Genomic DNA, 288358 nt, shown 5'->3' on the forward strand with positions numbered 1-288358 from the left:
TAGAAGATCCAATCCAGTCCCATGTTGCTCAGAAAATCCTAATACTGTTTAAGTTAGATCATTGGGAAAAAAAAAATAAATTCAACTGGAGCACACATCTAGTTGAAATTCACCCTGCAGCAAATGTTCTTGAGTGAGCTTTTTCATAGCCTCTGTGGTCAACAGTAAACCATGTTTATGGACTCTGACCACAGATGAATTTCATGATAGGTGATTTTTTTTTAAAAAAGGAAACATGAACTTCTGTTTGTTCAGCATGCCTACAGTCCCACTTCTGGGAACCAGCATAGTCACACCAATATATCACTGTCACTGTTTGAAAAACAGCCTTAAATTTATGGCAGGCCCAGAGCCCTAAAATAAACATATAACAAACAGTCCTGGGAGCAGTAGAAGCAGCAAATCTTGATTTATTACAGATGAATTATGGCTGAATTTGCTAACAAACTAAGCTGTGACCAATGCTTTTCCCTCAGCTGAAACAGTCAAAACACCTATTTCACATGTAGTGAAATTGCACCTAGTGCAATTGGGGATGAGCTCATGTCAGTCTGTCCCTTACTGGTCCCCCTGTTTTACCCAGTCACTTATCAACTTCAAACCTGTAGAAAGTGGTGTGTCTAAGTCCTCTAGTTCCATGTCAAATTCAGCAAACCAGCTTGAAATTTATCGGAGGAATTATATATATATGTGTATTCTCTTCACACATAAACCAGTGAGAAAAATAAATCTTAGAGCTATGTAGGAAAGTAGAGATTTTTTCATCATTTTCCAAGCATTGACACAATTTTCCTTTCTGAATCGTCTCTATAGTATTCACTGATTCTGTAGATCATACCTGAGCTATTTTTAGGTCACAGAAATATAAAATTCAAATTATAACATGAGGGATCTTCAAATACCCTAATGAAAAATAACCATTTATAGAAGAATGTGTCAAAACCAGCCTTTGACACCACTGACTGCTAATATATGTTTATGCAGCAGAGGCATACACACTGCAGTGGGGCACTCACATTGGAAGCTTCTGGGTCAAGCAACTACAGGTCTTTCAACTTGGTTTGCACTTTGTTTCTTAAATGTCTTAGTGAGAATATCCAATATTAAAAATCCTGGTATATTTGATATGATTTTTCCAGATTGAAGGAGGTATGTGCAAAATGATGGCACATTCCCATTCGTACAGTTTACACTATGGGGAACAAATGATTCCAAAAGTCATTGACAGTGAAGGCAAAAGACCTACAAATGTGAAGTACCAGAGGTGAAAATTACTGGGGAAATAAGCATGGGAAAAATAAAGAATTGATAAGACATATGGTATAACCCCGGACTGCTGAATAACCTACAGTAATTTTCACACCCCTCAGAAATGCAAACGGTTCTTTGAATGACTGTGGTCATGTAGTATGCCTATTGCTGTTCTACCAGCCTGTGTGAATATAGATTTCAGCCCTATGAAGACTCTTTTTTCAGGGCACTCACCAACAGGTTTGAACACCTGTTGTCTTCATCCTATCCTATCCTATCCTATCCTATCCTATCCTATCCTATCCTATCCTATCCTATCCTATCCTATCCTCCTTACATCACAATTATCATTCATGTTGTCAAAATCTTTCAGCTGATGTTACATAATAAGACTCAAAACTATTACATACGGTATTCACAAATCTTCAACAATTATATTATTCTCCAGAGAATGTTCTCCAGAAAATATAAACTCACAAATTCATATTACACTAATTTATATTTTTTAAAAAATCAGAATAATTTCACAAAACATTCCTGAAACTACAAGGGGACTCAATTAGACAGAAGGTAGCTCTTGGAGTTGGGACTGATTTCCAGAGTTAACATCCCCCCAGCCATTCCTATGGCCAGAAAATCCCAGCTAGTAGTTTTTCATTAATTTTTGTAGACCAGACACCACCAACAAATTTTGAACCTGACTGCCTCTATGAAAATAACCACTGGGCCTTATATGGGTGTCCATTATCTTCTTGATTCCAAGGGGAGGTTATGGGTGTAAACTGGACATCTAGAAGTGTCTATGGATCTGACCTCTAGTGACTGTAGGTTATAAATTAGAATTCTGTTCTTGGTGAAAGGTATCTGAAAGCTCCTCCCTCCAGAATCAAAATGGAATTGTGTGCTTTTACTCTGAAGTGACTGCTACGGAGGAATGCCATCCACTTAAACTTCAATATTTGCTGTTGCTTTAGAGTTTCACAGCTGTGTTATTCCTGACCCAAGTGGATTCCACCTGCAAGTCCTAATGACGCATAGCACAAAGTGGTATGACCTTTTAGAGTCGACCTCAGGGTCCGAGTGTTACAACAATGACACAAAAAGATAGCTATGAAACAAAATTAACAGCTCAAAGTTAAAATTTCTCTTGTAAGATCAATGAAAAGATTTCATTTGAAGAAGATATTGCCCATTTCTGTGAATAATGAGGCTGCTGTCAGACAACCTAAGAGATATTTCCCCCCAGGCAGTGGTAGACAACTAAAACCAAGTGAAAGAGACTACAACGTATTAATTAATCAGTGGACTTCCAGCTTCTCATTAACAGTCTCCACTGAAGTTTCAGTAATTCCTAAGCATTCATTAATAAAATAGAACCCACTTCAGCGATCCAAGCAACAATGGATAAATTCAGCAAACTTCTTCACCTAGTGTGGGAATTGAGTTTTAATCCTAAATTAAATGTTAGTCAACATTTAAAAAATAAGCAAAACTTCAGGGATGATCATAGGGTCTTGAAAAAACTACGGGAGTTGGATTGCCTGATGCCATTGAGAGTTTTCTTAAAGGAATATGAATGCTAGTATCTACCAGTTACTGCCTTTTCAGCTAAACATCCCTGAAACCTTTGCTTATTTTTTCAAACATTGACTTAATACATATAACATAAAAGGTTTAGTTAGTGGAGTATCAAAAACATTAAATTTGCTGAGACATTCTGAAGACCCCATGTCGCCAGTCAGACACCAGGAAGCCTGAGTTTCAATTACTTTTCTGAAATTGAGCTGAAGTGTGAGCTTATTAGACATATTACCACTTGTTAGACACAAGAAGATCTAGAAATGGAGGAGGGGACAGGCAGAGGAGGAGGTAAGAAGGAAGAGACATGCGTTAAAGTGCCTGACCACGTTCTTCCCAAATTCTCTACCTTTAGTGGACATCTGAAGTTCTCTCCCTCAAAAAAGGTCTCTCCCACGTGGACCTTCATGAATTTTGTCAGAATTAATCTCTCTGAGTACTCTGCTGCTCTGTCAAATGTCACTGAGTGACCAGAGGCTGCAAAGTTACTAAGGATGGGCAGGACACGTGCGCATATGAACCACTACAACATAAACCTTTTACTTCAGGAAACTAGGCTAAGACCAAATTCTTTGACAGGTACTTTCTATGGCATACAGTGACTTAGTCATAAGGAAGTGATGCAGAACAAGAAGGAGTCCTCTTTGGGAGCCACATAAATACACTTTTCCAGGAAATTTTATAGCATGTTCAACTACTGTACATTTTCCTAAAAAAATCCTGTGTTCTTCAAAAGAAAAAAAAAAAACAAAACAGAAAAATACTTTCCTTTTCCCAGGAGCTCTACTTTCATCTTCAGCATGGTGTTGCAAGTTCATGAGGATAAAAAAAAGATAGCAAAAGGCAAGGCAAAGCAGTAAGTCTGTGCTGCTTAGTCTAATAAGCAATGTTACTGTTTCAGTCAGCCATCTGGTTAAATGGTCCTCCACTCTGAGTTTTAGCATTACAAGTTCCCAAGAAAGAAAAGTAATTCTAAAAATTTTAACAATTTTAACATTTAAAAAAAGATCTACACACTACAAGAGCCAGTAAGAATGCATTATTCTGGTAACTTTGGAATTAGGTTTGCCTTAAATTAGAGGGCTATAGAAAAAATGTATTTCAGGGAATGCTGATTTTCCCCTTAACAAAAGATACACCCATTTTTTGCTAAATTAAGTCAGGATAACCCTAGAAGGGCTCTTCATCAGTAGTTCTGCTGATAAAATACTATTTATGTAAGGCAGTGAAGACCTAAGGAAATCATAAAAGTCTCAAAGAAACGTAAAGAAAGAAACCTGATGACTGTACTAGAATGGTCCGCTTAGCTGCACAATGTAAGTTTGCACATTATTTTTCTGTATCTCAGTCTCAGTGCCATTTATTCAATGCATGGAAGTATGAAGACGAACAATGGCTTTTCTCATCTTTACAGAAAGCAGCTCCACAACTGTAGTTAGCAGATATTCTGCATGATGCGATGACAGTGAGGGAGGCTTGAGTTTTAAGCTCAGTTCTTCTGTGCCAAAGGAGCTGCAAAACTTTCTACAGAAGGTGAGGAATTTTTCAGTATTGGAGAATCAGTGTCTTATGTCAGTTTAGACTCAGTATCTATTCTTTTTTTGGCCCATATTTTAGAAGATGATGTTAATGATTTTCCTTCAAGTCTGAAAAGAAAAGCAAAATAGGAACAGTGTAGAGATATCTAATAGATCATCTATTAGATAGACTACCTACCTAAAATGGAGCATAATTGCATTATTCACGGGACTATTCAAAGAAACAGTGTCTTAAGCAAAAAAAAACAACATTTAGACCTGTGGAACAAAAGGTAGAAAATATGATTGATTAGTAAATGTTCTTGACTGAATAATTCAACATAACAAGACATAGAAAGGGAAAAGATCCTAGTATTGTGTTAAAAAGCTCACAAAAAAGGGTGGTAAGGAGAACATCTGTAAGCCATATATAGTAGGGGACAGAGGAATAGCAATAGAGATTGCTGCTGTCAGAGACGGAAAGACTCACCTGAAAGATAAGTTACTCCATCTGACCATCTCAGGATCAGGGACCTACAGATCTCCCATGGGCTCTGACTTTTTTTAGCTGGTTTGTAATCTTCCATTTGTTCTGTGAGTTGCAGCACCGTGAACATACTATAATTCATTTGTATTGAGGGTAATTTGATTTTTTGTTAAATCTGTTTTGTGTCAACTGAAAACCCCAGGGATGTTGTCTATATTAATGTATACAATGAATAGCATTTTTTAACCAGTTGAATGTCATTTTGTCATTTTGGAAAAGATCAGTAGGACAGCAAGGTGAAACTTTGCCCAGACTGGGAATAAAAAGAAAACATGATTTTCAGACACAGCTGTTAACTCTTGGAGCTCTCCCGTCTTCCTCAATACAGGTGATAAACTACAAGCACATGTGGCTCATGGTTTGCTTCCTGGTAATCCCATTGCACAAATTTATCTGACACCACCTTCAAAGTGAGAGACAATAAAATGCACGAGCAAATACTTCCACAAATTTGGCATTGCTTTGATGAAAAATGTTTAGAAGTTCAAGCTAATTCAAAATTGGAAGTACATAGAATAATGTGTAGTTAAGGTTGGACCACTGATAGACTAGTTTTACTTGTATTCAGAACACTGATTTATAGGTATTTTATATTAAAAGCAGGTAATCCACATTTTTATTTATCCCTTTCTCAGTGAAATCTCTGTGAAAATCCAGAAGATTCCACCCATGGTGACTTTGAACTGTAAGTATGCTGACCTTTAAAAATCAACAACACTTTGTGGTTTTGTTCTTATCTTGCACTTCAGTGACAACTATGATAAAATGGTTGGCAGACTGCCAATAGCTTGGACCACGGACATTCAGTGAGTCACCAATTGTTCAGCTACCTTGTTATTCACAGCCCAGTTTCTCTCTCAAGCCAGGGACCATCGGTGTGGGAAGTGCAAGATGTTAGTAGTGGCTCTGGCACCTTGATAATAAAGCTATCCTGCCTTGAGGCTTGAGGCTTAAGGCAAAGGCAACTGTAAATTATATCAGCTGACTACGGTACCAAAGTGGCACTGAGTTTCACAGGTTGCCATAGTGGACATTTCACTATATGTGAAATGCTTGTGCTGCTTTGGGGTCCCATACTCAAGAAGGCTTTGCAGGCTCATTAGCACCCACTGTTTTGCCCAAAGAGCACAGGTTATTGGGAACAGAGGGAAGAAGTGCAACCCACTGACTTGACAACTTTTTTTTTTTGAGGCAAATGATGCTCCAGCTCCACCTCAGTAGTTCTCACTGTAACATATTTGTTATATTCTCTTAATACCAGGGATATTGGTAAACTCTGCTGTAGTAAAGATGCCACCCCAACTCCATGAGTTTAGTGCTATTTGAACTTATCTGTTGAAATCAGAAAAAAACCCCATTGAATTTCATTGTTTTTTACCTGAGATAGGAGGTGCAGGAAGGGTCATGAGAAAAGAGAGGAACAGACAAACATTTGGTGTTGTGGTCCCCATGATGAAGCCACATCCTCTCTCCAAGCAGTGGTGATGCTGCTGCAGGTGTCCCATGTGGACCTTGAGCAACAGGGAAGGTAAAGATTGCAGCAAAACAGTGCAGAGCTGCAGGATGCCATGAGGTGCTGGAGCGTGTAAGCTGGGGATGAGGGGGTGAGACAGGCTCAGAAGGCTGCGTGTGTGGGATGAGCAAGGTGAATAAGATGACAATATGGTGATTTGTCTGGTGAGATGTTAGGCCAGTGGTCAGGGTTGAGGCTCTGGTTTGGTTAGAGAAAAGGGGTGTCAGAATTAGATATTCTTACATTATCAGCAAAGGGCTAGGTCTTGAGGCAGTATAAATCAGCATGTAGCTGCTGACCATGGCGACCTAATATTGATTCACACATGCTCAAGACCTCTTTCACTAATATTATGTCCTGCTTCTGCTCAGGACACAGCATTTTGTTTCAATGAATTTAGTAGCTTCTTTGGCTTCCTATGGAGATCTAGTATGTAGGGTTTTTTCTCTCATCAAATCAAGACCAGCAGCACGTACCTTTGTACAGCTGACTAAAAAGACCCCCCATGTGTTTGCTTTTGACACATGTAAATTAATGTAACTAGGTATCATCATTGAGAGGGACTATGGAGAACATTCACTAGGGAAAAACATCATTGCAAAACAAAAAATAAAACAACCCACAAACAATGCTCTTGTTGTAAATTTACCTTTGTGATTTTGACATTACAGTATTTGAACTAGATTTCATATTGTGCTATTTTATATAGGCATGCCTAGTTTGATCACACATGAATAGCTTAGTAAGAAAAGAAACACTGACTTACTAAAGAAATACAATAGGTATTTTGGTAGATCTTTGTTCTAAAGCACAATAACTTGGAAGTTTTTGGCACAAGTCCAACCATGGCAGCTCAGTGCTATGTAAAATTATCTGCTAAGGTCAGAAAGAGCAAAGCCCTGCTTGTGTGACACTGGCTGTATTAGTACACCTTGCTTCTCATCGCTGTGCTGCTTCCAGGTCTGCTTGAGTTCCTGGTGCTTTCAGTCCTGGATTTAGCACACACAGAGCTACTTTGGTGGCTTCTCTGCCTGCAATTCTTATGTATGCCTTCAGACTGAGAGAGATAAATACATGGATGGGGTCATTCTTCAAAGCAGCATATTTAAGAGTGATCTTCAGCAACAACAGAAAAAAGCGTAACAAAGACTTGTCCAACAAGTGTCTTTCTAATGGCTTCAAGTGGACTTTGGATTAGGCCTTGGTACTAGTGCTTGTTATCTGAGCATAATAAAGTTTCATGGTATTGGAACCTAGCTGTATAAAAGTTGTGACCCATTTATATATTCCACTATTCTTCAGATGCACTATAAAGTAGGATTCCTCTACATAATTGATATGTAGAATGAAAGCACTATGAATCTGTACACATACACAAGAAAGAACAAACCTAGCAGCTAAATGACCCATTCTAGGAGCTGGCTACTATATTGATTTCAAAGAGTAGAAGGTCTGTTCCTTTTTGGTTTTCAGAGGCATCTAGACTGAGTGATGTATTTAGCATTGTCCATTAAATGTAGCATGATAGAAAACTACTACCTGGTTCTACTTAAAACTCTAATGAATTGGGACCTTTAGTTAAGCACAGCAAAGCCCTAAAATGCTGAAGCACACACTGTCTCAGGGGCACTCCACAATGGTGAGGTTGGAAGACCCTAATGATAGGGACCACCACTTTGAATCTGAAGTGGCTGAAGACAGGGAGAGACGAGCAAAAGACAGTAATTAAACTGCAGTGCAAGAAAAACTCATCAGGTGTCTTTAGAGAATCATGCTCCAGATTAACCAGCAGCTCCTGGGCTGCTTCTGAGGAAGCTGCTGGTACACTGTGGCTTGACATATAACCACCCTAAGCTGTGTGACTCCTGTGGTTGCCTGCACCATACCTACTCCTCCTCAGAACTCTGTGCTGCTGCTTCTGATTCCTGTGAGCTGTAGGGGTTGTTTAAACTCAGAGTTCAAGGTGTTTCTTCAGTGGTGTGGACCTCTCCCTTTGCGAACTGAAGTTTCAGTATATCATCGGTACTGGCAAAGTCTGTGAATAGCTGTTGTATCAATGGCAGCTAGCGACTGTCTGACAACAACCTTAGAGCAGTATGGGAGAAAGAATGGATAGAAAAGATTTAACTTGGAGCTAGCTGTTTTGCATTGATATAACAGCAGTTACCATTCATTCAACATTACCCGGTAGTTTTTTCCTTTAAGTGTCTCATGTGAGGCTCTTCCCCTTGTTTCTCTAGCAAATTTGAGAATATTTATGTTCCTATTCATCTTCTATTAAGACATTTTTCATCTTTCATTTTATGATCTCACATTGGCTTTCCTTTGATACAACACCTCTTTTGTTAAGGCACTTCTCTGTGATATTTGGATAGAACAGTCTTTGAAAGAAATTAGTCCTTGATTAGTCCCTGTCTGTTTCTCCTCTCTCTATATGCCTTTCTTTAAACTTATCCCAAAATTTCAGTGAAATCACAGATTCAGTGAAATCACTTGAAATTCCTGAGATTAAAATATGTGCATTACTTTTTATCTGAAGAGGAGTAGAGAGCAGGTAGCATTTAGTGCATTCCCTTTTTCTCTCAATTACTATCTGTATTTTTTTCTGCTGTTGTTCTGTACCTTTGCCATATCTGTATTGGAGAGCACATTAGAAAAGAGGAAAAAGGAGGATGAAATGGATTTTCTGCTTCTCTGGCGTAATTTCTTTCCCCCATTGGTTTCTGTGAAAGGATCAAAGCCATCTACTGAGATAGCAGGAAAAGGTTTAAAATGTGTTTGTCTTCTGCCCAAGTCTCTTTTTCCCTTTGCCATTTACAGCGCTGGTAGCTTCATTAACAAGAGGTTACGACAATCATACCTGCCCTGTTTCTCCAGGGAATGTCCTCTCTCCCTGTCTTCAATTAACTATTTCGTTACTGCTGCACATTCAAATATTTCCAGCTAGTTTGACCTGGTCAACCAAACTACAGCAGCCCTAGCCTGAAAGTATATCCCAGTCGAAGGAATCCCTCCTGGGTGAATGCATCCTCACCTGGCACAGAGCCTCCCCAGCTGCATCTTTGCTCACCCCGTAGAGCCGTGGGAACACGATACAGGCCAGGAATGGAGGGGCAGCTGCGGCTCCTGTTGCCTTGGCCGTCTGTGGCTGGTCCTTAATCATCTGTTGGACCTATGGGTCACATGCTTTAGCCAAAAGTGGTCTCCATGCTAGTCAAATTTAAGCAGAAGAAACAGATATTCCAGATTTTGGAGTGTGCGCACGCTGCTCTCCCCTGCCTTCTCCTCACCACCCAGGGACTAAAAGTATTGTCACTGCTAACAGGCTGGACTCATATTAGCACAACACACTTACCTCAAGGAGTGGTAAAATTTCTGGCTTTTATGCATAAGAAAACATGGATTTGGATGCACTCCCAAAGCACTAAAGGGAAACATGCAGAGATAAGACAGCTCAGCGTTGAAACCATGAGAACAATCATTCTCAGCCAGTGAAGGAAGCTGACAAATGATTTATCAGTAACCTCTAGAAGCTCAGAAAATCAGTTGCAAAGTATACTCTGCCACCACAACATGTAGCTCACGGTGGATTTTTATTAAACCAAGATGATGCTGAAAATAGAAGCACCTCCCAACAGCTTGTTTTGCACCAAGGAGGTGCCAGTTCTTTTGGGATCTGAGTAAGAAAGGCATAATTATCTTATTTTATAAAGAATAGAAATACTATAAAAGGTGATAGCAATAATAGAAAGGGTGACAGCACTTCTGATGCTAACAGCTGTTCAAGAAAAGGTAATAGCAATCTTACCTCCCTGCTGGTGCTGGGAACCCCAGCTATCGCACCACTGGCTGAGCCCCTTCGCGTGGATCATGGCACAGTGCAAATATCTCATCTGTGGCCAGGTTCATCATCATTGTGGTCTGTAAAGCTTTTCTAGGATTTTCTTAGAAGTAAACAATCCTATTTATGATTTCTGCTGCCAGGTAAAGGAATACTCACGTAGATATGCTGCTTCATCCCAAAATAAGACAAAGCATGAAGATGGTGGTGTCCACATGTACTTGTGGAACCCCCACACAGGCATCTCTGTTACACTTTATCAGTTAAGTTGGTCCAGCAGTCACCAAGTTGCCTGGGAGAGGTAGAATCCTACACATCTCTCCAGGAAGGAGCCAAGGACAGTCATGGAATGGGCTCAGGTTATTTATCAGTTACTCATGCTAGCATATGGATGTCTACAACCAAGGCCTGTGGTCATCCTCTGCTTAGATTTGGCTCAAAATCACTACCTCCTAGTTACCATGTCTTCCACAGGGGCCCACTACACAGATCAAGTGAATCACAAGAAATCTGCTCTATCCGAAAGACCCATTTCCCCTGTGTACAGCAAAGAAAATGTCGTATTGTGTCAAAATCAGTTAGTAACTGGAAAATTTTTTTAGCTGAGTCAAAAAAAGAGCTGGAAAGCAAGCTACAATTGACAATCTCGGTACATTTAAGTGTTTCCTTGATTTTGTAAACAAGGTTGAATTGACAGGTAAAATAGCAATGTCCGTTCTGTGTGCCTTTGAAAACAGCTGTCAAGGAACATCAAAACCAACATTATTTCCAGCCTAAAAGTAAGCTCTGAAGAGCGCTGTACTGCATGTATCTCTCAGTCATGCTTTGTTCCTTTTGCGCTGCTCTGGCGCAAATGGGCTCTCAAACCAGCTGATAATGCTGATCACCATGGAGGGACAGATAAAAGGAGTCTTTTCTTGAGAAGACTGAAAATATTTCTCATTTCTAGGTCTTGACTGTCTTGTAACTGGGGAAAGAACTACCACCTCGGGACACTGATTTCTGTACCAGGGAATGTGTGGGTGGCCCTGCTGCAATCACAACATGCTCCACCATGGGCAGAAAGTGCAAGTGAGCTCAGCCCATCTTTGAAGAGAAATTGCAGCAATTTACCAAATTCTGTTTTCTTTCTATTAGCTGTTGGAACTGACCGGTTAGACCAGTTCTGCTTAACAACCTGTCTCTTCACTAAAATATCACTTAGGGAAATCTAGAATGACACTCTGGTTTACCTGATGCTCTGATTTGCAGAAGGCAGATGAAATTGTGAGTTGGATCCACTCTATTTTGGTGCAGAGTGCCTAACAGACATGTAGAAATCTTAGGCTACCATGAAAACTTTCTTCATAGCAGGGTAGCTGGCAGCTAAATCTCTCATTTGGCTATTCAGAGTCCAAAGTAATGGAAGAATTTAGGCAGATTCTGGACAGCCTTATCTTTGCCTTTTGCACTGCCTAAAGCCTCACTTGAAGTGGGAATTATACCCACCGGAAACCTTTACCTCTTTTTGTAACTTTTTGCATAGGAAAAAAAGTGCTATGAATTATACATTGTTTTGCTCCAGAGACCACTACTAATTCAGCCTCAGAACATCAGTGCTCTCCTCATGTGAATCTTCTGAAAGACTTTCCGAGCACAGTGCTGGTTATTTGCAGTATTTTATGGCCACTTACAAGACCATTGGCTACCAGATTCTTGTTAGACACTGTGAGCTGAAACAGAAGAAAAATGTCAAACTCACCAAAGCCCAGCACTGTTGTGTTGGTTTAAGTGTTTTTCCCTGTGAAATGTAAGATAGTCAGACCTCTAATGAGCTGCCTTAGTAGGGCTCACCCTGAACTGGTAACAGCGAGGGTCCCCTACAACTTAGTGATTACACTAGAGGACAGCTGGAGAATGGAGGAGACTCTTCATGTCAGTCGGTTGGATGAGTACTACGGCTTCCTTCCTGCAGGGGCTTGGCAACAGCAATACCATTCCTTTTCATGCTCCCAGAAGGTAAATGTCAGTCTATTCAGACCTTCACAAACCCATTTTAATTTTATTTGTGACATTTCTACTGAGGCCACATTTGGACAACAACAGTGGAGAGCAGCGGGTTGATTATTCTGCTGTGGTGGCTACCCCCCAGTGCAGGTTAAAAGTGCTCCTTTTAACTCACGTTGCTCAGAACATGTGGAAAGTATGTGCAGTCTTCCAGGAAGATTTTCCTGTGCTATTCTCTTCCAGCAGAAAAAAAGACTTTCTCAGCTTTCCATTTTCAACATTGAATCAAACTGAGTCTGAAGATTATTGTTTCCTTATGCAAAATGAATGAAAAATTAATTGTCCAGGGAGTTCTCTGTGTAGTTCACATCCCTGAGGAATTTTAGCTACTGATGGAGTCTTTGAGACTGAAAATGATTCATGAACACAGGAAGTGCAGTCTCTACATTAATATTTATGATTATTCCACATCATATTCTGCCAATAATCCCACTGTTACTAAAGCATGCATCCAATGCTCATAATTTATGGCACATGTGATGATGATACATTTCAAATAATACACATGATGTGATCACCTGTAATTTCAGTGGAATATCTGGCAATGATACGCTCCCAGCATGTATTACAGTAGCTGTAAAAGTCATTAGGGTGGGATGCAAATATTTGAAATGAACAATGTCCAAAATTTGTCAAGTGCTAATAGAACCATTAAAATACAGCTGTCTAAAAAAGTTGTGTACTGTTCCACACAGTGCAAGTGCTTAAAACTATTCAGACCCTGAAAATTAAGCTCTACATGTTGTTCAGGAAACACAGCAGTGTTGCTGCCCCTAGCATTGCAACCCAGCCTCTCTCAACCACACTCCTGCCGGGCTCTCTCGCACTGGTACTCCCCATCCAGCTGTCCCAGCAGCATGCTTGTTCACCCGCCCTATCAGCTTATAACAGGAACCTCGAGATAGACCCAGCCTAAAGCAAAAACAAAAAATAAAAAGAAAGGATAGAATTAGTTTACGGTTATCTAAGATCTCTCCATCTCCCCTCTTCTTCGCTGCAGACTCCCCCCTATTTTCCAGCACAGACTCCTTTAAAAAAACTCTGTCTGGAAACAACTTGTCTAAATATAGATAACCTTTTGTGGCTTGTGGGTATCCTTGCTCTAATATTAAAGGACTTCCCCTTCTTATCTGGAAAGTGCATGGCTGTATCGGGTTTATTCCAGTTCTGACAGAACATATGTAGCAATAACACTTATGTAGAAGTATAAAATTGTTTCAGTGGCTTTTGCAGGCTCAGTGAACTCAAATCCCCAGCACATCTTGGGTGTTTCTTCCTAGCTGTAAATGCTATAAAGCAAATCCTAGCTATTAATGAGTAAACTTCAAAAAGGCTTGAAATTGCTTTCATTGAAGACTCAAACGCTTGGAAACTTTTTCACAGCAGTTTGCTGATGGCAGGAAACTGATCTGGAAATCTCACAAGCGCTGTCATTGCAAGGTCAGCAATTCAAGCCTGTGATGGCACAAAGCCAGTTCATGACATTTTGAGGGCTTCTCCTGACAGTAGAAAATGAAGATGGATATAAAAGAAAAAAAGGCATTTTTAGAGTTGAGTAGAAATAAAATTTCTCCATCTTTTATGAAAACAGTGGCCAGACAAAGCAGAGAGATTCAAGAAGTGTCCCACCTGAAGGGAAAAGCCTTCAGTCTGCATTCATCTTTTTGTAGATACCAGAGAGAAACGAGGGAAGAAACTTTGTCCCAGAGGCAGGAAAAACTTCTGTCAATTTTTTTCACATTCTCAGACATAATCAGTGAGGAGAGAAAATAATTCACAAATTCTAATATTCCTGGTGAATATGCTAAACCTGCTGGAATTTACTCTGCTTTGACTTTCATAACTGCTGCATTTTGAATTTGAGATGAAAGCTTGGATAGGTCATCAAGTAATCCAGACTGGTTCATCTGTTTTCCTCTACCCTCTTTCTTAACACATTTCTCATGAAAGACATTAAAGGTACGCACTGTATGTAAGGAGTCAAATACCAGGTACTACTGTGTACCTCTGCAGAAACACAGAATTAACACCCCAGTAGATCTTTTGGAAAAAGGAAATGGATCCTGACTGAATTTCTTAGGAAGCAGAATTGCAAAATGTATTTGTGTCCTCTAGGAATTGCTTTGTGCTGAAGCGTCTGGGTGCTCCAGCTGCTGTCTTTGGGGTGCCTAGGTGAAAGGGCAGCTGAGTCTGGGGACTAAGTCACCACCTTAGGTGGTTTCCTCTCTAACGTAAGTGTCCTAAATGCAGGTATTATTCTCTTGAGAAGATTAACCTTTTTGTGAACAGGATCTTGTTTTATACAGTTCACTTACGCCTGGGAGGCGAAGCCTCACTGTTTTTGTTATGACTTCCAGAAGCAATGTCCCTGAAGATGGCACATTTGGAAATGACATTATTTCATACTGCTGCATAGCAGAAGTTGGCACACTGATCTATCAATGATGTTACTTCAGCAATACAAAATATTAGCCAATACCCAGAAGGAGAAAAAGATTTCTCTCCTATCCCAAAATATACCTCTGCAGAGTACCTGTTGTATTCCATTTAATCTAATTTACTGCAGGGGAGATGAACACCATCCCCACAATCATGCTATTTTTTAAAAGACATTGGTGATTCAGCTGAATGGTGACTAAGCCACTGACAAATTTTTCCTGTTAGCTTGTGTGTATAAAAAGATGCTTTGCTGGAGTGTATCATCTGCAGATGCCGCTATCTTGTTGAAGTGAATGGGGGTTTTCCAGTCAAACTACATTACTTTTTTATCATTTAAAATTATACACACGTGAAGCTTTTAGCACATTTCAAGGAAGTATCAGGTCATACAGTTGAGCCACAACAGAGAGAATGCAAAATATGTATGGAACATGACCGTTGGCAGAAACTGCTTGTTTTATTTACTTTATATGAACTGAATGTATCTTCTGGAAGGATAAACAGAGATACATTCCAATGAACAGAAAATCAGAATCATCCCACATTCTGGATGTTAGTCTGCAACTCAAAAGATACAGGTTGAGTTGCTTGCTCTCTTCAAACTGCTGCCTTTAGCAAGTACAGTAACTACATCTGTGAACTAGAGATGACACTGCCACCTTCTACAGCTGCTCCTGCCTGCAAGCTGCCAGCTAATATAGCAGAATAAGGAGGGGAGAAGGTAAGTTCTTAATTTACATCAGCAGAGGGAAAGAAATTAAATAGGTGAAGTAAGCTAAACTGGAAATGAAGTTAAGGAACAACTATTACAGTCTTTTGAGTGGGGCACTTAATTCTTCTATAGCTCCTTTGGATATTTCCTTGTAGGAGCTGTAGCAGAAGCTCCTGCTTGTAACTTTCATCAGGATGTAAGTTTGGAAAAGTAATATTCCTGGCAGTTGACTAGCGAGTGTGTCCAATCCTGAAAAACTGATTTCCTGGGGAACTATTTTTTTAAATCTACCTGTAGTTCTGATGATTTATAAGACTAGATATCCTATTTTCTTGCCACGGTGAGAACAAGTCTTCTAGAGCACAGGCTGGCGCTTGTCCTTCTCTTCACCTTGATTTTAAAATCTCCCAGCTTTTGTCAGTGAAAGTTGTTACACATTTGATTAGCTATTTTGGTTGATGCAGAGTTAAAGACAGTTCAGTAAATAATCTGCCCATTATTTCCATTCTCGTAAGTCAATAATGACAACAATGCCATTCACCAGACAGCATATGCAAATAAATGTGTATATGATAGACTGCAGCTGAATTTGATGGCATCTAATAACTGTTGATTGCTTTAGAGTGCTACTAAAAAAAAAGTAATATTATTAGGAATTTTTCTTGCAAATTGGTTTTAAAAAGCATATGGTCAGTGTTGTATAATTAGTTAGAAATTATAAGGTAGAAGCAAATAAAAGCTCAACAGCATGTATACATAAGGCTAGACACAGATTAGTGTGCAGTGAGGGGTGCTTGTGTGTAGGTCTAAACGTTGTGCTCAAGTACCTTGCCTGCTAGGAATTACTGATATGGCTTAGGAGGAACTGTGGTTATCTAAGGAGGCCTCAGGGAAATGAATTCTTAGCTGGGGCTGGCATGAGTATAAATTAACCAATTAAGGCACCTGTATCAATATAAACATCCTGACTCATTGTTTAACGGGATAATTGGAATTCTGTAGAGGAAATAAAGTTGATTACAAGGATCAAACAGAGGGAAAGCTCTCTAAGCATTTGTCTCTTGCTTGTGACAAGCTGTAGTTTAGGGGCCAGTGAATCTGTTATGAGGCTGCTGACGTGGAACAAATAGCAATATGGGAAGTGAAAGATCAGATCATTACTTTAAATGTTCGCAACAAAATCGTGTGCATATTTATCTATGAAGAAATAGACAAAGGTCTGTATGTTTAAGAATAAACATGAAGCGTATATTCCAACTTTCTGTATGTATCTGAATTCCCAGAATGTCCTAGTTTTGCCTGATGAATTGTTCTTGATGTAATGCAATTCAGAAGATGATTTTTCCTATCACTTTAATTGCATCTTTAAAAGTTTGCAATACAATTACAAGTCTAAATGTGCACAGGTGTCTAATCTTTGGCTTTGATGGGTAGATTTGCCTATCAAAGCATATGATGAACAGCTGGTGGAGGAGAAAAAGTTGAAGAGATGAAGGCTAGTTGGGATCTTGAATCCAAGGAGGTATGATGTGGATAATTTATTCTCTATAAACAGAAGACAGACTGATCTCCAGAGAGAGGGAAGAACGGAAAGGAAAGTCACTGTATTCTCAGGAAGCCATCTTTCACAAAAAGTCAGTAGACCTTTCACCAGAGTATCTTTGAAGAAAATGAAATGGCATATGTGCCTTCTTGTGTCCAAATGTATGCCTGCCTTTGAAGGATTCAGAATAGTTTTGGCCAACGGAAACAGGCCTACTCAGCTCCCCTTTCGTGTTTCTGAAAAGTAAGAAGGTTATTTGGGAGAAAAAAAAAAATTAAGTAAAATAAAAGACCTAGCATTATATTTTCTTCATGTGTCAGGTGAAAGTTTTGGGTGTACCAGACACACAATATCTGCGATATCCATAGAGAAACAATAAAGAACACCTAACTGTCTCTTCATTTATTCCCATTCTCCTGCGTTTGGTTTTTTTTTTTTTCATTAAACCTGGCAGCCACCATTGGATATGGACTTAAACTGAAACCAGTTCCTAAAAAAGTGGAAGGTGTTGTACCTAGTACCAAATATAGTTATACAGTGTCCAGAGCCCAAATATGGTTGGACTCGATGACTTTAAAGGTCTTTTCCAACAGAAATGACTCTATGATTCTATTAATTCTGTACATCCTCTCTTGGGAACTACTGACTGTGCTCAGGGATGGCATTAGGCCCAGAAGGTTTAAAAAAAGGCTAAGGCTCAAGCCTGGGCCCCTTCCTATCTCTCACCCTGCACTGGTTAAGCTGCAGCACTACTTGATCTAGCCTGTGGAAAACCTAGATAACCACCCTGCTGTACAACTACTAAGGGGAAAAAACATGATCCCTTGAAGTTTTTATTTATAATTGAGTCACTGTTATATATATAATATAATATTCCACTTACTTGGAGATAGGGTAATGAGTAGAGCCTGGTAAAGACACTCAAGTATACTGGAAAACATGGAAAATCCAAATGCTTGTATTTCACACTGCATTTCCCTACATTTCCCCGTATTTACATCACATTATTTACTTTTTAATTCCAGCCCCTACTCATCCTGGGGCAAGGATCTCTAAAGGACTCCAGCTGTAATGCACTGTATCTCTCAGGATGTATCTCTTCCATGTGGTTTAGTATAAGAATCCTGTGGTTTAACATAGGAACTCTAGTAGCAGCTGGGAACCATGAAATAGTATAAGGACCAGTACTGTAACTCTCTTTAGGCTATAGGAATTCTCTTCCATTTCAGGAATGTAAAAATATTTTGATTGAAAATGTCAAACATTTCTGATCCAATTTCATGGAACTCTGACATTCCAACATTTTGCCTAATTTTACGTCAAAACCAAATACGAAAAGGGATAGAAATTCTCAATTTCATAATAACTGACATTGCGTAGGACACATAGCACACCGTACCATTACTGAAACTAACAATAAACTATTCTGTAAGCTCCAGAACACATGATGAAATATTTACTATTATTCTTCATAACAAGAGTCTATCCACCTTATTAAACTTCTGTGATAAACTTTTCTGCTTCTGGACCTGATGACTTTTGCAAATTGTAGAAATGAAACTAATGATTCTTCCTCAGAATTACACACACAGAAATAAAGCGCATACTGACAGAAACTGAGGACATGCAGAAATTATTTAAATGAAACCACATTGAATGTGTATTATCATAGAATCATAGAATGACCTGAGTTGGAAGGGATCCACAAGGATCATCTAGTCCAAATCCTGTTGCTGCACAGGACAACCCCAAAATTCACACCATGTGTCTCAGGGTGTTGTCCAAATGCTTCTTGAATATTGTCAGGCTTGGCACTGTGACTGCCTCCCTGGGGAGCCTGTTCCAGTGCTCCACCACCCTCTGGGTGAAGAACCTTTTCCTAATATCCAACCTAGACCTCCCCTGGCACATCTTCCTGCCATTCCCTTGGGTCCTTTCATTGGTCACCAGAGAGAAGAGATCAGTGCCTGCCCCTCCTCCTCCCCTTGTAAGGAAGCTGTAGACCAGGGTGGGGTCTCCCCTCAGTCTCCTCTTCTCCAGCCTGAACAAACCAAGTGACTTGAGACGCTCCTCATACGGTTTCCCCTCCAAACCCTTCACCAACTTTGTTGCCCTCCTCTGGACACTCTCCAGTAGATTTGTATCCTTAATGTACTGTGGCGCCCAAAACTGCACACAGCACTCGAGGTGAGGCCACACCAGCACAGAGCAGAGCAGGACAATCACCTCCCTCAACCAGCTGCAATGCAGTGCTTGATGCACCCCAGGACATGTTGGTCCTTGGCTGCCAGAGCACAGTGTTGGCTCATGTTCAACTTGCCATTGACCAAAACTCCCAGGTCCCTCTCTGCAGAGCTGCTCTCCAGCCTCTTGTTCCCCAGTCTGTATGTACCTCCAGGGTTGCCGTGCCCCAGGTGCAAAATCCGGCACTTGCCCTTGTTAAACTTCATACAGTTGGTGATTGCCCAGCTCTCTAATTTGTCTAGATCTCTCTGCAGGGCCTCTCTGCACCCAAGAGCGTCAACAGCTCCTCCCAGTTTTGTGTCATCTGCAAACTTAATTAGTATTCCTTCCAGTCCTGCATCCAAGTAATTTATGAAAAGATTAAAGAGTACTGGCCTTAAGATGGATCCCTGTGGAACCCCGCCAGTGACTGGCCGCCAGCCCGATGTAACCCCATTGACTGTGACCCTTTGAGCCTGACCTGCCAGCCAGTTGCTCAACCGCTGCATTATGTGTTTATCCAGCTGTATACTGGACAGTTTTCCCAGGAGGATACTGTGAGAGATGGTATTGAAAGCTTTACTGAAATAAAAAAAAATTACAATTGGCTTCCCTTGGTCACCTAGGTGGGTAACCTTGTCATAGAAGGAAATTAAGTTTGTTAAGCAGGACTTTCCCCTCATGAACCCGTGCTGGCTGGGACCAGTGACTGCATTATCTTTCAGGTATTTTTCAGAAACTCCTAGAATAATCTTCTCCGTAATTTGCCAGGCACAGAAATGATATTGACAGGCCTGTAGTTACTGGGATCATCCCTGTTGCCTTTCTTGAAGACTGGGACTGCCAGCTTCCAGTCAACTGGGACCTCTCCAGATTCCCAAGAGCATTGAAAAATCATTGAGAGAGGTCTCGCTATGACATCAGCCAGCTCTTTAAGTACCCTCGGATGAATCCCATCAGGCCCCATTGACATACAGGGATCCAGCTGGAGCAGCAGGTCCCACACAAGTTTGGGGTTCATTGGGAATTTATCATTCCCACAGACATGATTTTCTAGCCCAGAGCTCTGCGGGTCCCAGAGCCCATCATTGGTGTTGAAGACCAAGGTGAAGAAAGCATTAAACATCTCTGCTTTGTCTATGTCCCTGTTTGTGAGGCGACCGTTCTCATCAAGTAACAGACCAAAGTTATTTGCGGTCAGCCTTTTGCTATTAATGTATTTACACTGACACAGAATCGTATAGGTTGGAAGACACCTTTATGATCAAGTCCAGCTGTAAACCTAACACTGCCAGTTCACCACTAAACCATGTCCCTAAGCACCACATCCATACATCTTTTAAATACCTGCAGGGATGGTGACTCAACCACTTCCCTGGGCAATAAAGTAAAAAAGTCCCTTTTATTGTCCCTCACAGTACTGGCCATCTTCAAATCTAATTGAGCTTTGGCCACACGAATTTCCTCCCAATAGGATCCCTCTGTAGAATAGAATCAGAAGAACAATCACTTTAGGAGAAAAGGATGATGAAAAAATATGCACTTTTTACAGGCACACGATGAAGTTAGTGTCTCAGCACATACCAGATTCTGCTTTGAAATTTGTTTTATTGACCTGAAGCTTAAGCAAGTGGGATGACTCAAGGGTAATTGATAGGAGAGAGAGAAAGAAATGAGATATTGGTGTATGTGCCCTGAGCTGTTTTCTCACCACAAAACCCTCCAATATATTATGTAAATGTATGCAGAACTCCTGTAATTAAATACTGTAGATAAATCCTGGCTGAATACATCTATCATGGCTTTCAGATATGTCTGTTCTGGAAAAACTCACCCAAAAAAATCACAATAAAAAGAATGTATTCTGCTCTTGGCATTCAATATAGTATAAGGTAAAGTATCCTCTACATCGTTACTTGCAGCAGCAAAGCCATCAACTGCAGCATGTGGTTAGGACTCTGAAGTGATCCCAGATCACTTTCTGAAATTAAATTCAAGCAGAAAGAAAAGGAGAATCAAACAGGTTTACCCCAGCTCTGCAATAGTAAGTAATCAAGAGAACTACTTAAGGAACATTAAGTGAAGCACCAGATCCTTCAAATAATATGATAATTGAAACATGGATGTTGAATAGTCAGTTATCTGCAGATCTGTCTTCTCTCAGAGAACGGAAAGAGCACAGAAGGGTTATCCTGCAGTGAACGACACTGCAGGGCTAAAAAGAGCTAGTCTGTCAACTAGAGGACAAATCTATCTCAACCTAAAATTTGTCACCAGCTATGTTGAACAGGCAGCCTTTTCAAACACATGACAAATGACACTGCTATTCATAGAGCAGGCATAACACAGGTTGCCACACTGTAAATTGTTACCAATATTGCCCCAGGGACCAAGAGATGTTATGCATTCAGCTGTAGAGCACCATGGACCGAAGGTGTGCTCAAGTGGAAATTACAGCTAATACAGTAAGAATTATCTAACGGTTAAGTGTAAATAACCTTTATGGTTTGCTGCAAAAAAATGAACATCATGGCTTTTGGCATCTCTCTTTGCACTTGCACTGCATTTCAGGAAATGAGAAGCCTTTCATCTCTGGCTATCAGGCAGTATCGTTTTGTTTTGATGTGAGGTCAGGGGAACAAATTCATCCAAACGCTTCACATCAGTCCTTGATTTGCACAGCTACAGAGAAAGGGTGCACCTTCAGCCCATTTGTAACCCCCTACTGTCTTCTAAAATATATTTTAAGAAGGGCACAGGTTCACAAGCCAATCAGTTCAATTAAAGCTGTATGCATAAAAATATGTGGTTAACTCTCTTCTGGCTTCTTCATGCAGCTTCATGGGGAATCATGGCTTCAGGCCAAACAACTGCAAAAGCAAAGCTTTTTCCCCTCAGCATTTTAGCAAAGTGCACATAATACATCTTTAAGTAAATTAGTGTTGTAACAGGTTTTGGCTGATCCGTCTTGGGAAGTCAAATGAGGACCAAAAATAGATCCTATTTTCAATTTCCACTGAGCAGCAAAGTGATTTGAAATCCTCCCTTGCCACAGTAAACAAAGAAATAAAAAACAAATTTGGCAACTATTCAGTAAAGATATGTGCTAATTCAGTATTTAAATTCAGTACCCAAAGAACGGTATACCAGAGAGGGCCAATCAACATATCCAGCAATGGCAGAAGCAAGTCTGACCCTCCAGGAAAACCCCTTCCTCTGCAGTCAGGCACTCTGTGGCATTTACAGTGGAAAACTCAACTCAGAGTAGGTATTGGTTATCACAGACACCTCTGCGGAGAAATGCAGAACACCTAAATAGCCATGTACCATAAGCGTACCTATGTTCTATGGGACAGGTGAACATATAAGCAGATATTACTTATGGCAGTACAGTCTAAACAATACAGACTGTAACTTCAACTGAAATTATGAAAAGGGGAAAAAAAACACCTTAGAAAATTCCTGCAGAATGGTATAGCCATCAAATCAGTAGTAAACATAGCAAGCATTTTAAAGCAGAAGAGCCCTTGCCTTTATTGCCTAAAGGTGTGACAGGATTATTTGCAGTTTCTCAAGTAACTGCTACTGGAGTCATTTGACATAAGTAACTGTATTTTCAAAAATAGAAACAAGATGGTCTCACTTGAAAGATTAGTACTTCCCTAAAATATTTATGTAATAAAAGTGGTCCCTGGCAAGGAAATCTAAATGTGTTCAATGAGAGCACAAAAAGAAAAAACGGTAGCTAAGCATTAAACTGAATTTTCAGTACACACTTTTTCCAAAAGTATAAAAGTGTATGATTTCATAGAGATAGTTGAGATCAAATCCCTGGAAGAAGGATTCTGTTTCACTGAATGTACTAGGCTAGTATAAACCAGACTGTCTCTAATTTTGCTAAACACACATGCATGTTAAACTATTTTTCTTAATGCCTGTTAGTAGAATTGGCACCAAATAACTAAAATTAATCACATTTCGCATCATTGTTTCTGATGCGAGTGTGATGTTCTTTTTTCTTTTCCAAAGGTCATGTCTATAATACTCATCATTAGTGGCAGTTTCTCTGTGTTTAAGGAGGCAGCATGGTTATCAAGACATCAAACTAATTACGATTAGCTTGAAGAAAGCAAAGGATCCCTTCATCTCCAACTCTGAAGGACAAAAGGAAGAGGGAAAGCAAGGGAAATATTAGTACCATTCTATATAAAAATGTCTTGATTTTGTTCTGCTCATGTGGAATCACATTTGAAGAAAGTGAAAGGAGAGATAGGGGAAGTATTTTCCCGGTCCTTAGAAGAATAACAAATGGGTCGTTAATTGGCAAGTGCTTAAATGGCTGGTTCTAATCAGGGTAAATGGGCTTGTTTTTCCAACACTGGGTCTCACATCAAAACAACAAGAAACAATTGAAAAACCTCTGCTGAAGAAAGCAAGAGGAAGTGGGTTGTCACCAGCTGTTCAAAGACAAGATCCTGCAACAAATGTGTAGCAGCAGATGCCATGTGAATCGTGGGGAATGTAAATGCATATGAGTCATCCCGTAAGCCGGGGGGGGGGGGGGGGGGGGGGGGGAAGCTACAGGCCAGATTCTGCGGGAAGAGGTTTTTGTGGCTTTAACTATTTCTCTACTTGCTTTGTACATTTTTAAAGTACACAGTATATTTTTTTTCAGAAGAAGGTGTTCTTAAGCCATGTTAAAGAGCCATCAGTACCAGGAGAGTATCTTACAGACGTATTATGCTTTGGGCCTATCACATCAAAAGGGAGATGATCCAGAATCATTGTCTGTCCACCAGGGAAAGTAGTTTAAAACATTTTCGCCTTTCCTCTCCTTTTAGAGTAGACTAGACTATTCTAGAATATTTCAATTTGAAGGGACCTACAACAATCATCTTATCCAACTGCCATTTAGATTTATGGTAATATTAAAAATCGTTAAAAGGATATAAATTTTTATAATTTGCAAAATTTCATTGATTTGTTTGCCAGTGCATCTTCATAAATAGCTCCATTGGCACACTGGCAAAAAAGTAGCAATTTGGTGTAGTGGGAGAAATAGAAGAACTACACCCTGCATCGTACGGTGATAAGCCCAAGGATGCCATCTCAGGAAGGCCGCCCCTGGGCTGGGGGAGTGGGTAAGTCACAGTAGCAGTTAAAGTGTGATGGAACTTAAACTGCAGGTGACAGTAGGATGCACTCCAGATTTCAGTAAAATCCTGTTTCTCTGAAAGAAATAGCAAGAAAGAGACAGAGGGAGGAGTCCCAGTCTCATCTCCTGCCTTGGCTGTTCCAGCTCTACATATCTAAGCACTTTTATGCTCTAGTCATGAAATACACACCGGTTTACACAATCCCGTAATCTTATAACAAAATAGTTCATCAGGGATTATTAAATTAATTGCAGAATTATCTTCTTGGTTTTTCCCCAGTAACACCAAGCTTTCCTGTAGAAGGGGAAAAAGGCATTAGCAGTAGACTGCATAGAGGTGGATCTACGTTTGGAATTCATTTTTATCTCTTGTGTTACCATGTTCCAGTGTGACAGATACCGAGAATTCCCTCCTGCCAGTCACCCTCAAGGCAGCCACCCCTGATTTCTCCGCTGAATCCATACTGCTTAACACATCACAAACAAGGAGAGGCTTTCATATGGTTGAGCTCTGGGGCTTTTTTTTTTTTTTTCACTTTAAAGGTGAACTCCAGGGCTGATGGGAAAATATTGATATCATTTTGTGAAAATGTGTTTGTCTTTTGATATTAGAGGCTTTCCTTGTTTAAACCAAATGAAACCAAAACAAAACAAAAAATCAACAACAAAAAAGAGAGAAGGGGTGAGGAGGAAGGGCCCTCAATAGCCAGTGGTGTAGACATTTGGAGATTCACCTGTGACACAAGGGACGCTGTGTGAGTATCAGCCCAGTGGGAAAACCATTATGCTCAGAGTTCTACAGGTTTATGATTTTCAGGCTCTGGCAGGGTGATCTCATGAACCCAGCAGCAGCAGGGATTTGTATTGAACTTCTGCCCCACAAACCTAAGGACTCCATCAGTGGTCATGGGAGACACATGAGATTGTAGTTTCCATTGAGATAATTTATCTGCAAAGCATGTTTGTACGTGGTCACCAGAAGAAGTCTTGAGGACTGAGCTTTGCCATATCTCATTGCAGAGCACAGGCAGAGGCTAAGCATAAATGAGCCTTTCTTCTGTACCTGGACAAATTAAGTAGAAAGGAACAAAATGAGCTCCTACTCCTCTTCATCCCTGGTTCGTCAGCTGTGAGGTTGAAAGGAACTGCTAGTGGCGTTACACAGGATTTAATCCAGATTTTTCTCCAGGCCCATGATGTGATCACTGCTCCGATCATATTTCCCATGGCCAGTAGTTGAAGCCCACCGTGGGAAGGGATGGGACAGCAGGGGGGAGCCTGACAGCACCCACACTTGTACTTCAGACCTGGGAGGTAAACTGCAAGATGACCAAATCTATAGCTCACTGTGTTTTGTTCTTCAGTGATGAAACTGGACTGCAGAGCTGTTATTGTATTTCCAAGGGAGGGGAAATCTAGCCTGATTTGATTTTGTCATAAGTGATTAGATTTTATATTATGCTTATATATTTCTCCTAATCAAATTGGCATGTTGGTTCAAAATCAACCTAGCAGAAAAACTCTAATTTTCTTATCCATTCTGCTTTATTTATCACTGGATTTATCAAAGTTGTGAGGTTTCTTTTTTTAATTCTCTGACTAGGCCCAGTTCTGCTTAGCTTATAAAATTTGAAACATTCATAGCCCAAGGTTGCAAAAGCAATGAATATTTATAATCCCATTTTCCCAGCACACTCAGAGGTGTCTCACAGCGTGACTTCACATTAGAAATGTCCCACCTGTGGGGATCGTTCAAAAAACCAGAGATTACAAGTCTGTACAACACAGAACAAGGTCAATACCCAAATTATGTGAATTATCAGCTTAAAAAAGTTGCATACCTGATGATGCATTGCACCAACACTGATTTATAGGTGCTGTACTAGCATCACTCTCCCCTGTGAAGGGAGTATTTCAGCTATTAAGTTATGACATTATTTCCCGGTTCTTGTCCTGAGCCTTCTCATGAATGAGCTGCAAACTGTGTAATGCACTCCTCTCCCCATTTACAAAGGTATCCCCTCTCCAACAGCAAGGAACAGAAAAGGGTTTCTCACCTAGTGTCAGAGGACAGGGAAACATTACACTATAAAGGACATAGTGACTAGTGACAAATCACAGGCAGGACTCGGTATTGCAGAAAATACTGCAAGTGAAACTGTGTGACCCTGCAAGTATCTTCTGTTACTTCACTGCAGATATATTTCCTTTCCTAGACTGGGGTCACACTTAAGAAAACCAAGCCCCACCCCATCTGTCTCCAAAAATGCAAGTAAAACTTAACAGTAATTCAGATACAGATCCCCACAGTCTCCTCCTGGAGAAATTAATGTGTTACGGCCTAGACAAGTGCCCTGTGCAGTAGGCGGGGAACTGGCTGACAGGCCGCACCCAAAGTGTGGTGGTAAGTGGCTCCTTTTCCAAGTGGCAACCTGTCACTAGTGGAGTCCCCCAGGGATCGATATTGGGCCCAATGTCATTCAACATCTTTATAAATGATCTGGATACCGGCATCAAGTGTAGCCTGATGAAGTTTGCGGATGACACCAAGTTGAGTGGGGAAGTAGACACTCCAGAAGGGAGAGCTGCTCTGCAGGGAGGTCTGGATGGGCTGGAGGAGTGGGTGTCGTGGTTCAGCCTCAGTCAGCAACTAAACACCACGCAGCTGCTCGCTCACTCCCCCCACCCCTGTGGGACGGGGGAGAGAATTGGAAGAGCAAAAGCACCAAAAAAACCCCAAAATACTTGTGGGTTGAGATAAGAAGTTTAATAAATGCAATAAAATAATAATTATAGTAATAATGATTACGATAATAATAACAATAATTATAATATAATAAAAAGGAAAAGGGAAAAAGGGAATAAAACAGAAACACAAACTATACAATCGCTCACCACCTGCCGACCAATACTGCTCATCCCCAAGCCGCAATTGCTGCCTCCCTCCCCCAGCCAGCTCCTCCCAGTTAACATACTGGGCATGACGTTACATGATATGGAATATCCCTTTGGTCAGTTTGGATCCACTTTCTTAGCTGTACCCCTTCCCCTCCCGGCTTCTTGTGCACCCAGCAGAACATGGGAAGCTGGAAAAGTCCTTGACTAGTACAAGCAACTAGTACCCAGCAACAACTAAAACATCAGTGTGTTATCAATGTTATTTTCATACTAAGTCCAAAGCACAGCACTATGGCAGCTGCAGTGAAGAAAATTAACTCTATCCCAGCTAAAACCATGACAGTGGGCCAACAAGAACCTTATGAAGTTCAACAAAGACAGGTGTAAGTTCTTGCACCTGGGAAAACATAATCTGGGAGTGCAGCACAGACTGAGATCCACCTGGCTGGAGAGCAGCTCTGTGAGAAGGGGCCTGGGGGTCCTAGTGGACAGAAAGCTCAACATGAGTGAACAGTGTGCTGCTGCGGCCAAGGAGGCCAACAGGATGCTGGGCTGCATCAAAAAGGGCATCGCCAGCAGAGAGAAAGAAGTCATTATCCCGCTCTACTCAGCGCTTGTCAGGCCACACCTGGAGTAGTGTGTCCAGTTCTGGTCCCCGCTATACAAAAGAGATGTGGACAGGCTGGAAGGGGTCCAGAGAAGGGCCACCAAGATGATCAGAGGACTGGGAAGCTGCCATATGAGGATAGGCTGGGAGAACTGGATTTGTTCAGCCTTGAGAAAAGGAGGCTCAGAGGGGATCTCATCACCATGTACCAGTACTTCAGGGGTAGCTACACAGAAGACGGAGACTCCCTTTTCACAAGGAGTCACATGGAGAGGACAAGGGGGAATGGACACAAGTTGCTCTTGGGGAGATTCCGATTGGACACGAGAGGGAAATTTTTCACACTGAGGACAGTCACCATTGGAATAATCTCCCCGGGGAAGTGGTTGACTCGGCCACATTGGACAATTTCAAGATTTGGCTGGACAGGGTGCTGGGCCATCTTGTCTAGACTGTGCCCTTCCTAGAAAGGTTGGACTAGATGATTCCTGAGGACCCTTCCAACCTGTAAAAAAGAAAAGAAAAAGAAATAAAAAAGATGCTTTTCCTGTTCAAGATGGAGCTATGAGGGGAAGAGTCAGTTTTAATACTTGTCATGCAAATACGTTTCCTTCCATTTTACAGACAGGAAATTAAGGTTCAGCAGCAGCACTGGAATTAGAACCTATCTAGAGGTCATTTTAGGCCAATAAAGTTTTGCCATTGATTTTAATGCACCAAGATATCCCGCCCTTTCCTATTTTCCCCAAACTTAGGGTGAACTATTAAATTGATGGTTGCCCTGTAAATCCCATAAGCTATTAATGTAGTTCCCCTAGCTGGAAGATAGATTAATGACTTGAAACTACTGTAAAATATTTGCTACTTCAGTGCAAATTAATACCATATTTTATCCTCATTTATACTCACATCCAACATTTTCTTCTGCAAAGGATACCAGAAGGAGCTGGACTTTTAAATGCCAGAGTTCTAAATCTTATTTTAAAATTTTTAATCAAATCATTCAACACATGAGTTTTAAATTTCTGCATTTCCATTTTCTATAGTTCTTTCATCTCATTTTTTTTCTGCTAAGAACAAAGAAAAATTTTAAAACTCAGATGTGTTTAGGACTTCTTTTAAATACTAATGAAGTTTTTAAAATGCTTTAAGTTTTTCAGGATTCCATTCTCCTCCATAGTCTACAGCTTGAGCTAGGACTAAATATGAATATCTTCCATTTCACTCAGGTTTAAGTTTTCAGTTTTAAGGTAGGTAGTTTTAAAGTTTCTAGGTATTATGTGCTATCCTGCAAATCACTTTTGTCCACAGTCTCCTATTTATTTCTTATTAAAATGTCAATTCTTATTCCACTGCCTAAAACAGCATAGTTCACTAAACACATTGCTATTGGTTGCAATTTCTGGAGAAAGCAAAATCATGAGACCATTAAAATGGCTGGATGCCTAAGACACATATTTAGTCATAGAAAACTCCAGTCAAGTCTCTTCTGTGTAGGAATTAAATCTTGTGGCAAGGTCTCCATACCTGAGCTAAGTACAGCAGGCTATTAGCTTTTCTGTTGGTGGTGTTTAGAGGCAATAAAGGAAGTGACAGTGGGGGAAAAGGTAAAGTTGTTTTATCTCACTGTTCCTTCTTGCCAATACTTATCAAAAGTTTGGTCTTTATTTGTAAACCATAAAAAGGGGTTGATACTTCAAACTTTTAGGAAAATTTTTCTTTCCTTCTACACTTCAGATGCTCAAAATTAAACAAAAAAAGGTTAAAGTGTTATGAAAATCACAGAAAACAAGCAGAAGTTTGGAATGAAACCATGTCTTTCATTTTCTGCTTTATATTTGATATTATTATAATTTATGAAGAAAACATAGCCACTTTACAAACACTTTATTGTTGAATTCTGATGCTCTGTTTTGGCACCAACATCAGGTACCAAATCACAGCCAAATCACAAGTTGAACACAGACTTGCAACTACATTCACTTTACAGTTGGATCAAGCTGTCTTGTAAACTTCATTAGCTGTTATTGGGGATTGTTTTGGCCAAAACACTTCTGGGACCACACTTCAGACACTCACCACTCTCTTGATTAGAAACATCCTTTACACCCAGTCTAAACATTTGTGCCATATTTATCCCTATTTGTTCTTGTGTCAACATATTCTGCTAATTACTTTGTGGTTAGATTATGGGCAGCAAGCACGTGTCCTTCAGCACCTCTTTGGCCAGACTGAGGAAGTCAAGCTTTTTTAGACCTAAAAGAAAAGGGAAACAACAATCTGCCTGACTACAGATCCTTTGGTTTAAGCCTGTTTTTCTTAAAGGCAGGTGACCAGAACAACACATGGTAATCCAAAACCACTGCCAACAATATCAGTGAGACCTCCTTCTCTCTCCTGCAGTACACCATTCAGCACATCCATAGAATTTCATTAATCACTTTAATGGCTGCATGACATTTGTAGTTTGTAATCAACCTGTTACTGACTACTGCGCACCTGCCTTTCCCCACTTATAATCTCCAGACAATAAATTCCTAACCTCAAGGCAAACATTTTCGATATTAGTCTCCAAAGGCATCCCTAGAACTTTATAATCAGGTTTCAACAACCCTGTTCCTTAAGGTCTTCTGGCCCCCCGACACACAGTCATCCCCTCCATAAATGAGTTTCATCAGCAAACTAATGTCATTCTTTTTGGAGATGTTAGTGAGATACCAAGGAAGCTCGTCTTTCTATTCTCTGACTTATCCTGGTGACACATCTGTCAAGAGGTCCTGGTCATGCAAATTCTAGTTCTACTTGGTTTTGATATACATATCTAATCCCACCTGCCCTGTCCTTCCTTCTGTCTCCAGATCATCACATCTTCTCTTTTGGTCTCTATATGGTCCCTTTTACTCCTCAAATAGTCACTCCTGACCATAGGAGTTGTATCGGCTCCCTTTGCCAGGCTAGGGGTTCTTCTGTCCTGTCCTGCTACCCCATTTCCCAATTTTGCTCTTTCTCATTCTGTTTCAAAGCAACTGATGTGTTCCACAGTCCTTTCTCCTTTAGCAGCCAGTCTCTTCCCTTTCCTTGTTTGCATGTTTCTGCAGATTGTCCTTTCTGTCTGTGGATCAACCTGTCACATCTTCCTGATCAACAAGGGTCTCTGAGTCATCCTGTTTTATCCTCTCTCCCACATAATTTCTTCAGTGGCTATCTGAACGCCACCACTTCTGTGAATGTGTTGTTAGTCTTTCTCCCTTACAGTTTGTGAAGGTACACTGGCAGATGATTGGGCCATGCCCTGAGGTTTAGCACAGTGAACTGACCATGAGAAATTACTGGACATGACAGAAACCAGAGCAAGAAGGTAACAAGCATTATGGATAATGCCGCGAAGAACGACCAAATTTCACAGATGGTTAAGGGGAAGTGATGTGAAGATGACCAAATCTCACAGATAATGGAGGGGAGAACTGGGGACACTTTGAAGAGTGAAACCTTGCTAGGTCACCAGGGACTGGTAAATAATTGTCTACGTATCCCTATCAGAAACACCAAGTTTGGATTCAAAGGTAGCAAAAGTGAGAGTGAGGGGAAAAGTAACCAGGGTGGGTTTTGATTTGAGAGGAGACAATTGTGGAGAAAGAGAGGTGATCAAAGTGAATGGGAGAACAGGCATGGGAATTGGAGAGGAGGGGGACGAAACGGGCCAGCTGAGTTGCTGGTCAGTATGCTTGAGCCTTGCATCTGATCACCACAATCCATCCTAGCTTCTCATCTAACTCAGTCCCTAACTATTTTCTTTGTAAGGATTTGGCTTTGCCTAACGCAGGAATTATTGCATGGACCCTTTGTGTGAGAAATAGCTACAGTCAGGCATCTGCTGTTGGATGATGTATTGCCCACAGCTTCTGCATCCTGTCATCCTTGTTTGCTTCATTTTTTCCTTTGAAGTTAGGAAAGAGAGATAAAAGACTACGGAAGCAAGAGAGGTAGCAGTGTAGGGAACATGAAAAATTTCAGAACAACAAACTCCCCCATAAAATCCTATTCAGACACTGCTGTTTATTGTTATTGGTTCATTGGTGCCCAAGCTGCTAAGCTTTTTGGCAGGGAAAATCAGAACATACTGGACTCCACTCTGCTGTAGCCAGCATGCTTCCAGTACCCAATGTAATTAGTTTAATGCCAGCTCGAGTATCTCTGCACTGCAGCATTGCCATACTCTGTCTCAACAAGGAAGATAGAGAGCTAAACAACTACACCTCCACTCAAAGCTTCCTCTTGTTCTTTTGTCCTAGTGGTAACACTAGAAGCAGCACTAACAAAAAAAAACCCAAACCAAAACAAAAAATTTGGCAGTAGTATTGCCTCTGGTATCTCAGTAACTCTAACTCAATCTCAGTAAATTAGATCATTTGAAGATCCAGCAGAAGCCTTCACAAAAGCCACTGAGACCTAAGCTATCCTATACACAAAACTCACAAGGGAAGAAAAGCGAAATTAATTAAACCAGGAAAATGCAATCTTTAAGTTCAAGCTTGGTGTAATCATTGAATATCATGTTCCCTAACATTACATGCGCCATTCTGTGGCATGGCTTCTCTGATGTGCCAAACTCCCAGACAACGCCCTGGTTTAGATGCTATTAGTCTGCTTACTGACACCCTGCGTGTCTTAATTCTGCTGTTTCCAGGAAAAAATGAAGTCATGCCTATAAAACATGGTGTGGATACCCATGCACTGCACTTGGCTTTCCAATGGAGCCTTCCCAAACGATCAGTTTACAAAGGCCCACCCTATTTGGCTGGTACCATTCTCCTGAAATCCAAACTATTTGAGAAGATAAATTATTGTTGCTACATGCATAACACCTGGCATATTTTGACCACTGAAATGTGCTATAAAACACATTTCCAGTGACTGGCAGGGAAAGAAGGATTGGCGATGGCTGCCACGAGTGACAGGTCCCTTCCTCCAGCCTTTTGCCTGAGTTGTGCAAAGACCCTGTGAAGATTTATCCACACCCATGAAGTCAGACTTGAGGAAAACCTCGACCTGGAAACTTGGGTACTTCTACAAATTCTTTCAGCTTTGACCTGTGAAATAGGTACTGTCTTTTGACTGTTAGCAATTAGCTCAGTGTGAGAGGATGACAAGGAGGAGACTCTGGGCTCTTGTTCAGTAGTGATACCGCTGCTCTCAGTTTGTCAACCAGCCAGGAACAAACAGTTTGTTGTGCAAGTGTTATCATTTTACTGAGCAGATCCCCAGTGTCACACTACAGCTGGCAAACAGCAGAAACAGAAGTAGCTCCATTAAAAGCATGCATCATGCACCAGCCTTCGAATGGGACACACTTCCCACATTTGTAGTCTTCACTCTGACTTCCCCACATCCCCCTTGCCACCACAATTTTGAGAGTACCACGTTTGCAGGTTTTCAGCCTCCTGAAAAGACATTTATAGGTCACAGAGTGAGAAAGCTGTCTTTTCCAAAACATTATATTTAAGATTGATTCAGAATTGTAATGGAGTGGGACCACAGCAGAGAAAAGGGAGAAAATGAAGCTCATTAAAGAGCTGTCCAGCTGGAACCTGAAATTTCTTTAGTCAGGGGACTATATCGTACCCTGCCTCTTCCCATCTACATTGAAAAACAGAAAATGCTGTGGATTTAATTAAAACTTTGACTTAGTTTTCAGTTAATACTCTTTATTTGATCTATTAACATTCATTCAAGATGCAAAGTTATGACCCTCATTATGAAAAAGCATGTTTTCCTCCATTATGATAATCTGCATGATTTTTTGTTGGCTTTGATTTTAGGCAGAGTTTTTTATAATACCTGGAGAAAGCTGAAGAACATAAATATTACTAGCTCAGCTGGTTTAAAATTTCTTTGTTCACATGATTCAAAGGTTGAGATTTTTGCTTGTTGTATTTTGCTCAATAAATTTTGGTTCTTTCCCAACAACAGATTTCAAGCTAAAAATTCATATTTAGGGAAAGATGCCCAGAGACTGCACAAGACTCTGTTTGTGTCAGAGCCTGTAAATCAAGGTCCATCACTAGTGAGGGACTATGCTGCAGCTAATCCACCTATGGGCCCTCCTCGAAGCACCAATGTAAAGTACTTTGTTATAACCTCTCTGTCATTTCCTCATCACCTACAGAATCCAAATCCCAGCTCACCAAATGCACCTGTAAAGCATTAAAAAAAAATTCAGACACATTCCTTCTCCCAACTAACTATTGGCACAACAACTCAGAGGCCCTTTGGCATCAAGAGCAGTAGCTTTCATACTAGCATCCCTCAGGTTCAGTGCCATCTTATGAATAAAGGATGAATTCAAAAGCACTGCAGGGGTAGATAGCTCAACCCACAGCTGCTCTGACAGCAGTGGGGAGTGACCTGAGCTGCTCCCACACTCCAGTGGCTTAGGTCCGAGTCTGGTGGTCTTTGCTTATTCATATACAGTATTGCACCAGCAGGACCACACTGTTTTCAGAGGCGATTTGGAGATCGGGGACTGAGTTGGGATGGCATGTGGCCCAGGCTAATGAGATGCTCCAGACATTAGCTGATCTCAAGCTAGTGCCTGCACTGTCTTCCTAGGCATGGGCATGCTGAGGAGTCTAAAATGGACTATGACAATCAGTTTTCATCATCTGAACGTGCTCCCTATCACCCTCCGTCCTGATGAATTGGATTCACTTTTGCAAATTGGAAGGAAATCCTTCTGACCTAATTGCTAAGTCAAACATATGAACTGAAGCCACTGTCTCCTTGCCTGCCTTCGGTGGCAGGAAAAATGGTTAAGCAATCCCATTATGGACTCACAGTGTGCTTTCAGTTACCAGCGTTCAACAGCAGAGGAATCTTTTTACCCTTCCAACTAACCACTTCCCCAGACCCATAAAGAGATGTGCTTCTTACTAGAGTCTCCATTAGCACAGTACAAATCAGGAGCACAGTCACTGAGTCTCCTAAACCAGTAGATAAAGGCCCATGGTCTTTAAAAGGTTCATACTAAGAGGATTGCGGTAAAGGTGAAAGTGTTAGCAATGCAGGGTCCACTTTCATGTAGAGAGGAGAATGACATGCCAAAAGACATCTAAGTCTTGTAAGAATGGGATCAATGAAATAAAAACTTGTATCCCATAGTTATCTGGGAGCCCACAAGGTCATTGTGTAAATACCATCTTTTTGCAGTGTAATCTGTAATGCAGGCAACCCAGATCCTTTTAAAGGTGACAGGATTGGAAAAGGAGGTCTCCACTACCTACAGCCTGAGATAACCATCACAAAATAGCAAAGGCATAGGCAGGGACACATATCTGGTAGGAAGGAGATGGGGAGAGGCTGAGGCGGCTGCAGAAAAGTGAGAGTCACGCAGCTGTGGAAAGGAAAGTGCTCTCTGATGCCTACACACCTGCAACCTCCACCACTGCTCTCTTACAGGGTCCATTCCATTTCTTTCTTTGTTTTAAGCAGAGCTATGGGTTTTATACATTAAAATGTAGCCAGAAAAAATATAAATAAGAATAAATGAATTCTAAAACAGGTTTCCCTCCATCAGTATTACAGCAGAAATCAGGAAAGATAACAGACAGCTGCTGCTCTCTGTGGCTTTCTGTCCCTCTCCCCACCTCAGCAGTTATGATTTTATGTCCCATCAAAGATTCACAGAATATGGATTGAGATGCAAGAAAATGCCACCTAGATTTTAGAAAGACTATATTCTTCGTATTAATAGTTTTTAATCTTTGTGGATTTTCATTGTTTCATATCCTTTGCAAAAGGAAAGGAAAAACACTCACAATAATTCCTTAAAATAATAGAACATTTATTTTGATGTTTTCTGTCCTGTGGACAAACTCATACAATGAAAGAATATGCAACACAAATTAATCTCTCAGTTTAACCTAAAACTTGTTGGATAAATCCATAGAAAGCATAAAACAGTACTGTTATACCTCTATTCAAGTTTCAGAAATGTATTTCCATGTGTCTAGGGTAAACCAGAAAAATAGATAAAAAGATTCAGTACACCTTTTAATGTTAAAAAAAAAAAAAAAAAGGCATGAAATTCATTAGGTATGGGAACTGAAATTAACAAATCAGCATTCCTGAAATTAATTTTTCACGTTCATAGTAGTACAGAAAAACTAAATTTAAAGCAATGTGGGAAAGAGAAATATCATTTACATACCCCTTTCTAGAGCAGGAAGTAGTGCTGACAAAGACGCATGGAATAAGCAAAAAGGAAATGTTACAACACTCATTCAGCAACCCTAGGGAGCTTCACTTAGGAAAAAATGTTTCTTTCTAGAAATTGACTACTGCAGCATTTGAATTTTCAGTATGCTTATTTCACATTAGCCTGTTTTGATCAACAGAAATCGACTGAATGTCTTTTTTAGAAATATCAGATACACACTCTTACCTGTGATGGTGGGACCCCGCAAGGCCTGAGGAGGTACCACCTCACAGAGCACGCTGCAGAAAGCAGAGGCCCAGCAGCGGCCCAGCCTCTCTGCCAAGGCCACGCACGCAACAGAGCTAGCGCCTCTATGACAGTTCAGAAAGGTGTCAATTTAAATGAACCACCACCATATAAATGGTAGCCTGAAAGATTTGTTCTGTGACACACATACTCACTGCTCATACTCAGCTGAGTCTGAATATACACCACAAACATTTGCCAAGTGTCTAGACAAGCACTGGGAGTAGTGTTAGCTGAGTAAATTGACAGTGGCTTAGCTCAAACTGCAACAGACCCATGAACATCAATCTAGAGAAGGCCAAAAAAGATAACAGGTTTATCACACAGAGTCACTTCCTGTCTTTCAGGCAACACAGGGGGTCAGGCACATCTACACAAGAAAATGCTTTAAAAAAGAACAAGAAACAAAAAGCTGAGACGTAGCCTGTACACAATACCATGCCAGCCAATGAGTTAGTATAACAGCAAGCTCACGTTCTACTTGCTTCTGTTTCCTATTCCTTGGTGAACTAAGTAGTTAGAAAGGATGGATCATACCTTGTGGCAGAAATAGGTGAAATAAAAGGAAAGCATGAGGAAAGTAAGAAGGGGAAGGGAGGCAATCAAGAGAAAGTTGAACAACTGTTGCCGATTCACTGACCTTGGTATATTCTGTTAGATTTTTAAAACGCACTTTTTTCCCTTTAAAAATACTCATCATTGGCCACATGCCTGGATGAGTCAAAAAAGAGACACATGGGCACTCATCAGACAGAGAGATTTAACATATTGTCATTGTTCTCTGGAAATTATTTCAGATAATGAATGTTCCAGAACAGAAAATTCTTACTTTGGTCCAAATATTACAGAAAATATTTAGCTTAAACCAGTCTGCTAGTGTATTTTCACTATAACCCTATATCTTTGACTGCAATGACAGCAGCCAAAAATCCATTAAATAAACAATGGAGGGACAGCTAGGGCATCAGTCATACTATGGAATGAAAAATGCAGAGCTACTTTTAATAAACGCTCACCCAGCATTTCTGAGGTTCTGTGTTTCTTACACAGAAACTCTGATGTTGCTAAATATTCTGTGCTGATTTTTTTTCTTCCAAAAGAAGTCATAAATTAAGCAGCCTGTCATGCTCAGAGTAAGGTTATGATTACTGTACTATATGTCAAGTCATTCTTTCAGACTGCACTAAAAATACAATTTTGCAAAAATCCCCACTACTGCTAACAGCCCTGTGAGGTTCTTTGAAGTGCAGTGTGACTGTCAAATATGTCAGTTGCTGAGGGAGCCTCTCACGGTGCTCAGGAATGAAATACTCAATTTGTGAGTCAGGAAATGTGGAATAGCAACGTGCTGACACAGAATTGCACAGGTTCAATAGTCCATTCACCGGTGCTTGAGTTGGATACACAAACATTAGATGCCAGAGGTATCAAAGTGCCCAAGGTTGCCTGCGATCTCTGCATGGCACACAGGGATGCTCAGAGCCATCTGAGACTCCAGCCATGTGCTGCAACACAGCTGCATTAAAATCTTTGCAGAACAGAGGCCAAAACACAGAGGTAGGCATTAATGGAGTAGCACAGGGAGGCAAGAATTTGGAAGGATGATCTGGGCAAATCAAACTGAAGAGAGTAACCCTGTGGTTTGAGGCACCCTGCAAGCCCTTGGGTTGAATGCAGCATCTCTGGTGCACTCAGTTGCAGGTAGTAGTTCTGTTGTTTGCGGGGGGGCGTCTCACATCCTCTCCCCCAGAGCTCTGTTTTTTACAGGGTAAAAGAATACGGCCTCAAATGCTGGTTGTCAGGGCAGTTCCTCGTGTTACGCATTATATGGGACAACATCTGAACCACTTTGATTATGACCCTGCTATGTTAGCCATGACCCAACATACTTCAAAAAGCCCACTCCAAAATCAGAAATACTAACATCCCTCACACTCACGCAGCTTTGACTGTGCTAAGCATTTTTTTCAATGTAACAGAAAAAAACCTGAGCACACGAAGAGCATGTAGTCCTTCTCATTTTCAAATTCTAACTATGCCTCCTAACCAGTGGCTGCAAAATTAAATTGTCAGAGGACTTTGAGTTTGCTTCTTCTTTTGTAACATAATGCAATATGGTTTTAGTTTCTTCGTCTCTAAAGTCATAAAAGAAGCTGCTGTCGCTCTGCTGACAAAAACAGGTTTCTTATTCCCATTCTCAAGATACTTCCAGTTTTTGTCAAGCTGAATCTAGGCTAGTTTAGAAATTGTGATTTTTTTAATGTAATGGCTTAACTCTTAAAAAACTGACATATTTGTTTGAAGGAAATAAAACAGAACAGTTTTACTTCTCTTTCTAATATCTGAACATTAAAAGTATTACTGTATGCTTGTATTCTCCAAGGTTCAAATCTCACTCAACCAGGTTCTTACATTTTTTATTTATTTTTTATATTTATATATAAACTTCAACCTGTCTTCCCAAATTCCTCCCAACTTGTGACAGAAAGTAGCCAGAAGTAAATACTGGCACGTGCTATACTCCTCAAAGTCACTCTGACATGTTATTCCACCTGGTATACATGTGTTTGCTACAAATTTTTTGTATTCTCACAAGAGACCACTATTCTGGTGAGGAGCTCTGTGGTGGAAGAGATCATCAGGTTTGCGAAAGGTGAAAGATGATGCACTGAAGTCCATGAAATTGTAAATCCTACTACAGTTAATCTGAAAATGCCTGCAAAGCGTGTGCCAAGACACAAAGTCATGTGATTAAAGGACACGTGCCAACCTTGTTTTAACACTGCTTGGATTTTATATCACAGCCTTAATGTTGTTTAAACCAAATATTAATATCTGCCCGTCAAAAGGGTGAATTTGCTTCATTTAAAAGTAGACACACAGCTAAGGAAAGTTGAGGGACATTATCACCCTGTAGGGTTAGGCAGGAAGAGCATTAGTCACACCCTCAGTAATGCATGGATGTCTGTGAAAGACGTAAGAAATAATCAGAGTTTTTAGAAAGAAGAATCTCTGTACCAGTGTGCAGATTAACCTTATAATCTTGTAATGAGTTCCACAGATCTTTCAATTCATATGAACAATAACTTTCAAAGAATCTGTTAGAAATAATGAAGTTATGATTAAATGCAAATAAGGAAATCATGCCAAACCTCAGGCTGAGGTGGCTGGCTAGCTACTGGAATAATATCTTCTCATAGAAACATTTTTACGTGCTTAAACTAACAGGAGATTGGAATAATTGGTTGGAAAATTTCAGAGGAAATAAACTTTCATTGGAAAATATCATTTTGTGCCCAGGGGTTTTCACTCAGAAAGTTCATTTAGCTTTCAAGCACTCCGCTCCAGACAATTCATGTCCAGGAGCAGGAGCACCACATCTGCATGACGTCCAAGCTACAAGCCTTGTCAGCTCATTAACTCGAGCTGTGTACCATATGAACACAGCTACCGGGCCCTCTGATCTGAGTAAGCCTGCCCAGACCCACGTGGCACAGCCTGCTCCTTGCCATCTGGGCGTGCTGCCGCCACCCCGAGCTGCCCCTCTCTCAGTTGGACCTTCCTCAAGAAAACAGATGAGCCCTCACTGATGAATCTTTTAAAGGAGTCTCACGTTGCCATGTATTACAGATAGTAAGACACACCTTATTAGAGCTCATTTGGAGCATTTCCTAAAATAGGAATCTTACTGCTGCTTCAGTACTTGTTGCAATTCATCAATGGTGATTTTTTAAACTGCCATCCATTGTATTTATTTGTTGATTTTTTTCATTATTTACACAGGATGTAATGATCCACTAATAGTTCATTAAGTGCTTGGAGTTCATTTATCTTGTTACAAACAAAACTAGGAAATCTCCAAACTGTTTCACAAGAGCTCATAGCCAGGGATTTATCAGCTGTGGCTCAGAATGCAGGACCAGTGTTTTTGAAACTCCTCAGTTCCATATTAAAGATCCAAGAGAAAGCCATATTTTTTAAAATCACAAGCACAATCTAACCACCCACCTGGAGCCTGCAGGGCAGGAACGCAGGTACTGAACCACCCCTGTGCTAGGTTGTCCCTGTGGTTCCCATTTGCCTGTTTACTCTTCTTGCCACCCTCATTTCATGGCCAGGACAACCAGTCTCAGTCCTCCTGAGGGATGCTGAGCGATACTGCAGTACGAATAAATATACTATTAACAGCAAGATTCTTGAAACCATGTGAAAGGGAAGCAAAGGAAGACTCTGTCATAGCATTACTATCACACGGTCATCCCGAGTCCTTGTTCCTTGTTTTGTCACCAACTGGCAGGTTTTCTGGTATGGGTCTATGGCTGCATTGTGCTAGCAGCCACTCTGGGATATATTCTCAGTACCCCAACTGGAATCAGCTGAGTTATTCCAGCTTTACCTGGACTTTACAGAAAGGGACCTGACTCTATGCAGCATGTTGGTGCAAAGCAATGCAGGCATTATAAGATCATAGTAATAGATATCTCCTGTACATCACAGAGTTATCATGTTCACGTACTGCTGCAGGTAATAAATACATTTTATTGTGACTAAAGAGATTTTTCAGGGCAAAGCTGGAGAGTATTAAAATGCTTTGAGATCAAATATTTGGTTTATTTTATGACCTTTTTCCTACTGGTTTGAAAAGTTGAATGTACTAAAATTAGCTTCAGAGTACTGTATTGAAATGGAAGGAGAAAATCTATTACCTTTTCAAGGTCGTCTTTCTTTTTTGTCCAATAATTGTTTGTTGAATGGGACAGAACTTAACAAGAAGTTTCAGTCTGGGGCTTTATTTTGCAGAAAAAATGTTTTGTTTTAGGAAAAATTTCACTCTGATTCTGAACTGACTTAGAAAGAAAATTTCCTATCCCTGTTTCTTAATAATGAAAGCATATATAACAATAGTAGCTACTCCTCTGTCAGTTGTTAAAGAAAAAAATAATAAAAACCAACCCAGGTATTACTATTTGATCTTCTTTTATAACTCCTAGTACAGGTATTTAAAACTGTATGTCTGTGACAGCTAAGTGCCACAGACTTTTAAATTTTACCCTATGTAAAGCAGAAATTCTCACCTAGACCTAATGAAGAATTACATCTGAGCACACAAGGTAACATTCGCTCAACACCATATCCAACCCCACGGTGTGTGTGAACAGCCCAGGGACACTGGGAGGTCAGCAGCAGACTGCAGTGAGCCAGGAGATAGATGCCTTTGTTATTCCTTGCTCCCACATGCTTAGAGATCAGTGGCGCTTTTGAGAATTGGCATTAACAATACTTGGCATCAGAACATTATTCTTCCTCATCTTCTTCGCCAACATGATTCTGCACTCTGGTCTTATACACACAAACATATGTTTTCACTCTGTGGAGTCAGTTTGTGGAGTCCAGGGAACATTCACCTCAGCTTAAAGAGCGAGAAAGGAGGAAAAAGCTCAGTTTTGTCATCCTCTGCCACACTGATTTGTGGTTTGTTCTGCAAGTAGTTCCACTGGGGCCAACAAACCTGCATGCACAGAGTAGGGCACTAATCAGGGTAAATAAGGTTGGCAGATTCAGGTCATGCCACAGGTAAAAATACCCATTTATTATTCAGAAATCAAAAGAATAAATACCAGAAAATAGGGAAAAACAGGACATGTGTGACAAAACCTTGGATGAAGAGATTGATTGGCCTTGTAAACCTATAAAGGCTGGCAAACACTGCTGGTCCTGCAAGCTCCATGGTCGACACCTCTCCATCTCATCTCTCCTCTCAGTGAGGGCACTGAAACAGCCAGCTAAACCTGCCAGAAAATCATGACCCGAGGAAGTACCACCCTCCTTGATTTCTTTGATTTAGAAATTATTCCTGTGTTATAGTAAGTCAAGGGCTCAGCATGTAATTGTTTTATAAAAAGAATTACGAGTATCAGAACTTCAGCAGCTCTGAAACGTCCCTCAGCAAGCAAACAACTAACTCTTCCACCCACTCAGTACACCCCCACTTGTGAATTGCAATTAGCATTGCAAATGCCTTTCCCTTTTCAGAACTATTGATTGTGCTGTTAAATAGCAGCAGAGTCAAAATGCCTGGAAATCTGCTTTAGCTTCCATTCCCTATCTATCTATCTATCTATCTATCTATCAAAAAAACCTTCCAATTCTAAACAGCTACCACCATTACACAACCTTCTAGTTATGGGCAATGTACATTATTCATTATTATACCCACTCACCTTTAAAACCCTTATTTCACAGTCTAAATGTTCTTCCCAATATTTCAGGGAAATGCTCCCATTGTACATCCCTCCTGAGCACTCCCTATAGCTCCTAGCATAACCTATATCTAAATTTCATGCCTCATTAAAGGAACTGTAATTGGCCAGCTCAATTTCTGTGAGTCTTTTTGGTTTTCCCACTTAATATTTTGCTTTATGCAAACCTGTGTATATGGATATATATGGATGTGTTGATTATAAGGAGGCAGAGAGAAAGTGAGACTTAGATATATAGTCGCTCTTACATACAGACATTGCTTGGAAGGGTGGACAGAAGGCTATATTATGATTGACAGGAGTTCAAAGAAATTGCAAAGGCGGGCAGTGAACAAAACACGCATTGACACCAGTATTCTTAATATGCTTCATGCAACCTCTGTAATTTATCATCAGCAAGTTATCAACCCAGAAATTTATCACATGCTGCAAGATTATCAGAAACATCCTACACAAAATCCTTTGTCCATTGCTGTGGCATCATGAAAAGATTCACAGCACAAGCTCTGTGTCCAGGAAGGAAGGAGTCAGAAAGATTGCAATTCAAACAGCTTCTGAAACAGGAGGATGAACAGGGTATGGAAAGTCAACACATCGAAAGGGCTTTGTCTATCCCAGTCACAGACAAGCTCCAACAAGGCTTCATTTGCATTTGCACAAACAGCAGAGTGTGCTACAATAAGCTTCCCTAAATTGATTAGCCAGAAAGAGGGGAAAGCAGAGCTTCCTAGCCAGTGCTTTGAAGATTCATTTGTGTGCAGGGGCATGCTTATACTGCACAGGTACCTTAGGAATGAGGAGATCCAGAGCAGGGGCGTCTGCTCCAGGAGACACCACCTCAGGAGAGCCCGCTAAGCTATCAAGGCAGCTTTCCACAAAGTGCTCAGTTACAGCTTGGGGAACAGATTAGTTTTTGTCACAAGTTTACGTGCTTAATTGGATGCTTTCATAGCAGCAGCTCCATCTCCATAAGCAAGAGCTTTTCTCTTTGCTTTCCTATTTTGATTTGAAGCTTGTCTAGCCACAGTATTTTGACAAATTTAGAGTACATCACTGTTAGGAATGTAACACGTTCAAGTAATGTTACAGACAAGCCGTATGCAAACTGAGATAAGTCTGGGAATCCATGGGGTCATGGTGAAGTGCTAGGTACAAACGCAAAAGTTTCACAGGGAGGGATTATTCAGTGATTTCTGACACAGAGCTTCAAACGGAGAGAATCTGCTACTTTGAAAAAGTCTCACATCATTACATATGCCCCTTCTAATAAAAACATCAGGTAACCTTATGTTCCAGATATAAAGTACTCATAGCTTGGTTATTGACTGCACAATGGCAAATTCTTCATTAAAGCTGGTTTCTAGCTGTATCTCAGAAACTGAATGTTCATTTAAGTGCAAAGTGACCCTGAAATCATTGCTACTGAGGAATCTGACCTTATGTGGGAAAGTCTGCTCAACTCATCAGACACATTACAATAAAATATCTGAAAGGTGGAAGATAAAAGCCCAAGTACAGTTGGCTTGGCAAGAACAGTTCTCACAGGAATATATTTTTCCATCAACGCTCCCATTCATAGAAATGTACCAGCTTTAGGGATGGTTTCTAAGATTCAGGGGAGTCTGGGTACCAGACAGAAATCCCCTCTTGAAAATGGGGATTTAAGTTATTTCCTGGACTGGGCTGAACCAATCAAGCATAGAAGACCCAGGCCAGAAGAGTGTAATCCCGCAAAAAAACCTGCCATGCATAGAGCTGGTCTGTACGAAGAGAAGGGGAGCTTGAACTTGTGACTCCTGTATGCCAACAAACTTTCTTAACTAATTGGCCCTTCTGAGATCATTCGTTTCCTAACTGGTTAGCTATCCCTTCCTTCTTACATCTGCAAACAAGATGGTAAATTTTCCTGTGATAGGAAATTCAGCCACAATATTACATCCTAAGGAGAGTAGTTTCGAAGTGCTTGGTTTTTCTCTTGAGATTTTATGAGAGAGTCTATTTGCTTTAATCTCTATGAGTTCAGGAACTCAGTGACCTTTTTATATACGTATATGAAAGTAAGATCGTTCACCAGGCAGGCGGCCCCACACTCTTGCAGCTCTAATTTATAATTTTTAATTGGAACTACATTTGACTGGTCTAGTTCCAGCACCTCTAGCTGAGCTACATGCCTCAGATTTTGGTCAAGGTAATTTCCAGCTAATGATAATTTTTATCACTCTGCTATTACATTGATTTATAGAAACTGCAATGAAAATTGGGGAAATGTCTCTTAGCTCTAAACTGTTTCTTTTTTTATAGCAAGCTAGTTACATTAAGTCAAAAAGGATATTAAACTGCCACTGTCACCCAAGAGCAAGCTGAATTAGATTTGCTTATTTGACAAAAATCAGCCAAAGTGAATTCATATTTCCTTAAATGTTGCATACACGCAAATACTTTTAATGCTCAGTGAGCAGGCAGTTTAGTAAGTGTGCAGCATGATATAAAACCTCAGCAGCATCTGCATGTGAAAAAGGAGTTACACGCAGAGAATAATATGCTTGGACTGAAGTCACCCCTTCCCTTACAATTACATAGTTTAGTAGAGGTGATTTTTAAGCCAGTTAGTAAATTGGATCAGGATATTCTGAGTTTCTTTTTCAGCAATCTGCAAAATGTTAGAAACAGTGAAATAATGAATCCAGGCGTTTTTACTGAAGTGGCTATGGGGCAAATTGCAACATTTTGGGCTTACTAAGGAATTAAGAGCCAAATCCCAAAGTATGGAACTCTGACATAAAATGAATCCTTTTATTGCAGCTGTGTTTATTTTCATAGAGAGTGTGCCTAAGTTTGTGCTTTACTTCAGATCATGAACGTGCTTTTGAAGGCAGATCTCACAATTGTTGCCACTTAGCATGCTTTGATTCCTGTGATGCTGTTGTGGTGTAACCCCAGCCAGCAACCAAGCACCACACGGCCACCCACTCGCTCCCCCCACTATGGGATGAGGAGAGAATTAGAAGGGCAAAAGTAAGAAAACTTATGGGTTGAGATAAGAGCAGTTTATTAATTAAAGTAGAACGATGATGATGATGATGATGATGATGATGATGATGATGATGATGATGATGATGATGATGATGATGATGATGATGATGATGTGATGAAAAGGAAAATGCGAGAGAGAAAGAAACAAAAGCCAGGGGGAAAAACCCACAAGTGATGCAACCACTTACCACCCACTGGCTGATGCCGCCAGTCGCCAAGCTGCAATCACTGCCCCCTGCCCCAGGCCACTGCTCTCCAATTAATATACTGAGCATGATGTTATATGGTATGGAATATACATTTGGCCAGTTTGGATCAGCTGTCCTGGCTGTCCCCGCTCCCCCCCGGCTTCTTGTGCACGTGGCAGAACATGGGAAGCTGGAAAAGTCCTTGACGAGTGTAAGCACTACTTGGCAACAACTAACACATCAGTGTGTTATCAACATTATTCTCATCCTAAATCCAAACCAGAGCACTAGACCAGCTACTAGAAAGAGAATTAACTCTACCCCAGGCAAAACCAGGACAGATGGAAAGGTCTTGGAGGATATGAACCAGATTCTTTTCAAATTAAATTAAACTGGAAGATGAGATTGAGGAACACTTATACTGCCCTCCAGTGCTATGACCATTTGTCCTTTGGACCAGACCAGAGCAAGTTGGAAGTAAACCTCACCTGAAATGGGGAAAAGTTGCCCACATTAGGTCCTCAGCACCAGCTGGATCTCTTCCTATGGCACTGAACTTCTTTCGTTGTAGGTATAGCCTCCAGAGAGCTACAGTAAGTACCAAAAATTCCTTTCCCCTCTTCACAAGGAAACAAAATCACAGCCTCGGTGAACTGTGGGTTTCCCAGGTAAGTGCTTCTGAGTCTCTGATGTACAAGTGAGATGATAAATTATCCAGTTACTAAACAACAAACAGAGAGGTCCAGCCTGATCTTTCCCAAATAGCAATTAACCTAAAATAACCCTACAAAAACACCAATGACATTTCAAATCAGGTTGGGTTATGTCATTAGGAGAACACTGCCTATGTGCCAGCATATTCACTAGCTTACATGAAAACCCCCAGAAAGCTACCTTTTGTCTTTATTTTAGACCCCACGGTCACTGGCTTATGGACCTCATCATTATGATATGAGAAGAATGGAAGTCCCTGTTTATGACTTGTATTTGCTAATCAATTCAGCAATATCATCTCCCTCTGTATTTATTTCATGAAAGCTAAGCATGCTAGTCCACACATTTGGCAATTAGGGATTTTCATTTCTAGTTAAGTAATACTCTGTTACTGAAGTGCCTCACAAGGACAGTCAACCTTAGTAATACATAACCTCCTACAATATATAATTATATTATTTCAATGTCAAGCATCCAGAGCTGTTAAAATATTTCTTTTAATTTTAAATTTTAACTCAAACCATAGAAGTTGAACTTCTGTGACCTTACACTTATCTATATCATTTGGTGATTTTATTTACTTTGTTCATAGATATAAATAACAGGAGTTACAGCTAGTTTTCACATAGCCAGGTACTGATCAGTGCTCCCAAAGACAAAGTTCAGGCGAATGTCACCCCTTAACTCAGTATCCCCTCAAGGAAGTTTAGTTGTTAATGTAGTCTCAAAAAAGGGCCAGTAGTATGCAGCACACACAAATTACATAATTTTGTAATTGTGCAAGGCTTGAGTAGCAAATGACACCTGCATCATATATGTCATCCATAATATTAAAAATATTACTACCAAGCCTTGTGGTAAAAGGTTTCCTGCCTTTACAGGAACTAAATTTGGATGCCTAACCAAACACCAAAGCAGCCATTATCTGATTCTGTTGATCATCTAAGCAGGCAATATTTCCACCTGTCTGCCAAAGAACATCATAATTTCCAAAGCAGTGGCTGGAAGCCAGTGATATACTGGGACGGATTAGGAAATCCATGAGCTGGATGGGAAATCTTTGATTCTGAATGGAAACAGAACCAGAGCCTGGCACATCAGCGTCAGCAGGCTTCTACCAGACAGGGCTTTGAGGACATGCTGCATAGACTGTACTTGAGCTCTTGCCCACTCGTATTAGATCCACTTTCATACCTTGCCAACAGAAGGAGCTCCATAGGGTCTCATGGATTTGATACAATGATAAACCCAATCGTGGGTTTCCTGTGTTCTCACTGCCTACATTTTTAAAAGACTCTGTGACTGTGTTATTTAATTTTGACATTGCAAATGTATACTTCTCTTTTATTTGTGTCATTCCATTCCTACTGGCATAGCAATCTTTAAAAGCAGGATACTGGAGTGCTCTCTAACAAAGACCACAATTACAATACAATCCTCCGGGGTATCTGTAAAGCAACAGGGTGCACTCCATCTTAATGCAAGGGCTATCTCAGGAGTTGGTAATGCAAGAACCTGTGTGCAAGAGACATCTTTCACTGGCCAGCATCATAGGACTAACCCTGGGACAGCGAGAAACGAATGGTATGCTTGAACGTTGAAGGTTCTCCAGGAGTTCTTAAGAACAGCAAAACTGAGCCAAGACTTCTGCCTGCCTGTCATTTAACTTGAATCATAGCTGTTCCCTGACAACACAAGGCCAAGTTGCAATGCTTTGGAGATTCAGTGTACATTTGCTTGGTTGGTTTTCTCTTTATTTGGAAAATATAAATGAGGGTAGAAAAACTACAAAATTTTCAGAAGAGATTTTGTTCATGAGGCAGAAAGCAAGTGTCTGGATTAGAAAAGCCTTTTCTTGATAAAGGACTGGGTAGCATTACAGAACCATAAACAGAGAAGCACTACGTAAAATGAACTAAACAGAGCCTGATGGGCCAGCCAGGTGTATAAAAATGTAGAAATCAGAAACTTCTTTACACAGAAGCAATGATGGCATTGAGAAACTTCTCACAGAATTTAGAACATAACTAATACACTATCGCTGAAAGACAGGTACAAAGTTCACTCCAGACTAGGACAACTGAGAGAATTTTTGGTTTTCTGATGAAGAAAACCTGCTGGTAGTAAAGCAGGAGTACTATCAAGTCTAGCAGGGGGCAGAAGAAGTTGCTTATGAGAGGTAGATGGAATTGCCAAAGAATATTAGGACTGGTTGGGAGGTAAAGCTGAAATAAGTAGCTCTGGGGCAGCTGAATGAATGCTGCATATGAATGGCCATATCCCGTGAGGAGAATTGGTCATGCTCATGTTACAGAGAACACTGATATACTGAGGAATAATTTACCTTTTTTTGAAAGTGCAAAATGTTCACAAGGTAATAGAAGGCTCCAAGATGTACATCATCTACAGCAAGAGCGGAAAGCATAGACCATTTCAGCATTACACTACAAGAGAATGTGATATAATCTGTGTATAGAAGCTTTGCAGTGAATATTTGACATCTTTTGAGTGATGCAGTGCCAAAATCACTAGAACTTCTAGAAAAAGAATTATAGGTTCATGGAAATATCGGTTAAACTTGCTAGCTCTGCTAAGTGGAAAAAGTGTAAGGAGAGCCTGATTTACACAAGGAGATCATAACAAGCTCAAAGCCAGTTTTCAGGCTGGGAAAGATTTCAGCCAGATTTCAGGCTAGGGGAAAAAATTAGTGTCTCAGTGAGGGTCCAGAGGAAAAAGGCATGAAAAAATGTTCCTGCTGAGGTCAGGATTTAGGGCTCATTCACAGAGCACAAGAAGAAACTAAGAATACCAAGACCTGTGCAGCTGAACTCCAAAGCTCCAACATTCAACACGTTTTGCTATTCTGAAGCTGAAATTTTCCCAGCAAATGCTGCAAATCCTGCCAATTTTTGTAGCAGTTTTGTGAGGTGGGCAGATGTGCCCATTATAAAACCATCAGCTTGTACACAGCATTTCAGTACAGCTTAGTTACTACCAGCATGTCTATTCCCATATTTCTATTCCCACTTATTTTCTTCTTTGTAGTGGGTGAAGCACAAACACAGAGACCCAGCAATTAAACTGTCGTTCACAAAGCCTGGAATTGAAGCACATCTTTCCAACAGGGGCATCTGTGGCTGTGTTGGCATTACAGCTAGATACTTCACGGTTTCTTTTTCAGTGGTTTCACAGTCAGCTCAGGGCTTATTTCATAGCCAAGCTGCTCTTTAGTTTCCTTTGAGTAACCTCTTCTGCTGAAGAATTTCCTCTGTCCTACGGTTAAAAAGCTCCACAGGACAGTCTCATTTAGCACCCCTGTGTGGTAAGCTCCAAGTGGTCAAGGGATACATTTCTTTAAACACATACACCTACCTGGAAACTATGGGAAAACTATATCTGCGCAAACAATACATGCCCACGTCACCAGACGTGTCTGTCAGACAGCAGCAAGAGCAGGCTGTGGAGTGAAGGCCGGGAGCGCTGGAGCAGTGGGACAGGATGGGGCAGGGACCTCCTCCCACAGCCCCATCCCACCACAGCCAGAGTTGGCAAGTAGAGTTGGGCCAGGAAGAACAACCAGGGCCTGCTGCAGACCTGGGACAGCCAGGCATGGCCAAGGGGATGGGGTGGCTGCATAGCCAAGACAAGGAGGCAAGAGCAGGTGATGGGCAGGTGCAGGCACAGCTGCAGCACGGCTCATGCAGGGGCCCAGTGCCAGGGACAGAGCTGCAGTGCAGCTCCTGAGCTAAGGGGTAGTCTCCAGAGGAGGCTTCTCACAGCTCCTCTTCACAACTCAGCTGTTTCCCCAGCCATGGCCAACCACTTGTTGCACAGCAGCACCACATCAGAGCTTGATGGCCTTGAGCACAGGCAGCCAAACACCAGGGGAGGGAGGAGGAGGCTGCAGCAACATCTGGTATGCTCAGAGGGCCCCGATGCGCACATCACTGTCAAGAACCCTGGGTAAGGAGTCCATTGAATATGTAGTTTTACATATGGCTGAATACAACTGGTCCATGGCTTTAAGCATTATGAGAGAATAAATGTTAAAAAACAACCAAGAATTCAAGAATTGTCAGAGAATGGCTGATTCCAAGGTGCACATAGATTCCTACAGTATTCATATAAGGTCAAATATTAAGTGCACTATCTAGCACTGCCAGTAGGAACAACAAAGCTCAGGGAATTGTATTTCCTTCCCATCTCCTTCTTTGCTTAGTAGATCTGTTGTCCATGTCCTTAATCTCATAGCTCCCATCTTAAGCAACTGCAAAAGGGGAAGGAAGAGAGCTTTTGAGCCAGCGGCAATCCATCTTGAAGAAAAAGAGAGTGTTTTAAAAAGCTGCATGTACATTTCAAGGTAATCAAACACAGAATAATTAGATATTCAGTTAAGCTGATTGAGAAACTCCAGGAAACATGACATGAAAAAGAAGAAAAAAAGTGAGAAAGTCACAAATTCTGACATTCTGATATGTTTTTTGGTATCTCTGTCTGATACTGTTGTACACCCATCTGAGCAAATGCAGAGAAAGGCAAACTCAATCTGTACGCACTGAGCTGCACAGACATCAGCCATACATTGCCCAAAAGCCTCATGTTTGCATGGTAGGTAGAGCTACACATCAGTTTGCACATCAGAGCTGAGCACATTGGTTTGCCACCATGCAAATATGGTGATCCAGCCTCTTGGCCAGAGCTGCCTCATGTCCCATCAGCCCTGACAGCACCTGAGGAGACTTGCCCAGTCTTGCTCTATCCTGATGAAATTTATCCCTGTGTAGAAAACCACCACAAACCCTTATCTTTCTTAGTTTCTCAAGCTATAATTAGATGATTTATTCCCCTTGCACTGACCTGATTTTGAGTTAATTTTGCCTCTGTTGCTAGATAGGAAAAGTCTTTTCCATATGTAACAGGTCTTCATTAATCCTTTTTACTGCCTTTCAAAACCACAGGCCCTAGCATATCTCCAGTTAACACCTGTTGACAACAGTTTTAAAATCTTGAGATGTTTCAGTATGCAAGATTTGACTGGCCAAAGAGGACAAAGGTACTGGCATTATGACACAAATAAAGGTGGCAGATCAGATCAGAGATGGATGAGGACTGCATCCTTCAGGCTAGATAGGGAAGGAAAGGAGAGGGCACACAGGCAGAGTGAAACTGAGGGGCAGATAGGGAATAAGCGATAGGAAGACAGGTAGAAAAGATGGATGATCCTGAAGTTCATAAAACCATACGTATTCCCTAAAGCTTAGCAGTATTCAGCCAGAAGCAGGAGATCATTTTATTTAAAAAGGTTCTATTTCGGCACTACAGAAATAGACTGGTCTCTGAATGGCATTACATTAATCAGCCTCATTAGCACTATTATAAGAAAACTAATTTCTATAGATATATAGGGTATGTCTATAGGCAATGTAGAATATGTCTTTAGCAGAGTGTCATCAGGGGCTACTAAACCAGCTAATTTTCTAAGTGTTGGAGCTATTCCTGTACTTGTCCATTCTGCTTAGCTCTGTGCCCTGCTCCTAAGAAAACCAGCCTCTGCCACATCCCAACACAACAGAGGTATCACAAGATCTGCTCATTGGTGACACAGCATTGCACATAATACCAGGTGCAGAACAAGAGATGATATCAAGCAGTTGCTTAGTTATCTTTGCGTGCTCAAAATCTGTAAAGGCACAATGATGAAGCTAATTAATTGAAGGCAATTAACTGCAGGTCTCTGAACAAAGAAAAAATGTACAAAAGGAAACAGAATTACTTTGGATGTGGCCATATCTTTTTCTTCCTTGTCTTGATAACTCATGTTGAGTTACACATTTGACATCAGGGGAGGGATTCAGATTGATGTGAAGACATTTACACTTAGGCATTCACATGTAAATGTCTAAACTCTATTCTCAGTTAGTAGATGCTAAGATGCTTCTTAGGATGAGCTCGTTTGGACACATGCCTGGGATTCGGATGCCTAAGCAAGGCTCCTTTTTGGGTGCCATGGAGCCCCCAGCCCAGCTCCTACCTCATGCTCCAGTCAGTGCAGAATGCCTCCTGGCCCCCTCTGACACTGGCCAGCTCCTGGTGGATATGTGGGGGAACTTTGGGCATCTCACAGGGCCCTCAGGGCAATCTGTGGGCAACTGATGACTGTCCTTAATGGCCTTGCAGCTGCCCTGGCCCTTCCCTTAGGCTGGGTTGACTGGATCTCCTTCATCAGGAAGGAGAGCTTGTACTCTCATGTGCTTGCTGACATGTAGACACTACAGCTCAGGTGTCCTAATCCCATGCTTGGGAGAGGCCTGGTTATGAAATATGGGATACACAGGGAGTGTTTGTATTATATCTAATTTTTTATCTCTAATCTTTTACTAGTTTTCATGTGATAACAAGAACTAATTTCTGATACTGTTCCTCAGTAACACAACTTTTAAATTATCTAATTCTAGTTATTAAATCATTAAGTTAGCATTTAATCACTACTGTGACATTGTGCCTCCCCCTTACATTTTTTGCTCTAAACAGTTATTTAATAAACTACATTTTGAAAAAGAAACAGAAAAAACAAATGCAGAAATTATTTTGACTATCTAAAATAACTTACTCTATCTGTTTCCATGAATATATGGTGTGGTTTTGTGCTTAAATATGCATACAGGCAATGCTCTGGAAGGCAGACCATTTCTGTCAGCTGAATTTCCAGTTATGTAAATGAGATAATTTACTGGATATTTATCAAATCCGCTAACTTTTTCTTTGATTAAAAAAAAAATCTGTCTTTGCACACGACTTTTTTTTTGTATTTATGAGTATACTTGTTTTATAAATGATCTCTCCACATCTGTTTCCATTAAGGTTTTAGTTCAGTTCAGAAGCCAAATTTCCCAGTTTTTCCAAATTACCATGCATTGGTTTGCACTGGGGTTCAGTCTTAGGGTACAAGGATTGGATTTCCTTCATGTGAAACTAAACTGGAAGATGAGCTTCAGGAATGCACCTACTGTTATCCAACTCCTAATACTCCTTCAATTGCTGGGATTAGAGTAGAGCTAGTCTAAGGTTAAATTAACCTGGAATCAGGTACAATGTGTCCATCAGATCCTCAGCACAAAATGCATTCTTGTACAGATCCAGTCCTGTTGAGCTGCAGTATTTGCTAAGGTAGATGCAGGCTCAGAGAGCAAGAGCATTAGATCCTTAAATCAGCAGAAACCTCTTCATGCTTTAGTAGCATCCAGCAATGCAAACAAAATACACTACCTATAGTATTTGTAGCCTTTGAAGTGTGTTGGTCAATACAGTTTGCCTGTTCGAAATAATTCTATAGCATCTTTAATACAAGGCCATCCTTCATGAAGCTTTCTGTCAAAATACATGGTATGTTTGAAATTGCTTTTAGTCCCATTTTTCAATTAATGAATTAAACTGTGCCTGAGGATGCTTTCCCAGTCCTTCCCAAAAGCAGACACATGGATCCCACACAACAAGCTGCTGTCCAAACCGCAGGATTATTTTTCTTGATTATTTGTATATGTAGAAGATTACCCTTTTTTTTTCTTTTTTTTTTTTTTGTTATACTGTGTAAAGAATCATATATGATGCTGCCTAACTGTTAAGGATAGGACAAAGCATTATGATGAGGAAGATCTGTGGTGATTTCTATTATGGAATTTCAGCTACACCTCCAACTTATCCTAGACCCTGTCAGAGACAAGATACTAGAGAAGATGAATCACTGCTCTGATCCAGAGTGACAGTTTCGGGCAATCAAAAAGAAACCTTTTTATGGCTGCAGTGCCAGGAGTTTTAAAAATGCTTGCAAATGAACTCTTACTTTCTGAATCCTAGATCATAGTGGAGTCTGTGTTATGGTACCATGGCTGAACACATGCTGACCTCCCAGTCTTGATCTTCTGTTGGTGTCTTCTGATTTCAGTCCTATTCCAGGTTTGCTTCAACACACCTTAATTTCCCTGGTTTTTTATGTCTGTCTTTGTGCACTATGTATCTTCACATGCATGAATCTACGTGATTCTAAATTATCACCTTTCTTCTTCAAGTATTATGGTCACATTCAGTGCTGATAAATAATGCATGCTTTTCAGAGGATTAATTTGATCTCCAAATGGCCCGTCTCTTTGTCACTTAAAGATATTTGACATTCATTTTGCTTCTGGATTCTCCTTTGCTACTTACAAGCCTAAAAATGTAGACATCCACACACAAGTATATATGTATGTAAGTGTGTGTGTACCCTTATATACACATACACACCCCCTTTCTTTCTACACATTGATCTACTGACATCTGCAAAATATTTCGCTGCTATATATCTCTCCAGGTGGGTCTCCATCTCTTCTCTGAAAACTCTCTCTCTACCTCTCACCTACATGATTTTTTTCAACTTCTCACATCTCTATAGCAAAATATTTTCTAGTCTGAGCTTTACCACTCTTCTGTTTACCCCTGGACATCACTAATCATGACGGCTTTTCCTCCTGATCTACACTCTCATTGTCTGTTTCAAAATGAGTCGACTGAGATTGTACACATGATGAGGGATTACAAAATTAGCATATGGAGAATTTAATTGCTGTTTTTCAAAAGCTGTGGTGAAACAGGGAACTACAAAATTAGCAAGGAGGAAGACCTTCCAAAGGACAAAATACAGGTATGCCCAAGTGCTACTGTACAGAAAATCAGCAGCACGCACGGTAGAGAAACATGCAAACAAACTTCCAGATGAACACATTGTATGAATAATGAAATATTAACAAATAATGCATAGCATCTTGATAGCAGAACTATAAACTACATGGTTGATGGAACAGGATATAAATACAAGGCTTGGATTTTAACTTGGATTTTAATAAGGCATTTGAAACATTTTGAAATACTGTTGAATTCATTGGTTTGGAGATACTCAGGGTGCCAAATCTTTACCTACCTGTACTATCACACTGAGACACCTGGCATGGTATTTCCACTACCCTTCCCTTTGACACTGTCTTCACATTTGGGAAAATGAAGGGGGTGCATGTTAGTTTTATGAAGAAGAATAAATTCCTGGGGGATGGGACAGCAACCTCTTCTCTTAAAAACTGGCCTGAGAGATCTCTATTATTTACAGTTTCACTTTCAAGGCTGCAGAACCCACTGTTCAAGCATCACTGAAGGTCAACAAGTGCTGGAAAGAATTGTTAATTAACTTCAGTTCCAAAGGAGGAGCATAACAGGGAAACCTGTTGAGAAACCACATAGCCTGTCTTCTTGACTAAGGCTCTGGAGAGAGACTTAGGAAATTGAAAAAGCGCAGCAAACTGAGCCAAAATCTGCTGTTTGTAATGTGGGGATCATTATGTGACTTGACCTCATAAAGTCCAGACAATAATCAATTTCTTAGTTCATGGGAGGAGCCCACGAAGGAGAAACACAAATACCTAAGGCAGTGCGCTAAGGAGCCTGGTGATGCTGCCTAGATACATTGAAGTATCCTGGAAAAGTGCAGAAGACTATATCTAATGAACCATATACTGCAGCATCAATATTCTGTTGGGGAAAGAAAACAGAAAGGTAGCAATGCTAAAAAAATATCTAAAGAGTATTCACAGGAAGAAGGATCAGAACTGGGATTGTGGTATTCAATAACAACAAAAAATAAACCAAAATTATCAGCCAGTGCAATGTGCAGCTCTTTTATTAGATGCTCCACAGTGTGCAGTCTATAAAATAGAGCTAGGGAACGGGGAGGAACCAGACCCACCAGTGGTCCCATGAGCTTACCAAGGCGACCTGGGAAACGGAAAGGGTTGGGTGGTCCTTCCTGATAGCATATTCCTGAAAGCACAGCCCACATAACCCCATCTGGCTACCTCCATGCCAGGATGAATCGAAAGGAGTTCAGACAAAAGCAAAACAAATGACAAAGACCTGGAGGGAATGGCTTCAAAGGAAAGACTAAATGAGCTAAAATATGAATAGCATGGGTAAGGAAAAACTATAGGTGAGGAGACAGGGAATACAGTAACTGCCAGCCATTCTTAGAGGTGTAAACAAAGAGCTCCCTTGTTGACAGCAAATAGGGAAGAGGAATTTGTCATCTTATTAATATTCTTTTGCTTCAATTTTTTGCTTGGTACATGAGAGTTTTACCATATGATCATGGATTGCCAGCAGCACAACTGAGACAAGCACTGAAGAAAAGCCCTGTCCCTAGCAGTGCACTTTGAATTCTGTTTTATAATTCATTTGATTGCCTTCTCTCCTCTCTTACTGCTCTAGGCCAGGCACATCATTACACGGGGCTAAGGAACCAGCTCTCTCTGAAACCAAGAACATTGCAATAGGGTATGTTCAAAATAATTTATGAACATTTCCAATATTGCTACAGGTTTCTCCTTCTTCTATGCCTTGTTATTGCAGGGCCAAACAGCCTTGGACTTCCTTGGCTCATATAATTTCAATGAAATAAAATCACAGTTTCTGAGCATGAGATTTCCTTCTCCAATCCACTTTTTTTTTCTATTGAGTCTTCAGGTGACATGCAGGGAGATCTGAAAACGGACACACAAGTCTCATCTCTCAGGAGGGATGTGCCTTGCCCTGGCATCATTTCCCTGTTTAGGCAGATTTCAGCTAATCAGGAAGAGCAGAGACTCCAACTTGTCTCTCCAGCATCACAGAATTCTTGCCTAGAACAGTTCTTTCCATGTTATTCTCCCCATCTTTAAATGTTAATTTTTCAACAGTCAACTTTGTACTGTTTTCTTTCTGTCAGATTCTTTGTTGATTACTAATGATGGTACGCTTTTCCCAGGAAGCAGTTTTTCCTAGTAAATCTTTGAGGACATCACTTCAACTATACCCTTTCTTCTGTCTTACATTTACTTACTGGTGTAACTTCTATAGCTCCTTCTGTGTTATCTTTAACATCAGGAGGTCAATACCTGGACTACATTTAACCATACAAGTAAATGCTTAGCACTGGGGAAACTTTTCCTGGAGCACGAAAGACTGATATTCTTTCAAGCTATAACATTAACCCCTGTTGATATGAAAGAGAAAGAGTAGTTTTGCTAGCGTTTTAAAAGTATGGGTTATGAGCATTACACCCTTTATGTTTAGGAGCCATTTGACCAAGAACTGGAAGAAACTAAAGAAATATCACTGAACTACAGAAGCTACAGATATGCAAAACTCACATACTGGGAGTTGCTTTGTCTGCTCTTTTCACTATGTGACCATTTTCTTTCTTTTTCAGGTCATAAATTCATTTCCATTCACAATGCAAAAAAGGAGTAACACAAAACAGGATGTGAAAAACTATATTTTAAACCAAAATAAGTCTGTGGAACCTATGACAGCTTGAAAATTTTTAAACTGAACAGCTTTCACTGGAGTTAGCAGCTTGAACAGTATGAGAAAATTCATGGGAATGTGTTGAATTTGATGAAAATTCCCCATATAAAATTGGTTTTGAATAAGCTATTATGAGAGTGGAATGTTGGATTTTGCATTTCAGCAAAGTAAAGCATTCTGGTATTCTTATTTTGCATAGAAACCTCTGTGTGATATGTATTTATACTTCTATGCAATATCATGCATTATAATAATCAAAATTGTATTTTATACTGTGATTTTTTTATACTGTCAAAACTGGAGGATTCAAAGATATTGAAGGTGTAGTGATTAGAATACAACATGGGAATTTCTGATTTTTAAATTGTGTTTACAAGTAAAAACAGATGGAATTCCATTTCTTCACAGGATCTGGTAAAACTTTCTTTTCTTCCTTCTTGTTGCTTTCCTGGGGAGTAAGCAAATAAATTTTAAAAGGATAATCTGTTTCCAACCTTTGGCTATAGCTAGCATTACTACTTACACACAGCAGTTTGAAAAGTTATAGTATAATTGATGTAGCATGAAGCGAATCAAGAGGGCAAAGTTGATATGCAGATATTAACATAATCCACTCCTCAAATTCCAGAGAAGTTTACATTCTTTCCCAGCATGTCTTTTCCTTACAGAAAAATACTTCTACCTTCACAGCACAGTCCTCTCTTGGATGCACAAATGACAGCTTTCACACCGTGAAAGACAGCCTGTAGTCTTCCCTGCTGTCATAGCCTGGACATTTGGAGGAGAAAAAGACAAATGCCCAAGTAATCTTTTTTTCCACAGAGAGCAGCCAGCCAACAGCAGCCTCTACATGCAGCTGTTTCTACAGACGTAGTACATATTTTACAACAACTCAGGACTAAAGGCATGAATAAACCTTTTAGCTTCCTAATAACATGTAAACATGCTCAAATCAGTTTTGCATTAGATTACTGATTCTCATTTATTTTACTGCCTGAAAACATTTGAGAGTGGCTCAGAGCAGAACATTTTATTGGTTTTAATTTATTTAATTGTTTGAATAAGCAGACATAAAAAGAAAAGGGCAAATGAGTTTGCTTTCTAATGGGATGAATGCACTACTAGCTTTCCGGTGGCGTAGTCTATCTTGCCTCTGCAGCACGCACGCTTGTGCAATTACAAATTGCAGAATAAAGTTAAAGGTTTAGAAACCACCTTACTTGGGCTCACGATTAAGCTTTCAGGTGCCCTTTGTTAACACAACTGTTTGCCAAATCTGACCACGCACTTGTGAGATGAACCAGTTTTGAAATACCTAGTTTGCCTGTGCGGCACCCAGATGTAAGCAATCACATCTGCAATATCCCACTCTCAGAACTAACACAGAGAGAGTTTCTTCCACTGGTTCAAATAGTCTCTGCATTCAGCATGGGCACCAGTGTGTGAAGAAGGGACAGAGGGATATGAAAAAGAAGTAAAAGCAGAAAAATACTTAATTAGAGTGTGGTGGGGTTTCTCCCTCAGCATCTCTGCTGGGTTCCTTCCCGAAGATTACATAGCTAGTCGGAAAGCCCAGCACCACTTCTCTCTATCTCCAGCTGTACTCATATGGCACATAGGTACTGCAGTCATGCTTGGCTACTTGCTAGCTAGACGTGTCAGAGATGATCCTATAGGATCTCCTTCCTGTCAGCTGCTTTTCAGAAACAGAGCCAGTCTTAATAACAGAAGCCAGCAGACCCAGTAGTTGCTCAGCGCATCTGAAATGAGGCCACTTGCATTAAAAGCTCATAAATAGATTTAGTTTTCTAATTTCAGGACCTAAATTTTGGGCAAAAAAAGTCTAACCAATCATATGATTTTCATTTTTAACCTCTCTGTAGATGTGCAAATCTTTAATTTTCAGTGCTGGGTATACACACTATAATGTCTCTATCTATAAATCAGTTAAATGGTCTTCCTATATATAAATTCAGTATTCCCTGATCAGTGTATGTACACAGACATGCATGAAAAAACTACCCCACATGCTAGTGCAGCCTCATACATTTCCCTGTTCTTTTATTCAGCAGTATTGAGTTTTTATATTTTTTATGCAGTCATACTCCTTTGACAGTACGTAGCTGTCATGGTTCTGTCTCACAGGTTTCTATACATCACAGACCAGCTTTAAAACTGTTTTGACAGGTTAAAAGCTGGGATTTTTCCAGGGGCAGGATGGAGAAAAGCAGGAATGTGAGAAGTGAAAAAGAATATTCCTTGACACCCCCTAATCTCCTCGGTGCAGATGGCACTGTCTTTTTCAAGTAGTTTTTGTGCACAACAGGCATTGCAAAAGAGTGAAAGCCTGAATGCTGAAAATAGTCTTCTTGGAAGATACATACATATCCATATGTACATCTATCCAACATGCACAGCCGTGCATGCATGAGCAGACAAATGTGCAAAGCTTACCTTCCCTCTTCTTCCTCCCCCATCCATTCACTAAAATTAATTGCTCCCCAAGATGCTGTAGGCCACATTGTTAATTATTGTCTCTCTCTTCTGCACCTGAGGCATCACACTGCTTTAGAAAACAGCCTGCAAACAGATGGAGAGCCACTGGAGATGAATCTGCAGGTATGTGAAAAAATGGATACACCCTTTATGATACTGCAGACTCAGATGGTCTATTAATTTTCAATAATATTCTGGAAAAGAAGGACATCTCTACATGTTTTTAGGCATAATTTGTTTTCAAAAAAGGAGTTACAAGAACCAATTACTTTTATGATTTCATCACCATCATTTATGTTTAAGGAATATTTATGGGAAAATATTCCAATCATCGCTGCACTAGCTTTGCAGTTTCTTAGATAACTCTGCCCCTTGGCAGCCAGCTGTACATGCACTATGCCTGGTGGTACCAAGGCTGGGCATCTTGTAGACCAGACTGACATGCCAGCTTAAACTGGGTGCAACCTCTCACCTGCTACCTTAATGCCACTGGCTCATTCCCAACATCTACCCTAACAGCCTGCTTCTGCCATCATGTTATCACAGAATCACAGAACAGTGGGGGTTGGAAGGGACCTCTGGAGATCACCTTGTCCAACACCCCTGCTTGAGCAGGGGCACCCAGAGCAGGGGGCACAGGAACGCATCCAGGGGGGTTTTAAATGTCTCCAGGGAAGGAGACTCCGCAGCCTCCCTGGGCAGCCTGTGCCCCTGCTCTGGCACCCTCACAGGAAAGGAGTTTTCCCTCATGTTTAACTGCAACTTCCTGTGTTCCACCCTTTGATCCAGCCTGGCAATTAGCAAAAAGTCATTGCAGTAGTCGACACCAACTAGTTTTTCATCTTCAGAGGCTGAGGATCAAAGCTAGTACAGCCATAATGACGAGGCAGGTATTCCTTTAATGGTGCTCAACACTGTCCTGTCCTACCGAGGAGAGCACTGCAAAGGCACACAAAGCACAGGCATCCAGACCTACCTAATTCACACCGTGCCTACTTCAAACCAGGTAAAACGGTTTCCCTTTCATAAGTACTTCAATGTGGCCATTTTCTGTGTAAAAGTACCCAAGAGAGGTATCTGAAAACCAGAAGCTATTCTAATAGAGCCATTTTACCCTCTTCTAATGGAAAATTATTGCTGCACATAGGGAACAGTTGCATTTTCTAAACCGGGATAAAAGCCTTTCAGACTTGGCTGGAAGTCCAGCACTGCACATTAGCCAAATTACTTTAGAAAGGCAATGAAAAAGTTACCGATAGATTTATCATATGACTGTCCAAAGGGATACAGGTGTTTTAGCCAAGAAGCAAGAAAAACTGAGTTAATTATACCATGAATAGGTCTCTGATCTATATAGGAGTGAGGAAGAGCAGGTGATACTCATAATATAGAGACCACCCCTTCTGTTCCAGTGTTGGTATCAGGCATATTTTGTGGAGCAGAGTCTACTTGATAGAGACCGGTACACAATTTGTCATGAGTTATACACGGTTTGTCATGCTGTTACATGACTGCGTAAAGCGAACTCTGGAATTCAAACACAGTGCCATTTCCTCCAGTACCCAAATGTTGCACATTAGTATTTTGCAATCCAGCAGAGATTTTCAACACCTGCCATCACTTTATGAAATGCTTGATATATGCAGAAACAAATAAACGCATAATGGCATTGTATATGATACCATACATTTAGGTTAGAATACTAAATCTACCATCTCTCACTCTTTTTAAAACAAACCAGATACAATACTTATGACACTAGGGTCAGCCTATACCATTATCACCTGCCCAGGTTAATAAACAGGATATTGTTGCATAACCTTAGGATCCCTATTGAAGGACTGGAAGTGAAGGATTCTTAATTTGCCTTTCCTCCTGTTCTGCAGATGGCACAAAATATGAAAATTTAAAGCCAGTAGGGTTCGATACTTCTCCAGGCCTCTCTACCACTAAAATTGACTCTGCAGGAGCCGTATCAAGGCCCCAGGCACTCCATCTGCCCCATGGGTAAGAGGTGGAGGTAAGAGGTGGTCCTTGGGGAACCAACTTTCCCCTGGTGCTGCAGAGGTTGAGATGGGTAATCAGCCAGCAGTGGTGTTCAGCCAGAGCACTGCAGACTTCCTAAAAGCAGTGTTACAAATAATATTAGCATTTGATCTGAAAAAGACAACCTATTCCAACCCTATTTTAGATTCTTTTCTTTTTGCACTGAATCTTTTTCATTTTGGACAACAGTTCTTCAGTATAATGCAATTGTCTTTAATTGCTTTTCCCAGCTGTCACTCTCATTGTACCAAAAATTCAGGGTGATTTGTTCAACCTGTAGCAGGGGTGTAAGACTAAGGCTTGAGCTCTTCTCCAGTCTAACAGGAGTGTTTCCTCTGGTGGGAGTGGTTCGTTGGTGGGGACTATTGACTATGGATTAAGAAAGAAAGATGCCAGCATTCAGATACCTACCAGACAACTTATGTTTCTTAGGCTGGGCTCAGAACAAACTTGTCCAATGGTGATGATGTATCGTATACTGCTCCCTGGCTGTCATAGGCCCTAAGATGCTTCCTCCATTGCTGGCTTCTTTGAGGGAAAATGACAGAATCTATGAAATCAATTCACACTCTCAAAACGGTGCTTTGGTCATGGGTCACAAAATTAGGCACATCTGCAAGCAGTACATTTGCTGATTAGTAAATTCTCATCTCCAACCTAGATAAACTTTAGTTTAAGAACTTTGGTACAAGGAAAGGCATTGTCATTGCAAGCTTAAATGCCAGGCACTGCAATGAACATATGAGTAAAGGAAGGCCTTTTCTCTGGAAAAAAAAGAGAATGTGGGTTTCAGTTTGTGAGTAAAAGTTCTGGTCTGTTCTGTACTTCCTATCTCATTCGTATCCCCTCTTGCTCTTCCAAGATCTTTTTAGACTTTTGACCCGTATGATATCTTTGAGAAGTATATCTCTGCCAGACTTTACTTTGTTAACTTTTAACTCACACTTGGTAGAAAAACCTTTTACATCCCCACAAAATAAATACCACACGACCCATGCTGCTGCAAGAAAAAAACCTCTTTTTGTACGCATTTTCTGTTAATAGTGATTAGCACCACTGTAACTGCAAATTACCTAAGACACTGTTAATGGTATAAATTTGTAATAGACAGACTGGGTTAAGAACGGACAAATATTTCTGAAGAATGGTGTAAGTATAGTGGGGGGAAAGGGATGTACTAAGGATCTCAGGAACTTTTTTGGTATCATTTTCTGTTTCTTACCCACTTTCCTATGAACATCAGACACATTCATGCACCTTTATAGGCATGAAATCTACAGTGGAGAAGAACAAGTTTCAGAAGAATAATTCTAATACTCATTACATCTGTATAAAATATCAGCTTAATTTATATCCAGAAAAGATGGCTGTCATGATAAACACATATGACTAAATTTTCATGTAGAAATATATATTGTAATATGTATTATACCTTAATATAATAATGTATAAATATATATATCCCCTACTGTGTGGATCCGATGGCCTGGCACATCTGACCTATAAAAGTATAAAGCTTTAGTGGACACTGGTGCACAGTGCACCTTAATGTCATCAAACTATATAGGGGCAGAACCCATCAGCATTGCTGGAGTGACAGGGGGATCCCAAGAGCTAACTGTATTGGAGGCCGAAGTGAGCCTCACTGGGAATGAGTGGCAACAGCACCCCACTGTGACTGGCCCAGAGGCTCTGTGCATCCTTGGCATAGACTACCTCAGGAGATGGTGTTTCAAGGACCCAAAAGGGTACTGGTGGGCTTTTGGTGTAGCTGCCTTGGAGACGGAGGGAATTAAACAGCTGTCTGCCTTGCCTGGTCTCTGAAAGGACCCTTCTGTTGTGGGGGTGCTGAGGGCTGAACAACAAGAAGTGCCAATCACTAGCACAATGGTGCACTGGTGGCAATATCACACCAGCCAAGACTCCCTGATTCCTATCCATAAGGTGATTCACCGACTGGAGAGCCAAGGAGTGATCAGCAAGACCCTCTCAGTCTTTAGCAGTCCCATATGGCCTGTGCAGAAGTTTAAGGAAGAGTGGAGACTAACAGTAAGACTATCACAACCTGAATGGAGTCACGCTGCGCCTGAGTGCTGCTGTGCCGGACATGCTAGAACTTCAATATGAATTGGAGCCAAAGGCAGCCAAGTGGTATGCCACAGGTGATATTAGTAACGTGGTGTTCTCAGTTCCTCCAGCAGCAGAGTGCAGGCCACAGTTTGCTTTCACTTGGAGGAGCCTCCAGTACACCTGGAATCGACTGCTCCAGGGGTGGAAACACAGTCCTACCATTTGACATCCAGACTGCAGTGGAACAGGGTGAAGCTCCGGAACACCTGAAATACATTGATGGCATCATCTTATGGGGCAACACAGCAGAAAATGTTTTTGAGAAAGGGAAGAAAATAGTCCAAATCCTCCTGAAAGCCATTTTTACCATAAAACAAAGTAACGTCAAGGGACCTGCACAGATATCCAGTTCTTAGGAATCAAATGGCAGGGTGGATGTCGTCAGATCCCAATGGATGTGATGAACAAAATAGCAGCCATGTCTCCACCAAATAGCAAAAGGGAACACAAGCATTTTTAGGGGTTGTGGGTTTTTGGAGAATGTGTATTCCAAATTACAGTATGATCGTAAGCCCTCTCTATCAAGTGACCCAGAAGAAGAACAATTTCAAATGGTGCCCTAAGCAATGATAAGACTTTGAATAAATTAAACAGAAGATAGTTCATGCAGTAGCTCTTGGGCCAGTCCAGGCAGGACAAGCTGTAAAAAACATGCTCTAGACCATGGCTGGGGAGAATGGTCCTACCTGGAGCCTCTGGCAGAAAGCACCTGGGGAGACTCGAGATCAGCTGCTAGGGTTTTGAAGTTGGGGGTACAGAGCATCTGAGGTCTGCTATACTCCAGCTGAGAAATAGATATTGACAGCATATGAAGGGGCTTGAGCTGCTTCAGAAGTTGTTGGTACTGAAGCACAGCTCCTCTCGACACCCCAACTGCTGGTGCTGGGCTGGATGTTCAAAGAGAGGGTCCCCTCTACACATCACATAACTGATGCTACATGGAGTAAATGGGTTGGACTGATCACACAATGGGCTTGAATAGGAAAACCCATTCACCCAGGAATCTTGGAAGTGCTCATGGACTGGCCAGAAGGCAAAGATTTTGGATTATCACCAGAGGAGGAGGTGACATGTGCTGAAGAAGCCCCGCTCTATAACAAACTGCCAGAAGATGAGAAGCAGTATGCCCTATTCACTGGTGGGTCCTGTCGCCTTGTGGGAAAGCACCGGAGATGGAAGGCTGCTGTATGGAGTCCTACATGACAAGTCACAGAAACTGCTGAAGGAGAAGGTGAATCGAGTCAGTTTGCAGAAGTAAAGGCCATCCAGCTGGCTTTAGAATTTGCTGACCAAGAAAAGTGGCCAGTGCTCTATCTCTGACTCATGGATATTGGCAAATGCCCTGTGGGGCTCGTTACAGCAATGGAAGCAAAGCAACTGGCAGCGCAGAGGCAAACCCATTGGGGTGCTGCACTGTGGCAAGATATTGCTGCCCGGGTAGAGAAACTGGTTGTGAAAGTACGGCATGTGGATGCTCACGTCCCCAAGAGTCGGGCCACTGAAGAACATCAAAACAACCAGCAGGTAGATCAGGCTGCCAAGATTGAAGTGGCTGAGGTGGATCTGGACTGGCAATGTAAGGGTGAATTATTTCTAGCTCGGTGGGCCCATGACACCTCAGGCCATCAAGGAAGAGATGCAACATACAGATGGGCTAATGACTGAGAGGTGGAGTAATGACTGAGAGGTGGACTTGACCATGGACACTATTGCACAGGTTGTCCATGAATGTGAAACGTGCTGCAATCAAGCAAGCCAAGTGGGTAAAGCCTCTGTGGTATGGAGGTTGATGACTGAAATATAAATACGGGGAGGCCTGGCAGACTGATTATATCACACTACCACAAACCTGCCAAGGTAAGTGCCATGTGCTTATAACGGTGGAAGCACCCACCGGATGGCTGGAAACATGTCCTGTCCCCCATGTCATTGCCCAGAACACTATCCTGGATTTTGAAAAACAAACTTTATGGTGACATGGCACCCCAGAGAGAATTGAGTCAGACAATGGGATTCATTTCCAAATCAACCTCATAGACACTTGGGCCAAAAAGCATGGCATTCTGTGGGTGTATCACATCCCCTATCATGCACCAGCATCCAGGAAAATCGAATGATACAATGGACTGTTAAAGTCTACACTGAGAGCAATGGGTGCTGGGATATTCAAACTTGGGGATACACCTTCAGCAAAAACCACCTAGGTAGTCAACACTAGGGGATCTGCCAGTCAAGCTGGCCTTGCCCAGTCTAAATTTTACATACTGTGGAAGGGGATGAAGTCCCTGTAGTGCACATAAAAAATATGCTGGGAAAGACGCTTGGGGTTATTCCTGCCTTGGGCAAAGGCAAACCCGTTCGTGGAATTGCTTTTGCTCAAGAACCTGGATGCACTTGGTGGATATTGGGGAAGGATGGGAAAGACCGATGTGTATGTCAAGGGGATTTGATTTTGGGTGAGAATAGGCAATTACTTGAATTGTATGATGTTAATTGCTATAGAATACTGTATGTCATCACTACTATGGTTGCTATATGCCATATCATCAGTACCACAGTAAGAATCACCCAAATTAATGAAGAATTAATTTTGCTGAAGCCAAGAAAACTGCAGCAATGATAGAATCAGACAAGTGCAGTGGTAATGGAACCAGAACTAGCTTCAGCATGCAACAATCCAACACCACACACCACTTCTCCTTCCCTGAAGGACTGTTACGACAGATGGAGCCCAAAGTCATGGACTAAATGAACTCAACAGACATTTTAGAGGGATGGCCCATAGACTGAGGGAATTATATCTGTGTGTATCTACCAAAAGACAGGAAAGGTGGTGGTGATTAACTGGGATGTATTGCAAAGTGTGGGAACTGGCATGAGGTAGATGGTGTAGACAAGGGGTGGATATTGTCCTTGTTTTAGCTGGGATAATTTTCTTCCTAGTATCTGGTAGAGTACTGTGTTTTGGATTTAGGATGAGAATAATGTTGATAATAGACTGATGTTTTAGTTGTTGCTGAGCAGTGATTATACTAAGTCAGGGACTTTCCATCTTCTCATACTGCCCCACCAGCAAGGAGGCTGGATGTGCACAAGAAGCTGAGAGGGGACAAAACTAGGACAGCTGACCCAAACTGGCCAAAGGGATATTCCATACCAGATGATGTCATGCTGAACAAAAAAAAAGGGAGGAGTTGGCCAGTGGAGCACAGCTGCTGCTCAGGCAATGACTGCGCATTGGTGAGCAGATGGTGAGCAATTGCATTGTGCATCACTTGTTTTATATATTATTTAATCATCATCATCATCATCATCATCATCATTATTATTATTATTATTATTTTGCTTTCCTTTTCTGTCCTATTAAATTATCTTTATCTCTGTTCACAAGTTTTACCTTTATTCCCATTCTCTCCCCCATCCTACTGGGGGTAGTGAACAAACAGCTGCGTGGTGTTTAGCTGCCTGCTGGGTTAAATCACAATAGTGGGTTAAACCACGACAGTAGTTTAAAAATTAATCATAAATTCATTAATTACTTTCTCCAAAATAATTGATTACTAAGAGATTTAGGTTTGGTTGCTCTTCCAATATCTTGTATTTTGTATTGAACACAAAAAGATCTTTTCTGTTCAGTTTTGGGCCCCTCAGTACAAGAAGGACATTAAGTTGTGGGAGCATGTCCACAGAAGGGCAATGAAGCTGGTGAAGGGTAGGGAAAACAAGTCTTACGAGGAGCGGCTAAGGGAGCTGTGGTTGTTCAGTCTAGAGAAAAGGAGGCCAAGGGGAGACCTTATCGCTCCCTACAACATGAAAGAAGGTTGTAGCAAGGTGGGTGTTGGTCTCTTCTCTCAAGTTACTAGTCATTGGACAAGAGGAAATGGCCTCAAGTTGTGTCAGGAGAGGTTTAGATTGGATATTAAGAAAAATATCTTTACTGAAGGAGTGGTCAGGCATTGGAACAGGCTGTCCAGAGGGGTGATAAAGTCACCATCCCTGGAGATGTTCAAAAACCACGTAGACGTGGCACTTCAGGGCATGGTTTAGGAGGCATGGTAGTGTTGGGTTGACAGTTGGACTTGATGATCTCAGAGGTTTTATCTAACCTTAATGATTCTATGACTCTATACAGCCAATAATTCTGATTACTGAGGAATCATGACAACAAAGTTTAGTAAAACAAATTGCTACCATTAATATTGAATACTTTGTACAGAAAACATATAGAATATAGTCACTGCTTTCAGACTGATTTAAGCTCACTTCAGGGTATTAACAGCCTAAATTCAAGTCTTTACTTCCCCAGCTCCCTGTATAGTTAAGGACTAGAGATAGGCTCTTGCATAGCTTTATTCAGAATGAGAATCTCTCCTGGAATCATATTCTCCAAAACCATTGAGGGGACCCAACTACTACACAAGTAGCAGCTGAGTCTGGAGTTTACAGCTGGACAGCATATATACTACAATTTTGCCTCTAGCACCAATTATCATTCATGTGGGTGCTGAAGAAGCTGACGTACCTGTATTCTCCTTGCTCTTCTTTTTCATGCATCTTAAAAGATATTTGGCCTTCTTTCACGTAGTGACACCTCACCATCCTCCTCATTTCTCAGAGATATCTGCTAACAAGGCTTTTGGACATCATCATCCTACCGTTAAAAATCTAGCAGTGACATCCATACAAACCACCTAATTTAAAATTGTTTTACTTAGCCAGGTGACCTCCCATAAGTTCCTTTTGAAGCCTGACCTCTTAGCCTTTACATTGCTAAGTAACGTTACAATCTACCCGAGGACTACTTCTGTATGTATGTAAGTCTTGTAAAGTTACATAGGTAAAATATGGTAAGCAGCCTTCCAGTTCAGACATTTAACAATAACAAGGCCTCAGATGAAGTGCTGGTATTTACAAAGTCTTGGATTTTGCTATTAAACAGCACAGATCTTGTTGTATGTCTCACATGGATCATATAGGATATGTTTCTGTACAAGCCTGCCAGTATAGTCACCCCAGTGACTGTGCTGAACACACCAGAGAATGATCAGCCCAATGCAGAAAGGTCAAAATGGAAAGAAAAAGCAAAACAGAACAAACAAAAAAAGTTCTTTGTCACAGGAATTAGCAGAACAATCCACTGCATTTCTTGGGGAGGGAGGATGCCAGCAGTAGCTGGTGCCAACACCTAGGAGGGGGAAAGAACAAAGTGAATGGCAGAGGGGAGTGAAATATTTCAACAGAGAGGGAACACTTGCTCTAAACTTCAAACAGGAGTCACTGCTAAAAGAAAAGGAGAAAGGAAGAATATAAGAAAAGGTGGTAAGGTATGAAAGAAAGCTACCGTGAAGGAAAAGGGAAGCAAGCAGGGAGGATAGAGAGCTCCATGAAGAAGCAGTTAGGCAGAGGGACCATGCCAAAAGCCAAAACAGCTTCAACAACACTTCAGTAACAGAGCAGAGCAATCTAACCCAATGGTAGCCAGGAGAAGGCCCAGAAGTACATAAAGCCTTCACTGAATGGTTGCATCCTGAGTGCAAATGTAAGGAAGATAAGAAAATTTGCACTAATATCTCATACATTCAGTCATAAAAGCTGAACTTTTCACAGATCAGCACTGCCAACATAGCTAAACTACTTACAACACTTGCATGTAGTGCCTGCACCTGTCAATAAGAGCGATTATTAATTTTGTGTGCATAGGTCGTGTAAAAGTCACATAGTTTCTCTGTGATTTAGTTCCCCATCTGTAAAGCTGCCACCTCTGCTTCATTAAAGGCAAAGAGGCAATAAATTGACAAGGAACAATATAATAGTAAAGAAGCACAAAGCAGATGATTTAATGGCAACATCAGGCTCAGTTCCGGATCAGAAAAAATGCATATAAAACAGTGAAGCAGTTAACGGATGGGATGTATTTATAAGAAAAATATAAGCATATTCCAAAACAAATCTGAAAAGGTAACAGGACAATTCAAAAGATCAGTATGAAATTAATGTGCACTCTTTGCTGTAGGGTCCGCTTCCCCATTACCTCCCATCTAGTAAGACTTTTCCCTCTTCTTTACTCTTGCTGATCCTCAGGGTTTAAAGGACACTGAAGAGCACAGGATGGGTTCATTAGAATTGCAAAGTATTTCCGCTTACCATTTGCAGCAGGGTACCATTCATCTCTGTTGCCACACCATACTGTGAGGTGGCACCAAAAGCCAGACGCTGCAATCCAGAGCTAGGGAATGCTAATCATCCTGTATCAGACCCCAAACCATGTGGGATTCAAGGTTCACTGTGCTTGAGAACACCTGTTCATGGCCATAAATTACTCCCAAGGGCAACCTGGGGTGGCCTTTGTGTTTTTGACATGGCCAACCTTTCTGTTGGCCAGGAAGACCTGGGTCAAATACTTGGCCATTTCTTTTGATGGCTTGCATCTATGCAACCACCTCTTCTGTCCCCTTCCTTCAATGAAGGACACAGCTACCTCTCCTCACAGCCTTTGAATACCAGGATGACACCCACAGTAAATAATGAACATGACTGTCTCTTTCTTTGCTTAGCGGCCGATCAGTGAAATAACAATATCAGTTACAACTACAGTGCAGACCTCAGCATAGCAGTCTATGCATAAATACCATCACACAGATTAGCTAAAGGAAGCTGTCCAGTCAGTTGCACAGGTTCACCTTAAAGTCATGTCCAGACTGCCACTGGAGTTTAGGCCACCTCAAAGATTTCTACCTTTCCCTGATGTTTACTTGAAAAATATTTATATTTTACTGTCTTCCATATTAACACCACGTATTGCGTTCTGTCCTATAGCAAAAAGGAAACAGAACTGGAAAAGGTACTCAGTCAGTACAACATTGTTGTGCCAAATCATGACTAAAGAAGTAACTACAAGGTTGCCAGATCAGAGACTGAGTATTAAGTTACTTTGCATTTGGTATAAGTCTGCGAAGTCTGTAGTCCTGCTCATATTGAAGTCAATAGCAAGCCTCCAGTTAATTGCAACAAAATTAAGATGTATTTTAGGGAGCAACCATAAAGAAGTAGGCAGGATTATCTAATGACATATACGTATTTTACTAAACGTGTTACTTGTCAAGCTAATTAGTTACCCTGCAAATGAAAAGGTCAACCCTGCATAATATTTGCATCTCATCTTTCTGAGTCAAATTTCCTGTGCATGGTAGGTGGAAAGAAATAAATTCTGCTGAAGTTGTGAACGGCAGATAAGAACATTTTGGCAGGCAGAGAAAAATGAGAAAAAAGCTGCTTAAGGCTGATCTGAAGCTAAGAACATGGAACAAGTCCATCAGGAAGATACCAATCCCATGGCCACCAGCTCCACATGTACAATTTGTTTTGAATAGCTCTGCAGCCATGCATTACACTGAACCTGTCAGTCACACTTTTGACTGCTTCTGCTACCCTTTACTAATCCACATATGCAAGCTGAGAGCCACAGCTCATGAAACCACTCCACTGCACCAAAACCATACTTTTGACCCCAAATTGTTATCCTTTAGAGAAGATTTACCTGACATCTCACACTATTGTGTGGACACTCCAGCTGTGTGCGTATTTCCCCCAATTTCCACAGCTGGAGGCACAATCCAGCACAATACAACTATTCCACACCTGCAGTTCACTAATTTTGCAGCTTTCAGAGCCTTGTACATCCACAGCAGCCTGGAATCTGTTTTGTTTTCCAACGCCCTTGTCATTTACATATATCTGAAGTATGCAAACTTGACACAAAAACAAATGCTTGAAAGGTGTTGACAAAGCCATTATAAAGAGGTTAAAGAAGAAGCAGCTGCAGCAGCAGCTTTCCTGGGAAATATCAAACAGGAACAAACAGAATATTTCAGCGCAATCAGCAGATTAACTGGGAACTTTTGGACTTCTTTTTCTTTTTTAATGAAACAGACAGTTTCATGTTTCAGTCTGCAAATATCCTATGCCAGGAGAGGATCTTGAGAGACTCTTTGTCCTTGCTAAAGGGCTTTACTTAATGGGGTGTTACATGAAAAAGCATATCTGTCTTTCAGGAAAATGTGCCCTGTGGGCTCACTGAAACAGTGGCAACAACTAGAGGGAAAAAAACCCCATGCTATGAAATACATCCCAGCTAATACAGGTTTAAATATATATTAAGTCATTCTGCCAGGACCGAAAATGCTGGCATTATAAATCTCCCAGCAACCTGTGTGCACCAAATAGGTGGCAGAGGACCCCCCTCCCCCTCAGTGAGAAGCTTTGTCTTCCAGGCAGCATATCCTCTGTCAAAGGCTTGAGTTTGCTTGCAGAAGCCGCCCAAGCCAGCTCTGAGCTTGCTGTCCAGCTGGGCTTCCCATTGATGGGCAGCCACAGCAGCACGGGGCTTGGAGCGCCTCCCCCTGCCCATGGGCTGACCCTCTGCAACAGTTCATCAGTGATTCATATATGAGCCGGGAATTTAAAGCTGCTACAGTTACATCGCAAACAGTTGCATCATACTTCAAATGACAGATGATTTGAATTATCTGAATTATGGCAGACTATTTCCTTTGTGAGCCATGATAAGAATTTTGCACCCTGTTTTGCTAGTCTTATATAAAAGGAACAAACAGGTTGCTTAAGACACAGTATAAAGAAAGTTTAGCTGATCACTTGTAGTTTGAAGCCCTTCATTCCCCAAATGTTTGAACCAAAGCTTTACATTTTTTCTGGTGCATGTACAAGCCTATGGCCAGGAAGCACTAGGAACCAGCTAGTCCATTATAAATGCAGTGAACACATATTTGGATATAGGCCTCAGAGGACACACACACACACCCTCCCCCCCCATCTTCCATCAGGCAGGATTTTCCTAAATCCAAATGGCACTCTTGCTCACACTCTTCTACTCATGGTACATCTAAGAACCACCTCCTTCTGGCACTGAGTCACCCATCCTACCTGTCAGAATGGATAATTACTCCTCTGTATTACCTCACTCAATTATCTAGAAAGGAAAAAACAAAATTTCCCAGTTCTACTCATAACATTCACACAAGAGAGATTTAGGAGGTAGCAGTAAAAATGTAAATCTCTTTCCTATATGATCCTGGCTAAAAGCTCTCCCTCCTCTCTCATTTGATTTTGATTTGGTTCAAAAGTATCTGCCTTGGATGTAACTGTAGAAATACTTTCGGAACTATCAAAAATCCCACAATATGTGCAATTGTGGAACTAATCTGAAAAGGTTTTGGTGCTTGGAAGGAAAACATTCTGTGTCGGTTTTAGCATTTTATGAGCAATGTGGGAATTCCCAGTGTTTACCTTGCAGGCCCAAGTACCTTTACACCCAAATTAACTTTGAAGTCAGAAACCAACGGTTCTGGTTTTTATGTCTTCTACTGGGAAGAGGAGTGTTCAGCTCTGTGCTGCGCTATTTCCACCACATCAGTCCCAACTGTCCTAGTCTTGAGTTGCTTTTTGTCCTTCTCTTTAACATACAACTTGTTGTAGAAAAAGAAAGCCTGAACAGTGATGCAGACTTATTCTTAAAATAAATGATCCTTAATCAAAATTGGATGACTAACAAGCATAAAATTATGGCTCTAATACCACATATAAAAATTTATCTCATTGCAAAGAGGCATACATCATTTGCATTGTGTTCCAGTAGTGTTTTATACCCACTTTACCATAATCTAAATGAGCATGCACAACACAGACAAATGGAGATTCTAGCCCGCCTTATGCATTTGCCTGGGGATCATGATCGTTTTTGTTGTGGGTGCTTTTAAAAATTGTGCTGCTATAAATAAATATGTTAAAATGTAAAGACAATGCAGTGGGCAAGCACACTGCCTGAGCGGTTGTAATGGTGAGATAAATTTTCCACAAAGAAGGGATTTAAAAAAATTTTTTCCCGGACAGAAATTTTAGTAAAGTACATCTGAAACTTACATGAGCTATGGAATAAGTTCACTGAAGAGAATTTAAACCTGTGGATACATGAGCTCAGCATGTGGGTATTGCCAACCACATTTACAGCTCAAAATAGACACAATTTTCTTCTGCCCACTTCTCATTATCTGGGATTTACTAAACAGTCCAAGCCAGAGACTCAGCTTCAAACAACCTTAAAAACTTATAAAAATGGCAACCACCAAAGTATGTATTTCTTTCCTTGAAATTACTTCTGCACAACGGCTGTGAGAAGCTTTCACTTCTCCATCTGCAGCATCCCTCCTATACCCAAAATCACCAGAGCTATGAAGTTCAATAATGCATATATAATAATGCCCTGAAGGCAGGGAGAGCAAGTATGGCTTCACATGACAATATTCACAAGAGTTGATTCCCAGCTCCCATGTAGGACTTCACACCTTTTTCCCACCTTGCACATCTGCGAGAAACTGGCAGCTAAAACTCTGATATTTTTATGAGAGAGAAGTTGGTCTTCTACTTAATTTTAGAGAACTTTATGTCTTTTTCCCCTCTTCACGGGGATAACTCAGCACAACTGATCTTACAGTACAGAAGTATGAGGCTTTACAAGCAGGAAGATACACATGCTAAAATACTTGGTAAAATTCTCTTGTATATTTTTAAAATCACTTACCTGTGACATATGTGGCATGAAGATGAAAATATGATATGGTCTAAAGTTTTTATTGTTACTTCGCTTGGACTGACCTGCATTACTCACTGCTTGATTCACCATTTGTGCAACATGCTTTTCTGATTCTGCCCACAACCTCAAACTACCATCCAAAAACGAAAAGAGCAGTACAAGCTTGACATAGATTAACCTCAAAAATAAACTACAGCTACATTAAAGAACTGTCAAGTTCTACCCAAAGAATGTGAACAAGACGAGATACTAGGAGGATGAATTGAAGGTGTTCCTGCTCATTGCAGGGTGGTTGCCTAGTTGAACTTTAAAGGTCCCTTCCAACCCAAAGTATTATTCAATGATTCTATGAATGATCCTCAGCAAAATAAAACAGACAGATAGATGGATACTCTGCACAGCACATAAAAACCTTTAGAGCTCAGCGCAGTATCATCCATTTTTGCCATCAATCTATCTTTTATGTATTCAGCACATATGAGAATAACTGTATTGCATCTAGGTATACAGTATTAATATGCTTATATGTAGAAATTAAATGTCCTATTTTATTCATCTTCATAAATATTGCACAGATAGTTTATTATCTCTATGCCCAGCTGTTATGGATTGACATTCAGTGTTCTGCTACTGGGGATGGGGTTAATTGCATTCCTCTACAACTTAAATTAAATGAAGCAGTCATGCTTTCCTAGCAGCATAGTATTAAAACCATTATTTTGTCTTTACACAGCCATATTTTTGCATTTGTTCCATTCATTCTTTTGCAAAATCAGCTCTTTTTCCAGTAACCCCCCTCTTGTAGACCGAAGAGTGGTGTTCAGCTCTGACCACTAGTTCTGCCTCATTTGTTTTATCTCTTCTTGTAAAGCATTTCCCTTTAGCTTACATGCTTTATTTTTTTCTCCTAAATTCATTTAAAATTCATTTCATTAGCCCTCTGTGTTTATCTCAGCCTAGCTTTTTAGAGTAATCTATTTTGTGCATGTCTACATATGACATAGTTTCAAGGCGCTCTTATGACCAGGCAAAATATGTCCTTCAGTTTACTTTTCTCTAGCTGTTCAGGAGTGTCCACACAGAAATCTTGGTCATTCATCAAGTTTGATTGCCTGGTCCTTAAACAGCAGCAGTTGTTCTTTCCATATTATACATTCCATAGACTTCTCGCTTCAACCTTCTCCCAAAAATACGGAAACACCACTACCCTATTTCTGTCTTTTGATGTTTCCCTAGCTGTTAACAAGATGTGAAAAAAAGATATTCTAAAGGCTTTTCTTACTTTACCTTAATGATTCCTCTGGAATTTGGGAATGTTATTCATCTTGATCAGGTGCCTTGTCAAACTTTAATGGTTCCATATACTTAACTGTGTGCTCTGGCATACTCATAAAGGCTTTAATATCTTCTGTGGGAAAATATATTCTCATCTTCCAGATGTGACCTTCAGCTTATTTTCAGAAATGTCTATACTATGGAAGAGGAAACATGATGAGTTATCTGAAATAAATTCTTTACTAACAATAGCTCTCATTCATGTTGCATTATGGCCTTGCAAGCTAGATTTGACAGATAACTCTGTACATATCATATACTTTTAAAATAATTTCTTTTTACCATATTAATGCCATTAATTAGCATTATTAGTACCAACATTAAAGTCTAAATTTCTCATATCATCAACATCTTCAGTCTTCCTTGCAGCTACCAGAGATCTCCCTTCTTCATGTGAAACATTTTCTTTCTCCATAAGTAATTTTATTGAACCTGAGGTAAACTCTGGGTTGTCTGGTCCAACCAATCTAGCTTACTTTTGTCATTCACATACTTTTCACATATGTAAGTGTATACTTCCATAGCTCTTACCTTCTGCAACAGACCGTTGTACAGAACAGAACCATCTGTAGCCATCCATAATGACACATACAGAAAGGGGGAAATTCTAAATTTGCTTCACACTACCAGACTTGTGCCTGTGATATTGGGTATTATAAGACGGAGGCAACAGTTTGCAGGCCTAGCAGCACTTCCAAGAAGGCCTAGGGCTGGAGTAAGAGGATGTATAACATACATGTTCTGCTCAGCCCTTTCATTCCTGTGGTGCAACTGATAGCTGTGAAACTCTTTACTATAGACAGAGCTTGAAGCTGCCAGGGCCAATGTATATATGTATAATACCACAACTGAGAAAACTCAACATTTCAATTCAGATTTTTTCCACACTGCCCAGGTACCAAGCGCCTGTCTGGTGCTCCCCAACATAGGTTATGGCCTGTTGATAGATCCTGTATTATTAGTTCTGTATCATTTCCCTAAATGTTCCCTGACAATGTTTTCTGCGTATGCAGAAAAAGAGAAGGTGGGTGAATATATGTATCTGTGGTGTACAGGGGCTGAAGAAACTAACCACACTACCAACAATAATTAGATACTGTCCAAATACACAAGGAGGCAGTTGCTATTGTGCAAGTCTTACAACACGACACATCGCTGCACAAGGCAAGCATGTGACTATTTAAATTAAAATACATACAGATTTATATATTTGTATATATGCTAGATAACTATCTTTACACGGCTTTCTCCACAGTTATTTATCTGAGCGGTAGCTGGTCCTTGTTTAAGACTGCTGCAATCCAAGCTTGTTTTTTCCAAGCAGTGCCATTCAGTGCATCCATGCCAGTTTGCACCCATCCTGCTTGCACTCCGCATCAGTTCATGCTACCACCTTCTTTGTGTGTTTTTTACTGCTGTTGTGCATTTCGTCTACAGGACATTTCCCTTTCATGTACTATCATACCCACCTTTTTTCTTAGAAGAATATTTCACTTTTTTGCTTCTATATTTCCGGCTTGCAGCCCTCCCTGCTTTCTTTGTCTAATTGGATCTTAAAACCTTTTTCACAATGAAGTAATTTATTAAATTATTTTGATCATTTTCCAAAATTTTCTAAAGGAAATACATAATGCTTAAGTGTGCATTCTAATTTTCTTAGGTATTTCTTTTAGGTTATTTTGGAGCTTTTTTGCATTTATTGGGACAGAGATAAAGAAGCAAGCTTGGCTTTGTAGGGTAGCTGGCTAGGGAAACTGTTTCAAAAGGGAGAGTCCTTAATATCAGTCTCTGTTACAATGAGTGTTGCTATACATTATCCACTGCCTATGTAATAGAAAATAACTAAATTTCCTTGAAGCATAGTCTAGAGTCTTCCATACCCATGGCAGTGGCCTAACCACTACACTGCAAAATCAGGGTTACTCTTACTCCTACTCCCTAGCTCACTGAATCTTTAAATCTTCTATACAATCTGCCATATCTTCCAGGGCAGAGTTTGAAAGTATTTATCCTCCTCAGCAGCCTATGTACTGGGGAACTTGTCAGGTTAGACTAGCTTGTACCAGCAGAAAAAAAGGACTGAAACGAGATGTCTTCTTGAAAAGGAGCTGAGGAGGAGGTGAGAGGAATCACCACCTACTTCTCCTCTGGTTCCCTTTTAAAGGAAAAGCTTGATTTTTGTTCTATCTGGTTTTCTGTGAAGAAGAGGATTAAGTGCCTACTTTCATGGCTATAAATCATGCATGGAGAGAAATGCACAGTTAAGCACCTAAGCTTCTGAGAGGGTGGGGATTTAAAACATGAGTAAGTCCTCAGGGCTTTGCTAGTGCTACTTCAGATGGCTCACTGCTTAGGGTAGTGCATACCATTATGAATCACACAATCTTTCTTTTACATTGTGTAGCAAGCCTATGACACCAACTGAAGGCTACAGGTTCTGCCATGACTCTCCAAATATTAACTAGTACCAAAGTCCTTGTTTGACCAAAGCTTAAATGTCTATAACACTTATTTACACTTGTACACTTATTTACTTCTTCTTTTTACACTTATTTACTTGTTGTACACTTATAGCACTGTATGCTTTTCATCATCCAGACATGATACGTTTCAGCACCTGGCACAGATCATGATATACATGCAGGTATATCCATACCAGCACTGTCAGGCTGATACAGTGTATTGAAACCCTTGATGTACCAAAGGTCACCAAACTTAGAAGATGATAACACCATTGATGTGTGCCTTACCTTACTGCTCTTGTGCCTTACTACCCCATGTATGACACATCATAATTCATGCCTCAGCCTGTTCTGTGTTTTGTGGCCTTACTATAGGTGTGAATTTCTCTTCTTCTCATCCACTGCTCCCCTCACCACAGCCAGGCTAATGCCATTTGCATGATCCCACTGCTGTAGCAGGGAGCAGGGGAAAGGAGCAGAGCTGATGGGTGCAAGGGATGGTAGGAAGTTGTAGGTCCTGCAAGAAGAACACGTTGTGCACGGTCTTTATTTCAGGAGGAGTGGAGGGAAGAGGAAGGTTTCAAGGTTCCTGGCATCCTCGTGTTGCAGCTTGCAATATGATTTAGAGGTCTCTTTCTCCTCTTCCTAGCCAGATGCGCCATCAGCTCCACAGTCAGCAAGACAGAGTGAGATGATTACTCTCCCCCTTCCACAGCCCCTCAAAACCCCAGAGAAGCTTTGCCCTAAGGCCCTGATAGCTTCTCCACATCTTCTGCTTTCATTGTATCGCAATCATGAAAGATTCAAATAGTATCACCAACTCTGAGCAAAAACAGGAACTGCCATCACCTGATTCAGGATTTATCTCTCAGGTAGCCTGGCTTTACGCAAAAAGTTGAGAGGCTGAAGCTTAATGAAGCCCTAATCCTAAAAGTAAAACAATAAAGCAATCAGCTGATGGAAATAAAAATAGTATATATGTGAAGATAATACATATATAGAAAAATGGCAGAAATATTCAATCAAAATTTGCCTGTCATAAAGTCATTGTCTCAAAATGATAGGAATTATTTAGATTTCTGAAGGTAGTACTTCTTTCAAAAGCACAGTTTAAATAAAGACACATGGAGTAAAGAAATACTAAAATTACTGTTGTATTTTGTTCCCAGTGCAAAAAAAAAGGAAGACCAAAAGAAAAATAATGACAGAAAATGGTGCCTAACGGAAAGAGAAGCTGTCTGCTGGGGTCATCTCCTTATACACTGAAAAAGTCAGTCACGCTGAGGGCTGGACACTGGTCCTAGAACATCTATGATGAAACCACCTAGCTCTGAAGTTTGACAACCTGTGCTAATAAAGTTATTGAGTGATCATGTCCATTTTCTGTTAACTTTTGTTTGCACATTTCATTTGCTAAAAAAGGTAGTTCTAGCTCCTAAAACAGACATTCTAAGTGAAACTCAGAACTGTGACCTGGAAAGATCATATAAATGGGATTTTTCTCTGTCATCAATTCATGCTTTTGATTATTCTTGACATTGTATAATGTTAAGTTATAAATAGAAAGCATTTCGAAAATGTCATAATATCCTGAGTCTAATAAGAGAATACCAGAGCTGGAAAATATGCTGAAGAAATCAAGTTTACATGGCAAACTCAAGATGAAAAATTAAACTGGGCTTCACTGCAATGGAACTCAACTCTTTTACAGAAAAGGCAAATTGTGAGCTCAAGCTGGAAGCTACAATTGAAATGTAAACATTCCTTACTGAAAGCAAGACGCTGCATTAATAACAACAACCGCAAAGGCTGAAGACTTGTGGCATTACTGTATAGAGAGGAAATGTTTTTTCACTCTTTCAGGTGGATCTAATTCAGATTATGTCCCCCAGATAACCCAAGCATTCAAAGTCCTTGTACATGTTGCTCCAGCAGAGCATGAATTCGTTTTGGAATATTCTAGCTGAATTGATTTCTTTTTCTCTCTCCTTTTACCCCATATATATTCTTCCCACCTATTTTTATGTTTTCTATGCCTAAGTGCTGCACAGGTAAAAGGACTGGTACTGCTGAATACATGACAAGCTTCCCAGATTCTCATAAATTAAATCAGAATGTTTGCTAAAAATTAAAATGAATTCTTTATTTTCTGTGCTTGGACCTAAAGGGAAGAACAATTTCTGCTTTAATTTGTACAGATACCTTTGCTAACTCTATCAATAACTACAAATTCACCCCAGACTATGTGGAACAGAATTTGGCCCCTAGAACATGCCTGAGGGTGTTTCACAGACTCAGCATCACTCTGCATCACCCCTCCAGAAGGCCCTGGAGGAAGCCACTGCTGACTCCTTTGGAGTCTGGGGATGGCCAAGGAAAGTCACAAACCTAAGGGAATCACAGTTCCAAAGCTCCCTTTACAGTTAAGGGGAAAATAAGTATTCCCCCAGAAATGGATTCGGAGTACCTGTATTACACTCCTTCTCTTAACACTCTTTCAAAAGAACTCCACTGGCAATGATTTTGTTAAGTTATAATAATTCTTGTCTCACTAGAATTGTTTTTGACTAGTAATGAAACATAACTGAAGTTATAATAATAATAATAAAACCATGGCAATAAGATGAAATGTGCTGATGACACTCTGGTGAAAATTTCAATGTGTGGTCTGTGAGATCAATAAAAATTAGACTCTTAACCTAGTAAATAAAATCGTTTGGAAGTATTTCAGAAATGAATACGTGAGGCAGAAAAAAAATTACATATAGATAAGGCAATTTCTGTGCAGCTTTGCCCAAGCTGACATTTCTTCCCATTATACCATCCCATTCAAACAGTCCCTGGTTTAGACAAACAAGGTAACCAGTGAAAACCCAATGACAAATAACTCTTTGCACTCCAGAAACGTAGCTTGTTGATTTACAATGAAGTGAGGCTAAGACTGAGTAATTAAAGGTGACTGGTCAGAAAAGAAAATAGTAACAAACAGTAACTAGGATCAATGTAACCTGACAGTCCAAGCCAGAGAAGGGCAAGATCTGTCACACTGCCACTGCCCCATTGTGGAATTAACATCCACAGTAATAAGCAAGATAATGGGAGTCTTAAAACCTCTACAGCTAAGAATGCAGATTTTTTTTTTCACCTGATCCAAGCAAAAATAATTGCTATAACTACATGACTGGAGACAGAACACCCTTTGTAGAGTTACTTGTCTACTTAAAACCTGTCTTCTAAGATAGTTCATTTTTCTTCCAAATGTGCCTGATCTGTCCCAGATGCACACAAATTCTCCTAATTCCGGTTTTGTCACTTGATGTAAAAACAGAAAATTGTCCCTCCCTTCAATCAAGAAGATTACAATCAATTTTATTGTAATCAGTTAATAAAAATTTGAACTGAACCTGAGCTCAGCATTTTCTGAGTTTCCGAAAAGGATGCAGGACTTTCCTTTCCACTTTTAAGCTGTGAATTCTGGACAATCTAAATGCCTGGCAGCAAATGAAGGTCTTAAATTACAAACAGTGAATTATCTTCCTGTTTTTGTTATTTAAAAAAATGTAGACAACTTTAGGAGATAATAAAAAATTGACATAATCAGTAAGAAGTCTATATAAATTGACATTAATTTTTTTTTTTTTTTCTGTGCCAGCTTTTAGATGAACATTTCCTCGACTTGATTGCATTGGACTTGCCTCCATACGTATGTACCAAATTCTTACATTAACACTAACTGCAGTCAGCAGAAGTTATAAGAATTCCCACAATCCCAAAACCCTTAAATGTATATAAAGGTCACTGTTAATTTTTAGAAAAAAATAAATAAATGTCCTGTCATATTACTCCTGAATGCTTTTGACTGTGCCCAAAGTGACATTCCTCTTTTGAAGAGTTTTAGCATCTGTAACAAGTAATATTTATAACAAGTGGAAAGTAGGTCTTGAGAAAATCAAGCTGACATTTAGAGAGCTACATTTGGTGCAACTCAGATGTACTGCAGCTGCAGTATAAATAATCTCAGCACTGCCAAAGATGAGCTACTTATATCTGTATACTCACAGAACAATTTAAACTCCTCCACGTTTAATTTCAAATAAAGAATAGTTTTATGGCTGATCAGCGCAGTACACACAATCTCAAGCATGAGAAAACCATGAAATCTGAAGGAACTTGCATCACAAAAAGCCCAAGAACACATGGATTTCTTCAAAACTACTCCACAGCCCTCTCCACTAAATCCAGCTGTAGTGTGGGAATTGGCTGCAATTCCTATTTAATTACATTGAATGCCATTTGCAGACAAAATTTATAGAAAGATAGACATTCAGGGCTTTCTACAGCACTTTACATTTTTGACAGTGCTGCATAGAGGGGGCTGGTGGAATACAGGCAAAGAGGTGACCGGAATTTTTGGACCAACAGTTGCTCCAGAAAATCTCTCTGTGCTATCTATTCACCAGATACAGCACATCCAGGTATCTGTACTGATCATGATAGGAAAGCACGGGGTACAAGAGCCCACAGATGTTCAGCTCTTCCACAGGTTGGAAGGGTTGTGGCCAGCACCGTGACCACCCCAGGGATGACACAGGAGCCATGTCACTCACAGGGACTAGAAAGCTTTGTCCAGTTGCTTTGGCTCAATGAGACATGGGAAGGAGGGAAATGAGACATTTAGGACTCAGTTGGGCCAAGCCAGTATTGGAAGATTTTCACAGTTAGGGCATACTGGATTTAAGGAGGGATCTCGTCTTAAGCTTTCCTTTTGAACACAGTATTTTACTATGTCAAAGTCAATTTTTACAAGAAGTTTATGGAGCATGGACTTTAAGGAAATATTTATGCTATTACAGATTAAGGTATGAGGGAAATAATGGTGTGCTGATTCTTTTAAAGAAATGGCATTGGGTACATCGGTGCTTGCCTTATCCACATTTCAGTGTTGGCTCACAAACACCACTAAGTATGGGCTGTGGTAAACTGGGAAAGCAATAGGCTGTAGAATAATGGTAGAAATGAAAACAAAGAACTCTGGTGACAATCCTCTATTCAGATGTGGACTGTCATCATAAAAATCACTGTCCCTATTTCCAAGCTTAAAAATTATATAATTCAGATGGTATTTGCAGGTGTCTTTTTCCCTCTTCTTTTTTTTTTTGCTTTTGCACATCGATTCTTAAATTCTTAGAGATGCCTTATAATTTTAATGGCACATGAATAAGATCCAGATTGCTGTAATGTATTGGGCTTCATTGTCAGTTATTCTTAATATTTAAAGAAATGCTGGGCATGCCTGGAAGTGTTCCAGAACTTAAAAAAAAAAAAAAATTAGATGTCTGTTAATGTTAAGAACATTTTTCTTAAAACTGTAATTTGTGATTAACTCCCTTTGAAATCTTTGAATGATCTCATGAAGGAATAGAAAGTCTATGTTAGATTTAGGAGACTAACCATGCACTCAAAGAACGATTTAATCTATATTCAGGGTGATCTCTACAGATCCAGTCAGACTTTAAGGTGTTCACTGCAACCACTTCATGAACATTTTTATTTTTCCAAGATAAATGACTCAGTCACCCAGCAACATCATAGGTTTTGCAGGAATCTAAAACCAAGCCAATCCAAACCTTGCAAATTTATAGTTGGAGCTACAATTAAGAGTAACATCTGATAGATTTAGGGGAAAATATGAAGTTACATTACACAAATGCCCTTAACCTTGCCCTGTAGAGATGATATTTAATAACTATATTTAAATATCCTATCCTATTAGGATCAATTGGATTTTTAAAAAACATGTTCCTTTTTTTGGCATCCTACAAAGAAGAGACAAAGTTGCTAAAGTACCGTGCTTGTGCATTCCTTCTGCTTGCTCAGAACAACAGCTGCACATACCTGTGGGCATAATTTTGCCGGTAGGACATTAACCAATATATCTGTCAGTCAGGAAGACATATAAATGACTTAAGTTGTGCCTGTAATTGAATGTGCCTACAAAGTGGGGGCCAAAAAGCCCACAGGCTGCAATTAAAAAATCTATCCCTTCTGGCAGGTCTGATGTGACTGTGATGCCTTGTGCTATATGACAGTCATGTCTCTAGTGCAACTATTCTGAATTTGAAAGAGCCATTCTTGACTGACATCAGCAGGGAATTCAGAATCAGGCCCAGAGAGGCTCAGATCGTCAGATGGATTCCATAAGTGTGATGGCTTGCCCAGCCTCATTCCCAACAGCATCTGTTGCACCCACTGCCAGCAGGAGTATCTTTGGAAAATGAACTTCACTTTTCATGCCTGGCTTCTCAAGAGCAACAAAGCAGCCAACATCAAGGTGTAAGCTGAGCTCCCATGGCCTGTCTCCTCGTTTTATGATTTCTCACACTGAATCCAAGGCATGGACCAGCATGAGGGGGCAATTTAATAAAGGTGCCCTGTTCTGAGCTTTGTCTGAACTGGAAAGAGGAGAGTCTCATGGTCAACATAAACTTACTGGTGCAAATGCAAAGTCTGCACCTCTCTGAACTCACACAGGGAACGCTCTGTGATTTCCTGCTGGAAATCAGCTGAGGATGGTTAGATGCCTGTATATTGCAAGAAGCAGAACATCATCTCTTCCACCTGGAAATGAAGAGGAAGAGCAATCCAGGGATTGAACAGGGTCTGCAGCTTCAGGGCTGATCCTGAACTAGGTTGGTCCATCAGATTTTCTTCTTGTCTGAGAGGGCTGCAGATCCCAACATTAACCTTTTTCAGAAGAACATGGACTGAAATATGTACAGTGGAGAGAGATATTCTGTGTACTTTGCCTTTTGTTTATTTGTTTGTTTATAGGACAGTTTTTCTGTCATTCCGTTTCTACACATTTGAGAAAATATGTAGTGGTTTGAATTGGCTATAGCTCTGTAACATCTTGAAACAATGCATTCAACTGCTACAACTTGAGCTGCCAAAGGGAGACAAAAAAAGATTGATACTATATGGCACTCATTCAGTTTGAGACCGCGAGATATACATATGACTGAAGCAAAAGCTCCTGAGTTGCTGTGCCTTGTTGGTCTTAGAAAATGTCACTCTGTTTGATTTCTGCTGCAGTATGCTAAGTAACATAATAACAGGAGACCTCTTCTGTCATACTGCAAGTGTGCTAATATCTTCTCTGTTATTCAGGTGTATGTCTGAGGTGTGGGAAATACTATAAGCCGTACTTTAAAGGTGGGATAATCTTTAATGTTGGGGGTAGAGAATGACTTGCTTGAGGTAGAAATTATGTCTGCATCGAAGTCACAGCTGCTAATCAACTTCCCTCTGCACATTGGCTACATGTAGATAGGGCAGGAGAGGAAAGGAACTTCTACGCTCCTGACACCAGCAATGCAGATACGCCGTCCAAATAAGCACATCTTCTAATGCAGCATGGTTGGTGAGGAGCTGGGCACTCATCAGCTCAGCTTCTACATCCTTATCAGTCATTCCTAACCAACTTTCTTCGTAACTACTTCTTCATATCACTTCTAGTTGCTGCAACGTTACGGCCCCCAGGCAAACAACTTGAATTTTTTAGCTCATAATTTCATGCATTTCTAATTTATTGTCTCACTTTAAATCTCCATTAAAATGAGAATAGGACAGGGAAAAAATCCAAGCCTTTTGCATGCTTATTCACCAAGCAGTTTTCTTAGGTTCTTAGAGGTCTAATTATGATATGCAGACATGATATCCAACTTTGCAGATGATACTAAATTGGAAGAGAATAAAAACAAATGACGAATAATTAGGTAGTGCAGCCAGATATAAAAGAATTTAGATCATTTTATATTTCAGGAATAATAGATGGTAAATGAAGGGCTGTGCAAATAAATTGAGAATAATTAGCCTCACACTGTGGTGTAAAAAGTGGGACCCTGTTTAGAGACATGAGAGGCTACAACACACTGAGTGAAATAAATCCCAAACTTAGAGTGCAAAATTAACATCTAAGGTTCCCTTACCTATATGGCTTCTTAGTGACCTCAGTGATACTCTGCTAGAAATAAGATAGCACTCTGTCAGCAAGAAAATCACCATCTGGCCTCTGGGAAAGGAAAGGCTATGTGGCATAGCCTAAGCAGGACAATTTCTTCCACAGTTATTACACAGAACTGTATTGCCCAAATATTGGACCACAGGCTGGATTCAGTCTGCAGGACGTCCCTGCCCAAGCTGGTGTCTTTCTCCAGGGGCAAAGAGAAAAAGAGCAGGGAGAATACACCAAGGAAACACCAGGTTTTGTTTGTTTTCCTTGAGTGCTCCTGTAGAAGAAGCACCTGTCTGGCTGCAGCAGAGACTAACTGCTTGGCTAGAAAGAGCTCTAGGCTGATCAGGGATACCCAGTTTTTATATCCTTACATTATGTTATGTTCCTTAATACATTCAGGCCTGAAGTTAGAAGAAGGTTTCCAGCAGTCGAGCTGGGGAGGTTCTAGGAGACCTGCCTGTGGCAACATGACCAGTGGTGGGAAGATCACTTGCCAGTTTTAAAATGTTGCTTCATGAACCACGACAGATTATATGCTGAGATAGCAAGGATGGCAAAGGACATCACCCTAACCACCATGGTTTCCTATGCTGCTGTGAACTGCTTTCCACACTGTATACTGCGGCCTACTTCTCTGCTCTCAACTGAACCACAACCTGTCAAAAATGCGCTCCCTCTTCTGCATATATCAGCACATTAATTTTCAGCTATGTGGTATAGGAGGTTTTTCTGTATTGACCCAAGAAAAATTATGGGTTTTTTCACAGCAGATGAGGGAAAGAGCCTGTTTTTTCTTGAAGAGATGAAGTTTTGTTTGGGAAATTAATTTTTTATTTTATTGAAGGTTGCCTGTTCACATGGAAGGTAGGAGGAAAAAGGGAAATGGACAAAGGCATCAGGCAATTAAGGTCACTGCTGGTGAATCAGTACTGCAAGAGATTACCAACTACAAAACATTTTCACTGAAAACAAAGTTAAATAGACCTCTCTGAAATAATGTCTAAAATCCATTATTAGTCCATGGAATTTGAAAAGTATTAGGTTGATCTACTTGCCTATCTAGGGATGTTTTTATGGGGGTGAAGATTTACGTGCATAGGTCGTCTTATGGTAAACTTTTAGCTTGTTTAACAATAGCTTCCTTGTTAGGTCATTTATACATTTCTTTCTAGCTGTGTTTTCAATGGAATAGGTCTGAATTATTAGCCATCTTTCAAAGTATGCAAATGAAAGGAGTTTCAAATCTTCCAAATGCAATGAATTGCATTTCAGCATTTCAGCACTGTATCCCTGTGCAATTTACGGCCAAGTGCACATAATTTCTATGTATGGCTATACCTAACATGTGTAGCTGACTTTGCATTTTAAATTCAATTCTGTTAGTTGACTAATTGATTCATTTTCATAAATGCTCTAAAATTTGTAATAAGAATAATGCTTTGCTTTAAGATACTGTTTTGGGGCTGTACCAAAATTAGCTATGAATATTTACTTTCAACAAAAGCCAGTGGGACCAACAGCAAATAATGAAAACATAGAGATTTTTAATTTCTTTTCACAATCCCTATTGTCCCATGAGATTCAGCAAAATTTTAAATCATCCCCTTAAAATACCAGTACTTTCATTCAATCTCAGCTTTCTCTCCTCTGCCTCCTTCCTGCCTTCCCTCCCAACAGCCCTCCCTCTGCTGGCATCCCTCCAGTTCTGTCTCAGGATGCAAGGTACTGAACAAGCTTCAGAGATGAGGTTTGATAGTCATCACGTTTATGATCCTTCACCAGAAGAGTTGAATTAGGATGTTTTCAGGGAAGTAGGACATCTTTTCTTTCCAGAAAGAAAGATAAGTCATTCCAAAGACCTCAGACGTATATTCCGAAGTCAAGTCACACTGGTTTCTAGAGCAAAGATCTGGTCTAAAACACACAAGCTGAAACTGTGACAGTTCAGTTCCCACAAGCCCCAGTGGGTCAAGTCATGCAGCTGCTTTAGCAATTGCATCCCCTGATCTCAGGCAAAAGTGTCCTTCCTGGGAGCAAATATCCCTCCAAAGATCAAGATATCTGACACAGAGAATACAGGAAAGTATGTACCACAGGAATATGAAGCTGAACATATTCCAAGCTGTGTGACAGCGGTACAGCCATGCAGATGACAAGAATCATCACAGCAGAAGTTGCAGAGCCTTTGCACCCATCCGTTCCCATCCTTCCTTTCTTCATTCCCACACACAGACTGTGGTAAAAAAAAAAAGTACCAGACCTATCATGGGAAAATAAACTATGTTAAGGGATAAACATGACTGCGAGTTAGAATGCTCTAAACAGGGGACTGACAGGTAGGTATTAGAGCATCTCCTGCAGCACAAAATCAATGGATTCAGGACAAAATAATTTTTAGATGGCTCATACCCTGACAGCAGTGTGCAAAACATTTATTTCCAGAAGCTGGAGCCCAGTTCATGAATACAAGGAAGCACATGCCTTTAGCACATGTTTACATTTCAGAATAGCAACAGGAAGCATGGGCTTAAGATTAAGCATGGGGGTGATTCGTTAGCCCATTGCAGCTTTTGCATGGTCAGGCTTGGAGAGCAGCACCTGGACTGGTGACAGTAACTGTTGTACCACCTCCAGGCTTTGGGGAGCATAGCCCAGCCTTGTCACATCATCCTTCTCCCTAGCTGCAATACAGCAGCTTTCTCTCCTGCTTGATCATTAGTCTGCTGGGCTGACGTCTGGCATTTGGGAAAACAGGCAAGACAGCCCTCAGGTAGGCTTAGGATCAAAGATATTCATTAATAAATAATATCAGTTTTAGATTTACAGGATTTTAAATGTATCAGAGGTAACTTAAAAGATGTGACTATCAATGAGAGCTCTTTAACACTGTTCGGGGACGAGCGTGCTATTGCCTTGCGCTGTTTTAGCCCCAGATGAGTCAGGAACAGGCAGCAGAGGCAGACCTGCCCTCCAAAAGGGATCCATAGTCTGCTGTAGCCACAAGGAGAACCTACCACAGAAAATCTCCCACCAAAGTCATCAGCTTTGCATAAAAATAGTCCTGACTTCATCTCCCAGCTATTTGGAAACCTGTCACTAGAAATGACAGCTACTGGAGGTCGCTCCACATGAGCTAGGAAGCAAACACCCTGTGAACTTGTGCTGCAACCAGCGTGTCGCTCCCAGTGGGGCTGTGCCCCTGTGGCTACTGCTTCCATTGAACATTTAGAATGCTGCAACAGCCAGAGGCCAATAGTCAGGGCCCTGAACCCAGCACAAGGGACCTGTGGCCTTGGCCTGGCAGCAGGCACTGGGCATCACACTGCCTTTCCAGCAAAACCCGGCTATGCCCTCCTCTGTACCTCGGCTTCTTTGTCTGCAGAAGAAATTCAAAGGTTGAGCTTTTTTTGTCTCTACAAGGTTTTCTTGGCCCAAGAATTAAACCTGACATTTAATTCAACTTTAATTTTGTTAGTGATAGATACACAAGTCCTTAATATTTTTTTTTGATAAAAGTATCTATATACAAATAAAAATAAAAACTAGTAAAAGGTTAAAAACAGCCTGACTTGCTCTGCAGACTTTTCAATCCTACAGGATTCAGCAAAAATAGAGTGAAGTACTTACATCTTCAAAAAGCATTTAGCCTAGCACTTCATCAAAGGTTAAAGTGCAGAAACATGAAATAAGTGAAAAGTTGGCTCACTGGGCTGCAAATTGGCCAAAGAGAGGAAATGAATTTCAAAAGGAAAAGAATTTATAAGGGGTTGTGATAGAGATCAGCAGTAGATCTTCCATCTCTCAATATTATATTAATGATGGCACCAAAAGTAAGTTCCTGCTGTCTGCTCCTGATAGTAAATTCTGGCTAACAATAAGCAAAAACAATACAATCAGAAACAGAAAAATGTAAAATATATATGCAGTGCAGTACCAATAAATAACAATACATGTGAAAGAGAGCAAAAAGTCAAGAGAGAGATCACTATCTTATCTAATGGAAAATCATTGCAGAATTACAAGGAAAATACTTTTCCTTCCAGAAAAAATTGTCTATAGCCAATTCAGCTCAAAGAGCAGTGCCAGTAAATAAGACAAGCTGAATTGCTTTAGAATTAGGCTCAGCTCTTGGGAAAGCTTTTCTTAGGTATATATATAATGCATCAGTAACATATAGTCTAGGTTAAACTGAATTCAGTACTTTGGTAAAGAGTAAGAGCATATGTATAGGTATGCGTAGGCACAGGTTTACACAGTGCAAACTGTATCTAATCTGCAGTGTCCTATTCGACAGCCTTACAGTGTCTGCAGTTTGTCTCAAACCACACTCCCAAGTGGTTTCCACTCTTATTAATTTCTTAATTATCATAGAGTGCTTTACCAGTATGAGGTCCACCATAGGCCTAGGAAAGACGGAAAAATCATAGCCACCACCTGCCCTGCATCACTAGAGATGCATCAGTAGAGATTGCACCAGTAGAGAGGTAACCAAAAGCTGCTGTTACTAGCTGAAGTTTAAAAATAGGGGTTTCAAATTTTTCAAAGATTCTTCATTTTTTCCTTCAAGCTATATAGTTTCCTACACAATCCACACATGTGTGAAAGCAGATAAACTCACACCTTAGTGAAGTCTGAAATTAAGAATAATATTTTAAAATACTTTCTCACCTCTTTAAGAAAGAAAAGAAAAAACAAACGAAAGAAACCATGTGATTTATGTTTTTACATTGTGTTTGTATTGCGTGTACCATTCAAATACTCCCTATGGTGCTGTGTCTCTAACTAGACATTCTTTTTACAATTTTACCATACAAACTTCCTGAGAGGTAAAATAGTCAATGTACATATAAATGTAATAAGTTTCTTCTATCCTTTCCCAGAAAGATGGTTCTTTCCTTGTTGGATCCCAACACTATTTATAAGAATCTCTGCAGCTCTTTTTGTCTTCCTGAATTTCAAAAATTAGAGAAATATATAACCTGATTAATAACAGTCTCTTTCAAGTGTGTAAGATTTCCACACTCTGATCTTGAACAAATTTGGCTAGGAATGCAGACAAACACTGAGCCAGGAAGGTGGGAACTGACATGTGAGATTTCGTGTTGGCATTGAACTAGTGGGCTCAGAGAAATTATGGGTTGCTAAGACTTTAATGTGACTGCTGGGGACATGACCAAAGGATTTGGAGAACATCACAGAGAAGGTGCCTGATGAATAGTAGGCTAAGGATAATATTAACAGGGGAGAAAATCTATACTACTTCATCAGAAGAAAAATGCCATTCTGTGCTCCTGAATGGTAAAATATGCAAATGGCACCACTGAGTCAACAAGCACTGGAGTGGCTAAATCTTTGCACAGAATCTGATTAATTTCTTCATTTTGAAAGGAATCTAAGCAAAAAGTCATGAAATATCTTTCTGGGAACAGGTTTTAATGGTGCAGGTTACAAAGAAGGCAGTGTTGTGTTTTCAAAAGACTGCCTCATTCCCTGTTCTTTGCAGTCAAGTCATAGCTATTTTATCCCATAAAATATGATTTGTGTCAGAACAATGGCAGATTTTTTGAAATCTATGATGCAGGGCCTGTATTAAATGTCTAGGCATGAAAACAAGAGAGCAAGACAGAGAATGTCATTTGTTAAAGACACCAACTGTTTAACAAAATGTACAATGGAATAATAACCATAAAGAATATCTCCACAATAAACATTCAAAATAAAAGACTTCTGATTGCTCTTGCTTCTGAAAATCATGTTTATCTGAGTGAACCTAATTCTCTTTGAAGACTGGACTATCCTTTAGCAAGCATCATTTTCCTGTCAATCAACACTTTGCACAGCCATGCAGTTGCAGTATGACCAGTGCTCTCTGGATACTTCCAATGGCTTACCAATGGCTTCCAGTTATCCCAGTGCCACTCTGTTTCTAAAAACCGTGCACTCTGGGAATTTGCAGTTTTCATAACTGAATATATTAATGAGAAACAATCAGGGGCAAAAGAATGTCTCCCCAGAGGGCTTCATCAAGGGCACCGTCATAGGGATTTAACACAAAGACTAAGCAAAAGCTGAAGATAAATATCCTTGTTTTAGTTTGCACATTCATTTCCAGGCATCAGTCTAAGAACATTCATGCTAAAAGCAGTGGGAAATAGCCTGGAGATACTACGTGACTTCATCTTAATAGACAATGTTTTGTAAGGATAAACTTTAGCAAAATCTTTGATACCTCTATACCTTATAATGACGGTTTTCAATTTGCCTCTAATGACAAATCCCAAAGCAACTAAGCCTTGAATTCCACCAGATGGTGATTTCTGGCGGAAATCATAGAATCATAGTATTGTTTAGGTTGGAAGGGACCTTTAGAGGTCATCTAGTCCAACCCCTGCTGCAGTGACCAGGGATATCTTCAACTAGATCAGGTTGCTCAGAGCCCCGTCCAACCTGACCTTGAATGTTTCTAGGGATGGGGTATCTGCCACCTCTCTGGGCAACCTGTGCCAGTGTTTCACCATCCTCATAGTAAAAAATTTCTTCCTTATATCCAGTCTAAATCTATGCTCCTTTAGCTTAAAACCATTACCCCTTGTCCTGTCACAACAGGCCTTGCTAAAGACATTGCCCGTTCTTCCCTATAGTCCCCCTTTAAGTACTGAAAGGCTGCATTAAGGTGTCCCCAGAGCCTTCTCTTCTCCAGGCTGAACAACACCAACTCTCTCAGCCTGTCCTCATAGGAGAGGTGCTCCAGCCCTCAGATCATTTTTGTGGCCCTCCTCTGGACCCACTCCAACAGGTCCATGTCCTTTCTGTGCTGAGGGCTCCAGAGCTGGACGCAGCACTCCAGGTAGGGTCTCACCAGAGTGGAGTACAGAACCACCTCCCTTGACCTGCTGGCCATGCTTCTTTTGATGCAGCCCAGGATATGGTTGGCTTTCTGGGCTGCAAGCGCACATTGTTGGCTCATGTCCAGCTTTTCATCCACCAGTACCACCCCCAAGTCCTTCTTCTCCACAGGGCTGCTCTCAATCCCTTCATCCCCCAGCCTGTATTGATATGGGGGTTGCCCTGACCCAGGTGCAGGACCTTGCACTTGGCCTTATTGAACTTCATGATGTTCTCACAGGCCCACCTCTCCAGCTTGCCCAGGTCTTTCTGGATGACATCCTGTCCTTCTGGCGTGTCAGCTGCACCACTCAGCTTGGTGTCATCTACAAACTTGCTGAGGGTGCACTCGATCCCACTATGTCACTGATGAAGATATTAAATAGTACTGGTCCCAATACAGACCCCTGAGGGACACCACTCATCGCCGGTCTCCATCTGGACATTGAGCCATCGACCACTACTCTCTGGATGCGACAATCCAGCCAATTCCTTAACCACCAAACAGTCTACCCACCAAAACCATATCTCTCCAGTTTAGAGAGAAGGATGCTGTTGGGGACCGTGTCAAAGGCCTTACAGAAAGCCAGACAGATGACATCTGTAGCTCTTCCCCTGGTCCACTGAAGTAGTCACTCCATCACAGAAGGCTACTAGGTTGGTCAGGTAGGACTTGCCCTTGGTGAAACCATGCTGGCTGCCTTGCATCACCTCCCTGTCCTCCACATGCCTTAGCATAGCTTCTAGGAGGATCTGTTCCATGGTCTTCCCAGGCACAGAGGTGAGGATGACAGGACGGCAGTTCCCCAGGTCCTCCTTTCTACCCTTTTTAATGTTTCCCTTCTTCCAGTCCCCAGGGACTTCACCTGACTGCCATGACTTTTCAAATATCATGGAGAGTGACTTGGCAACTACATCAGCCAATTCCTTAGGTCCCATAGACTTGTGTATATCCAGGTTCCTCAGGCAGTCATAAACCTGATCTTCCCTTACAGTGGGAGAGGCTTTATCCTCCTTTATCCTGAAAATGTGCAAGACATTTTCAACACAAGCAAGTAAAATGAGGGATTCATAACTGTATGAGGAGTATGGAGGTGTGGAAGACGCAGGCTCTGGTGCAGTGATTTGAATGGCAGCATTAGGCTCCTAATGTGTAAAAAAATAATAGTTTTGGAAAGTAGCAATGAAAACAAAAGCTATTACAGGTCCTTTGGTTCAGAGCTTACCACACAGGACTGTTCTTTCACAGGCAGTTTTCTTAGTCCTTTCTTAAAGCTGGGCTTACATCTTTCCAATGAAGGGCTTATGATTCTTCTTTTAGTAGATTCTTGGTTGTCTGCATTCATTGCATTTGACTGATATCTGACTTTCTAGATTTTCAAGTAAAGTCCAAAGCAGAGAAGAGAAATAGTGGGTTTGATCTCAGCTTTATATTGACAAGAACTGGATTCCTACTTTCCACTGAAAGTCTTGAATCCTTTATTACAAGCAAGACTCAGGTAAAAATGAAGATGTACATTTCAAGTGGATATGTAAAACTGAAAAGTAGGAAACTGTGAAGACAAACATGAGACAATACATCACTAAGAGCCCCAGTTTCTTTTTGATGTGTCATAACATCTTCCATAATGTCCTGGCTGACTGCTCCCCTACTGCAATACTTAGGCTTTAAAAAATGGTTTCAATGGGCCAGGCCTTTAATTACTAAGAGTGGAAGACACACTCATCTACTCTACTAAATAGATCCCCTTTTTCTTCTATTTTCAGACCGTCCAAACACTGTAATTTTAAACTACATCTCCAAAAATCAGTGTTTTTGTCAAGCTGCGCATTACTTATTCTGGTTCTCATCACATATCTCCTTCCACTGATATTTTCTTTTTCACCAAGGAGATCACTAATACTTAATTCAAATGGAAATTTTGTATGATCACTTAGAAATTGCTTTCCATAATCAGTTACAGAAAAATAACAGAAAGTTGAATAAAAACTATGAATATAAAAATAAAGGAAGTAGTAGATTGAACATAATGAGCAGCAAAAAACCATCAAAGTAACTTTTGAAACACTCGAGGTACTCAGCTAACCGCAAAGTCAGGAGGTACTAACCCAGAAGACTACAGCTATGAGCAGAATTTCTCCCTCCTTCCAAATGTTGACATATATATCTAAAAACAGTGACCGTTTCTATGTTGAATCTACTCCACATAGCTTGACAGATAAAACTAACCTACAATACTAAGCAAATAAAGTCAGTCCATGCTGGTCTGAACACAGACTTTCTGTTCTACTGGAAAACACCAGATTTGTTTTCATTATGAATAGGGACAATAGAAAAAGCTGAATTTTATTTTGTAAGGAAATTTAGTGAAATAAAAACAATAACTAAAATGTTCCACTTCAAAAAAGTTAGTATTTTTGTTCAGATTTAGATTTAACATTATGTTCAGTTAGACTATAGATTCTGAAAATGAGAAGTATTTTTAAATGAGAAACTGCAACGTTTCATTATGGTTAAGAGTGAAAAAGACATTTTCATAATTTTTCCCTAATTAGATTCTGTTGAAAGTGATGTTTTACACAAAGTTTTACTATTTATAAATAAAAATTCTTTCTCCAATGAGAAACTTCTAGTTCAGAAAACTCTCCAGTTCTTAGTTCCACAGCTGAGAAAGTAATGTGACTGTATGATCAGGCCATAGTACAACTTTTAAAAGGTTAAAAATTTCATCAGAACCAAATCAAACCAAAATCCACATAGGCAAAAAACAACTTGCTGGAGCTGACAGATTGTTAAAAGTGTAGGTAGTAGAGACAAGCCAGAATTTAAGTGCAAACAGTGTGTCCTGTACACTGTATACATCGAAAACCCAGTAAGCAGATAAGATAATAATACAGAATTAAGAGCATTAAATGTCAAGGGTAGCAGATATTGAAAGAGGAAGGCAATGAATGCGCTTAAGAAGTCATCAGGAAGTGGAAGCAATGAAGGAACATTCACACAGATATGCTGTAAAGTGAACGAAAAAGGTGCTCTTAGTCAGAGCCTATTGCAGCAGTACATTATGGGAAAGAAAAAGTCAGAGTATGCACCAAGACTGAGTGTAACTGTTATGAAACAGGCAAAACAGAAAGAAACAACAGTCAAGATATTGTATACCTTGCAGACAGGTCTTTATTCAGAAATCAGTTTGGGAAATGAAAAGTCTGCAGAGTCCCTGGTTATGCTCAGTTTTGTATCAACCAGCAAAAAACAGAAAAAAAATATTTTCAGCAAGGGATTAAACCACTAGACCATTCACTTAGCCTTTATTCATACATGCAGAATTAGTCAAAACTCTAAGAATAAGTCCAAAAAACGAGTGATGAAGCTGATAAATCTCAAAATTAGAATATTTATTATGTGCTGTATTATGATTCTTACCCATCCAATATTAAAAATTGCAATCCAGTGGAACAAAGGAAATGGTCGTATCTCAGACTGTCATAAAACGCTGCTCGGAGCAGTCAGAGCTGTCAAACAATATGTTGTTTAATATCATGATAAAGGAGATCACGGGTGAGGAAGCTAAGGAGAATGGGCTGGGGCTTCTGCAAGGGCACAGGGGGCAAAGGGGTTAGCTCCAAAGGATTCGCCACAAGCAAGTTTTTCTTTACCAGCCACGGGACAAACCCTGACAACCTTGCTGCTTTGGAGGACAGATATAAAACATGCTTGATGCCTACCAGTCAGCAGGATGCCTCCTTTAGGAGGCAAGGAAATGTTAAGCTGGGAGACGAAGTTTTCCCAAGCCATGTTCCAGCACGAGACGACATTACCAGAGGCACTCAGCCCCTGAGACCTGGAGTGCTCAAAGAAACACTTTTACCTCAGGTTTTAATTTTTGTTTGATTTATATCAGAAATAATATTTAATAGCTTCCCCATTCACCTACCTATTCTGTAATGCTCACTCACAGAGTATGCAGATTATGAGACAGACTAATGCCTCTCTCCACTGAAATTACTGTAACAGCAAAGCCATTTTGCAAATGACAGTGTAAGTATCAGCTCAGATAATTCTGGAAAATTAATGCCCCAAATGAAATGCAGCCTCAGAGCTGAGGGAATACATTTTATACTTTAACCTTTTCATTCTTACTTTATATATATTTTGTTTACTATGATGTTACTATATATACATATATTGTCAGATGTGCAAGACTTTTGCGGTATGAGGGGTACTGTTTCCTTGGGGTTCCACCCCCCGCTTTTCAGCATGAGGATAATGCAATCATTTGGCAGCCTTTAAAAGCAAAAAGGTTTTGGATCTTAAGCTTTGGGTCTCAGAATCAGCTAACATGAGTGCTGAGAGCTACTGAACAGAGAAAGGTGAACAGCTTTCAGGGTGAGGTGAAGACCAGCGGTATGCAGCAAGGACAGACTCAGCCTCTCCTAACCTGGAGAAAGGGGATGGGAAAGCCACACGCACCTCCAGGCAGCAATTCATTCATCTTCTGTTCTTTTAAATTGCCCTGCAGAGGTACCGCTCTCTCTCCGCAGTGATAGATGGAGGCCAAATCATTAGCATGGACTAAAGCACCTGATTTTTTGAAGGCTCAGAGTACTTTAGAGAGATCCTACCCAAAAGACTATCTGACTCTGCAGGAGAGTGACAAGGAAGAAAAGCTTCACAGGACATTACCGGAAGAATAATAAGGGTGAAAGGACAAGGTGACTGGAACAGTAACACAAGGTTGCTGATGGTTTGCTTTTCAATTTGTTGACATATTTCTATTTTTGAGACATACAAAACCACCTCATCCCATTTACACTATTAGTAAATCAACATTATTTACTACTAATAACAAAGAATTATTTTTTAAACTGAGAGTTTTCATATGCCTCTTATTGTATCAGACTGTACAAAGGCAAAATTCTGTCCTTGGCCAGACCCTTAGAGGTTACCCAGTCCACAGTGAGCTAGACACAGGCTTTAGCCATTAAGAGGAAAGCATCTATAATACATTAAACAAACTACAAGAATCCTCTGAAGGGGTTGGATCTAAAGCAAAATCAAGTAGGCGAAGAGCTTATATACCTCAAGATGTTCTGAACTGCAGCATATTTTGATCTGTGACTTACACAATGCAGATGAAGAACATTCACGTTTTGTTCATACACCACTTAGTATACTCAGCTCTTCCAGGCAACAACATTAGATTTAATTTATTACTTGCTTTCTGAGCAACTTGATCTTTTCTCTGCTTCAAGGCTGTGGTAGCTGCTTTTGATACTTTATGTCTGAGTCATCATAGGGTTTTAATTGTCGTACTAATTGTGGTAACTCATGTCTCGTGTTGTCTTTTTACTGAATTCTGGCTCCAAGTCAATCTCATAAACGGATGAAATGAGCTCTCTTATTGCAGGACATCAAAAAATACTTTGCAGAAACTCAAGTTCCTAATATGCAAAGACTGTCATGATCATGTCAAGATCTGAAGATCCTATTCAGGGCACATTAATTATTAGCTGAAAGTTAGAGCTAGGAAACAGATTTTGTTATGGAATCTCTAAGTCTTCCATTTCCTTCTGACTGAACTGCTTGATAGGAAACATGGAACATTACAGTCAAAAGGAATTATAAGGACAAAATTAAAAGCAAATGAATAAAAGACAGAGGATGGGGTTACAAGATCTTTTTGCTGCCAGAACTACTGGAAAGCAAAAGTACATCCTACCACTTAGACAATAATTTCCACTTTCTTCTTATCTCCTGCTCTTTCTTACAATTTTCTTTGCATGCAATTAAATTATTGCTTTAGTTAGGCTCAAAAGTGAATCTTCTCTCTCTGCCCTTTGGTTTGCCCTGGTTCACTGGTTCAGAGAGGTCTCAGAGCAAGTGAGTTAGATTCCAGGTAGGGTTCCTCACTGGTCAGTACTACTGGGGCCTTCTACATTCAATATTTTCTTGATAACCCAAGTGTTGTAACAGAGGACATGCTGTGTTAGATGACAACGGGATGTGCAGGACTGCAAACACAGGGAGACATTAAAATGAAAGATATTCTTGACAAACTGGAGAAATGGTCTGGAAAAATGTGATTCAATAAGCATAAATTCTAGCTGTATGTTGGTGTACACAAATACAACATGGGAAACAAGCAACCACGCCAGCAGCCACGCTGGAAAAGATCTGGGGGATGCAAACAGAAAATTACTCAGCAATGGTCTGCTGCTGTGGAAATCAGTGCTACTTATACTGGGATATACAAACAGGAATATAGTCTCTAAGAATTATGAAGTAATCCTCGTTCCTACTTTTTTCACCAGCCGTGGAATCTCAGCAGGTCTGACATGTCAGGTGTTGAGTATCACCTTTCATGAAAGATGTAGTCTAGCAAAAGAGAACCCACAGGAGAATGCTGAGTAAAGTCGAAGAGATTTGAGCTCTGAAGAAAAATTGAAAGGATTGGAATTGTTTTATCTGGGGAAGAATGCTTGCAAGGCACAAAAGAAAATATGTTCTCTGTGAATCAGATGAAATACTAAGAGTTGAGATTGCAGCAAAGGGCTTTGAGAAGTTTTTGGTGTTGGTTAAGCTAGTAGAATAGATTTTCCTGGAGGGTGATGAAAACTCCATCAGCACAGGTTTAAGCACTGTTTGACTGAACAGTTTGATTGAAACCATCAGAAGCATCATGGGTAGAGGGATCTTAGCTTGGAGCAAAGAGCCCCCAGTCCAGATGGCAGATGCAGTTCAACTGCATAGCCTGCAGTCTGCCTGTTACATCCCATATTTTTGCTCAGCAGATGAGAAAAAGATATAGAAGGATTTAATACTTTGCAAATTCTACCAGAAGATCCACATAGGCTTGGTTAGTCCAAAATTTCCACAAGGCATCACACCTACTGTGCATGCACAGTCAATCTTAGATGGGAGAGTAACTTTCTATATGGGATGTGTGATCATCAGACAGCCCTGTCAGGACTACTGCTCAGACACTTTGCTGCATTAACATCACTGCACATGGTGGTGTTAATGGGGGAAAACAATGTCCTGCTAACCTCTGTCCTTCATTTGATGACCCCCAGTGTCCCCTGAATCTCACTTTCATGTTGCTTTTGAGGGATGGTCAATCAGATCATTGCTCTTTTCCTCTGCCTCATTGTTTCACCTGACCCTCCCTCTGCTTCATTTTTCTTTTGTTTTGTTTTGTTAGGATTTTTAATCCCATGTGCCTCCTCTATTCCTTCCATTTGTAGCATTTTTCAGAGCCATGCCTCCTTTTTCCCTCACAGTTTTCATCCATTTAAAATGTGTACATATGCTATTATCTTTCTCTACAGCTCTTCCAGCTGGGGTTTCTTCTGCCCCGAGGCCTTGTCAGAGATCATCACTTTAAATGCCAAACATGGAAGGGCTTCAAAATCAACATGGACATGCCAACAACTCTGGCTATCTCACTTACAAAAACAAGCCAGCACCACGTCACCCAGCCCACTTAGTTTTCTGTCACCTGATTGTTGTAGGTTATGACCAAGCATCTCCAGACAGTGATGCATCCCCACTTCTTGGCACTTGACAGAAGTGATGGGGATAAATCAAAAGCTGTAATTCAATAGTGTTAGAAGAGGTGAGACTGGGTTCTTTGACTGCCAGTGGCTTATGAAAGAGCAATTCTTAAATATTATTATATTTAAAAGACACCAGTTAATACCGTATAATACACACTATTAGCTATTGATACACTTGCTTTGTTTAGGGAAATCTGAAGAACAAAACAGATTGCTGTTTCCATCAAAACACTTCAAGCTGGATTTAATAGTGCTGAAATGCTAATTGTGAATTGTACTTCACATCATACACTGCAGACTAATTTAAAAAGAGGAAAACATATTATGTTAAATACCACAATGCATGCACTATGAGTCATCTAAGCATATGATGAACTGGAACAATACCAGCAGCACGACATAAAGCAGCTGAATTTAAGCTAGAGGGAGTACAATACCTTTTGATCAGGCCTAGTATATGACTGAGAATACATACAGCCGCACATACACCATTAGATTTCTGGCAAAGAAAACAATATGAACATTTTTTTCTCTCTCCCTCTTCTTCCCCCCAGTGCAACCCTTCCAAATATATTTTCATTAAGTCACAAAGAAGCTAAATAAATACAGTCTTGTTTGTATGAAGAACAGGCAGCTTCAACATCAGTTCCCCATGCTCCACCGTGAAGCTGGCCGTACTCATATTACACAGATGCCTGCTTTTAGCATCCTAATGAGAACTTTCAAGAATCCAATGACTATTAAATTAGCTTTACTGAATGTTATCAGAATGCTTCTGAGGGTTTCATATTATCCTATCAGCACAGGAAGGAAGGAATACCACATTGTCAATCCAATTATTTTCCTGTGTTCTTTTTGCAAGGAGGGGAATGGTCAAGAACATTATTTGCCTTCCTCGGGGGAGGAAGAAGAAGGGAGCTGTTATCTTCGGGAATTCAATACCAGTTCTCTGGAACTTGAAGAAAGCACTCTTGCCAAGGCCTCTCAGCTCTTTCAGTAACCACCAGCTTTTAGTGGTCACTGTAGCTTTTCCACAGGCACTGGCTCCCTCTGAAACTTCTATTGAGTGGACACACAGCCATACAGGATACCCCTCAGTATCCACAAAAGTAGCTGGAATTCAGAAAAGTTAGTTTAGCCTCCGCCTCCCATAACAGCAAATCTTCTCTGAGGTCTCCTTGGAAGAAGCTCTGGAAAAGCCCATCTGGCTTCCTCCCTCAGCTGGGCTCTGAAGCCCTCTCAGAAGTAAGATACCTGGGTGTGGAGGTGTGGTTGCTCACGGGGAGCCCTCCACTTTCAGGAGGAAGGCCAGGACACTGGTCGCTAGTTCTTCAGTCCAATAATTTTCCATGTTTTCCCCAGTACCTTGGAGCAATGTCCAAAGCAGTATTACAGAGGGTAGTGTACTTCAGTTATAGTTCCATAGTTACATTATGTGAATACTAGATATTTTAAAATATGCATTACATGGACATGTCTCCTTTCTCTCGGCAGTCCTCCTTCACATCCCTGGATACTCACATTTTCCTCTAAAATATGCACTATAAAGCTTTTTGGTACTCTCTTGATTTCCATTTTGGTAGTTGGGTTTCCTCAACTCTTTTCTAAGGCTCAAGCATTAAAAGGCCTCCATTGATTCAAAACTGTATTCAGTTTCCAAGATATGTAACAACCCTGTTAAGAACTGAGCCAGCAGCTAGAGTAGGGATTTTTATATATAAATCCTCAGATGTCACACCGTGCCCATCATTCATCAATAGCTCAGTCAACTGCCCTGCCATTAGAAATGGATGATGCCAGCAGGAATCAAAGCACAAGGGACTCTGAGTGCATATTAACTGAATTAAATTGTAAATGTATTAAAATTCCATGATTTCACAGGTTGATTTTAGGTTGTTTAGCAACTAAACTTCTGCTGGGTGGGTATAACAATACCCACATACAAATATATACCTACAAAAAGAGGGAATCAATACTCTCAATACATGGCAAATTTAAAAGAACCAAACATAATTAAAACCTGCTTAGCTTAGCAGCAACACAGAAGAAGATAATTATTTCTCACGGTGCTTAGATTAACTCCTCTGTTAAAACCTTTTCTTCTGGAAAAACTTAGCTGTTCAGAGTGCATAAAGAACAGTAAATAAATATGTGGCAATAGTAATTTAGTTATTCATATTACAGGAAAAATGGTTGTATTTAATGCTTCAGCATACATGGTGCCATAAGATTGCCTTTTCTTATTTTTTTGAACTAATCCAGGAAGCATTTACCATGCAAACGTGCCAAATTTCTAGGTACGTGTACACCCAGCTAACTCATGCTGTGACTCTGCAGTGCAAGGTGGTGTACCACTGTGCCGTGCAGCAATAGGGGACCTTAGTGACACTGTTAGGTGACAAAACCCAGCACTGTGCTCATGAAACAGAAGCACTGCATGTTTCATACAGGAGGTAGCAGCCAGACAGTGTTTTCTTCTTTAAGCATCAGTCACTTTGTGCCAGGTGGGTACCATCCATGGTACAGAGCAAGGGGGAAGGCAGCAGATGTGTCCCCATCTCCCATCCTCCTGAGCAGGACATGTCCTGCTCCTTGCACTCCAAGACAGAGATTTCCATGAGCTGCCAGCTGTCGCAGCACCAGGAACTTCTGCTGATGGAAAGCAACGCACAGCAAAGGGACGTCAGTCCCAGGCAGTTTCCGAGGGTCAGGCAAGGGTTTCCATTGGGTGTTGTGGAGAGGCAAGGAGAGACAACGAAGGCAGGAGGGAGTGGACATGACTCCAGCCTGGCTGGCCTTACACCTGCAGCTGCTGAGTCAGCACCAAGAGGAGAGCATCTCTCGCAGCTGTCCACCTGCCCCCTGAACAAGCACATAGCTTGAAGACCCACAGAAAAGATTCTGGTGAACAAGTGATTTGGACTGTACTCTTGGTGACTGATGAGTGGTGCTTTTTTATTTCAAATGAACCAAGTCGTGTTGACTAGTGTGCACCACATGAACCGTGCATCAGTGGGATTCGTAACACCAGAAAATTAATCCACTTCAGCTGAACCACTGCAGAGATGTTTCCTCACTGCTAGTGAATTGGGGAATTAGATAGGCACCATGTCGTTTAAACTGTGCAAAAACAGGAAAGTTGCCCAGCTACTTTCCTTCATTCTCTTGTACATGGCAGAGAGATATTTTAGACTAAATGGTGAAGGCTTTTTCGAAGTCAACCATATGGCTTTTTCCTGTGTTTATTTTTAGTCAGCTGAGCTTCCATTGACTTCAATTTTAACGCAGTAACTGGACTGAGCAGAGATTTGAAGGGACCTTGGTATATGTCTCAGCAAAGGGGTTTCTAGCTTTTCTTCCTGCTCTGCTCCTCCAGGGTAAATGGCAGAAGCACCATACAGCTACTTTACCTCTTGTCACCCCACAGCAATGATCAGTACAAGCTAAAAAAGGCAAACAGTGAGGCTATTATTTGAGAACAGAAATTGCAAAGATGCCCATGGTCTATGGTCTGTGGAGATGACTCATTCCACAATACAATCTAATTCCAAAACAATTACAGCAAAATCAAAATCCTCACACAAAGGAGAGATGAGGCACGAAGTCTGGACCTCTGCTCAGCACATGCCTCTATAAAGCTGACATTACTGCAGAGATCACACTGCCATTTAAGCATAAAGCACAACTGCCCATTTGCCTTAAACTCCTCCATGGAAAATTAAAGGTAAAGAAAATGGAAAACAGGGCAGCAGGGGTTCAAATGTGAGTGTTTATGCACCAAATTTGCTACAGCAGTTTAATTCAAAAAGAGAATTAGCATTCTTTTCCTCCACTGCAATTTAAAATAAATGACTCACTGCCCAAAACTAATAGATTATCATATTAATTGGTAACTTCTATGTTCATTATACGTAAGAGAAGACCACAGTTTCTCTAAATATGTTCATTACTCAGATAATTATCTGAAACAATTATACAATACAATTATCCAAACAGTTATCTAGGAGGAAGATTATCTCCAGATGCATCATGAGCTATTCTATGAAGTGGTCAATATTTATTGTTTTAGTTGTATCGGCCAGCTGTGATTGATCAAATGAGTCACACATTGTTCTGTCAATTCTCCATTGGGAACTACTAGAGCAAATAACCACTAATTCTATCTTCAGGTGGTGTAAATATCACGCATGTGAGCTCACGCTTCATATTCGTACTCTGTGGCAGAAAAAGTCTGAACTAACCAAAATCTAATCCAGGCAAAATGCCACTCGACTATGTATGGCACGGCCTGTACTTTCTCTTGAAGCAACATTTGCTAAGACTAAAAAGCAAACAAGGCCAATTTCTGTGAAACATTCAGATGAATAGTCAGACTCCTCCTCTTGATCTGAAACTAGTCACTAATTTGGTAGCAAAGCTATTTTTAAAAAATCACAGTTTCTCATGTCCCTGTGGAAAATTAAGTGGTAACTAGCATGATCTAGTACAATATCGCAAATTGTCAACCATGCAAAAAACCTTGAGCTTTTATTTTAGAACTGACTTGATGGAGTTCTTGTCTTGAGCTTCAACTAAATTTTGAGCTTTTCTTGAGGTTTAGAATGAGCCTAAGAATTCAAAGCAAAACCACATTGAAAGCAGGCAAATTTTACCTGTGTTTGTGGGCAAAAAGAAGGGAAATTATAAACCTGACTTTGGCATCTATTAACTCTGAATAAATATTATAACAGATTAGCTGTTCTGAGTCCATACTGATTCCAATGTCATGTTTTATAATTAAAGTTTCAGGACATGATACAAAAGCCCTAAGAAAGCGTATGTCCTGAATAGCCAAATTCTTGAGCAAGTTTACCACCCAGCTCATTAGTATTTCTGTATCATTGTATTTCTAACATTCTTTTGGAAGTTTCAAGGATCATTATGCCAAGGCTCACTGAGGTCCAGTGTGTTCTCTGAATGACCTTAAGCAGCAAGGTTTAAAAAGCACATGATGTACATAACATTTTATTATTTTAAAACACTATGTATTAAGAGGTTCCAGTCTGGTCATTAAAAAGACTTGCCATGGCTTTTCCTAATACTATTTTCTTTAAAGTATTCTTGGACCTTATTTTCAGATTATTTTCTCTTAGTTGGACAGATTTGACAGTACAGATAGGCAGCTAAGCCCTAGGGCTAGGCATGAGTTTGACTTCTTTACAACTTTGCATCTACAAAAAACAGCGTATGAAAAGACAAGTGCTCTGTGCTCTGCAGCTTCTATTGACTTTAAACCACAAACTCGTATTTCTTCCTCTGCTTTCACAGAATAATTTAATTGGTGCCAAAGTGAAAGATCCCAGCATGACCTGTCTCTACTATAAGCCACTCCAGCTGTGATTGTGAGCAAATTTGTACATTCAGACACTGCTGAAGAGAGACCTTCCTAATAAGCTGAGTTTTTGCACTGATGGAGAAAAAAAAGAAGTGCTTGGTTGGAAACAGGAAGAGCTGAGACTGCCCTTATCCCACCCTTAGAGTCAGGCAAAGCTTTAAAGGCTCCAGCAAGGACAAAATGAAAACAGAATAAGGACTTGACAATTTACTCCCCACAGAAGAGTTAGTACAGGTATAGGCACTAACAACTTGTGTAGGATAGGTGTAAACCTATAGTTTATTAACCTATATTGAATAGGCATTAGGATTGCAGTTCCTCACACATTTTTCCCACCTTTCTGACAAGAATCCCTATAGGGGTATGGCTACTTTGCAGTCACTAGGTTTTTGGCTGCATGATGAGCAAATCTGAGGTAGCTTTAAACTACCTGCTGCCACTTATAATGGGGAGTGAGTCATGCAGCCTCAGCATAATATGTTCCCTACCCATCACCGCAGAGTGGGCACGCTTTATGAACTGTGGTGCTGCTGGATGGTCATTCCTTGTTTTCAGACACTGGCCTTTTTTCTCTGAGTGTTGCAAGAGGGGTGGTCTGATTCAAATGTATTATATGTGCCCATCAGTGACATGACAGTATCCACAGTCACCTTACATGTGGCAACCTGCTCCTCCTCCTGACTTTGACTTTACAAAGCTTAATCCTTGCATGTTAAAAGAAGAATTCAACCGCAAAAAAAAAAAAAAAAATTAAGCAGTAGTTTCTCTGAGTATTTTGAGCTAGATATTAGGAAAAGAGGTTGATTAATTTTCAGTACTACCAATGGAAGCCCATAGCATGCAGGTAAACAGCAACAGAGCGAATATTGGAAAGACAATGCCAGTCCTTTAAAACAGTATTTCAGATGGAGCTAAATGTACGAGCATGCAAAATGCATTCAGTGTCCCAATAGTCTTCTAAGGAAAAATTGAAACCTACTGAAAATAGTCTAGCTAGGAGAATTTTCCCAATCTTGGGTACTTTTCTACTTATCTTTGGAGTACCACAGACACATAAAAATATGTCACATGCACCTCTGGCCAGAATAACAAATTCATCCAATTAAATGTATTATAGTGAAGCTAGGAAAATAATGGCCAAGCAGAAATACAGAAGCAATAGAAATAGCTTTAAAATTATATGTGTCTTCATAATTGAGACATAAAACCAAATGGTTTCCCATAACTTCAGTTTGAAACAATTGGGTATTGCCTCCACATGCTCAGAGGAGTGCTTTCTGCAGTCAGTGGAACTAGAAAGGACACGCAAAGCCAGAGGTGAAAGGTAGAGCTGGTACATGGGTATTACTCTTTTCTTGATCCTTTGTGCAACTGAATTGCTCCAGATCTTGAGTTTGCTTACTTGTTACTTAAGGCTCCTGGCATGCTCTCTCCTTTCCATCTCAGTCATAAGCCGAGTACCTGAAAAAGTCCCTCTTCCAGTAATGATACTGCAAGGATGGACAAATCAAAATATTAACCCTTATGTAGAAGTTCTTCCCCAGGTAGTTTGTCTGACAGCAAGAATTTTCAGCTTGGCACAATGGGAAGTAGTTCATTATTAAGAAAAAAACCAACGTCTTATTGAGCTGCTGCGCTATAAGAAAAGGTACAGTAAAACAATCTGCAGGATGAGTTCAGGACAACATCAATCAATACAAATAATGGCCCAAAGATTTAATACCCTTTGGGATATCATTACTGCTGAAATTTGTGATCCAATGAAGCATGCCACTGACTGCAACGGGACTATGATTTCATTGTCTGTTTGTGTTACTCCCAAAGTGTGGAGGACTCAAGTTTTGAGAGTTCAGACACAAATCTGGAAAGTGTCAGAGAAAAAAACTAGACACTAATCAGCAAATGTAAACAGTGGTTATAAAATTAGCCTTTTCTTTAGCAGGATTTTTCAACAGAGAAATAGCCATGTGGGTTAAAGACTATTTTTTGGTAAGTCTAAGATATTTTGCAGAGAAGCATTAATTTCAATGACTTTCTAAAGAGGGTCCATGCCAATTTCAGAAGGAAATCAAGGAAAATAAAAAGGAATCAAAACACTTCCTTTCTCAGTTTGAAAACTGACATTTTGATTCAAACAATTTCACATAACAGAATTATAAGGTTGAGACTTTTTCCCAGTATGGAACAAAAATAGATGTGTAGCCTTCAAAAAATCATTATAAAATCAATCTTTTTCCTTTGACCAGCTCTCTAATTTTCTGAAATTATATCGTATAGCTTAAGAAGCTGTCAAGAAATGTCCACAATTCAAAGACATTATGAAAGTAAGCAAAAAGTAAGGTAAATTTTTTAAAATGTAATCTGCGTTTGTAAAAACCTTGGCTTGCTGGCCACTTTAAATTGTCATTTCCCTCAACATGTGGTGCTATAAATCTCTCCTTGCTACTAGATGATTCTGAATTGCTAGTGATGTCAGATCCAACTTCCTCACTTTCAATTAGCAAAAAGAGGAAAAACAAACTTGGTTTTGGCCATACCACCAAAACCTGATATTTTCATTAATTACTATTCTGTAGGTGAGAAGAGAGTTGTAACTGCTTTTGGGCAGGCTTTAACTGGAAGCTCAGTTTTGCTTTCAAAACTATGTATTAATGGTGGGATGGGCACAGGCAAACCCCTTTCTTCCTGGCAGACTGAATTTGTGATGTTGGCAGGTAGGAAATGGACAGGTTCTTTGGTCTGGAAGCCAACAACGTGAAACTTATGGTGGGCCTGAGTTTTTTAAGCAGCTCTACACAGCTAAGCCTAGCTTAGGGACTCCTGGAATCCATTTTCAGAGCCCTGTCCTTACTGCGTAATGCTGTGCTACCCCTGCCTTGAAGTCTAGAAATCCAATGGAGGCAACGTTTGGCACAACTTGAAAAGGTGAGGTGAGACACAACCTAATTAGGCAGCCTGTCACTAGAGGGCAATGCAACACTGTAGCTGTCCATTCCTGCCACCTCCTTCCTCTTTCAGCCTGTCTAGCCTGTGCTTCCATGAGCCTCATGCTCCCAGGGGCGCTCCAGCTGCCTTGGGCAGCACCTCACCCCTGCCAGCAGCATACCATATGAATCAGCATCACTAACCTTTGGACTTGGTACCTGAGGTTTTATGCATTGTGCGCAAACCAGATGAGGCTCTATTTTGCAGTGTAAATAAGACCAACCTCATTCTCAATCTAAGGAAAGGTACTGATTAAAAATGATCCATTTAATTAAAGAGAGGGAAGCAGAATTTTGCAAAACATGTAATGTTTGGTGTGTAATTGGAAGACTGTTAAGTAGGTCAGGGGACATCTCTATATAACTGGACCTCCTGGCAAGGCGATACTGTAGGAGACAATAGGCAATAACAGAAAAGAAGCAAGAGCTTGAGGAAAAATTGAGTCTTCATACAAGCAAGCAAGAATCCCATTTAAGATCAAAAACCACAGTGGTTGTTAGACACCTGCAACCGCATATATTCACAATCAGTTCTGTCCAGAGACAAAGCAAGCAAGCAACTTTTGCATGGGCAGAGTCCAGAAGATATGTCAAAGCTTTAACTCATTGCTGAGGTTTGGTGTTATTATGTCATGTACAAGAGTTTAGTCTAAGATTCTCAGTATTGAAAGAAAACCCTTATTTTCACAGAAATTGAAAGTTTTCTCTCTTTAATGCAGATTAAAATACTGTACCCAGTTACAAATCAAAAATTAACAACTTTATCTAGGTCATGGCATTGAAGCTGCATTAAAGTTTTATCTTCATTCACTAAATTTTAATTTTAATGTGGCATTTCTGACAAGTCTTGTGGGACTACTTAGAAGCCGTTGACATCCTTCTGTCATTGATACCCAAGCCTCATCTTTGAGACTCTTGTTTCTAGATACCAAGCTGTCGCTGGATTCTTTTGTCTCTGCAATGGTGTCACAATCGATGGCTGTGTAGACATTCACATCCATGCACCCCATTTGTTAGCTAAAGTTCCCACACCAATGAAATAATCCCCTTTAGCTATAGAAATGCAGCTTTCTATGTAGTCATTTAAAGGTGAAGCAATAACTCAAGTTTTTATCCCTTCCAGACCTTTTAAAGATACTAGAACTGCTTGCCTGCAAACTAGAACTCCCAAATAACTCTACAGCTTAACTTGCAACCAATATTTTATTCCAGGAATGGCTATGAGAAATAAAAATGTTTTGCACATCCCTGCCATCACTTTTTCATGACTATGGCAGAAATGTTGATGCACTAAATGATAAAACTCTCTGTGGATCTGGAAGACATCTAATCCTGGAGTAGAAACAGAACCACATGATTTTTCTAGTCAATCAGTCCTGTATTATAGAAGAAATAGTTTTGGCCTTTAACATTTGAACAATCACCAGGCTTCAATACAAGCCTCTTATTGAATAATAGTTATGACACATTCATGGAATGTCAAAGTACTTTCACAGATCATTCACTAGCAAAAATTCACTGTCAATATTTTAAAAATAAAAATGGTGAAATGTATATCTATGAGGTAGGTGCAAATGTGTTCATATCAACTTGTTCAAAATGTATTTGGCCAAAAAAACCCCAAAACTTTTCTTCTGTTAGTATTACCAAGCAGCAGTCAAGGTTTGTCCTCAGATATCAGATCTGCTGTTAGCATGGCTGTGACTCAATAAAAGAAATACCCTGTCAGTCCTGGCAGGTAACTAATCCTGGACTTGTGCACAAGAGTACAGAGAAGAGAAATATGTAGGAAAATAAAAGACATTCACACATGGCAAAACTACAAGATATTATTTTTACTTGCAGTTGTGTTCCATGACACATACCTACCGCTGCCTTCTTGCTTATAGATTTCCCCTGATGCACTCATGTTCAGCTGTCCTTGTGTTTCACAAGACCCCAGCCTGAAGGTGTTGCACTAGGTCTGAACTCACCAACGTATCACATTACCCTGCATTTCTCGTCATGGTCCAGAAACTTCTTACTACTGGAGAGCTTTAAATCTACTTCTTTCTTCTGTGATTTTCACATAGACCAATTTTCAGGCACCAGAAGCCTGTAACAAACATTGGGCTGGGATGAAGAAAAGGAAGGATAAAATACATTCAATAACATATGTTCTACCTGATTAACATACCTTGGCAGTGCCCTCACTGCATCCCTGACTTTCAACCCAGCATGCACTCCATTGTGTCCCAATCTGTTCACATCACTATGCACCAACTTCTTAACCTGAATTGACAGAAAATGTTAAATGCTTTTCCCGTCACACAGTCACCTGAAGCTTCCTGTGCTGTTTCCTCCCTCCTCTCCTTCAGAATCACTGCCTAGTACAGGGAAACTGTGTGTTTCACTTACCACCTTCTGTAAGGAATAAACTTGTGATGATAAAACTCCCAAGGGTGCTCAGAAATGTTTCTGCCCATTAGAAATACTAGCCTGTTTCCACCTAAAATAGTCAGGTGTACCTCACAGCCATAAGGCACTGGGTAATTTTTCTTAAGAAAGAAATATGATCTTATTTACAGGTGCTTGATATTAACAATTGACCTTCTAGTTCAAAGTTTAGATGCTACTCCTGAAGCCAGCTACATGTTCTTCTTGGCATGTTAGGGTTGCATTTATTGAATTTCAGCTTTTTTTTTTTTTAATTGAATGCTGATGCAAAATCTTACCACTTTGTAATATTAGCCTTATTTCTCTTTCTTGTTGCAGGTCCTTAAGTGTTCCATTCCTCCTTAAAAATAAAGCTCCTACTTGTTTGCTTTTTCATTTCCTTAGCCAGATTTCAGATTGCATTTTCCTGAACACCACAGCTATTCATCCAGGGGAAGGACTAAAGGACAGATTCTTTCTGACATTCTAAGCATGCTGCTGTGAAGACTTCTGGCTTGAAGGACCAACAATGATGGAATATGAAAGCTTTTTAATGGTTCAGCTTCTTGAGTAAATCACCAATCTACAAAGTTCAAAAATAGGTTCAAAATTCATATTGCCCTCCTCAGGAAATGACACCAATGAAAGCAAAGTAAATCTATATCAGGACTACTGAACACACATGTATCCCTTTAACTACAGAAAAAAGAACAAAATTACTTTTTTCCAAGGGAAAAAAAAAAAAAAACCAAAAAAAACCAGAAAAAGAAAAAGGCCTTTTTATAGAGGCTGATTTCAAGGATATTCCAGGATCCTTTCTCCATTATTTGTGTTTGGAGTAATACCTTCAGGCAGGCAAATCAGCCAATTCTGCAAGTTGGCTTCATGTAATTACTTTCTACATAATTCAGGATGTAATCGAATTCTTTTCTTCTTACTTATACCTTTTAGCAGAGGTAAATGACTCCCTCTTTACACCTGCAGTCAGTCATACTAGTACATTTTGGTAGGTAGAGTGCAAACTTCTTTCTACACCTGCTCATGCAGCAGGGTGTTTTATTTAAATAATCAAGGTATTCAGGTAGAGAGCTATCTCAGGCACAGTGCATGTTTTTGTGGCTACAGGACTCCAGAGGTTGTTGCTTTGAGTCCTTTGCCACCTAGGAAGACCCCTGTGTCAGGACAGAAGCCCAAGCCACCCAAATCATAACCTAGTTCCCCAGCCATCTTTCTCTTGATCTGTCATCGGAATGCCATCTTCATTGAAAAGGCAGGAAGGGAAAAACCTGAGTTTAATAAATGCATATTCATCTCAGCTATGTTCCTCATTGAACAGCTGCCAAAGTTGCTCAAAACACAGGTTCATCTTTGCAAGTCGGGGCTACATGGCAGTAGGGGGGCTTTTAAACATCCTGACAGTAGCCAAGTGAGAAAGGCTGTGGGCAGGGGGGAATTCCAAAGAAGTAGTGCTTCAGTGAGACATACGTGGGCCACAAGGAGCGTGTCCGTATCAGAGTAGTCCCTGAAGGCATGAAACCACCCAAAGCAAGCAGAATAGCTCAGGACACCACTTTGTTCCACTGTCCCACAACTTACCACTGGTTACCATTCCACTACCTCAAATACCAAGGATATTTCCTAATTCCAAATACATATGGACCTCAGATGTCACACCAAGGGAATGCTTTGATGAATGTTGACCAATATATGAAAAAAAAAAAGGAGAAAAAAGTTACCATTTTCTTTTAGGCATCAAATATGGCACTTTGCAGCAAGGAAAATTTCCCACTGAGTTTGCAATTGCCCAATAGAAGAGAAGGATTCAAAAAGGAACTGAAAGAAATCATTTAAAACTTTGCTGATCTGTGATGTTATTATCATCAACAGTTTTCAAACTTTAAAAAGGCCCTGGATCGTATACAGCAGGCCTAAAAGCAAAAATAGAAAAAAAAATACCCAGGCTCCCTCACCTTCATATTAAGATGGATTTTTGCAATGAATGAATAACCTCTTTCACTTTTGATTTAGGTCCACCCATCAACATGGTTGTTATTATTTACAGTAGCAAAGCCCTTGCCATACAACATCAGAAATAATAGTTGCATCTCCGGATTCTTTTTTCCCCAAGACTTCACAATGTTATTTAAATAAGTCTAATATGCCATAGGTACAGCAGATGAGGCTGCTTTTAATGAAGGGCTATTTTTATTTCCATCCCTGCTTTATATAACATGACTGGAATTTGTTTGTGGAAGAGAGGGATCATTAATAGCATGCCATTTCTCCCCTGCATGCAAAGACTCACAACACCCTTGGACTTTTTCAATATTCATGTTAACATCTATATTCTACCAAGAAACATTATGCCATTTACTAAACAGCACAGGCAAGACAGCGTCCTTGGTGTTTCCATAATACATGATGCAGTGTTTCCCTGAGAAAATAAAAGCAAACCAGGAAATAAATCTATTGCCAAATAAGTCATGAACTGTGGAAGAGGCATCAGCTTCGTCATTTATGCCTGTCCAAAAGCTAGCACAATGGGATGCTACTGCCTGGCTCATGACTGGGACTCTGATCCTGCTAATGCTGATTCAGATATACCGTTGGGTCTTCTGTAATGCATGGCACGGAATTGAATTATAGCATCGAGTAAAGCTTTTTCTGATATAATTCCACAGTTCAGTCTTTCAAAGGGACTTCAGTGAGACGCTCAGACCATGTGCTGTTATGATGGGAGCGGGGTGTTCATGCCCCTGAGGCCCACTTGATTGCTCCCTCCTCGCTTTCCACAGGGATATTTTTATTCAAAGGCCAGAGGAGGTTCCTCTGCAACCTGAAGCAATGCTGGATGTGTGCTTCCTAGGCTACTTTTTGAAAAACATATAGAAGGAAACAAATGCAAATATTTGCAGTCTTATTATTCACACCCACACAGAGAACAGTATAGAAAAGTTAATTACAAGTGATGCAAATGGCTAGATTACTAGATTACTACACTGTACTTACAGTTTTCACCTTTGCTGTGGAGAGCCTCTAAATGTATTTATACCTCTTCAGCTGAATGTATGTAGCATATACAGTATTTCTACCAAACAAATTATTTGGGATGTATTAATACCTAAATTATTAACATATAGTCTACCTTCCAAGACAGTTGACAGACAGCCATGATGGAAGATGTAGAGTCATCTTATTTTAATTTGGATCTGCTGAAAACCAAACAGGAAATTAGGGAATGACCTGGAAAAAGGACCTTTATGTGAAGAATCTCTGTGTAACCACCTGGGAAATACCTATCTCCCTGGTTTCAGACATATTATTCGTTTATTTTTTCCACTTCTATGGGGTTTGCATTAAAGCCACTATTTACAGCTCTTGCATCCAGGGGTAAGTGATCACTAAATCAGAGAGGAAGGAGGGAAATGTTACATAATTCAGGGTAAGAAAATCTACAGCAGAGCTCTTTGGCCCTTCACTCTTACCCACTAACCAGAAGCAATTCTGGAACTAGCCAAGACTTACAAAGAAAGGCTAAAATACAAATAAGACTTAGATGGACAGGCTTTCATCGGTACAGCCATTTTATCTTTTGGCTGTATAGTTTGAGGAGAGATACAAAAACACCAGGTTCTCAAAAAAAGGGCTATCATGAAGCATGTAATGAGGCCTGATCACCCTGCCAGGAGGCAAGAAGTGTCTTCCAGGAGCTGCTTCCCAAGAGTGGAGCAGATGTGCATAAACCTTAAGGCTGCAACCCACTGAACCAGTGCAGGAGAGGCTCTGCCCCCAGGTGCACTGTAGAGGTGAAAGAAGTGAAATACCTCACCTAAAAGGCAGGGCACCTGGAAGACTCTGAAGCTTTTTGCTCATAACTTGCTGAGAGTGAGCCTTGCTGAGAAACAGGAAGGCCCTGTAGATTGCCTTTTATATTGACATGCAGGTATTGTATATATCCAAAATGAAGAACCTGTTCTGAAGACCTACCAACCTCAAAATAATGCTCAAGTTAAAAGACACACAACTAAGTTCTACTGAAGTTAAAATTGTACTGTTTTTCAGATTAACCTTCTATGAACTTTTATGATTGCTGAACTCAGAGTTTAATACTAACCCAGTTAGGTATTCCACATAGAAAAGATTTCAGCCTGCAGTGCTGTGAAGCTGGGATCCCCTTTGAGCAATAATCTGTTTTAAAATAAAAATACAGGCACAAAAATCCACAATATTACAAGGAATCCAAATCTAAAATTCTTTTTAAAATCAAGCATGTGTTTAAAATTGTGCCACTTACATAAGATTCAGGGCTTAAAAAAGAAAATAATCTTGAAGTAAAAAGTTTATGACATGGTTGTGACATAATAGCCTTCTTTTAGTTTATTCAGAGTAACCACAAACGATTTCTTTGTCTGGGGATGTCTTATTTATATCAGTATAATTATAATATTGTGGTTCACTTACATGCATGTCTAACAGCAGTTCACAAATTCTGATCATTTTACTCATTTCTACTCAATGCAGAGATAAGTGATTAGCTACTCATTTCTCTGATTAAAGTAGGCAGCAAGAATATTTCACCAAGAAAAGAGGTGTGAAAGGTATGTTGCTAATAAAAAAAATGTGGGTGCCATGAACAAATTGCAATAATTTTAATATTTGATATTAATCAGATCAGATAAAGAAATTACTGACATACTCTTCCGGCTGCTCACTCTGACACCATACTGATAGGTAAGCTGCTCAAGACTTAGGTACGAGACTTAATACAGTAAATAATAAATTACAATGAAGTCTGAACGAGAATATGTGTAAAATGACTGTGTCCACACGACATTTCTTACTGCAGGAAGAAAGGCTTGAGTCAGCAGGAGGCTAGAGAGGTATAGCGATGAAATGAAAATGAGCTTTTCAACTTGAGGGACATGAGAGAACCAAGGTTCTAACTCCCAGTGAAAGACAGCAGGCAGAGCATATAACCTGCCTGGCCCTATACAAAGTCATATAGCAAGAGAGATGTAAGCCCTCTCCCTTAGCACCATGCCTGCACTGGAACGATGTGCAGAAAACATATTTATTCAAGCTTTGGGCAGCATTATCTCCAGGGCTTTGAGCCTCTACTGCAGGGTAGGATAGTTAGCTTTCCTATTAAAAATGGCAGGATAGGGCTGGAAGCTGAAGCTGAAGAGATTTTGTTTAATGAACCTTCACTGGGTCTTACACTTCAGTGGTATATTAAGGCTTAAAAGCATTTTAACCAAAACCTTGGACTGTACTGTAGAATTCAGAATACAGACCTTCTGTTCCAACTCAATCAAGTGATGCAGCAGTCTATCACTGTTGAAAAACACCGTTTTCTGGGTGCCTGAATACAGCCCTTGGGGCAACTAATTCTCTTTACCTTAGTTTGAAAATCCCAGCTTCAACAGATGCATCTCTGCTAGTATTTTAGCTGGGGTCAGGACTGTGCTTTTGAAGGGACTCTCCTGAGCATTCCCTTTTACTTCTTTTTGCTTTTCACTGGAGGGGAATCTCAGGGAACACAGTCTGCATTCATTTGGGATGAAACTACACTGGGGTGCACTGAGCGTGCTCCGTCTGCTCATGGGCATTCATTCAGCGAGACGGAAGTGTGTCTCTAAGAAGGTGTTAGTTTGGATGCTGGGTCTCCTGCATTCTCTGTTTACCTCTGCAGAATGATCCTCACCTTCTAATTTAGACATATAGCAGTGCACACCGTACATACTCTGCTAGTGCCGACCTGTACATCACAACCGGTACGTTAGGAAAACAAACTTCTGATATAGGAATTGTTTTAACTGCAGTGAGCATTTGAACAACTGTGTGTTCACAGATTTTCCAGTATTACCCCTCTGCACAGTTTTACAGCTCTGTAACAAGGACAAGGAGCATAAAAGTAACTATGAAATATAGACAGACAATTCGAGCATATCGTACCCATAAAAATGCTCCTGATGAGTATCGTAAGCACTAGTCCCTGCATACTAGGTATGTAATTCTTGTCACGCTTTCTGTAGCGCAAAGGTGACAGTTTCAGGAGGTGTGGGTTGGAGGTGAATTAGTTTAATATACATTCAGATATTTCCATAGATTGTCCCATATAGAAGAGACACAAAGACAGGCAGCTTTCCAGGAAAAATATTTCAGTGTTAAAATTTGTCTCCTAAAATTAAGTATATTGTTGGGAACAGTATTTTAGCCATCCTTAAAAGAAGGTTGGAATAATAAGTAATAAATAAAAATATTTGTTTATTAAGTATTTCTTACAAATCAAAATATTTAAATATTGGACCACTGTATCAATTCCTTTCCCTTCTTTAATTTTTGTTATTACTTGATTTTCCATTTCAGTAAAAATCTGTTTGATACTTGGAACCAACAACGAGGCATACATCTGTTGAATATTGATGCTTTATGTTCATGCTGTGGTACCTAATTACAATGCAATTTTCACTGTACCATCACAGATTACCATGACTGACTCTTGGTCAGTCATGACCTACTTAATTAGCAGGGACTTAACTATTATATTTCTTGCCTTTTCATGTATTGCATAGGGTATGCCTTTCAGCTGTCATGATCACACATAATCCCTCCCCAAAGTATAGCATTACAGCCAAGTTATATTGATCAAATCATAAGCAGGCAGCTTTTTGCAACGCTCCACAAATGTAAAAATGACAGCAATACTCACAAACTGAATGTGTTACAGCGTATGAAAAACTGACTCACTCTTCTAAAAGCAAAACACAATATATCTGAGGAACTTCACCATAAAAATCTTCACTCCTGAATAATTTTAAGAGTATTTTTAGATATTAGTGTGGGTGTGGGGGAAAAGCCCTCCTTGCTTTAAAGCCTGCCTTTTGTTTAAGCCACAATTTTAAGAGATGATGTTATGCAATCAGAACCGAGAAAGGAAAATAGTCTAAAACCAAGGGATTCAACCCAGTTATAATAATAGAAATAGACACAGAGTGTACAAGGTTCTGTCTTAGAAAACTTTAGAAATATTTAGGTATATAGTTTAGTAGATCAATGAGGTTTATGTTCATATTAGAGGAAAATATCAACACAATTCTTTCTTTCCAGACAGGTTTACACCAGATTATCCTCTCTTTACTAGTATGTCTCAATCCATATGCCATTATTACTCTGTCTTAAATATCAAGTCCTGAAATACAAGAATCTTGAATAGATGTTCTTGCTACCTGCTTTAGATTAACTGCAGTCCTTTGTGTCATGCAGCGGGCACTATATCAAAGAAAAAATCCATTTGTGTCCAGGAAAGGGTCTGGGCTGGTACCTGAGAGGTAGGATATTGTCTGCAAAAGAGGAATAATACAGCAAAGGAAAGTCAACATCTTTTTCCACAGACCTCGAAGACAGAGACAGTTTCTAAGGGAGAAAAGACTCCTTTCAGTGCTGTTTACACTCCTTAGCCCTCTGCTTAAGACTGCCAAAAAGCTTACACATACTGGCTTGCATCAACAAGACCTTCCAAACCCATGACTTGTTTCTGAGGTCAGCCATTAGCAGATATTGTGTGGGAGTGTAAGGACAGAGAAGTCACACAATTATGCTTCCCTCTTATACACCCTCCTCACTTCTGGCAGTTTGGGGGCCACCAAACCAGGATGTTACATCCATATCATCATGTTTAATAGGTTGTCAGCCACCTTCTTCCCATAAATCTCTTGAAATGCTTTTTAATTCACTTATATTTTGTGCACTGACATACTCAGGCTTCAGTTTATGGATGAATACTGCTTGTGGTTTACTTTAAACCACAGATCCTTTTTCCAGGAATACCAGCAATTGCAGGAAGATGCCCAAGTATTTTAATGTTAGCGGCTCACCACCTCTATTCACCTGTCAGGTGCTGTACCATATTTAGCAACCACTGTCAGCACCACGACGTTTGTCATTGGCTTGCCATTTCTGTGTACTCCTGAGTACCTTGCAGCTGCTTCTCTGAAAGAGTGAGTCATCCAAAGCTGTTAAATCTGGAAGCCAGTCTGAGTTTGGCTCCCAGCAAAATCAACACTATGATGAACCATCAACACTTCTGTGGAGGAGTTCAAGGGACTTGCAGTTAGACCCTAAAGTGCTGTGGGGAGGCAAAGAGCATATCAGCTGCATGCTTTGCACAGCATGGGAGCTCAATAACTCCCCTGCTATCTCCTGGGGCTAACCCAGAGGGCCAGTTGGTGCTGTTTCATGAGCTGCAATTCAGCTGCAGTGAGGGACCCTTCCCTTAAAATAGGCTTGAGGGGCAAGAAGCAGCCTGTCCTCCCACCCACTAACAAACTTGATGTGATCAACACTCAGGCTACGCAGATGTCCCCATTCTGCTGTATCCAGCCATGTGTTATTACAGTTATATTACACCAAAAACAAAACCAAATTTAAGATCAAATCTCACCAAACTAGGACGAAACACTAAGCAGTATGAATGTTATATACTTAAAATACTATATAGGAACATATATATATATATAAAATTACATTATTTTGCATATGAAGCTTCTGTCTAAGGAAGGAGCCTTCAGATCAATAAGCATATTAAGAATCATTTAAATTCAGTTCTAGCTGACCAATTTTTATACCACTGAGAAAACATAAAATTGACTTTAGCTGGACATAAATTGCTCCCATTTGGGATCCTCTTAAACTGCAACAACAAATAAAGGCTGCAGGAATTCTTTCAAACAGCAATAGCAAATAAACAGTAGCAACACATTTAGTTATACACATATGAGAGTGAAATAGCAAAATTATATGCTGATATTTCCTCAATTATTTGCTGTAAATGATGCAGTTTGAAGATTGCCGGTAATTATCTTTTATTGATTGGTGTTTAGTGGTTTCACCTACAATGATGTTCTCAGAGGCTATTTGAATTTTGCCTGGGGAGGTCCCAGGAGGTAGTTTTATTTCATTTTAAACTTTTCTCCTCTGTAGAATATCTAATTTGCATAGTAGATACTACTTCGAGTGGTAAATGTCAATGTCCTATTATTACTTCACATATTTCAGGTTTATAACTGAACTACTGAGTGACATTAGATAATTTTGTATGTTTCAAGCTATTCCAATTCTTTGCTTCATAAACTTCTGAAAGTAATAAAACCTTGTTTTGATGGAGCAGCTTCTAAACATGACCATGAGGTAAAATACCAAAAGCAAACCTTCAGACTGTTTATGTAAACAGTAGGAGAGTGATCACAAAGTAAACCCAAGAAGTCTCAGGAGTAAATCAATCAGTGGCAACACTTTTTTTTTTTTTTCAAAAATTTTAAATACAATTTTATAATACTTAGAATGTACATTTCAGGCTATTCACTGGACACCACACCTTCCTTTCTCCCTCACAGACTTCATCTGCTCCCCTTCCCATTCACAAGTCTTATTTCAAAATAATTTTGTTATCCAGGCATTTTTTATTGTACAGGAGTGAGGCTAGGCAGGCCAAAGATAAGCTCAACTACATTATGAATTCGGATCTGCATTTTACAGGAGCTTCTGCTCCTTTGGCATTGTTACTCTTCCTCAGTTCCTATTCTTCCTAAAATATTCCTTAAAGTCTTTCTGCTGCCTGGCACTGGTCAGGCCTGACACACATCCCCTGGGGTCTGGAAGTGGTCAGGGGAGACAGTTCTCTCCAATGAGATTCTTATTGCAGAGCTGGGAAATATAATTCACCAAAGTCTTGAAAAACTAGAAGCATCAAACCTGGGAAGTTGAGTGGTGATTCCATTACTTGAAGGAGGCAAGGCTGAGGGTTTCATTTTATTGAATTTACTTATCTATAGCCCTGCAGTTCTTAAGAGCAAGGAAAAGCTGTGCATTATTATTTATGCAGAGGCTGCTTTCTGCCAGAATTTGAATTATTCAAGGTGATTTCTAGGCACATGTACACACAGATTCTCATGCACAATGGAGGAAATAATGCAAGTGACTAAACAAGGACCTTAAATATATCAGTGAAATGATGCTTCAGAGCAAATGTGAACTTTTCTGTATACATTTAATCAACCATCTCTTTCTAAAACCAGAGGAATATTAAATCAGAAATCTATTGTTTATAATCATAAAAATTATTCTGCATCAGACATGAAGATGGCCCTGCTTGAATGCTGAAAATACAATAACTTGAAGCTACTGTATCAGAAGAAAATGCCAAAATTCATCACACAAACTATTCTGAATAGAGAATATGAGCGGTTATAGTTTCAAAGAAAGCATTTCCTGTAAGTTTTACAAGCATCTTGAATTATTTAAGTCACCAACTGCTGGCATACCTTTTCATAACATATCATCCTCTAAGAAATAAGCATTGGGCTGCAGCATCCCCTACACAGAAATTTACATCATGGACAAAACTTTGAGTTTATCTGTCTTCCCACTGATGTAAAACAGACAGCATGTACCTCTTGTCAAGCATACAGCTTGGTCAACAACTCTCCTCTGACACCTAGAAAACATGCATTTCCCATCCTCACTACCTGAGGTCACACTGTGAGAAGCTGTAAATCACATCATAAACCTCAGTGACCACAAGGGTCATACAACTGTAGTAATACAAATGTTGAAAATACACTTTCTGCTGATATTGGTGCTGACCGTAGTATTTTCTTAACCTGGGAAGCCTCGTGCACTTTCAAGGGATCCGATGCTGCAGGTACTGCAGACCCTTGAAGATCCGCTGCCATCAATCACCTCCCTGCAGGGCTGTGGCTCCCCATGGACAAAGGCCACTCCTGCTGGAAGAATCTATGACCAAGCATACATGCCACACTGCAGTGCCATGGGGCTGTCTTTAGGCTACCTTGGAAGCTGAAATTGGCATTGCATCAGCAGCACAAAGCCCCTCTCAGGTTAATTTAATCTGCTAACATCATTGCACTGCTTTTGATAGCTCAACGACTCCATTTCAATCCAGTCCAGTTACCTCCAAGCTGTCCAGCTGTGCCATCACTCCATGAAGACACAAACTGTGACAAACCCAACACATACCTAGAAACCTCTCACTAGGGAGATGCAGTGCTCATCAGACATCATGCCACAGGCTGCTAAGAAAACCCACAAAGAAAGGCAAGTCCCTGTTTTGGCATTTCTCAATGGCCAGATCACCAGAAATGCAAGGCAGAGCCTGATAGAAAGAGCAAAATCTCTAGAGCCTTTACTGACCACCTTAGAAAGAGAGATGTCTTGCCTTGGAAATGTCCTGATGGGTGGTGGCTTTTGGTTGGATTTGTTCAGACAAAATAATGATAAACTGATATTGCTATCCTTTGAAAACACAGCATTGTAAAGGAGCAAACATCAAGCTGAAACCAAAACACAGTGGAAGTGAATACATAGGGAGTGAAAGAGCAACTACTGGACATATGGAGGCAAAGCACTGGCCTCAGTTTCTATATTGCTTGCGCTGGAAAATGACTCCCAACACTTTCAGGAAAAGATGGCATGGGCACCATCCAGGCCCAGCAGCAGGAGACTGGAAGGTCAGAAGCACCACAAGCTTTCTGAGCACGCATTGGCCAGGAAAGCTACACAGTCTTCCCCTCTTTTGGAGACACCCCTCAACACCTCTCCTGAAAGCTTATCATACTGGAGGATGATCTTTTGGTGGTGGGGAGAGAGGCTTTGCCTTTTTTCGCTTGGTTGTTTTGGTTTTTTAAGCAGGCCTTTGGCCAACCTCTTGAATTCATCCCACTTCAAAAATTTAACTTACATCTTTTTAACACGAGGACCAAGGCTTTTACCTTTGTTCTTTAAGGAACGTGGTAAAAAAACTCATGGCATCTCAATATTTACTTGTGGGAGAGCTCTGTCAATTACATGTCAGGGTACCAGGGGCTCCCAGTAAGCTGGGACCATTGGGGGTTACCCGTGGTGGGGGCAGGAGGGCTGGGCCTGGCAGCCAGGGCACATCCCAGCCAGGAGCAGGACAGCCAGGGGGCATCAGCATCTCCCTGGGGATGAGGACAGGAATGGCCTGAGGCTGGGCTGGGACGCAGACCCGCAGGTAGGCCTGGCTCTGCACGGCCTATGACCAGGCAGGGCTGTGGGAAGCTGGAGACCAGCCCTGCTGCAGCATCCCTGGGGCAGGGGCTGATGGCCCCGGGAGGTTGACATGGGGTCCTGGGCCCTGGGCAGGGGAGGGGGAGCCCCGAGGGGGCTGGGCAAGGATAGGCAAGCCTGGTGGTGCCCTCAGGGCTCTGACAGCATGGGAGATTATTTATGTAGCTTTAGGCCAAGGATTAGATAGTAAAGCATAATCTGGCTTTCTCCACAGTTGAGCATTTGCTGCTTTGATTCTAACCAACATGAAGAAGTATCTCCAAATAAGATTTGTTGATGAACATTTGGGCTGTTTTGAAGAGTGCTGGTACTGAGTAATGCTGATTTAATGTTTTCTCTTTTGCACAGACTTCCTTTCTAAAAACTGCACTGATGACGAGGCCAGCTCTAGGCATGAGAACAGTGTTTCTACTGTCTAAAGTATCTGAGGCAGCAGATTGCTACAGCCAGCAAAACACGTGGCCTTGCAGTCTGGCTGTTGACTCTGAGGAAGATAGATGTAGGAAAGCAGCTATTGCTGGAGAAGGGTGGACAGGAAGGCAGAGGAGATCTTCCTAAGACCAGCACTCCTAACACCTCTAGGAATATCCTTTCCTGACAGCACAGCAGCAAAGCCCAGCTGGCCAGGGCTTTCCCTCTCTGCTCATAGAATGAGAGAATCACAGAATGGTTTGGGTTGGAAGGGACCTTTGAAGATCATCTAGTCCAACCTCCCTGCCATGGGCAGGGACATCTTTCACTAGATCAGGTTGCTCAAAGCTCTGTCTAACCTGACTTTGAACACATCCACTGATGGATCCCTGTAGGTAGTAGGTGCTGCTTGGCAGAGACTCAGTTCTGACTCTGGCTTGGTCTCTTCAGGACTGCAAAGTTTACTTTTTAACTCAGTTTCCTGGTGAAGTGTGAAGGTGCTGGAATTGCTGCAGACTTAAGTTCTCCTACACATTATTAAAATATCCACCTTAGTAAGTACCAGGATGCAACAGCAGTGGATCTACAGAGAGAAACAGATGTTGCTGAGGACCTGATGCCTAGGCTATACAAGTTCGGGGATTTTATTTCAAACTAACTCTAGGCTGGTAGCAGGGACTGAATGCTCATTTGTGGCTGACAGTTAAGTGTGCTTCTGGAGCCCACCTTTTGGTGAATTTTATCTGAAGGGAACCCATTCGGTGTACTGTAACATAATGCAATATTATGAATCTGTACGGAGTAAGTGGGCATGTGCTTCCAAAGGTCACTTTTGATCCAAAGAAAAATGCTCATGGACATGCACCCGTAAAGGTAATCCATTAGCAGTGTCTGGTTTTTTTTCACAGAAAAAAAACCCAACAACATTACAGTAGTAGACCAAAGAGAAAAATTCCTGACACCCTCCTCCTGTCCTTATTCAGTTCTAGCCCAAATCCCCCTATTGCAAATGTGATATTGCACTGCATTAAACAGAGTGGTCTTGGCTAGGGGACAGAGTAAATTCTAAGGATTATTTATACCCAAAGTGGTAATTTGCAAGGTGCTGTTCTCCCCAGACAAGGCCTACTCAGCATTGCTCACCCAAATTAATTTTGCAGAGAAAATGCTCTCCAAGACAGAAACAATTTCTAGTCACTTGGTTTTCACCTGGAAAATAAAGGGAAATTTGAACTGTGAAAATACCTTCTGAAAACCCATGCTACGCAATTGTATTCTGCTAGTCTAAATGCTTCCTACAGTAGGGTAATGTTACTCTTTTCTTCACCAGTAGTTTGTAAAAACTCTCTCTTAGCTGGAACTCCAAGCATTTAGTGCTTCTAAACCTCTGAGAGTATTTACCCCACAGGATTTTGTTGTACAGTACAAAAACAAAACAGTACTGTTCTTGCCTATATGAAGAAAGGCATTTTACTGAAACTGTGAAAATCCGCTTATTAGGATGAATAGCTCTATTTTACTCCGTATATGAAAAAAGCAAAAATCAATACTCTGCATTTATTTTTAATTTTTTATTATTTATATATGTGAAACCTGTTGAGATTATTTGTTATTCAGTGGCAGTGTAAACTTAGCAATCACTTTTGTCTGAATTCTAGCCTGGTATCACCCTTCCATTAGCTTCCCATGCCCCATGTAAAATGAATTAATAGTGAAGTAAAAGGCAGAATAAAATGAGAATGCTTAAACTGCCTTAACCATAATGAGAAATGAAAACAATTTGCTATGCCAAGTGGAACTAGGGAATCACATAAATTGTTCTTCATCTTAGCAGTTAAGGAAAAAAATGTCAAAAATCGAGTTGGAAGAGTATTTTTAAAGAATTTTAAAGTATTTTAATGTTTTTAATCAATACATTTACTGTTACCTTTATGCATTCACTGTGGTAAGGATAAACATTAAACCAAAAAGCTCAGTAATAAATTCATGCAATGAAGAGCATTAGAAAGAAATTGCATGTCAAATATTTAATAGACATTAAAAAAATGTTATTTTTATCCTAAATTGAGGAGAGCTGCAGCTTTCCTCAGAGAAATAATGTCTTGAAATATATTGTTGTGGTTAAAATGTCTTTTCAATGAACAGTTTTGCTTTTTATTGCATTGAATCTGTACCTTTGTACTCTGTAGTGTCTATATATGAATACATTTTCCCCAATTTGTTCTTATGTAACATTTGAATGCTAAAATTCCAAGTAATATGAGATTTTCACGATGTCTGCAGTTTGAATATAATAACTATTTCTTAGTTTGTGGTACATTATTAAGAGGTCCAAATGTGGAGCAGGCTGGCTCCATGACAAGACAGAAAATTATCCAACTGGGTAGATTCTGAAGAAACTACTAATTTTGGAGTTTCATTGAAGGAGTAAGAAGAAAATGGAAGGGAAAATCAAAGAAACACTGATGTCTTAAGGAACTTAAATGCTAATTTTGCATTTATTTTTCAACAAGAATCCTTCTGAGTCTTGAACGTTTCCTTTCTCCTCATGTCCTTTGAAAATATGTTCTTAAGTATGAAATCTAATACAGTAATGGTGTCAAGTAATGGAGGTGGTGTCTCTTCATGTGCAGTGAAATAGTTTACATGCAGCTCAAAGGGGGAAGATAGTCTCCCATTCCTCAGTGAAATTTTTATTCTGGTGTTAAAAATTCAAGCCAACTTTTCAAACCAGCTGAACTCCATTCAATTCACTCTCCCTCTCAATCTTCTAGTAACTAATATGTTTTCCTTTTAAGCCTAATGGAATTTCAGAGCATTCAGGGTTGGGTTTTTTTCCCCAAAATAAGTGAAACTTTAAAGATGTGGGCACTTTTTGTCAGATAGGTGTGTCACCTTGTGATTCTGCGAAACACTAGAGCTATAGGATAATGTAGATTAATACCAGTACAAAAATCAGAAGTGGAGGAGGACAGCACTTTTTCAGTTTGGTTTGGCTTGTTACACTCATTTTATATTAAAGCCACCAAGTTAGAAACAAAGCAAGTGGCTATTTTAAGAACCTTTTCTGATTTCTAAAGATCTGGGTGAATTTTGCAAAATGAAAATGTTTTCCACAGATAAGTACCCAACATTTTATATACTTTTGCTGAACTGCAACATAGCAGTGCACCATGACAGTATTCCACAGACCTCTCTCCTTCTGAGGTTCCCAGGAGGGTCCCCAGACAAAGAGTTTCACAGTAATGTGTAACTACCTGCACAAAATTAGGCAGCTGTTAATTAACATGGGATTGCCTTTATCCCAGAAGGTTACCAGGAATTTCCTAACAGGATAAAGTCAAGGCGAAACAGCACTGAAAAGCAACGAAGATTAGCTGAAGGCATCAAGGCACAAATCTGCTGATTGAGACTGTTTATGCGGCAATGGAGACAAACTTATTTTGTTTCCTGCAGAAACAGAAGATTACCATTGTACAGCCAGAAAACATAAGCCTGTGTGGACAATCTGTCTTATTTCTCTTCAGTGTAACCTGCTGCACATTATAATTCGTAAATAAAAATTACCTGAACCAAAGAGGCCCTAAATGCAGGCATCTTCCTAAACACTTTTACTTGAGAGGTTAGAGGTTAAGACAGTGCCAGCAATGTTCATTCTCACTCAAATACTCAAATCAAATTTTTAATCCACTCCCGCTTTTCCTAGAGAGAGAGGTTATCGTGTGTAAGAGCTTTACCCCTGATTCCTGCGCACGTTAAGTAACAAGCCAGTGTTCCCCATCCAAAATTTTGCATGGTGGTGCACAAACTCCAAAGAGTGTACAACCTGATCGAAAAGACACAGCAGGTTATTTTCAGAGGAATACCTCAGAAGGATATTCAGAACTAACCAGAACTTGTGTCTTTTCAAAGTCCTTGGCCAAAGGAGATTTTCTGTATATTGTGCATATATATGAAAAGGGAGCTCTAAGTGTGAGAAGAGAGTCTGCTGGGAGGAAGGGACAGGTTGTTCACAGGAGGCCTGAATATGAACAAACTCACAGGCAAGCTTTGAACCTTACCTCACAATTGGTGTAGATGAGAGAAAGATGATGCCTCCGTCTGTAAGGGATGCACTTCTGACCTGATTGAGAGGAACTTTTCCCTTGGTACAATCATTTCTACTTTAGTATAACTCCAGCATAACAAGCATTTTATATGCACTGCAGAGGGACCAGAATATTAATTTTAAAATGGAAAATTATAAACATCTTCCTATATTTAGGTTATGGCTGTGAAAGCGAAGGCAGGCATGGCTGGAACTCCAAATAGAAATGCCTCTGCAGAGATGAAGATACTCAATATCCAGTAAAGACACAAGTTCTTTATGACAAATAAATTCCAAACAACAAATCTTTCTGGTACTGGAACATTCATTTACAGAGAGAACCTTTAGAAGTCATCACTTTTTCTTTTGCTGTTTGATATTTTAAAAATTATTACATCCCAAAAGGAAGATCATATTTGAATAAAACTCCTTAATATAATGATCTGATTATGTATAAATATTTGCCTATCACAACAGTGTGCTAGAACTATTGCATCTTTATATTAGCTATGCATATATGTCAAATTTGAAGTGATATTCATATAAGCAAGTCTCTTATTAACTTCCCTTCCTGCCTTGGGAAAACGAGCCATGAAAAAGTTTCAGAAGGTATGAGGGTTAATTTGGATAAGCAGCAAAAGTGTTGGTGTTCACCTGATTTATCTCTTGAGTCTGAACCCTAAGCCTCATAAGCCTGAAACTTTGCTTATTTTAGCAAGGTTTTCCTGATTTCTTAGCGCGCACAGAAATGAATGGGAGTTCATGACATCCTCATGCCCCTGGCAGGGGATGTACAGGCCTTGCAAGACTGGATTTTTTGTCTAAAATGTTTTTATCAGCAGAAGTAGTCATTTTTCTACCATACCAGTGTTCAGGACAGAAAATGACATTTTTAATGAGCCTTTTTTTATTTTTGGAATGATAGTATCATGAATGACATCTCTTCTGCCTGCCTATTTTGAGAGCTGCAACCTAGAGATGCACACGGAAGATGAATTGCTAACCTCATCTTCTGAATGTTTTACAATGACTGTTCGCCATTGTCTCAAAAAGTTAATTTCACACACCTCAGGTAACCGATAGACATAAATTTCTCTTCCTTCTCTCAACCAGCATGGGGATGCTGACCATGAGACATATTGGTAATTTTATCATGAGCATGCCGTCCTTGCTGTCATCTACTTCAGGGGGGTCACAAGAGGGCTGGGCATGGCGCAGCAGGAACTGATCCCTACATCCTGGGGAGGGAAATTATGACTTTTAGGTCCAGCCCTGGAAGAGAGAAGAAGGGACACTCTCCTTCTGGGACATGTGCTAGAGGAAGGGATGACAGCAACAGCAGGAAGCAGTGTAAGCAAAATGATGAAGGCAAAATTCACGGGAGAGAGGACTGCAGCACAGCTACAGCATACTGGGGCAATTGACAACACACAGTTCAGGAGCTGGCTGTAGTTTCAGGCTGCGGTTTAACCAGACTCATCTGAGCCTCCCTCAGTGTTCCTGCAATAATGATAACTTTTCTCCGTGTTTGTTCCCAGACACATTCAAGACTGTTTCCATTATAATGTGCAGGTATGATCCTTGTAGACAGTGAAAGGTTCTGAACTGAAATAATACACTAGTAAAGTAATCACTGACAATTTAAAGACACCCAAGTTTTATCAGCTGTAGTAAGAAGAAATCAGTCTACCTAACTCTGTAGGGCTTTATGTTAGTATTAAAATAGATTGGAAACTTACAGACTATTAGAGAAAATAGGATTGTTTTCAAGACACTACTTTTTCCTCAGAAGGAACTCTTCACCATACAGCCACATCCACTGGTGAAAGACGACTGGGAAGCAGTCACTTCTGATTGATTTACCTGAACTTTATCTAAATGATAACAGGTTCTCACTGAAAGAGTTTTACATCTGTCATTCAGTTCTGCACTGGTAGCACTCTGCACCCTCACCGCTGTTCTAGGCCTGGTAACTCTTCTGAACACAATGCAAAACGTATTTGACAGAAACCACTAGTTTTATTTAAAACCAATAGCAGTCCATCCACTTTGTGCCCACAGATACAAGGATTGTTAGCACCTAAATAAATAAATAAAATGATCCTGTAAATTCAGTCTTAAATGGACGGTAATTATTCAACATGTCCCAAGGCACTTTGTGGGCAATAAGCAAAAAAGGAAAATATCCTTGCTTCTTAATGCACATACTGAAATTCCAGTATCTTGCCATAAAACAAATAAACTAACCAACCAACCTACTGGAGAGCAAGTCTGCTGAAAGGCACACACAAATTCCTTTGCTTTCCTATCAGGTTGACAGTAAGTCTTAAATTAAGAAGGTTCATCTTTTTTGAGAGGAACTTAGTGTTTTCCTAACAGGTTATACATATAAGCTAGCACATGAATGAGTATGCACTTTTCATCTTCATTATTAATTATGTAGAAAGAAAAGACAGATTGTGTATATGTCCTTCCTTAAGAAAAGATTATATTTACATGAATTTGTTCATGGCTTAAGCCATTTCTCTCACATGCCTTCAGCTAAACAGTCCTGTTGTCTCTTCATTCGTTTTGCAAATTAGACTGTCACTAGGTCATGCCTTGCTGTTCAGTTATTTTTAGCCTTCTCATTACACCTGGAAATGTTTGCAGTTAAAGTGCTGCCATCTGGAGTTGTTAATGGCATGCTGGTGGAAGTGTAATCACTGCATGACTTTGTTCTGCGCTTCCCCAGGGTGCAGAAAAATGTGATACACATTTAATTTATGTTAGTTTGTGCTTACAGCTGCTTATCATCAAATGTGATAATATATACAATTTGGTGCTCTTCTTCAATGTCTTGCCGTCAAAAATTATCTTTGACGTAACAACAGTTGCTACCATCACCAAAATACACCTATAGGCACTAAAAATAGCTTTAACTGAAACCTGATGTTGAATTTTTCTAGGAATTACAAATTTAGGAGCCTTTGAAATCAAGATGCAATTACATTCATCTTAGTGGGATGTTCCTGTCTAATTTGTATAGCCACTAAGAATGGTTCTGGGATTCCAATTTATCTCTGCTTTTCACTCACTTTAAGCTGCAGAAAGGAGGTTTTAGCTGCATTATCTGATTTGTCTCTGCTATGTGATAGCAGAGAATGAAGTATTATTGTCTTAGCTATAGCAATTTATAAACCAGGATGTTAAATTCTGTCTTCCAGCCAGGGGCTGTTTAGGCTTTGCAAGGGAAAATATAATGTAGGTGCTTTGCTGTTTGTGTTCCGTTTGTTGTTGTTTTGGGGTTTTTTTAAGCACAGTATTTTACCAGGGAACAATGAAAATCATGCTCATATTCAAAACAAATGGAGTCTTTTTCCCATTTAAACAAATTATTCTGACTCAGAGGAGACCTGGTCTCCTGACTCAAAAAAAAAAAAAAAAAGTAGTCTGAATTACAGAAGAGGAAACAAAGAGCTTTGATATGCATGTAACATCATAATTCATAGAACAAGAAACAACACATGCAGCATGTAGCCTGTTGTACAGACCAATACAGGTGCTGAGCAATAGTATCAGCCACAGCTCTCATAATTGCTCAGATGTATTCTGCATAAGTTTCTCACTTTGGGGAAAAATCGTCATTTTTCATGCAGAGGCTTAATTTCATCCCACAGACTGTACTTGGCTAAAAAATGTACCCCTAGCTTGGGCTCCATCATCACAAGCTCTCTTCCTGGTCATAAAGCACCTTGAAATGCTGGTCAAGCCATAGACAAGGCTCACTTACGCTCAGTTACTAGGGAGGTTTGGAGTGACTTTCCTGTCTGACAGAGTCTTCTAAAGAGCCTAGGCAGTAGGATTTTCTTGAGTGTAAATAAATATCTGGTATGGGGAAAGCTGGTGCTTTACAGAATGGAAGGAGCCTTCCCATCCCAGATGGGGAACAGGTTATCTGAGCCGCAGCACACAGATCCTCCCCATCCTCTCCCACATTAGTGTTGCCCATGAAGGGGGCACTCTTCAGTCCTCCTGGCAGAACAGTATCCCTGATGGGGCGCAGCCCTCCCTTTCCATGCCACAGAGGCATCCAGCTTTCAGTGAAGTTCAGTCTCTAGACTTAGCAGGCAATGCCACCTGCAGATTTACCCCCCTCACACAAAAAATATTCAGTTTGAAAAACACTGTGGTAGAAAGCAACAATAAAGAGAAATCCCAGTGCTTCAGAACCATAGAAAGATGGGCTGAAATTAGACAATTTTGAAAAGCAGGGCATGTTGTTAGGCAACCAAGCTGGAAAATTTTGCCCCGACTTTTATAATAAATGTACGCATTTGACAAACAGTTTGAGAATTCTACTTCATACATAACTTACATGTTTGAGTCACACCTTCTTCAAAAATTCAGACCTCACTTAAAACTCTGAATATCAATCAGTCTGAGGAACTGATAGTGGATATGTATGGATGAAGGGGTATGTAATTTTTTTCTAGATACTACGTTGGTGCAGCTGCAAATTTCCATATTGTGTTACGGCAGAAAGCCTATCATTTGTCACGGTCACACAAAAAGAATTTGGAAAGCTGTCTTTGCAGTATTTTTCCTAAACGAACTTTTAGCAAGTCTTAAACACCCCGTTAAAAAGCATGACAATAATTCAAAAGAGGTACCCCTGAGCTATATCTTTCATATTTGCTCAAATGCTTTAGTGATTTGTTTCTGGCTTTTTGTTCCTTACATATTCTGTTTTGGTCTCAAATCACATCCTATATACAAGCAGAAAGAGAATACACTTGTAGAAACAGAAAAAATCTACTTTTCTGGAGCAGAGAGTGCTCATTCATATTGGTGGGAGAAAAAAGGCTACTCTGCAGATGTGATTAGCCAATTAGCCATTGAGATGAAGGAGCTGGAAACGCAAGTGAAAACACAAGTGTTAACGTTAGTACATGAGGGGAATGCTGGACACATGGAAAGAGCCTCTGTATTTGGTTCAGTATTTACATTCCCTAGGGGAAAAAAAAAATGAGAGAGAGAAACTGGGAGGCTATTCCCGTTACTAGAGTAGAAAGTTCTAAAGTAATGGAAAGAAACATCTTTGGCTGAACTTCTTTTTCCACATTTGCAAAACACATGCCCGCAATTCTACTATCTTTGGACCACAGCTGCTGTGCTTTGCACTCCAGGCTTAGATGAAAGAAAAGAAATGGAATGCTTCTTTCTGGGAAAAGTGCAGGTACAGCATCTTAACAGGATATGATGGGATAAGAAGATTGCATTACAAGACTGGTGGCAAATTTTGGCTTTATAATTTCAGTATGAAAAATTCTACTTTGTTTTTAGTGTATACTGAGGTTTGTGTTCTTAAAGGAGGCACATATATAGGCATGAATTTGGGCCAGCTGTAAAATTTGTCATAGGTGAACAGTCAGTGGGATTATTCTCCAGTGCAACCATATTGTTCAGATGATCATGTGGGAAGTGTGACCGCTATGGCTTTACACGAGGTACTTAGATCAAAAAAAAAATCCATTTAAGTGCAAGAACTCAGTGTCATACTCTGATTTCCTACTATCGTTGCTTTAAAAAACAGGGAAATGTTTTTATATGCCAGGTGAAACTAATGACCTTGTGAGAACTATTTACTAATATAAGAAGCCATCTGAGGATAGAATATTTATAATAATTGGGAACTTAATTAGATATCTGGCAGTGCTTAAGCAACTAATTTTAAAAAAAAAGCCAGATTGACTAGGGTCACCTCTCCAATGAAATGAGAATAGTAGCAATGTTTTCTTTAATGAGTATTCAAAACTAAAGTCTTTAGAATCATTTAACTTTAAAAATAATGTTTTGACAGAGAAAAGGATTTCCTTTTGCATTAATTTACATCAGAATTTCAACTGTGGTTGAATTCTAAAGGAAATAAAGGAATGTCTCAGAAAATAGACTGCTTTAAAAAAAGCTAAAATTGTCAAAAATACTTTTGAAGCTTCCTCTACAAAAACAAAGGCAGTGGAAACACAGCTTCGTGTATATTAGTGTGTAGCACATCCAGGACACGAAAGTGCTCTTGAATGTTTGGATCATAACAGGCTGGGAATAGACAGGCCATTCCCTCCCTTTAGTGATCCTATGGAAAGACTAATATCTAAAATATCTCAGGGTACTGGGTGCAGGTACCCAGGTGCTGGCAGGGCTGGCCTCTGTGCGGGGCAGCCGGGGCTGCCCCATGCTGGACACAGCAGGTTCCAGCCGGCTCCAAGCCACCCACCCCAGGGCACGGCTGAGCCCTGCAGCCATGCTGGTGGCACCTCTGGGAAAAAACCTCTTAAGAAAGGGCAAAACACCGCACAGCAGTGTGAGGAGTGAGTAAAATCAGTGAAACAGCCCTGCAGACACCAAGGTTATGGACTGACGGCAACCCACATTTTCCCAGTACCCTGCCCTGCTCGGGGTGGGGCGGGGGGGTGGGCAGAGGGGTTGGGAACAAAGCAGTGAAACTGAGCCTGGAAAAGGGTAGGGAGGGGACACGTGTTGTTTTAATTTTTTAATTTGTTTCTCACTACCCAAATCTATTTTAATTGCCAATAAATCAAACTAATTTTCCTCAAGCCTGTTTTGGCCGTGACGGTAACTGGTAAGCAATCTCCCTGTCTTTATGTCCACCCATGGTTTCTTTATCTAAATTTCGCCCCCTCTCCTGTGAGCCAGGGGAGTGAGTGAGCAGCTGGGTGGTCATCTGGCTGCTGGCAAAGGCATTATAACTCACCACACTCAGGCTGGAGGAACCAAAGAACACCTCCTGCTGCCACATCCCAGCTTCCATCCTACCACACCACAGGTATGTCCTACCCTGCTAATGAAGGCTGAGGTAACAGCAAGCAGCATAAGCCATTTCTATCGCCGGACACCTCTTAGGGAAAAAAACTGCACTTTATTATCAAGAAACAGCTGCTTTTTAGTTCTGCACCATGAGTACTACTGATGAGATAAACTTTTTGAAACCACACGGAGATCAGTACAGCAGGAGGTTAAGATTCAATGCTTGTTTTAACAAAGTTAGTTGGATACAGAAGAACTATTGCAATATAAAAGAAGCAGCTTTTACTACAAATAACTATATTTTGAAATTCTATAAAGCACCAAATGGGAAAGGTGAAGTCTTCTACTTGCAAATCTGTAAGCTAAACAGACAAAAGGGTATAATTTAATTTGGGTCTACATAGTAGTAAATTAAAAATAAAAATCCTTCAAAAACCTTTCTAACCCACAATCCTTTTGAGTTAGTTTACATACCTTGGGGGAGTTCTAAGCTTTAACAGCAGAAAGCACACCCAAATTGATTGAAACATGAACAGAAACTGTACAAGGTCAGCAAGGCAAGATGGAAGGGAGATGCCTCTTAATTACTGGGAAAGAAAATGTATTTCTTACAGAGAGGTTCAGTTTATATCTAGCTTATTTTATCCCAGTCCTTTCACCCTTCTTCACCTGAAACCATGTATTTATTTTCCTTTTTCAGTTTGCGTAATCCAATTTCCTTTTGAAACATTTTCTATTTATTGCTGATACAATTATTTGAACACAAATGCTCCACTTCAATAGCCCGTCTACTAGTTTCCAAGTCTACTTGTCAACTTCATGGTACGTGACCTCACATTTTTGAAGCAACTACTTTTAAACCACAGAGAGGTATCAATCTATAGTGTTCCTTCAGTATATTTTATCCCACTGTGAGATGCCCTCTTCGCCTCAATTTATCTATGCTGTCTAATATACTACAGCCTGTAGCTAGGTCTGTCTAATCTGTCTTCATAACTCATATCCTCACAGTCCTAAGCATTTATACCGTTCTTCACTGCAGCCTCTTCAATCTTGACAGCAGGTTTTGCAATATGGGAAAGGAATTGCTCACAGAATTTAGAAGCTGGGTGAACCTCAAATTATATGATTATAGGCTTTATCATAAACTAGAGACTCATTGGAAAGAGTTCGATTGACTCCTCTTGTTACATATTCTTACAGAATTTAATTAAGATAAAACTATTAGCATTCAGTTGATAGTATCTTTTGATCATTTTAAAGGAAAGTAAGGAACTTAAAATTACTGCGGACAAGAATTTCTTCAGTAAGCACCATCAACTTTTCAAGTGGATTTGAGTCTGTGCGGCATAAAATTGGGAATTTGCACCAAAAGTCTTGCAAAATATACATGCATTCAATGTCAGTATGAAACTTTTAGAAAGTGGGTTCCTTTAGATTTCCAAGGATAGTAACGTCAGTTTTCCCACACAACTATAACCATTGCAGTATTTCATACAAGCATACGCTTGTAAGGACAGACCTGGAAAAGTTCATTTTTTGTTTGTGGCGATTAAACAGCACTGAAAGACACACTTTGCATCTGAATGGGCAGCAAATCACTGAACTGGTATTGATATGGCATTCGTCATGTGGGGTCATCCAGGAAGGCAAAATCCCAGAGCCAGGGGCTGACTGCTCTAAAGGAATCCAATACCACATGCTCTGAAGTCATTAGAAGAAACATCTGCTCTGCCAGATCGGTCTTGGAAGATTTCTGGAGACTGGGAAGTCTGAGCTGGTTATCTTGCATTCTGCAACTGGTAGCTCATTTGCAGACAGATGTGACAGAATCACATCTCATAACTGTCTGGGCTAGAAACATATAGAACCAGATGAAGAATTATAATTTTTATTTTAAATACTTTCCAGGTAATATTGTTTGTCCTGTGTAGTTTTTCCACTTTGTACTGAAACTGGGGTCAGCCATAATCCACCACAACCCAACTCTACAGCTGTTCTGTTCAGTGAAGGCCTGAGAGTGCTTATGCTTGCACAAGACAAGTCTCTGTCAACTGGAATTTTCCTAACATTCTTGCAGTGACTTGAACAGATGCTTTTCCCTAGGAGGTGAAGGGACATGTGGCAGACATTTCTTCCATTTAATTCCAAATGTGCCATCCGTACATTGTCTCTGACAACATGCAAAAGGTGACAGACACTGAAACACTCAAATAGCAGACTGCAACATTTTTTCTGCATATTTTTCCAATCATAAAGTGCATTCAGGATCAAGAACCACCATGTTTCACCTCTGTTGAATAGGTAACCTTTTCACATACTCTGGGCCATGCTGATTGACTACGATAAACCCATCCATCTGCAAGGATCCTACACTTCCCTAAGTCTTCTAACAAAACCTAAATTTTGGGTAGTGGTAGGCTTTAGCTGCCACATCATCACAGGTGGCATCAGAAGGTCTAACATGACTTTATGAAATACCTTCCCAACTTGGCACTTAGTGTTATCAGTCTGATTTAAAAAATCTTTGTTTTTTTAATGTGATATGATTATCCTGTGCTCACTGCCTCACCACCACTGATTTCTTTAATCATTTTATGAACTTATGACTTAATGTTCAGAACATCCTAAGCCTGTGCTGCAGCTCGTTAGCACAATGTCCTCCCTTCTTGGCAGCAGCACTGACCAGATGAACCAAGACCTAAGCCACAAATACTTAAGCACTGTATCTGCTTTAGGCATTTTATCTTTTATAGAGCTTCAAGTCTGATACGACTTTGCAAAACAAATTTGCTGACCACAAGTGCTCCAAAGGAAGCATTTATGAAGACTGTAGAGCAAAGATGCTCCTTTCTTTGCTCTGCAGCCATCAGGAATAATAGTCTACCCCAAGCAGTGGTGTAGTTTTTGTTGTTCTGCAAACATCCTCTCTAAACTAGTCCTCCAATAATTTCTCCATTGGGATGCATCCACATGATTCTGAGCAAGTTATTAGCATACAAGAAAAGGTGGTTTACAGTAGCCACAACCCAGGTCCTTATCTGTAAGACGTAATCCTCCTACTGCAAATAAGAAGGACTCCAAAACCCTTCTTGCCTTCTGTCATATCACAGGCTTAGGTAATTCACCTGGGTCAGATCTCCATATTTCAAAAATCTTTTTGGCAAAGGTTTCTCCAGAGCTATAAGTCCGAACTGCATCCCTGAAAGCCAAATGTATGTGGTTATTCAGTCTGGACATCTCAGTCCTATGACCACACCAAAACCAGACCCTCCCATCCTTACATTTTTCTCACCTAATAATTGCTTCTACTCCAGTAGAAAAAACTCCAGCACCATCCCCTTGCAGTACTTGTAGCCACTGTAATACTTTCAGCCATTTTGTACAAACTGTTACACTCACACACACAGAGGCAAAAAAGTGCACAATCACCTTTCAAAGATTTGTGTGCAAGAAAATAATTCAGAATGCCAAATCAAATCAGAAGACCCAAAACTGCATTTCCCAAATATTCCAAAAAATATTTTGGGGTAAAAAATCTGTTGTCATCCTCCTTTAGCACTTTGAAGCCCGTTCCACTGAGATAGAAAAAAGACTAGGAATTTCTACAAAACGCAGTAACTGCAAAGCAAGTTTATAAAAGCACATTATTTAACTAAAATATTTCTAATATTTAATCATATTTCATCACCACTGAAGTTGTTATTTAGAGGAAGTCCCAGAAGAATGGGATCTGAACTGATTCCTTGACTGGGTTCCTAGAAAAGGTGAAAGCATAACCAGAAAGAGTTTAGTTATTGGAGGAAAATCAGAAATGGAAAGAAATTGAGTGAGGAAGATTTTGAACCTTGGTTGCATGGATGAAACTGATGTTTCCTGAGGCATCACTGGACAGCCCGATATATCACAGAAATCTTACATCTATTTCAGACAGTGGGCTATTATTCCTACAGAACAGAATGCTGTCTTGTCTGTGCTTCGTAGACTTGTGGATGTCAGTTTCAGTGACAGTGAAATTGCATGTAATCTCTTCTGATTACACCAAAATTGTTAGGATTTGCAAAGAACATATTTAAATTCATACATCCAAAAAGTAAATCAAGCTTATAATTCAGGCACCATAACTTTCGTAGATCTGACATCAGACCATTCTGACTGAGAGGTTTAGGGAGGCTATTTTCGGATACATCAATAAAAGACAGTTTCCCAAGGAACTGTGATATTTATGTGGAGGAAGAAAATCAGTGCTGCCTGCATAGATAGGTATGTTCATAGATAGGTGTTTACCTGCAAATGTGACATTTTCTGCTCTACATTTTGAAATAAAGATTGTTCCCTTATGCTAATGTTATTCACCAGTGTCAGATTTCTATAGCCATGATGTACTGTATGAAAGTACAAGGACCCCTGTGGTGCCCCTTAGGGACCGTATGCATTTCAGTCACACTTTGCTGAACTACACCTGTACAGCACAGCGATAATTTCCCAATAGTTCAGAAAGAGACCTAAACAGATATCTACCATAATCATGGAAAGGGAAGTAGATCCCAAAGAGATTACAGTGGCAAATTTACTACTTGTATTTTTAAGAGAATTCTATTTTTCAATGCTGAATTGTCACCTGAGAAAATGAAGAACTGCCTTGCTACATGATACCTTCTTGTGTAGGGTCTGCTTCTACAATCCTTCAGATTGACTTCAGAGGTGATTCAACAGGAATTCCAGACCTGAATGGTTGAACAATCCAAACAATCCCTTGGTTTTTTTTAATTCAGTACTATTTAATAAAACATTAATTTAATGAAATGTCTTGGGAGGTGCAAAATCAAATAGCAACCAGAATACCTCTAATTCCCTCTTTGCTGATCCACAGTGTTAAATGAAACGAGAGGACTGCTTTTGTTTCCAATACTACTACAGCACAACAGCTGTTGCTTCGCTTGGTTTTACACAGGTTTTGAACACCTGGTAAGGCAGTTTTTTCAAATAAAAATTCAGATCTAGCTTTGCAGTGATGGGAGGTGAAGGGGCTTTTAGGTTTCAAATAGAAATAGAAAGTCTCCTGGAATACGATGAGATTCATATTCCTAGTTGCCCAGGAGAGTAATGTTAAATTTATGCCTTCTCGTCTTCAGGACATCCTTTTAAATTCCTGCCCTTTAATCAAAAGTTAAGGGCAGTGGCAGTAAGTAAAAGCAACTAATATCCAGCTAGAGAGAATCAAACAAACAGGACCAGAAATCAATTTGCAGAATCTTGGCTGACAGCAAAATAACTGTAGATGTCTCCCAAGGTTTCTGGTTTAAACTCTATGTCAATGTATCACACACAAAATCCTGCAGAAACTGACTTCCCCAGTCTCCCTGTCCTCCCCAGAGCACTAGGGCCCAAAACCCACAAGCAATAACACGGTTGTCTTCACATTCAAAAGGCCTCACATGTTAGTCTATATTAATTGGAGTCTGTACCCATGGGAGTGGAACAGCCCCCTTTCTTCCCTTCTGGACATGAACCGGGTTTCAGCTGCAGGGCTGAACCGTGCGTAGGGCTACAGGAGCAGAGGAGATGAGGGCCATGCACTCAGGCTCTGTCCTGCTGTCTCCTTCTCCATGATACCCAGCCAGAAGCAAGTGAGGACTAGAGTGGAAGCAAGGCATGAGAGACGAGTACCGTCACAGATTTGAGTCGCTCCTCCTCGGCTCAGCGAGACAGGAGAGCAATAGTTTGGCAATATATTTCCACTGTGTTTGCCCTCCCCTACTTCCCCAGTCAGAGCAATAATGATGCCAGAGACCACTGAACAGTACACAGAGTAAGTTCATTTTGATCCTTTCTGGCTGTGAAGAATTTTGCTGTATCAGCATGCATTTGCCTGTTGCTGGTTCAGTCACATCAATGACACAAACCTTTAAAAGAGAAATTCCATGTTCTCTATTACCTTCTGCACCATCCTTTTCAGTATCATGCTCAAACTTGAAGCCTGAGATTTTCTACATAATCAATTAATTTGTTAGCAAGACCTTAATCACTGCACATGATTAAGATCTGGGTTTAGGTTTCACTCACTAGCAGAGCAGCAGGAGAAAGCCTCGTCATACCAGTGCGCCACTTAGAATCCACGGCCTGGATCATCTTCTCATCCTAGAATAATACAGATCTGAGTGCTCTTCATCACAAAAGAAAGAAGCAAATAAATGAATTAAACAAATCTACCAGCTTCTTAACCTTTAATGCAGTTTAAGCATCACCTACTTTGTAAGTTACTGTATGGCTTCTTTGATCTTTAATGTATAAATCTTAAAAACTTACATATTGTTATTTTAAATTCTTTATTCTTTCAGAGGTTTTTTTGCTGTCTTTCTTTCTGCAACCCCTTTTTCCTTTCCGACATAATCTTTTAAACAGTCTTGCAATTTTTTTTCTCATACTTACTGTGAATTTATATTATCTAGGACAAAGACCCACAAACATACTTCCCTTTGAAATCAGTGGGCAGCAGGCCCTTAAATCCCTTTATGACTGTGGCCCCCAAGGCTTAGAGGCTCCACCTACAAACTGGGTCCTGAACACACTTATTATTTTAAGTGACAGTCTTGTTCCCAGAGCTTATCATCTGAATAGATAAGACAGCAGGAGGATAGGGTAAGGTTTATTCCCATTAGCAGATGGGAATAGAGACATAGAGAGCTTCATTATCAAAGGTGATCCAAAAAGCCTGTGTCAGGAGCACAAGTCAAGGTCATTTCTTCAGAGCCAACACCTAAGCAATGTCCAACCTTCTTATATTTTTCTCCTTAGCTGCAGTAATTCCTACTCTGTAGCTCAAGTTTCGTTTATGTAAATAGGCACACTGAAGCAAGTCATATTGATTATATGAATCAAGTTACAACCACTTCTAGGCTGGACCAATGCATGCAAATATGGAGCAAGGAGAGGGGCACCAGTCCTTCTCTGGGACATAGCCTCTTTCCTTGTAGTGGGCCACATAAGGTCAGCAGGACAAACATCCATTACACATGAGAACACGACTCTTAATGCTCATGGTTGCAGCTGTTCATTACAGTCCACATGTCCAGCAGATGTTTATGAGCTCCATCAAACTGTTTCACAAGCCCTGTGTGAAGGAGTTACAAGTTGGCATCTTCCGCCTTAATGGCTGCTAAGGTCCTAAAAGAACCTCCTAGCATAACAGTTTCAAGCTGAAACGGGAGTTATTTCTGGAAGCTTTTGCCACTTCTTGGTTCCTTTTTACTGCCTTGCTTTGCGCAGAAGGCTTTGCAAGTGCCATTATCCCACATTTGGACAGAGAGATTCAATGGGAAGGAGCTGAGATCCAGAAAGTTCTTTAATTTTTTTTAGTGAACTGTAATGACTACTATGTCTACTATGATTTACAACCACCTTTTTTTTTTGTTAGACAGGCTGTGAAAAGATGTCACCTGGCTATTCTTGTGGCAGTAGAACTACCTGGGATATAGTTACATATAGCAACTCTTCTATCAACGGATATTCTTTTTTTGAGAGAAGGATATTTTATACCAATTTATAGTATAGTTTTGCCACTGAGTCTGAATTGGAGGCATTGCAGTTACAGTGTATTAGTATTCTTACACTAGTGTATGCATGACAAATAATTCTGGAAGCATTAATTCCTTCTAAACAATCAGGTAGGAACCTTGATTCTTCAGCAAACCAGCAAACTTCCAATGACAGAACAGTGCAACCAGCATATTTATGTAAGGAATACTTCCTCCCAGAAGATGTAAAATGTGGTTTTGACCAGACAAGAGTGTTATTGTTCTGCAATATGCACAGAATCTTATTAACCTGACTGAGAAGATAAAAGCAAAGGTGATGCAATGGTTAATTAATTTTAATAGAAAGTCTATATATACTTTTTCTTTTAAAAATGAAGGAAAAGGGAAAGATTTTTTTTCCACTATTAGCCAAAGACAATTAGAGGAGTACTTCCAAGACCAGATAGATTTTTCTTAATTGAGTGTCACATTTTGGGCTGTTGATAGACCTTTACTTCACTATTTCTCTTTTGCCCTAGATGCAGTGAATCAGCTTATGACTGATTCAAGTGAAACAACAAACATCAGAAACCTCACTACTACGCAATCATTTTGTCCTCTGTACCGAGAGCACAACCTGCGTTCCTATGTCAGCAGTTTCACCAGACACCATTCAAAATATCCTGTTAACACAGAGGCATTTCGTCTTTCTCTTCTGTGTTTTTTCTGCTCTTCCTTAAACAGTATTTGTCTGATCTTGGTTAAACAAGACTATCCTACTAAAGGTAAGACAAGTCAAAGCCCACATACATTGACATGACTCAGTCTAAGAGTATATACTGAACACAACGAGAACAAAGAGGGGGAGTAATTGTTATTACTGAGAGATAACACATTATAAAATCTGTCCTACGGGGAGCTTAGTATCAGCACATCATTGTTTGGGAAGAGAGGACAAGAAAACCACCTTTCAGGTCATAATTGCAAGAAAAGAAGACCCTGCACTCAGTCCATCAATAAATATGTGGTCCTAAAACACATTGAATATTGCTTTATTTTCAGCCTCAGTTCATATTTTGTCACTTTGAGCTGATGTGAGCACTTTAGTCCTTTTGCATTTACTTGTAGTTCAATTTGGTGCTGACGTAAACCTCTCACCTTCCTTTGCCCCTTCATATTGCACTCATCTCCTTTTTTTCTTCTCATGCCATATCCTTAAGAGCTTATGATTCATAGGTTGTTTCTCCTACAACCGCCTAAGCAACTCTCTTCCTAGGAAATATTTACACAACCTGACTGAACATGGGAACAATCCTGGCGACACTTCTCCCAGTGTCTCCTATTCATTACTGGGGATAATGGTCTAATTTCACTTCCATTAAAAAACAAATATCACCTATAAGCAACCAATTTCAGACGGCAAAAATTGTAATATATTCAGGTTCACTTACAGAAAAGTATGTACCTGTAGCACAGCAGTTAATCAAATGAGGATTTACAGTAATTTAAGCAATGTTTTATAGCAGAAATTTAATTTGCATTTGTTACAATACTTAATCAGTTCTCAGGAATGCTCACTTCATCCCAGCCTTCTGTATATTCAGGTTGATGAGCTGCAACCTGAAATAAATAGTATTTGTTGATCAGAAAAAGAAAGCCCAACAACAGAGAAGCCTTGCCTTGAAAACCATTCATGCCCTGCCAGGAGGTGTTACATCCTCTGTATTAAAAACAAACATAACACCAAGTTGCTAGAGCAGTAAGAGAACGGAAATGTTCCAATTGCAGTGAGATGTTAGGCAGGCCAAGGTAACCAATACTCAAAACAACACTCTCAAAAAGTCATTCAAGCAGCCCTCAGGTTTAGTTTGTATTTAACAACAGTATTAAATAAAGTTTCCTGGAGAGTAAACAAAAAGTTTCAAGACTTTAGAACTAAATCAAGAAGCTGCCTGTTTATTACCAGAGCTCTGAGAACTGAAGCAAGTGCTCTTAGATCTGTAGTGGACTGGTCGTGCTACACGTTTCGGGGCAGGGCAGGGCAGGTTTTGAACCTGCTAGGAGAAAGGAGGGCTGGAGAAGGGGCTGGTGATCTCTTTCTGAAGGACAATAATAAAGGGAGCCCAGAGCAGTAATGTGTGGCCGTATTACTCCTACACTGCTGTCACACAGCTATCATGTAATAATTAAATGAACAATATGCGCCAAACAGGTTAAATCAAGACCTCCTGTTTTTCTGTAATGAGGTGATCATTTCTTATTTCTCATCACAAACAGAAAGAAAACACAAAGAGGTAAAGCCACATCAGATGTTTTCCCTCAAACTCTCTCGAGGAGACATACAGAGGGAAAATGGTCATCTGAAGCAGGTAAGACCTAAACCAAGACAGACTTTTGGAGAGGGGTAGATAATCACCCACTAGCAATGCTGAGCATTCCTTCAGAGATGAAAAGTGAAAAGCCACCCACTCCTGCCTCAGGCCTGCATTTACCACAAATATCACAATAATACAAAGCAATGACGGAAAATGCTAACTGAAAAAAGAATAAACAAGGACAACTAATGCTCTACTGAGGCCTGAAATGAGACTGCAGAGTGATTGGAGAGATCACTGTTGCAGCCCCTGTCAGGAAAAGGCCTTCTGTGGTCAGGCACTTTTCTCAGCAAGGTGAAAATAGCCTTCAGACAAAAAAAGAACCATCTCTGAAAACCTGAGTTTTCATTAGAGAGGCAGGAGATCTAATATTAATGTCAGTAAGCAATAAAAACCAGATGGAACTGAGCACTTTCCCCTTGAGTAGGGGTGGAGAGATGGTCCAGGAAAGCCCCTGAGGGGCACAATGGGACCATCATTGCATCAGCTTCCCAGAGAGAAGTGAATATGCTGGGTGTTTCACCCCAGTTCCCCACACTGGGAGGCAGCAACTAGGTAACCCTCCCTAGAGTTACGACACACCCTAGTATCAAAAAGGGCACAGTATCAGCACCGGCTCTGGCTCTTGAGGAATATTGATGCTGTTCTGTAGCTGTAAGCTGACAGCCCCATCAAAGGATTCGCAAAGGCATTTTAGCATCTGCATCATCCATTGATCTTAGCCGGACTTTTGGCTAAAGAACCAAGAAAACGAGGCCAGGGGATGGTTTGTGAATGACATAGATATACCTCCAAATGAAGGAGACAGATGTCTTGTCCAGTCTAATGACTGTTACCTTGTAAAATTTCCTTTTACAATGCACTCTGTCTTTACTGGTAGCAAAGGCTCTGAGGGTTTTTCTGTTAATTTCTCTTATTTGTTTGTTTTGGGGTGTGTTAAATTACAATTTCATAGTTCAGTAAGAAGTCATTTTGCTACATATCATTCCAGGTGAAGGACTGGTACAAAAATTAAACTGACCAAAAAAAAAAAAAAAAAAAGTGCTACTTAAAGATACCTTCTTGAAATAATGAAGTTGAGATGCTACTGCAGTTACCAGTTGACAGATGTGTAGCTCTGAAGAAGAGCTAATTAATACAGTCAAATAGCTGTACCTCCTGTTCCTTATTATATCCAGTTGTGGACAACACTTCTAGGAATATCTCATTTCCTTTGCCATCCTAGCTGAAGGGGGAAAATGAGCTTTGATTTAAGATCTTATTTCCCAACAGCTACTTCACAAACTAGCTACTATACTTAATCAACAATGAGGCTATAAATACGCAAACCTTGTTATTTCAATGTTTCACTTGATAAAACATAAGAGGCCACTAGTGGACAGCTAGAATAAGAATGAAGGATTACTGCAGTAGTTCCTGGATGACCTGATATAATGCAAACTTGATGATAGAGTTGAAACTGGGGGGAGGGCAATATTTCACTCTGCCAGGTTTCAGTGACATAGACCGCATCAGGGCGATTATCCATGATGGAAACGTAGGTATGTTGCAATTTATTAGGTAAAGACAGGCTGTTTAATAAGGAAACAAATGAAATGATAGATTGAAACAGCAGGGTCCACCGGTTCTGACTTGGGGGACTATCCCAGAAAAGAATGGCTGATAGACTTTTATGAAAGATGCGACACCACTTTTCCTCAGCCAAGTGTGACGTATTCCAATCCAAAGGGGCCTTTTGCACCTGCAATATTAATGAGAGCCATCTGAAAACAGCAGATGAGAGCTGGCTGCACATGAATGAAAATATTATGATAAATATGCCACTTACAGGTAAGATATATAGATAAAATGTAACTTCGGGAGTAGGTAACAGAAGTATTCACAGGTAACAATCCATTTTCTAAAGGAAATGAAGATGGATGTCCAGAACATCTCTTCAACATGCTAAGGCATCAACACTCAGCACCGTTGCTATAGCAGAAGAGAGGGTGACAACAAAATAAAAAGAGACAAAAAGATCAGTGAAAATTATCCGCCTCCTCCCATACATGCCTTTATTACAGGATTTGCTTCAGAATGTGGCTGCCCCTCTGTATATATTCACATGAATTGAGGAAACAGGGTTTCAAGGGACAGAGCAAATAATCAGGCTCTATGAAAAGAACTTGTACAGCCTTAAATTTGTTTTAGCTAGAATGAGCTGGAATTTCTTCTGTAAAAAAAGGCAACTGCTTAAAGAGCTCCACCTTTAACAGGAAAACATCAGGTTCAATGAAGTGTTTTTTCCCCAAATAACACATTCTTTTCTTGTGAACCTAAAGGAAGGGAGAAAAAGATTTCACAGTAGCCAGTTGCACAGGAACGTGATTCAGAATAGGGACTAGAACCCAGATCTCTCCAAATGCTCCCAAGTGTGCTCACCACTGAGTTACAGGGAGCTCTATTCTAATCCATGCTGGGAAGAAATACATTCTGAACTATTTAAAAAATTCAGGCTGTTTCGAGGTACAGGAGTGCTATCATCTAGCAAACCCTACTCTCCAGTCTCAGAGACACAGTAAAAAGATCAAAGCTATTCCAAAATCCACCATTGGCTGTTTAGCATCACATCATATATTTGCAACACTTGCATGGACATTCTCTAGAAAATCAGCAGTAAGCCCTTTGGAAATCAATTCTTTTATCTTTGTACCACAAATAGTACAACACATTTCAATCCCTGTTTGGTGTACAAAAATCCTTCCCTGTTGGGATTTAAAAGAGAAATTAATCCCAAAACAGTGATTCCAGTACAATTCACAACCATCCCATAAACTCCCCAGCACTGTTTCAGGCGTAATTGACAATGCAGTTACATTGTTGGTGATAAAAAAAGGGCTCTTCTCCAGTATCTCTTCAGTGTCTTACGACTGAAGTGTAGCAGGTGTTTGCTGAAGAAAATAAAACTACCCAGTAAATCCTCTGTAACATTTTGGGGTGGGGAAAGAGATAATATTTTCAAATAGCTGCTACTGTGGAGCTGTTTCCATGACCCATCTGGGAAAAAAAAGGCCATAGCTAAACTGGGTAAGACGACTTCACTTAAGTTTCCCTGCAATAAAGATGAAATCATCGCTGGGGAACAACACACCAAATTTTAAACTCAAGTGCATGAAAAGGATGTTTTGAGGGGCGCATATATATTTTTTTTTTCATGCCGATCAACAAGTCAGCACTCCCTCATCAGAGTTCATCATTGTAAATGCAAAGTTATTTAAACCCCAGAATTCACAAGAAGTCACAGGAAATTTTGCTTCTTTACCATTACATTTTTAACAGGTTGGCAGTGTGGCAGAGCCTCGATGCTGAATTGCAAACATCACATTTAAAAATTCCTGCCTGTGCAGCACAGAAGCACGATGCAGAGAAGCTGGGCAGGGGCTGCTATGCAGTGATCTGGTATCTGGGCCAATACCTAGTTCATCTGCAGACTTTTGCGTCTATTAAGAATAATAAATATTTAAAAGCTCCACCATCAGCTCCAATGAGAAAGAACACAGAGATCTGATGTTCTGATTTGGCTTCTTATATAGCCAATCTTGTATAACACCATGGCAGTTGCTGCTAACAGCACTGATATTACCAGTTGTTGAATTAGCAGATAATGTTCTTTCTGATGATCATTACCAGAAGATGCATAACACTGCATGGGTACTCCTACTGAGCATAAGGCTAAAATGCTGGCTTTAATGGATGCAGTAGTATTGTCTTCAGTGGGATCAGGATATCCTTAAATAATTAGTTTTTTAATTTAGCCATTAAGAGTCCTGCAAACACATGTCCTACTGAACCTGCCCTTAACACATTCAATATAAAAAGCCTTCATATTTGTTGTGCTTCTTCTGGTGCTTAAAACAGAAGCAAAAAAGGGACCCTTTATCCAAGCTTGGCCACACCTAATTTAATTTTGCTTGCATCCTGCGGAGACCATCCCACACCCTTGCAGACAGGATGCAGTTAACTATTAGCATCTGCCAGAGTGAATCAGCAGGATCTGTACAACTTCTCACTGCAGATTTCCAAGCACTGCAAATCAAGGAAGGCAAGAGAAAAATCCCTGGTTATATCCCTGATTTATACAAAGAGTAAGTGCCTAACAAGAAGCTGGGTCAGTCTTTCCGAAAAAAAACCCCAGGGTAATTAGCATATGCCAGCAATCGCAAAAGTATACTGCATCCTTCCAATACATCACAGGGGCACTAGCAAAGCCCAGTAACAATGGTGAAGAACTAGACAAGCAACATTTCAAAACTCTTAGGTTATATGGTTGCTTTTTCCCCTCAAGTACATAAATGCCATTATTAATAATTTAATTGTGTTATGCATAAAGGAATTGATTTTTAGTTAAGAATAAACATGTCTCTTATTAAACCTTTGGAAGGGATTTGTTGTTGTTGTTGTTGTTTAGTTGGTTTGTGTGTGTGTGTTTTTCCAGTGGAATTTTTATAAGCACAGAACTAGAGATGACTCAGAATTTTTACGAAGAGAATTGGGATAAATATTTGCGATAAGACAGAAGGGACAACAAGTTTATTGCAGAGTCCCACAGTTTTATAAAAAATGCTAATGCTGGAGCTTGTGAAACTCTGGACGTTGTATTAGCAGGCAGAGGCTGGGAATACTAATCACAGAAAACTTGCAGTAAATCTGAGAGAGAAACAACAGGGTCAGGGGCTGAAAATTGCTGGCAGATAAGCTTTGTGCCAGAAATATTTTAAAGATGGCAAAAAAAATGTGGCCAAATCACCATGAAATCATGGAAGAGGGCATCACACTCTTCCCTGAGAAATCAGGTCTCATTTGGGCATGAATCTCCTCTTTTCCAAGCTGTAAATTACACAAGTACAGTATCACTCATGCAAAACATGTGGCTCCAACCACTAGCAACAGCTGCCAAGTCCTTCATGGAATTACTTCCTATCCTGTTCATACAGCAAAAGGTGGCAACATATGCCTTTAATCAATAAAAAGGAGAAGCTGTCACACATACCTGAGCTTTTTCCTAAGATCTACTTTTAAAAGTATCCCCACTACGCCATTGAAAAACCGTTGCAGAATACAAAGAGGCAAGGAAACAACATGAAGGTTATAGTGCATCTGAGCAGTTTGAAAATAGAAATGCTGTGGCAATTACACTTACAATGAAAACCATGGCAATTAAATCACTTTGGTGAACACAAATTAATTATTACCATTTTCTTCACAGAGTTGCTAAATTGAAAACAAATGAGAAAAGTTTAGGTTTGTAATCAACAGAGGAAAAGAAAGGATGTAAACTGTATTAGCTTTAAATCACTTCTGTTGTTAGACAGATGAGTTACGCACGAGTACAAGATACCTGAACAAATAATTTGCATAATTCCCAAAAGAAGCATGTGAAATCATGACAACTCAAGAAGAGTGTATGACTTTTTTACATCATTTCAAAGTAATGGGCAGGAAAACAGGAACTGCAGGCTTTACTTTTTGAGCCCTGGGGAAAAATACAATGTCAGGATGAGAACTGCTGGATGATTTCATAATTAAAGCTGAAGCCCAGAAGTCTTCACTATGAAGATGCATAATTTTTTGAAAGGACCAATAAGTTGTTACTCCAGCTGACACCCTCACTGATAGAAACTTGCACTTCAGTCTCCAATTCCCAAACTTCAGATTCCAATCCTCCATTCCCAATGTGTCTCCTAAATTCATCAGACTTACTGTGAGACAGCTTCTTGCTACATAGCTACTATGCCTACTTTTAAATGTCCTCTGCAGTGAACTGGATTTCTTTGCTCTCTCTCCTTGCAAGACAGATTATGATGAAGTGGCAGAAAAGAGTCTTGTAGTTTTCTTCTGAACTCTTCCCAGCTAGCCGACATACTTGTTAAAGTATGTGGAAAACAAAATTGCACAGAGTATTCTGGCGTTACTTTCATTAATGCCAAAACAGCGATAGCATTGCTGTATTTTCATTCAATACGGAGCCCGCTGAAATTTGCTAGGATCTCATTTATCATTTCTGGCACCACCCTGTAAAAGGGAGCTCAGCTGGAGGTCACGGTCACTCTGCCTCCCAAGACCCTGAGCGATTGCTCCCGAGTCGCCCAGCCACACTGGTCAAGTGAGCACTGCTCACTGGTGGGTGTCCCCACCATCTGGCTGTGGTTCACACACCATTTTGGGGAGCCCAGCTTCTCCTGTGATGACCCTGGTACTTCTAAATAACTCTTCTGCCTTTGCTTATCTCTTCATTAACATCTTGATCTCTGAAACTTTGTCAGCAATTACTTTGTTCAACACTGATAAAAATTAAAAAAAAAAAAATTGCAGACAAGAATGTAGTCTTCCTTACGCTCCTGCCTTCATCTCCCACCCTCTCTAAAGACAAGCATAGCCATTTCCAACTAAGCATCAGAACTTGCTCATTGAAACACCTTAATTATTACATTTTAATTCATTTAACATACGCGATATTGATTTCACTTGGCAGTAATTATTTTTCTAATCAGTATGTTGTTCTGCCAAAAGTCAGATGTTTTACTGGAGTCTGTGACAACAGTGTTGCCTTTATCAAACAGATTGGTAATTTAATTAAAACTGATATCAAAGAAATAAATTAACTGTTTGTTATAAAACCATGTTGAATAGCATTCATTAGAATGAAGGGATTACAGTTTACACTGATTGTTATCAGTCTTTTCATGATTTGTGGAGAACTGATAAAAAGCTAACCAATTTCAAGCTACCTAGCACAGCTTGTTAATTTATAAATATACAGGTAGAACATTAGCTTTTATTGTGTCCCCCATATCATCTGTAACACTCACAGAGTTGCTGAACTCTTATGTTTTGGAGAGCTCTTCAGCCGGTTCTTTCAGCACTCCTGGCTGCATTGCAAAATTGCAGTGTTCAGTCTGAGCAGCGGCTGCTTACCAACAATGTTGCTTACATACACCGCCACATTTCCAGGCCCTTGCTCTTCCCTCTGGGTACTGACACTTGAATTTGTGCTTTTGCTGACTATGTGAAGGAATGCAAGAACAATACAACACTTCTGTTCTTATGAGGGAAACAAAACACAACCCATTTCAAAATTTTCAGATGTAACTAAACTATCAAAATTCAAATTAGTAAACATTTTCTTTCCCTTCTTGACAGCACTTGGAGAGCTGTGAGTAGTTTTGAAAAGAAAAGGAAAAAAAAACAACAACAAAGAAACCCAAACCCCACAGCAAACACAGAAGGAGAGAGCAAGTAGCACAGGAGGAGATGGGATGGTAATGAAGAGCAGCTGTGCAGCCCTCTGGGAAATCCCCCTGATTGGATTGGCATGGCTATTGACCTCCCAGTCAGGGATGAAGCACATGGCAAGGCAGTGCATCCTCTGGGAAACAGAAACCTTTGCTGTGCTGCCAGCCTGAACCTTTCTGATCGCTCTCTCTTAGTCCTCTACAGCAGCTATATACAGCTCCATATTTCACCCACATGGAGGAGTGTGGCACTTGTCTAAAAAATTTCCAAGAATGACGACATGCACATACACTCTCCTCTGAGCATAAAAACCACAGCAATGGTTAAATGCAGTAAGTATGCTTCCTCTGATCTTGGGATTATGGATCCCAGCCAAGAAGTGGAATTCCCATCAGCACTGATGAAAGATGCACGTTTTACAGCGTGAGCAGGACATGAGGTGAGGGGACGCCAAATAAATCATTATACTCACCAGCAAGGGTCAAGGAAACCAAAAATCTAGTAAGAAACAAGCAAACAAATGATTTGAGTATCTTTACTAAATCAATAGACATTTAGGCTTATAGTATGTCGTTATACTCTACCATTTTAAGGACCTTGACTGATTACCATCTCTCCAGATTGAGAGAGAATACTAACACCTGAGAATGGTAACACAACTTTTAGAAGAAGGTTCCAAAGTACTTTAAATAAAATATTTAGAGATAATGCTCCAAATCTAAAGTCTAAAACTGAATCATGGTAGACAGGCATTACAAAGTACCCATCACTGTGCTCTATGTGCACATCTTTTCTAAAACTCATGTCGAAGTAATACATGAGTTTTAGCCAGCGAGAGCTAGCCATAGCTTTCGATGTGCAAACAGAAACACATAGACCATTTTGCTAGAAGGACATGGCTAGTCTAAGATGTTTCAGAGCAGAAACTAGCAGCATATGCCACACAGATATTGCATGCTTTCATCAGATTGCCACCTTGAAAATGATAGGACCATGCAGCTCCAATATCCAGACTATTCTGACACCTTTATCCAGATTAAAGCAGAGTATTGCCTTTGCCAGACCTCAAGGTAGCAAGAAAACAGCTATCCATGTCCAAAACATTTGGATGCAGGCACCGACTCTCTCTCAGTCAGATGAGAGTTATTACTGATCACCCCATTTCTTCCAAGGTCCAGCAACAGAAATGTGTTCCTTATATCCCCAAGGTTTTGAGACGCTTTAACAATCATACGGCAAATAAATGGTTTTAGCTGAGGGGCCAGTCCCAGTTGCTACCAAGTAATGACTCAGACTGCCGTGGAAAAACAAGAGAAAGAGGGTTTTCTTCACGTCCTCGTAATCAGAGACTATTTCAAAACTTCACATTGTAGTCAGTCATGCACATAACAAGACCTTTACCACTGTCACATGTGTGGCTTCACCTACATACCATGCGTTGTCAAAACAGCACAGTGAGGCTGAAGGTATCAACAAGGAAGCTGGAGGATAAATCTGTTGAGAGATGGAGATAAAAATGTCTTCATCCATTACTGAGAACCTAATTCTGCCATGTGATCGGTGTCCCCCTCAGCATTCACTGAAAACAAACAGGCTTCACTTGCTTTCAAAAGGATCACCTGAATAGGCTTTGTGTCCCAAAACAAGTTATTTCCTCTGCTGGAAGTAGGAAAAGGGCTGACCAGCACATCACTCTTTACCCAGCTCCAGCCTCTGAATGAATTTTGTATGGCTACCTGCATGAGCACCCAGCGGAGTCCTGCGCCTGTCACACTGGCCATGAAATCCTGAGATAAACAAAGCAAGGTCAAACTTTTCCTGTTTGACTGAAGTCACCTTTTCACAAGAATCAGTCTTGTCACATTTTTTCTGTGTTTCTCCCTTGCAATGATGCTGTATTTCATCTATTACAAGGAAAAATAACCCAACCTGTAGGCTGCATCAGAATTACAACTGAATGGCAACCTGTCAACTGGAGATACGTGTGTGTACGCTCAACGAGCCCTTCTCCTCCCAGTCAGCCGGCACTGAGGAGAGCACTGTCCCCAGGAATGGCAACTTGTTTTATATCACACACAATCTCTGTGACCAAAACTGAGGCAGGAGTGGCTCAAGAGCTCGCAGGTGGGTTTTGGATCAATGTCACAACGCCATGCCAAAGCAAGAGCAGCACTGCAAGGAGGTGAGAGAGAAGGTAGAAATGTAAATCTGCAGTCAAGACCAGCAGGGACAGGTGAGATTCCAGTTAGTTATTCCAACCCATGGGTGACCGCATCTGCAAATGAAAGAGATTATGAAAAGCCTACTGAAGCTCTGTAAAGGCACCATTATAAGAGAAGAATAATAAAAAATAGTCTTATCTGTGCCCTTCCTGCCTTCCCCAATATCATCCTTCCAGCTTTCATGTTAGAGAAAGGTGTTTCTCTCTCATTATTCCCAACACCTAAACACTGGGCTAAATTCACGTGCACCTATGTACAGACTAGTGCCTATATTATTAATCCAGATTGGAACCTGCAATTATCAACATTACTGCTGCTTTTGAATAGTGTGAATAATTCGCTCATCCCTTTGCATCCTTCAAGCTAGCTATGAATACTTAAAATACATGTCTCTCCTCTGCACATATTACTCCTAAAAAAAATCAAACAACAAATGAAGTGCCATAAAAACAGCTTTGAAAAAAAGTAGTTTTCACTTTATTCTTCCTAGAAATACTCCAGTCAATGTTGATTAATACTCAATAATTAATACTACATAATATTAAGAGGTATTGTAGAAATTACTGAGCATAGAGAAAAAAAGAAAACTTCAGCTTCTCACTGTTTCTCATTGCAGAGGTTATTGTTGCTGTTCTCTCATGAGGAGGAGGTGAAAACCAACTTGTAGTCACATGTATATTTACTGACTATTCAGATAAAACCTTGACTGGATTATTCGCTGTATTAAACTAAAGTGGATATTGTCTTCAGAATGTTCAGATGGGTTTTCCTTGTTGAACAGACATTATTGTGTTAAAACCTTTGTGAAGTAATTTCATAAAAGTAGGAGAAAAGGGTATGATTTATTTATCTGTAGGGTAATTATCTGCAGACAGATAGTTGGTTTGTAGCAGACTGCTTTTTTCCTTTTAACCCATAAGTCAGATCTCAGGTCCAGTATTCTGCTCCCTTCTAAAAAACACCACAGATTATCAAGGGTACAGTGCAGATCCAAGGGCTCTGCAGAAATGCATTCAGTGAGATATTGCTGGGCCAGGGAGGGAAGCAGGAGGGAAGCATAAGCAAGCAAAATGCAGCCTTCTTCCCAAAGCCATATGCAATTCAAAGCAGCATCTTTGCCATGATTTTCTTCCAGTTTCGTGTACAATGGAATGAAAAGGAGTTATTCCCTTGTGCAGCAAAACCATGCAAGAGAAAGTAATCTTGTATGTCTTCATACACTATTTTCATATTTCCATATTTACTATGGCAATTCATTGTGTTTGGTAAGCCTACCACAGTATGATGAATTTTTACTGCATTTAAGCTTCATGATAAATATAGCACCTAGCAGACCTAATTATTACAGCCTGTATTCATTACCATAAGAAGCTACATTCCAAAATTGTTCAGGGTAGACAACTCCCCCAGTCCCAGGTCCTTCCTCATTAAGCCACAATTAGTATGATAAATGGGGATGGTTATTTGGTTACAGGCAATAATGGGAATGCTTGCTCATCACAAAATGGGGAGAAATAATTAAATATTACACAAAATGGTTTAATAATTAATAATAATACCTCAATCACCTGCAAATAAAGCAGAACTCCATCCAGTTGTTCATTACCAGCTGCAGTTCAAAGCCAACATGGCCTTAACCTCAAAACAGCTATCTGCATTAATGTAGTAGGCAAAAGGGTGAACTCGTGCTTGTCCTTGACAGGAGTGCTGCAAGGTGCTTGGGACTGAGGATGTACAGTCAAGCTGAAGCTGGAGCTGGTAAACATGCTGGCTAAAGCAGCTGCAGCCTGAGGAACCTGTGAGTGTGTCCACAACGGCTCCCTTATACTTAAGTACCATCCAGGCCAGCACCTCCCTGCCCACAGTGCGACCTAGAGTACTTGAGGCTCCATTTTTTTAATATACATTGAATTAAGGAAAACTGTTCAGAGAGGCGTGGTCAGTGCTAGGTCAAGTGAAAAAAGATTCACTTTTATGTCAACTTAATTACAAATACAGCGTTATATAATCTCATTTAATTGCACTATTCACCTCTTTGACATCCTCAGCCTTCCATCTCAGGCCATCTCTCCTCAGAAAATACCTCCCGCTGACTGAAACCGCCTTCCAATAATTAATCTTGGTATCCTCTTTTCTCCCAGGGGAACACAAGACCATGTCAGTGTCAGAGAAATCAAAGGCAACAGGGCTCAGCAGCACCTCAAGAGGATCATCTAATTTGCCTCTTCGTCCCAAAGGCAGGATCAACTTCTTCTAAATTGTTCTTGACAGAAGTTCATTTAATCTGCTCTTAAATCCTCCAGCGGCTCCACGGCATCCCTCAGCAATCGACTCTGTGATCAGCCTCCCTTACCATTAGAAAACTTCTCCAAATACTCAGACTATATTTCCCTTACTGCAATTTAGCCCATCACTTCTTGTACCAGACTGTCAAAGGTAAAGCAGCATTGAGTCAGGGAATTTTACTTGACTTAATTTACTGCCAACCAACACAAACCTACAGTCACTGATTCAGGCAGTGAGGGAAAAAAAGACAGAAACCACTGTGCAAAAACCTACTTAAACACCTGTCCTTCCCCTTCCTGCTCTCAGGTACCCTTATTTTTGCCTTTTTTAAATCTCAGTGCACCAAAATTCCTCCAGTGAGGCAATGGGTGCATAGGAGGCTGAAGTAGTGTGAATTAGAGCTTCTTCCTAACACTCCACAGTTAATGGCTTCCTGCCATGTTGTTCCTTAGTTTCCCTTTCCCAGTGTGGGTCACCAATAGGCCACAGTTCCTCAGTCATGTCTCTGTCCCATCATGGGTCAACCATGGCCACAGTCTCCTTGCCCCAGCATGGGTCACCCACCACCATGGTCCCTCAAGCACATTCAAGCATGCAGGTTTGCTGACTCCTCCAAGCAAACTGGTGCCCACATGTAGAGGTGATATTCCCCCTGTAGCCTCACAGCACTGAGCTGCCTGAAAGGAGGCAGCCACACACTTCGAATGTGAGTCACAGGAAATCTGGGGAGGAGGGGTTGGCAACAGTGCAATGCAACTGTGGTCAGCTTCCCTTCAGCCTGCCTGAGGGCACTCACCTCTAGGGCTCTTCAGCCAGCCGCTCTGCAGCTAGAGGTCAATACCTACAGACAGATTCCTGCCTCCCCCCATAGTGTTTTTGGCCTCTTTGTCTTTCTTTCCCTCTGTTCCCAGTGCTGCTCCTTCAGAGCAGGCAAAGCGTGGTATTGGTCTCAGGCTACACAAGTGGGATGTGACTTTTGCGCAGGTATCTCTGAAGATATCTACATACAGCTCATCTCCATCCCCACTGGAGCCTTGAGCTGATCAGCTGCCCAGAACTGCTCTTCTTATCAGCTCTGTTACTTTGGAAGTTGTGCTTTCTTCTTTCATATTTCAGTTTCATTACTCCGATGCTAGAAGGTACTTACACATGCGCTTAAGTACTGTACTTTGCTTAATCAAAGCCTGCGTACTTGTATGCAAACACACTAATGGCAGCAAAATTGCACTTATGTAAGCCACTACCCGGTGTTTTTCATGGAGTTGGAAATGCACAACAAAGACCATTAAACATTTTAGGAAAAGCTTTTAACTTTAGGTGAGGAAATGTGTCGTGGGGAATTTGAGTACGTTATCATCAATATCATCAGAAGAGAAGAATAATTTATTCTTGACAGTTGTCTTTTACAGCATGTCATTAGAACAATCCCTTTATAGCACCCATTCATATACATGACATCTTAAGTCATACCCATCCATCTTCCTCAGCAGATAAAAGACTATCATCCTTCTAATATCTCATTTTTTCATTTGAAAGGCTGTGTCAAAAATAATTTCACAAGCATTAACAAGTCCAGCCTACCAGTTTCCTGGAATCTTCAAGTACTTTCTAGGGCCACCTTCTCTTCCTTCCTTTCTGCCCCCACCCTGCTCCCCACCTCCAGATCTTGTAAAAAAATAAATAAATGCAAGAATGCAAGATACTTCCTGACTGAAGGGCTAAGGGAAACAGACCATTTTTACCAACCCAAACCACTGATAAGCACATGATTTTGTCATCAAGAAGCTTGCCTGACCAGATGGAATATACACCTCATCCGTTTGGTTTTCAAAACCCACACACAGAAATAATCTCTGAGTTAGAGAAGACTAGCAGCACATATGAGGACAGCTGTCCCTCTGAGATGCTTGGACCAGGAAACAGCAAACCAGTTGTGAGTCGGTGACCAGCCTAGCAGAGGCTTTTTGCTCTGGTGCTATATTAAATTCTCATCATTGTTAATATCTGATCTTGAGTTCTCCTCAGTCCCATCTTAGATCACTACAGCTCATTTTCTCCCCATATCATATTTATCTCTCACTAGGGAGATAAATATGCACATCCCACATCTTGATTTCCTTACTTAAACCAGTCAGGGAAACCCAGGGTACTTCCACCCAGATTTACATCTTTATAACCTGGAACCATCTTCCTGCAGGTGACCAGCTTGTTCCAAATTCAACCCCTTTTTCATTTTTATGGGACTGCTCAGTCCCCTCCTTTGAAAGAAATACTTTTTCATACTGGGTTCTTGACATGACTCTCACTGGTTCATCATCTTCACATGTGTAATATATCTGCCTTCCTCAAGTACCATAATAGTGAAACTTACCATTTCATACCCTGTATTTAGGTAGTTAGGGTCCAATCTAACATCAACTGAAAATAATGGTGTGGTATTAAATCAGACTTGCAGGATGTGTTCCCTTCATACAAAGTCTATTTCATATAGTAATTGTGTTCAGTCTATGAAAAACTCCATGTACTGACTCACAAAGTTCTTCCTTACGTATTGTAAAGCTCAGTATCCCAGCCTGATGTTAATTGCTTGCATTGCTGGCACTGGATGTCAGCATGCTGTCACTGAAGGAACACGTTATTATGATAGGGCTTTTTCGTACTTATCAAGGAAAGACAAAGAAAGTATGTGAGCTCATTCGAGATCTTGTAATATAATTAGCATAGTGTAATAGGTAAGAGGCTTAATGCAGAAATCACCTCCTTGATGGTGGAGGAAAACATTAACATTTTTCTATTCTGCTGCAATATTAAAGAACTGAAGTTTATTCCTCATACAGCTGAAGAGACCTCTTCATAGCCAAGTAGGTATCACCCAGAGAAGAGACAAAGAAGTAAGACCTGTATGCTTCAGTAAAAGCAAACAATCAGATCGGTAGCTTGTTAGATGATGGATAATGAAATGCACGTTTGTTTCCTACTATGTCCTGCTCCAGTAGGAAAACGGCAGTGCAACTCACAATCCTCTCAGCCAGAACACACAAACAGTAAAACAAATATATGCAGAACTCACCTCAGTGTGTCTAGTACATGGCATTGAATCTAAACTTTCAGTCATCCCAAAAGCAGTGGAAATCCTCTCCCTGAATACACAGAGAAATCCTTTCCCTGTATTTTGTGTATACAGAAGTCAGATTTTCTAGCAGGCCATCATATATATTTCTCAAGTCCATGATTCAGTGGTGAGTTAGATTTTAAGTATTTGTATTTAAAACTAAGTAGAACTCCTTGGAGTTACATGGTATGGAGGAGGTTTTCTCCCTCTTTCTAATGGCTGCACATAATAGTGCCGCACAGTTGGAAATGTCCATTTTTCATGCTAGATACATTTAAGGGAGTGAGGCTGATAAATAGAACCAGGAGGTACAGGATTCTGGATATCTGAAGGTTATCCAACACAATCAATAATTATGCATTTTTATCAAAAAACTTAATAAAAGATTGAGAGCTCATCCAAAGCAGAGACATTTTCTCATTACTCACATCAGTAGTTGGAGCAAGTAAACCCATCTATTTGAGCAAACCTATGTCCAAGTAATGCACGAAGAACAATTTGCTGCTAAAGTTTCAGTTGCTCTGAAAAGGTGAAAATACAGTCCTTTGAATAATCAAAGACCCTGGTTCATTACATATTATTTACAAGACCCTTCCTGCTACCCCTCCTATTTGAGCCAAATTCTGCTTTGAGTAGATACATTTTCCAGTCTGCATGCTATCTAGTTTTAGTGAGCTGCTTTGAGAGGGACTTAGTCAGAGATTAAAACATAAGAATCTAGATCTGGCAGGTATCTATGCTCCTGCTATACTCAGTGAAGTCTACAGAGGGACTCATCTCACTGCCCCATAGACTTCTACTCTAGGGAGGCCTGAATAACTCTTGAGGTGCTACCAACCAACCCTGTTGACTATATGTTGACCACACTGACCAGAGATTAGACATCTTCGTCACATATACATTGTCATGGTTTTGGCTGGGATAGAGTTAATTTTCTTCACTGCAGCTGGCACAGTGCTGTGCTTTGGACTTAGTATGAAAACAATGTTGGTAACACACTGATGTTTTAGTTGTTGCTGGGTACTAGTTGCTTGTACTAGTCAAGGACTTTTCCAGCTTCACATGCTCTGCCAGGTGCACAAGAAGCCGGGAGGGGAGGGGGTACAGCTAAGAGAGCTGATCCAAACTGACTAAAGGCATATTCCATATCATGACATCATGCCCAGTATATGAACTGGAGGGAGTTGGCCAGGGGAGCAGCGATCATGGCTCGGGGACCAGTGGCGTCAGTCAGCAGGTGGTGAGAAATTGCATCACTTGTTGTTTGGTTTTCTCCTTCCTCCCGAGCTTTCACCTCTCCCTCTCTCTCATTATATTCCTTTTCATTATATTAGTATTGTTGTTGTTGCTGTTGTTGTTGTTATTATTACTGTTTTATTTTAATTATTAAACTGTTCTTATCTCACCCCATGAGTTTTCTTACTTTGGCCCTTCTGATTCCCTCCCCCATCCCACTATGGTGGGGGGAGTGAGTGAGAGGCTGTGTGGTGCTTAGTTGCTGACTGGGGCTAAACCACGACAACATATAGCCTTCTTAATCTGCAACTAAATCTCATGATACATGGCTGGGCAAATTCTCTGCCTTCCTTTCTAAAACCTGGCAAACAGTGTTGCTGGCACTGAACTTCCACACTACAAACACACAACGTTTCCAAATTTCAGTTTGAAGTGGGAAAAACCAACAGGGTCTTTTGATTTTGTTTTTGGTTTTTAGGGTTACAGAACCACAGAATCACAGTTGAGGTAGGAGGGAACCTCTGGAGGTTATCTCGTCCAACCCTCTCTGCTTAAGCACGGCTACCCGGAGCCAACTGCCCAGGAACTTGTCCAGACAGCTTTTGATTATCTCCAAGCATAGAGACTCAGCAACCTCCCTCGGCAACCTGTGACAGTACTTGGTCGCCCTCACAGCTAAAAATCTTTTTTCTGTGGTTCCACATGCAGACGGATGTAGGCTACTTTTAATGGGAACTTTCAATGGCAACAAAATTCCTTGACCAAGTTTGTATCAGTGAGCCCAACACTGCCATTTGTGACTTAAGATTAAGAACTGCAGACCGGTGCTGCACTGCTACTCTTGCCCTTTGTGACTTCAAGAATAAGGTTGACTGCACTCATAAATACCTTCACATCTGTGAAGAAATGATCTTCATAGATCTTCATAAATATATGAAGAAAGTGAGCAAACCATGAGAATGACTAATGTCTGTAGGATAAAAGCAGGACTGGCTTATATAACCAGCTTCATGTGTATTTTAGTATTACATCTTTTAAACCTAGCAGCCAATAGATTAAGTCTGAACTTGCAAAGTCATTTAAGAAAAGTAGGGAAAAATTGCAATCTTCTGATCTTCATATTTTGACACAGTAAAAAACTGAAAACACGGCTAAGATTCATCCTCCAGCTTTATGCCTGTGGTAGATGGGCATAGCCATATTCACTGCATCAAGACTCACCAGATAATAACAATTTAAAATCTAGTCTGTGTTTTTAAGCTGTGTAGCTTTCAAATCTTATATCTGTATATATGTTTTAATTATGTTACATGGTAAGAAGATAGAAAACCAGTGATTTAAAAAACAAACAAAAAAAATACCAAACAACCAACAAACAATTATTCAGAGGATTGACAGAGTGCCTTACAATGTCTCCTAAGGCAATTTAGGTATTCAAATAGCAATGCCTGTTCCTGGTGCTTAACATGTACTGTAACAACTATTCTGGGCAGCCCCCGTTATTTACATTTTGATTGTTTAAGACCTTTGATTCTTTCCAACCTACTTTAATTCGCTTGCAGAGAGAGGGACAGCACAAGTCTCATGGCCTCCATTTGATGTACCATTTCACAAAACCCTTACATTAATCAGTGAAAATCAGGGCAGAAAAGGATATGCTGCTATAAATGTTGTACTCTATCGCAAAGTAAATCTTACAACTTTATACAGCAAAGATGCTGTACATGTTGCAATAGAGAAGGACACACCTGAAAGCAGGAGCCATATTTCTCAGCCAAAACAACATTAGGGTACATCTTTGGCACTGTTTTTATGCTCTGATGTTATTACTAAGTGACTGACTGTGGCCCTGTCACATACACCAAGAAAACAAGATGTTTTACCAGCACATTTCTAATTTGATGGATCGTGACTTTTATCTCCCAGCAAGGATTCAATCCTTGCGTGTTCTTTTTTATGGCTACTACTTAAGGCACTGAGCCATGGCAGTCTCTCACATTAACCTCAATGCCTTTTCTAGATTACAAAAAAAAATAATATAAAAATGCAACAGAGGTACTAGTGGCTTTTGCAGTAATTGAGGAGTGTGGTTGAGGGGTACACAACATGACCCATGACATCCATGACGACTGAACCTTACAACGTTTCTACTTCACTGGTGCTTGACTCTCAGTTTTCTTTTGACATTCATGGTACTTCAGTGCCACACTTGAAATTTAGCTGTTGCTTGCCAGTGTATCATCTTAATATACTGCTATAAAAATAAAAAGAACGGTAAAAGAAAGCCATCTTTACTTTCAGATCCCCCTCCTCTCCAGTCCCCCCTCACACACCGTATGGAGTAAAGGAATACACACATAGAGCTCTCACAACCAGAACCTATGGGTTTCCTGGGAGGGTGAGCAACAGAAGCGCACCACGTTATCTTCCAAACATCTCATAGACAAGTAGGTAGCAACCTTTTACATAGTGCCTGCATGCCTAAAGAAGCAAGTAAATTCTGGTAAGTACATACTCACCTAATCCCCTGCTGTTCCCCAGGAGAACTTGTCAGGGTCTGCTGACTTCTTGCAAAAACTCAGGTGAGGAAAAACTCAACAGCATCTCTGCACTGGTCTCAGCACCTAAGTATGTAAGTGGCATCAAATCAATTAAGAGAGAAACAATGTCAGAAGTCTCACAAAGGCAATGGCTTCTGTAGCCTGTGTGTCAGTGCTCCCAGAATTCACAAGTAGTAGAGCATTATTCTAGCATCCCAAGTATATTATCCACGTCAAGGAATATTACATGATAAAAACATTAGAACAGATTAAGTCAGTGAGATCAAAGCTTAGTTGTCCGTTTCCAACATTGAATGGTCCATGATGAACGGTCCATAAATGGCTGAACAGGGAAAGCATTTAAGAAGCCACACAAGCGCAGAATTACCCTGTTACACTTTCCCACCTCTACCACTGGCAGCTCCATGATTTCCTCAGGTGGGCCTATGGATCTTTCTTTTATTTTTTTTGAAGACATTTATGTTTTTGGTTTCCAGAGCATTCTGTGACAAAGACTTCCAAATGCACCTTTGAAAAGCAGTCACTGAAGGACTAGCCAGTAATGGAAGCCAGCAAGCAAAAATCAAGGACTGCCTGAGCAAGCTGGAAGTAATGTGACTTTTTTGTTTGGTCTTTGCAATGTTTTTCAAAGGACAGGGTCTCTGATTTTCCTCTTCTGCTCTTCAGCCCTGAAAATAGCACTATCAATGAGCTGCTCTCAAAGAATGTGAATTCTGGTAGCTGTCAGCCTCACTCACAGGGTTTTGGAGGGAAGTGTATCCGTAATTGTGTCCTATCTGGATGTGCTATGGTGCTCTCTGGTCCTGCAGGTCAGGAAGCAGCAAGAGCAGGCTGCTCCATGGAGAAAAGGGAGCTGGGGGCCAGGTGTGGGGACAAGGCTGGCAAAGACAATGGTATCATCAGCGGGAGCTCAGTCCCACCATACTGTGTGAGGTGAGAGTCCAGACCCCCAGGCAAGTCCTTAATAAGGCGTCAGGCCTGAGGTCAAGAAATCGGTCCCCAAGTCAGGGCCAGGATCTGGTGTGTGGCCAGGCACAAGCACAGCTGCAACAGTACTGCAGTGTGTCCCAGGTGGAGGCCAAGCTCATTCCCAAGCAACAGTGGGAAGCCTCTGCAGAGCTTTCTTCCAGCTTTTGCTCAAAGAGTTCCAAGACCGGCTAAGGCTTCTCAAATAGCTCTTTCTGACCAGAGACCTGGCCTTGAGTGCAGAGGGCCGAACTCCTGGGAGGGGTGTGGGATCATGCTCCAGGCTCTGACACTGCTATGCCAGAGGCAAAGGAGGCTTTCCCCGTTGTCTGCATTGCTCCATACATTGCAGTTGCTTCTGTGGAAAGGGCTTTACAGCCTGGGTGACTGACATGCCTTCCTTAAGTCGCTCATTTCTGACTTGGCCCTTCATTTACTCTTTAAAAAAGCTATTGTGTGAATTCCAACTTTGATTATTTGAAATAACAAGAAGATTTTAAAAGCAGCCCAAGTACAGGAAATAACTGCTGAAGGCCATAGCTGAACTAGCAATTTCATCTTTAAAATGGATTTATATTCCATCCTCTCAAGACTGACATAAAGAAAAAAATGCCTCAACCCACAAGAGCTGACATCAGGTCAACAGCATAACGTCTTCTTAAGCATCACATTGATGGTACAAGTGTGTTTTCAATGACAGTTTAGCCAATGAAAAATTGCCCTGTTCATGTATTGCCATAATTCAAAACCTAACTGAAAGTTACACAAATATCTCAACACTTCTCATCACTTAGAATAGTATCTTTGTGAGTTAAGGGCATGTAATTTCAAGGCGAAATACGTGAATCAAAGCTAGCTTAAGGGACTGGTACAAGCAATAATGAACTCAAAATGACTACTCATAGGATTAAATGCTATATCCAGGAACCAGCAATTCCAACCTTAGTAACTGTAGAGTAACCTCAGTTCACTAACTCAGTTACTTAAATAATTTGCATAAACAATCACTAGTCCTTAATTACTAGCACAACTTTAATAGCAAAGGTGTAAAACTGTAGAGACATCATTAATCTTAAAAAGAAGTTGCTACACAGTATTTACTAGAATATTTACTAGCACTTTGGTACTATAAATTCATTCTGCCTGCAAGTTGAGCTTGAAAAAACACTGACTATTAGAGCTATGATCATTCCAGATTTGTCTGTTGCTTTGAAAGAGTTAGTTCACTGAGAATGGAGAAACAGAGGGATATAGGAGGAACTTCCAGAACATCTCTTGGAAACTTAGCAGGGAATGGCCAGGGAGGGGGAAGGAGAAAGGATTCCTCTGAAGGACATGCTGAAGAAGCAATCAGTCACAGAGTGAAGAAGAGAAGCAGGTCACAGGTGAAAGCAACAGAGGAGTCAGGAAGATCCTTTCTTTCCCCATAGTATTGAAAGAAATTGGCCTTTCAAGAAACCTGAAGTCAGATGCTGACTTTGAGCATAGCTTCATAAGTGAGGTTTTGAGAATGTTTCTAATAGAGCAGACTGAGACACAGAACTTGCCTCAGGTTTAGTGCAAAAACAAAGTTTTCATTAATTGGTTCATTATAATTCTTTCATGTGTTGCTTTTTTCCTTCTTCCTACACCTGTGCAACGTGTGATAGTAAGGGAACTGTCCCCATTAGAGCTATTCACTACACAACAATAATATGTACAGTTAATATGAACATGCTACTAAATAATGAACTTGTAAAAATCTATGGAGGCAAAAAGTCAATTTTTTCAATTTGCTGAGGAGTAGCCTGCGGAAGCATTTAACCAATTTCCTGTAGATTCTGTCCTTTTCTCAGCACATTTGGAAGCACAGGCTCCTCCCTGATACCTCAGGGGAGAGAAGCTGCAGAGCATGACTTCCCCCGCTGCTGCAGCTACACCCACTCCTGTAATCTGTAGCAGTATCACAGAGCAGCAGTCTCCTTTTTCTTCCCCTGAATGCGTGTGCATCTCCGTCCGTCCTGAGACTGAGCCATCTCAGAGTCATGTTGCTGCCAGCGATTAATCTAACCTCCATCACCCTGAAATCTGGAGGAGACACCATGAATTTCTCATTAAGGCACGTCCACCTTTGTTGATAGCTCCATTTGTGGGGTCTTCTCTTATGACAATGCACTTAAGAAACTGTCACTGTTGTTTCGCACCCAATATGTGTATATATGTAAGTAATTTCTATGAACTGCCTTTCTTTCTAGAGATGGTACATCACCTGCTTCTGGTGTTTTGGATCCTTAATGATGTTGCCATACAGGAGCTATGTTCATTCCCCCATAAGTGCTGGCCTGGACTGATTTCCTTTCCTTGGCAAATTCCGGTCGCACCCTCTAGAATGATCTCCAAATCTTCCCGTGATCTCTCTTTGGCAGTTGGCCACAGTCCAGGTCCTTCTGGAAGCTGATGTCTCATTAAGGACACTTCCTTAAGTGTAAGTTTGTAACTAAGCTATGGCAAAAGGGGAAATAATTTTACCTTCTGTTTTCACTGTTTACGTACCAACTTGCTGTATATAGAGATTTTTGTCTCTATATCAGTTCCTGAAATGTTTTAGTGCTCTTCCATATTTAGCAGTAATATAAAATAGCAGCTGCTCAGCTCAGTGCTCCACCAGTATTTCTACTACTTCCAGCATCTGATCCAGCTATTCTAAAGTTAGTTTGTGTATCTCAACATTGTGCTGCTGCCTGCCTTTAGGCTATAGGCTTCTCAGTGCCTGCTGCCTTTGTACAGTCCCTGGCCAAAGATCCTCACCCACCACAACTGTCCTGAGACCCAGCAGTAACTTCTGCAACAAATCTAAACATGGTTTTCTCCTGTGTCACACAGAGTGTGTCAGGCTTAGAAATGTTTATTACACTGTCCTAGGAGAGAAATTTAATGTGTCTGCTACTCCTGAGTTTTGCAGGGTCATTTTCCAAATCCAGGGAGGCATATGCACAACACAGCGATTCAGACAGACGCAGCAACCACTGCTCCAGATTTTGGCTTCACTTCATCTCATTACAAAAAGCAGCTCATGTCCTGCTGTGGAGGAGGTGCAGGATTATACAGGAGGTCAGACTCCATCGTTCTGCTGATCCCTTCTGTCCTTTACTGTCTAAAAATAAGTTTTCAAAGCCCTTCTTAGGTCTAATGGAGACTTCATAAGAAATTCTTAAACCAAGATCCATTGCTGGATTCATGTGAGCAGCTGAGTGGACCCACTTGCAAGTCAAGGCTCTGATCCAGTAGAGATATACATTCTTAGTCACTTTACTAGCAGGTTTTTAAACTGTAAATGTGGACGCTTGATTCTGCACTTCCTGCATTTCTTTTAAGCGTTTTTCACAAAGGACAGAGTCAACTAATATTCAGTACTCAGTTTTGTACAGGAGCTAGTGGTCACAAAAGGTGCAAAGCAATATTTCAGCAAATTTCCTTGTTCTCCTGCACTTCAGTAGGGTTATTGGCTGTTGCTCTTGAACACTTGGATTTCCAGCAGCAGCTCAGGTGAAACCACCAGTTTCTTCTTATATCTTCTAGTTAATAATTCACCGTATAATAGGAAGCTAGCATAAGAAGATGCAAAATGGGAAAAAAAACATTTTGGGAAATATCGAATTCCTGAGATGACACAGGTGGGATTAACTTTTTTTCTAACCAAAAATCATGTATTTCTATTTTCACATTACTTTCGTAGCTGCTGCTGAACATGCTTATGGCAATTTCCATTTAAAAGAATAACCATGATTTTTGGAGACCTGGCCTGTATTAAAATGCTTGGGCCTAGCAATGTCTGGTATCTGAGCAATACAATATTACATAAAATTCTTGGATTTTAATAACATTTCTGGATATGGATCAGTTAATAAACTTTGTTTCACCAACCACCTAACAAATATCCAGTATGACTGCTTAATGAATATTTCGCTGAAATGAAATCTGGAACATTTCAGACTATCAGACTGAGGCAGAAAAACAATTGTCTGTAAGAAAAATCCCATGTTGCAGACTCCGTTTTACATAGCTGAAGTTCACTTTATTTCCACCAGCAGCATTTTCACCTTTTAAAATCTTCTCATACAGTGTTGTGGTAGCCTTTTATGTTCCCAGTGATCACTGCAGGATCTGCTAAAATGGACTGATGGAAGTTGAAGGCCAACCATTCCCACACAGTCCAACTTTCATAAGTGCTACATCCCTCTGGCCCTATAGGTTCTGCAGAGAGCAGTAGGCATGCAGACTTTCCCAAGGGGGAGGCTTGAAATGCTTGAAAATGATCAGTTAGGATTAAAAGCCTGCACACTTTGAAGCTTTTTCATGCAAAGACAAGTGGGCCCAACTGAAAATGTTAAGCCCTCTCACTGCTATAGTGTGCAAAGTACAGAGCTTCACGCTTGAGATGAAACCCGTACAGTCTGTGCCAGGCAGCCGCCACTTGCTGGCCTCAGGTGCAGCATATTTACCGTGTCGGGCACATGAAAACATCAACCAGGTATCAGCTATGCATTGGTGGGAAGGTGTGCAGCATGCCCTGGAGAAGACTCTGACACCGTGGGCTGGCTGGACTGCCATGCTCCCATCTTCCTTCCAGGTGGGTGCTTCTGAGCAGGAAAGACCAGAGTCTGGTGGCCTGTAGCCCTTGGCTGTGCTCCATGGGCGTCCCATCCAGGGGAGTGATGTGATCCGCAGTGCTTGAGCTTACATTACAAACCTGACACAGAGAGATGCCAGCCAGCCCTAGTATGAATCCAAGCTGGACCAGCACAGGCTTGCTTTGCAGTCCCATTGTATAGCCCTGAGCTCAAGCCAATAAATCATCTTCCTCTTTCCCTCCTTAACACTTTTATAGCCCCTGCTACAGACACTGCCTCATCATATTATCAGAAAAAAATAATCCTGGAGATGACAGCAGGGTTCAGTCAGCAGTGAGTGCAACTCTGGGACTGAGCTGATGAACAGAGCATCACTGACTGTGGAGAGGCAGCCACAGCTATGGCAACGTAACGTCGGGGATGGTGGTTCCTATGATAAACAACATGCTGCTTCCTTGCTGCTTCCACTGAAGCACTGTATAAGGCCACTACCGGTCAACTGCAAGTAAATGGCATAATAGTTGCCACCCTGCTAATTTATTGGGGTTTACCAAGAAAATAGCACCAGTGCCTGTGGAAGAGCTATTAGCAAATGTGCAAATGGAGTTTGCTTTATTATTGCCAGGGCATCCTAACGCATTGGTAATGGGACAGTGGCAGACAGCCCCACTGTTTTTCCAAAATGATAAATCAGAATAGCTCAGTCAAGCCAATGGTATACATTTCTCTCATGTTCACGAACTCCCTTTTGACAGAAAAACACACAGACAAGGAAGGGGGAAAAAAACACAAACAGATACACAAAGTTGAAGCTAAGACATCCTAATTAGGGATTGGCTTTATTTTTATGGCACAAGTGAAAAGATACCAAAAATGACCTTTTCAGTAAGCAGATACCTTTCAATCTTGTCAGTTCAACATGAGTGTGGATATTGCAGCTGCTGGACTGAACTACAAAATGTCAAAAACATCAACAGCAGATGAGCCCTCACTGGTATATACACTTGGGTTGCAGCGTCATTTTTGCACAGGAACAAAACAAAACAGAGCTTACTATTTTATCACAGAATCACATACCAGCTGAGGCAGGAAGGCAGCTCTGGAGATCATCTAGTCCAACCCCCTGCTCAGAGCAGAGTCAGTGAAAGCAGGTTGCCCAGGACCACGTGCAGTTGCATTTTGACTGTCTCCAAGGATGGAGACTTCACAATCTCTCTGGGCAACCTGTGCCAGTGTTTGATCAGCCTTAGACTAAATGTTTAAGTGGAATTTCCTGTATTTCAAATCATGCCCATTGCCTCCTCTCCTGTCACCGGGCACCAGAGTCTGGCTTTGTTGTCTTTATTCCCCTCCAATCCCAAAGCAATCAGATACTTAGGTAAACAGGTAAGATCCCCCTGAGTCTTGTCTTCTCTAGGCTGAACAGTCCCAGCTCTCTCAACCTCTCCTCATATGACACATGCTCCAGTCCCTTATCTTCTTCATGGCCCTTCACTACACTTGCTCTGGTACATCCATGTCTCTCTTGTGCTGGGGAACCCAGCAGCGGGACTCAGCAGCCCACATGTGTCTCACCAGTGCTGAGTGGAGGGAAAGGATCACCTTTGTCAACCTGGTGACACCCTGCCTGCTGCAGCCCAAGGTTCTGTTGGCCTTCTTTCTGCAAGGACGCATTGCTCACTCATGTTCAAATTTGTACTCATGAGAAGCCCAGGTTTTTCTGCACAGCTGCTTTCCATTTGGTCTGCCCCAGGCCTGTACTGGTGCAAGGTGTTATTCCTCCTCAGGTGCAGGACATAGTCTTTACCTTTGCCAAATTTCAGGATATTCTTTTAGGCCCATTTCTCCAGCCTGTCAAGGTCCACCTAAATAGTGGTAGATCCATCTGGCGTATCAGCCAATCCTCTCCATTTTGTACCATCCGGAAGCTTGTTAAGGGTGCATTCTGTCCCATCATCCAGGTCATTAATGAAGATGTTAAACAATATTGACCCCTGGGTAATACTCCTCATTACTAGCCTCCAGCTGGACCTCATGTCACTGATCACAACCCTTTAAACATGACAGTTCAGCCAGTTTTTATTCCACATCACTGTCCATTTACATAGGCCATGTTTCACCAGTTTTGCCTACGAAGACGTTACGGGAGCCAGCATCAAAAGCCTTGCTCAAGCCGTTACTCTCCCCTCATCCTCCAAGGCAGCCATCTCATCAGAGATGTGTATCAGATGGGTCAGGCATGATCTCCCATGGATTTATAAATTCAATAAATCCATGCTGACTACTCCCAATCACCTTGTCCTTAACATGTTTGGAAATAGTTTCCAGGTTTATTTGCTCCATCACCTTCCCCATTATCAAGATGATGATGACCAGGCTGAAGCTGTTGGACCTTCTTTCTTGAAAACAGGGGTGACATTTGCTTTCTTCCAGTCCTCAAGAACCTTCCCTGCTTGCCATGACCTTTCAAAGACAACCAAGAGCAGTTCCTCAATGACATCAATCAGCTCCCTCAGCACTCGTGGGCACAACCCATCAGGTCCTGTGTGCCAAAAGAGAATGCAAAAGTTGTTATTCCTTGATGAAAACCTGATTAAGTTTAGGAAGGCATCTAGTAGCAGAAACTGTTCTTAAATGGGAAGCAGCACATGAAAACCCAGTCTGGAGGAGAAACTTGGTACTGGGCTGCACACAGTTGTCTTATCTTCAGGATGAGATTCATCTCATCAGTTTTGGTCACTACTTGCCACAATATGTAACAACATAAACATAATATGTAGCAGAGGGAGAGAATTTTTCCTCATCAATGGCCAGCATTTCTAGAAGTTGGAAACTACTCAACCATCCAGCTAGGAGTGTGAAGGCAGCATCAGAAAGATGGTTGGGGGACAAGAACTTTCTCAAGTATTCTGGGGCACTATGTTGAGGGTTTTCTTTTATTCCTATACCTAACCTTTTGTCATTCCCATATAAGACTAGCAAACTTTTACCTAAGAAAACTATTCAGATGGAAGCTGTGTTTGGAAGCCATTCTATAGCTATTCTCACTGTGAGGAGACTATTGCTCTTAAATGTTGGCCTCTTTTTTTCTTTTTTTTTTTTTTGCATGTTTAAGAGACAAGCAATTTATAGAACAATTTTACAAGTCTACTTAGTTTAGCTTTACAAGTCTTTTTAGTTTAGCTTTGGGATTGAAAACTTCAAGCACTTCAATCAAGTATCACATGGCTTTCTGAAGCCTGCTACAGAAATCACAATAAAGTGTCTATTGTGGAAGAAGCATAATTAAATACACAAGGAAACCATAATTTATTGGGACTGGGACAATTCAATGCCTTCTGAAGACAAGTATTTACTTCTCCCTGATTCACCAGTACCTGAAGTATTTCTCTAAGCAGCAGCAAAGTGTCAAGGCCAAGAAGAATTTTAACAGCTCAGCATATGAATTATAGACTTACACTGAGACATTGCTAACTGAAGCTGCTGGAAGGAAGATGGGACAGACAGGTTTCCTCAGGGACGGAATACTATAAGCAACCCAGTAGTGCTTGCTGCAGACATTCCTGTGTACACACATGGGAGAGAGGCAACGAAAGCCCATCAAAATGTGTGAGGTGGTAATTTAATTAGTGTGGTCTTATGTAGAAGATGAGAGAAAATTTTACAGATATAGCGCAGGCTGGAAAGAGGTTTGGAACTATGAGCAAAACTAGACTCCTACTCTGTTCAGAGAAATGGGATTTCGTAGGTGTTTGAAATAACAGCTTTGTAGTGAAGAAAAAGCAGACTCCATATCAATTCCTTCTCCTAATGAAAATGCTTGTAAGACCCTGAATAACTATTAAACCCTCAGGTCAAGGGTACACCTATCTGGACAGGAGGGAAATTGAAATGCTATTCTTGCTGAGCCAAGGTGGAAAGAAGATATTCATTGAGCTTAATCAAAAACCTAATAGAAAGTATTTAAACAAAACCTGGCACAATAGCTACAGACTTTATTGGAGGAGTCTGGGAAGCCTGAGGATGCCTCCAAATGGCTCAACATCCACAGCTGCAATTTTCACTGGGGAAAAATATTTGAAGTAAGGTAAAGTTGAAACCTCCAAATTGCTTTTGGTGGTTTTAGGAGGTTTGATTGTATGTTTGCTATCTATAAGAAAGGGACCAGAGTAAATGCTTACACTTTCTGGACAATCTCTGCAACTTTCTACAAAAACCCAAGAAAGATCACTTCTAAAAATCCATATTAAGTATCAAGTAAGACTTCCACAAGGAAGGAGTTCAACTATCAATTTACGCAGCAAATTCTTGTTCTGTTGGCAAAATCCTTGTTATTTCACACAAAATGACCCTCAGATGATATGGATTAGCTGCATTTTTTCTTTGGAAGCCTCTCAATGCCTCAGATTTCATGGGTGATGAATAGATGTCTATGTTTCAGAGGAAGAGCTGCCATGCAGGAAGGCACCTTTCAGACAAGAATCACAGAATAGGTGTTTGTGATAGTGGTTCACAGCGCACTTGCAGCACATATGAGGTCTCTTCAGAACCAAAAGTTAATTTTTATAAGTGAGATAAAACCAGAACTGAATTTTGGGATAATCAGGCCAGAACTCCATTTGACTGTGGAAGAGTCATGAATCAGGCAAAGGTCTGCCCAGCAGTGTAAGCCACTTGCCAGCAGACAGTTATCTGCAACATGCAAGTCTCTGGCAGCAATTTTAACTAATGAATCCACTGTAATTAACTCGTTAGCAGTTGTTCCAATGACTTTACCACTCTAAGCCTCTGAGGCTCCAGAAAGCTAGCTATTTTAGAGGCTGTAAATTTTGCTAAAATGTGGCAGACATTTGCACAAGGCTTTGCTCAGTCAATAGAAGCGTGTTCAACTGTCTTCCACTTCGTGGAAAAATGTAACCTTTGTGGCAATGCTTCCTGGCAGAACATATCCTACAATGTTATCCCATGGCTACTTAGACCACTTAGCAAGGTAGGTAATAAACACACATCCTTTAATGCTTAACAGTCAGGTCCTTCTTTACTTTTGGGGCTAGAACAAAACCTCCTACAGCTACAGCTGCATTAGGGACTAGAGCAGCCAGCAGTGCTGACTTTGTGCAGCAAAGAACAATAGATGTATAACACACAAAGGTCATTACTGTGACAGAGTGGGACCTGCTCTAACAAGTTATAAATATGTAATACAAAATGGAGTTTGACAGGTGTTTTCTGTTCTCCAGGCTGTAGTCCTGCAGGATGTGGAAAATTGTAGTCTTAATTGGGTCTTGCAAAAGCTAACTAAACCCACTGCTGTGCCACACCAAGTCCCACATCAGTTGATACTGCTCCTTGGCCAGGAGTGCATGACCCAAAGGCTTCCCTGCAGAGGGTCGCAGGCAGGAGCACATTTTCTAGGTCCACACTGCACACCTTCAGGCAATGAGTCAGGACCAGCCACTGTGTGGCCAGCTACACAGCACCCACTTTCACCCTTACTTAGTTCTCACCTGAATTCTCTATATATGCCATGTACAACCCCAGAATGCTGGCCAGACAATGCTAATCTCAATGTACGAGTGAGACCCTCGGGTGGGACCTGAGAGAGTCCTTCCAACATGGGCAGCCCTCAGAGTTCCCTGCTGCTCTTCATCAGGTGGACACCCTTAGAGTAAAAACATATTGTGGGGAAAGAAGGAGAAAAGCCACTCCACACTGGGAACCAGCTATGCTTTCCATCCTTACCTGTTCAGAAAACATTCTTGCCAGTATGCCTCAAGGACAACACACGTAACTCCTAGCTCTCCCAAGGCTGGGCTCTCTGAAGATCCCCATTCCCATGGCGGGTGCTCTGTTGCAAGTCTGTCTAGCACACACATGTGTGTTATATCACCATCCCTGTCAACCCTGCTTCTACTGGTTGAGCCACAGCCCTCAGCATGGCGGAGCAGGGGGTCACAGAGACACTGTGACATGCTTTCCTGTGTGATTGATTCTGACTTGTACAACAGACCTAGAAAAGCTTAGCCTTCCCTCATTACAAACACCTAGTAGGATCCTTTGCGCTCTAAAGCAGAGGAACTGGACAGACGTGTCGCTTTGAGAATAACAACATATGTTTCAGCACTTAATAAGTTGTTTCTTGTCTCAGAAGCTCAATGCAGAATATTCTGCATTTTATTTTTAAATATTGAGAAAAAATGAATACATTTTATGAATTATCTGTCATCATCTTCCAGTTTGGTAGGTAACACATGTAGCTGGGTCATGATTTCAAGAATTTCATCACAGTTCAGTAGTAGTTAATAATTCTCCAGGGAAAGCTAGGATTCTTAGACACAACACATCAGGCATCAGAACTGCAGGTGGTAGAAAAACAGAAAAACAACTAATTCTGAAAGATTTCAATGAAGACCATGAGAACTTGCAGTCCAGCCACGGCCTGCCCAGGTCTGGATACAGCCAAAAACAAGCACCCTGGGGTGCTGCTCCATTTCTTTTAAATCTGAACCCTGCTGACACTAAAAGAGAAGTGGGGGAGGAAAGGACACACCTGGGGTGCTGGTCTGTCTTTGTTTAGCTCTGCCTACGGCCATATTCTGACTGCAGTAGTGATTACAACTCCTAGTGCACTGAAAATGTGGCTCCACCATCCTGAGAGGATGCAAGATCTGTCGGGCCAAACGCCCTCCCAGACAGTGTCCAGGACAGCCGGCAGCTCAGCCACAGCCCAAATGCACTTGGAAGAGCCCGAGGTGCCAATTCTCCTGTGATCTGCTGGCAGAAGAGCAGCTCTCTGTTGGCAGACATGAGCCCTTCAGAAAGACAACCTTCCACCACTCATGTGGCCCTGGCACTTGCTGACTGTCCACGCCATGGGAGACAGGACAGATGACCCCAGAACAAAATAAAAAGTAGCAGCAAGAGACAAGCAAGACACGACATCACTGCAGCTCTGTCAGAGTGCCCCAGACAGGTGAGGATACAGCTCTGAAACAGCAATCTCGAACCTCTGGTGTAGCTGATAGCTGAGGTAGCTGTCCTCACATCCTCAGCTTATTTTCATATGCAAATCTGGCCTCATCTTCCATGTATGATGAATAACATTTACTACTGCTACTGATGTCCACTTCAGCACATACAGACTATGCACTTGCCACAATCAACTGGTACAAAACTAGTCTTTCTCAGACTGCTGCATTCCAGTTTTAAGAGGAGGGAAAGACTAAATTTGAAGATTAATTATTTAAAATAAATTAGTTTCTTTGCTTAAGAGTTACGGATGTGATATAACAAGCCAGGGACTGACATTTAAAAGTGTAGTGGTGACTCAGATTGAAATACAGGCTGTGCCAAAAGGGTGCAGTGGAGAACAGAGTGAAATGCAAATGTAAACTTGATAGAGCCTTAATCCTGATTGCAGTATTACTGACAAAACTCAGCCCAGAGCTGACGCAGATTCATCCTACCTGGCTTTTAAAACATAGATATGACACCCAACTTAGAAGCTGTTGTCCTACACACCATCTACAGTTTACATGGAAATATCAAGACCTCTGGGGGAAATCAGCCTGATCTGAACCACAGAGCTCAACTGCCTGCTAGCAGTTCATGTCTCCAGTATTCCCTTCCTTTTTAGAAGAAATCTTCTGACTACATCACCCCTTACATCTGTGAGCTGTAGGAGTCAGACTGCTCACAAAAATCTGCTTGAGACACCAAAACTTACTAGAATTTACCCTTTCTACTCAACTTTCACGGCTTGCTGCCTTGCCTGCTCTTTTATTCTTCTGTAATGACCACTGAAGATTTCTGTGGTTTATGAGCATGCCCCAGCAGGTGGCATTCTGCACACATAACAGGTATTGTTCGTATCCATGTTGCTGTGTTAAATCATGGAGTTCATAGAGCTATCTGGAACATAACTCCAGCTGGTTTTGAGCACCCACAGGCACAGTACTCCAGATGAAACCTCATGAGCCTTGTACTAATACCTCCCAGTTTGTGGTGGCCTCCATGGCCACCAGGGACACTGCTGTGCTGTCCATAAGGACCCACACTCTTCTGAAAAGCTGCCCCCAGCCTGCATTGCCATATGGGTTTATCCCCTCCCAGGTGCAGGACTTTGTCATTTTTTCCAGCCTGCTGGGGTGTCTCTGAATAGCAGCCCTGTCCTCCCACCTACCAAGTAACCCCCTAGCCTGCTGTCGTCCAGGGAAGGCTCTGGTTCCCTTTACTGTCCTCCAATACATCACTCCACGCATTTCAAAATGAAAAAGAGTCCCACCTTGGCTTCTTCTTCCCTCTTTCTGAAGCCTGAATGATCCCATACAAAAGGGATTGTTACAAAGTGAAATAAGAAAGTATGTGTGACAGAGATACATTACTGTGAGACTGCATTGATGAAGCTCAGAAAAAGGAAGAGGAAAACTTTCAGTATTCTTGTGTTTTAAGCACACACAGACAATGCAAGATTCCTGTTTGCCTTTAAGGTACATAAATTTTTACTGGCTTTATATGCTGGAAACAAAGCATAATGTTTAGTACCACAGCACAATGCTAGGGATCTTCAAGTTGTATAGTGACTGGATACATCAATAAAATAAAAAATGCAATTTAAAATTGATCAAATATAAAATAACTTCTCTGAGGGCAAAGAACCAGAACAGTCTACAAGGCTGATGGACCACTGAAGAAATAGACTCCAGGATTCTTTCACTAAAGTTCTGCAATCCTTCAAGCTGTAACAAAATGATATTTAAAAATATACGTTGTACTATGCTTTTCCTGGAAGTCAAGAGAGACAATACCACTAATATAACAAAATAAATAAATAATTTGATTCTACTATCAGAAAGCTGTGCTTATTTTACAATCTTTTTAATAGAGAAAATACCACTTCCTGGAGCGAGCTCAAGGTGAAGAGGGATTAAAGCGATAACATTCAGAAGAAGTGGCATTTGTTTTTTATCATCTAAAATAGGTTGGGATTAATGAGACAGAAGAAAATATCAAGATGACTTAACGCAAGGTATGGAAGATTTTAAGGTGCTCTTTCACGCTGAAGAGGATTGCTAAAATAGCACTTTCCAATTCCATATTACTCACCTTTCACTAATTTTTCCCCAAAATTCTCCAAGTTTATAAGTAGTTACAGTTTCAAAATGACCAGGCTTACAAAGCACCTTATTTTTTAAAAGGGCTACTGTCTAGTTCCAGTATCCCAACAGGAAATTAAGATTCTGCAATCACAGTTTGCATCAAGAGCTAAGAAAGCGTTATCTGTCCCCATCCTATAAACCACATTCCCAGCCAGAGAAAACTGAGACCCTCAGAAGGTCTTTAAGGACTGTTTGTTTCTGATTTTCCCCAGCAAAGACAATAGGCCAATCATTAAAGCACACCCACATTACATATGGGAAACCTAATCTCAGGCGCCTCATTGGTATTAAGCAGGGATTTGAACGCAGGTGTCACAGGGCAGTACTCTAAATGGAACGATATACTGATATTAGGAGAAATTTGTAAGTGTCCCAGGAGCTGGGAACAGCAGCAGTGTTGCACAGATGCTTCGGCAGGACCTGCTGCAGCCACCTGCCTGCAGTTCATAGGGTTAGAAGTACAGCAGGGCTGGGAACAGAAGACCAGGGTCAGGCTCCAGATTTTGAATGTAGAGCTGCATAGGAGGAGATTGGTTTCCTTAAAGAGAAGAAAGTCACAGGTGTCGTGGTTTAGCGGCAGCTCAGCCCCACACAGTCGCTCGCTCACTCCCCACCGGTAGATGGGGGAGAGAATCAGAAGGGTAACGCTCGTGGGTTGGGATAAGAACAGTTTAATAATTAAAATTAAAAGAAACAACAGTAGAAATGCAATGTAAAGGAGAACAACGAGAGGCGCAAAGCCCCGGGGGAGGGGGGAAGGGAGGGGAGAGGGGGAACGAACCGCCGGAACAAACCGCACGTGCCGCAGCCGCCCGCCGACCCGACGCCGCGCCCGCGCTGCCACTGCCCCCCCTCAATATACTGGCCATGGTGTCACATGGTATGGAATGAACCTGCCATTGGCCAGTCGGGGTCAGCCGCCCCCACCATGGCCCTGCCCCTCCCAGCCCCCCCTGCCACACGGCAGAGCGCGGGAAGCTGGAAAGGTAGCCGACCCCCACAGTGAGGAGAATTAACCCCTTCTCAGCCAAAACCAGCACATTCTCCACCCCTTATTCCATACCATTTACACCATGCCCAGGTCCCATATGATGCAATACAACTGTACCAACCACCACCCCTCCCCTTCCCATCCCTTAACATAATACACAGACATCATTCCTTTAGTTCATGGATCTTCCCTGTAAAATGTCCATTAAAATGTCCATTGAGTTCACCCAGTCCATGACTCTGGGCTCCATCTGTTGTATCAGTCTTTCCGGGTGGGAGAGATGGTGTGTGGCGTTGGGTTGCTGCATACCGAGTCAGTCATCGTTCCATCACTGCTGCACTTTGCTTGTTTCACAGTTTATCTTCCATGGGTTGGGAGGCTCGTACTCTGATATCATTGATACAACACAGAGGTGACACACAGTATTATATAGCAGTTCACATTGTGCCATTCAGTTCATTGACTGTTTTCACCCAAAATCAAATCCCCTTGAGGCACACATCGGATTTCTCCATCCTCCCGCATTACCCACCAAGTGCACTCAGGTCCTCCAGCAAAAGCAATCCCACGAATGGGTTTGCTTTTGCCGGAGGCAGGAAGAACCCAGACTGTTTTGCCCAGCATATTTATGTGCACTACAGGGACTCTATCCCCTTCCACAGTATGTAGGATTTCTGACTGGGCAGGGCCAGCTCGGTTGGCAGATCCCCTCGTGTTGACTAACCACGTGGCTTTTGCTACATGTGTATCCCAATGCCTGAATGTTCCACCCCCCATTGCTCTCAGTGTAGTTTTTAACAGTCCATTGTACCGTTCAATTTTCCCAGAGGCTGGTGCGTGATAGGGGATGTGATACACCCACTCAATGCCATGCTCTTTGGCCCAGGTGTCTATGAGGCTATTTCGGAAATGAGTCCCATTGTCTGACTCAGTTCTCTCTGGGGTGCCGTGTCGCCACAGGACTTGTTTCTCAAGACCCAGGATAGGGTTCCGGGCAGTGATGTGGGGCACAGGGTATGTTTCCAGCCAGTCGTTGTTTCTACCATTGTAAGCACATGGCGCTTGCCTTGGCGGGTCTGTGGGAATGTGATATAGTCAATTTGCCAGGCCTCCCCATATTTATATTTCAGCCATCGTCCCCCATACCACAGAGGCTTTACCCGCTTCGCTTGCTTGCTTGCAGCGCATGTGTCACATTCGTGGATAACCTGTGCAATAATATCCATGGTCAAGTCCACCCCTCGATCACAAGCCCACCTGTATGTTGCATCTCTCCCTTGATGGCCTGAGGTGTCATGGGCCCACCGAGCTAAAAATAGTTCACCCTTATGCTGCCAGTCCAGATCCACCTCAGCCACTTCAATCTTGGCAGCCTGATCTACCTGCTGGTTGTTTCGATGTTCTTCAGTGGCCCGACTCTTGGGGACGTGAGCATCCACATGCCGTACCTTTACAACCAGGTTCTCTACCCGGGCAGCAATATCTTGTCACAATGTGGCAGCCCAGATGGGTTTGCCTCTGCGCTGCCAGTTGCTTTGCTTCCATTGCTGCAGCCAGCCCCACAAGGCATTTGCCACCATCCAGGAGTCAGTATAGAGATAGAGCACTGGCCACTTTTCCCGTTCAGCGATGTCTAAGGCCAGCTGGATGGCCTTTACCTCTGCAAACTGGCTCGATTCACCTTCTCCTTCCGCAGTTTCTGCTACTTGTCGTGTAGGACTCCATACAGCAGCCTTCCATCTCCGGTGCTTTCCCACAAGGCGACAGGACCCATCGGTGAACAGGGCATATTGCTTCTCATCTTCTGGCAGTTTGTTATACAGTGGGGCTTCTTCAGCACGTGTCACCTCCTCCTCTGGTGATAATCCAAAATCTTTGCCTTCTGGCCAGTCCATAATCACTTCCAAGATTCCTGGGCGACTGGGGTTTCCTACTCGAGCCCACTGGGTGATCAGTGCAACCCATTTACTCCACGTAGCATCAGTTGCATGGTGTGTAGAGGGGATGTTTTCTTTGAACATCCAGCCCAGCACTGGCAGTCGGGGTGCCAGGAGCAACTGTGCTTCAGTACCAACCACTTCTGAAGCAGCTCGAACCCCTTCATATGCTGCCAATATCTCTTTTTCAGTTGGAGTATAGCGGGCTTCAGACCCTCTGTATCCCCGACTCCAAAACCCTAGGGGTCGACCCCGGGTCTCCCCAGGTGCTTTCTGCCAGAGGCTCCAGGTAGGGCCATTCTCCCCGGCTGCAGTGTAGAGCACATTTTTTACATCTTGTCCTGCCCGGACTGGCCCAAGAGCTACTGCATGGACTATTTCTCGTTTAATCTGTTCAAAGGCTTGTTTTTGCTCAGGGCCCCATTTGAAATCATTCTTTTTCCGGGTCACTTGATAGAGAGGGCTCACGATCAGACTGTAATTTGGAATATGCATTCTCCAAAAACCCACAATGCCCAAGAAAGCTTGTGTTTCCTTTTTGCTAGTTGGTGGAGACATGGCTGCTATTTTGTTGATCACATCCATTGGAATCTGACGACGACCATCTTGCCATTTGATTCCTAAGAACTGGATTTCTCATGCAGGTCCCTTCACCTTACTTTGTTTTATGGCAAAACCAGCCTTCAGAAGGATTTGGACTATTTTCTCACCTTTCTCAAAAACTTCTTCCGCTGTGTTGCCCCACACAATGATGTCATCAATGTATTGAAGGTGTTCTGGAGCTTCTCCCTGTTCCAGTACAGTCTGAATCAGTCCATGGCAAATGGTAGGACTGTGTTTCCACCCCTGGGGCAGTCGATTCCAGGTGTACTGGACGCCCCTCCATGTGAAAGCAAACTGTGGCCTGCACTCTGCTGCCAGAGGGATTGAGAAGAATGCATTAGCAAAAAATTGTGGCACACCACTTGGCCGCCTTTGACTCCAGTTCGTATTGAAGTTCTAGCATGTCTGGCACAGCAGCACTCAACGGTGGAGTGACTTCATTCAGGCCACGATAGTCTACTGTTAGTCTCCACTCTCCATTAGACTTCCGGACTGGCCATATGGGACTGTTAAAGGGTGAGTGGGTCTTACTGATGACTCCTGGGCTCCTCAGTTGGTGAATGAGTTTATGGATGGGGATCAGTCTCTGTTGGTGCGATATTGCCGCCAGTGCACTGTTGTGGTGGCGATTGGCACCTGTTGTTCTTTGACCTTCAGCAACCCCACAACAGAAGGGTCCTTTGAGAGACCGGACAGGGTAGACAGCTGTTCAGTTTCCTCCGTCTCCAAGGCAGCTACACCAAAAGCCCACCAGTACCCTTTTGGGTCCTTGAAATACCCTCTCCTGAGGTAGTCTATGCCAAGGATGCACAGAGCCTCTGGGCCAGTCACAATGGGGTGCTTCTGCCACTCATTCCCAGTGAGGCTCACTTCGGCCTCCAATACAGTTAGCTCTTGAGATCCCCCTGTCACTCCAGCAATGCTGATGGGTTCTGCCCCTATATAGTTTGATGGCATTAAGGTGCACTGTGCGCCAGTGTCCACTAAAGCTTTATACTCCTGTGGGTCGGACGTGCCAGGCCATCGGATCCACACAGTCCAGTAAGCCCGGTTATCCCTTTCCTCCACCCGGCTGGAGGCAGGGCCCCTCTAGTCCTGATCATGGCAGTCACAACTCACTTCCTGTAAATGTGAATCAGGAGTCCCTCTATTACACTTAGAAATAAAATCTGCGCTTCTACTCCTCTGTCTGGGGACTTGCTCACTGGAAACTGGAGCAGCAGCTTTCCTGGAAGAGCCTCCCTGAGTGACTGTTCTTCCTTGCAGTTCATGTACTCGTGCCTGTAGGGTCGAAGTAGGCTTGCCATCCCACCTCATCATGTCCTCTCCGTGGTCACGCAGGTAGAACCATAGGGTGGCCCGTGGTGTGTATCCCCTTCTTTGAGCCAAAGGACGCTTATTCCTAACAGCTGAGACACTGCTCTGTCGAGGTGGGGAGTAGGACAGATCTTCTTTGAGTTGCTGGACCTCTTGGGATAGTTTCTCCACAGCAGAGACAAGCGAGGAAGAGATATTTGTGTCGTAATCCCAGAGTCTATCTATCACCTCTGCCACCGTTGGTGTCTCGTCATCTTTCCAGGACATCACTGCCAATGAGTTTGCATGCGAAGATGGTGCACTCCGTACAAACTTCCGCCACATGGGTCGTGTGCACTCGGCTTCTTCTGGATCTTTGGATGACCGTTGATCATCCAGGTCACCATAAATCACTTCAAACACAGCTAATTCCCTTAGATACTGGATGCCTTTCTCCATAGTTGTCCATTTTCCTGGACGATATGTAACATCTTCTTTAAAGGGATACCTTTCCTTCACTCCAGACAGGAGTCGCCTCCAGAGGCTGAGGGCTTGTGGTTTTTTTCCAATTGCTTTGTCAACGCCCCCTTCCCCAGAAAGAGATCCCAATTGTTTGGCTTCTTTTCCCTCTAGTTCCAGGCTACTGGCCCCATTATCCCAGCATTGGAGCAGCCAGGTGACAATGTGCTCACCTGAACGATGGCTATAATCTTTTCGCATATCTCGCAACTCGCTTAAGGACAGGGATCGGGTGGTCTCTATTTCATTTATTACTTCTCCCTCCTCTCCCCGCGATGGCCCTGGTTCTTCATCATCCCGTTCTAAACGAGTTGATGTCCGCTTCCAATATTTCGTCTTGTGTATGGGGGCAACTGATACTGGTACGGGTTTATTTTCTGAGCTAGCTCCGGTACTTGTTGTGGGGGTTTGAGTGGCTGCAGTGCCTGTTGTCAGGGCTGGATTGTCTACAGTGCCAGTCACTTTGCATTTCAATTCAGAGACATTCTCTTCCCCCTGGGGGCACTGAATACTGTTGAGCAGGGCTCGGTATGCATGGGCCAGACCCCAGCACGTTGCAGTTATCTGTGTCTCTCTGGAGTTCCCAGCGTAACAACATACTTTCTCCAAATATTCTACTAGTTTTTTAGGATTCTGCACTTGTTCGGGGGTGAAACTCCAAAACACTGGGGGTGCCCACTGCCCTAGGTATTTGCCCATGCTATCCCACATGCCCTGCCACTCGTAACTATCAAGCCTCGGGGCAGATTTCTGGGTGATATTCTTAAGTTGCTTAGTCAAAACCAAAACAACATGCCCAAAAACTAACAATAAGTGCACCTTAACCACCCAAGGATGTTCAAGATACAAAAACGTTGTTGTAACAAAGGCACAGACATCATAGAACAAAGTTGCAAAGGTACTATTCTGTATTTCCTCCATATAAAATCTCTCAGAGGAGGAGGTATAATTGCTAATTGCCTCAACAAGGTGGTATCCGAAGTACAGTAACGGTTTCAGCAAAAACCCCAAATACCAGATAAAGCTGAAAACGAGTGTTTGTATAACAAATCTTGTAGGCAAAACATTACTAATCACAGCAGAACACAGCAGACTCAAACAACCAACACGAGTCTTTAACACCAACTGCAAAAAGGACAACATGGTGCTGTGACCAGCAGCTGTTGTTATCTCCAACCCTTGAGCCCCACGTTGGGCGCCAAAAAGACTGTCGTGGTTTAGCGGCAGCTCAGCCCCACACAGCCGCTCGCTCACTCCCCACCGGTAGATGGGGGAAGAGAATCAGAAGGGTAACGCTCGTGGGTTGGGATAAGAACAGTTTAATAATTAAAATTAAAAGAAACAACAGTAGAAATGCAATGTAAAGGAGAACAACGAGAGGCGCAAAGCCCCGGGGGAGGGGAAGGGAGGGGAGGGGAGAGGGGGAACGAACCGCCGAAACAAACAGCACGCGCCGCAGCCGCCCACCGACCCGGCGCCGCGCCGCCCCCGCGCTGCCACTGCCCCCCCTCAATATACTGGCCATGGTGTCACGTGGTATGGAATGAACCTGCCATTGGCCCGTCGGGGTCAGCCGCCCCCGCCACGGCCCTGCCCCTCCCAGCCCCCCCTGCCACGCCACGCGGCAGAGCGCGGGAAGCTGGAAAGGCAGCTGACCCCCACAGTGAGGAGAATTAACCCCTTCTCAGCCAAAACCAGCACAACAGGGATGCTGGTTGGAAGGTACCCCTGGTGGTCAACCAGACCAGCCTCCTGTTCAAAGCAGGAGTCCTGCACGCACCAGATTAGCTCTGCTGTGGCTTTGTCTAGCTCAGTTTTGAACACCCCAAAGGGCAGAGTGCACCACCGCTCTATGAAACCTGTCCCAGTGTTGCACCACCCTCTCAATGACACGGCTTCTCCTAACATCAAGTCTGAGCCCTCCACGCCTCAGTGTGGCCATTTACCCCTTGCCATATTATTTGCCTCCACCAAGAAGACTTTGGCTCTGTCATCTCTGTAACTGTTCTTTAAGTAGGTACACGCTACCACAGCCACCCTTCAACTTCTTCACTGATTCCCTTAGCCTCTCACTGTAGTTCAGGTGCTTTCAGCCCCTGAGTATCTTGATGACCCACACTGCTGAACCCTCTTCTGTATCTAAAGGGCTGCTACTGTGAGGGATGTCCAAACAAACTGGGAAATCCTACATTAGGTCACTTCAAGGTTTTGCTCTTTTCTTTTCTTTCCCTGAACTTCTTTTGCAAAACAAGCATATTACCTCAAGGAGTTGCAATGATACAAATTAACCTGATCTTATAAAAATTAACATGCCCTGAAAGCTGTTCCATTGATCCATGAAAAAATATGGGCTTATCCTCTTTACTTGAGGTGCCTAAGAAAGACAAATAAAGAAACAAAGAAAGATCTAAGCCAGTCCTTTTTTCTAGATGATAATCGACAAAAGCACCTGTAAAGAGCAATTAATCTCCCTTATCTGAGCTGACTTAGCATGAGAGGCACCACCTTCTGGAGTTGTCTATTCACTTCGTTGCCTACAAGTGGGGCCTACTGGGGCTGACTTAGGCTTAGACATCAAACTTAGGGTAGATAAATCCCATGTTACTAGCAATGTTTGCTAATATGATTATATTATATGCAAGCTAAACAGACAAGCTAAGTCCCTCTCCTAAATTCGAACCGGTTCTATAAAGCAAGCAGGAGTAAAAATGCTGTTATGTTTTGATAGAACAACAAATAGTTACAAATCTAAATGCAAAGATGGCATTTAATGGTGCAATTTGCAAATCACTCTCCAAAACTAATGTGTAGCCATTACACTTTTTTTAGTACAGTGTAAAATGTACGGTCTATGTTTAATTCAAGAGTTTAAAACCTACAGACTCTGGAAAGTTTAACTGATTTCTTATCATAGTGGATGCCTTAACTCTATCCTCTTACTTCATGCATATTCCCTATGAAATTCCTACGTATGATTATAAAAGGAACACAACATCTAATTTTATTCTCAATTGCACATTATTTTATATTTGTCAATATTATACTTGTGAAGTGTAGAAATGTAAGCCCTTCTCCACTAGAAAACCACTCCAAAGCCCAAGCTCTAGTGTTATTCACAGCAACATCATAGCAGATTTCCGTTATCAGCATTGCTGAGTTTTTCAAAGCTGACAGCAAGGAGTAAGAGCATTGTGAGGGGTCATGCACATTTCATGAACGTTCTGGCTGGGAGAGGTAGATCAAAAGGCATTTTGGCAAGGAAAAAGAGGACCCCTAGGAACAGAAGCTATAATAAAAGGACCTTAGTTAAGAATTTATCTGCTTCCTCACTTCTGAGTAGAAGCAGCCAGCAAGTGAACTGAAACCTTGGCTTGCCCTCAAGCAGCTGGGAGGTATGGTAGACCGGACCAGACCAAGACACGGGAACACACAGAGTGAGTGGACCTGGAAAGGAAGAGGAAGAGCGGCACCTTCACTCCCATGTGGAAGCAGTCCTTCCTGAAGACACAGCTGTAAGATGTGGTGTCATCTGAAAGTCTTTACGCAAAAGGTCTGATTTCTAGAGGACATGTTTTTCAAAACCTCTCAGTCGTGCAGATCAGAGTGCTGGTGCAGCACTGGATGACTGATGTTGCCATTCCGCCAAAGAGAAATGGATGGAGTCAGTGAAAAAATTTAAGTCTTAACTATAAAAAGTTTTTCTCTTCTATAAAATGCATCATTTCTTTAAGCTGCTTCTGCTTTCTGTGAAGTTGCTCTTATTTAATTACAGACTAGAAAATACATTTGTGCAAAAACCAAAAGATGTTTCCACTCTAAAAAAAATTTCAGTTTCAGAAACTAGTTCATATGACCAGTGTTTCCATATTTCTTTAGGGGCTGTGAGCTCAGGCTGCAATACATCTTCCAAGATGTATTCCATTTTTTAGCCTCTTGGTAAAGGTAAGGGAACACATCATAGGAATCTTTCACAGTTCGTCTCAGGTATGTGCCCTGCATGCTTTGACCAGAGAAGGGAGGAGAACATACTCCAAATGGGAACACCTACAAAACAGAGTGGACCGTATGGAATTGCAATTCTATGCTTCTTAACAGAAACACTGTAGTTCTGCCTAAGCCAAAAATATTCAAAGGAGGAACATATTTAGTTAATGGCATGAGAAAGTCAGGTGTGGCCAAGATCTTACTCAGCCTTGAAAAAGTCTGAGCAAGATGGGGAGGGAAAGACAGACAAATTCATGTTAGCACTGGCACTAAAGATAGAGAGGTAAGCTTTGGGAAGTGGGGCGGAGGGTGGGGAAGAGAGATGTACCTATCATTTAATAACAAAGTTTTGGCAAAGATTCACGTCCTGTAATTTCATCTATCAACAGAGCATCCTCCAGAGAGTGGTGTAAAGCAAGAATTCAAATTTCTTCCACTATGAGAAGTGAAGACAGACTGGATTGCTAACACAAGGACCTATATTCGTTACCCTAGAGTTAGAGAGAGGTATTCCCTTTCCTCTGTCAAAATGAAATGGGAGATTTATATTTGGCCTGCCAAAGGTATTCTGGTACATAACAGTGAAAAAAAAGTCCAGCAGAGAATTAGTAGTAAAAGAAAAATACCTCAAACCTAATTCCGGGACGTAGAATCTCCCTTTTACACACCTCACAGTCACGACCTTCAGCTCCGGCACGCTCTGCTTCTACAGCTCCCTTATCTATGTTTCTATACAATGAGTTCAGCTCACAGAAAGCTAGTTCACTGAGCACATTTTCAGATCAAAAACCTTATTAAAGGAACAGAATGTGAGGAAGATAGGACCAGGTGATTGACAGTGATTGTACTGGAAATGCGAAAGGCTGCACAGCCCTTTCTGAAACGCAGATTTCCCAGGACTGCGAGATGTTGGGGTCTGATGCTATGTTTGGCCCATTAAACAGCTTTTTAGGCCAGAAGGGATATCTTCAGAGTCTCACTTCACAGGCCATAACATTTCACTGTTTAATTCCTTCATTAAAGCAATAAGAGTTCATTGTGCTGTATCATATCTAGATTAAAAAGGATTTTCAGGGAAGAGAAGAATCTATAAAGTGCCTAGATAAAGTTATTCCAGCAGTTATTTAGCCTTGCTGTAAAAAATATGCTTCTTTTCGTAGCCTGAATTAATCTGGTTTTACTTTAGAGATTGAGTAGCATCGCACTTTCATTCACTAGATTAAATTGTCATCCCATATCAGAAATGTCACTGTGTAGCAACTCTTAAACCATGATAAAGCAATGTGCTAACCTTTTTGGCAAAATAGAAAGATTGAGCTTCTTCACTTCTACTGACAGGCAGCATGTCCAGACCTCTGACTGTGCTGGAAGAATTTCAGAGGTGTTTAAAACCTGAGGGCCACAACTGGACTCAGCCCTCAACACCACTTTCACCAGAACAGAAGTCATATCGTCCCCTAACTCCTACTGGATATTTCTTCACCATATGTATACAGGTATCCCCTGGTATCCTTAGTCCCACACTGCACATGGGGTGGTTTTCAGAGTTTCCTGACTGTGCAATGGCTATGTACCATGATGCCCAGTTAGGGATGGCAGCCGCGGAAAAGAAGGGCCTGAAACACCTGAGTTATAAGCACCATGAGGCACTCTGATATCTCAGGTGGACACTGTCTTATGGAAAACTACATTGGAGAGTCAGAAATACCTGAGCTAGCTTTTAAAGACTCTGCTGTGACAGCACCGAGCTCTGTGCAGCTAAATTTGTCTTGTTTCTTGGCAGTCTGCAGCATAGACATACTGGGTAAGATTCATCTGGCCAAGTGTAGACATATACATCTGAGCCAGACACCCTTGGCTCCTATATGGACCTCTTATCTGAGAGTAGGTGTTTGAAATAGATTACATGAGTCACGACTTAAAAGAGCCTACTTTTCTCCACAGAGCACACAAGGAACCTAGAATAGCTCAGAGGTAGGTAGGCACTTCCAGGCTGTAGTAAAGTTTGCCAAAATGAATCCCACCCACTGTGAGGAGATATGAGACACTCTCCAAAAAATGGCAAAAATTTTCAGAAGTCCCATTTTGCCTTTTCTTTCCCCCCTCCATCAGGCCTGGTATGGAAACACTGAATGTTTAAAGGAAAATTGAAAAGAAGTTTTGGCAAACTTTTTCTCTCAAGATGAACCTTTCCAAGTACTGTATGAGAGTATTGGTACTGCTTCACTTCAAACTTTCATGTATTTACAACTCCAGATGAATTTATTTTAAAAGTCTCTAGCAGAAAGTTACATTTTTGCAAAAAACTTTCGGTCTTGTTTAAAACTAGCAGCCTTTTCTCTTTTCAATATTTTAGTAGTTTCTTCCTTTCTTTGTGTATAAGTTAGAGATAGGGCTGAAAAAATGTGCGTGTACACCTCAGTGTTTGCATTATGTCATTAATGCAAGTGAGGGGTACTGCACTCAAGCTGGTGATATCATATGAAAGTTGTTGGAAATATATTTTTTTTTATTTTTCTTACAGCTATTACCATGAAAGTCTTACACACACACCAATAAAGTTATTTAAATGTTTTTTTCATTTGTTTGTATGAGGGTCAAAGTATATAAAGTAATCTACTATTTTCTATTGTGGCAATATTTGCACAACAGACTTAAATTACATCCACCTTTATGTTCACTAGATAAACCAACCAAGAGGCCAATTCCTCCTCTGCCAGAGACAGATCACGGGTATTGTGACTAATTTCAATAGGAAGAGCAGTACAAGCATCTGTTCCTTGTTACTCTCCCTACCAATTTCACCTTGGTTACTTCGGAGACTTTCCTGTTTCTCATACAAATCCAGGTAACAAAACATTTTTGTCTGCTTACAGCCTGTCCAATGTCATACTGATGAAACGGCCATAGTATGTAAATGGTGCTCACAGCCTGAGATCCCCAAGAGTGTATGTATGTTCTTCATTTCAGTGATTTATATTGTGAGAATAAAGTAATTGGGCAGGGAGAGCCCATGGCACCTGGATGTAACGTATTTCAAGATTTAGTTCAAGAGATCTCAAATCAGGTCCTCTGCTACATGTTGCTTCAATAAAAACAGAGGAAATTAAGTCCTCACTTGTATTTCTTTCTTCCTTTTAGATAGCAAAAATGAGTATTTTGTATAAAGATCTGGTATTTTAACCCCTTCCTGTGTTCTCCTAGCCCTCCTGGGATGCAATAGTTTGAGAGAATCAGGAAAATGTAGGCACAGAAATGCCATTCACTTGCCAATACCAATTGTCCAGCGTGCCACTGATCCTAAAGTTGCACTAGATGAATAAGTTGGAAGGGACTCAGAGATACAAGGTAGCTGTTGTGCTCTTTTTTGTTCTTCAGATCCATTCATTTTCCATGTGCAGTGTTTTTTCTTAATGCCCTATACAGCATCTACACCCGAGAGAAGTAATATTTTATCCTGTACTACAACACTATTTCTCTTTACCCCGCTTTGAGAAGACAACCAAAGATGTTCCTGCTTTAAACAGTGACTGAAAATACAACAAGTTCTCAATACTTCTGTAAAGGAAGTTACACTAAAGTTCTGCCTTTGAACTGCGATGGAACATTATTGGTCAAAGTTTCATTTACTTTGGAGTATATTTAATCTGAAGTTTGGGGGGTTTCTTTGGTCTTCTCGGCAGCTTTTTCAAATTTCAGCAATAGAAAAGGTTAGCATGCAAAAGCTTAAAAGTGCAGTATTCCCGAGTACACTAAATGAAATGCATCTTTTGCATTTTGCCATGAAATTGATTATGCCAGAGAGAAAGGAAGCTTGTGTTATACAAGCTCTCAAAGATTTTCCATGAAAAAATTCATCCCCACAATCAATAGAGACGTGATATGAAACCACATTGTTACAAAGGTTTTCTCCTCAGCATTTCTGATCAATGTAAATTTGAATTCCACACTGTAAGATAATGCTGAATGCCTAAAACATAAATTATGGTGAGGTAGATTTGAAATAGAAGCAGCTATGAAGTATTTAAGAAACAAGACTCCATAAATAATGACACATTATAAGCATCCAACTTGTGCGGTAGAGTATATTTTTATTTAATAACAGTGTGATGCAGGATCATTTACAGAGAAAAGAGCAAGAATCCCATTTTTAGAGACAAGCCAAACGGATCTTTGAGTGAGACATGTATCCTTATGTATTTACATGAGTTTAAAAAGCCATAAAATCTTATCTGAATAAACTACTGGGGGACTATGAAGCATCATGTATATCTTTTACTTGTCAAGTTGTCAAACTTTTTATGAGTTGTCTGAGTTTCCTCAGTCATCCTGTGATTCCATGATCAGTATAGAAGCACAGAGCAGTATTTAACTTTGTGACCATGTAACTGCACTTGGTGGCTGACATCATGATTATTTTGTTGTGGGATAGGTAAAATTCCATGGCACTGGGCTTTGTTAGGATACAATGACTGTGTAATCCCTATTCTTTTCTTTATTTAACTCTTGTTTTTCAATAGGCTTATACTGTAGCTACATTATAATGAAAATTATTAATGATAGTAATAATACCCATTATGTTGTGCATATATTAACAGCACAAGCAGCACTTGCATCTAGGCATACAGCACACTGGAAATTCAGCTTGGTTTTTGTGGGTTCTACTGCATCACAGCACTTCTCTTCCCCCAGACAGACAAGGTCCCAGGTTATAGCACAAGTTTGTTTCAGAAACAGCACTAACTTATACCTTGGTTTTATACATTATGAAGCTTCAGCATTTTCTCTTCACTTCCAAATTTTCACTCCCCTTGACACTGGTCAACTCCTCAAAGTACTGCGTGACGATGAGATGGAACAACAGGCTGAACAGAGGCACCCTGCTAGGAAACAGCAGCACCCCAATGACATATGTCAAGCACAAGTTTCTTCTAGCATGTCATTATGGAAGAAGGAGACTAGTAGTCATAGGCCGAGATTGTTTTATAAAAAATATAATCTGATTTTACATAACAATCTTCCAGCTATCGCACACGTTCATCAGGCCTAGTGCCATGATTAAGGAGCATGCTTTTACAATGTACATGGAAAATATTTTCCCAGGGGGTGAACCATGGCATTTCTTTTATGGTTCAACATCCAGAAGTCAGCCTCCAGAAGTCAAGAAATGATTTGCATTCCAGGATTTTATGTTCCCATTCTGGGGGGAAAAAAGAAGTTGATTATTTGCATCTTCTGTGAAGATTTTCCCCACAAGACCAAGTCCGAAAGCTTATTCTGGTGATGGAGCATAGCCTACTGCCATGTGTGCTGTCATACACGCTCTGCCCCTCCCCGGACATGGTTCTGCAGCTCAGAGCCCACAGAGAGGGTTAGGCAGGCAAGTGGGGAACAGGAGTTGCTGCAAAACTGAAGGAAAGACAAACCAGCAGGATGAGGCATCAAGCTGAGCAGAGGAGACTCCTCTAGTCACCAGAAATGTTTCATTGTTAAGTCATAGTTTCCCCAAACTAAGAATAGGTCTGTGTAAGAAAAAAAACCAACAGCAAAACATATGTGTGGAAAAAGAAAAATCTGATATCAGCCTTTCATGTAGTGATCCTGAATATTCAGTACTTCATATGAGCAGCGGCTCTAAAGAGACTGATTAAAATCCATAAATAATGAATAAATGACCATTATATGAGCACAGATCTGCCTCACGTGTGCTACCTGGTATACAGGAACATACCTCCATAAGGAAATCCATAAGGATTCACTTCTCTCTCAGCAGGGGCAGGGCAAAGGAAGGAGAGAGATGAGGTTTTAATGCCAGAAGTTAGGACTGACTGTTCAGAGCAGTCTTGCTATTTACTTTGCTCTAAACCACACCGGAGGCATACGGCTATTGTACACACAGGGTGGAGTGAGCTATGCAGGATGCTTACTGCAGTAGGGCTGTCAAGGTCCTTCACCAAGCTGCAGTATTTGGCATAGTAGTTGCAGCAATCCTGCACAATGCCTGTATGTTTCTCAAAGTCCTTTTCCAAGTCTCTGCGTGATTTAACTGAGAGCCAATATTCTATTTCCACAATATTTTAAGTTAACAGCAAAACATTCTGGACATATCTTATTACTCTGTTCGTCTCTTCCCCCCGGGCTTCTCTCCTGCCTCTGACAGCTTTCTGATTGCAGCCTCTCCTCGCCCAGCAATGCCTCAAGTTTCATCATCCAAATTACTGTACTTTAAGTCCCCTGCAGTAACTGTGTTTATTTCCAATATCCCAACAGGAAGACCCCCATCAAGATGAGTCATTCTTATTTCCAAGGGTGTTGTGCTGAGGCCACTCAGAGGAAGATGCAGCAGCAGCAGCTTTGTATTAGCCTAGTGGGGGGAAAAAAACAAGACCCCTGCTTTCAGCTACATTTCTTTCCAGCAATACAGATATTTTTTCCAGAAATGATGAAAATTACAAACACTTACTCAAAAAAAAAACTCTGCTGGAAGCACCAGAGTCCTCAAAACCTCGGGATGTGTACCATGATGTATGGAAATGGGAACCGGCTACTTTGAACTTGCTACCGCCTGGACAGAAAGTGATCCTTTGCTGTGAACTCCACAGATCTGCTGGGCCTCTGAACTGTTCATTCATGCGTTATTTTTTGGCAGCCTTCACAATTTCCACAGAATCATTGGCAGCAGCCTCACTAGAGAGCAGGTAAGCCTGACCCTGCAACTTATCTACCACTATTAATCACAAACTGTTTTCAATCACTTCATAATAGTGATCGTTCAGAGGTTTTTTAGGATGGTGTAACGCTGCCATGGAATCTCACACATAAAAATTCTCAGAAGATTCAGGGTAATCCTTGCTTTCAGCTCAAAAGAGCGCAAGAAAAGCCTTTCACCATGTTACTGATATAGCACAGCTAGAGCCAGCTGACGCAGACCTTAAACAATAGAGCTAGAATTGGGTCAAGATGTAGCAACAGTCTGAAGAGTTTTGGTCTTAAATCAATAATGGCTTTCCAGCTCTAATTCTGCTATCTTTGAACAAGATCCTTGCATAGTATACTCAGATAACACAGGCTAGTCACTGGACTGTAGTATCAAGCATTATTCAATCTTCAGCTGTGTATACCACCATAGGAACCCCATGTTCCCAAAATTTTGAACATCAGTGGAAAATTTGCCACTATATGCATACATGCTTAGGTATGATATGATGTGGCTTTCTGGAGCCACTGCAGTTTGTCAGTGATGTATGAAATGAGGAATCACAGCCCAGTGCACAGAAAACACAAGTAACGCCACCCAACAAGTAGGCTGAATTTTCAAAGTGCTGCTTGAACTCTTGTACTGTTGGTCCTATGAAGAGTGGGACAGCCAGGGTAAGAAAGGACAGGATACAGCTTCAGAGATGCAAGGGGAAAACATCTTCTGTCAGGGTCTGTCTTACATATATAACTTTGAAAGCTGTCATTTTAATTGCAGATATTTGCTCTTCCTAGCTACTTTTCTTTTCCCCATTGGAATGAAAGTGCTGTGATGCCAGGCTGCTTGGAAGATTAGGGATTTATTTGGTTTTTTGCTCTTAATGTTCTTGCTGAATTTATTTATATCTTGGCTGGTTATTAGAACTTGTTCCATATGGTAATCTGGCAATGCCAAGCCAAGGATTTAAAATTTAAAAGTAGATTCTTTCAACAAGAATATACACTTCCATGACTTGGAAATTCACACAAAAATATTAGGACACTGTTTAACCCAGTTTTTCACAGGAGAAGTGGGGACGAAGGTAGCCAGGGGGTAAACGGGAGACTATATAAAAGACCAAACTAGAATTTTTTTTTTCATGTTGGAAGGTGGCCCAGAAGCCATGATGACTGTAAGTCTGTCTTCTTCGCTCATTGTGTTGAAGACCTTTCATTAAAATCCTACTTCAACAAGAGAAAAGAGAGCTTTTCTGGATTAGAGGGTTTTCCAGTCTTCTACTTCTGCAGGAAATGCATTTACGAACCCCTGGGAGGACAGCAAAAAGGAAAGGAAGTCCAGGAAGCCAACAACTTGGACCCAAACTAAATGAGAGATACTCACCTGTATAACTGCAACAGAAAATGCAAATAAATTACATGTTCTGTTTTTTAAGCAGAAGCAGAGAAAAGGCTATTCTGCAATGCAAAGTGGACAGTGAGAAATGAGAAATTATATACATCTAGGCTACCTTGAAAACTATGCTTTAATGCGCCAAAGGAAGTAGCAATACCACATGCAGATTTTTGACCGATGCTTCAAAGGTGTCTGGATTAGAACTGACCAAAAGTCTCAGATTCCCACTTGATGAGGGGGCTTTGGCTAGAAAAGACAATTTCCTGCTGTGTAACTGGTTTGGGTACAGAGTTTAGTTTGCAACCCACCTTCAGCATAAATTTTAAAACAGCAAAGACACAAGAAAAACATAACAAAAGAGAAAACAGATTTGCAAGTCCCACAGCCTTCTGAACAAGTATGTCACAATTTCCCCAGAGTATTCAGAACAGGATGGCAGCAGTACTGTAAAAGTATATCACATAGACAGCATCAGCAAGGAAAAACTGCATTTTTATTACCAATAAAGTAAAAACTCTGAATTCACAGAAAAAGTACTTTTTTCCACAGACAAATGAGTGAAAACCTCATTTCAGTGAGGACAACATTGTCTATTCCTCCAATTCTGAACAATGGAGACATATATGTAGGAGAACAGAAAAGACTGAACAGTTCAATCTTTGCCAAATTCTGACCAAAATTCTGCATGATTCAATATTATCACTAACAGTAAGGTCAACATGATATGCAAGCAAGACTGATTTCAGACAATAGGTTTGCTTTTTTTTTATTTCAGGGTCTTTTGTAAATCCAAATGAAAAATCCATAGCAATCAAGTGTGCTGTCGATTTTGTTTCCATTTTGGCCGTTGTGCCAAATACAGCCAGTACCATCAGCCAAAAAATATAGGTACTAGGGTATTGATAAGGTTAAATCAAACTTTGATTTTCTTTTCCTCCCCTTACACTTAAACAAAAGAGGAGTTTCTTACAAAACAAGTCCTAAGAGGAGAGCTGACGCATGTTGCCCTTGGTTTCAAGGCTTTTAAAAGACATTCAGCTATTGTTTTATATTGAGTTTTGAACAAAGGCCAGAGATTTGCAATCTTTTACAGAAGTCTGTGAGAGTTCGTTGCTTTTGGAGGCTAGGAAGCAGCCAGATCTGCTCCTGGAAAGGTGGCCTTACAGGCAGTAACAGGACATCATCCAGCCTGGCTCTCGGGCTGCTGCTACCAACGAGACCCAGCCAAGGGTCCCTGGATCCACCAGAGAGGTGGGGAACTGCCTCAGCCCCTGGGGGCCCCCATCTGAGCTGATCGTCCTCTGTCCAACACATGGAGGAGGTGGTGCACCACACGCTGAGGAACAGCATTATGGTGGGTCAAATAGTTGTGTCCTACCACTTGTCTGCACTTACACAACGGAAGAGCTCTGAGACACATTCCCCCAGCAGACAGTCCACCCAGAGCATGTCCATCACTCTCCAGAGAACCAAAGAGATGACTGCAGGGAGCTACGGAAAAGGTAAACTGTCCTCAGACAGTGAGAAGCCCTGATGTAGGAGATGGCACAAGCTTAAGTGGTGATTTAAAACCAGTTCAAAACACCTGAAGAGAAAGCAGACAATACATTGATAAAACCATACTGGAAAAGACCAGGGTAGTAACATTTCCCTAACAGCTGGGACCACTCTCTACCTGTGGTCAGGCAAATTTTATACTCCATATCTGACAGGAGAAGTTGTCTTCTCTCCCCCTGCTCCAGCAAAACTCACAGGATTTTCATGCCACACTAACTCATTCAAGAGTTTGTTCTTCAGTGAATCTCAACTGCCATTAATGTTACAAGAATGACCAGAAAAATCCCTTACTTGTATGGAAACATACCTTTATATCTGCAACTGTTTTCACTTTAAGACTGCACTGGAAACCAAGACACACTGAGATAACAATTACAGGTTTGTGTCTTGCGGAAATTGAAGGTGAATGATCTTTTCCTGTTCAGACTTTCACACTGAGGCCAAAATGAGAAGAGCTCAAGGCAGGTGTGACCACAGTCCCCCAGATAAGATTCCTCTTTTCTCTGCCCTAATCAGTGGGAAGGTCAGGGACAAAGGCTGTTTGGACAATGAAGGAACTGCAAACAAATTTCCAACATTTCCTTTTTCCCCCACATGAAATCTCTTTCTGAGACATACTTTCACACGCATGCTCTATAAAAATACAATGGTAAAAGACATCATATTGTAAGGTCATAATAGGGAATAAGAGCACACCTGTGAAAATTCAATTTTTGTGTAAGTATATGCTGCATTTTCTAGTTTATTTTCTGACCCACCGTAGAAATTACTATCTAGTGCTTGCTGTCCCACATATGGAGCAGTTTTCCATTTGCCACATCCCTTTACAGTGAATGCAAAACTAATAGTGCCCTTGTTCTTTCCAGTAGAGCTCACTGCTGCAGCAAGAACACTTCAGGTAAAACAGGATTATCATAGCCTACATACTTGGCACAGGACATGTAAGGTCAAAAGTTTGCCCTGATTTTGGATATCACTGCTGAGATACCAAACACCTCATTTTTTGAGAATATTCAGCATTCTCTCTGCTATTGGGCTGACAGCAAAAACTTTATGTGCTGTAGTTGCAGCCGTAAGCACTCTACATTTTTTAAAATCAGACCCCAAAAACGTTAAGTTAGGGAAACAAAAAATGAATGGCCAACTTGACCTGATGAAAGCATGGTTAGTTGGTGTATTAGCATTACAAGAGAACTCAGAAGCACCAGCAGAGATTGCCCAGCTCTCCCCGAGGGTGTTCATCTCTCCGCAGAGGAAACCACCCCTCCCCTCCTCCTCCTCCAGTCCCCCTTTTCATTCTTACTACTCAGATCCCAAAAAAGATACACTTTGGTGTCAGGGCCACCCCTCCAATTAACTATTCCTCGACATAATTCACGAATATGCCAAGTTCACCTACTGACTGTGTTTCCATGATGCCTGGCTGTGCATTGCTGAAGGTGGATTTACATACTCCTATTTCACACGACTGAACATGAAGGTCTCCTGGCAGCAACAAATGTGATGCCAGGATCAGATCTGTAGTATGTATCATGGAGCTTGTTCAAACACCTGCATAATTCTCCCAAGTAGGAGCACACAGCTTTTTCCCACCAGCTGAGACAGTAAGCTGAAGAGGGAACAAGAGCGGCTTCTTCCAACTCCTCTGCATACAGCTGTCAAAGCCACGAGCAATGCTTTCCTTCCTGCCACGGGAAAACCAGACAGGACCTTTGAACTTCATGGAGGATTGGTGAAGAAAAGGGAAGAGGCTCAGGTGTAATCCAGCATAGGAAATTAAAAGTATTCAGGATGAGAGATGTGGGACACAGAGCCATCACTGCCCATAGCTGTGTGATATCTGGGGAAAAGGGCTGGAAGGATTTTGGTTTATTACCTCATGACTTATCTGAGCCCAGGGAAAGACAGAGACACTTCTGACATCAACTTCATTACCAGTGAAACTGAACAGCTCCTACTGTGGCTTGTTCACAGCACATCCCTGAGAGATGCAACTCAGCCTCTCCACAGCCTGCTTATGAATGAATTACAGGAAAAATCATATGCTGCTCGGTCTTGTTCACTACTCCACAGGTACTAAAACCTTGCTGCCTGGCTTGGAAAGAGAGCTGCAGTGCAGCACTCCTCTGTGCCTGCCCCACCTCCCCTCATTCCTCTGTGGGGAAAACCTTGCCAGTGAGGAATCCAGTCTTCTCAGAAGCCCAGCAGAAGCACCTTCAAAAACACCAGCAGAAAGCATCTAGGTGCCAGTTACAACCTGCTGCCTGACTACAGCTTTTGTCATGACTCTTCTGCCCTGGAAGGGCTTAGCCTTCCCGCGCTGCAGGAATTGGGTGGTGAGGGGGGAAGATACAGAGAAAATAGTAAATCAGTGGACAAGATGGACACATCAACTGCTAAAAGCTGTAGCTTTCATATGCTAAAAAAAAAAAAAAAAAAAAGAAAAAATAACAGCAGAAAACTATCAAGGCAATATCAACCTGTAATCCCATTGACAGAGCATTACGTTGGATGCTGCACAAAATTCCTTCCAGGAAGAGAAATAAAGGTTACAGGAGTAGCAATTCCCTGCTGCAGGACTGTGGAAAAAACCTCAAAATGTGTTTTGGGCAAGGTTTAAAAGACAGTGCCTATAGGCCCTGGCATGGCTAGTATATGCAGACACACATAAGCACACAGAGCAGACCCAGCCCTTCTACACTGTACTATCAAAAGAATGTCTGCGTAAGCCTAGAAAACCCTCGGATCCTGTCTCACAGAGGAAACTCAAACCATAAAAGTGTATCTGAACATATTTCTGGCTTCCCACATTTCTGTGCTGCTCAGCATTCTTCCTGAGTCTACCCCATATCTGTAAGTCCATATGCATATTCTCTGGAGGCCTGCAAAAAATTTTGTCCTCTCAGAGCAAGCATCACGTCTTCTTTCAAAGAAGAAATCCATTAACAACCCATGGTTTTAAACTTCTCAGACTATTACAGCTTAAAATGTTGGAGCAATTTGCTGCAAAAAAATGAAAAGGGGCCACTGTCTGGATGGCCTGAATCCCAAGCATGCAAAGGTCACAGCAATGGAAGGTGGGTCTCAATGCAAAATGAAACTCAGTCCTCACCTCATCTTGCAGTTCATTCAAAACCTTCACCAGCTCTCGATCACTGAAGTTTCAAAATGCCACTCTGTATGTGAGCCACAGTGGCTGTTTCAGACACAAATACACGTGTGGGAGAACGAGTTGCAGCATGGGGGCTGCAATCAGTGAAAACAAGTAACATTCACAGGGGTCACGGAGCTGTAGCATAAGGCAGTTCTGTAGCGACCTTGCAGATCACAGTAACACCTAAAGAGCTGCTGTTTTCTCCAGATGCTGTTTTCTCCAGTCACTGCCTTCAAGGAAAATATTTTCCTGCATATCATGTCTTCTCTCCAGCAAAAACACCATTATATCATCATCAGCCTGAAGGATTTTAAAATAATTCCTATAGTAAGAAATATTTTGGGCTTATAACATAGGTGTGACCAGGTCTATCTATTGACAAAATTATTTCTCAAATATTTTCTCCTGGTTCCTAGAAGATGCTCAAGCTGTTTGGGAGAGTGCTACCTGGCACAAGTCACAGCTGTGCTGGGTACCGTGCTAACAAGTGAAGAATATACATGGTCACAGTGCACAATTTTGGTCAGCCTAGAGAGACCACATGAATGATAGATAGATTGCAACCACTGCCTGTGACACTGATCAATACCAACAGCCTAGCCACTGTTAATGCTCTGTAGGTGTCCTGGGCAAGTTTCAAGTCTCCAGTCTCCATTTTCTACTCAACAAGGCTCCTGTCTTCAACCTAGAATTGTCTTCCAGTGCTGTCACTAAGGTTTCTCCCTCGGCACAGATGAGTCTGCTACTACCCTGATGAATCTGTACTAGTACTCTTTCCCAAAATATAGACTAAGTTAGACTGGAAAGGAGGTCATCTGGTCCACACACCAAACAACCACCAACTCCCACTCAACCACTGCCAGTGGAAATAACTGCAAGTAGAGACAGTCAGTTTAAAACAAAAATAAAGAAAGAGGTGCAGGAACTATCAACTATTTAAAAAGTAACTACCTGCCAATCAGGCTGGGAGAACCAGGGATGAGGCACTTGCCGTGACAGCATCAGGACACAGTCCCCAGAAAGAAAAATTGAGTTTGATGCCAAGCCCTGTGTGACAGATCCTTTGCTCTTGATGATCCCACAGGACCCCTGCCATTCCCTGCAATGCCTTGTGGCATCCCTGTACTGTGCTCTGCAAAGGGAAGTGGCAGCTGTTCCTTCCCAGGACTGCCTGGTGTGAAAATCCTACAGGAATCCTCTTAGCTGCAACTTCATGGTCTCACTATCAGGCACCCTGTCGAAACAACACCTTTTGGTTTATTTGGTTGGTTTATTTATAAAAGATAAACACCTCATGGGAAAGACAGGCAAGCAAAACACAAATCTATGTCATTTCTCCATTTATTAAGAATAATGAAAAGCAAATAAATGCTTTGCTGGGAAAAGTAAATGTCCCAGCAGTCAAACATTATCTTATTCTGGTATTGTGTTTGTACACTAGTTGAGTCTCACGATGCGGACTCAGACACCTGCATGTCGTGTGCATCTGTATTTCTTTCTTCTTCCATATTTATGCATAACATATTTAAGACAGGGGCAATGCAGTCACAGGAAAAAACAGAAATTGTAAAAAAAAGCTTTTGTAAACACCTCAGTAGCCATGGAATTTCAGACCCTAAAGAGAGGGCTGATCATTCCAGCACTATAAATCAGCACGTTCCCCAGTGGCAATGTATTTCTAGCATCACTAAGACACATGTTCTTTCCACAGTTACTTTCTTCTGCATCTGTACACCTTGTTTTCTGTAGCCATTTCATTGTGAATGGAAAGACAGTCATGTACCTGCTGCACATTGAGAGAGAAACAATCCACAAAAGCCTTGTGTCACTTTCTGATCTTGTTGCTGCAATTTTAGGAAGAGGATGTGGCCAGTTTGTTTGCTTTATAACATGCAGGCAAAGACCACAACTACGAGCTACAGCCTGCTAGATTTTCTGCAACACCCCAAGATGAGAGGGAAGTGAATAATGCAAAGAAATATATAGAATATCTTCTTCTTCATTATAGATGAGAGGCATGCTGAGGACTATTTGTTGGTCAGTAATCAATAACCTGAAGAAGTGGTTGACTAAGACACTATCTGCAAATTTCACAGAACTGCTAGGGCTTGTTAGAGAGCACTGCAATGGAGAGTTTGATTGGCTCTGGCAGTAGCGGAAAATGTCACCCATTTTTTGTAAATGTATGACCAAAAGCTCATTCAAGTTGCTGTAATATCTGGTGCAGTTCTGATACTGTACTCTAGGTTGCTAATAATCTTCAGAGGACAATTACAACAATCTGATGCAAATATGCCTGCCCTTCTTTCTTTCCCTTTATAAGACCACCCTCTGAAACACTCTTATTTCTCCCCCTTTCATTTTCCAGTGAAAGAAGTCCCTAAAGCCTCATTTGTGTGTTCCAATAACCTCCAAAGCATCTTTACCATGATCTGAGGGCTGCCTCTCTCTGTGAACTGTTTCAGTTGAACATCCCATTAAACTAGTCCATTAGTCCATCTTGGAGCACATAACCTCCGTACACACAAATTTGTCATAGCTGCGCGAAGAGACCTCAGCCTCAGCCCAGCAACTACAGGAGGCTAGCTGACTTTCTTTCTCACCATAAGCATGTTTTGGCAACACCACTAAATTCTTCACATCATCCATAATATGCACAGTGGTTGAGGGTTCTCAGTATAATTTCTCAATGAGACTTCTCACGGTAACAGCCTGTCTCTTGAAGATGACTACTACTGCGCTATCTGATTTCTGGAGAGGAAATAAACCTGATCGAATTATAAGGAGAAAGAATTAAAATACACCTAAGAAAACTTCTTTTGTTTAAGTAAGTAGCACCAGTTGTGTGAGTTTCCATGCATACATATAGCCTAATACACACATGCAGGAGGAAGCTTTAGTAAGTTGAAGAAAAGAATGTCACTGTTCCAGAAGCTGCAGTAAAGTCCTAAAAAGTACAGAATTCCACTGTTTTTATTCTCTCCTGATTTCAGTCACAGGTCCTAAAATACTGATTTTGTCCCTATACTTCCAGTTGCTGTAGATGGTGGGTGACTAAGATTTAATTCACAACCATTTATGCTAGCATGTCTGTGAGGCAAATCTGTAAAGGCAAATTGAGTATATTAGTTTAAGTCTCAAACATCAAAGAAGCTAAGATGAACCTTAAGCATATTGCTTTTCAAAAACTAATTTTAAAGCCAGTCTCAAATTTTTGATCATTCTGAGTTGGAGATAAATCATTCCCTCTTCATCTAACCTTCAGCCTTGCTCACTATCCTGCCTATGCGCTGAATGAGAAAGGAGACTGTCGGATCAGTTACTTAAAGTCTGTTTTAAAATGGCTGCATGCATTTTATAAGATTCATATTTGTTATGGAGGATGAACACTACAGATATATATCATGTAGTGAGGATGCAGTAGAAAGATTAATTCTTGAAAGTAATTCAGCCTGACAGATAAGGTATGTATGTAGATACTGCCAATATATCAAACAGTATCCTGCAGAGTAAGATAGACAAGGCTGTTTGCACACCCGTGAGCAATACCTAGTCCCAACCTGGCTGAAGAAGCAAAGAAGACACCACATCTAAATAATGCTGTAATTGCTGTCTCCTGTCCCACCTGTCTTCAAAGAGATAAGCAAAGCACAGTTCAAAGACTGTGTGAGGTCTGAACAGGGTTTTGACCCCTTCCAGCTCAACTGCTGCCAGTTTTGCTTTGTCAAAGATCTCTCTTCAAAATGTGCTCTTATGTACTGGTATAGTCCAGCTCCCATGCTTCCCATAAACCAGGCAAGTTTGAGAATCCTTTTAAGTTTAGAAATCCCACAATGCAAATGTCACTTCAACCACTTTTTTGAAGCTTTATTTCTTTTTTCCTTGGGATTCTTAGTGTCTTTGCACTGCCGTGTATTTCATGCTGTCCTAACAGGTAGTTAAAAGGAAGGGCAACTGTTGTAAAAAAAGGGGGGGCAGGTGAAAACGATACAACAAAGTAACTACAAATGGGGCACTGCTGTAGAATTCAGGAGCAAGGGAATAAATCAAATAAGTCAGACTGTACAAGGCAATATGACAGAGCATGGAATTTTTGGCACGTAACAGTCTTATGATGAATGAAAACACAAACAAAAATCAATGGCTGAGTTGCTCAAAGAACAAATTTTCCCTAGCAGTAAAAAGACTTGAATACTGGCTGCCAGCCTAATTTCATTAGGAAATGCATTCCAATTAATGGAAGCTCTGCAAACAAGAGATAATTACTAAGGTGAGACAGAGGAAAGGCCTTACAGCCTTACAGCTTCACATCTTTGGTTGTAGCTTGCCCTTCACTCCTTCCAATTTATTTAAGGTGTGGGTTGCTGGGTTTCTGCAAGTGTATTTCCCAAACTCCCCCTTCAATTCCTGCTGCAAAGGACTCTCTTCGCCTGCTCCTGACATTGGCCTCGTCCCCCACACATGCTATATGCTCTGAAGTTTCCCATGCTGGGGAGGGATGTGTTTGTCCTCACATCTCAGTGTCTGAATGCCAGTTGTGCCATTATTCCTGTGCTACTTGTTTATATTCATTTTGATGCTACATTTCCTGTGCCAAATTAAATACTGGCACAGACAGGTGCCTCAAATCAAAGTTGTGCCTGCTTATGCTCTGGTGGATTTAGTTTTTCATTTCCATGATTTCATTTCCCAGGAAAACAGCAATTATGTAACCTTGGTAGAAACAGACGCCAACAATATTAAACCCTCGCAACTGCACGCCTTTCACCCCAAGGGCTTCTTTCAATGGGAGGATGGAAAGTTTCTAAAAGCCAAACAAGCAACATGGACCTTTTGTTTTGCCAGACGTGCTTCCTTATTCTATCTGCACGTAGGCAAAAGCTTGAGACATTTTGCCTCCCTCACATAGTCCCCTTGAATGCTGTACACTTAACAAAGTGGCTTCACCCCATCTCTTTCATTATTAATATTGGCCTTGACCCAGAGGATATTGGGCAGCCCATCGTGATGGCTTGCAAAGTAGCACCTTCTGCAGAGCCTAGCATCAAGGCTGTGTTATCCCCAAAATCCCAACACCACACACCAGCTGCTGCCAGGGACAAGGATGCTTTGCGGGCGCTGCATCCCACTTGGGTTTTTTCACCCTGCACCGCTGTAGAAAAAAATTTCATTTACATCCATCCATACAACAAATAAATCTCAGGTGACTGCAACTCCATACTCTCCCTCTCTCTTTGATGTCCAGCACGAGTGTCTGCAGTCCCAGCGACTGCAATACCAGCTCACATGGGCCAGCATCAGGGCCACCACCTAGCTCTGACGTCCAGCTGCAGCAGCCAAGGGCTCAGCACTAACAGTCCCATCCAGTGAGGGTGCCACCAGCACTGTCTTCTGGGCTACCACTGGGTAGCTTGGGTATGGAAATATACGGTCAGTGTCTATATAAGCCAAACCAACGTCAATGAAAGCATAAAGGAAACACTACTGCTTCTGGAGACCTAAATCTCAGTGGGTCACCCACTTAATAGTCTGTTTACATTAAACCTACTTCTTCAAAAACTTCAAGTGTCTGTCTGCAGCCACCACATGGCATTAGATACTTACAATAGGTTCACTAACAGGCAAAAAAGAGTAAGCAGAGAAAAAGCATTGGGTTTGTGGGAAGGGATAAAAGCTTAATTTACCAATGCTAATTGCTTGAATCACTGAATAATAAAAAAAAAAGTTAAAAAAAAAAGCCCAGACAAAAAAATCAGACTATATTACAGAAAGCAGTAGTGCTACGTTAACTATTGTGAAGCCAGGCAATGCCTGTTTCCAGAGGCTGATCAGCTCATTACGTGCATTTTAGAAACGGCACGGTATTTCCAGCTCTGTAGTTCTGAAGCGTTGGGTCAGACATGTAATATATCTTTCTCTCCCATTCTGGCGACACGGGATTGTCATTTTAAAGGTCTTCCCTGGCATGGCTGCCAAGCTGTTTGTCTGAGCTGCAGTGGTATTTTTGGAGACAAAGACTTGGACGCGGTGCGGGACAGGTGGCCTGGCAGCAGTGGTAGGAAGCTATCAAACCGCGCAGCGTACATTTCAAAACACAAACCAGAGGGAGAGGAGATAAATCATTTACTGTATTTAACTTAGCATATTGCTACTTTTTGTGACTCATATAGTCTTGCGGAAGACTCCCTGGCCAGGATAAGCCAACTTTGAAGGAAAGACGATGTAAAGTTTACAGACTGCTATGCATTTATGAAGTTAGTGTGCATAAATGCTTAGAGGCAGCAGTGAAAGCAACAAAAATAAAGATGGGGAGGAACCTGCGTCACCCCATCTCCCTGGATTTCAAGGACCTTCCTATGCTTCATTGGTCAAAAATAAACCCTAACCATCCTCTGAAGGCCAGTGCAAAGAGGCAGTAGCCAGCAAAAAACATCAGTACTTTGCACTCCACCTGAAGTGTCTGTCCATAGTGCTGGTGCTGGCCCTCCCTGCCCAAACAAGCCCCCACCTGTTTCCAGTGGCAGGGCACGACACCTGCCACCGTGCCACCAGGTCGCTTGCCAGAGCTTGTGTGCACCCACAGCGCAGTCGAGCTGCAGGTGGCCCCAGCCAGCAGCCAGGTGCACAGAGGAACCGCTGTACATTCTTGGCAGAACCAAGAGAGTGAGAAAGCTGGGTCCCAGTGGGAAATATCTTGCATAGCACCTCTGACCATCTCTTGCCCAGGCGCTGAGTACCGCTACCACAGTAACTTGTATGTCCCACACCTGGCCACCCCTCTTACTGAAGGTCTCCTCAGCTGCAGACAGGGAAAAGGCTTCTGACCAGATTAAAAATGTGGCCATGACTGCCCTGCAGTAGGGCAGTCCTTCTGCTTCTGGGATACTTACAGTCTCTGACTCAGTGTGTCACTTGGTATGTACTTGTCGTGTGCGGAGGGCTGTCAGGCATATCTGGCTGGACCACATGTGGTGTGAGATCTACAAATCGCAGGCACAATGCATCTGGTTTTCCCTCCTGCCCCAATTCAAGTCGAAAAATTCCCAAATAGGGACCTCCCTGGGAAGACTGCACTGCATGGCAATTCTTTTGAAGGTAGGTAGTTTTATTCCAGTTACCAAGAGCTATGCTAATTTGGTGCTCTTCACTTTAAGCTGGAATCCTTGAGAAGCAGGACTGTCTGAACACTGGCATTTTTGTCCCCATGCTTTTAAACATGCAGGCTGGTTTCAGCTAAATTCAATGAAGGGGCAAGTGTCATCAAGCTACTGAAATCCAACACGCTCCATGACAGACACAGCCAGGGAGACAAGGGAGGTCCAAAACGGTGCACCTCTACAAGAAAAAGTAATCCCATTAAAACAACCACAATGTCAGATACTGGAGTGCTCAGAGGGCAGAGAGATTTTATTGCAGCTCAGCAGTGCATAAAGCTTCAGGCAGACCTCATCGCTAGGTAGTCAGAGTAATGCAGATACAAGACACAACACTAGGAAAACAATCTTGTGCAGAACTGCCCCCATCTCATAGAAAAATTTATGAAGAAAAATAGAATGTCGCAGAATACTGCATGCCCCACAGCAATTGAAATTATCTTGACCAGCCAAATTTATAAAATAGTCATCAGCTATACTTGGTTAGACATTTTCCCCACATCCTTCACTAATTTGTATTGTATTCAAACATTTACTGATTGTGCCCTCCCTCCCTCTCCCACACCCATCACACCCTGGCCCAGAATGGACACCAGAATAACCTGCTATCACTTCCAGGGTCATCACAACAAGGGTGGCCTTGCACCTCTCACTCTTTTATTGCAAAAATACACTGTCCCATGCCTGGTTCTCTCTGTCACCTGAGTCAGGAGAATGAATCATCAAAAATGCTATTGTCAAATGCTTTCTATGAATTATGTTCTGCACTGCAGTGGCTTGCACTGCTCAAGATTCTGTATTTAGATTATTGGTATTGCTCCTCGGGATTGCTTTTAAAAACCATTGAAACAAAGTCTGATTGTCTCCAAAAGGGGGCAGCCCATTTTAAGACTTGTTTGTAACAGGCACAAAAATGAAAGTATAAGCTGGTTTGTTAGAAGACCGATGTGGAAAAGTAATATCACCGTAGGTGAGAACGCATTCTGTCCAGAAAACATGATGACAAGAATGGGAGATACATTATATGTAGATATTATGTAACTCAGCAACATCTCATCAGTGGGATACCAGTAAGCTCCAGGAACATACATGTACCAACACACAATTTTAAGAAATACTGTTCCCATCAGCTACATATCTATTGCTGTATTTCTCACAGCCTAGCTTCATTTCAAGGGCAATAAGGACACAATCTTTAGATTTAGCTTGCTATCATCAGGTACCTGAGGTACAGAAGAGAAGCAAGTGTTGCTGATCTTTGGTGTACAATTTTATCCCATTAATATTCCTTAGCAATTACAGTCAATTAAGAATTCTGTGTGGGTTTTAAACCCTCTGACCCTGACTGGGGTGGGAACTGAAGGTGCTCAGTGACCTAACTGAATCAAATCTGTGCTTCCTACAAACCATGCAGACACCAAAAATAGACATCCCTGCCCATTATTTTGGTGTTGAATAATATAAAAGACAAAAATATTGTAAAAAATGCAGAATCTAGAAACCAAAACTAGTTTCAGTCTAGAAATAAGGCATATGGTTTGAACAGTGAGAGCTTACAAAACGAGAGGTCCAGTATAGCAGAAGCCAAAGGATATCTGCCAATTAATTCTTCCCTGAAGCTAGTATCCCTTTCTAAAGATTTAAACTTCTTCAAATGTTTTAAGGTTGCATGCCTGTGACAGAATATTAATCCCACAAATAAAAAGTTATTCCAGTTATCTTAAATTTCATTGGTTCTCACCAGAATAAGTAGACATCAGATGGCTCTCCAAAAGCTTGTATTAGATCCTCCATTGTTTTTCACTGGCAGATCAAAGCTAGATGACTTTCTAGCAATATAGAGAGTCAGATGCAAGAATTCCTGGACCTCTGTCATGCTGGAAGTCAGACTAGAGCAATACAGTGCCTTCCTTTCTTAGTGTCTGCGGGAAGTCCTCATCGCCACTTTTTTTCTTATGTTTAAGAAACTAGGTCTTAATGAAAATGGCTTGCTAAGATAACTATTCCTTTAAACAATACCACCTTTAGCTTTTAAGGGAAGAATGTAATCTCCTACCAAGCTCCATCAACACTAATTTTTTTTATAAAGACACTGAAACAGAGAACATATTAAGAGAAAATAACTATATCAGGCCTCAAGAATGTAAAAATTGGAAAAATCAAAAGTGATAACATTTCCAGTGTCATGACTGGAAACAGAACAGAAAATGGCATAAAGTATATCCATTTTCATGACAAAGGCTGTAATGAGAAAAGTGCAAAACTAATCTGCTCCAGAAGCCTGCACTATCCGTTCTTCCATCAATTATCTATTCCAATCATGTAGACAAGAGTTTCTGTCTACAGAGCGAATCCACTCTGATAGTTAATCCTGTTCCCTGGTATCTCTCCCTGGAGACTTGAGGATACAAAGTATTATGTCCCTGTGTAGCACTGCTCAGATATAGTCTAACAATTCCACTCATCAAATCCTTGCTATGTGTGTATCTCCTTAAAGAACACGGAGGACGACAATCCTGTCTCATCCACATATCGATTTCATTCCAAGCCAATGTAGCAGAAGCCCGACTTGCAGATCTGTCTTGCTCTTTTGCAGCTTCTACCAACACAGCAGGAGGCTGAACTGACAGCTTTAACTCTTCCTCACACTATCAGCTGCTTAGTGAAATGTTCTAGGTCATGAACATTTGCAAATTAAACACCATAATGGATTGTCTGAATTACCAGATAATCAAATCACATCTCTTTTTCTGAAAATTACATACCTCAACTGATACAGAAATTAAAATACAATACGTAGGATACAATCCTTCCCACCTGTGCAGTACTGTGGGACTATGGAATTCCCTCCGCTGTTTGAAGTACCTGGTTTCTAAGTCTTTGCTGCATTTTGGTTTTATTTGTGGTCTGGTAAGAGTCTCTTTTTTTCTTGCAAAAATATATCTTTTGTGATCTCATCTTTTCTTTCACCTGCCTCTTGTCACACAGACCTTTTGAGTGTGACAGTGGTTGCAATTTCCTTCCATCTTTTGTAGTTTCTTCTTTGAAATTAGCATCCCAGGTTTTAGAAATAAAAAACACCTCATATACTAGCTTCAGAGGGCCCATTTATATATAGCTGTGCATTTTATTCCTTCCCTATTAGGCATCTTCTTCATTTGGGCTTTCAATTACACAAAATTTCATCACAAGCAGAACTCTTCATTACATGGTGTTCAGACCAAACATTAAGCTGCAAAAAATCTTTATAGACAGAGTACACTGCACTTAATGTACATGGGATATGAAAGATTTTGTATATAAACAGCTTCTTAGCCCGAAGTAATATATTTCCAGAAATGTTTTTTACAGAACTAACACTTCTCAATGTCCTACAGATCAATACACTATTTCTTTTAAAATGGTATGTATGTAATTTAATATTATAATAATATTTAAACTTAAAGCCTTTCCAATTCAATTCACTATTTAGCTTGTCATGTCTTATAAAGAAATTTATCTGACAACATGATTCCAAATACAGATTTCAGACTACGGTATTCCTTTCTGCAGAATAGATCTTCACATACTCACAGAAACACCACTTAAAGAGTTTAGAAGACATTAGGAAACACTTTCTACCCAAAGTCAATTGCACTTAAAAGAAAGAAGCAAAGTGTTTTACTGATTCTGATTCAGCTGCATGGAATTACAAAACAGCAGTAGATTTTTAGTTAGTTACAGATGGAAAAGGGCCTCTGTCATATCAGGCTGTGCAGAATAGCTATTTCTTTCCCTCTGTAATTTGTAAGTGGGCAGTAAATTACAAGCAACTTTTCCCCGTTATCAGTCTATCCTCAATTACCACAATCAACAAACTCACCACTTTGCTTTTTTATATCTTGCTTCTCCCTTTCTGTATCTTTTCTTCATCTTTTAAGAAGTAACTAGACATCAGGAAAACTCATCCTTTTGTAAGATTTTCTGCCCTTGGCCACATAAGACATTCAGTCCTAGACAGCTTCCCCAGGAATTATCTTTTCCTCCGTTAATTATACTCATGTTAATACAACATTTAGCTATAAACATATATATGAACATACATACACATGGACCCGTCTGTATTTACCTCTCTCTGAGCCAGCCTTGTGCTGGCAACATATGCCTCCCTGAACTAAGAGAGTGGGTTGGGGTTAAAGCTATGACAGCCAGCATGTTCTGAGATCTAAATTTGCATTATGGGAAGACACAGTTCAGCCTCTTTTAAAAAAGCACGCAGAATGTACTTTATGTAAAACATTTCTTCAGACAGAGTGTTTGAGCAGCTGAGGAATAGCTGGAGCTGAAACTCAGATGTGTTGCCGTGTGACTGCCTAAGCTCCGGGGCTCTGCTCTCACACAGCCCACCTGCCACATAAGTCTTCATCAGCGCAGATACACTGACGGTGGGGCCCACCCATGTCCCATGGCTATCGCAGGCCCATTGTTTTAATTCAGCTGCTTACAATCAGTCATAAGTCTGTCAAGATTCATGAGCACTTCTTAAATACAATTGTGGGAACAGGAGTTCAACTTCCAAGCCATTTTGCTCCATGACAAATAGTGCTGATCTTTAAAGCTTGGAAAAAAAGAATATTTTTATGACCTCACTGCAATTCTTTAGGGCTGTGACACTGATGTTTGTGGAAAGGGCAAAGTCTCACGTAGTGTACATCTTGCTAATCCTTCCGGTGCTTGTGTTTAGGAGTCATCCATAAATAGCTACTGGTCATAGAAAATACTCATGCACCTACAGCTGGGTGCTACACTGCAACCAGAAAGCTCCTAATTAGTACCTCTCTCTTGACATATATGTCTGTGCCATTGGCATGTATTTCTTTTCCATTGAGGCTGGTCATTCAGCAGCCAAATCTGCAGCAGGCATACTGCAAGCAGATAGGGCTGCCAGCCAGGCACAGCCAGCCAGTTTCTCCAGGACTCCTACCCCTCTGCTACATCCAGGGGCAGGGGAAAGGGGGTGCACCAGTAGGAGAAGCCTGAAGGGTTTACACCACTGCATGGGAGTAATGTACGTTACTGGTACAATTTAGTTACTGCAGCACCACACAGTGTAGATTACATGGTATGCTCCTGTTCTGACATTAAAAAAACACAAGCCTTGCTTGATTTTGATCAACATTTAACAAAACAGATGATAACTCTGATCAGTTTTGTGTTTTTCACAGTATTGGTTGTAAGCTTTACAATAAACCTCATGTTGTTTTTAACTTCTAAGTTTAAACATAAAATAATATTTCTAAGTTTATATTGGGTGTATCTCTGTCTGCATACAGTTCAGAGTAATAAGTGAAAGACTGAATTACTTTGGCTTTTTTTTTTCCCCCCAGAAAGTATCACACTTTTCCCTGGAACCCTGAAGCAGACAGACTCTTGCCAACTGCAATGTGCCACAGAAACAGGGACTTCAAGCTATTAGTCACTGATAGTCAGCAGTTTCAATTCCTAGTTATTGGATAAGTTGCAAGTGTAAGACGAAACGTGTTTCTCAACACAACAGATGTTTAATCATTTCACTAAGAAGGCAAGGTTGTTGAATTACCCTGCTAAAACCTCGATATACATTGTGGCAGGTTGGTGCAGTTATTTAAACAGAGATTAGACTGTCCTTTCTGAGGTTCTAATTAAGCTTGGTGTTAATGAAATGGTTTAATATTGTTAAACAGTTAATGGTAAGTATTCACTGAATACTACTTCTGTCTTTAGAAAGATACCAGTGATTGCGGAGAGCAAACTGATTCAACTACTAGATTTACAAACCTCAGCAAACAAACATAAGGCTAACCTAAGTCAATATCTTTATACAGATGCTTTAATAACCAGAATACTCAGAGCAGACATGTCAGACAGGTAAACAGAATTCCCCTCAGATATCTGAGTTTGCAGTGTCTACCATCGGGCAGGTCACTGGAATACAGACATGCACAGCAGGAACCCTCTTGTCTTCTCAGTGAGGAAACTGATAGTCCTGGCTATGACTGAAACAGCCACATTCATTCTTTCAGCAAGATAGAGCAAGACAAAAAGAGATAAGGATGGTAATTTGTAGACTGTAACACTTAAAGACCTAGACACAAGACTAAGAGACCACTAAGTCCCATTTGAACGACAGACAGCCCTTTATCAGAGGCACCTCCAATATAACTGTAAAACAGGAGGGCACAGCTCAGCACAGACTGGGGAAAGGCAAAAGAAAGCAACTGGATGTTCTTTTTAAGCCTGTCAGGACATTATCTTCTCTTAGAAGAAATTCAATGGGTGCCAAAAATTGCAGAGAAAAGATCATTTTAAGGCATGACTTCAAAGAGGAGAAAGAGATACTTCTACTGATGTTAGAAACAGCTCCTACATGTAAGCGTTGCTGTAACTGCTGGAGAATACAGACTATGCGTGCTGTAGGGCTGCCAGGTAAACTGAAGACAGGAATTGAACATGAACAAAGGGTAAGCTTTCAATGCACTAACTGAAATAGGAAAAAAAACAGCTATTATTTTTATGGTCATATTAAAAAAATATAAATTTGCTCTTGAGAACAAGCATGGAAGGTCACATTTTCTGTTTCTAGTTTTATAAACTTTAAAAAATCTGTTTTAAAAAGGACTTATCACAGTTTTAAAAAAACATTTTTAGTATACTCCTAAAGCAAGCCTGAAATTTGGTTATACATTTGCTCTTGGGTACTTCCCAAGTTCTGTATTTAGTGGTGTCATCAGCATGGTCCAGTGTATACAGTGCAGCTTGGGATTCACAGATACTGGTCCTAGCTCTGCTTCTGGGCATGTCATTTCAAAGTCTTCTGCAAAGCAAGCCAGCTTCATTATTTTCAGTTTTAGTAGGATGGAAGGGTAAATTGTTCCTGTGGACAAAAGTGATATAGAAAAGGTAAATATAATTACTAACTTAACTAATTTTATATGAAGTACCTTGATCCAACTGAATAGCATTTTTCATTGCTGTGTTTTAATTAGCAAAAAGGTGAAAAACATGCAGGTGAACATTAACTGTTCCAGATGCAAGACTTTTTCATGCATTATTTCCACAGCCCTGTCAGTAGTGATCAGCATAATAAGAAAACAGACAGAGTGTCTGGGCTGTACTTAAACATGATGGACTTTCTAAAGAACAAATTTCTAAATTTTATTGATTCTTGAGAACATGGAGCAGAGCAGAACATGTCTCTACATCTGAGATCCCTCAGCCTAAGCGAGATGTCTAAGGTGTAATACTGAAGTTGCTTCTGCTTTCTGTCACACACCACTTCAACACTAAGAAATTTCAGTATAATCTCAAGCAATCACTGCCCTGCAGAGAGCCACAAAATTCTCTCAAGGGGCAACAATATAAACACAGTCATGGGTTTTGGTGAAACCTCCGTCAAGAGCAGTCCAGAATTCCATCCAGCTCAAAGCAAGAATTTCATCCTAGCCCCTTACTGCTTTTATCCAGTTCAGAAAAGTTGCCTGAGTTGAGTGCTATGTTCAGCTGTTCTAGTTACAGGCCAAAACCACCTGTTTCAGAGAGCAGAAGGAATATGTAAGTCAAATTCCCATTCTCTCTGTCCTGGTAATTTAGGAGAGAGGAGTGCAATGTACAGACATCTGCCAGGTTCTAAAATATATGCAGGACTTTCCCTGCTTCCATTCCTGACGATAAAAACTTTAACACAAAGCCAATTCTTTCATACAAATTCTGAGCAGAGCAAGAGGCTAAATTAAGTTTCATCCATGCCCAGAAACCTGAATACAGCTTCAAAGTTCTCTGAACAATTAAGCCCTTGCAGAGAGACACTCATGCTTCTATTGGAAATGTCTGTATTAAGCACAAAAAGATTGAATTTAGGTAATGTTTCTTACGTGACAGAAGCCCTCTTAGAGTTCAGATCTGAAAAACACAAGACACTGTGGAATCACATGCTTTTCTAACTAGACTTTCATTTTAAATAATGTTGGTACTGATATTGATATTCCAATGGTCAGTCTACCTGACTGTTACAAAGGCAAACCTTGCTTGGGTCCAGTTTCACTTTCCAGACACCGTATTTTGTTACACCTTTGCTGGCTACACTGAAAAATGCCTTTTCCCATCCTTATTCAGTACTGCCAAGCAAGCATCCAAGAGCCACACTAACTCACTGAAACCTTCATGATACACTACAGCTTGCACCCGCTTTACTAACACTGACATCTCTTTGCATCAGATAGCTATCCTCTTTCTTAACTTTCCCTTAGTCCTGTGGAAAACTGATATTGTTACCATCTAGGTCATCCATGAAAGTGCTAAATAGTTACTGATCATAACAAGTTCTTAGAGGATCCAACAGAAAGGCACATACTTAGTGAGGATTCCCCATCTACAGTCATGTTTCATAGCCTGTCTTCCAGCTTTTAGTCCATTTAAGAAGCATCGCATTGATTTCATTTCAGTCTAGTTACTTCATCAAAAAAACATGCCTCACAGAAACGTATTATATATTACTTCACAATGGCATTGATCAAACTGTATTTGTTATCTCTCAAATAAAAGAATAAAGAAAGGAATAAAGACCCAGGTTGATAAAATCTATTTTCCAAAAATCACGGGTGACTAGTCTGAAAGAATGATAGGAAGTCTAAATGTAGCCCAGTAGGACAATTTCTTTTAATTTTTCCAGGTCCAGAGCCAAATCGATAGGCTTTCAATTATCCAGAAGATTCCTTTTTAAAGCATTGGTGACAAATTCCCAAGTATGTAATTTCTCCATGTTCCAACGCATACTGAAAAATTCAAGCTTCATAACCCACAGAACTCTCCAGTGAATTCCTTAAGAACTTCTGGGTATTAGTTGTCAGGTCCAGATGTTTAAATAAGCCTAATAGTAACAGTTCACACAGTAGCACAACAGTAGTTCACACAGTAGCACAGCAGCACAGCACAGGTGGAGGAGGGTGTTAAATACTTCATGATCACCACCAGCAGAGGTGCAGCAGCCTGTCCTTCACTGACATGTGAAGAAATAATTCAATGAATACTTTGTTCTAATTCTAATGGACATTTTTCACACAGCAATGGCCCATTCTTTTGTTCAGACCTCTTTTGTTCTTACTATGCTTCTTAAAAATAAATTTTAAAAAAAGCAAGAAAGAGATATTTCATCCATAACTCTATTTGCCGTTGAGCTTTTTGTGTGCCTTTATCCTTAAGTCCTTAACTAAAAGTCCTTAACTTTTATTTTATAAAACCTTCACACCCCTACCTTCTCACTTGGGGATTTCCATAGTAATAATTATTCATTTTTGAGTTTTCTTTGTCTTTTTGGTCATCAGGTTTAACATTCTCAGACAGAAAGAAAATGTTTCACTATTTTTTTGTCTTGAAACATTTTTTCAGCACTACAAAATTGGTCATCTACATAAACCAGTGAGACTAGGGACTTGGAATATATTTATTACAGAAAAACAGAATAAAATCATGATCACTTATGCCTAATTAGCTACTCATTAGTGATCTGTATGTCACACAGGGATACACTGTAGGCAAGGAAAAGCTGTGGTATTGCTGACTACAGCTACCATGACACTCAATACAGAACTATACCGTCAAGGAAAATCCTTACATGCATCCCCCAGAGTCCCCTTCGCTGCTGTTGAAAGTCACCTGAAAGATGCTGCTGAGGAAAGGCTAATGGCACAGGTGGGGGCCTCCTGCTGGTCACACCACTCAGCTCCTCAAGAAGCGGCAGTACAGACCAAATGGACTCCTGGCTCGTCCTGCAGTATCCCTACACGCCGGGTTTCTACAGAAGATGCTTTTTAATAGTCCTCCACATACACAGCACAGCAATCCTGCCCACGGCCCCCCATCCAAGGAAAGTTAAGTAGATCCCTGCTATATCTAGGCATATTATCTTGGCTCTGGCCATCTGAGATACACACTAGATAGCAACTTGAATGGCATTTTCAAGAGAAGACCCCAAAACATAAATTCAAGATCGGGACACAAAATTCAATTAATATCATACGCAGATCAAGTGAGGAAAAGAGAGTCTTAACCAGTACGTGCAAGACTGTAGACCGGAAGGGCTATATGTATTAGTGGTAGTTTATTATTTATACTATGTCCCATGACTATTCTTTCTGCCATGCAAAGATCCAATAAGCCTTTTTTGCTTTAGCAAAGAGTCATTTGCTAGATGTCAGTGGACTGTGTTTTCTGTTCTTCTGCAATAGCTATTCTCTGAAGGCTTAAACTGATTGTTCTTTAACCATATTGTCATTAAAGAAACACCAGGAAGTTTATTTGTGGTTTATTAATACTGCAGAGGCCCCAAAGCAGTAAGATAATGTCCAGACTTCCAAAAAACAGGCTTGCCAACCATCCCCTTGGCCAGCTTCCAATTAAAGGAGGAACATGACAGCCAAGCTGCAGCCACAATGACTTCAGAAAGTGCTGAAAAAAGGTAGAACTGTCCAAGCTACACAGCCCCACTCCAATTTTATACAAACCAAAAAGAAACCCAAAATGCCACTTGTATTTCATTTGTAACATCACACAAAGTCCAGACTGGGTGTCTAAGAATATTTCCTCCCCAAATGCTTTTTCAGAGTTCAGGTTAGTGTTCAGAAACAAAAGACAAAGTTGCTAACACACTGCTTCATCCTACCATATTGTATTGCTAGCCAGTCGAGGGAGGTGATTGTCCCACTCTACCATGCACTGTTGCGGCCTCACATAGAGTGCTGTGTGCAGTTTTGGGTGCCACAGTACATTAAGGATACAAAGCTACTAGAGAGTGTCCAGAGGAGGGCCACAAAGCTGGCAAAGGGTTTAGAGGGGAAACTGTATGAGGAGTGGCTCAAGTCACTTGGTTTGTTCAGGCTGGAGAAGAGGAGACTGAGGGGAGACCTCATCGTGGTCTACTGTTTCCTCACAAGGGGAAGGCGCTGATCTCGTCTCTCTGGCAACCAATGACAGGACCCGAGGGAATAGCAGGAAGATGTGCCAGGGGAGGTTTAGGTTGGATTTAGGAAAAGGTTCTTCACCCAGAGGGTGGTGGAGCACTGGAACAGGCTCCCCGGGGAGGCAGTCACGGCGCCAAGCCTGACAATATTCAAGAAGCACTTGGACAACGCCCTCAGAGACATGGTGTGAATTTTGGGGTTGTCCCGTGCAGGGACAGGAGTTGGACTCGATGATCTTTGCAGGTCCCTTCCAATCAGGACATTCTATGATAAGCTTTTCTCGCTGCAAAATTTTGATAATTCTGTCATCTGGGTTCCTCTTATCTTTTTGGTAAATAAGGCTACTGCCTTCCTAACTTATTGAAGCATTTATCCTCTCTTTTACTTTTGAAACACTGGGAAAACCACATCTGATTTAGCTAAAAGACATTTCTGAAGCCCTTCACTATAAAACTATTTTGGTGAAGACCAGGTGGACTCACATTTGTAGTTTCTGAGATCTCCTAAGTTTGCTCTCTGACACAAGAACACCTGCATTTCCTCCTTCATGGTGGAGCATCAAACAGTTTGCTTTTCAAGGTTCACACTTTCAGGTTTACGTTGTTCTCTGGAATGTTACAGGATGAAAAAGGGGTTTTAAAGCATTATTTTTCCCATGAAAAGTAGCTCAGCTTCTTCTGAAGGCACATTCTATTATGGAGCAGTCACTTTGTTTTCTGTGAAAATGAATGACCATATGATACATCAAAGTGCACTATTGTATTCCTAAACAGAAAGAAGCTCACACCACAAAGTTTAGGCACAGATTTCAAAGGTATTGCAAGGCTATCCCTCACCGTGGTTTGGGAAGGCAGGGAAGAGGGCACAGGAACTTCAGCAGGACAGATGTGCCCACTTCTGAGCATTCAGGACCAAGCCTCTCTGGCTGCTCTTGTCACCAGGCAATGTCCCCTCGCTACTTACTCCTCTGTACTCCAGAGATGAAAGCAGACACATTTCAGATGTGATTGCCTACCCCAGCTGTCTCAGCGCTTCAGAAAGGAAGGAAATTCCTTTAATATAGAAATTGCCTTTAAAAGGGTGGCTGCATGTTATTTCTGTTGCATATACACAGTTGTCACTATTTGACATTTGGGCAGCCTTTTTTCTTTTTCATAACATATGCAATGCCAGGAATAATGAGTTTACTGCGGCTCCAAGCCCTGTAAACACGAGGTGTTGATTTTTTTAGAGCATTCTAAACTGTGGAACTGCTTAATTAATGTCATACAATTTAAATCTATGAATTAGGTATCGGTGTTTCACCTGTAAACGTTTTTTCTTTAAAGGAATAAAATTCACCCTACCAACTGCGCAATCGCAGGCAAAAATCTGGGAGCCTGACAGGCAGCAGACACTCACTTTTCGTGATGCACTGTTCCTCACCATCTCGACATCAGAACATTTCCATAGAGCTGTCACAGGGGCACCTGAGGTAAGGATCCCTAAGATTTATATTTAAACAGGAGTTTGGATGTCAGGAGACAGGTATTCTTAGGTCTTCCTAATGAGGTCATGAAGAATTTTGTTTTCAAACACTCAAACACTGTATTTCTGAGCTGTAAGTCTAATATTCCAAAATTATAACTGTGAAGAATCTGACGCTTTCTGGAATGCGCTCTCTTTGTAGTTATTAATCTAAAATATTCACCTAGCAGTGTCTGAAGTTAAGCACATTAAAAATATATTCAGTTATGTAAGACCGCACAATGCCAAGTACCAGAAGATTTGTAGATACTTGCTATCATTCTGAAAAACCAGTTTATTCATTTAGAAGAGTACTTTAATATTTGGGTTTCATCCCTGCCACCTAGCATTTCACAAATCACAATTTCACACGTATTTCCAAATATTTTTATGGTTCATTTAAGGTAGTGTCTGCCATTGAATATGTGTCCAGTTCTCCTGACATCCAAGATGAAACTATTGTTCAGTAAATTTTGTCATTTAGTTCACTGGAATTGGGATTTCGCTTCAAGCTTTGGCTTGACAAAACCAGGGATAACATCCTAAAAGTGTACATAGCGCTCATAAAGTGGACAACAATCTGAAGAATTAAGATCTGGTTTATTTATTCAGTGGTGGCTGAGGAGACAGCCATAGCAGTCTTTCTGTATTCCTCCAATAATGCACAGGGACTTTTTTTTCTGAAGTGGTAGTAAACAGGAGGCCTAACCAATGGAATATTACTTCATAGTGCTAAATGCCAACTCATGTGCTATGTATTGTGTTTTCTTCATTCTATTCTAAGCTGTTATGAAAACATAAACAAACCCGAAACATTTGTTGCTGTGCTATGTATAGCTCAGCTCGCCATCCTTTCCGCTTTTTTATTATTTGAATCTGGAACAGGGAAGCTTTTCTTGAAGCAGTATTGTTTCTCCTTTGGGAAAAAAAAAAAAATGGCAAGAGAAGACGAAGTATTTAAAAGCCTTGCATCTTACCGAGTACCCCTAGTTACAAATATGCTATAATCAACACACCTATCATTTCACGTAGAAAGAACCAGATGATGGTGGAATTCAATCAGTGCCAAGAAAGCGGGAATAGGGCTTACAAGAGTGCTTACATCTGTCCCTAATTTGGTTGCACGCAAACCCACGATAATCTGCTTTATTGCCAAAGTCATCTAAAGAAATTGGGCACCAAGCAGCATAGGTAATCTCAAACTGGAGGCCCTCCAGCCTAATTAGACACAAATGCTCAGAAGGCCCAAGACTGAAATACGGCATGTAGATTTTTAAATGTATGAAGAGACAGAAGAGTCTTATTAGCAGCCGTCCAAGTGTATGTTTAAGCCTCTGAAGTTCCCTTTTTTGACTGAGGGAAGGAGTAAGCCATGTCTATGCCTGAGGCTAAGTACAAGGAAAAGCATTCTGCTCCTTCTGGAATGGCCCAGATCTCCCAGCTCCAACCCCAGCATGCTCCTCTCGGGCTTTGCACAATTCCTGGCCACTCTCTTTGCAAAGACAACCCCACAGTCAGCAAGCTGATTTAGCATCAGTAATGCTGTGAAAGCCAAAACATTAGAAGTTATTGAAAAATAAGACAAAGAAGCGATCCTGTGAAGAGTTTAAAGAGATATTGGTTCATTTTTCATTATTTAGTAGATACGTTTCTTAAATAAGTTAGTCATAGAGTTTTGCCAGAAGCCGTAAAAGTGATAATTTCCCTTATTTCAAACCTCTGAATGTTTTTTGTTTTTCTGGCATCAAACAACTACTGTTGGCTACTTTCTGATTACAAGCTTGCATCTGCTTTGTAGGACAATGCAAAATTATGAGTAAATTAAAGAAACAGACAGAGCAGAAGTCCATGACAATTTTAAGGCAGAACGGCTGTGGCAGAAAAAGCCACACATGACACAGAACTGACCTCCATGTTGCAGATTTCAGGGACACTAGGGGACCATCTATTTTTGGAAACGTAACAACTACACTTAATGAACCAGAGGGTGTGATAGAAATGTTTTTCTCAAGTTATCTTCCTCTAAGTTATTTGGGGGAACAATGCAAGGTAGCACATTATTTCCTTTTTGAATTGAGCTTTTACATTATCAGGAAATATCACACTGGCCACTGAATTACAAACAACTCCTGGTTTTAGTAAAATAAAGGGAGCCTTGTGCTCCTTTTCTTCTTCTGCAAACATTACACAAAGGAAACACAGGGACACAGCAGAGTCCAGAGATCTTGTGTGCAATAAAAAATTGTGGATAAAGCCTTCTGTTAATTGACATTCAAGGTCAATTTGTATCTTTGTGATGCTGTGGCCTATTTGCTATTGCTGTATTAGTGCCTGAGGTCACCAGTCAGCCCCATTTTCTTGATAAGTTTTATGGGAAGACTATTTAACTTCAGGAGCAAGCACTACTGAAGCATTACTGTTACAAAACAAACAGGCAAATTTTAAGGGGGGATAATTTTTTTAAAGAACTTTTCTTAAAGATTATTTTTTACATTTTTGTAAAAAATATTTTGTTTGTTTGTTTTTGTAAAGATTTGCTTTAAGGATATGTACCAGGACATCCATTGTTCTCTTTTACCCTTCCCTGTGCTTTAGGCTTGAGATTCAGGGAAAGAAGAAAATAAAGTGGTAGGAAAGGAGTTACTTGCCCACAACATGGCAAGCCTTACAGTACTGCCCATCTCTGTCTGACCTCACCCAGCAGTGAATATTGGAGGTGATGCCTGGCACTGAGAGGCTGTTTCCTGCCGTGCATCCCGGGATGTGACCAAGGCATCCCCTCTGGTAGGGGACCCGCAACCCGCCGAGGGAACAGAGCTTTGGACGGCGGGCACGTCTGTCTACAGGGGCACGCGCAGACAGACATGAGCTCACCGCCCACACAGGAGCCAGCTCCCGTCCAGGAGCCACATAGCCTCATTACAGCAAACCTGTGCCCAACCTGATGCGTCTGTGCCCAGCAGAAGCCGAGATTAACCGGCAGGCATCCATATATAAGTGCCTGGGCCACCAGACAGACAGCCTGGCAGGTGCTAAGATGGAGTGCACGGACCGGGCGCCCCGGCAGCCGGGGTGCCGAGCACTCCCGTGTTGACAGGCAGGAGAAAGGGCACCAGTGAGGCCGCTGACCTGCCAACCTTCACTGAGGATAAATGTAACCACAAGGAAATTAAGCGGGAAGCAGACAATCCTTTGCCAGCTGATACAGACAAAGGGGAGATGCCGCCTCGCTGAGCCCAGGCCCACACAAAAGCCAAGCGGGCTCCGGGGGCACGCGCAGGGTTGGGTGGCTGGGTGGTGGTGGGGGCAGCGGGCACACACGCCTGCTGGAAAAAGCCGCCCAGGCACAAGGAGGCCTGTGGCAGTGAAGCTAAGCAGGGTGACGAAGCCAAGCGGGGTGGTGGAGCCAAGCGAGGGGAAGCCAGTGAGCCCCGACCCCAGGGAAACGGGGCCCTTCTCCGGGCTGAGGAGCTGCACCCTAACCGCGAGTCCTTGGGCTCTGGGTGAGGCATGCCATGGCCCCGGGTCAGCCCCTGCACCTGACCCCGAGAGCTGTCCCAGGTCCCCTCCAACCCCTGCCCCCGCACCGGCAGCGCCCCCTTACCTTCCCGCTGCGGGCGGGGGCGGCTCCTAGCCTGGACCCCAGCTCCCTTCTGAGAGTGGGCGGCGGGACTGGCCCGGGGGCTGCCCGGCTGCGGAGGTGGCGGCCGGCCCCCTGCCTGACCCTGCCCGGTCGCCCCCGGCCGGCGAGGCGGCGCCAGGGCCCGCCAGCGGCGCGGCAGGGCGCGTAACGGGGAAACCCCGGCTGCCCCGGCCGCCGCGGCGGGCGCCTACCTGTTGCCAGGGAAACCCAGGTGTCTCCTCAGCCGCGGCCTTCCCCGGCGGGCGGCAGCCCGGCCCGCCTCGCTACCGTTCCCGCAGCCGTGGCGGGACCCCGGGGCTGGAGCGGCGGTGGGGACGCGACGGGGAGGAGGGGTGTGAGGGGTCCGCGGGGGTGGCGGTGCTTGCAGCTCCCGGGGCCGGCAGGGGTGGGGGTGTGTGTGTCTCTGTGTGTGGAAATTCAACAAGCAGCTTTTCTATGAGGGGCTGGGGGGGTGTTGTCTTTGGGCAGATTATTCCCAGTTTTGGGCACAATAAACCCCGCTCATTTATTAAGCCGGGGTCTGTTTCAAAAAGAGTAATTGTGATTCGGGTAGGCACGGCCAGCCCCTGTGCCCGCGCTGCACGGGGAGCTGGAAGAGACCCCTGTATCCAGCTTTGCTATCTGGGACCCTGCGAAGCAGGTGGAAAAATCATGAGAAGGTTTTACCGGGACAAATGGATAACACAGCCTCACTTTCTGTAGGGATTTTCTTTGTTTGGTAAGAAAGGCTTTCAGATGACAGAAAGCAGTGTCGTTGTACTGACTAATTCAGCCACAGTTCTCCTGTCCGCAGCATAAAGGCACACCGGTGTCTGCGAAAGATCGCAGGAGAAATTAAGATGCCGCTCAAAACTTGCCTCCGCTCCCTTCAGCTACACAACTATTTTCCCTGGAGTTAACAACTGATCAGTTCCAGGAATTTGACACAGGTTCTGTATTAAAGTAACCGTGCAGCTAGCTGGGCTTGCCAGCGCCCACTCAGTGCTTGCCCCTTTTGTGCGGGTCCAGGCTGTTTTTGACTAAAGTCTTCTCATTCACAGCTTGTTTGCAGCAAAAAGGGTGTGTGTCTCAGTCTGGATCCTTGTGGGACTGCCTTATTTCCCAAATCCTGTAGTACTCAGGCTGTAAACTAAAATAGTGAAAATTAATAAAAGTGAAAATTAATTTAACAATTTCTGATCATATATTTGTTACAATGAATTTTGTTAAAACACTGGAATTATCTTTTTCTAATCAAGGAGAAGTTTGAAGGCATTTTGTATATTTTCTACTTCAAAAAGCAACAATTAGGCATGACTATATATTTTGAAGGCGTTGGTAAGCAAGAAATGCATGTGATTTTATTGAATCTAATATATCAAGACCTTCTGACAATAGTGACTTACAAACCGTCATTTGCACCACTTACAACTAAAGCAGCTGGAAGATGTCAGAGCAGATCTTTTTCTCCCTCAGAAAGGCCAGCTTTGCTAAACCGAAAGTTTCCACGGAAACACGCCAGTTTCCAAGAAAATTTTGATCAGAAAGACCCCTTAGGTCTGGCTTCAGCTTTTGTTGCAGAGAGACAAAACAGCGTAGCCCCCGCATAGGCCACCAGCCCAGCACCGGGCGCCCAGAAGCAGGCATTGCTATTGCGTGTGCTTCTGTCAACAGTACTGGGGAGTCCCTGGCAGAGTCTGGGCAATAGTAGTTTGTCCCCCACAGACATTTTAATCCAGTAAATGATCAACAGACACTGGGTGGCACTCCCTTATCCCAGCAAAATCACTTCAGGTTTCATCATGTGGGCTCCTGCATATCGCTGGGCTCAAGTCTCTTCTGAAACTCCAAACCAATCCTATCCCAACACAAAACCCACTCACAGGGGGACAGCCATCTTTTGCTTAGAGGGGAAGAAATGCAGTAAAATTAGAAGAGATGAGGACAGTTTGTCTCCAGATATATCCTTCTGCAGCAGTTGCTATGGTTTTGCACATTCTGAGGTTGTTTTGCCTCATCGGTGTTAAAAACTGTCATAAAACATCAAAGCCATCAGCTGAAGAATAGGGAACTCAATACATGTGCTGTGCTCTTGCTCCAGGGTTTCTGTGTCAAGATATGCCACAGGTAGTATTTTTCAGAGTCTTTTAAATCTTCAGACCCCCTGCACACTGATCTGCAAGGCAAGTTCTTATATTTTTCCTTCATTTCAGCAGGACTAAAGGCTCTCTCATGAATGAGAAAGATGTATGCTGTGTGTTGCATGTGCACTGGTAAAGTATCAGTAATTCCTTTTCCCTCACTTTTTTGCGTAATAATTTCACCTCTCTCATATACAACGTGAGAGCTGAATCTACAGTTCAATAAGTACCCCTGAGAAAGTGAAGTCTTTCACTGAGCTTGGGGGCAGGTACAACCCGTTCTTTTCAAACATTGAAGTTACTGTGCCAGAAAGGGGAGCTTTCTTTACTGTTGTCACTATTATCTTTCCAGAACATAAGACTGCCTGTCCTCTCTTGCGTTTTACTACTGGCTGTTGTTTCTTCACAGGATTAAAAAAAATGCAACAGGGCAAAAAATAAGAGCCCAAAGTTTTCTCTTAGTTCAGTGAAATTACAGTGGGCGCTGTCCACTTGCAGACATACCTGACATAGCTTAATTCTGAAGAACACAAAGGACCCTCGGAACTTTGAGGATTTTTTAAAACTTTTTGATCATGACTCTTGGCAAGTTCATGAAACTTGAGGTGTTCAAGAAATGCCAGAGAAAAGGTGCATTTTTAAGGTCCCAGTTTGTCACTTTGCATGAACTCACAGTATAGGGCCAGGAGTAAAATGAAGATTAAAAGGGGTATGAAAAGAATTAATGGTAGATTTTTAACATGCTAATTTTGGGGGCCTGGTGTTCAGATGGCCGGTGACCTTATAAAATCTACCCAGTGATAAAGATTTGTACCTGCCATTTTGGCTCACATACAACAAAAGCACCAAGTCTGAAGTACTTTTAATCAACGTACCTGCAGAACATCACAAGATTTAGCTATTTTAGTCATTAGTCTCATGCACTCTTTCATCTTTCTCCTACAAGAAGGATTCAATTTACTGAGTCACAACAAAGAACCCATGCAGAATTTTATCAGAAGGGCTATATGCAAAATCTATGTGCTGCTTCACTGGAAACCAATGGCACTGGTCCAGTAACTAACATATGTTATGGCGATGGTAACACCACATGGGAGTGATGGGCTGGGCTGCGGGGTGAAAGGAAATGCTAAGCAAAGTACACAGTAGACAGAGAGAGCTATTCCAGGTTTATCCTCACAGTGCTATTTTTAAGTTTTTAGATGAAATCTGAATGGCTCACCTCGAGACAGCCCTTCTTTCCATAGCTTTAGAAATCAGTGCAGTGCAAGCACATAGAAAATACTTCCCAGTTACAGTGTGAACAAGCTAAGCAGGAGGGACTCACTGCAAGATTATCATCCAAATCGCCATCTGCCCAAGGGAAGGGACAGCATGTAGTTGCATTATTCCTGGAGCAAAGAAAGGACCAGGTAGTTACCAAGTCTTCCTTGCTCTCCACAGAAAGTTATTACAGCCCACCTCAGGAGGTTTGCTCCTGCACTGGTTTTAGAAGACACACAGGAAAATTTCTGCTTGTGTCTCTGCCTCAAAGCTTCTTTACTGCAAGCCCACCAATTGGGGCAGGGGGACAACACACCAAAAAAAACGAGGACCAAAAATTTGGCAACCTGAAAGAGCAGGAGACAGAGAAAGTAAGGCAAGATTCTATTTCCCCTTGTACACCTATGACCTTGTCTTAACCTCCATCCTCTGAAGACAGTCACAGGCCAGCCTATCCTATTTTGTATTGCTTACCATGAAAGCAGGTCTTTGAAGTAATAGGGTAGTTAGGATGAATGTCAGGCCTGAACTATGGTAAAAGTAGTCTGAATATCTATTCTTTACTTAAACAAAGGCTTTAGTAAAAATTATTGGGCATTTAACAGTGGAACTGGACCATCAGAGAAAAATAAATTCCTGTAGTCTCTTCTCTAAATTAATGTTCTGTCTACAAAGAACAGTTCACAGAGCAAACCTATAAGATGGTAAAAGGGAAAGATTGTTCAGTTACTCAGTGCGATCTCTACCATCAGCTCCATCCCAGACCACAGGTGTAAAATAACAAAGGATCTTGTTTGAAATGATCTGTAAGGCAGTTTGTAAACAGATAAAAAGCTAATTCTGTGATTAAAACTGCTGCCATTTGTTACTGTTCCTAGGGTAGGTGAAGGCGTAGTGAAAGTCAAGAAACAGTGGGTTTATTCCTCACTTTGGCTCCTTCAGGCTCTGAGCTGCTTTTGTTCCAGAAGTGGTCAGATCCTAGAGGCCGTCCAGTTTCTTATGAGGTTAAGAAGCTGGCCTAGCAGGCATGGACAGCTAAATTATTCCAGTGAAGCCCCTTTCTCTCCATTATGTTCCTCACACTAGCTTGCTTTCATGGGGACAAAGAACTACTCCTACAGACCCATGTGAGCAGGGTTCCACTTTGCCATGGAGCAGAAACTGGGAGGCAGCCCGTTACACCAGCTTTACTCTCATTCCCTGATGTCAGAGAGGTATGAAGGGCTCATGGGGAAGCTGAGCGCTGGGTCTGACACTTACAAACTAAGAGCAAGGCTAGCTGCTATGTCTACAAGCATAAAGCTTTCATTCACAGTTTCTAAATGTTCTGCTTCACAGAAGTCAGAAGCTCCCAGTAGTCCCTCAGGAGCTTACCTGGGATCAGAAAATAATTTTATCTAGCACAGAAGACAGCTGGACGTTACCATGATCAGGTTTGGCAAGTTCCCAGAGATGGATAGCCCATTGGACAATATTACCATTCTGTTGGGTTTGCTGCTGTGCTATATGGATGTATAATTTAAGACAGGATGAAACTTAGGACACAGCATTCTAGTTATTTTATTCCTAGCTGAACAATTACAGTCAGTCATTTTATATCTGTATATAGCACTTAATCCATATTGCAATAATTCATGTACCATGTTATACTGCTGCACTGAGCCTCTGCCAGTTTCAGATCAGTCACCTCTGTCAAGTCCCATAGGATAGGAGGGCCAGCAGGACCTATTCAAAATCATTTGCCACCCTGGACAGCCACCTGTGATGTAGCTTCCATCACCAGCTAGATGCCAGGGGAAGAGCAACTGATCTGGAGAAAGGTTGTTGGAAATGGTATTCCTCCCTGCATCATACCAGCTGCTGAACTTATGCTCTATTGTTGTCTGAATCTGCACTTGCAGTGACTGCCTGGGCGGCCCCTTATTTTAACTGCAATTACCTTCAATGACACTAAACTAGGGGAGGGGACTTAGAGCTAAAGCAGCACATTTTATGTTTATAGAAATGATGATCATGTTCAGAGAGCAGATTAACAGGGTTCTCATTACGATGGCAGTGAAGGCAGAAGATAGAGCTTTCATTTCCATAAAGCATCAAGCAAACCCTTCTTTACTGCCATCACAATGTGCTGCTGGCTGTAACTATTTCTGTTTATTTTTATGTATTTATTATGAGTTTGTCCCCTGCTGTCAAGGAGACAGGCTTCTGCTCCTTACCTTTCAGGAATGCATTAATCCTGGTGATCAGTTAATGTACGGGGAGGGAACAGAGCAAGGGCAATACAAGCTGCAGCAGCCTAGTGCAGTGTAAATCCTGGGAACAAACTGGAGCAGACAGAGGAGCTGGAATCTGGGAACCATTCTTAATCCTGACAATTACAAGCAATGAGAAAGCACAGAACCCAAAATTGCACTCCTAGGTAATAACAGACCTTTTTATTCTCCAAGTGGAAATTTAATTGATGCATCCAAAGTTGGGATTTCAAAACAACAAAATCCAAGTTGTTGCAGAGTTAATTCTCGTTTCTGCTGCTGGCCCCAAAAAGCAGGTGTCGTCATGGGCTGTTGGCTGCCTCCTCTTGTGCATAGGGGACAATGATTAGAACAGCATGAAAAGCCCGGTGAAGCCACGAAGTGCTGGCATGTGGCAGTCTGCCCAAGAGAAAAGCAGTGGGAGAAATAGTTTCTTGATGGGTGATATCGCTGTAAATAAGCTTTAAATTAGTACAAAGAGAAATTCATCTGTTAAAACCTTACTTTTCTTTTTTTCCTATTTGCTTGATTGCCAAATTTTCTGTAACTCCACGGACTGTATGACTAATCATCCCTGTCAGCGTTTTTCCCCCTTGTGATGAACCTAAGTAAAGTTACATTCAGCTTGCTCATTACAAATCCAAAAGCAGTGAAGTTGAAGACAAAGGGAACCCTAAATTCTAGAAATCTCCTATTCCTGGCCAATCTGACTTTTATCTTCTTCTAAGCCCTATGAATGCCTTAGACTTACAACAATTTTTAACAACGTGATAGTTTAATCCTTGCAGGTTTGTCATAGGGGCATCAGTGATCAAATCAGCTGTTTTGGGAAGTGAATGGATCAGGTACACAAACAAGCTCTGGTAACTGCAATTGAAACGTCTCCCCGACTCCATACCTCCTCTCCACAGCCTCCATAGCAACCATGTTTGCAAAGGTTCTCAAAAATCAGTCTTCAGGGAAAAGTAAACCCCTAAAATCATACTAAATCTGAAACAAGAAAACCAGCCAATTCCTGCACAAGGCACAACAGGAAACAGCACAAAATCTGAACCTCCAAGTCACACATCAATTCCAATTTTACAAGTGATTGATAACCAGTTTTCAGCACCAGTATAGCCTTGTGATGCCTTTAAAAACTAGGAGGGAGGGAGGGCTTTTCAGTGCAGCTCCACTGAAACCTGTGTCTAATGATAATCTGAAGTAATTTATAACCCATAAAGCACTCACAGTGAGGCAAGTATCACAACATCTACTGATATTTATGAGTTTGCAGGGCCCAGTTCTATTAATATGAATAATATGTAGATTATTAAGGAGATAAAGAAGTCTTTATTGTTCATCTTCCATTAAAAATACTAAGGGACCGATCTGCAACCTACTGACATCTGGAATTATGGTTTGTGTTATCTGCAGGTTTTGCTTCGTTTGCACAGAATGGGTCAAATCATAAGTGGTTTACGATGCTCTTTAACATACAGCTATGGCATAAATAGGCTGAAAAGACAGATGCTAGGCAAGTCAGCATTTTACCAATTTGACATTCACTGCATTTGCAAGGTTAACACAACTTCTGTCCTGAGCAAAAAGAAATTGGGGGCTTCTGTGTTTCCACTGAACCAGATGAGTGCTGGTGTCTGAAAGGAAAAAGGGCACTGCTGTCACAGGAGACCCTGCATTACAGCAGAGAAAAGGCCCAGAGGGTAAATATAAAATTCTCTGGTCTCCAAGGCAGTATTTAAGTAAAATGTATGTATGTAAAAGTACTTCCTGAACACTGTTTTATTGGCTTATATTTAAGGAAAAATGTAGTGGTTACAGAAAAGCAAGCTTCAGACTTTCTTTAGAAATAAATTATAGTATCCAGCCTAAATTAGTAAATCTGCAAGTGCTCTGTAATATCCTCCTGAACCTAAATGTGCATTATAAGAGGTCTTTTGTACAGAAGGCAGGATATGAATTAATACGAGAAGTGAGGAAGCCAATTTGGAGTAAGGTCCTTACACCATGCAAAGAGGACATTCATTTAAAACCAGGTAAATAATAACAAATACATCACTAAAGCATCAGGCAAAGCCAATGTGAAGACACACTTCCTGCAATTATCCTCTCTCTTTCTAAAAGTACAGCAGCAACGCTTTGACTCTATTTTGCTGGATTGTCATTCCTGGTATTGTACATTGTCCAATTCCTCCACTGGCATTTTGGTTTGGATCTCTCTAGATCCACACGACAGTGGCAGCAAGACTACCCTCATGATATAGTGCTGCAATCCCTGCAACTGTGTATCATTAGAGGGAAATCATTTTAACGCTCTTGTAAACACCATCAGAGAGCCAGGAGACTATTTGTATTTGTTTTACTGTCATAGACTAAACTGCCTTATTCCAACCCTGTCCATCAAATTAAGTGCTGGACCAGGTTCAAAATACTCTAAACCTGCCAACTCCAGGCTGGCTTGAACTTTAATAGAACCAGGCAACGACTTTCTAGTGCAGACACTGCAAGCATATCTGTTGCAAATAGGTGTACTGATAAGGTGCCCTTTGTCCATCATACAGAAGACTGCGATCCCCATGTTGGAGGCACAGCACTTTGTTCCAAAGGCTTTGTCACAGGTTTTATACTTCATGTTGGCAGAACTTTTCAGGTACCTAATTTTCCCCACATAGAGAAAATTTAGGTGTATAAAATACTGGGTAGTCTTCTTACATAAAACATCATGCATTTTTATGTAAAAATACTGAATATATTTAGTCCAAAATCTTCCCCTTTGAGGTATTTCTTGGTTTTGACACAGGAAGAATGAGAAATCTTGGCAGAGTGTTGAAAGAAACATTTTCTGACCCAATCATTGGAAGAGATGTTACGATTTTCAGGGAAAAGTCACCCTTCTCTTTTGGAAAGGCAAAATATTCAGTTCTGCCCACCACAGGTAGCTGTAGAACACAAAACTGTCAACAAAAACAAAGTGTTCAAGGGTCTCTCATTCCCCCTTCACCTCTGTCTGCCAGCAAGGAAAAGGCCCTCATAACTCCGATTCCTCACTGGAGACTTGCAGAGGAGGCAGCGGGTGCTGGGGAGGAGGCAGGGAGCCACCACCCCTTCCAACGCTGGATGGCACAAGTCGCCCCAGCTCACACATGAATTCCCTGAGGCTGCTCTGAGTGACTGGACAACTCAGATCAGCGGGCAGCTGCGCCAGCTCTCGCCAAGGTTAGAGAGGCAGAACCGGGCCAAATTTCTCCCGCAGCCTTAGCTGGGTGGGAGGAACGGGAGGCGACCCGGGAGCACAGCTAGCCAGGGAGGGGGAAATGCCAGCCTACAGAGCCACCAGGCTGAAGTTTGTTCTGCACCAGCAGGGTGGCACTGGTGGCCGCAGAGCGTCCAGCAGGTCATACTGCAGTGGAGGTGTGCCCCAGTCTACACTGATAGCTCTGCCTTTAGGCACTGCTGCTGGAAGCTGAAAAGGAAACTTCATTTTCCCAGTCAGAGGCCAGATCTATATTAAAAATATTTGCCAGAAAGAGCTGCAGTCACAGGAAACAGGAAGGCACAGAAGTAATTAATGCATTTTCTCAATGCTGAAAAAATGCCTTTGGGCAGCCTCCAGAAGCAATGCAGGTAACGAGAAATTCTGAATGACTGCACACTCGAGCACATTTCTTTTAGCCTTCACTCTTGATCTTTTGTGTTAGCTTTCTGTAAACAGCAAAGTGTTCAAAGCTAAGCTCCACTGCTGATGGAAAGCAAGATGTTAGCTTGCCTCTCAGCTGCAATCAAAATTTGAATTGTATGTTTAATAAATTGGGGTTGTGATGGTTAATTACAAGAGCTAACAAAAGCACCTCCTAGGATTTGCATGGCAATCCTATACAGGAGGAGCTTCAAAGTACAACCATCAAATATTCACAAGTGTTTATAACCTATTCACTTGTGTCCAGATGCTCTGTCCTGTACTGTGTTGTGCAGGAACTGCCACTAAAATCAGCATGATTCCCCACAGAAAATGTTACCTAACTTTAGTAAAGGTGACAGAATCGAGCCCAAAGCGGGGGGGGGGGGGGGGGGGGGGGATGAGAAAACCCAGTATTAGTTTGAATAATGAATGTATCTGAGAATATCCTAATCTCCCTATGAAGAGAGAGGCAAAATCTTAATACATTATTCATGATGAATTATTCAGTCAGCTGTGTGTGAATTATCCTGGGAATATTTCTCTGGCTTTTAAAACTTCTCCCTTAAAACAGAGAAATCTAGCTTGGGAAAAACATCCCCTTCAGTGGCCAACGACATTTTCAAACTAGTCTGTCAGCCAAAGATAAATTTACAACATTTTTTTAGCATTTATTTCTATTGTAGCAACATCTAGGAATCCCAACAATATATTTGCATTATTGTAGCAGCATGTAGGAATCCCAGTAATAGCTTCTCATTATCTTCAGTGCAGTACAGACAAAGATGTGACTATAGTGCTGTTAGACTCAAATTGAAGTATAAATGTATCCTAACAACATGAGATTTCATAAGCCTGAATCTAAAACTCCGGAAAGAAGAACTAATGGTTGACTAACATACAAGTATATATTTATACCTTCAAGACCATCTTCATGAAAAGCAGTGTATTTTTAATGTCGCACCTGCCGCACGAAGTGAGACACAATTGTTTCCTAGGACTTCTTCGGTAAGCTCTGCTGCCAAAACCTGAGAAGCTCAAGGGAAGGATACATCTATGAACAAACAAGGTAGCCAGATTTCACTTTCTGAGCTCTGAAATCCCTTGAATGTAATATACTTACTGAAACCTTTTTTTTCCAGAGATTTGTACAGTTAAACTTCTTGGGGTGGGAGACGTTTAATGCATGCATAAAGAAAGAAAGAAGCACACTCCAAAGTCATCACAGAAGACAGATGTTGTCAGACCAGGCAACTTAAGTTTCTCCATTCTTTACTTTCCTCCATTTTTTGCTTTGGTATGATAGTTTACAGAAAATATTTGTGACCCTAGCAGAACACAGAAGGGTAACACAGCAGATATGGCAGCTTCTTCTTTGCTTTTCTCCTTTCCTTTTGCAACAAAAGTGATATGGGAAAGGCAGGTGTTTGAAACTCTTACAAAAAATACCCAACAGCAAAACCTTAGCACGACACCACCACAATAAAAGAAAGAAAATGCACTAAGTCTGAAGAAGAGACAACGAGGAAAAAATTTCTCCTAGCCTTGTAAGCCAAGACAGAAGAAGGGAAAAGTGTGGATAAGAACTGCCATCACAGCTGGAAAATGGAAAACAACTATGGCAGATCTTATCCCAAGCTTCAGTGAGAAAACCTGCTCTGTCTCTGCAGGGGGACCTTTTGAATCACATTTGTGATACTTACTTCACTTATATGAGGTCTATTTTGCTTTAAATCCTGTGCTCGTCCCTGGTTATTTTCTCTCTCTTAATTAAACCTTCATATCAGACTTTTATTAAGATAGAGGCAAAGCATATTACCTTCCTCATTCTCTCAAGGTTATCTTCTGAAATAGGATTGAATTCTTTTAATGGAGAGAGAGGGTGGAGAGTACAGCTAAATCTATGGGAAAGTTGTAATTCCACAATTATTTCTAAGAATACAAAAGATTGTTTTATCTTGTATCCGGACAATCCAATTAGCTCAATGTCTGGGAATTAAGCAGGCCGCTGATCATATTGGAGAACTGACCTATTTCAATGGAAAACTGTTGTCTTTGCACAGCAGTCTCACTGTGGCTCGGTAGCCAAGTCTCCAGAATCAGCCTGAAATTAAGCATGTACCCATCACTGCTCAAAGTAGGAATACTAACTGGTTCTTGAAAAGCACAGCTGTAACAGCTCTCAGCACAGTGCTGGTCTGTGTGCCATGCAGAGTCTGCACAGGGTTTGTCAGCAGGGTGTAGCTTTCAAGCAGGGCCAAAAAGAACATTGGAATTAATATTTCACACCTACTTAAGGGGGCAAAAAGTCAATACTTGCAGTTTTGAAACCAGCTGGCCATGCAAATGTTTCTGTCAGCAATGTGATGCATGGGGTTGGGGGCCCAGGCATGTGTGGGAGCACATCTGTATTGAGACTGGGATACAAGCACTGGTCCATCATACATGGCCCTGGAAAGTCAGTCTAGATCAACTGAGAAGTAGGTCTGTACCTCCTTACCATTGGCATTTGTTCCTGGGGAGACATAAGGGGAAAAGTGTAAAAATGGCTATACAATACCTGTTCACTGACTGGTACGCAACAGAAAAGTCAATATGGCCGTAGGTTCATACGGGTATTCCCAGTTGCTGAATTCACAGGTTTGTTTTTTAAACAAGTCATTAGCTAAACAGAGACTCAGATGCATGAAATATTTAGACAGCTTTTCCGTTTCAGAGTTTGAAAAGAAATGCTGCTGGTTTGAAATTTTTCAGTTAATACGTATCTCAAAAGCAAATTCCCCTCCCCTTCCCCCCTCTTTTTTCATCCTTGAATGACATAGAGTGACTGAGTGTTATCACAGCTTAGGGACTGTGTTTTGGAGGTGGTTTTTTGTCCTGTAATTGGTTCACTTCACTAGTCCTTTCCCCACTTAGGAGTGTTTCCAGCTGCCCGGAGAGCAGAACTGCACAGAGCTGCTTCCCCTCTGCTGCCCACTGCAAGTGCCTTTTCTGCTAGGGACAGTGCCAGGGCTCTGGGCTCCCCAGGGTGCCACATACCTCCATGGCCACATGCCTCAGCCATCAAAACTTAGAGAGGGGAGAAAGAGCCAAACAAATCCTCCTGGGAAAAGTTATTGGTTATGCTGGAAGAGCAGTGTACTCAGCATAGGGGCTCTCTCACAGAGGCAACACTCTCTCCATCCTTTCTTAGATGTGGTTGATGATGCTTAAAACATTAGCATTTGCCTCCACAGGCTCTCCTGATACTATTTTAATCAGTAAAAACACAAGTGGAAATTATAGAGAAGTAAATCATCAGCCGACAAGAATTAGTTACATGTTTAATGGCAGATCCACAGTTTCAGAGTTGTGAATGTTTTTGTGGCCTGCACATTTTATTTTCCTCAAATTTTCATCCTCAGACTTTGTGGTAATCTCCTTCTAGGCAAGATAATTACCTTATTCTACAGAAGACCTTTTTAAGTCTCAGAGTGTTGCATGCTTTAAAAGCAAAAGAAAGGAAAAAAGGAGGAAAATGACAAAAATTCAGAAGACAGCAACGGAAGTAAGAGGTGTTTAGAAAACAAGTCCTATAGCAATATATTAAGACGCCTAGTCATCCAATCTACAGGTAATAAAAGAGATGTAACTGCCAGAAATACATAAAGTAAGTTAATAAACAAAAATCAATATCAGTTTCTTATGTGGCACTCTTCATAAATAGATCTTGAACTGCTTTGTATAGGAGGTCACTCTCATTAGATGGGGACAAAGACCAGTTATTTTCAATAGTATTAAAAAATATGATTTACTTTCAATCCAGGTGATACATCTACCCTAAAAGGACTTATTTTCTCTACCGCATTATACAAAGCTTTTATTAAAAATAATAATTTTGTTGGTTAAGAAGAGTAATGGATTTTTTCCTAGCAGTGTTTTCTACCTTTTGAGTTTATATGTATGTATGTACACCTTACACTCATTTATTAGGAAAAAACAAGGAAAAGTTGGATGAAAAACGGTTATGCAAGGAAACAAATCGGCTACTGGCCTCATACGAGGCACCACAACTACTCCTCTTCCTTGACCGTTCTAGCAGTCCTGAGAAGAAGGAAGTCTAATTGCTCATGTCTTTCGTGATGTTAAATATCTTAGCGCATAGAAGGTGATCTCTCATTTCCTCCGTAAAATAGTGGACTCTAATGCAGAGTTTCTGCAGGGATGAGTATACCAGAGGACTGCTGGCTATCTGGGTTCCTTATCAGGGGATGGTATTATAGTACGCTTAAAAGAACTATGAGGAATTAAAAAGTAATATCCAGATTCACTAGCAAAAAAAAAAGTTGGGACTGTAAAACATGATGTTTCCCTGTAGCACATGCTTGCAAAAAGGTCCCCAAACCCTTTCATTCATCCAGTGGAATCTGCTCAGCGCTTGAACCCACTTGCACAGCAGTAGGCAATAAATTACTCACAGGTGGAGAATTGAATCTGCTATTCAGAGCGATACACTTCTTATTTATGTCATTTGGCCCTACCTCTGCTTTAACAGTTCTCTTGACAGATAGTTCAGCAAATCAGCATGTTACCTCTTAAGTGATTTTATTCACACTAAGTCAGAACTACACTGCAGGATGAAAACCCTAGGGAAGCCACCTGATCCAGCTGGGCACGGCCAGCTCCCACGTTACTCTTCTCTGCCAGCCATCGTTGCAGAGCTTGATGCGATCAATACCACATCCTGCCAAATGCCAGCATCTGTCGTCATTATGAAAAGTGCCACATTTCAGAAATTATTACTTTAGAAGGAAATTCGTACAGCAAGCAATAAATACTGCTCACTGAAAACAAAACCATATTACAACCAGTGGCTAACTAGCCCAGTGCCCACACACTCTGGGTCTGAAAGGGGGATTATAATTAGATGATCAGTAATTATTGAGGTGGGCGGAGGCTGTAACAAGCTTCAGTCCTGAGGGTAGCCATGTATTCCTGCATGTTGCATAAATATCTCGGAAGGTTTGAGCCTTTTGTAAGCTTTTGATCATTTTGGAGTTTTTTGTAGGCTCAAATGACTCTCATTGCTTCCTGTTTTCCTTTTCTCCTCAAGTTCCTTAATTAAACTGAGCCACTTTTGCTCTAGCTGAAGTCCATGGGAGTTTCACATTTGATTTCATGAGGCCCTGGCCTTGCCAATGTAAAGGAATTAGCCTTTTCTGATGAGGGTAGTTAGCTGTTAATGGGTATAAGACAAGGGAAAGGCAAAGGTCATAGAAAGGAGGACTTCTATCTTCTGTTCAAAGATTAGATAAAGCAGAATGGAAAGGGAGAACAAGCAGGCACTGATAAATGCCAACACTACAAAGCCATCAGGTAAGGCTAGATGATGAGTGGGAAAAAGATAGGCTCCAAGATCTAGCAAAAACATTTCAGGCCAGTACCATCACAAGAGGCATTACACTGCTATGTGTCGATGGGCTCTGGTAGTGGTGGTGTTGGTGCTGCCCAGACTTGGATCCTCTGTATCTCCTGTGGGGGGAGAGACTGCCTACATCTTTGAATCTGTTGCCTTTGTGCCACAATATCCACGAACCCTATGGGCTTATACTACTGCCCTATGTACAGCATTTGCCACAACTACAAGTAGCTCTGTTTTCAGCTACTCACAGGTCCAACCTGGCTACATAAAATACACAATTTTCATCCTAGAGTTTGTGTTTGCCACTGGGGTCCACCTTGTTTATCTGATTATTTTTGCGGATGTGTCCAAGACATGGAAGCAGCCCTCAGAAGAGCACCCTTGCATTAGCAGCCTGTATTCATCCCCACTCTCTCATCACAATGCCTGCTACATTTGCTGGGAAGGATGTCCAAAAAGAAAGAGATTATTTACAGAATGGAAAAATATTTTTTTTTTATCGATAAACAATGAGTCATTCATATTTCCTCCAAGACAGAGAAAAATCTCAGCAGCAGCAGAAAGGAACATAAATGCCAATGGAGGGGAGTTGGAGGGAACCATAACATGCATGTTTAAGACTCCAAACATAACCCTTTAGGGCAGTTACCTGACTACCAAGTATTTAAGGTCCCAACCCTAAAGTTCCTATTCAAACAAAATTAGAAAACGAGCAAGCACAGCCATAGAAGCAAAAAACAGTGCAGCAGAGAATGCATTTTGTTTGTAGCAGTGAAGCTCAGCTTCATATTATATTGAGACTTTATTATTTTCTGGTGTTTTCTGATACATTTTGTAAGAAATTGATGATACTGTTGCAAGTAGATATCTCAGGTTCTTGCTATGCATTTGGACATTTACTGGGGAGTGAAGTCCCTTTTGGGGGCTATTAACTGTCACAGGTGGATACAGGTCAGTGAGGTGTAAGACCATTTATTTGTTTGATAGCCTGCAAAGCATCAAGTAATTTTTTCCTAGTATTTTAATGCTGAGAGATACAAAATGCAGAAGACAAGGAAAAAGGAGAGGCAGCAGTACAAGAAGAGTTTGAGACCAGGAATATAGAGGGCATCTTCCCATCCTTAAACCAACCCAAGTTGGAGAGGACTACGTACAGGTGCTTTATTCCAGACACTGTCTCTGTTTGGAATGCAAAACAAATCTATCTCTGTGTGCCTGCACTTTAATCTGCAGCTCACAATACAAAACAAAAAAAACACCAAACCACAAAACCAAACACCAAAAAAACCCCACTAAGTGGCAGAAGCATTTACTTAGCAGTTTCTCAGACAAATCTTTGTTTTGCATGATGACAGATCCCCTTGTAACAACAGTCTAGAGATTTGCTTGGTTGACTTATTGATTATTGAAAACAGTGCTTTACTGCTGACTTTCCCAGAAGACTGAAGCATGTTTGATTTTAACTCTCCCTTGATATTAGTAAATGCAAATATTCATTTTTAGAATTTAAGCGTATTAGGCACATATCTACAAAAGAATAATGGTTCATGTGAGACTAAAGTAACGGGGGATTTTGTCAGATGAGATCCAATAAGAAAATTAATGTTGTAAGCCATTTTTCTGTATCTGCCATCAAGCAAAATTAGCTTAAAATATCTGCATAGATTAGCCTGGGACCATTTAGGCAATATATTCTCCATGGGACAAGGTCCACTTCCTGCAAAGATAGGTTCATATATATATTTGTGATATTCTTACACATATATTCTTACACAAAGATATTCTTACATCCTTGCAGTTGGATCACTTGTATGATGTGCAGACATGTAGGTATGTACAGAATCAAGCCTTAAATGTACCATGGATCCATAGAACTGCTGCCATGCCAGTGATTAACGGTTACAAATACGTTTTTTCTGAGAATTACTTGTACAGTGAAAAAGGCGATAAAATGAATTGCAAGCTTTTCTTACACAGCTGTTGTGAACATCCCTTCATGCTAGCAGTGCCTTAGCTATCAGAAGAAAGGGTCAGGATGCAGCATGGCGGGGGGGCAGTGGGGCAGGTCGGGGCAGGGACATCTCCCCATGGCACTGCCCCACTGCCCCAGAGGCAGTGAGCACAGCCAGGCTGGTGACTGTGACCACAACCATAGGGATGGAATGTCTCCGAGGCCAAGCTGGGAATCAGGATCAGCGAAAGATGTGGGCAGGTGTGGGCAGAGCTGCAGTGTAACTTGGGCAGAGACCAGGGGTGAGGGCTGGAGCTGAAATGACGCTCGGACCCGTGGAGGTGCCCCTGCCCCAGAGGGTTTCCTGCAGCCCTCTCTCACACAGCTCTGCACCTGAACTCAGGCAGGGTTACTCCATCAGCCATGGGCATAAGCCTCAAAACCCTTTTGGGTTGTGCAGTTTATTCAGGAACCTATCAGAAAATCACAACATTTTATATATTTTAGAAGGCACTTTTTACTGGGTGTTTTTTTTTAAAAAAAACAGTGATCATGAACAATAGTTAATGTTTTCGGTGGTCATGAACAATATTGTTCCTTCTGTTTTTTTCTGAACTGAGGAGGTGACTTCTCAGGAGGTGTGCTTTTTGCCTGGTTTTTAGAAAAGGCCTTCAAAATCTTCAATGCTTGTATTTCTTTTAAGTCCAAATAGTGAATGGTATTGAATTGCTGCCATAAAACACAAGTCCCCTAAGGAGACAGACATGATTACAATATTAATATTCCATGTAGCAACAAATATATGAAGTGGTAACTCATTGCTCTGGGAAGAAGTACACTCCGATGATTAAAGAAACACATCTGGGAGCAGAACTGCTGTTCCCACCTCTATGAGTGACCTGACATATGGCATGCAACAAATCATTTGAGGGTGGGATGTGCAAAAGTTGTCTGAATGAGTGGAGACCACAAGCGTGAAATTAGGCAACCCCCATCCTCCTAGTGTATTCAGTAAAAAGAATGACCATAAATGTCCTTCATCTGATATTTGTATTCACACCAGCTATGAAAAGCATAACGTAATGCCTCAAGCAGAAATAAATTTTTAAAAATCTTTCTCCTTGAGAACAGGCTTCATGAACAACCGCATATCCCTTTTCACGAATGACACAATTTTGTGGACAGACATCTTACATTTTGTCCTTCTTGGCTCTTTGCCCACAGACTTGCATCTGTTCCTCCCATTCTTGGTACACCTTTACCCATCCTATACAAGCATTCAACAATCCCTTATTGCAGTCTTAGAGCTATTTACTAACAGGGATTTTGATCCTGCTCTGACAGGCTGCTGTCGTGCAGCCAGTGAAAGCACATGTCCCCTTTCTCACCCCACGGCAGTATTGCCTGAGTCCACCTTTTCACCCTGGGGCTACCACTACCCACCCTGAGATCAGACAAACTGTGACGCATCTCTTCTTGCCACCACACTGCTCTGAACCAAGCCTCTGACCTGCTGACAGTGCAGCAGGGCTGTCACACTCAGCACAAAGGGTGCACTGCTGAGGCACTCCTTACCTTTTAACAACCTTCTAATAAGCACATTTCAAAAGGCTTTAGATTAAAAAATCGGAGGCACTAAACACTTGTAGCACCCCTCAATGGAGAGATGCTTGTGCATGACAGCCCTCCATCTCCTGCCTCAATTAGTAGTCTAAACATAGCCAGGAATACCTCACATCAGGCTTCTAAATTTGGTGCCCACAAAAGGAATTGCTAAACTAAAATCCCTAGAAGTTACTACAGTGAAGGAATGATCCTTCTCCCTGTCTGTCCCTTGATATAATTATATGAAATATATATGAAATGTTTTTCCAAATAGATATAAGCCAGTATCCAGGAAGCCTCTGATAAAGCTTTGAGTTGTGTCGCCACACACCTTGCAGAAAGAAGGTCTGTCTATGTGTCTATGACAATTTAAAATCCTAAAAGATTAAAGGCACTTGAAAAGGAAAACCATCTCTTGACAAAGTGGTATCTTAGCTAACAATACTTACTCTTTTCTTTTATGTTGGGAGCGTTATTCTGTTGACTTTGGAGCTTCCCACCACTTCTGCCATGCTAAGTAGCAGTTTGCTTTGTTGTGAAGAGGGTGAATTCACCTGTTCTCCATGGTCATAGTGCCTAGGGAAAGTCGCATAGGCCCAAATTACAGCAAGAAAGATATGGACTGGATAATAGTGGGAAAACTGTTCTAACAATAGAGCTTGTAAGTCACTGCAATGGTAATTCAGGAGGCTGTGGACTCTCCCTTGCTGGAGATTTTGGAGAACTGGGTAAATATTTGTCAAGAACTGTGTGTGTGGGGGAAGGAACAGACTAAGGGTGGCTTCTCAGGGTTCTGGTTGTCTATGACTCTCTGAGACAAAATATGTCTTAAAGTACTAGGCCAAAGTAGAAGAGCAGTTTTCCTTTTTGGCCAATCCCAGAAGAAAAGCAATATTCTTGTGCTGTGCAGTTCTGCACTGAACTCATCTGTGAAAGCTGTCATAACAATTCATCCAACTGTGCATACGAAATGCACACTCAGTTACCGTAACCACTGTATGACTAAATGTGTGTTTACCTACAGCCATTACTTGCCTAGCCTTGCATTTTTCTGCAGGCATTGACTGATACGTGCAATTATGGTGGCTCCATGCATAATTCAACACACAAAGACCAGGCTAGGTTCATAATTTTTTTTTCCAAGGAAGCATCAATCTTCTCCTTAGGAAGAGAAAAAACAAGGAAGACTGGTTAATAAAAATAGCAAGTAAGCAAGCTAGCACCATTAGCCCAAGTGTGTCAATTATAATTCATTCCATCTCAGCTGCAACATCCAAAACACATCATAAGCATCACGTACCGATGCGTATATTCCTGCACCAGCTGAAAGTGGATCATACAGCAATGTAGGGTATACATACACACAGCGCTATATGGTATATATACGACAGTCACTATCTGGATTTTGAGTTTCCATTCCTTCCTAAAGACATAATAATTTCACCAAATTCTGTGGAGTTACTGTAGATTTACTTTGGCAGAAAAGTAAAAGAATGTACTCCAGAGATGTCTGTTTCACTCAGAAGTCATTTAGTGAGAAGGTCTTAGAGAGAAAGGTTTGGATAAAACCAGCACAGAATTTTAAAGATTAAAAGTACATTGGAAAGAAACAGAGGAACCCATCATAACCAAGGAAGAGATTTTCAGTGACTAATGCCATAACTTGATGGTAGTCATGATTTTACCAGGGACCTTGGGAGTGTATCTGAAAAAGAGGCTTGACTCACAAATAAGCCTCTTAAAGCAATGTCATATTCATAGGCCAAGATGCATAGCCTGAATTAATTCTTGCTAAATGCCAGGCAGTTGGTGAGTTAAAAAAAGAATAGGCATTTCCTACTGAGCCATTAAAAACAGGTTGCTTAGTGCAAATAGAAACATCCACTATTAATATTTGAATTACAAATTTTTCTAATTTCTTTTAATTAGGCATCTGGGTTGTCCAGTCATGCCATATTGTGGAGTCTTGAATGGCTGTTTCACTGGCTTGCCCTTCCCACGATGCTTCTGGAAAAATCATTCTTCTATCCTTCCTTAAATGGAAACTTTCTAGAAAATGGAGAGCTTACTATGAAACAATTGTTCCTGGATGGTTTTACTGATGTTAGAGAATCTTAGTTGAAAGTTTTCATCAGTATTCTCCAGAGACGATGCATAATCAGCTTTAAAAGAAAGAGAACACAGATAAGACTAAATCACCCTTCCCAGTGTTACTGGATTTATCACTTAATGCAAAAGCAAACCATTTTTGGTCTCCTACTTCCCTAAATACGAACTCTTCAGAACTAGTCATAACTCTGCTGCACCTTATATATTACATATATTTTAACTGGCTTTTTGGACTTAAACAAAGTACTGGTCTGTTGTGAACTAGGACAAATTTCACATTGTCCAGGAATATAGCACTTCCTATCCTGCCTTAGAGACACTCTGGCTCTGATACACCTCTCTGAAAGAAAAAGTAAGAAGCAGGAAGGGAGAGCCTCAGCAGAGGTGATTTTTGCTGAAGACAGAAAGGGCTGGCCTTAAATAGGCTTAGCCTCACCCAACACCTCACAGGATATTTCCTTCCCAGCGAAGACGTAAGCATCGAAGTAGACTGATGGCAACAGACTGGTGATACACAGAGTGACACAAAACGTTTATGCTCACATGCTCTGGATTTAGCATTGAGCCCCTCAGTGTGCGGTATCATGTCTTGACCTTTGACAGAGCGAACAGCGATGATCCTACAGAGCTCACTACTGATAATCTCCTTGTTGTTGCTGCAAATGCCAACAGAAGCTCTGCTGCTTGTACAGTTTGGTCCCAAGGCAGCCACACTCTTGAACTCATCTTTAAAGGCTGTACTTACAGGGCTGTTTGGCTGAATGGCTCGGGGTCTGTTATCTGGCCTCGTGACCCCTGCAGATCATCTTCATCAGGTGTTATTACTTTCAGCCTTCATTAGGCTGAACTTGTTGACTGATTACTGGATGAAGGCAGACTTGGGGAGACGGGAAATTCAACATTTGAGAGGCCTTCAATTCTACGTTTGGACTGGATATTTTATTTTTCCTAAAGCAATGCTGTCTGATTTGGCAAGACTTACTTCAACAACATGCATGCATTTTCCAGAGTTAGCAAAAATTAAGCTTCTGTGTACATGTGCCAGAACAGGAGCTATGTATGTGCGCACTTGAGAGAAATGGTGAGACACTGTGTGTGTTTAAGTACCCAACGTATTGAATTTATCAGCCATGTTACCCATACATTATCAATGTATTGAATGCATCAGAATTAACAGCCATATTCCAACTGGTTTTCACAGCTGATACTTTTTGTGCTAAATTCTTCTCTCCTTAAAGACTTTCTAGAAGGACTCATGGGTTGCAGATTCTTTAGTACTGTGTTCATCTCTCATTGTCATGTTGCAACACGGACATGAATTTTAATTGCAGACTTTTGTTTTATCAGGCCTATCAAGAAGCACCTTTGAAAATGGAGAACAGTTATTTTAAGGTGTACTGGGGCTTTTAACTAACATCCAGTGGTGACAGCACAACAAAAAACTGTCAGAAATTGATATCCAGTGGCTGTCATTCCTCTACCCAACCTACCCTTTACCCCAGCCAAGATTCAAGTAAATATTTTTCAGCCCAAGAGGTGAGAGAGGGCAGACTGGATCCCAGCACTGGCTGGCTGAGGGATATTAAGGACTGAAGTCCAGTGGCAGGAGCCCAGCACACTCGCACTAGTTATTTTGTCACAGCAGGTTTGGGAACTGGAAGTTGCCAACATGGTAGAGTTGCCCACATGGGTAATGTGTGAGGGAACAAAGTCTACATATGAAGGGCATCAAACAGAGCTACATTATGATTCTCAGGGGCAAATTAAACCTTAGGGCCACCCTTTCTTACTGTACGTCATGGTATCACAATTGTTGCACAAGCATATGTACACATACATAAATACTATATATGCTCGCAAATGCACCCACACACGTAAACACAGCTAATCCCAAGATCCATAATCAACTACTGGTAGGGGAAAAGTAGCAAAAAAAAAGGAAAAAAAAATCCCACGTATGACTAAATCTTTTTAAACCCTCAAGTAAAAGCTCTCATTAGCATACAATACTCATTATATTCCACATAGCTCTATTGAATATTTCAATTCAAAAATTATGCACATAATTTGTTACACACATCCCCCACAGTCTGAGCCTGGGCCCACCATGAGGCACTTTCCTGAAACTTGAAAGCTGTTTAATCTTCTTTTCTGTCCCCGCTCAGATAACTTCTGAATGGACTCTCCAAGCTCCTTATACTAAAAGTTGACCATAGTGCAAGTCCAGAGGTTCCCAAGTTCCCTTCAGAAGCTGGACACATGCTGGGCTTGACCAGTTATCGGTAAACACCAATAGATTTCAACCTCTTGTACAAAAGGGTATGTGTATACTGGAGCAAATATATATATAGAGAGAGTAGATATTTCCTCATGACAATAAGAAATCACTAGGAAATTACCAGAGGGGAGAAAAAGACAAATATTTTTAAACGAATGGTCTGAACCTTTCCCTTTGTGACTGATTGAAATTAGAGTTATGAGGGCTGAATTCAGCCTTTTATTATGAGACACTGAGGTTCTGGGGTATATTTTTTCCTTTCTTTAATTTAGATCTGTGAAAAAAATTGGCATGAAATACAAATAAATGACAAAGCACTGAGAATTAGGCTATTTGTCTGTAAAACCAGATATAATCCCCAAAATAGCAAAACACAGAAAAATGCATCAAAGTGTATTAGAGACGACAGGCCATATATTACACAGGCTATTTATGCAACTGTAGATCACATATCAGTACCAGTGAGTCACAGAAGCCTAACATTAAATGTAAGAGGCATCACGCAGATTAATATTAATTAAAATAACAATTACAGTTAAGTACAGCATTCTGCTGGATACAGTGACAGATAAAGGACCAGTGAAGTGTTCACAATAATGAGTAAAATAAACATTTCCACCCTGGAGAATGCACATATATACACATATATTTATATATTGCTGGGAGAAAATAGCTGTGGAAATACATAAATCTCAATTTACACAACATTTTAAATGCTACAATAATTTTTCTCATTTCAAAATCTCTCTACTGGGAGTGTAAGTTTATTTAAAATCCCCATAGCTGCTTCCTTACACATACACTATAGGTCTTAAGGGCCAGTGTTCAGCCTTTGGATTTACCCAGTTCAACTGGGTTCTCATTAACTGTGTTTCAACCTAATTTCATATGGCTTCAGTTACCCCTAAATACCCATTGTCAGGGCACAGTGAGGCCAGGGTGGGCAGCAGTGGGGCAGTAACCTCCCCCAGCATCTCCATCCCCCCACACCCAGAGGTGACCAGCAGAGACAGGCTGGGGATGGCCAGGGAGACAGGGCACCTCTGAGGCCAAGTCAGGGAGGCAAGGGTAGGACCAGCAAGGGAGATCAATAGGGATGGGTACAGCTGCAGCATAGTTCAGGCAGGACCCAGCAGAAAAGCTGGAGCTGAACTGTGGCCCCCAAGCCCAGGGATGAATCTTCCCACAGCTCCTTCTGGCCATGTCACTGCTTTCCCAGCAGTGAGATCCCAGATTGCATGGTGGCCTGGTGTCAGAGGTGGCCTCATGTGCAGCAGCCAAACCATGTCAGCAAGGACATGGCAGAGCCTCTCCATGCATCGGAGCACTTAATGTTTCCTGCTGGAAGTCTCCAGATCTCAAATTTTACCAAGACAATAAAAAAAGTGTGGTAAGAATACCACGAAGTGTGGTAAGGTAGGACTGATGGGTGTGACCCCCAACCTCAGTTTCAGAGGTCCAACAAAGACAGAAGCCATGCCACAAACTTAACACAGTGACAGGTTTCTTTCCAGTGCCCCTCTGGCACCTTTCCACAAAGCACTGTTTGTTTTAGACAGAGATTTACAACATTGCATCCTCTCCACCTTCAAATGTATATATAAGATACTGGCATCCTCACACTGATTCGGCACTGGGTTCTTATTAATGCCCCTGAGCATGAAAGGTGAGTCAGACCCACTCTGCTGATCACTTTCTTCTGGAAAACAGTGAATGTGCTTCTGTGCAGGTCAAAATCATGGGTCTTACTGGCATAACTGCCACAATGACTGGAAGCCTGCAGAAAAGCTATACAGATAGGAAATCAGGAAGTGCTGTGTGTGCTGCTTTCACTGGCGAGGATATGAAATAAGGTATTTCCTAACGAGGGTTTGAGAGGATTTTTATATCACTTGAGCTTTGTGATTAGAGTTTTCACCTGATGATACATGTCAGCAACGCTGTAGATCAGAGCACAGACCTGGCGGGGAACGCACGTGCAGCCCCCTGTGCCACAGGGCATCTCAGGAAGGTCCGTGGAGTCACCTGGACTGAGTCAAGAAGGAGCTTGCCAAAAACCATCACCATCCCCTATCACTCAAAGACAGGCCATCCACTTGACCTATGAAATTTCAGATCAATATAGTAATTGTTTGAGTAATTATGGTATTGTTTGCTTACATGGCATTCATTTCCCATTACAAGATTTCTGCCCTGACAGATTAGAGGTACTCTGGTCTATCTTGGAGCTGAAAGGGTTGTACCCTTTCTGGATAACATCTGTTGCTAGAAGAGAAAAAGGTCATTCATCATTATTTTTCTGGTATACTGGCTTAGCTACTGATTTCATTTATCACGTGTCCTTTCTGACACAACATGAAACAATAGGAGAGTTAGATTGTCTTTAGGGAAAACAGGCATCCAGCTCGCAGAATACATCAGTTTCAATAACACTTTTCAGAGGAATCCAGCTCCTTTCAATATATTTGTGGATTTGTTCACCAGTTTGGGTTGAGCTGCTTGCAAAATAGATAGAAGAAACCTCTTTGTGTGATATAACCAGATGCCATTTGCAGAGCCTGTGACATATGGTCCTTCAGACGTGGAGATAATCACAGAGGATAATTCTTGAGAGCCCGTTAGGATTCCAGAGTAGCTGTCTCTGCCATGTGGTGCTTGCTGATGTCTAAATATGATAAATTCACTCACTTTATTTTCAAAAACACAGCTGAAAGACTTTCAAAGGAGTAGCATGAAAGCAAGAAAGTATCAACCCTAACTACTCAATCAAAGTGAGAAATATATTCCTGATTCCATCCAACTTCAAGGCAAATTAATGAACTAAATAGAAATCTGCAGCTGAAACTCACTGATATGAGAATAATCTAATTTTCCGCAATGAATGCAATGAGGATTTCAAGGGAGCCTACATAAGCTTTTGTTAAATACAGGGCTTGGGCAAGTAGTGGGTACATCTCAGTCTTTAACCACCACACACACACACACACACTCTAAAACCCTCAACCCTTGTATTCAGTGTAAGAAGCAAAAAACATAAAGCTCAAGTTGTTATCACAAAAAGGATTTCAAAACTGTCTCTTAACACAGATACACTAAAGTACTGGCTCCCCCAGCTGTGCACATGGGGTCCAGGCTGGTAGTTTGTCTATATGCCATTCCCACTCTGGTGTTGACCCTCCAGCACTGGCAAAAATAATTCTCTGAGAGGAGAATTTATAATAGATGGTTGGGAGTGCCTAAAACACCAGAGATGCCTACACTGCACACCTTTACCCTACACAAAAGAGGACCAAAGCTTAAACATTGAACCCTTCCTGGCTTGTGTGGATCTTTCCACTAGCTCCTACCACCATTCCTGGGGAAGGTACATGTATCCTGGGGATACATATACCAAGGACTGGCCCCAAAGGGATCGTGAACAAGACTACATCAGCATTGGCTTGACCCTCTCTCAGCGGTCTTTGCACCTACGGAGCCACCACATACCTTCAGGCACTGTGCATGCCGTTGGATGCATACAGCCACATTTTGTGCCATGAAACCACTGCTTGGCTGGCCTGCAGCACAAACCTTACAGAGGAGATAAGATCTCCGACATTTTGAAATGAAGCACATGGAATAACACCAATATTTTAAGGCTACAGGCTCACCTGAAGGCCAGAGACTGTGCAATGCAAATGCAGCCACTCTGCTCTGGAGGGAACTTGCCTTAAATAGCATGGATGCAAGGCAGTTTGAGGCCCTTAATCCTGAGGCCAGAGTTCGATTCCGTGCCATGTTAGCAGTACGGGCATAACCTGTAAACCCCTCCACTGGTCTGAGATACCTAATGAAAAAGGCAACTCCACAGACCAGGATCCATGGAGCTAGACTTTTCTTTGGACAGCAGTCTACTCCCAAAACAATCTAGGGAGGTGTGAAGGGACATGGTGTCATCACTTGAAACACTGCAATAAAGGTTTTAGTGGTTGTCGCCACAGTAGCTGAAGGATGTGAAAAAAAGTCCTACAGACTTCCTACAAAGTCTGTAGGAAGACGTAGCACCTTGTATTGTCTGCTGATGAATCGGTACCTCCCACAATATATTTGCTGAGCTATTAGTTGGTCTTTCTTCTGACACAAGGAATTTTCTTGGGTTTTTTTCTCAGTGCAATGCAAGACACACTGGATGAAATAGCATCTTTTACTGTGCAGAGGGTGAAAGTCCTTCTGGCCTCATACACCTTTGAAAGCAATATGTGTGAAAGTGGTACCAAAGTCTCCCACAGATATTTTTAAACTGAAACAGTTTGAAAACTATTTAGTACCTTGATAATACCCACCTTAGCTGGATAAAGCAGGCTAAAATACCCTTGCTGGAGCTAGAATGGGGTCAGCTGTTGGCAAACATGCCTTACTTCTAGGGCACACTCCATTTGTACCATGTGGCTACACATTTGTTATGGAGTGTAGTTGCCCAGCTTATCTGTGCCGAAAGCATACGGCAAACCTCTTCATGTCTTTTAGATCCAGCATATCAGAGACCTCTCTATCCACTCAAACAGAAGAGTCTGAGAATATCAGTTGAGTCTTCAGTCCCTTATGTACAGATTGCCTGAGAAGACAATCAGTTATTTTGTGTGGATTGTATAAAGCTTCATGTGCAGGTTCTGGAAACCTGTGCCTGAAGATATGAGCTGGTAAATGGGGGAGAAAAGACTGTTTCCGATTCACTTGTAAAGTTTTAACTGCTCCATAGCTCATCTATGACACAAGGCAGCAGCAAATTGCATTATCAGCCTTGGGAATGCGAATTTTGTGCATCCCAGAGTAACAGAATGTCCTCTGACTTGAGAAAGAAAATAATATGAGCCGTTAACTTTTTATATTTGTCATACCTTCCATTTTAAGAGATGAAAGTGCTTCAGGTGTTTTCATTAAACTCATTTAACACAGGAACTCGAACAAAGACGTGGGATTTCCATGCTGCAGGAGATGCTGCTCACCCTGGATTTCTTTCCTACAAAAATGACACAGAAAAGTAGAATGTGTCAATGGAAGGAGCAGAAGTTTTGCACAATCATGATTCAGGAATTGTGGAAATTTTGGATTAAAATAAAGCATTTCTTGGCATTCCCAAAACAAAGCTTTTCTCTTTGATTCATTGGCCTGAAATGAAACTTTTTGGTTTTTATCTGAGTCAACATTAATATCTGTGTGCACTCCAGCTGCCAAAAAGCCTTTTGGGAGTTGTCTCCCTTCATCCTCTCGTTCTCCCACATGGGCACTCTTGCCCGGCCATACTGTATTTCCCATGGCTTCTCCACAAAGCGGAGGCCTAGGAGCATCCTGTGATGTATCACACTGACTCAGCCACAGGGAAAACCAGCTATTGGTTTTCATTTTTCATGGGCACAATTTTGTCAAAGTCTTTTTTCCTGTAGCAAATTTCTATTTTGATGAAACCACCATTTCTCATAGAAAAATATGTGGATTTTTTCTGTGGGCTATTAAACATCCCTCAGAAAACTGATCTGAAGAAAGAATGAATGAAGGTTCATACATCTGAAGGCAGATTTTTCCCTGTGAAGAAAACCGAAAATAATATTTGAATTAATTTCTTAGCTAATTCTTCTACTATGCACTTATTTGTAACACTCAAAGACAGACTAACATGGTCTGAATTTAATAAACCTGTATATTCACATAACACTAATGGCTTATTCGATTTTATATGACGTTGCTTGTATTTTTTAGAATTGGTGTATATTTATCAAGGTAGTATTTTAGGTAAAATGAACAATATGAATACAAAATTTTGGAATCAGTTCTGTTGTACTTCTTGTTTCTGAAGGGCAAATTCCATTCAATTCATGTCTTTTCCAATGTAGACATATGGAAGAAAAACACTTTTAATACCCATGGCAAAATAAATTATTTAAAACTTCACATTCCTCACAAATTCCAGTCCTGTTTTTGTCTAGTAATTATACACTCATGAATCTCAATTATTATAAAATATTGTGTTATTGATAACTTGCTGTCCAAAAAGTCAACAACAATATTCAGAGCTTCTCTCAATTTGCTCATTTCCCCTAGTTATTGATAATCCTGGTGGATCGTAACTGGCCATCTGAGTCAGATGAGATTGATTTTGTTACCCGGTTGGATGACATCCAATTTGAATGAGAGGAAGAACAGGTAACAAATGATGGAGAATTAGAAATGCCAAATGTATTTATTTTTGATAACCACAGACAATTTCAGTGACTCCCTCCAGCCATTCCAGTATGAGAACAGACCCAATAATGTGACCTCAGAATCACAGCTGATTTTGTCAGATCTGTGCATGGACATGTCAGGGTATTCATGTCTTGTAAGTTCCTGTGCTTAGGCACTGTGTTAGAGGCTGGAAACTGAAGCTCCTATTTCCCTGACAGGCTGTAGAAAGAAACCCTAGAGACAGTATAGACCGGGTATAGGTATAGGTATAGATATAGGTATAGGTATATATACTGTCCCAGTCAAACAAGACTAATTTAGAAATTGAGATTTCCTTAGTGCCCTCTCAGTGGTGTCTGATGAAAAGAAAGACAAGGAAAATAAAGTGTCCTCCTTGCTAGCCACAGCAGTTCTCCAGCTCTGCGCTGCCAAGGCTGGGGGAAGGAAGAGCTTCATGCTGGATTTGGAGACACAAAGCTGTAAAGTAAAATAGGAAGAAACAGGGACAAAGGAAAAAAATGTACTTGAGGCTCCCCTGGCCAGCCAGGGTAGATTCCTAGGGACTGCGACGGCATGGCTATGGGGGAATCCTTGGGTCACAGACCCAGCAAACCTGGCTTCCCAGCTGGGCTGAGCTGCTCTGGGGAGCAGGAGCATGCAGCAAGGAGCAGTGGGCTGCAGCCAGCACCAGCACCCTCTCCTTGGCGCAGCGGGGAATAACACAAAACGAAGAAGGAATCTCCTCCCTCCAGCTTTAGCAGCTGAATTCCCTCATCACCATGCTGGGAGCTGGTGAGGAGGATGGCCTGCGTCAGGGCTGTTGTTACCGATGTAAATTAAACAGTTACCACCGCAGGGTGACTCTCTGCTCTTTTCGCTGAGCAGACAGCTGCTCCAGAAAACACATGCTCAGGCTGCTCAGGCTGAAAGGCAGAACCACAGAGATTTTATTTATAGATGCAATAGGCAGGTGTTCAGCACTTAATGTCTGCCCACTAAGAGCTGGAATTGTCTCTGCCCACAACGACTACGTACTTGATTACTTTCTGTGTACATAATGCATTTTATATACTCTATATCTCTCCTTTCCCATTTGGATTCAGTGCATAACCTCCATACAGCTGCGTTGCCCTCTCTCCTGCAGCAAAACATTTACTAATCTTATCAAGACAGAAAGAAAAATTACCACAAGAGTGTGGAAAACTAAACTTTAATGGAGGAGCTCACACTGCGGTGTGCCTGTCGTTTTTCTGGTTGGAGAGAGAGTATGGTGCAATGAACTTGTGTCCGTCACTTCAGTATGAAATGTTTCATCAAGGTTTAGAAAGCCATCTATGAAATATTAATTAATTACCACTAAGTCTCACTATATCGTTGTGAAACTGGCACATTGCAGTTTTGTGCAGCTTGTTTTGAGAAAGTGTTGCCTTTTATTTTTCAGCTACACGATCATAGCATTCTGCATAATTTATGCATCTAAGAACCTTTTGTAGGGCACGTTGGTAGAAAAGCTCATGAGTACCACAGAAGCCGGGATCTTGTCAAGATTAACAAGGATTTTTGGGGGCTGATAAACAAACATAACAAAAGCAGTTCCTCTGCTTCTGCCATCCATGATTTTGGTAGTAGCAGGTTTGCTATGATGACTTGTGACAAAGCAGTAAGAGAGCAAAACTAACCTCTCCATAATCCAAACTGAAACAAAAAGGACACCTTGCTATTAATACGTGATGCCAGCCGTACCAATGGCACAAAGTATTTGAATATATATTTTAAAGTATATGGAAATGAACTTTGAAATTTGAACTCAGGAAGAAGCCAGATCCTTTTGGGAATGCAGCGCTATGCACCAGTCACCAGCAGTGACCACCACCAAAGGACAGGAGCGCATGCAACTGCACTACAAACTGCCACTGACAAAACCGAGAAAAGTTTATTCCGCGTTTCTTGCTTGGAATACATATTCTGACACGCCATTTTTACATTAGCGAAATGCATGTGCACAGCAAGGATAACTTAAAGACTCTTCCCCTCTTTGGAAATACCACTTTTGTGTTTGGAAAAATATCCATGGGACAGAGTGGAGAGTGGTGGGGGGTCCTCAGGGGCTACTTGAGAGGCCATTAGTGTCAAAGAGATTTTAAGTCCACTGCCTGGGGAGCAGACCTTAACTGAGATAGGGCAGGAAGCATCACCACAGTGCACAAGCAGGTAAGCAGCAGCGATGATCAAGTCAGGCCCGGCAGCATTGCTCCAGACCAACAGGTGAAAGGGGGACATTAATCCCACCCGGTCCACCTACCTAAAAGCTGAATGACTATCCCAAGCCAGGTATCCAGTCTCCCTTGACCCGCAGTGCAGAGGGCACCTGCCTCTCCTCCTGGAGTGTGGAGGGAGCCTCAGTGATGAGCTTGGCTTCATCCCTACCTTCGCACAGCTACAGCTGGGTGAGGGGGATGCGAGGGACGTGCCAGGCCTAAGAATAAAGCTCACAACTCTTTGCTTTCCAGCTCTACAATTAAACTGCTAAAACATGTTGACAATATGTCTGAATCTTGTTGGAACATCTACAGCAGAAAAACAGCTTATGCCTGTGCCTGGAACTACTTATAATTAGAACATGTAATTAGGATGTGGACAAACAGCCAGGCTCAAATGCATACAGAGGCTTGTCCCTGAGACGGCAAAATTCCAGAGTCATCAAACACCAATAATCACATTTTGTAGGCACTAATTTTCATAGCCTGGTGAAGAAACATATACAATAACCAGCTAAAGAATTCTGGCCTCTTTATTGTTCTGCACCCCTAAAAGGCAGTCCATATTCAACACATTTTGAGGAACCCTGTATGCTGTTTGGCTTGCTTGACACGGTCTACGCAGAGTGTGACATCACCCTGCTCTGCACTGTGCATGGCACTGTGCCACTCTGATCCCTCATCCTTGAAAAAGCAATGGCAACCCAAGTAAGCAACAGCCTCCAGAGCCATAGTATGGATTAAGCAAAAGGGGCTCTGGCCCCAGGTATCTCATGGAAGATGGGTGCAGAGAGGGGTGCTGGATGTGGTCATCTGCTGCTGTGGCTGCCCAGGGAAAGGGATGCAGCAGCAGAGATCAGCAAGAGCCCGGTGACATTGGCAGAGGACAGTCCCGAGTCACCACAGCATCTCTCCCTGCCTCCAACTGCCCTCCCTCGATATTCCTGGCCCTTTCTCCTTGGCACATGTGGGCAGAGAGATAGCTGTATGTAAGACCAGAGGCACAGGGCAAGCTGGGCTGGAAGAGCACATAGAGGACCAAGTCATTTGGGGGACACGCAGCACAGACCATGCCAAAACAGCCCATCCAGAATCTGCCAGAGCCCTCCACCTTACTGCCCTCTGTGCTCTCCCCCATCCCACCGAGCACAGATGGTGAACCCAAACACAGTGCTCTACTGATATCTATCACAGAGGCGCTTTAAGTGGAAGTGAGATGCTTTGCCACTTCTCCTCCCCCATTTTACTGGTGAGGCAACATTTCTCCAGAAAACGGAAAGTATCCAAGGAGTTATTTGTGAACGCAGCACTGCCACAACATCTTATGTCCCACCAAAACGGTGATGCTGGGGGAATAAAAGAGAGCAGAAGACTCAAGAGACAGCTCTTTTGTTCTAAATCTTATGGCACAGCTGAAGGGCTAAAAAAACTAAGGGGGTGGGGCATGGTGGGGGGGGGGGGGCAGTGGTGTTAAAAATAAATAAAGAAAGAATTGTCACAATAGCCCTGCAGAAGGAATTCAGTGGATATTTCTGGCTGGTACGTAATGAGGCTGCTTCTCTGTTGCTGATGGGTTTTGCTCTCCTCAGGTTCCCTACAGAAATGTAGGCAGGTACCAATCCTACTCAGCCTACAGGAAAAAAACAACTAGTGTCTAGCAAGTACAGCCAAAGCCTCAGTCAAAAATAGGCTGGATCTCAGGATTCACTCCAACAGGAAGAGGAGGCACAGGTCTGTCGCTTGCAGGCGAGCTCCTAGGGAACTGGAAACACGTCAGAAAGTGCAGCTTACCTGAGAGGCAGCATTCAAGAGAGGACGCCCCTGGTTTTCTCCATGGACTCTGCATCAAAAGCTTAGCAGGGAGGCTAAAGCAAGAGGACAGAAGGAGGCAAATTTTGGCAGGCAACATCCCCTGCTGCACAGGAGACCTGAGGCTGCGCAAATATTTCCAATCGAAAATCTAAACTGCAGTCGAAAATTCAAATATGTGTTCAAAGACACATATTTCCCCCTGATTTTTACTTTTCAGCAGTAAATTTTCAGATGGTGAGTAAAAATTATTTCAAATCCCTGAAGGCACGTAGACACCTTCATGCTGACAGGAACATGGCAGATGGGCTAATTGTTTAACTTCCACAGTTTTCAGTCGAAGCCGGCTACTAAGTCAGCTTGGAGCTGACTCAGTCCGATGCCTTCCAGTTGCAGAGCTGAGGATCTGTTCCTACTCTGCCTATTTACTTTGCCATAATTATTTTCTACACCACAACAGACTTGGCCTCTCACCTGGCAGCGCAGCATTTTAGCAATGGCTACTCCAAGGCTCACATGTGCCATCTCGCCCTTACCTACCACGTCACTGATTCCCCTAAGTAATTTGGAAGACGACAGATTTTGCCTGTGGTGATCATTTAAGCATCATATACTTCCCTAACTATTTTTCTTACTAATTTAACTACTAATGAGGTAAAGTGAAGTTGCCTTTTTCTTTTTAATAAGGGAACAGTGACTTTGGCAACATTCCAGCCCTCCTTTATGGTAGCTGGCTTTAATGATAGTTATGTACTTTTGGTGACAGATGAACCACTCTTCAATTCTTTCAAAACTCCTGGATTAATACCATCTGGCCCTAGTGATTAATTGCATTTTTAAATTGTTCCTCATCTTTATTACCTACAAAAAAAGTAGCTCTAGAGCAGGTATTTCCCCCTTGTCCTCTGCAATGAAGATAAATGCAAGGAATTTGTTCCATTTTGTTGCAATTTCCTTATTATCCCCAACGGTTCTTTTTCAAAACAGACAGTGTCATCTGATAGACACATTGACTGGAATGCATTTGCTTCTCTCAGTGTATAATTTATGCAGTTAATAACTTTTTATTTTTCCGACCAGCTCCGTGGTTGGCCAGCTGTCTTTGGACTGCCTAAACAGCAAAGAGTACTACTGAACAAATTATTTTATTTTTTCCCCACATTTATGCTCTTTCGCTTTTTCCAGCCAATTGTTACTGCTAGACTGTTGAAACTGCTGCCCTCTTCATGGAATCCTAATTCTGAAGTTCTTGGGGACATTTTGGCTTTCTTTCCCCTCCCTCCTAATTACAGCCCTCCATATAGTTCATGTTCCTTCCCACTGACTTCACACAGTCTTAGCAATTACTTTTTTCTTCCTTTGCTTCTTGAGAATATGAATCACTCTTAAAAAAACCATACAGTCTAGCACCTTGCAAATGTTTTTGCACACCTTTATAGCAGGAATTTTTAAAAACTACTGTTCCAGGGAGTTCATGCACCGAAAGCCACTGTTGCTTCTCTTGATGTAAAATCTAAGCCTGCAGGTCCTTGGCCATCCAAGATATGTTACAGAAACACAGACGAGAAAGACAGCCCCGGCTACAGCCAGCAATGAAAATGCAAGTATAGGCTATGCAGCACCTTTTCAAGAATTAAACACTTACGAGACTATCATACTTCATGTAGCACAAGATAATCTAATTTATAATAATACTGTGACAAACTAAGCTAATAAGTATATCTTTAATCTCTGCACAGCCACATTTGGAGAAATGTCATTGTGGGCACAGTAGGAGTAAAGTGTAATAAATGTTTCATTGGCTGCCACAGGTAATATTTTTGCCAAGGCAGCTGGAGAAACTGTGCAAGTTTACCGACCTCATATTCAAGCTCAGCATCTATTTGGGGAAAACAGCTGAGAACTAGGTACAAATTTACATCATAAAAATAATAAAAAGCCTCACTCTCAGTGACATACTTAGCTCAGACAGTATTACTTTATTACTGTTGATGTTATTACTAATAAAAACATCAGTATTACAACATCCAAAGCATGGTAGGCTTCAAAGTTAATGTATATGGAAAAAAGCTATTGCCAGAAGCATGATTGGGGTAACAATTGACCAGCGCTGCAAATCCCAGCCATTGCATCCATTCAAAATTAATTCAAAAAATCTATTTTATGACAGACTTTTTTCCAAGTGCAGTAGATCAGAATGTGCATAACACTGGAATGAAAGGAGGTAGTGAAAGACAGTATATCCACTAAGAGCAGGCATCTAACTGCAACGTTGGTTTCCAGATAAATTGAACTGGCTTTTCAGTACTGAAAGTACTGAACAGCATTATATCAAATAACTCCAAAGATTGCCCAGGATTTCTGAAAACTCCGGCTATTTAATTGCCACCCATAGCTCTCATCTATCTCTGTCCCCATCCTCACCTACAAGAGATATTTAATGGAGGGATGAGCATCCATGACACTACCCTGTCCTTGGCTTTGTGTTTTCTAAAGGTGCTCCCCACTCACAGGAGAAGGGACCAGGCTTTTTCCTGGCCTAAGTAGTCCAATTGAACATGTACTTGGGGGATACTCATTGTTGATATCAGTGTAGGCAGGAAAAAGCACAGACCTCAACTCTTCCAGGAGGCCAGCAAGATTTCCAGGAGTCTGGCTTAGCTGACATCTTCCATAGAAATGGAAACCAGAACTGGAGTTGAGACCCTGGTGTTCCTGCTGTGGGCTTTTCACAGATCCCAATACCAAACGTTCCCAGAGCATCACGCTCTCTCCAATAACACAGGCAGGGAAGTTGCCTGAGGAGCCAGGAGACTGTGGAGTATTGTCACACTTGCTCTTCCACATGGAGGAAGGACCATGTAGTCAGAAAGATATTTCAGCCCTTTCATTGCAAGCACCTAACTTCAGGCATTTATCTTAAAAAAATATCGTCGACAGCTCCTGGTAGCCGCAAAAAGAAAACCTGTATTGAACAGCAGTCACCCCTTTCATCTTCAATGCACATATAAACAAGAATGATATATAGCAAGACTGGACTATTTGTGTTTGTCTTGTTGTTGTATTAAAAATATTAATAAGGAAGATACTAGTGTTCCCTTCTCCTGCATTGGTAATTCTGATGGAAAGCAATGCGGACAGCTTATACTGTCCCTGTGCAAATATTAAATAAACAAAAGGCTCAAATACAATAAGCATTAATATTTCATGAAGTTGGGAAGAGCATCAAGAAAGCTTTTCTTGGTCACTTTACCTAGCATTCTCCCAGTGGGATTGAAAAAAAGCATTAATGAGAAGCAGAAAGAAATATCTCAAGCAGCAAAAGTATACACCAAGTATGAAAATGAACTCCTTTTTGGATCCCTCAGAGGAGCAGGGCTGTGCAAGAGACAATATTTCATATGTTTTAGCAGGATATTTTGAAAAGTCAGGCAGCTGAGTTCTGTTTTGCTTATTATTTTATTTGCTGCTGCCCACAAACCTTTCCAAAAGCTTGCTCGATCAAAACACTTTGCTCTTTGAGAATGGTGACAGCTTGTGCTGGTTTTGGCTGAGAAGGGGTTAATTCTCCTCACTGTGGGGGTCGGCTACCTTTCCAGCTTCCCGCGCTCTGCCGCGTGGTGGGGGGGCTGGGAGGGGCAGGGCCGTGGTGGGGGCGGCTGACCCCGACTGGCCAATGGCAGGTTCATTCCATACCACATGACACCATGGCCAGTATATTGAGGGGGGGCAGTGGCAGCGCGGGGGCGGCGCGGCGTCGGGTCGGTGGGCGGCTGCGGCGCGTGCGGTTTGTTCCGGCGGTTCGTTCCCCCCCTCCCTTCCCCCCTCCCCCGGGGCTTTGCGCCTCTCGTTGTTCTCCTTTACATTGCATTTCTGTCGTTGTTTCTTTTAATTTTAATTATTAAACTGTTCTTATCCCAACCCACGAGCGTTACCCTTCTGATTCCCTCCCCCATCTACCGGTGGGGAGTGAGCGAGCGACTGTGTGGGGCTGAGCTGCCGCTAAACCACGACAGTCTTTTTGGCGCCCAACGTGGGGCTCAAGGGTTGGAGATAACAACAGCTGCTGGTCACAGCACCATGTTGTCCTTTTTGCAGTTGGTGTTAAAGACTCGTGTTGGTTTGTTGAGTCTGCTGTGTTCTGCTGTGATTAGTAACGTTTTGCCTACAAGATTTGTTATACAAACACTCGTTTTCAGCTTTATCTGGTATTTGGGTTTTTTGCTGAAACCGTTACTGTACTTCGGATACCACCTTGTTGAGGCAATTAGCAATTATACCTCCTCCTCTGAGAGATTTTATATGGAGGAAATACAGAATAGTACCTTTGCAACTTTGTTCTATGATGTCTGTGCCTTTATTGCAACAACCTTTTTGTATCTTGAACATCCTTGGGTGGTTAAGGTGCACTTATTGTTAGTTTTTGGGCATGTTGTTTTGGTTTTGACTAAGCAACTTAAGAATATCACCCAGAAATCTGCCCCAAGGCTTGATAGTTATGAGTGGCAGGGCATGTGGGATAGCATAGGCAAATACCTAGGGCAGTGGGCACCCCAGTGTTTTGGAGTTTCACCCCCAAACAAGTAGCAGAAACTGCTGAAGGAGAAGGTGAATCCAGCCAGTTTGCAGAGGTAAAGGCCATCCAGCTGGCCTTAGACATCGCTGAACGGGAAAAGTGGCCAGTGCTCTATCTCTATACTGACTCCTGGATGGTGGCAAATGCCCTGTGGGGTGGTTACAGCAATGGAAGCAGAACAACTGGCAGCGCAGAGGCAAACCCATCTGGGCTGCCACATTGTGGCAAGATATTGCTGCCTGTGTAGAGAACCTGGTTGTAAAGGTACGGCATGTGGATGTTCACATCCCCAAGAGTCGGGCCACTGAAGAACATCGAAACAACCAGCAGGTAGATCAGGCTGCCAAGATTGAAGTGGCTGAGGTGGATCTGGACTGGCAGCATAAGGGTGAACTATTTTTAGCTCGGTGGGCCCATGACACCTCAGGCCATCAAGGGAGACATGCAACATACAGGTGGGCTCGTGATCGAGGGGTGGACTTGACCATGGATATTATTGCACAGGTTATCCATGAATGTGACACATGTGCTGCAATCAAGCAAGCGAAGCGGGTAAAGCCTCTGTGGTATGGGGGACGATGGCTGAAATATAAATATGGGGAGGCCTGGCAAATTGACTATATCCCACTCCCACAGACCCGCCAAGGCAAGCGCCATGTGCTTACAATGGTAGAAACAACGACTGGCTGGAAACATACCCTGTGCCCCACATCACTGCCCGGAACACTATCCTGGGTCTTGAAAAACAAGTCCTGTGGCGACACGGCACCCCAGAGAGGATTGAGTCAGACAATGGGACTCATTTCCGAAATAGCCTCATAGGCAGCTGGGCCAAAGAGCACGGCATTGAGTGGGTGTATCACATCCCCTATCACGCACCAGCCTCTGGGAAAATTGAATGGTGCAATGGACTGTTAAAAACTACACTGAGAGCAATGGGGGGTGGAACATTCAGGCATTGGGATACACATTTAGCAAAAGCCACGTGGTTAGTCAACACGAGGGGATCTGCCAACCGAGCTGGCCCTGCCCAGTCAGAAACCCTACATACTGTGGAAGGGGATAGAGTCCCTGTAGTGCACTTAAATATGCTGGGCAAAACAGTCTGGGTTCTTCCTGCCTCCGGCAAAGGCAAACCCATTTGTGGGATTGCTTTTGCTCGAGGACCTGGGTGCACTTGGTGGGTAATGCGGGAGGATGGAGAAATCCGATGTGTGCCTCAAGGGGATTTGATTTTGGACGAAAAAAGTCAATGAACTGAATGGCACAATGTGAACTGCTATATAATACTGTGTGTCACCTCTGTGTTGTATCAATGATATCAGAGTACGAGCCTCCCAACCCATGGAAGATCAACTATGAAACAAGCCGTGCAGCAGTGATGGAACGATGACTGACTCGGTATGCAGCAACCCAACGCCACACACCATCTCTCCCACCCGGAAAGACTGATACAACAGATGGAGCCCAGAGTCATGGACTGGGTGAACTCAATGGACATTTTAATGGACATTTTACAGGGAAGGTCCATGAACTAAAGGAATGATGTCTGTGTATTATGTTAAAGGATGGGAAGGGGAGGGGTGGTGGTTGGTACAGTTGTATTGCATCATATGGGACCTGGGCATGGTGTAAATGGTATGGAATAAGGGGCGGAGAATGTGCTGGTTTTGGCTGAGAAGGGGTTAATTCTCCTCACTGTGGGGGTCGGCTACCTTTCCAGCTTCCCGCGCTCTGCCGCGTGGTGGGGGGGGCTGGGAGGGGCAGGGCCATGGTGGGGGCGGCTGACCCCGACTGGCCAATGGCAGGTTCATTCCATACCACGTGACACCATGGCCAGTATATTGAGGGGGGGCAGTGGCAGCGCGGGGGCGGCGCGGCGTCGGGTCGGCGGGCGGCTGCGGCGCGTGCTGTTTGTTCCGGCGGTTCGTTCCCCCTCTCCCCTCCCTTCCCCCTCCCCCGGGGCTTTGCGCCTCTCGTTGTTCTCCTTTACATTGCATTTCTGTTGTTGTTTCTTTTAATTTTAATTATTAAGCTGTCCTTATCTCAACCCATGAGCGTTACCCTTCTGATTCTCTCCCCCATCCTGCCAGTGGGGGAGTGAGCGAGCGACTGTGTGGGGCTGAGCTGCCGGCTAAACCACGACACAGCTACTCAGGATGAGATCATTTGGGCCAGAAGATAGCTCTTACCATTGTGGCAACCCCAAAACATAGTGCAGTACCCACAATGGTTTAACCATCACCTGAAGAGGTGCAGGAAGCCCCTTCCTCTTTCATTGCAGGTTGGAAGGGGTCCTGGGAACCTCAGAAGTGGGCTGGGCCTCCTCAAGCCAGTAATCATGGTCATGGGTGCCCATGGGGGTTTGCATTTCAAACCTGCAATTGGAAGTGAGGAAGCCTTGCCACTGGTGCTATGGGAAATGGAGTCCCAGCTGACTATGCAAGCACACGTGCTAGAGCTGCAGAGTGAGAGGCTTTTGGAAGTGTGCCGTGGCAAGGGTGCACATGATGTTAATATGTGTCACCTCACATGGGATTCGTTTTGCTTGATCTTAGCCAATTATAGCACAGACATCTTCATCTGATCTAGTTGTCTAACTCTCTTTATAGTCAAGGAAAAATAGGCGCTCCCGGGGCATAATTCATGTCCTCCTCAGGTAGATGTCTGAAATAGAGTAGATGAATCATTCTCCAGAAGCATCTTCAGACTCTCTGTTGTCTCCATTGTCATAAAGAAGGCCAGACAACCAGTTCAGATGTAGACTTCTGCTTTGTGGACATATAAAATTAAGTGAGATGAGTCTCAACTTTTGTGACTGAATTGCATTAGTCTTGTATATGATTCAATGTGAATGCAATGAAGGATACAATTGCCTTTATGTAAAACGAAGGAAATAAACTACAATTTTCATCAGCCTACTTTTTATTGAGCTGTGCCACAAATAATTCCAAGTCCATTTACAAGGAAAATGCCAGATGCCCACTCTCCCTGAACAACTCAGAGGATAATATATAACTTATTGGAGTACCCCTTTATGCATCTTCTGGCATTTGTGGCTTCCCAGAACATGCATCTGTGTGCATCTGTGGTATCCCAGAGCATGCATTGTTCCCTCTTTGCAGTTTCTCATGCCCCAGCTTGGAGCTCTAATGTTCAGAATGCATGTGCTCCTGTAGCCACTTTGTTTCTTTTTCTGTCTGAAAAAGTCTTCTAACAGGTGTGGAGGGTCTCTTCTAGCCATGGCCATCTGTAATTATAATAAAATCAGTTTTACGGTGACCCTATCTTCTTTAATTAGGTGTACTGCCTATAGATCTTTTTGATTTCTAGAATACAAAATGCCCTGTATGTGTCTAAACAGTGGTTGATGACTACTGCCCTATTCCAGTAGCATGCCACACCATAAAAATGTCTTCAGTCTGCAGCAGAAATTATATTCTGTAATGCTCCTTTATTTTAATTCAGCTCAGCATTGCACAGTGATTCTGTTCCAGGAAAAGGAAGAGTTGGCAATAAGTAGGTTTAAACTACCTGTAGACTTTACCCTCAGTTAATTACCAATTAACTCAATGTACTTAGCACATTTGTAAAGCCTACGAGGGACACGCTACATATTTATTTCTGGTTACAAATTTCTGATTTTTACCCAAAGCTGATCTTCTAATCTTTTATGTAAATAACCATTTATTTTATTGTTTTGATAAAATGGAAAAGGGTCCGTAGCCTTTATTAAAAGTGTTAAATACTTGCTGCTAATTGTCTATTAGTAACCCAGAGAACTAAAAATCTACAGTAGGTTTATCCGCTCTGATTCCTCTGGCAAAAGCATTTTTTCATTAATCATCAAACAGTACTGTGGTTACTGTGGTACTCTGCTCTTCAAACAAGATCATGGCACAGAAGTACAGAGCTCTTATTCTTGTACATCAGGATTTAAGTGGCACAGACCAGAAGTTGTTCACTGTGCTCCAGTGACTGAGGGTACCTGCAATAAGTCACACGAGCTCCAGCTGTGTCCCAGCTTTCCTGTATTTTCTGGACATCTCTTCAACATTTAGAAACAAAGCGCATTTGAAGACCACTGTGAAGAAAAATGGAAATATTTCAGAAAATGAAATGAAAGTTTAGGTGCTCTGACATAACATAGTAATTCATAAAACTTCCAGCTAATTCAGCAAGTGATTGCAATAACACGCTTCCCACGTGCTACTCACATACCTCAGCTCCCGGTGAAGACTTTTGTGTTCACCTTTCACCACAGAAACTTTTTCAAACTAATTCAATTTCCTCTGCATTTTATACTAAAAATAGAAATATACTTAGAATAGAGTATCAAATAAGCTTTAACATACTCATTATACCATAACTTGGCCTTCTCTTGATTTTAGCATTTTAAATTCACATTCTCCTGTAAGACCATTTTACCAAAGGAAATAAAGAAATTTTAAAGAAAGTAATCAGAAATAAAAATGGGTTTAATTAAATAACCATTTGTAGCTCTTTGTGGTTTATATTTGAGGAGAAGATTCTTTCCTAAGTGCTAAAAGTGCACATTGTTACATTAATTTAACTAATAGGCATTAGTTATGACAGCCTGCCTGGTAAAGGTTCTCAGCCAGTGTCATTCCTATAGATTTATACACTTGGAAATGTGCACTTCAAATGAGAATCTTGCCAGTGTCAAAATTAAATTAAACTTAATTAAATCATGTGCCCTATCACAAAGACCTGAGATTCTTTTCAGAATCAGGTCCAAATTATAACTGTAACTGTAGTCTGACTACCGAAGAAAATTAAAAGGCAGTTCCAGCTTCATTATAGCCTACTAAAGTTGCCGGCTATACAAATGCAGGGCTAAATCCTTAGCTGAGCAAAGTGACTGGTACTGGAGCACTTCGGGAACAAGTACTCCCACCCTCACAACCAGAAAACCTCCCACAGCCATGACACCCTGTGGAAAATGGCTCCTCCAGGGACTGTGATCATCATGGGGTTGAGTGCCCACAACCAGATGAGCATCTACAACCAAACTTCAGGTCCACCAAGTCCCCACTCCCAGGGGTCAAACCCCAGACCCAGGAGGATCTAGTAGTGAAGTGCTCTCAGGATTTGTCTGTCGATGTTGACACACAAATGTCTTGATCTGTTGATGTCTACCTTCTCTGAAGCACTATAGGTAACCATAGGCTGTCATGTCTTCCCTCAGACCACACCAGTCAGAGCAACCTTCACAGAAAGTGATGTGGTGGCTCTGCCTGCCTTAATCCAGTATTTCAGTGGTTTACAGCACTTAGGTGTGGCACAGGCTTGGTGAATAAATAATGCGTGGTAGGAAAGGCTTTTACTCAAAAAGGGAAGATGCTACTGCTAACTCATTGATGCTATATTGCCTCAGACTAAGCCAGCATCCCTCAGTCCTACTGAATTTGGATTCCTGTAGGAGTCAGGAACCAGTGCCTCTCAAAGATTGTCCTTTTGCATTTATGTGGCTCCCACCTATGCTGGCTGAGAGTGGCCTACCTGCTACTTGCTGATCCATGCCAAGGGCCCTTACCCTACCTTAAGCTACTGGAAACAGCAAGGCATAAGCAAGTAAATAATGCAACATCTCAAAGACAATGCATACTAGGAGTTTTCCCAGCAAGCATCCTCTCAGCCATGCCACACAGAATTGCAGACCCACCTGTGGACAAGCGAATGCCCCAAGAACTCTAAACATCTAGCACAAGTCATAACAAACATACTAGTCTCACAAAATCAAAAAGCTAACACCCTTTCCTTATACATGTTGCAAATGTAAGCTTAGGCCCCAGCTCTGTCAGCCTCTCGTCAGGCAGGAATGGGACCATGGCAAGAAAATTTTGGTTCTCATTATCAGTATGGCATTTTTTAAGTAGAGGATAGGAGTGCTGAAGAACATAAACATCAAAGTTGACCATGTAGCATCAATTCAGTTGTGTCTATCTTCACTGATTAGACCGAACAAGTGTGGATTTGTAAGAAATGGTGTTGGAAGTTAGCATGAATAAGATGAGGGCTTACACTTTGGTGAAAAGGTGTCATACCATGTGTATCTCTGCATTACAGATATGTGGCTCATCTCGGTGTGAGATTTAGGGACTATCTCCTCAAAGAGCTGGATCAGAGTCATCACAGCCCATCTACTAACCTGCCAAGTATCTGGCTTTAATATGCTTCAGTGATCAAGGGAACAGCCCTGTCCTGTCCCTTTGATGTCACAACATTAAAGAAAAAGAGGACATAAACAAAAGGAGACAACAAACCAATACCCAGATGACACTGAACTAGCATGCCCCATCCCCTTCCAACCACATGGGCTGTGGGGGATAAGGAATGTGCTGATAGACGTGCTGTGCTGATGGCAGACCACCCTCTACCAACCCACAGCTATGCTGGGTGTTGGAACGGTGCTGAGCGATACTAAAATACACGAGAAGCTTGCCCCTAGCTTCCTCCAGCTTCCTAAACCCTGCACAGCTCAGCACTCCTAAGGATCAGCCCACTGGTTTTCCACTCGTCTCTCTTGCCTGCACAGAAAGCAAAGTACCAACAGATATCTGCTGCAATCAGGAGCCAGCTTTGTTCAGCTACTGTGCCCAGAGGCGACCTCTTGTCAGCCACTCTCAGAAGTCTCTTTGAAGGCTGGTTTATTGGCTGCCTATGAGAAGATTGAGGCAGAACAAGTTTTTCCTTCTCTTTGTATTTTCTTTTAAAGAACTTTTCTTTCTAAGTGATGCTCAAAGGAATACCTACTCCTCCATGCAATATTCTCTATGGGAGGCGAAAATATAGTTCAGTGTACTGTAGAGAAATGTCAATTATTTTAATAGAATGCAACTTGTACTACTGTGCTTCCAAAACACATACAACAAGTACATGTACACAGAGCACACCTTTTTTTAGACATTAAGTCTAATATTCTGTTTTTCCCAGATGCTGAGGGTTTTCTCATCCATTTTAGTGCAACCAAGGTACATCAGTATAGTTATCCTGTCTCACTTTTTATTTTCCTGGATAACTTTGAAAACTGTTTTCCCTGGCAATGCTTCCACGCACATCTGCATTCAAAACAAGCTCATCTGTGCCTTTCTTCAGGGAAGGGATGGGGTAAAGGGAATGAGGGGTGATACAATAGCTGTCCTGCCAGCGCTCAGCAGGGTGACACAACAAAATCAGCAGCCCACTTAATTGTCTGAAAAGAAGCAGCACATTCCTGTGGCAGAGCACCTTATAAGTACTATCCAGCAGGGCTCTCTCCCATCTGTGCACACTAAAGGGCCACAGCTTGAGTAACAGAAGTATTGCAGTGCTGGTGGCATGGTATAAGCTCTCTACCTGGGCAGTACAAGGCAGGATTAAGTCACAGAAGTAGCTGCAGTGGCTTGCTAAAGTGATCTGGATTGCTCAGGCAACCCTTGATCATACAGTTGCATCATCCGTGTAGAAAGTGGGAGCAGTCATGGTAGGCATGGACCTCACACCCTCACTCTAAAATTCCTTACCTGAGATAAACCCCACATGGTCCAAAATAAAGTTTTGCTATTTGCACCAGGACACTGGTGAAAAGGTAAACCTCTGTTACTTCTGCCAACAGTAACTGAACCATCCTGCAAGTTTCCTTGGTCCCTAATGAGTGATCATTAATCACTGGATATTTTCTAAGCGCAGTTTAGAGTTTTAATAAATGCCAAATAAAGAATTAACAAGACCGTAATCAAGAAAATATGTTCCTTGATTTGGGATCACTGCAGCAGGAAGGCTCAGAGCCAGAAAAACAGGGTGCTGTAGTTCACAGCCTTTACCATGTTCCTGCACGTTCTTCCACTGGTTGCTTGTAAGGAGGGAGGCAGGCTCACATTCTCACATCTGTGTTGTTATAGAAGAAATCTGACTTCTCATTGCAAGGGAAATGAGGGGAGAGGAATTCCTGATCCAATTTAAGATGGTGTGTGCAAGACCCTCAGCTCAGCCATGTACAATTGTGGATGTCAGCAAGAGACCCCTTTAGTGGAAGGAAGCCACACAAGGGAGATAGCTAGATTAAAGCCACAAAGCATGTACCTTTTTCAAACCTGAAATGAAAGAGTCCCTTCTCCACCTCAACTTGCAGGCATTTCCTCCTCTCCCAGTCACCTCCTGCCTGCTCCAGCTTGAACCAGGAGTCCCTGCTCTCTGGAGAGAGGGCAGTACAGCAAATCCAGTACTAACTTGCTCCCTGTCCTGTCTCTTCCACCTTGGCTATGCTCTGTGGACAAACATGTTGTAGGCAGAAATGGAGCACAATTTCAACTTCCCATTACAAGTGCACAGGGAGAAACAGTAAGAAATGCACAATTTAACTTGAGACAAAACATCAACACACGTGCCAAGCAGAAGAAGGTAATGACAGTAGCATTGCCCAATCACAACAGTTGGCTGCTGCACGGGCTGATGGCGTTATAAATGCATGCTAGGAAAAAACATTAAGCTGAGCTGAAACCATCTGGACCCAGTTAGGCAACAGTGGCTGGCTGGGGGTTGTAGAGTGTGGTTTGAAGGGAAATAAGGCAATCACTTACTTCTTTCTTGATGGCGATTCTCTAAACCACTCTACCCCCTCTTCCCACCAGGAGTCAGTACCAGCCTACCATACCCAGGGCAAAGTGCAGTTGAAGAAGCAGTCTTTTGCTATGCATCCTACACCTTGCCTAGGAAATAAGAGAACAATGACTGGATCTACCAAATCAATGGGAGAAGGGGAGCACACACAAAAGGATGACACAAAATGCTGTACCAGAGGCCATCATCACGAGGCAGTGCCCAAGAAGCACCCCCAGCGTAGTGATGGGGCTTCACAGCTTTGAGCACATACGATCTGCTGAGTCTTTAGTGATCCCAAAACATAAGATGAGCTTTCCACTCACTGTGGACCTCACTGACCCCAACATGGTTGCGTGCATACAAGCCTGGCCAGAGAGGAACTGGATTTGTCAGTGTCCACTTACATTGCAGAGTTTCGACACAGCACCAGGCAAGTCACTTAAACTGGATTGCATTCTCTCTAATGATCAGGTGTTTCACCACTTGCTGGTGTGACACAGCACCCCCAGGCCTGACACGTGCAACTGTCACAGTTGAAGCCAGTGGCAATGATCCACAGAACATGTGCTGGCAGCTAGGTGCTCATAACAGTCATGCATTTGCCACACTGAATTCATGGAGTTCTGTGATTTCTTTTCTCCAGCCAGGCTCTGACTCCCTCCCTACATGCTAGCCTGCCCAATCACCGGTCCCAGTCTTACCAGGCTCCCACTGAATCTCAATTCCCCTTTCAGTTCTTTGCTTTCATCTCCTGCCCCATCCCAGCTCACCTTTCCCATCAGTTGCCGTACCTCCACACAGCCTAGGCCCTGGTAGGAGCCCTCCTCCCTCCCCTCCCCCAGGCTTCCCCATCCTGAGTCCCACCAAAGCCCTGCACCTGCCTGAAGCCCCACCAAAGCCTCCTGGCCCTGAAGCCCCTTGCCTTGTCCTGTGGGTCTCTGCCTCCTCTCTCCCTCAGCAGACACTCCTAGCCCCTGGCCCAGCTCAAACTGCAGCCTTCCAGTCTCCGGATGTCGGTTTTTTTAACCTTTTTTTTTGCTGAGCTTCTCACATTTTTTCCCCTTCCCTTTTCTTTCCCCTTTTTCTGCTCCCAGTCTCTTTCCCTGCCTCCTTGCTAGCTTTCATCATCTTCAGACTTGAAATTAAGAGAGCTCCTTTTGCTCTCCCTGGTTGGGGCAGAAACCCATGGGAGACGGCCGCCCCTTACCATGCCAGAAGCATGTCTACACCCTCCTTTAGAAAAGCTGTGGCTTCACAGAAGCCTTACATACCAGACTATGTATTCAGTTACACAAACTTCCTTTGTTTACTGTACAAAATCTTATCAATTGATATGCATGTCCATTTACAAATTACTTAGTCCAGCCCTGCAATTAGTTGCAGTAGAAAAAGGAGAAAAACTTTAGAAGTGTAAAATTGCATTAGCATTTTTAAACAGAACTGTTAGCTTCAGAAAATTTCATGGTCAACCTGAAAGAGTTTCCTTTAATACATGTTGCCAAAAAGAAAAAGAAATGTATTTTGAGTCAGAACACAGGAACTTCTCAATATTCTGAGGGTTGGTTATGAAAGCAAAAACTCCATTAGCATTGTTCTGATGAAAAGCACCTTTTCAAGTTATACAGGTGTGACATTTGTTTTAGATACATGGGTAGAGATATTATTTTTAAATATGATCTAATGTGTGAAAGGCTGCACCTACATTGTATTCCATGTAGTAGTTAAGACGAAATCAGTCCAAAATACATCACTTGTATAGTATGTGTTTATGTATGACTCTCCCCCCAACTACATATCACACCAAGCCTGCAAAGTCTTTAAAATGGATTTTGAAAATGCAGAAGCCTCAAAAAAGAACTGCAAAGATTATTCCAGGGCTGGAGATAACACTGCACCACAAGGGATTTTAAAGGCTTGCCAGGAAGGAGACTCAGAAGTCACTGGATTACAGTATCTAAGGACCTCTGGGAGAAGCTTTTCCAGGTGGGAGAGGACTGTTTAATCTACCAGAGAAAAGCATGTCAAGAAATAATGGTTGGAAGCTGAGGGTGATCAGGAATTAGGCACATGGTTTTAATAGTGAAGATATTAACCAGTGGGATAAGTAAGGGGGGATGTGCCAGATTCTCCGTCTCTAGAGGTTTTAAAATCAAGACTGGATGCATTTCTGGAGACATGATTTAGCAAAACATACATTACTAGGACCACTACAGGAGTATCGAGGTGAGATACATAGACCTGTAAGTCGTAGTCATCTTAGTGGATTATGTCAAGGTCCCTTCTAAATATGTAACATTCATGTATTTCTTCTTCCTCAGAACTGAAAACACTGTGGATAGGTTTCATTTCCCAGAATGTACGCATGTATATTGAAACATGGCAATGATTATGAGATAGCCCACATTTTACAAAACAAGCCATGGGATTTCTAATACCTACAGATGGTCTGAGTAGCAGTTTTACACCTTGTTCAGCAGCACTGTATCTTGCTATCATGCTGAGGAACAAGTATTACACTGTCTCTGACCGTAATATCATCGACTGAACTCCTAATATCATCTACTGCAGCACCAAAGGCATTCATGGAACAGTTTGATCCAGCAATACACCACTTACATCGGGCATCTGTCTGCCTTGTAAGATCTCAATGGAGTCATGGACAAGGTGCCATGGAAGCTCCTTTATCCTTTTTATTATTCCACCCATATCTGAGGAACAGGAGATATTCCCCTCCTGAGTGGAATATCTCCTTCTGAGATATTCTGAGGACAGAAAGAAAAAAGGTACTGAGAGGAAAAATTCTGGGTCAGCACTGGATTTTTCATCATCACTCACATTATTGCAACACCTTTGTGGCACATCCAGACTGTCAGCTGCAGACCTCATCAAGCACACAGATGTGGCACTTCCACATCAACACTGTCATTAGGCAAGGACAAGAGAAGCCACCCCCCCAAACACAGCTCCACAGCAGCTGGCAGAGCCATTTCAATTTGGCCATCCAGCCCAATGTTCAGGGGAAGAGAGGTGGCTGATGTCTCTGAAAGGGATATGAGGAGACACCCTCATCTCCAGGGGCTTTCTGCCCCAAAGGGCCGCTGTTCTAAGAAGTTAATAAAGGGGCTGATAAAGTTATAAAATATTATTTCTATGTTTTATGCTGCCAGTTCTCCCTGATTGATCCTGATGTGCAATTCATAAATATTTACCCACTTTTTTTATTGGTCAGATGGGTTACCGCCAAGGTTGGTCATACCATTTTGTCAGCCATTTTATTTAAGAAAAAATGCTCATTGTTTTATTAAAGGTTCATTAGTTTCTCTGAAAGTACAGTTTCCTACATGAGATATTCCCTCCTGTGATTCAATAACACAGAAATAAACACTCTATAATTGTCCAGAGACAAACTGCCTTCTAGAAATGAACTTCCCCACAACATTTCATTCAGACAGTTGATAGTTTAATACTAAACCAATTAAAAGCAATATACAGCTACATGAATAGGATATTAATTTCCTCACCAGAAGTGGAAATGAGTGGGTGCTTTGATCCCCACAGGGAAGGCAACTCCACCAACCAGCAGCATAATCTACAAAGGCTGCAGCACCAAATGAGGGATTCACCATGCGCAACCAGGTCGTTACACTGTGTGGATATTAATGTTACGGCCAAAGTCTCATCCACTCTGCAGTAGCCTAAGGTTATATTGAGAAAATAAAGCAAGGTGATCCCCTTACAAAAAAAAAAAAAAACCACCACACTTTTCCCCTTGTAGCTTATGAGATTGGTATGAATGTGAACATTACTGTGCCAAAATCTCTCTCGCTTACATTGTCATTCCAAATCAATTCCGAGTATAAAAGAAGTACTTCCACTGAACTGATCTGTTCAAACCCCTATTTCCTATTGCAGCCAAGAGCAAGAAAGAACATTTCATCCATTTCAGCAACTTTTTTTGATCGAGGATTAGCCACAGGAAAGTGAGAAAACAATACAAGCTATCTCTCTATGCATTGGGATGGCACATGATGCTACCCATGCAAGGTCAGAAACAAGTTCAGCTGAAGCCAGCTGAAAAAGTTACCACAATCTGAAGTGAGACTGGACCATCTATGGATGCAAGCTAGAGGGGCAGAAGCCATTTCCTATCCACCACTCGTATCCCTGATGTGGATGCCCAGCCAAGAAGAGAAGGATGGAGCAGAGTCATTGGCACATCAGCCCTCCAGTAGATACACTAATGAATACCTCCACATATCAGAGAGCTAAACTTATTTTAATAAGCATGAGAAAGAGATCTGCAACAGATAAAGCATGAGGAATGATACGAAATAGAAGGTAACAAAGTGAGGAAGCAATAATGCTGATGGGAAACTTTGCCAGAGTTTTGTAATTTTAATTGGTTCTTTAAACGCTGCACATTCCAGGCAGCCAAGACTCCTATTTAGAGTGTTGTATATCAAAATTGAGCAGGACACCTAGAGAGAAGCTTTAATTTATTTTTAAGTTGCAATCATCTAGCCCTCATAGAACAATTTGTCATATGTCACCAAACAAATAACAATTCAGGTCATTTAAGTTTCTTAAAACCACAGCAGCGGCTTTCCCAGATGTTCCTAGATCTCTGCACATTATCACAGTGGTCTTCAACAGGTTCAAGGGTTCCCAGTGAGTTTTTGTGTCATTTTTATGTTCATATAATAAGAAATATTATCAACACACATTGTCAACTTCAATAAAACAATTTAGCCTAGCGTTAGACATTCCACCCAAGGAAGATCAGGCCAGAAGAAGAGTTCAGGAGATCTGTCAAGGGGAAAGAGAGAGAGAGATTCCATACAGCTGAGGATCCCCAAGCTTTCACAGTCACATCATGTCCCGCTCTCCCCCAGAACTCACCACAAAACTTAGTTTTGCCAATAGCAGCAGTACCTTTGTTCTTCATGGATTAAACACTAACCTCAATTTTTGCCTTCAAATATCTTAAGCCACCTTCCTCCTCCTGGTGAAAGCTCACAACTTTAGGGTGAAAGGAGGAGCAAAATGGCTTTCATTTCAGCTGTAAACCTAAAAAGTCTCTCCTTGGCTTCTGGGGGGTTCCCTATCTTCAGAGATCTACCAGCTGTTTCTTTCAATACCCAGTCAAGCAAAGAGGATCATTCATACCACTCATTAAGGCCAGCTAAATAGCTCATCACAAACATACCTGCTATTTACTGTTTTCAAATTGTTCAGCAGCATACTACAATATCTGCAGTGTAAAGCAGTCTCAATAGCCTCTGAGGAGAATGTTTACCTCTGGCTGATCAGCAAAATATATCTTGGAAGTTTTGAGCATCTTCAACTAAAAGCATTTCAGTTTACAGAATAATCAAATGATATGTTTTGTTCTGTGACTATGAATGTAATTCATGGCTTTCCTTGCAAGCACTGCTGTGCATCTGAAAAAAAGAAATCTATCATAATTTGCAATATTTGCTATGTTTTTCAATTTCCATGAATACTGTTGCCAAAAAAACACTTTACAAAAACATTTGCATAAACAAGACAGGGAGTAAGTGTGAGTACAAAGAGAAGTCCCGTAAAGACGTGGATAAATATTCACCCCTTTCCCTTGTAGTTTCCAGGCTCCTATCAGTTTAGCACTATAGCAAGTACTATCCTGAAAGCAGCTTGATGGCTGGAGATGGATAACGATTCAAACCAGCACACTTTCATATTGTCATCTTGTGAAATCTCACTCATTACAATGAGGGGGAGAAAAGGAGAGAAAATCCAAAGCAGACAGAAGCATCCTTAAAGGATTATTCAGTAGAGATTTAACCTAACCTCTTTCCCCAAGACACACACACAGATTTTCTAGGTTCATTTTCCCTGAAAGTTTCCACTCCGTAGAGCAAATCCAGTCCCATCAAAAGCCAACATCTAACCATCTCAGCATAGAAGCCTCTGGAAGTGCCAAGTGCTTTTTAGCTGTCTCCACCATCCTGCAATAGGTCTTGTTGTTACCCATCTGCCTGCCATTGAAAATACACCCAGCATCACTTCCCACAACAAAACTGAAAAGACAGGATCTTGCTCAACTATCTTAATTAATGAAAAGCTATTAGTTTGATTGCAGGTTGGTAATTGTTCTGGCCCTGCAGTAAATGCCATTAAAATAATTTTTACAGAACTCTTCTAATAACTAGCTATTCTTGTTGTGCAATTGCTTTTAAATCTCATGAGGCTAATGTGTAATACATGACTGTTCCAGTTCACAGCTCTCAGCACTCAGAGGACATATATCAGGTTTCAAGCTGTTAATTTGTTATGGTAATCAATACCTTATTCTTTTAACCACAGAGACAAACTCATTCGCTCTTTTCAGTTTGATATTGGATTATGAATGATTTACATCCATAACTACTGTAAGTGCCACGTGACACTTAACAGCATCAGCTAGGGATTTATAACTTGCTCGTCAGTGCGTTTTCAGCAGAATTCATCTGCAAGTTGCCAGATGACAGAGGTGGAGCATCAGCATTATTTGATGGTTTGGGACCATTGTTCAAAGACAATCCCATAGATGATGATATATTCATAAATATTCACATTTTAAAAGAGAGCTGATATTAAATCAGTCAGTCATTTACATTTTACCAGCTAGCATCCATGCGTGCTACAAGAGCAACAAGCAGCTGTTTGGAGGTTAGCAGCCTTATTACGTCTATCAACACCTTTCAGTTGTGCAGGAACATAAGTAAATCTGATAAACATGCCTGCTAAATAGATTTGTGTCAGCTATAAACAGGCTTTTCAGAGTACCATTTCTTGAAGGGTTTCCCAGGTATTATCCTAGGTTATAAAGTACATGTAATCCGAAGTGTAATCCAGAAGGAAAAGAGGATCTGGAAATTTCAGTGTTCTTCTCCCTGTGGTTGTAACTTGATCTCACATCATCTCTTAGGTCCTCCTTAGGCCAGCAGATCAATCCTTTGCATGTTTAAAGAGCACCCCGAAGGCAGACATGAAGGTCCATGAATATAGATCTGTTTACAGGATTGTGTTTTTTATGATATTTCAGGTATATTAAATTTTTAACATTTTAAAAGGTTAGAATGACATTTCTTCCTTCAATTATTTCCTTCAGTTTCTCTGTCATTCCTTGGAAGTTTAATTCCTTCTTGTGATTCCTTTTTCGTATATAGTTTTTAATTGCTTTTTATTTCCTCAGCACCACAGGTTTCCCCACCCATTCTTTTAAAAAGATAGTTTATTACCAAGTGGCATGGTCACACTTCAATATTTCATCTGGGTGACACTAAACTGAAGCGGCTTAGTTTATAGGCCATGAAATTTTGATGAGTCTTAGTTAATTTTGCATGAAGATCAAGAAGCCAGGGCAGCAGAAGTCATTCATGGAAAGTGCTTTCTCTGTGGAAGAACACTTGTAAGATGAACTTGTTCCTTGATTGAAACTCTTTCTAATTACATTAACCGTATTCTTCCTCTAAGCTCCCACCATTACTATTTCATTTCCTGAGGCCCATGCACTTTCTGACTGGTGGATCCCGTATGAAAATATGATGGCTATATCTAACTCCAGCATATTTCAGCCTAATGTCTTTAACTAGACCATAGATATTGAAACATATGAACCTTTTATTTTGCTAATAGTCCAAAAGAGAGTGCTTTGGCATAAGATCAGTCAGCACTAGTCTAATGTAAATGGCCCTCATAAAGCACTGGTTCAGATATTTATTTTAAAAATTCTCATTGCTGTTTTGTTTGTGATAAGTATGTACTCAGAGCATTTCCAGAACAACTTGATGTACACCAAAATATGGAAAGCGCTTGCAAGAGTTCAATCAGCTTACACTTGGAACATGAAAAACCTCAGGGGAGCAGACTTTGCCTTATGCCTTAAGAGTGAGATCTGAGCTCTGTCAGAACACAGCAAGAAGAACTTTCTACAGTAAGAGCTATATAGCACTGACACTTCAACCACTGAATCCCAGCTTCAAACCTGAGCTGAAATGTCCCTTATTTCGTCTGTTAAATTGGGAAAAAGGAAGGCCTCCTGTATGAGCACCAATAGTCTAATCATGTTCAGCATCAAACCACTACACTGAATTATGTCTTAAAGTTATCTGGAAGGTAGGTCTCTAAGCAGAATCATTGAAAAAAGTTCCTACCTGACTCTTATGACTGAACAGAGCTAGCTGGATTTAAAGCAATATGATTCATAAATGTATTTGCACACCTAGCCCTCGAGTTCAGCTAGCTACTATTTCTAGGCATAGCTATACAGCAGCCTTCTCAAATCCAACAGAAATTCAAAGCCCTTTGCAGCTTACTTCTTCCCTACTATCTCTGCGTCTGTAGCCATACCTTACTACCACCCAGTCCAAGCCACTAGTTTTACTTTCCACTCAGATTTTCAAGTAAGCACCTTCCATGCTTTCTATTGCTGCTAGGAAAAAAAACCAAAAACAATACAAGACGTGCCTCATATGCCTCCTTGAAGCACTCTCCTGCCTGATGTCTACAAATATGTCAACAGTTGCGTTCTTGGTGTGCTGAGGTCACTGCATCGTGCTGAGCTACTTTACCTCCCTGTTTCCCTGGGCTCCTCAATACACTATCAACATCAGGTGTCTGTCTTAGCTTTGGATTGTAAATGCCTTCCAATTGCAAGCTCCTTCTTACATGCTTGTGCAATATCCAGCAGAGTGGGTCTTGGCCTATGACTAAGTGTCACTAGCAACATCAGTAACTAAAACCCTAGGCTTTTCACAGGCTTTGCTACAAATTAATATTTAACTAAAAATTCATACAGAAAATTCACTGTTCACAACAGGAAAATCTATGCCTAGGAAAAGGAGCAAACACACCATGCCAGTCTTATTCTGAAGGGCAGATCTTCAGATTACATAAAATAGCATAACAACATTGGTGTCAGTAGAATTATGGCAATTGATAACACGGACAGATCTGTCAGTCCTTGGCTAAAACTTACATGATGCATAGGTCTTTTTCATAAGGATTTATTGAGCTCAATGTGTTGTTAGCAATTTTCACAGGGCTTTCATTTCATAGATTTTAAACCAAGATCTCAGTAATCCCGTGAGGGAAATAAAATGTTGTCATATGACCTAAGCACCCAGTGCAATTTTTTAAAATGAAGCATTCCTAAACAACCTCACAAGTCAAACTTATTCATCCCAACTAATCCATGATGAAATGCAGGTGTCAAATCTGTTCTGAATCAATTTGAGCAGCACTCACTTAAGTCTACCACCCACATGATGCTTAGTCAAATCTTCTAAGCTTTCTTCAGCACTAACGACGGTGGTGTCCAATTTTTTGGAAGATTACTGATGTATGGCTAAATATAGAAAAGACAGCCTAGGAAAAAAAAAACCACTTGTGAGTCTGTATAACAACAGGGAGACTTGTAAGTAGAGCTGACTGTGCCTGGAAACAGCAAACAGTCCCACAGAGAAAGGAGGGCTCCAAACCACATCAACAAAAAGACCAGAAATCATCTGTCCTTCCTATGCCCCTTACTGCCTCTAGGATTCTGTCAACATCCCTAATGATTTGATTAACTTCTATCCATTGCAGAGTGTCATACAGAATCATCCCAAGACCAGGAAAGGTGAGAAATACACCTACTAGCCAGAGCACAGAGAATTTTGCTTTCCCTAACAGCCTTCAATACATGGGAATGGCAAATAAAAAATTCACGTCAAAAACCCCATTTGCTTCAGATCATTTTTTGCACGGTTTCAAGGAAGAAATGGAGTAATCGAAGCACAGAAATATCTACTCCTAGCAAAGCCACCAGGAACCTAGCATGGATTTGTGGTCCATCATATTTAATGCTATTGAATGATCCAAATGAATTAGTATTGATTTTTCTATATAATTGTCCCTTGCCAAGATGTAATCACTTATTAATAATACCAGAACTGCTATATTTTTTCTCCTTTTTTTTTTTTTTAATATATATTTGTCTCTTTTTTAACATGTTATTAGCAGGGTCAAAGTTCTGAGAGCACATGTGTACTAAAACTTGCTTAGTGCTTTCTGCAGCAAGGAATTATATCTATACTACCTAAACAGATAACCTGTCTCTCCACCTTTTCCCAAATCATGGATTCATTAGCCAATGTGTAGGATTATTTCTGACAGATAAGTAACAGCTAATTTGTACAGAATGGTCTGCATGGCATGTTAGACTCTTCTTCTACCAACATTCATTTTGTGACCTCTCAGGAACATACTGTTTTTCCAGCGTCTTCCCTCCTACAACACTATTTTTTAAAATTAGTTATTTGTTATAGAAAATACTACTACTGTTGCAGAGATCTTGCAAAGTCTCATAACGGTAAGGCAAAATGCAAAGCTTGTGCATTGACACCAGCTGTCAGCTCAGCATTTAGTGAAAATGTTAAGAGACAGAGCCAAGGATGAATTTGAAAGTGTAATCTCACATATATCTTGATGAATCATATCTTGAAACTTCTTACCTTAACTAGCCTGGAAGGGTGATTGTGAGTTGTAAACGAGATGCCTCTCCCATTTTGGAAAGTAACTACATAGCATGTGGCAGATTTATCCACTGGAAGAGTCAAAATTTACTAGCAGCTCTTAACGATGGTTTGAATATATATTCATTAGCAAAATTCCAGTGGCATCATTAGTAAATTTCTCTTTACAGAACTAGGGATACAGTAGAGATATAGTACTGCAGGAAGCCATGTAGACACAGGCAAGAAAACTAGAAGCTCTACTGGTGATCAGGATTTAAGTTCAGAACTGGTTTAAGTTCAGAACAATATTTTTGCTTCCTAAAAGGTCCAGAGTGAAATCCTAAAGTTACTTTTTTGGCCATAAATGTCAGTAATGCTAGGATAACACCATAAACGTACGAGGATCCAGCATAATCATCAAGCATAAGACTTACCTGCAAGTTCTCAATGGCATCAAGGCATGCATATATGTGATTGGAGCACTTCAGATTTGAATAAAAAATATCCCATAAAATTAACATCACTGGAGAGGCGTAATTGTTTCATATCCCATGCCCCTTGCATCCGTGTTATACCTAGTATTCATAGAAGGTTAGCAAAACCAAAAAAGGCAATCTAAACTTTTTTTTCCCAGAAAAAACATTATGACAAGCCTTATGACAAATGTTACATTATAGATGCATAGTCACATTGCAATTGAGGACGACGCAAGTATGAAAAATAAGCACTGCAAAGATTCTCTCTATATCTTAAATGAAGACCAGATTAAGCTAAAAGGTAGAACAGAAGAAAAAAAAAAACAGAATGTGGATGAGGATTAGAAGTTTTTGGAAATTTTTTGCCCCCTCATCTGTATTCTGCAGCAGAGACAACACAACTTCACCTGCAGTGTAAAGGGAAAGGGACACAGAGAAGCCCTGTCTGAGGTGCAATTCTAAAACAGCGTTCAGGGACAGAAATGTCTCTTCGGCTTCCACAAAGAAATCCTGTGTGACAGATGGAGCAATGTGTAGCTGTAAGGTATATTTGAAGTTTGCATTTATTTGTCTTGTCAAATTTCTGTATGGTAACTTTGGGGCCACTAAATAATCAAGAACTTAGCCCTTTGCTGTACTAATATTTCTCTGAAAGTATGTGTAGTGCTCAAAGTTACTCAGATGAGTTAAAAAAAAAAATGGGGTGTTTTTACTTCCATGGAGATAACACACCTAATCAAAGCAGTCTTCCAGATAGCTAAGAGCCAAGACAACTTCAGGACTTCCAGGAGTTGGTCTTTTTCCAACCACCTTCCTTTTGTAAGTTGATATTGTGAAATACCAGGCCAGAACAAGCAATATCCCTTGGGTATATTATCCTGGCCCTGCCTTGCAAAGAAGCAGGTGGTAAAAAGACAAGCCATGCTTTCAAAAAATTCCATATCATTGCTGAGTGTTCGAGCTATCTCCTGGTATTTCTGTGGGTGAGAGGCATTCTGCCCTTATCATGCCTTAGTCCATATGTTGCCTTCTCAAATCTTTTTAACTTCATGTCAACAAGCTCATTAACAATTCAGTGCCAAGCCTAAGTATTTTCAGGATGGGTTTAGTCTTTAGATAAGAATCAAATAGCCAGCAAGCAATTGCTCTGTACATCTCAGGTTAGTGTTGCCAGATGCTCCTTTTCTTGCTTTGGATTAGAACTGCAAGACTCTGTACTCCAACCTCTGCTTTCTTATCCGTTTATGAGGAGGTGAACAACATGATAGGATCGGATGCCTCCAGGCCAGCAGCCTTATGCAGCAGAGGTAAAGCAGTATGTTTTGTTCTCCACACCAATTCAGAAGAATTCAGTGAAGAGACTGTACCTGACTTATTAATAATGTATTCACGAGATATTGAGATAGAAAGCCTTAAAATCTACTGGGAAGAAAAAAAGCCAACCATGGGCAGGTGCATTAAAGGCAGTATGAATTCACTCTGTTCAACACTGAGCATCTACAACTCACTGGCTTCCCTATGAGCTTAGGATAATCAGCATTTTGCACCATCAGGTTCTTAAAGACCTGGTTGCTCCTGTTAGGTTGACCAATTCAGCTCCTAGGCACAGCAGAAGTTTGTTGCACAAGGACAAAGACTGACTTATGTGAGAAATGAAAATGTCTTTCCGTTTGTTTTGACATGCAAGTAGGAGCTCTGAGACCTTCGACCCTTGCAGACCTCAGCAAATTAGGTTTCTACTGCAAGGTGCTATTCTGCAATCATCATTTTCCTTTCCCTAAATAAACACCAGGTGACAGGTCCTTATAGCATAAAAGGGGAAAAAAACCTACTGTAATTTAGAAACTGAACAGCTCAAACAATCCTCCCCGTGGGGACAGAGGATAAGAGCAAGAACAAACTTCCAATTACAAGTGTTAGTTCGGTGTTAGTAAACATAGTACATTCAACGTACTTCTGGAAAACACTCTGTTATTACATCCTGATGTCAGGAAATAGGGTAGGGTAGCATAGGGTCATCTAGGCTAAGCTAGGCCAGGCTAGCATAATTTCCTGTTGAGAAAGCAGATAATTATCTTCTCGTCCAAAGTTTTAGATGATTAACATTATCTGAAACTTGGGAAAGTCATTCAAGTTCCAAAAATACAGGATCAGCTACACATATCTGAAAGATCTTTGGGTTCAGAGATTAATCTAAGGTCATGTTCATCCAAGAATATTAATTACACAGCACATCTAATAGCCGTATTATAAAACTATACTCCAACTGGTGAAGACCTTAGTTCAACATCAAGGGTTAAATTTACAGTTTTCACAACTGAAAAATAACCATGATGTTTAAATAAGAATACCAATGTAATGTTGTGTTTCTAATTAGAGAGAATTATTTTTTGAAAACTGATTAACAGTTGTTAAATGAACTGTTAAATTAACTAATAAAATTACAAAACTTAGCATAACTTTGAGATTTCTGATTTCAATGCTTTTTTCCATGGCTAAACCAATTCTTTCTACTTTGTCTCATCCATCTGGGCCCCTGCTGGGAAATGTCATTAATGTTTCAGACCCCACTGAGTAGCAATAGTGTTACTTGCTGAACAGAGATAATTGAAACAAGGACAGGTATTTTTAAAAGTTTTTTTCAGAATTCCTCAGAGACACACGTAAAAATCTGGTAAATATTATTTAGCTTCCTACAGAAACTGCTGCAGGAGGAGGGGAGATACCGGTGCTGCTGCTGCTTTGTTTCTGGAGTACAACGCAATACTTTGTTCTGTTTTCCACCAGGTTTCTGGGGCTTAGTCAAAGGACAAAGCTTCTCTTGTTTGCACCCTGAAAGACACTCAACCTCCTGAAGAAGGAAAGCGATTTTATAAAAAAGAAACATATATTATTTATTCAGCTGCTCTCTCTTTCCGAAGAGAGTGTCCTTGATCCTGCTGATGTGTACGAGCTCTCTGGTGTAAGTCTCCTGGCCGGCACCTCTGAAAGCTGCAACTCAATAACCAGTACCTGAAAGACAGCGATTTGGGAGAACGCTGACATTCAGTCATCAGAGCAGCTGGCACGGCCAGGCTCATCATCCATTTGCCACTGCAAGCTGATCACAGAGCCTCACTGCTTCACCATGGCTAGTGAATACCAACTGCTTCCAGGTAGGCTACAGTGGGATTTTAGAGCATTTTGAGTGCTTTAGGGTAACTTCATGTGCAAACAGTCTTCCCCAGTGGCAAAGGATATGGGAGTGGGATATGCCTCCATGTCCAAAGAGGTAAGTCAGGTTACAAGGGTAAGAGCACACATATTGCTTATCATATGTGGTCCTGCTCACATGTCAATACCACAAAGGTAACAGGAAGACTATTGAAAAGCAGAGAGCAAATGGAATAGTGGTCTGGGGAGAGAATATATTCTATCAAGCATCTATTTCGATAGGCAGCACTTGTCATTTTCACAAGGCTCTGAAGAACCAGAAAAAGCTAGTGTAGGAGCCATGGACCTTCCAGAGACTGAAGGAAGCCCCTATATACACTGCAGTGTATATACTGCTTGGGAGCCCGCTCATGAGACCAGTCAACATGCCCAGCTGTGGCCACCAGGCCTTTTTGGGAGACCCTCTTCAACAGCACAGCACTTCAGAGGAACATAGGTGCAGCAATAGGTGAAATGAAGCTTCCATCTGTCTGAGCCCGAACTCCATCTCCGTTGTTTATTCCTACTTTGAGGATATACGGCAGCATCCTCAGTGTGTGAGGCATTATAAGTTGCAGATGACTTGCAAAGTATGTGCACACACATGCACTCCAACCGCGTAGTACAGCAAGGCACAAATAATTTTTAATTGACTGAAGTAGATGTTGGCTAAAGGGGTGAGAAAGTCTGCATTACAACACAGAGGGGCTAGGGAATGGTGCTGCCTGTCTCATGTCAGCACCAGTGAGAGGTTTGCAGAGAAAGCCCCAGTAGAAAGGATATTTTTTTACACTGCAGGTGGTTTCCAAATGACTGATTCCAACACTGGAAACAGCTCGGGCATGGCAGCACAGAGCTGTGAAGCCCGGTTTGTCCTGCTTCACAGCAGCTTCCCGCATAAACAAGCTCTTTCTTTCACACATCTTTTTACTCTTTCCAAATCCCATCACATTGCAATGCAAAGGAGGCTGAGCTCTGGATATTTATTTTTACCAAAACTGTTCTCATTTCTCTTTAGGTATTTCCACTGAAAATATCCCAGCCGGGTGTAGTGACAGCATCTGAAATGTGATAAGACATCAGAGACATGAAAGAGATCAGCACTCAGCCTACTTGAAGGGGGTGGAGGAGGGGGTGGTTTTTTATCTGCTCCCTGATATCATGTTGCTGGGTGAAGTAAAAAGCTTTCTGGGCCCAGTGGGGTCCCAGCTTTCAGAAGCCAGAACCACAAACTCCCCCTGCAGCCTGGGGCTGTTTGAGGCTGGGGCTCTGCCTGGGGCTGTTCACCTGCAAGCACCAGCCAGGGCACCTTCAGCCCCCTGAAAGCTGTGGCCAGCCCCAGCACATGACACAAAGGCAGAGACTGACAGCTGCTCCCAAGTCTTCCAGCTCCTTTCCTGCTGCCAGGGGCTTGAAATGCCACCACTCTTCCCAAGCAAGTGACTCGATCTGTAATCAGCCCATGCTTGAGTGGTGCAGGGTCAAGCTGCTGTAAGGATATCAGAGGGGGAAATGTCTTCAGCTGGGCAGTAGAGATGAGTGGATGCTGGATCCTTTAAACTTAACTGAGGATCCTGGAGATGTCAAAGAATTGCAGCACTTAATTTGTCCAAAGAAGCAATGTACAGCCCTTGGAAAACACAAAGCTGCAGCAATGCTTCACTGGATTTAACCCAAAGCTGACATTACTCTGACTAATTCTGCTCCTTTCTCCCCTCCCCACTTCATGCCCTCAAACACAGATAATTTCAGTGGGAAAGTCATACTCCTTAGTCTCTGCAAGGCTCTCTGAAGTTCTTTTTAATGATTATTCCATTCGAGCACTGTGTCTGAGTTAGTCCCAAAGAAAAGCACAGGTCTGCAGACCTAAATACAATATGACATGATATGCTTCTGGGTTTCCACTTAAAGTGAATGGCTATATCCCTCAGCTGAACCACAGTATGAGTTTACTCCATCACCCTCGACAGCCTGAAGTTTACTTTACAACCTGGATGTGAGCTAACCTCATTTAACAAAGAGACAAAAGTTAGGATACATTTATTGGCATCAAACAGGATGACTGCATTTCCACAATGAATTGTTTTGGGATTCTCATCCCATCACAGTAACCACATTTTTAAAGAATCACTTTGCTACTAGAGCAGCTTTAATAGTGGTATGGAGGTAAGTAGAAAGTGTACAGTCACCCATTTTGTGGGGGTTGGCTGGAAAGAGCCAGTCAAATCTTTGCTCAGAATAGATGTGCATTACCTCCACTTATCTACTCTTTTCTTTGGCTGCACCAGTGATCTTTAAGCAAAATGGAGAAGTGTCTAGGACAAAAAACCCCCACACCCTATTAAATTGTAAAGTACCAGAAGGCTTTCCTATGTCTTTGACCTGTAGCTTTTCAAGAAAGGCCAAGGAGGTAAGCTTCACCAAAATTTCAGATAGCAACATTTTCTGGTCAAAAATGGCATTGTTTTAAATTGACATTACAAAAAATCTGTTTGTTTTGATTTGTATTCTCAGGCAATATTTTGAAATTAAACATTTCAAATTGTAGTTGAAAAGGTCATTATACATTTTCAGTCCCACATAGCCACCCCTCCCATAAGTTATCCCTAGGCAAAAAATAAAAAGAATAGATGTCTATTACGTTACAATAAAGTAACAGGATCAATACAAGTTACTTGGGTAGCACTATTGGCAAATCACAAAATAGTGAAAACTATCAAAACAAAATAGAAGAGAAAGTACAAAATAGAAAAACACATTTCTGGACTTTGAAATTAAAATTTTAGAAACATTGCCCCATGCAAAATTTTTGGAAAGGTAACATTTGGAAAATCATGGATTTTATTCTGAAGCCAAGAAAAATGCATTTCAAAATGTGCACATTTTGAAAGCTGATAAAACAGTGTTTTCCCTAAGATCAGTAGCTTCTACATCACCAGTGTGAACTGAAGTGAGATTCAGAGAGCATAAGGTCTCATAGGCCAACAGAGGAAAGGCAAGTTTTAATCAAGATGATTTCTCCAACTTACAGGGAAATTCTGAGACTTCTCGTCAGACTTTAGGCACTGTCAGATGACAAAGGCAGGGGAATCCACATTGCCTTTTTCAGTGACATAATTTGCACTTGTCTTGCAAAACTAGGCTGAAATGCCTTCACATCCTACAAGAGGCATTGCCACATAGAGGAGCCAAAAAACTTATTACCTACAGGCAGAAGAATCCCAGAGAGCAGAAACAAAGGCAATAGGCCTTTGTTGTGTCCCCAGAGGAACTGGATCTGAGGATATCAAAGAGCGTGCAGAACTTTTTGAAATATATTTGAATATTATCTTTGAAATAGGAAGAATCGGAAGGCATGAAAAGCAATACGAGAACCACCAATCAACTTCACTCTGCTCACTGACTGTGTAAGTAGCATGTTATGGCCCTGAAACTTCAGCCCCTGGTACCTGCCCCCCAACTCTGAGAAGGCACCAGAATAACTGGCCCTGTTTTTAACGGCTCATGACAGGGAGCAGCAGGTCACTCACTCTCTGAATTGGGCCAATTACTTGCAGGTTTCCCCTCCTACTCTGGTGTGGCTGTAAGTGCTTCAGGTGAGGTAGATCTCCAGCCTTCAGACCTCATCATCAAGGAGTACTAGAGAGTCAAATTTGACTGATCTAAATGAAAAGAGGAGAAAGTAAAAATATTGGTGTCT

The 288358-nt window shown here is 41.4% G+C and overlaps 1 long non-coding RNA gene across 1 annotated transcript; it reads right to left on the minus strand.

The window, feature by feature from the left end:
• Positions 1-27909: 27909 nt before the first annotated feature.
• Positions 27910-224523, minus strand: LOC142058938 (uncharacterized). The gene is made up of 3 exons (XR_012661156.1): positions 224329-224523; positions 164186-164290; positions 27910-28375 (listed from the first exon to the last, which is right to left on the minus strand). It is a non-coding gene; the product is annotated as an uncharacterized LOC142058938 (long non-coding RNA).
• Between the last annotated feature and the right edge of the window lie 63835 nt (positions 224524-288358).

This window comes from Phalacrocorax aristotelis, chromosome 1, assembly GCF_949628215.1.
Source record: "Phalacrocorax aristotelis chromosome 1, bGulAri2.1, whole genome shotgun sequence".
NCBI classification, from domain to species: domain Eukaryota; kingdom Metazoa; phylum Chordata; class Aves; order Suliformes; family Phalacrocoracidae; genus Phalacrocorax; species Phalacrocorax aristotelis.